Genomic DNA, 288,358 nt, shown 5'->3' with positions numbered 1-288,358 from the left:
TCCAGTTTCCTCCCACATGCCAAAGACTTGCAGGTTGATAGGTTAATTGGCCATTATAAATTGCCCCAAGTATAGGTAGGTGGTAGGGAAATATAGGGGCAGGTGGGGATGTGGTAGGAATATGGGATTAGTGTAGGATTAGTATAAATGGGTGGTTGATGGTCGGCACAGACTCTGTGGGCCGAAGGGCCTGTTTCAGTGCTGTATCTCTAAACTAAAACTAAACTAAACTACCGGAGGAAATTTCTGCTCTCCAATCAATCAAGGTGTCCATCAAGCAGCATGACAAATCAGAGGCAGGGAAGGGGTCAAGAGAGGTGTGGTGAGGTAGAGCTGGGTGGCGTCAGAGTACATGTGGAACCTGACACTGTGTTTTTGGATGATGTCACCAAGGGAAAATATGTAGACGAGAAATCTACAAGAGAGAATCTAACCATCTCCCCTTGACATTCAATAGCATTACCATCACTGAAACCCCCACCATCAACATCCTGGGAGTTACCATTGACCAGAAATTTAACTGGACCAACCATATAAATGCTGTGGCTACAAGAGCAGGTCAGAGGCTGGGAATCCTGCAGTGAGTAACTCACCTCCTGACTCCCCAAAGCCTGTCCACCATCTACAAGGCACAAGTCAGGAGTGTGATGGAATACTCTCCACTTGCCTGGATGGGTGCAGCTCCAACAACATTCAAGATGCTCAACAGCATCCAGGACAAAGCAGACCTCTTGATTGGCACCCCATCCACAAACATTCACTCCCTCCACCACCGATGCACCATGGCAGCTGTCTGTACGATTGACAAATGCACTGCAGTAACTCACTAAAGAAAGGAAGAAATTACCCTGGACATCTCAAAGCATTTTAAGGCCAATGAAGTACCTTTGAAGTGTAGTCACTGTTGTAATGTAGGAAACGCAGCAGCCAATTTGTGTACAGCAAGCTCCCACAAACAGTTATCTGACAATTTTCTGTTATCAAAACAGAAAATGATGGAACTACTCAGCAGGTCTGGCAGCATCTGTGGATAGAGAAACAGAGTTAATATTTCAGATCAATGACCCTTCACCAGATAATCTGTTTCTGTTTGTTGACTGACAGATTTTTTTTGTGGGATGTGGGCATTGCTGGCTAGGCCAACATTTATTGCCCTTGAGCTGAGTGGCTTGCTAGGCCATTTCAGAGGGCATTTTAAGAGTTAACCACATTGCTGTGGGTCTGGAGTCACATGTAGGCCAGACCAGGTAAGGACGGCAGATTTCCTTCCCTAAAGGACATTAGTGAACCAGATGGGCTTTTACAACAGTCAACAATGGTTTCATGGTCATCATTAGACTAGCTTTTTAATTCCAGATTTATTAATTAAATTTAAATTTCACTATATGCCATGGTGAGATTTGAACCCACGTCCCCAGAGCATTAGGCTGGGCTCTGGATTACTAGTCCAGTGACATTACCACTATGCCACCGGCTCCCCCTAAATGTTGAGCAGGACAACAGGGCTAGCTCCCCTGCAAAATAGGGCCATGTGATCTTTTATAGCTACCCAAGCAGGCAAATGGGCCTCAGTTTAACATCTCACCCGAAAACTGATAAAGAGGAAGTATTAGATAAGCTGTCTGTACTTAAAGTGGATAAAGCACCAGAACCAGATGAGATGCATCCAAGGATGGCCATAATTGTTCAGTCTTCTTAGACCCGGGGGTAGTGCCAGAGGACTGGAGAATTGCAAATGTTACACCCTTGTTCAAAAAAGGGTGTAAAGATAAGCCCAGCAACTACAGGCCAGTCAGTTTAACTGCGGTGATAGTAAAACTTCTACAAAAAATAATTCGGGACAAAATTAATAGTCACATGGACAAATGCGAGTTAATTAAAGAAAGCCAGCATGGATTTCTTTCGGGAAAATCAGGTTTAACTAACTTGCTGGAGTTTTTTTGAGGAGGTAACAGAGAGGGTTGATGAGGGCAATGCTGTTGATGTGATGTACATGGACTTTCAAAAGGCATTTGATACAATGCCACACAACAGACATGTGAGCAAACTTGTAGCTCATGGAATAAAAGGAACAGTAGCAACATGGATAGCAACAAAGAGTAGTGGTTAATGGATGTTTTTCAGGCTGGCGGAAGGTTTGTAGTGGAGTTCCCCAGGGATCAGTGTTGGGACCCTTGCTTTTCCTGATATATATTAATGACCTAGACCTTGGTATACAGGGCACAATTTCAAAGTTTGCAGATGATATGAAACTTGGAAGCATTGTGAACTGTGAGGAGGATTAATGTAGAACTTCAAAAGGACATAGACAAGTTGGTGGAATGGGCAAACAGGTGGCAGATGAAGTTCAATGCAGAGAAATGTGAAGTGTTTCATTTTGGTAGGAAGAACATGGAGAGACAATATAGAATAAAGGGTTACAATGCTAAAGGGGGTGCAGGAGCAGAGGGACCTGGGTGTTTTTGTGCAAAAGGCATTGAAAGTAGCAGGACAGGTTGAGAGAGCGGTTAATAAAGCATACAGTATCCTGGGCTTTAATAGGGGAATAGAGTACAAGAGCAAGGAAGTTATGTTGAACTTGTATAAGACACTAGCTTGGCCTCAGCTGGAGTACTGCTTCCAGTTCTGGGTGCCACACTTTAGGAAAGACGTGAGGGCATTGAAGAGAGTACAGAAAAGATTCACGAGAATGATTCCAGGGATGAGGAATTTCAGTTATGAAGATAGATTGGAGAAGATAGGACTGTTTTCCTTGGAGAAGAGAAGGCTAAGAGGGGATTTGATAGAGGTATTCAAAATCATGAGGGGTCTGGACAGAGTAGATAGAGAGAAACTGTTCCCACTCGTGAAAAGATCAAGAACGAGAGGGCACGGATTTAAAGTATTTGGTAAGAGAAGCAAAAGTGACATGAGGAAAATCTTTTTCATGCAGAGAGAGGTTAAGGTCTGGAATGCACTGCCTGAGAACGTGGTGGAGGCAGGTTCAATTGAAACATTCAAAAGGGAATTAGACAGTTATATGAAAAGGAAGAATGTGCAGGGTTACAGGGAGAAGGCGGGGGAATGGAACTGAGGGAATTGATCTTTCAGACACATGATGGGCTGAATGGCCTTCTTCTGCACTGTATCAATTCTGTGATTAGGAACATAGGAGCAGGAGTAGGCCATTCAGCCCATCGAGCCTGCTCCGCCATTCAATACAATCATGGCTGATCATCCCCTTCAATGCCTTTTCCCCACACTATCCTCATATCCCTTTATATCATTGGTATTTAGAAATCTGTCAATCTCTACTTTAAACATACTCAATGACTGAGTTTCCACAGCCCTCTGGGGTAGAGAATTCCAAAGATTCACAATCCTCTGAGTAAAGAAATTTCTCCTCATCTCTGTCCTAAGTGGCTTCCCCATTATTTTGAAATTGTGTCCCCTGGTTCTAGACTCCCCAACCAGGGGAAACATCTTAGCTGCATCTACCCTGTCTATCCCTTTAAGTATTTTGTAGGTTTCAATGAGATCACCTCTCATTCTTCGAAACTCTAGAGAATACAAGCCCAGTTTCCCCAATCTCTCTTCATAGGAAAGTCCTGCCATCCCGGGAACAAGTCTGGTGAATCTTCGTTGCACTCCCTCTATGGCAATAATATCCTTCCTAGGGTAAGGGGACCAAAACTGCACACAGTACTCCAGGTGCAGTCTAACCAAGTCTAACAATTGAAGCAAGACTTCACCACTCCTTTACTCAAATCCTCTTGCAATAAAGGCTAACATACCATTAGCCTTCTGAAAGGCTGCACCTCCAACAATGCAGCACTCCCTCAAATGGGACTGCACTGGAGTGTCAGCCTTGAATGCTGTACTCACGACCTGGAGTGAGGTTTGAACCCAGAACTTGCTGACTTAGAGGCACAAATGCTACTAGCTGATCCACGGCTCCTTCAACATCAATACCTAAACCGACAACCTCCACTACCTAGAAGAACAAGAGCAGCAGACGCAATGGGAACACCACCATCTGCACGTTCCCCTCCAAGTCACACGCCATCCTGACTTGGAACTATATCACCGTTCCTTCACTGTCGCTGGGTCAAAACCCTGGAACTCCCTCCCTAACAGGGTGTACCTACACCCCAAGGACTGCAGCGGTTCAAGAAGGCAGCTCACCACCATCTTCTCAAGGGCAATTAGGGATGGGCAATAAATGCTGGCCTTGCCAGTGACACCCACATCCCATGACTGAATGAGAAAAAAGCAAAGCTATTGATGTCGAGACCATGAATTCCTTCACAAAGAAGTCCAGCTACTTCCTGATTTGAGGTTACAGGGATGGGTGCAGGACTGAGATGGTCAAATACTCCACAGGACTCAATGGGTGAGAAATGGGCCTTGCTAAGCATTATCTGTAATGTGTAGTAGCACTGCGGAGGCCTTGTGCCACTCTATCAGTGTTCCCTCGCACCTGCATGGCCCATGTGGTGTTGTGGAGGAGAAGGGGGCACGCCGGTACTTCTCCTACGTATGCCAGAAGGCATCCTGACGTCACACAACCCAACTGGCTGGTGCGATGCCAAGATCCCACATTTGAGCAATGACTGCCCAGGCAAGAAAAAGCAAGGTTGAAGCTGCAAGATGAGCCCTGCAATAGCGTTATTTAAAGGGCCAGGCACCCTAATTGCAGGTAAGTTAAATATTTGGAACTTTTTTCATTGCAAAGTGTCTGAGAGTAGTCTGGAATGATTTTGGAGGTGTTTTGGTGAGCTCCTGGATTTTCCACATCCTCACAGGGAGAGTAGAGGATTAGGTTACCTGTCCACACAACGGCTGCAACAGGTATGGGGGATGCAGCTACCGTACCTCTGGGTCTGAAGCACAAAATGGAGATGGAGCAGAGGCTGCAGAGAGAGGAAGCTCTGCATGATTCCCTGTGCCAAGTTGGAGCCAGACTCCTCCATGCTCCTTGACAGTGACAGGAGGCTGCCTGGCAGTTAAGCCACTGCACCCAGCATCTTGGTGTACCTGCCCATCAGCATCCTGTATGCCATCTCATTGAGGCCCTTATCTGAGTCCTCTGCAGCCATACATGTTTGCCACTGTGTCCTTCAGTGACCTGCCACACACACTCTCTTTTACCTCTGGCCTGGCTGCAGACCGCTCCTGCCGCAAGACTCACCCCGTGCAGATCCCAACTCTATATTAGTCTCAAATGTACATGTGGTGCTAGTATCTGAGTTGGTGGCTGCGAGTGTCAGATCAAGTGATGGTGCTTCTTCATCAGTGCTGTGATGTTGCTGTCTTTCATCTTCCTGGGGTTCCTGTGGCTGGGCAGGCTGCAATTCCTGGGTGTCTGAAAGCATGAACTCAGACAGGGAAGGTTGGTGTGAGGTAAGGGGGTTGGGGTGAAAACAAAAGTTGCATGGTCCTGCCATCTGCAGTTTGCTCATCATGCCATATAGCAGGATGAGAGTAAGCAGCGAGTTGAGAAGGGGCATATGGCAGGAGCATACCGTCATCCTCAATGTTGTCAGCAACTTCAGATACCACGGACTCTGTTGCATCCGGCCCCATGATGTGGAGAATCTCCTCCGTAGTGCTCAGGAGATGCAGGTGTCCTTGTCCCCCACTGGTTCTCTACTTCTCCCTCCAGTTATGGGCCACCATGTCCCGCAAGAGAGAGAGGAGAATGTCAGTAGTTGTGTCGTACTGTATTTGGGTGATGTGTCTGCCATAACTGAATAACTGGAGGTCTCTGGAGGCAGCCAGAGGTGTATGTGAGGCTGGCAGCAGTGGTAGGTGTGTGAGGGTGAGGTGAAGTATCTAGATGCTAGGTATGAGTTCTGATTGCCAAGGACTGGTACTGGGTAAGTGATGCCAGGTCCTTGGGTCCAGACTCTGCGTACTGACCTTCCTGGTCACCTGCTCCACTCTCTCTGAGGGTGGTCCTTGAGGGTCTCCTGGCCGCCCCTGGGACCATGGTATCTCTCCTATTGCCCACTTACACCTCTAAAGCCTCCAGTGCGCTTCTGTCACTATGGATCCCTCTGTCAGCCCTGATATACACTTTGCAATAATTTACAATGCAGTAATATTTTTGTGCAGCTTCCCTTTAAGGTATAGCCTGTCTATAAGATGAGCAGGCTGGCTGTACCACGTGGTCTTTGGACAACGCTGCTGGGCCCTCCTGCCCTGCATAGGGACTGCCGGCAGCGTTCGGGAGTAGGAAGCAGTGCATGAGCCACTCAGGTCAACAATACAATTATTCAGATGAGGTGGGTACACAAAGTTTGAGTGTTCTCCACCTTGACCTGAACAGAGTTCTGATGAAAGGTCACTGACCTGAAACGTTAACTCTGCTTCTCTCTCCACAGATGCTGCCAGACCTGCTGAGTGGTTCCAGCATTTTGTTTTTATTTCAGATTTCCAGCATCCACAGTATTTTGCTTTTATTGATTTAACGGGTGTGGGTAAGTCACAAATCATGACCCCCTCACCCATAAAATGCAGCTAACCAATTTCTAGCCCAGTGGCTAGGGTGTTGGGCGGTGGGGGGGGAGGGGTGTAATTGTGAATATTACCTGTGGAGGGCAGCAGATCAAGGTTGAATAGTGGGGATAGATGAATATTTAGCAGTTTTGCATTTCTATAGTGCTATTCGTTACCTCAGGATGTCCCAAAGCACTTTACAGCCAATGAAGTACTTTTTGAAGTGCTCTGATGTAGGAAACACAGCAGCCAATTTGCACACAGCAAGCTCCCACAAACAGCAATGAGATAAATAACTGATAATCTTTTTTTTACTTATGTTGGCTGATCCCTGCTAATATCTTACCCCCAACTCCATGCGCCCTTATCTTTTGTATTAGCCTTTTGTGTGGCACCTTATCGAATGCCTTTTGGAAATCTAAGTATACTACATTTACTGGTTCCCCCTTATCTATCCTACTAATTATATCCTCAAAAAACTCCAATAAATTTGTCAAACATGACTCCCCTTTTGTAAAACCATGTTGACTTTGTTTAATTATACTATGATTTTCTAAGTGCATTGTTAAGACTTCCTTAACAATAGATTCCAGCATTTTCCTGACAACTGATGTCAGGCTAATTGGCCTGTAGTTCTCTCTCCTTCATTTCTTGGATAGCAGTGTTACATTTGCTAACTTCCAATCCGCTGGGACCATTCTAGAATCTAGGGAATTTTGGAAAATTATAACTAGCGCATCCACTATCTCAATAGCTACCTCTTTTGGAACCCTAGGATGTAGGGAATTTGTTGGCTATTCGTCCCTTAAGTTTCTGCAATTACCTTAAGTTCCTCACTCTTATTAGCCCCTTGGTTACCTTCTATTTCTAATGTGCAACTTGTGTCTTCTACTGTGAAGACAAATCCAAAATATTTGTTCAACTTCTCTGTCATTTCCTTATCCCCATGATAATTTCTCCAGTCTCTGCCTCTAGGGACCAACATTTATTTTAGCTACTCTCCTCCTTTGTATATACTTGTAGAAGCTCTTACAGTCTATTTTTGTATTCCTGTCTAGTTTACTCTGATATTCTATTTTTTCCCTTTTTATCAACTTTTTGTTGGCTCTTTGCTGTATTCTAAAACACTCCCAATCCTCGGGCTTACTACTGTTCTTTGCAACATTATAAGCCTCTTTTAATCTGATACTGTCCTTAACTTCCTGAGTAAGCCATAAATGGGTTTATCTCACTGAGGTTTTGTTTTTTAATGGAATGTATTTTTGTTGAACATTTTGAATCATTTCTTTAAATGTGTCCCACTGTTTGTTTACCACCATAACTTTCAGTCTATTTACCCAATCAACTTTAACCTGCTGTCCCCACATAGCTAAGCAATTGGCTTTGTTTAAGTTCAAGATTCTTGTTTGGGACCGGAGTATGTCATTGTCAGCACACACAGATCCAAATTTGAATGTATTCCAGTAGTCATCTGGCAGTATTGCATAATCCTCAGACTTGACTGGAGTGAAGGTTAAAAGAGTCATGGGTGCTAATTGGAGAGCTGCCACACATAGCTATAATAATATTCTTGACCTCAACATACTGCCCATATATTAGAAGCATGAAACTCTATTCATTCCACTTTCCCTGGCACCCACAACAGGATAAACACACATTGATGTCCTCTTACTGGCCTCATTAATTCTTTGACATCTCTGACCTTGACTTTATAACAACACACAAACAGACCACTGAAGTGTTTGGAAACTGAAATTAATTCCTCACCTCCACCAAAATACTTAATGAGTACTTTGTATTGGTGAGAAAATATCGGTAGAAGCAGAGTTGGTTGAGGTAACGGATGGGGTGAAAATTGATTGGAAGGATGTACTGGAAAGGCTGGCTATGCTTAGAATGGATAAGACACCTGGTCCGGATGGTTTGCATCCCAAGTTGCTAAGGGAAGTGGGAGTGGAGATAGTGGAAGGGCTTGCAATAATCTTCCAATCTTCCCTGGATGGGGGGGGAGGAGCCAGAGGATTGGAGACTGGCAAATGTGACGCCCTTATTCAAGAAAGGATGTTAGGACATTCCTAGTAATTACATTCTAGTCAGTTTAATATCAGTGGCGGGTAAAGTTTGAGAAACAATAATCAGGGGGAAAAAATCAACAGGCACTTGGACAGGTTTAAGTTAATTAAGGAGAGCCAGCACAGATTTATAAAAGGCAGATCGTGTTTCACTAATCCAATTGATTTTTTTGATGAAGTAACAGAGAGGTTGATGAAGGGAATGTTGTTTATATGGATTTTAAGAAAGTATTTGGCAAAGCACCACATAAAAGGCTGGTTAACAAAATTGAGGCTCATGGAATAGGAGGGTCAGTGTCAGCTTGAATAAGAAATTGGCTTAAGGACAGAAAACAGTGAGTCATGGTAAATGGTTATTTTTCAGACTGGAGGATCATAGACAGTGGTATTCCTCTAGGGTCAGTGCTGGGACCACTGCTTTTTTTTGCTATGTATACATAACTTGAATAATGGAATACAGAGTAAAATTTCAAAATTTGCTGATTACACCAAACCTGGAGGTGTGACAAACAGGGAGGATGATACAAATTGACTGCAACAAGACATAGATAGACTGGCAGAATGGGCAGACATGTGGCAAATGGAATTTAATACAGACAAGTGTGAGGTATTGCATTTTGGCAGAAGGGAGAGGGTGAGACAATGTAGACTTAATGGCACAGTTCCAAAGGGTGTACAGGGATAGAGGAACCTAGGGGTTCATATGCATAGATCCTTGAATGTGGCAGACATATAGAGAGAGTAAAGCATATGGGATCTTGGGCTTCATAAAGAAAGGTATTGAGTACAAAAGCAGGGAAGTTATGCTAAACCTTTATAAAGCTCTGGTTAGGCCACAACTAGAGTATTGCATCCAGTCCTGGTCACCACACTTTAGGAAGGATGTGAGGGTCCTTGAGAGGGTGCAGAGGAGATTTACCAGAATGGTTCCAGGGATGAGAGTTTTAGCTACAAGGTTATGTTGGAGAAGCTGGGGTTGTTCTCCTTGGAGCAAAGGAGATTTAGCGGAGATTTAATAGAAGTGTACAAGATTATGACAGGCATAGATATTATCTGATGTACCATTAGCTGATGGTACAAGGACTCGGGGACACAGATTGAAAGTTTTGGGAAAGAGATGCAGGGGGGATGTGAGGAAGAACTTTTTTACACCCCATTTTCTACATTACAATTGTGACCACACTTCAAAAGTACTTCATTGGCTTTAAAGCACTTTGGGACTTCCTGAGAATGTGAAAGACATAATAGCTTTCCTTTTTCTCAATCATTTTTGATTGTAACAAAGAAAATTTCAATGGGACTGGGTTAGTTGATGTTGTGGCATAGGGCAGCTTATTTGTGGTTTGGTTTGCAAGATTAGGGAGTCTGCCAATATCTTTTGAAAACCATTTGATGCACTGGTGGTACAAGGGACTCATTCAGGTTACATGACATCCAAGTGTTTTGAAACATGATCGCATTCATGCTAAAAATAATGAGATTTGTTAAGAAAAGCAGCTCAAAATGCTTGTGTTAAGAAAGTATCTTATCTGGTCTAGTGTGGGCTTTGATGGACAAAGAAAGGGGGATGAGCAAAAGGTCAGAGTCAGAGGGACAGAGAGTTCAAGGAGTATCTGGAGGTGGGTGGTGGGTGTTTGCAGGGCTGGAAGGGGTTACAGAATTAGGCTGGGGTGAGGCCAAGGGATTTCAACAAGAGCATGAGAATTTTAAATTGGAGGCATTGGAGGACCAGGAGCCAATATAGATCAGGGGGAATAGGGGTGATAGCTGAGTGGGACTTGGTGCAGGGTAAGATATGGGCAGCATAGTTTGGATGAGCTGAAGTTTATGCAGGATGGTAACCCAGCCAGGAGAGCAATGTAATAGTTGAGTCTAGAGGTGACTAAGGCACAAATGAGGGTTTCAGCAGCAGATGGGCTGAGGCAGTGGCGGAGACAGATGTGGTTATGGTGGTGGAAGTAAGTGGTCTTGGTGATGGAGAAGTTATGGGGTTGGAAGGTCAGCTCAGGTTTAAATAGGACGTCAAGGTTGCGAACAGTCCAGCACAGCCTAAGACAGTGGCTGATCTGCACATCAGCTCCATTTATGCACCTTTGCTCCATTTCTCTCAATACCCTTACCCAACAAAAATCCAGCTCAGTCTTGAAAGCTCCAGTTGACCCCCAGCTTCTACAGCCTTTCTGGGGAGAGAGTTCCAGATTTCCACTACCCTTTGTGTGAAAAGTGATCCATAATTTCCCTCCTGAATGGCCTGGCTCTAATTTTAACGTTAATCCCCCTGGCTCTGGACACCCCCGTTAGAAGAAATAATTTCTCTGTGTCTATACTTTCAATTTTTTTTAACATATCAAATGCCTTGATCAGATCACCTCTCAATCTTCGATATTCCAGAGAATACAAGCCAAGTTTATGCAACCTGTCCTCATAATTAAACCTTTTCGCCCCAGTATAATTCTGGTGAATTGCAGCTGCACCCCCTCCAAGGCCAATATATCCTTCCTAAGGTCCAGTGCCCAGAACTGAACACAGTATTCCACATAACATATATAAACCCAGCAATGCCACAGGCACCCATCTGCGATGACTACTGGCAATGCTTATCATTTGGAGGCCCATTGGAAACCCATCTCTGATGTGGGTCTTGCTGCCTCCGAAGACAGGTTTGTAACTTAAGATGTTGTTCTATTCACACTTGTAGTTAATCCGATCCCAGAAGAGTCAGGGCTCCCTCACACCAATCCAGGCACCCTCACACCACCTGGGCACCCTCACACTGACCCATTTCTCTGAATCTATTCCTTTGACTGGAGAAACTGCCAACCAGTCACCCTGCAACACTCAAGACTTCAGCCCGTTGGTGCGGGGGAGGAGGTGGTTCGGGGCAGCAAGCCGATTAGCCAGGATGCTACTCTGATGCCCCTACTGTAATCTCTGTCCATTTCTAATCGCTCTTCATTGGGCAGGATTTTGCAGTGCCAGTAATAGTAAAGTGCTCAGCGTTTACCACGACTGAATGTCGGAGAGGCTCCTCAACTTCCGGAATGCACAGGCACTAGTTTTTATTTTTAGTTATTTTTTCTTTTTTATTTGTTTATTTTATTTTAGTTTGTTTCTACTGTGCCTACCCACTTTTTTTTCATGTTTGTGCTTGGGCCTGTTCATTTTTCTGTCCATTAACACCCTCTCTGCACTAACACTTTGTCTTTCAACACACCATTAACACACCGTTTGCTTTTGCTCCATGACCTTCTGGTCAGTTATTCTCTGTGACCTTGTCCTATCAACACCTTCTCTTTTGTCACCTCTTGCCCCACCCCCCGCTTTACTTGCTTAAAACCTATTATATTTCTAACCTTTGCCAGTTCTGATGAAGGGTCACTGACCTGAAACGTTAACTCTGCTTCTCTCTCCACAGATGCTGCCAGCCCTGCTGAGTATTTCCAGCATTTCTTGTTTTTATTGCACATGCACTGGATTGTGCTAATCCAAAAGTTGCAGTGGGCCAACCAATGCTACTCCCAAGGGTTCACTATTTCAAATGACAAATATGGAACCAGCGCAAATTTGGGCTGATTTCCCACTAGTTACAAATTAATTGCACAATTTTACACCTGTATTTCCAGGCATAAGGGGCCTCCTCTTAATTCGTGCAGTTCAAAAATACAACAATAATAGTGAGGAGACTGAAGGTCAAGTCGTTTGCCTCTCAGAGAGAGAGAGATAACAGACAGAAGGAGAAAGGTTATAGGGAGGGGTTGCCATTCAAATGTCAGGTTCGGTGAGTGGGTGGGTGTTCCGGGGTGCACTTTTGGGAGATTATCAAAGTCTCTAGTAGTGATCTTCCTGGTGCTGTGGGGAGATGTCTTCACCTGGGACAGCCAGAACTGCCCAGGCACAGTCCTCCACCTGAACTTATTGATGGGATTAAAAAAACTTTACCCAGGCAGCTACAGTTGTCCTGGGCCAGGCAATGGGGAACGGGGTTTATTAGTGTGCATGGCCTAGACACTCTCAGGACCACAGACACACAGCCCCTCATGATCTTCCAGCCTCTGTCTTCTTTCCTCCCCCCACCTACAAGCAACAGTCTTTAACAGAAAGTGCACCGAGCACTCACCTCCTTCTGTAAGAATTGGTCTCCCTCCCTCTCCCTCCTCCAAAGCCGGTGTTGGTAATTCTGGCTGTTGTCTTCTCCTCTCTCTCTCCCTCCCCCAATATGAGGGAATGAGCAGCAAAGCAACTTGAAAGCTCCTCTGCTCCAGGCTCCTTCACTCTCTGTCTCTCTCTCTCTACTCTAGGCTTCAGGCAACAGGATCAGCAGCAATACCTGTCCTCATCATCCAGAAGTGGGTGTTTTACTCCAGAAAGACAGATGATGAAGTATATAACAGGAGCCTAAACTTTACACGCTTTTTATAAGCTTTAATCTACACAGTTACATAATGCAAGCAAGCACCTCCTAACCCAACAACCACAGTTTCAGTTTGTGTCTATTCAGAGGGGCTCAAGTGAATCCCCAGTTGCTGCCCACCACTTGGCATTCAGCTGAACACCGTTCTTATACAATTAACATGCTTGACTGGGAGCCAACACAGGTCAGCGAGCATGGGGTGATAGGTGAACTTGACTTTATGCAAGTAAAGACACAGGTAGCAGAATTTTGGATGACCTCAAGTTTATGGAAGGCAGAATGTGAGAGACCAGCCAGGAGTGCATTGGAATAGTCAAGTCTAGAGGTAACAAAGGCAAAAATGATAGTTTCAGCAACAGATGAGCTGAAACAGGGGCAGAGTCGGGTGATGTTATACAGATTGAAATAGGCAGTTTTAGTTCCAGTACTGCGGCAGGGGCAAAAACCTGATTGGAGGGATTTAAACATGGAGTTGTGGGAAAGATGAGACATGCATGCTAAACAGTGGAATCAGCGTACTATAGACAGAGCTGAATGATCCCACAACCAACAGATCAAAGCTCTGCAGTCCTGCCACATCCAGTCGTAAATGGTGGTGGACAACTAAACAACTAACGGGAGGAGGAGGCTTCATGAACATCCCCATCCTCAATGATGGTGAGTCCCAGCAAGTGAGTGTAAAAGACAAAGCTGAAACATTTGCAACCACCTTCAGCCAGAAGTACCAAGTGGATAATACATCTCAGCTTGCTCTTGAGGTCTCCAGCCTTCAGCCAATTTGATCCACTCCATGTGATATCAGGAAACAGCTGAGCACACTAGATACAGCAAAGGCTATGGGCCCTGACAACATCCCAGCTGTGGTTCTGAAGACTTGTGCTCCAGAACTTGCTGCACCCCTAGCCAAGCTGTTCCAGTACAGCTACAACACTGGCATCTACCTGAAAATGTGGAAAAGTGCCTAGGTATCTTCTGTCCACAAAAGGCAGGACAAATACAATTCAGCCAATTACTACCCCATCAGTTGTGTTCACACTACCCGCGTACCTCAATGTCTTGGGCTGTTTGTGGGATCAGCACATGATGAGTTAAAACTGTTTTTAGCTTGACTGAACAGGGATGCTTTGTGAAGCAGGCCTAAGGCAAGGCTGAGGAAGTGAAGAAATGTGTGAAGGTCATTCATCCATGTCTTGATAGTCTGGGAGAAGTTGGTCTGGTCACTGTTTATAGTAATAAAGTGATCAATGACTTTAGATGGACCATATATCCATGGTAACAGGATGATTAAGAGAGGTTGAGATGGGCTACGTGCATCTTCGTGGCTCCATGTTAATATATTCAATGTCACTTTGTGTGTCTTTTGATGTACTGTGATTTAGTGATAGTATGCATGAAATGTAGAGATCAAAGGTCGAATTGATAAGCGTTTTGAGTGAACCAGTGTATGTTGCAGTTGCACTGTATTGTGGAGTGTTATGTATCTGAATTCTTATAGTGAATCATAAACTCAATAAAGAATCATGTAACCACACTGCAACCATGTGGTATGACTTACCTGAGTATTCATGTTGGATTGTGTGACATGAGTTCATTAAAGACCTAATTCTGCGGTCATTATGGCTAATGTCTGTGTTTAAAGTAATGAAACAAAATAGAACAGGAAAGCAGTCCCAACATTACTCCCAGTCATCAGTAAAGTGATGGAAGGTGTCGTCGACAGTGCTATCAAGCGGCACTTGCTCAGCAATAGCCTGCTCACTGATGCTCAGTTTGGGTTCCGCCAAGACCACTCGGCTTCAGACCTCATTGCAGCCTTGGTCCAAACATGGACAAAAGAGCTGAACCCCAGACTTGAGGTGAGAGTGCCTGTCTGTGACATCAAGGCAGCATTTGACCAAGTGTGGCATCAAGGAGTCCTAGCAAAACTGGAGTAAATGGGTATCAGGGGAAAACTCTCCACTGGCTGGAGTCATACTTAGCACAAAGGAAGATAGTTGTGGTTGTTGGAGGCCAATCATCTCAGCCCCAGGACATCACTGCAGGAGTTCCTCAGGGTAGTGTATAAGCCCAACCATCTTCAGCTGCTTCATCAATGACCTTCCTTCCATCATAAAGTCAGAGGCAGAGATGTTCACTGATGATTGCACAATGTCCAGTTCCATTCGTAACTCCTCAGATGCTGAAGTAGTCCATGCCTGCATGCAGCAAGGCCTGGACAAAATTCAGATTTGGGTTGATAAGCGGCAAGAAACATTCCTACCACACAAATGCCAGGTAATGACCATCTCCAACAAGAGAGAATCTCACCATCTCCCCTTGACATTCAACAGGATTACCATTGCTGATTCCCCCCCATCAACATATTGGGGGTCACCACTGACCAGAAACTTAACTGGACCAGCCAGTTAAATACTGTGGCTACAAGGGGAGGCCAGAGGATGGGTATTCTGCAGTGAGTAACTCACATCCTGACTACCCAAAGCCTTTCCACCATCTACAACGTACAAGTCAGGAGTGTGATGGAATACCCTCCACCTGTCTGGATGAGTGCAGGCCCAACAACACTCAAGAAGCTTGACACCATCCAGGACAAAGCAGCCCGCTTGATTGGCACTCCATCCGCCACCTTCAACATTCACGCCCTTCACCACCGACGCACAGTGGCAGTAGTGTGTACCATCTACAAGATGCACTGCTGCAACTCACCAAGGCTTCTTCGACAGCACCTTCCAAACCCGTGACCTCTACCACATAGGACAAGGACAGCAGACCTATGGGAAGACACCACCTGCAAGTTCCCCATCCTGACTTGGAACCGTCCCTTCACTGTCACTGGATCAAAATCCTGGAACTCCGCCCCCCTAACAGCACTGTGGGCGTACCTACACCCCAAGGACTGCAGCGATTCAAGAAGGCAGCTCACCACCACCTTCTCAAGGGCAATGTCTTGTCAGTGATACCCACATCCCATGAACGAATAAAAAAAACTGGGATAGAAACATATAGTGACAGGTGGTGATGGAAACACTGTGTACTGTGACTGATAGTAACACTAAGGCTCTTTCTAGAGGCTGATTTTCACCCACATCTGGCCACTTATTTTACAGTGTGGTCGACCACGTGCACTTATTTCTGACAAGGATGGTGTCTGGGTTTTTTACCCCTTGAGTGCATATGCTTAACCTTGTGAGTGCAGAGACTTGAGCACATCAACTCAGCTGACATTCCAGTGCAATACAACGGGAGTGCTGCACTGTTGGAGATGCAGTCTTTCGGGTGAGATGTTAAACCAAGGCCTTGTTTTCCCCCTGAGATGGATGTAAAAGATCCCATGGCACTATTTCAAAGAACAGCAGGGGGGTTCTCTTCGGTATCCTGGCCAATATTTATCCCTCAATCAACATCATTAAAACAGATGATCTGGTCATTTAGCTCATTGCTATTTGTGGGATCATGTGTGCAAATTTGCTGCCACATGTCTTACATTACAACAGTAACTACACTTGAAAAATACTTTATTGGTTGTAACATACTTTGAGACATTCTAAAGCATGAAAGTCATTGTATTAATGCAGTTGAGTATTGAGAATGAATGGCTTCTATTTAAAACCCTTCTCAAACAGAATGAAGCTGTGTCTGTTCCAATCGTTAAAAGAAGTGCCCATGGCAAAACAAAACATTCTGGCAAACAAGAAATGTGCAGAGGCAAATTCAATTGGACCAGAAGGCATTCTACACACTTTACGTGAGAACAGGGAAAAATATCACATGCAATTGAGGGAGACAAAAACATGGTAAGATTAGCCTCTGGAGATCTCTGGAAAAATAGATGGTGTGTAATTTTAACAGTAATGGAAAATGCTGTGTTAGCTATTGACAGAAGTTAGAAGACCATTAATAAGGCCACTGAAGGATACTGTAGACCAGATTCAAGCTCTCAGGTTAAGGCAGAGTTGCTAAATGACTATTTTGCATCAGTCAATATTCCTGTAGATTATGCTTATGTTCTAGATGAGGAGTGCTCATTATTGAGTAGTATTATTAATATTAAACTAGATAGTAATGTTATCTTGGATAGATAAGGAAATCTCAAAATTGATAGGGCTCCAGCTCTGGATAATAACTATCTAAAGGCAATTAAAGAGGTGCAGCGGGTGTATGTATGCTTTATATATTTATATATGCTTTATATATGCTGTTTACATATGCTTATAGATTATGAAAAAGTGTTCGATTGTGTTTATCACCGAAAGCTAATAGATGTGTTGCTGAAATGTGACATTAACAGTAAAGATGTGAGATTTATCCAGAGCCTATATTGGGACCAAATATCGAGCATCAGACCAGAGGATGGACAATCAGATCTGTTTCAAGTGAAGAGAGGAGTATGACTAGGCTGTGTACTATTGCCAAAATTATTCAATCTGTACACAGAACAAATATTCAGAGAATTAGATATACTTCCAGGTGTAAAGATTGGAGGCAGGAACATAACAAACTTGCAGTACACTGACATCACAGCGCTACTTGCAGAATCAGAAGAGGCCCGACAAAATATCGTAGATCAAGTAAAATCCAGAAGATTAGAATATGGATTGAGCATGAACACCAAAAACAATGGTAGTTAGAAGGAATACATTAGAAGAAACCAGTGTGAAGATTGAATTGGATGGTGTCACACTAGAACAAGTAGATAAGTTTGTTTATTTAGGACAAATGATGACAGAAGATGGTAGATGTGATGCCAAAGTCAGAAGAAGGTTAGAGAAAGCCAGAAGTAATTTTGTGAAGATGAAGGATGTGTTAACAACAAGAAAGCTCAAGCTTTTAACAAGGAAAAACTCACTAGATGCTACATTCTATCCACTTTCCTGTATGCCTCAGAAACCTTGACAAATAAAGATCTGTGGAAGAAAATAGAGGCCTTTGAAATGTGGATGCTAAGACTAATGTGCTTGAAATTGCAAGAGCAAAAAGAACTCTTTAAAAAGTGACATCCAGAAAAGAAAATGTTAGTATTTCGGCCATTTGATCAGAGCTGAAAAGCTACAGAGATCACTTCTAGAGGGCAAAGTGGAGGGCAGCAGAAAGAGGGGTTGGCCTAGGCGTAGTTGGATGACTGACGTCACAGAACACTTGCAGACGAGCTACAGTGGATGTGTGAGGATGGTACAAGATAGACGAGTGTGACATACCATAACAGCAGACCTCCTGCGAGGAGTAGCTACCAGCAGCAGGGGAAGGTGCGCTGTGAGCCCCTTGCCGATATCTTCAATTGAATAATAATAATAATGAATGGTGGAGCAGGCTCGTAGGGCTGAATGTTTCTAGGAGTGTAATCAAAATCCAAAAAGATTTAGATGTGCTCTGGGAGTGGACCACACATTGGAAAATGGAGTTTAATTTGGATAAATGTGGCGCGTTGCATGTTGGAAGGATCAACACTGAACATTTACAGGGAACAATACTGAGAGAGGTTGAGAGAGGAAAAGATTGTGATGTTATTGTGTACAGATCACTGAAGGCTCATGACTAATGTAGAGAAACTGTAGCTAAAACTAACAGGGTATTGGGTTATATTAACAGAAACATCCAATATAAATCAAAGGACACCATTCTGTCTTTATACAGATCGCTGGTCAGATCACATTTAGAGTACTGTGCCCAGTTTTGGTTCCATCACATGGTGGGTGATATAGTTGCCTTGGAGAAGGTCCGGAAGTGAGCTATGAGAATCATTCCTAGCTTAAACAAGCTACTCAGATGGGCTCAAAGACCTTGGTCGATTTACTTTAGAACAGTGTAGTTTTACAGGTGACCTGATAAAGGTCTATACAATAATTAAAGGGCTGGGTAGTGTGCCTATTAATAGATTATTCTAGTTTACCAGATTGGGGAGGACCAGGGGCCATGTGTTTAATCTGTGTAAGAGTAGGAATAAACTGGATGTTTGGGTGTTCTCCTTTCCCGGAGAGTACTGAGCCTCTGGAATACATTGCTGACTGGTATGGTGGGCGCTGACCCTTCAGTTCCTGACTGGGACAGAGATCACATCATATAGAAGGCCAGTGTCTTTATAGATAAAACACAGTCCATGTGATCTCCTGGACTGGTATCGATCACCTGAGGAGGTTGGAGAGCGATTTTCTGGAGTATTTTTCCCCTTCTTGGCCCTGGCGTTTTTACTCTTTCTTTTTGCCCCTCTAAAGAGATTATAAGGTGGTGAGGTTGGGGGGGGGTGGGTGCGTACGGGGAAGAAGTATTTAGCCATGCTGGTCCAGCCATCATAGCGTGCAGCAGGCTTGATGGACCAACCCGGCAATTTAGTACATTCATAAATTCTTTTCTTTACTAACCTGCTGAGTGTCTCATTGCTTAATTCTGAGGTTTTGACTGCTGCTATATTTAAACACTCTGAGTGCTGTTACATTAATCCCCTGGATATAAATACTGTTATATATTAACTCTCTGAGGTTGGTGCATGGTTAAACATTAATCTAACGTGCCACATTTATCCAAATTGTCAGTCCTACTAAATGACATTTTATTTGAACCTTAAACCAACCGCCTTTCAGATTTCTGTTTTACTTCAGATTCCCAACATTCACTGTTTCTCCTTCTCTGGACTCTGGTTGTGATGATCCTTCAGGAACTGTCACACATCAGCTCTCTAATGCTCCAACTTATGAATTTTTTTCTGTGCTCCCATACATTAACCATCAGGATTGAAATATGTTGTACATTAATCCTGTGAGTATTGAATTATTGTGCTTGTATCTGTGGGTGTGGAGGATACATGCTTATGTTTGCTGATGATAAACCTTCTTTATCTTTTAGATTTAAGATTCCACACCTGACCTTTTGCATGTTACAGGGAGACTGAGGCCAATTGTAGCACAGCCCACTTGAGCCACTGGGGGAATATCTTTTGCTTCTGCTTTTAATCTGCAAAAACATGAGACAAAAATCTTTGAAAAAGTTGCAAGAGACGGAATCAGTTTTGTGCTGAGAAAGACCACTTGGTGCATCTCAGGAATTCTAGCCTCCAGCACAAAAAGCAGTCATCCTGAGATAGAGAGGGGAAAAATCAGCTGTGGTTCCGGCCTTTGATTGCTATCCCCAAGAAGAAGAAAGACTGGCATTTATATAGCACCTGAGAGGGCAGAAGGGACCCCGGTGTGATGCCTCATCCACAAGACAGCACCTCAGTACTGCATTAGGAGTGTCAGCCTAGATTTTGTGCTGCAAGTCTCTGGAGTGAGGCTTGAACCCACAACCTCCTGATTCAGTAAAGAGCAGTTGCCAATTGAGACACAGCTAACACCAGTCACCCTTGTGGGCAAGTATGCACTTTTGAAATTGGCTCATCCCTAAGGCTGTCCTAGGGCCTTTTTTTAATTCTTTCACGGGATGTGGGAATCATTGTCTAGGCCAGCATTTATTTCCCATCCCTAATTGCCCTTGAGAAGGTGGTGGTGAGCTGCCTTCTTGAACCACTGCAGTCCATGTGGGGTAGGTATACCCACAGTGCTGTTAGAGAGGGAGTTCCAGGATTTTGACCCAGTGACAGTGAAGGAACGGCGATATAGTTCCAAGTCAGGATGATGTGTGACTTGGAGGGGAACTTGCAGGTGGTGGTGTTTCCATGCATTTGCTGCCCTTGTCCTCCTAGGTAGTGGAGGTTGTGGGTGTGGGTAGTGATGTTGAAGGAGCTGTGGATTAGCTAGTAGCGCTTGTGCCGCTAAGTCAGCAAGTCCTGGGTTCAAATCTCACTCCAGGGCTTGAGTACAACAGTCAAGGCTGACACTCCTGTGCAGTCCTATTTGAGGGAGCGCTGCACTGTTGGAGGTGCAGCCTTTCGGGTGAGATGCTAAACTGAGGCCCATGTGTCTGCTGCCTTTGTCCTTCTAGTTAGTAGAGGTCGCGGGTTTGGAAGGTGCTGTCGAAGGAGCCTTGGTGCGTTGCTGCAGTACATCTTGTAGATGGTACACACTGCTGCCACTGTGCATCGGTGGAGGAAGGAGTGAATGTTGAAAGTGGTGGATGGGGTGCCGATCAAGTGGGCTGCTTTGTCCTGGATGGTGTTGAGCTTCTTGAGTGTTATTGGAGCTGCACCCATCCAGGCAAGTGGAGAGTATTCTATCATACTCCTGATTTGTGCCTTGTAGATGGTGGACAGGCTTTGGGAAGTCAGGAGGTGAGTTACTCGCCACAGAATTCCCAGCCTCTGACCTGCTCTTGTAGCCATGGTGTTTATATGGCTGGTCCAGTTAAGATTCTAGTCAATGGTAGTCCCCAGGATGTTAACTGACTGTATTTGGCCTGGTTCTCACTTGAAGAATTCACCTGACATGCATCATTTGGCCTCTTTTTTTGTTTCATCATCTCCTCTATCTTCCTCATCATCCAAAGATACCTGCCTTTGGTTCCGTTGCCTTTCACCCTTGTTGGAATGTACCTAGCCTGTACCTGAAACATCGCATCCTTAAAGATCACCCATTGTTCCGTTACTGTTTTTCCTGTCAGTCTTTGGTTCCATTTTACCCTGGCTAGATCCCCTCTCATCCCATTGAAGTTAGCCCTCTTCCAATTTAGAAATTCTACTTTAGATTGTTCCTTGCTCTTCGCCATTACTAATCTAAACCTTATACAATGATCACTCTTACCCAAGTGTTCCCCCACAAACACTTGGTCCACCTGTCCCACCTCATTCCCCAGCACCAGATCTAGCAATGCCTCCTTCCTAGATGGACTGAGAACATACTGATCAAGGAAGTTCTCCTGAACACAGTTCAGAAATTTCTCCCCCCTCCTTACCCTTTACTCTAACATTATCCCATTCGATATTTGGATAATTAAATTCTCCCAAAATCACTGCTCTATAATTCTTGCACATCTCTGTGATTTCCCTGCAGATTCCTTCTATCTTTCTCTCACTATTTGGAGGCTTATAGAATATCCCCAGTAGCGTGATCAAACCCTTTCTTGCTTCTCAGCTCTAACCAAATGGATTCTCTTTGCCTCCTCAAAGACATCCTCTCTTTCCAACACTACAATGTCTTCCCTAATCAGTACTGCCACCCTCCCTATCTTTTCTGAACACTTTGTATCCCTGAATATTAAATGCAGTCCTCACCATTTTTAAGCCACGTTTCCGTTATTGCCACTTCATCATATTCCAACCTGGCTATTTGTACTTGTAGTTCACAACCTTATCCACCGCACTTAGTGCATTTATACACATGCATTGTAAATCTGTCCTTGTATTCCTTGTAGTCCACTCCTATCTAATATGGTACTACTTCCTTCTCTAGTACACATTCTCACTTCTTTCTGTACCTTATTCCTCTTTTCTACTTCTATATGCTGGTGCCCATTCAACTGCCAATTTAGTTTAAACCCTCTCCAACCATAATAGTGAATCTCCCTGTGAGCACATTGGTCCCAGTCCTGTTGAGGTGCAACCCGCCCCTTTTGAATAGGTGCCCCCTGCCCCACAACTGTTCCCAATGTCCCAAGAATCTGAAGCCCTCCCTCCTGCACCATGCCTCAAGCCATGCATTGATCCTCCCTATCTTCCTATTTCTACTCTCACTAGCCTGTGGCACTGGGAGTAATCCAGAGATTATTACCTTCAAGGTCCTACTTTCTAACTTACTCCTTCGCTCCTGAAAATTCGACCATAGGATCTCAATACCTGGCCTCTCTATGTCATTGGTATTGACATGTACCACAAATTCTGGCTCTCTCCCTTCCCCCTACAGACTATTCTGCACCCTCTCCATGATGTCCTTTACCCTGGAACCAGGGAGGCAACAAACCATGTGGGACTCACGATAACAGTTACAGAAACACTTGTCTGTCCCCCTAACTATGGAATGTCCTATAACGACTGCATTTCTACTCTTTGCTGTTCCCTCCTGTGCAGTCCCTCGCCCATTGGTGCCATGGTCTGGACTGCATTCCTTCAAGGCATCGTCACTTTCAGCAGTCTTGAATGCTGAGTACCTGTTTGTGAATTACACACACCCTGAAGACTCCTGCAGCTCCTGCCTCTTCCAAATGGCCACCCATCTACTATCCTGAACTGTCACTGCCTGTGAGGTGACCACTTCCTGGAATATCTGATTCAGGAAACTCTCATCCTCCCTGTTGCTCCGCAGTGACTCCAGCTGCCCCTCAAGCTTGGAAATCCTGAGCTTGAGCTCAAACAGCTGGAGGCACTTCCGACATGTGGTTCCACCAAGACACATGAAGAATCTTGAAGTTCCCACATGGTGCAGGAATTGCAAGCAACAGGTCTCAGCTGCACATCCATGATCTTAAAAAAACTCTATTCTCTCTCTTTAGACTCTCATTAATCCCTTATATGAACTATTAATTTTAATTAACGCCTCTAGACCTGCTTTGTGCTAATACTCTTACTAATTCACTTACTGTTATACTCACCCTGATTGAAATATTTAATTTCCTGGCTCCTAGTTTACACGAATGCCCTAGTTTAAAGAGAGAAAAAGAGAAATACTCACCAACCAATCACTTACCTGTGATATCACACTTTGCTTTTTTCCCCTTTTTCTCAAACGTGCTCGCTCTGTCTCCCACTAACTCCACACCACGGCTTTTATCTTTGCGTCTCTGGAAATGTTCTCCCTCAGGCTTACTCACTCTCTGAGTCCCACAGACTCCCCAACACCACTTTGAACTGTGGGTCTCCGGCACTGCTCACTTTCGGGCTCACTCTCTCTGTCTCCCGGTGACTTCTTGCCACTGATTTTAACTGTGGTCTCCAACATTGTTCTCTCTCAGGCTCCAGCTGACTCCCCTAACACAGCTTTTAATCTCTGGCACTGTTCTCTCAGTAACACTCTCGCTACATCTCCTGCTGGGTCTCTGAAACTGTTTCTCTCAGGCTTGCTTGCTCTGCGTTATATAGTGCACAGTCACATATCGTGCACACTCACATATAGAGCACACTTACTCACATAGTGCACACTCACATAGTATACATTCATTCACATTGTGTGCACTCACTTACAGTGCACACCCACATATAGTGCACACTCACTTATATAATGCACACTCACATGTAGTGCAAACATGCTCACATATAGTTCACATGCATATACAGTGCACCCCCCCCTGCCTGGAGTCCTGGTGCTGCTGACCCCCCCCACCCTGCCTGGAGTTCCAGTGCTGCTGACCCCCCACTGCCTGGAGTCCCGGTGCTGCTGACCCCCCCCCCCCCCACCCTGCCTGGAGTTCCAGTGCTGCTGACCCCCCACTGCCTGGAGTCCTGGTGCTGCTGACCCCCCCCCCCCGGCCTGGAGTCCCAGTGCTGCTGATTCCCCGCTGCCTGGAGTCCCAGTGCTGCTGACCACCCCGTGCCTGGAGTCCTGGTGCTGCTGACACCCCCCCCGGCCTGGAGTCCCAGTGCTGCTGATTCCCCGCTGCCTGGAGTCCCGGTGCTGCTGACCACCCCGTGCCTGGAGTCCCAGTTCTGCTGACCCCCCCCCCGCCTGGAGTCCTGGTGCTGCTGACCCCCCCGCTGCCTGGAGTCCCGGTGCTGCTGAACCCCCCCGCTGCCTCGAGTCCCAGTGCTGCTGACCGCCCCCCCCCCTCCGCTGCCTCGAGTCCCAATGCTGCTGACCCCACCCCCCCCCCCACCGCTGCCTCGAGTCCCAGGGCTGCTGACCCCCCCCACCCCACCCCCCGCTGCCTCGAGTCCCAATGCTTCTGACCCCCCCCTGCCTGGAGTCCTGGTGCTGCTGACCACCCCCCTGCCTGGAGTCCCGGTGCTGCTGACCCCCCCCTGCCTGGAGTCCTGGTGCTGCTGACCCCCCCCTGCCTGGAGTCCTGGTGCTGTTGACCACCCCCCTGCCTGGAGTCCCGGTGCTGCTGACCACCCCCTGCCTGGAGCCCCGGTGCTGCTGACCCACCCCCACCACTGCCTGGAGTCCCGGTGCTGCTGACCCCCACCCTGCCTGGAGTCCCGGTGCTGCTGACCACCCCCCCGCTGCCTCGAGTCCCAATGCTGCTGACCCCCCCTGCTGCCTCGAGTCCCAGAGCTGCTGACCCCCCCGCTGCCTGGAGCCCCGGTGCTGCTGACACCCCCCCCCACCCGCTGCCTGGAGCCCCGGTGCTGCTGACCCCCCCGCTGCCTGGAGCCCCGGTGCTGCTGACCCCCCCCGCTGTCTGGAGCCCCGATGCTGCTGACCACCCGCCTGCTGCCTTGAGCCCCGGTGCTGCTGACCACCTGCCTGCTGCCTCGAGTCCCGGTGCTGCTGACCGCCCCCCCCCCCACCCCGCTGCCTCGAGCCCCGGTGCTGCTGACCACTCCCCCCCCCCCCCCGCTGCCTGGAGCCCCGGTGCTGCTGACCACCCGCCTGCTGCCTCGAGTCCCGGTGCTGCTGACCGCCCCCCCCGCTGCCTGGAGCCCCGGTGCTGCTGACCACCCGCCTGCTGCCTCGAGTCCCGGTGCTGCTGACCGCCTCCCCGCTGCCTGGAGCCCCGGTGCTGCTGACCACCCGCCTGCTGCCTCGAGTCCCAGTGCTGCTGACCACCCCCCCCCCCCCCCCCGCTGCCTGGAGCCCCGGTGCTGCTGACCACCCGCCTGCTGCCTTGAGCCCCGGTGCTGCTGACCCCCCCCGCTGCCTGGAGCCCCGGTGCTGCTGACCCCCCCCGCTGCCTGGAGTCCCGGTGCTGCTGACCACCCGCCTGCTGCCTTGAGCCCCGGTACTGCTGACCCCCCCCCCGCTGCCTGGAGCCCCGGTGCTGCTGACCCCCCCCGCTGCCTGGAGTCCCGGTGCTGCTGACCACCCCCCTGCTGCCTCGAGCCCCGGTGCTGCTGAACCCCCCCTGCTGCCTTGAGCCCCGGTGCTGCTGACCACCCCCCTGCTGCCTCGACTCCCAGTGCTGCTGACCCCCCACCCGCTGCCTCGAGTCCCAGTGCTGCTGACCCCCCCCCGCTGCCTGGAGTCCCGGTGCTGCTGACCACCCCCCTGCTGCCTCGAGTCCCAGTGCTGCTGACCCCCCCCCCTCCCCTGCTGCCTCGAGTCCCAGTGCTGCTGTGCTCCAGGAGCTCTCCAGAAGCCCAGAGGGACCATGTTAGGCGCAAGACACCAGGTGGCTCCACGGTTTAGCATCACCTCTCTGAGGCTTCTCCTCCAGGCTGCAAGGGAAAGGTGGGAGGTCCTCTTTCCCAGGGATGGCAGGAAGAGACCCTCCCGCCTGACCAAGCGAGCCTGGATGGAGATCGCAGAGAAGGACAGCAGCTATGAGTCACCCAACGTGACAGGGTCCAGTGCAGGAAGAGAGTCAATGACCTACTTCATTCTGCCGGGGTGAGTACTCCATACCTCTCTCCACTTTGGGAATTCCATGTGGCTTTGCAGGAGGCAGCGCCACACGGGGACAGAGTGACCACAAAGGTGATGGCAATTGGGTTAGGCATCCTGGCGGATGTTTGGATGTATCTTGGCGACAGGCCACCTTCTTTCACAGCTCAGCCCAATGACATCCACTGAGAGCAGATGCAAGGAGAAACCATGTAGGAAACCCCATCAGGGGATGAGAGGCTGCCACTAGCAGAACTGTTCTCTTGCTCTGCCTGTAAAGTCTTACTATGTCCCTCTTTCTACTTGCAGGACAAACAGACCCATATGGCCAGGGAGACCTCACGGACTGGCGGAGGAAGAGCTGATATCCGGCCTCTTTCCATAGCTGAGGAGGAGACACTGGAACTAGTGGGAACCCAGGGACCCACTCAATAGCAGATGGTGAGACTGGAGTTTCCACACAAGAGAGTGAGGATTATCTTCATTCGATATCCACCTCACTTCTGGAGATCCACATCTCCCATGGATATCATGACAAGATCTGCACAGCCTAACCCACCGTTGTTTGTGTTCTCTCATGCAGTTCATCATCTGCAGGAGAACCCAGCTGAAGGGGGGAAGCCGTCAACCTCTGAGAAGGAGCAGTCAGAGGATGCACCATCTCATGACTCTCCAACACCTTCCACCAGCGGAGATACTTTCACCTCGGTGGGTTTGCACTTGGCCTTAGAATCAAGGTCACAAGTTGGTGAGAGCACCATACACGCACCCGAGCCGCTGATGGAGTCTGTGACAGCCGGGGCGACTGACAGTTGGAGAATTGTAGGTGGTCAGACTCATGCTGAGCCCCAGGCTGATGACGAGCCTCTGGTGTCGACAGCAGAGGGCATGCTGGAGTTGCAGAGATAGGTAAGGCAACATCTGGCAGAGATGCCAGTGGCCATGCGCGGTCATGAACGTACGATGGAGGAGACCATCCATGCCATGAGTGCTGCCATGTCTCAGGAATATGAGTACATGCCTTCCTCCAATGAGAGGCTGGCAACCCTCATGGAGAGCCGGATCCCACAGATGCCTGAAGACCTGCACACCATCACCTTGGCCATGAGCTCAATGCAGCAGTACCAAGGCGAGAGGAGGACGAGGCACCTGGAGTCTTCTTCAGCTCTTCGTCCTTTTCAGGAGAGCAGCAAGATTCAAGTGAGCCTTTAAAGGGAGGAGGAGGCTGACCTGGGGACTCCCCTCAGGGCGCTCCGAGTGTGGACAGCGGCTCCTTAGCCCCTCCGCCAGTGAGTCCAGCACCAATAGCTGCAATGCCGAAAGAGAGTCCTGCAACTGTACTCTACTGCCCTCTACTGCTGCTGTAACTCCTGAACTCCTCCCTCCACTGCTGCTGTAACTCCTGGACCTCCGCCCTCTACTGCTGCTGTAACTCCTGAACTCCTCCCTCTACTGCTGCTGTAACTCCTGGACCTCCGCCCTCTACTGCTGCTGTACCTCCTGGACCTCTGCCCTCTACTGCTGCTGTACCTCCTGGACCTCTGCCCTCTACTGCTGCTGTAACTACTGGACCCAAGCCCTCTACTACTGCTGTACCTCCTGGACCTCTGCCCTCTACTGCTGCTGTAACTACTGGACCCACACTCTCTGCTGCTGATGTAACCCCTGGACCTCCGCCCTCTACTGCTGCTGTAACTCCTGAAGCTCCTCCCTCTACTGCTGCTGTAACTCCTGAAGCTCCTCCATCTACTGCTGCTGTAACTACTGAACCTCCGCCCTCTACTGCTGCTGTAACTCCTGAAGCTCCTCCCTCTACTGCTGCTGTAACTCCTGGACCTCCGCCCTCTACTGCTGCTGTAACTCCTGGACCCACGTCCTCTGCTGCTGCTGTAACCCCTGGACCCACGCCCTGTTCTGCTGCTGTAACTCCTGGACCCACGCCCTCTACTGCTGCTGTAACTCCTGGACCCACGCCCTCTTCTGCTGCTGTAACCCCTGAACCTCCGCCCTCTCCTGCTGCTGTAACTCCTGGACCTCCGCCCTCTACTGCTTCTGTAACTCCTGGACCTCCGCCCTCTACTGCTGCTGTAACTCCTGGACCTCCGCCCTCTTCTGCTGCTGTAACTCCTGGACCTCCGCCCTCTACTGCTGCTGAAACTCCTGGAGCTCCGCCCTCTACTGCTGCTGTAACTCCTGGACCTCCGCCCTCTACTGCTGCTGTAACTCCTGGACCCACGCCCTCTACTGCTGCTGTAACTCCTGGACCTCCGCCCTTTACTGTTGCTGTAACTCCTGGACCTCCGCCCTCTACTGCTGCTGTAACTCCTGGACCCACGCCCTCTACTGCTGCTGTAACTCCTGGACCTCCGCCCTCTACTGCTGCTGTAACTCCTGGACCTCCGCCCTCTACTGCTGCTGCCACTCCTGGACCTCCGCCCTATACTGCTGCTGTAACTCCTGGACCCCCGCCCTCTACTGCTGCTGTAACTCCTGGACCCCCGCCCTCTACTGCTGCTGTAACTCCTGGACCTCCGCCCTCTACTGCTGCTGTAACTCCTGGACCTCCGCCCTCTACTGCTGCTGCCACTCCTGGACCTCCGCCCTCTACTGCTGCTGTAACTCCTGGACCTCCGCCCTCTGCTGCTGCTGTAACTCCTGGACCTCCGCCCTCTACTGCTGCTGTAACTCCTGGACCTCCGCCTCTACTGCTGCTGTAACTCCTGGACCTCCGCCCTCGATTGCTGCTGTAACTCCTGGACCTCCGCCCTCTACTGCTGCTGTAACCCCTGCACCTCCGCCTCTACTGCTGCTGTAACTCCTGGACCTCCGCCCTCGATTGCTGCTGTAACTCCTGGACCTCCGCCCTCTACTGCTGCTGTAACTCCTGGACCCATGCCCTCTACTGCTGCTGTAACTACTGGACCTCCGCCCTCTATTGCTGCTGTAACTCCTGGACCTCCACCCTCTACTGCTGCTGTAACTCCTGGACCTCCGCCCTCTACTGCTGCTGTAACTCCTGGACCTCCGCCCTCTACTGCTGCTGTAACTCCTGGACCTCCGCCCTCTACTGCTGCTGTAACTCCTGGACCCATGCCCTCTACTGCTGCTGTAACTCCTGGACCTCCGCACTCTACTGCTGCTGTAACTCCTGGACCTCCGCCCTCTACTGCTGCTGTAACTCCTGGACCCATGCCCTCTACTGCTGCTGTAACTCCTGGACCTCCGCCCTCTACTGCTGCTGTAACTCCTGGACCCATGCCCTCTACTGCTGCTGTAACTCCTGGACCTCCGCCCTCTACTGCTGCTGTAACTCCTGGACCTCCGCCCTCTACTGCTGTTGTAACTCCTGGACCCACACCCTCTACTGCTGCTGTAACTCCTGGACCTCCGCCCTCCACTGCTGCTGTAACTCCTGGACCTCCGCCCTCTACTGCTGTTGTAACTCCTGGACCCACACCCTCTACTGCTGCTGTAACTCCTGGACCTCCGCCCTCCACTGCTGCTGTAACTGCTGGACCTCCGCCCTCTACTGCTGCTGTAACTCCTGGACCTCCGCCCTCTACTGCTGCTGTAACCCCTGGACCCACACTCTCTGCTGCTGATGTAACCACTGGACCTCCGCCCTCTACTGCTGCTGTAACTACTGAACCTCCGGCCACTACTGCTGCTGTAACTCCTGAAGCTCCTCCCTCTACTGCTGCTGTAACTCCTGGACCTCCGCCCTCCACTGCTGCTGTAACTCCTGGACCTCCGCCCTCTACTGCTGCTGTTACTCCTGAAGCTCCGCCCTCTAGTGCTGCTGTAACTCATGGACCCACGTCCTCTGCTGCTGCTGTAACTACTGGACCTTCGCCCTCTTCTGCTGCTGTAACACCTGAACCTCCGCCCTCTCCTGCTGCTGTAACTACTGGATCTACGCCCTCTACTTGTGCTGTAACTCCTGGACCTCCGCCCTCTACTGCTTCTGTAACTCCTGGACCTCCGCCCTCTACTGCTGCTGGAACTCCTGGACCTCCGCCCTCTACTGCTGCTGTAACTCCTGGACCTCCGCCCTCTACTGCTGCTGTAACTCCTGGACCCACGCCCTCTGCTGCTGTTGTAACTCCTGGACCTCCGCCCTTTACTGTTGCTGTAACTCCTGGACCCACGCCCTCTGCTGCTGCTGTAACTCCTGGACCTCCGCCCTCTACTGCTGCTGTAACTCCTGGACCCACGCCCTCTGCTGCTGTTGTAACTCCTGGACCTCCGCCCTTTACTGTTGCTGTAACTCCTGGACATCCACCCTCTACTGCTGCTGTAACTCCTGGACCTCCGCCCTCTACTGCTGCTGTAACTCCTGGACCTCCGCCCTCTACTGCTGCTGTAACTCCTGGACCTCCGCCCTCTACTGCTGCTGCCACTCCTGGACCTCCGCCCTCTACTGCTGCTGTAACTCCTGGACCCCCGCCCTCTACTGCTGCTGTAACTCCTGGACCCCCGCCCTCTACTGCTGCTGTAACTCCTGGACCTCCGCCCTCTACTGCTGCTGCCACTCCTGGACCTCCGCCCTCTACTGCTGCTGTAACTCCTGGACCCATGCCCTCTCCTGCTGCTGTAACTCCTGGACCTCCGCCTCTACTGCTGCTGTAACTCCTGGACCTCCGCCCTCTACTGCTGCTGTAACTCCTGGACCCATGCCCTCTACTGCTGCTGTAACTCCTGGACCTCCGCCCTCTACTGCTGCTGTAACTCCTGGACCTCCGCCTCTACTGCTGCTGTAACTCCTGGACCTCCGCCCTCTGCTGCTGCTGTAACTCCTGGACCTCCGCCCTCTGCTGCTGCTGTAACTCCTGGACCTCCGCCCTCTACTGCTGCTGTAACTCCTGGACCTCCGCCCTCGATTGCTGCTGTAACTCCTGGACCCCCGCCCTCTACTGCTGCTGTAACTCCTGGACCCATGCCCTCTACTGCTGCTGTAACTACTGGACCTCCGCCCTCGATTGCTGCTGTAACTCCTGGACCTCCGCCCTCTACTGCTGCTGTAACTCCTGGACCTCCGCCCTCTACTGCTGCTGTAACTCCTGGACCTCCGCCCTCGATTGCTGCTGTCATTCCTGGACCTCCGCCCTCTGCTGCTGCTGTAACTCCTGGACCTCCGCCCTCGATTGCTGCTGTAACTCCTGGACCTCCGCCCTCTACTGCTGCTGTAACTCCTGGACCTCCGCCCTCTACTGCTGCTGTAACTCCTGGACCTCCGCCCTCTACTGCTGCTGTAACTCCTGGACCTCCGCCCTCTACTGCTGCTGTAACTCCTGGACCCATGCCCTCTACTGCTGCTGTAACTCCTGGACCTCCGCACTCTACTGCTGCTGTAACTCCTGGACCTCCGCCCTCTACTGCTGCTGTAACTCCTGGACCCATGCCCTCTACTGCTGCTGTAACTCCTGGACCCATGCCCTCTACTGCTGCTGTAACTCCTGGACCTCCGCCCTCTACTGCTGCTGTAACTCCTGGACCTCCGCCCTCTACTGCTGCTGTAACTCCTGGACCCACGCCCTCTACTGCTGCTGTAACTCCTGGACCTCCGCCCTCAACTGCTGCTGTAACTCCTGGACCTCCGCCCTCTACTGCTGCTGTAACTCCTGGACCTCCGTCCTCCACTGCTGCTGTAACTGCTGGACCTCCGCCCTCTACTGCTGCTGTAACTCCTGGACCTCCGCCCTCTTCTGCTGCTGTAACTCCTGGACCTCCGCCCTCTACTGCTGTTGTAACTCCTGGACCCACACCCTCTACTGCTGCTGTAACTCCTGGACCTCCGCCCTCTACTGCTGCTGTAACTCCTGGACCTCCGCCCTCTATTGCTGCTGTAACTCCTGGACCTCCGCCCTCTACTGCTGTTGTAACTCCTGGACCCACACCCTCTACTGCTGCTGTAACTCCTGGACCTCCGCCCTCCACTGCTGCTGTAACTGCTGGACCTCCGCCCTCTACTGCTGCTGTAACTCCTGGACCTCCGCCCTCTACTGCTGCTGTTACTCCTGAAGCTCCGCCCTCTAGTGCTGCTGTAACTCCTGGACCTCCGCCCTCTACTGCTGCTGTAACTACTGAACCTCCGGCCACTACTGCTGCTGTAACTCCTGAAGCTCCTCCCTCTACTGCTGCTGTAACTCCTGGACCTCCGCCCTCCACTGCTGCTGTAACTCCTGGACCTCCGCCCTCCACTGCTGCTGTAACTGCTGGACCTCCGCCCTCTACTGCTGCTGTAACTCCTGGACCTCCGCCCTCTACTGCTGCTGTTACTCCTGAAGCTCCGCCCTCTAGTGCTGCTGTAACTCCTGGACCTCCGCCCTCTACTGCTGCTGTAACTACTGAACCTCCGGCCACTACTGCTGTGTAACTCCTGAAGCTCCTCCCTCTACTGCTGCTGTAAATCCTGGACCTCCGCCCTCCACTGCTGCTGTAACTCCTGGACCCACGCCCTCTACTGCTGCTGTAACTCATGGACCCACGTCCTCTGCTGCTGCTGTAACTACTGGACCTCCGCCCTCTACTGCTGCTGTAACTACTGGACCCACGCCCTCTTCTGCTGCTGTAACACCTGAACCTCCGCCCTCTACTGCTGCTGTAACTCCTGGACCTCCGCCCTCTACTGCTGCTGTAACTACTGGATCTACGCCCTCTACTTGTGCTGTAACTCCTGGACCTCCGCCCTCTACTGCTGCTGTAACTCCTGGACCTCCGCCCTCTACTGCTGCTGTAACTCCAGGACCCACGTCCTCTACTGCTGCTGTTACTCCTGAACCTCCGCCCTCTACTGCTGCTGTAACTCCAGGACCCACGTCCTCTACTGCTGCTGTTACTCCTGAACCTCCGCCCTCTACTGCTGCTGTAACTCCTGGACCTCCGCCCTCTACTGCTGTTGTAACTCCTGGACCTCCACCCTCTACTGCTGCTGTAACCCCTGGACCTCCGCCCTCTACTGCTGCTGTAACTCCTGGACCTCCGCCCTCTACTGCTGCTGTAACTACTGGACCCACGTACTCTAATGCTGCTGTAACTCCTGAACCTCCGCCCTCTACTGCTGCTGTAACCCCTGGACCTCCGCCCTCTAATGCTGCTGTAACTCCTGGACCTCCGCCCTCTACTGCTGCTGTAACTCTGGACCCACGCCCTCTACTGCTGCTGTAACTGCTGGACCTCCGCCCTCTGCTGCTGCTGTAACTCCTGGACCTCCGCCCTCCACTGCTGCTGTAACTCCTGGACCTCCGCCCTCTACTGCTGCTGTAACTCCTGGACCTCCGCCCTCTACTGCTGCTGTAACTCCTGGACATCCACCCTCTACTGCTGCTGTAACTCCTGGACCCACGCCCTCTGCTGCTGTTGTAACTCCTGGACCTCCGCCCTTTACTGTTGCTGTAACTCCTCGACATCCACCCTCTACTGCTGCTGTAACTCCTCGACCTCCACCCTCTAGTGCTGCTGTAACTCCTGGACCTCCGCCCTTTACTGCTGTTGTAACTCCTGGACCTCCGCCCTCTAGTGCTGCTGTAACTCCTGGTCCTCCGCCCTCTACTGCTGCTGTAACTCCAGGTCCTCCGCCCTCTCCTGCTGCTGTAACTCCTGGACCTCCACCCTCTACTGCTGCTGTAACTCCTGGTCCTCCGCCCTGTACTGCTGCTGTAACTCCTGGTCCTCCGCCCTGTACTGCTGCTGTAACTCCAGGTCCTCCGCCCTCTCCTGCTGCTGTAACTCCTGGACCTCCACCCTCTACTGCTGCTGTAACTCCTGGTCCTCCGCCCTGTACTGCTGCTGTAACTCCTGGTCCTCCGCCCTGTACTGCTGCTGTAACTCCTGGTCCTCCGCCCTCTACTGCTGCTGTAACTCCTGGACCCACGCCCTCTACAGCTGCTCTAACTCCTGGACCTCCGCCCTCTGCTGCTGCTGTTACTCCTGAACCTCCACCCTCTACTGCTGCTGTAACTCCTGGTCCTCCGCCCTCTACTGCTGCTGTAACCCCTGGAACTCCGACCTCTACTGCTGCTGTAACTCCTGGACCCACGCCCTCTACTGCTGCTGTTACTCCTGAACCTCCACCCTCTACTGCTGCTGTAACTCCTGGACCCACGTCCTCTACTGCTGCTGTAACTCCTGGACCTCCGCCCTCTGCTGCTGCTGTAACTCCTGGACCCACGCCCTCTACTGCTGCTGTTACTCCTGAACCTCCACCCTCTACTGCTGCTGTAACTCCTGGACCCACGTCCTCTACTGCTGCTGTAACTCCTGGACCTCCGCCCTCTACTGCTGCTGTAACTCCTGGACCTCCGCCCTCTACTGCTGCTGTAACTACTGGACCCACGTACTCTTCTGCTGCTGTAACTCCTGGACCTCCGCCCTCTACTGCTGCTGTAACTACTGGACCCACGTACTCTTCTGCTGCTGTAACTCCTGGACCTCCGCCCTCTGCTGCTGCTGTAACTACTGGACCCACGTACTCTTCTGCTGCTGTAACTCCTGGACCCACGACCTCTGCTGCTGCTGTAACTCCTGGACCCACTCCCTCTACTGCTGCTGTAACTCCTGGACCCACGTCCTCTACTGCTGCTGTAACTCCTGGACCTCCGCCCTCTACTGCTGCTGTAACTCCTGGACCTCCGCCCTCTACTGCTGCTGTAACTACTGGACCCACGTACTCTTCTGCTGCTGTAACTCCTGGACCTCCGCCCTCTACTGCTGCTGTAACTACTGGACCCACGTACTCTTCTGCTGCTGTAACTCCTGGACCTCCGCCCTCTGCTGCTGCTGTAACTACTGGACCCACGTACTCTTCTGCTGCTGTAACTCCTGGACCCACGACCTCTGCTGCTGCTGTAACTCCTGGACCCACTCCCTCTACTGCTGCTGTAACTCCTGAACCTCCGCCCTCTACTGCTGCTGTAACTCCAGGACCCACGTCCTCTACTGCTGCTGTTACTCCTGAACCTCCGCCCTCTACTGCTGCTGTAACTCCTGGACCTCCGCCCTCTACTGCTGTTGTAACTCCTGGACCTCCACCCTCTACTGCTGCTGTAACCCCTGGACCTCCGCCCTCTGCTGCTGCTGTAACTCCTGGACCCACGTACTCTAATGCTGCTGTAACTCCTGGACCTCCGCCCTTTACTGCTGTTGTAACTCCTGGACCTCCACCCTCTAGTGCTGCTGTAACTCCTGGTCCTCCGCCCTCTACTGCTGCTGTAACCCCTGGACCTCCGCCCTCTAATGCTGCTGTAACTCCTGGACCTCCGCCCTCTACTGCTGCTGTAACTCTGGACCCACGCCCTCTACTGCTGCTGTAACTCCTGGACCTCCGCCCTCTACTGCTGCTGTAACTCTTGGACCTCCGCCCTCTACTGCTGCTGTAACTCCTGGACATCCACCCTCTACTGCTGCTGTAACTCCTGGACCCACGCCCTCTGCTGCTGTTGTAACTCCTGGACCTCCGCCCTCTACTGCTGCTGTAACTCCTGGCCCTCCGCCCTCTACTGTTGCTGTAACTCCTCGACATCCACCCTCTACTGCTGCTGTAACTCCTCGACCTCCACCCTCTAGTGCTGCTGTAACTCCTGGACCTCCGCCCTTTACTGTTGCTGTAACTACTGGACCTCCGCCCTCTACTGCTGCTGTAACTCCTGGTCCTCCGCCCTCTACTGCTGCTGTAACTCCTGGACCTCCACCCTCTACTGCTGCTGTAACTCCTGGATCCACACCCTCTGCTGCTGATGTAACCCCTGGACCCACGCCCTCTACAGCTGCTCTAACTCCTGGACCTCCGCCCTCTACTGTTGCTGTAACTCCTGGACCTCCACCCTCTACTGCTGCTGTAACTCCTGGTCCTCCGCCCTCTACAGCTGCTCTAACTCCTGGACCTCCGCCCTCTACTGTTGCTGTAACTCCAGGACCTCCGCCCTCTACTGCTGCTGTAACTCCTGGACCTCCGCCCTCTACAGCTGCTCTAACTCCTGGTCCTCCGCCCTCTACTGTTGCTGTAACTCCTGGACCTCCACCCTCTACTGCTGCTGTAACTCCTGGTCCTCCGCCCTCTACAGCTGCTCTAACTCCTGGACCTCCGCCCTCTACTGTTGCTGTAACTCCAGGACCTCCGCCCTCTACTGCTGCTGTAACTCCTGGACCTCCGCCCTCTACAGCTGCTCTAACTCCTGGACCTCCGCCCTCTACTGCTGCTGTAACTCCTGGACCTCCGCCCTCTACAGCTGCTCTAACTCCTGGACCTCCGCCCTCTACTGCTGCTGTAACTGCTGGACCCACGTACTCTACTGTTGCTGTAACTCCTGGACCTCCGCCCTCTACTGTTGCTGTAACTCCTGGACCCAGCCCTCTACTGCTGCTGTAACTCCTGAACCTCCGCCCTCTACTGTTGCTGTAACTCCTGGACCTCCGCCCTCTACTGTTGCTGTAACTCCTGGACCCAGCCCTCTACTGCTGCTGTAACTCCTGAACCTCCGCCCTCTACTGTTGCTGTAACTCCTGGACCTCCACCCTCTACTGCTGCTGTAACTCCTGGTCCTCCGCCCTCTACTGCTGCTCTAACTCCTGGACCTCCGCCCTCTACTGTTGCTGTAACTCCTGGACCTCCGCCCTCTACTGTTGCTGTAACTCCTGGACCTCCACCCTCTACTGCTGCTGTAACTCCTGGACCTCCGCCCTCTACTGTTGCTGTAACTCCTGGACCTCCACCCTCTACTGCTGCTGTAACTCTGGACCTCCGCCCTCTACTGTTGCTGTAACTCCTGGACCTCCGCCCTCTGCTGCTGATGTAACCCCTGGACCTCCGCCCTCTACTGCTGCTGTAACTCCTGGACCTCCGCCCTCTACTGCTGCTATAACTACTGGACCCACGTACTCTAATGCTGCTGTAACTCCTGAACCTCCGCCCTCTACTGCTGCTGTAACCCCTGGACCTCCGCCCTCTAATGCTGCTGTAACTCCTGGACCTCCGCCCTCTACTGCTGCTGTAACTCTGGACCCACGCCCTCTACTGCTGCTGTAACTGCTGGACCTCCGCCCTCTGCTGCTGCTGTAACTCCTGGACCTCCGCCCTCTACTGCTGCTGTAACTCCTGGACCTCCGCCCTCTACTGCTGCTGTAACTCCTGGACCTCCGCCCTCTACTGCTGCTGTAACTCCTGGACATCCACCCTCTACTGCTGCTGTAACTCCTGGACTCACGCCCTCTGCTGCTGTTGTAACTCCTGGACCTCCGCCCTTTACTGTTGCTGTAACTCCTCGACATCCACCCTCTACTGCTGCTGTAACTCCTCGACCTCCACCCTCTAGTGCTGCTGTAACTCCTGGACCTCCGCCCTTTACTGCTGTTGTAACTCCTGGACCTCCGCCCTCTAGTGCTGCTGTAACTCCTGGTCCTCCGCCCTCTACTGCTGCTGTAACTCCTGGACCTCCACCCTCTACTGCTGCTGTAACTCCTGGTCCTCCGCCCTTTACTGCTGTTGTAACTCCTGGACCTCCACCCTCTACTGCTGCTGTAACTCCTGGTCCTCCGCCCTCTACTGCTGCTGTAACTCCTGGACCTCCGCCCTCTACTGCTGCTGTAACTCCTGGACCCACGCCCTCTGCTGCTGTTGTAACTCCTGGACCTCCGCCCTCTACTGCTGCTGTAACTCCTGGCCCTCCGCCCTCTACTGTTGCTGTAACTCCTCGACATCCACCCTCTACTGCTGCTGTAACTCCTCGACCTCCACCCTCTAGTGCTGCTGTAACTCCTGGACCTCCGCCCTCTACTGCTGCTGTAACTCCTGGTCCTCCGCCCTCTACTGCTGCTGTAACTCCTGGTCCTCCGCCCTCTACTGCTGCTGTAACTCCTGGTCCTCCGCCCTTTACTGCTGTTGTAACTCCTGGACCTCCACCCTCTAGTGCTGCTGTAACTCCTGGCCATCCGCCCTCTACTGCTGCTGTAACTCCTGGACCTCCACCCTCTACTGCTGCTGTAACTCCTGGACCTCCGCCCTCTACTGCTGCTGTAACTCCTGGCCCTCCGCCCTCTACTGCTGCTGTAACTCCTGGACCTCCACCCTCTACTGCTGCTGTAACTCCTGGTCCTCCGCCCTCTACTGCTGCTGTAACTCCTGGACCTCCGCCCTCTACTGCTGCTGTAACTCCTGGACCCACGCCCTCTACAGCTGCTCTAACTCCTGGACCTCCGCCCTCTACTGTTGCTGTAACTCCAGGACCTCCGCCCTCTACTGTTGCTGTAACTCCTGGTCCTCCGCCCTCTACTGTTGCTCTAACTCCTGGACCTCCGCCCTCTACTGTTGCTGTAACTCCTGGTCCTCCGCCCTCTACTGCTGCTGTAACTCCTGGACCTCCGCCCTCTACAGCTGCTCTAACTCCTGGACCTCCGCCCTCTACTGTTGCTGTAACTCCTGGACCCAGCCCTCTACTGCTGCTGTAACTCCTGGACCTCCGCCCTCTACTGTTGCTGTAACTCCTGGACCTCCACCCTCTACTGCTGCTGTAACTCCTGGACCTCCGCCCTCTACTGCTGCTGTAACTCCTGGACCTCCGCCCTCTACTGTTGCTGTAACTCCAGGACCTCCGCCCTCTACTGCTGCTGTAACTCCTGGACCTCCGCCCTCTACAGCTGCTCTAACTCCTGGACCTCCGCCCTCTACTGTTGCTGTAACTCCTGGACCTCCACCCTCTACTGCTGCTGTAACTCCTGGACCTCCGCCCTCTACAGCTGCTCTAACTCCTGGACCTCCGCCCTCTACTGTTGCTGTAACTCCTGGTCCTCCGCCCTCTACTGCTGCTGTAACTCCTGGACCTCCGCCCTCTACTGTTGCTGTAACTCCAGGACCTCCGCCCTCTACTGCTGCTGTAACTCCTGGACCTCCGCCCTCTACAGCTGCTCTAACTCCTGGACCTCCGCCCTCTACTGTTGCTGTAACTCCTGGACCTCCACCCTCTACTGCTGCTGTAACTCCTGGACCTCCACCCTCTACTGCTGCTGTAACTCCAGGACCTCCGCCCTCTACAGCTGCTCTAACTCCTGGACCTCCGCCCTCTACTGTTGCTGTAACTCCTGGACCTCCACCCTCTACTGCTGCTGTAACTCCTGGACCTCCACCCTCTACTGTTGCTGTAACTCCTGGTCCTCCACCCTCTACTGCTGCTGTAACTCCTGGACCTCCGCCCTCTACTGTTGCTGTAACTCCAGGACCTCCGCCCTCTACTGCTGCTGTAACTCCTGGACCTCCGCCCTCTACAGCTGCTCTAACTCCTGGACCTCCGCCCTCTACTGTTGCTGTAACTCCTGGACCTCCACCCTCTACTGCTGCTGTAACTCCTGGACCTCCACCCTCTACTGCTGCTGTAACTCCAGGACCTCCGCCCTCTACTGCTGCTGTAATTCCTGGACCCACGCCCTCTACTGTTGCTGTAACTCCAGGACCTCCGCCCTCTACTGCTGCTGTAACTCCTGGACCTCCGCCCTCTACTGTTGCTGTAACTCCTGGACCTCCGCCCTCTACAGCTGCTCTAACTCCAGGACCTCCGCCCTCTACTGCTGCTGTAACTCCTGGACCTCCGCCCTCTACAGCTGCTCTAACTCCTGGACCTCCGCCCTCTACTGTTGCTGTAACTCCTGGACCTCCACCCTCTACTGCTGCTGTAACTCCTGGTCCTCCGCCCTCTACTGCTGCTGTAACTCCTGGACCTCCGCCCTCTACTGTTGCTGTAACTCCAGGACCTCCGCCCTCTACTGCTGCTGTAACTCCTGGACCTCCGCCCTCTACAGCTGCTCTAACTCCTGGACCTCCGCCCTCTACTGTTGCTGTAACTCCTGGACCTCCACCCTCTACTGCTGCTGTAACTCCTGGACCTCCGCCCTCTACTGTTGCTGTAACTCCTGGACCTCCGCCCTCTACTGTTGCTGTAACTCCTGGACCTCCGCCCCCTGCTGCTGATGTAACCCCTGGACCTCCGCCCTCTTCTGCTGCTGTAACTCCTGGACCTACGCCCTGTTCTGCTGCTGTAACTCCTGGAGCTCCGCCGTCTACTGCTGCTGTAACTCCTGGACCTCCGCCCTCTTCTGCTGCTGTAACTCCTGGACCTCCGCCCTCTACTGCTGCTGTAACTCCTGGACCTCCGCCCTCTACTGCTGCTGTAACTCCTGGACCCCCGCCCTCTACTGCTGCTGTAACTCCTGGACCTCCGCCCTCTACTGCTGCTGTAACTCCTGGACCCACGCCCTCTACTGCTGCTGTAACTCCTGGACCCATGCCCTCTACTGCCGCTGTAACTCCTGGACCTCCGCCCTCTGCTGCTGCTGTACCTCCTGGACCTCCGCCCTCTACTGCTGCTGTAACTCCTGGACCTCCGCCCTCTACTGCTGCTGTAACTCCTGGACCTCCGCCCTCTACTGCTGCTGTAACTCCTGGACCTCCGCCCTCTACTGCTGCTGTAACTCCTGGACCTCCGCCCTCTACTGCTGCTGTAACTCCTGGACCTCCGCCCTCTACTGCTGCTGTAACTCCTGGACCTCTGCCCTCTACTGCCGCTGTAACTCCTGGACCTCCGCCCTCTGCTGCTGCTGTACCTCCTGGACCTCCGCCCTCTACTGCTGCTGTAACTCCTGGACCTCCGCCCTCTACTGCTGCTGTAACTCCTGGACCTCCACCCTCTACTGCTGCTGTAACTCCTGGACCTCCGCCCTCGACTGCTGCTGTAACTCCTGGACCCACGCCCTCTACTGCTGCTGTAACTCCTGGACCTCCGACCTCTACTGCTGCTGTAACTCCTGGACCTACGCCCTGTTCTGCTGCTGTAACTCCTGGACCTCCGACCTCTACTGCTGCTGTAACTCCTGGACCTCCGCCCTCTGCTGCTGCTGTACCTCCTGGACCTCCGCCCTCTCCTGCTGCTGTAACTCCTGGACCTACGCCCTGTTCTGCTGCTGTAACTCCTGGACCCACGCCCTCTACTGCTGCTGTAACTCCTGGACCCATGCCCTCCACTGCCGCTGTAACTCCTGGACCTCCGCCCTCTACTGCTGCTGTAACTCCTGGACCTCCGCCCTCGACTGCTGCTGTAACTCCTGGACCCACGCCCTCTACTGCTGCTGTTACTCCTGAACCTCTGCCCTCTACTGCTGCTGTAACTCCTGGACCTCCGCCCCCTACTCCTGCTGTAACTCCTGAACCTCCGCCCTCTACTGCTGCTGTAACTCCGGGACCTCCGCCCTCTGCTGCTGCTGTAACTCCGGGACCTCCGCCCTCTACTGCTGCTGTAACTCCTGGACCTCCGCCCTCTGCTGCTGCTGTAACTCCTGGACCCACTCCCTCTACTGCTGCTGTAATTCCTGGACCCACGCCCTCTACAGCTGCTCTAACTCCTGGACCTCCGCCCTCTACTGTTGCTGTAACTCCAGGACCTCCGCCCTCTACTGCTGCTGTAACACCTGGACCCAGCCCTCTACAGCTGCTCTAACTCCTGGACCTCCGCCCTCTACTGTTGCTGTAACTCCTGGACCTCCGCCCTCTGCTGCTGATGTAACCCCTGGACCTCCGCCCTCTACTGCTGCTGTAACTCCTGGACCTACGCCCTGTTCTGCTGCTGTAACTCCTGGACCTCCGCCCTCTACTGCTGCTGTAACTCCTGGACCTCCGCCCTCTACTGCTGCTGTAACTCCTGGACCTCCGCCCTCTACTGCTGCTGTAACTCCTGGACCTCCGCCCTCGACTGCTGCTGTAACTCCTGGACCCACGCCCTCTACTGCTGCTGTTACTCCTGAACCTCTGCCCTCTACTGCTGCTGTAACTCCTGGACCTCCGCCCTCTACTGCTGCTGTAACTCCTGGACCTCCGCCCCCTACTCCTGCTGTAACTCCTGAACCTCCGCCCTCTACTGCTGCTGTAACTCCGGGACCTCCGCCCTCTGCTGCTGCTGTAACTCCTGGACCTCCGACCTCTGCTGCTGCTGTAACTCCTGGACCTCCGCCCTCTACTGGTGCTGTAACTCCTGGACCTCCGCCCTCTGCTGCTGCTGTAACTCCTGGACCTCCGCCCTCTGCTGCTGCTGTAACTCCTGGACCTCCGCCCTCTTCTGCTGCTGTAACCCCTGGACCTCCGACCTCTGCTGCTGCTGTAACCCCTGGACCTCCGCCCTCTGCTGCTGCTGTAACTCCTGCACCTCCGCCCTCTACTGCTGCTGTAACTCCTGCACCTCCGCCCTCTACTGCTGCTGTAACTCCTGGACCCACGCCCTCTAATGCTGCTGTAACTCCTGGACCTCCGCCCTCTACTGCTGCTGTAACTCCTGGACCTCCGCCCTCTGCTGCTGCTGTAACTCCTGCACCCACGCCCTCTACTGCTGCTGTAACTCCTGGACCTCCGCCCTCGACTGCTGCTGTAACTCCTGAACCTCCACCCTCTACTGCTGCTGTAACTCCTGGACCTCCGCCCTCTACTGCTGCTGTAACCCCTGGACCTCCGCCCTCTGCTGCTGCTGTAACTCCTGCACCTCCGCCCTCTACTGCTGCTGTAACTCCTGGACCTCCGCCCTCTACTGCTGCTGTAACTCTGGACCCACGCCCTCTGCTGCTGCTGTAACTCCTGGACCTCCGCCCTCTACTGCTGCTGTAACTCCTGGACCTCCGCCCTCTACTGCTGCTGTAACTCTGGACCCACGCCCTCTACTGCTGCTGTAACTCCTGGACCTCCGCCCTCTACTGCTGCTGTAACTCCTGGACCTCCGCCCTCTACTGCTGCTGTAACTCTGGACCCACGCCCTCTAATGCTGCTGTAACCCCTGCACCTCCGCCCTCTACTGCTGCTGTAACTACTGGACCTCTGCCCTCTACTGCTGCTGTAACCCCAGCACCTCCGCCCTCTACTGCTGCTGTAACTGCTGGACCTCCGTCCTCTACTGCTGCTGTAACCCCTGCACCTCCGCCCTCTACTGCTGCTGTAACCCCTGCACCTCCGCCCTCCACTGCTGCTGTAACTACTGGACCTCTGCCCTCTACTGCTGCTGTAACCCCTGCACCTCCGCCCTCTACTGCTGCTGTAACTACTGGACCTCTGCCCTCTACTGCTGCTGTAACCCCTGCACCTCCGCCCTCTACTGCTGCTGTAACTGCTGGACCTCCGCCCTCTACTGCTGCTGTAACTCCTGGACCCTCGTCCTCTGCTGCTGCTGTAACTCTGGACCCACGCCCTCTACTGCTGCTGTAACTCTGGACCCACGCCCTCTACTGCTGCTGTAACTCTGGACCCACGCCCTCTACTGCTGCTGTAACTCCTGGACCCACTCCCTCTACTGCTGCTGCTACTCCTGAACCTCCGCCCTCTACTGCTGCTGTAACTCCTGGACCTCCGCCCTCGACTGCTGCTGTAACTCCTGGACCCACGCCCTCTACTGCTGCTGTAACTCCTGGACCCACTCCCTCTACTGCTGCTGCTACTCCTGAACCTCCGCCCTCTACTGCTGCTGTAACTCCTGGACCTCCGCCCTCGACTGCTGCTGTAACTCCTGGTCCCACTCCCTCTACTGCTGCTGTTACTCCTGGACCCACGCCCTCTACTGCTGCTGTTACTCCTGGACCCACGCCCTCTACTGCTGCTGTAACTCCTGGACCCACGCCCTCTACTGCTGCTGTAACTCCTGGACCCACGCCCGCTGCTGCTGATGTTACTCCTGGACCCACGCCCTCTGCTGCTGTTGTAACTCCTGGACCTCCACCCTCTACTGCTGCTGTAACTCCTGGACCCACTCCCTCTGCTGCTGTTGTAACTCCTGGACCTCCACCCTCTACTGCTGCTGTAACTCCTGGACCTCCGCCCTCTACTGTTGCTATAACTCCTGGACCTCCGCCCTCTACTGTTGCTATAACTCCTGGACCTCCGCCCTCTACTGCTTCTGTAACTCCTGGACCTCCGCCCTCTACTGCTTCTGTAACTCCTGGACCCACGCCCTCTACTGCTTCTGTAACTCCTGGACCTCCGCCCTCTACTGCTTCTGTAACTCCTGGACCTCCGCCCTCTGCTGCTGCTGTAACTGCTGGACCTCCGCCCTCTACTGCTGCTGTAACTGCTGGACCTCCGCCCTCTACTGCTTCTGTAACTCCTGGACCTCCGCCCTCTACTGCTGCTGTATCTCCTGGCCCTCCGCCCTCTACTGCTGCTGTAACTCCTGGACCCTCGTCCTCTGCTGCTGATGTAACTCCTGGACCTCCGCCCTCTACTGCTGCTGTATCTCCTGGCCCTCCGCCCTCTACTGCTGCTGTAACTCCTGGACCCTCGTCCTCTGCTGCTGATGTAACTCCTGGACCTCCGACCTCTGCTGCTGCTGTAACTCCTGGACGTCCGCCCTCTACTGCTGCTGTAACTCCGGGACCTCCGCCCTCGACTGCTGCTGTAACTCCTGGACCCCCGCCCTCTACTGCTGCTGTAACTCCTGGACCTCCGCCCCCTACTCCTGCTGTAACTCCTGAACCTCCGCCCTCTAGTGCTGCTGTAACTCCGGGACCTCCGCCCTCTGCTGCTGCTGTAACTCCTGGATCCACACCCTCTGCTGCTGATGTAACCCCTGGACCTCCGCCCTCGACTGCTGCTGTAACTCCTGGACCTCCGCCCTCTACTGCTGCTGTAACCCCTGGACCCCCGCCCTCTACTGCTGCTGTAACTCCTGGACCTCCGCCCCCTACTCCTGCTGTAACTCCTGAACCTCCGCCCTCTGCTGCTGCTGTAACTCCTGGATCCACACCCTCTGCTGCTGATGTAACCCCTGGACCTCCGCCCTCTGCTGCTGCTGTAACCCCTGGACCTCCGACCTCGACTGCTGCTGTAAATCCTGGACCCTCGTCCTCTGCTGCTGATGTAACCCCTGGACCTCCGACCTCTACTGCTGCTGTAACTCCTGGACCTCCGCCCTCTACTGCTTCTGTAACTCCTGGACCTCCGCCCTCTACTGCTTCTGTAACTCCTGGACCTCCGCCCTCTACTGCTGCTGTAACTGCTGGACCTCCGCCCTCTACTGCTTCTGTAACTCCTGGACCTCCGCCCTCTACTGCTTCTGTAACTCCTGGACCTCCGCCCTCTACTGCTGCTGTCACTCCTGGACCCTCGTCCTCTGCTGCTGATGTAACTCCTGGACCTCCGCCCTCTGCTGCTGCTGTACCTCCTGGACCCTCGTCCTCTGCTGCTGCTGTAACCCCTGGACCTCCGACCTCTGCTGCTGCTGTAACCCCTGGACCTCCGCCCTCTCCTGCTGCTGTAACTCCTGGACCCACGTCCTCGACTGCTGTGGTAACTCCGGGACCTCCGCCCTCGACTGCTGCTGTTAACTCCTGGACCCCCGCCCTCTACTGCTGCTGTAACTCCTGGACCTCCGCCCCCTACTCCTGCTGTAACTCCTGAACCTCCGCCCTCTACTGCTGCTGTAACTCTGGGACCTCCGCCCTCTGCTGCTGCTGTAACTCCTGGACCTCCGCCCTCTGCTGCTGCTGTAAATCCTGGACCCTCGTCCTCTGCTGCTGATGTAACCCCTGGACCTCCGACCTCTACTGCTGCTGTAACTCCTGGACCCTCGTCCTCTGCTGCTGATGTAACCCCTGGACCTCCGACCTCTACTGCTGCTGTAACTCCTGGAGCTCCGCCCTCTACTGCTGCTGTAACTCCTGGACCCTCGTCCTCTGCTGCTGATGTAACCCCTGGACCTCCGACCTCTACTGATGCTGTTACTCCTGGACCCACTCCCTCCACTGCTGCTGTAACTCCTGGACCCACGCCCTCTACTCTAGCTGTTACTCCTGAACCTCCGCCCTCTACTGCTGCTGTAACTCCTGGACCTCCGCCCTCTACTGCTGCTGTAACTCCTGGACCTCCGCCCTCTACTGCTGCTGTAACTCCTGGACCTCCGCCCTCTACTGCTGCTGTAACTCCGGGACCTCCGCCCTCTACTGCTGCTGTAACTCCTGGACCTCCGCCCTCTACTGCTGCTGTAACTCCTGGACCTCCGCCCTCTACTGCTGCTGTAACTCCTGGACCTCCGCCCTCTGCTGCTGCTGTAACTCCTGGACCTCCGCCCTCTACTGCTGCTGTAACTCCTGGACCTCCGCCCTCTACTGCTGCTGTAACTCCGGGACCTCCGCCCTCTACTGCTGCTGTAACTCCTGGACCTCCGCCCTCTGCTGCTGCTGTAACTCCTGGACCTCCGCCCTCTGCTGCTGCTGTAACTCTGGACCCACGCACTCTTCTGCTGCTGTAACTCCTGGACCTCCGCCCTCTACTGCTGCTGTAACTCTGGACCCACGCCCTCTAATGCTGCTGTAACCCCTGCACCTCCGCCCTCTACTGCTGCTGTAACTACTGGACCTCTGCCCTCTACTGCTGCTGTAACCCCTGCACCTCCGCCCTCTACTGCTGCTGTAACTGCTGGACCTCCGTCCTCTACTGCTGCTGTAACCCCTGCACCTCCGTCCTCTACTGCTGCTGTATCTCCTGGCCCTCCGCCCTCTACTGCTGCTGTAACTCTGGACCCACGCCCTCTGCTGCTGCTGTAACTCTGGACCCACGCCCTCTGTTGCTGCTGTATCTCCTGGCCCTCCGCCCTCTACTGCTGCTGTAACTCCTGGACCCTCGTCCTCTGCTGCTGCTGTAACTCTGGACCCACGCCCTCTACTGCTGCTGTAACTCCTGGACCCACTCCCTCTACTGCTGCTGTAACTCCTGGCCCTCCGCCCTCTACTGCTGCTGTAACTCTGGACCCACGCCCTCTACTGCTGCTGTAACTCTGGACCCACGCCCTCTACTGCTGCTGTAACTCCTGGACCCACTCCCTCTACTGCTGCTGTAACTCCTGGACCTCCGCCCTCGACTGCTGCTGTAACTGCTGGTCCCACTCCCTCTACTGCTGCTGTTACTCCTGGACCCACGCCCTCTACTGCTGCTGTAACTCCTGGACCCACTCCCTCTACTGCTGCTGTTACTCCTGGACCCACGCCCTCTACTGCTGCTGTAACTCCTGGACCCACTCCCTCTACTGCTGCTGTAACTCCTGGACCCACGCCCTCTACTGCTGCTGTAACTCCTGGACCCACGCCCTCTACTGCTGCTGTAACTCCTGGACCTCCACCCTCTACTGCTGCTGTAACTCCTGGACCTCCGCCCTCTACTGCTGCTGTAACTCCTGGACCCACGCCCTCTACTGCTGCTGTAACTCCTGGACCCACGCCCTCTACTGCTGCTGTAACTCCTGGACCCACGCCCTCTGCTGCTGTTGTAACTCCTGGACCTCCACCCTCTACTGCTGCTGTAACTCCTGGACCTCCGCCCTCTACTGTTGCTATAACTCCTGGACCTCCGCCCTCTACTGCTGCTGTAACTGCTGGACCTCCACCCTCTACTGCTTCTGTAACTCCTGGACCTCCGCCCTCTACTGCTTCTGTAACTCCTGGATCTCCGCCCTCTACTGCTGCTGTAACTCCAGGACCTCCGCCCTCGACTGCTTCTGTAACTCCTGGACCTCCGCCCTCTACTGCTTCTGTAACTCCTGGACCTCCGCCCTCTACTGCTGCTGTAACTCCTGGACCTCCGCCCTCTACTGCTGCTGTAACTCCTGGACCTCCGCCCTCTACTGCTGCTGTAACTCCTGGACCTCCGCCCTCCACTGCTGCTGTAACTGCTGGACCTCCGCCCTCTACTGCTGCTGTAACTCCTGGACCTCCGCCCTCTTCTGCTGCTGTAACTCCTGGACCTCCGCCCTCTACTGCTGTTGTAACTCCTGGACCCACACCCTCTACTGCTGCTGTAACTCCTGGACCTCCGCCCTCTACTGCTGCTGTAACTGCTGGACCTCCGCCCTCTACTGCTGCTGTAACTCCTGGACCTCCGACCTCGACTGCTGCTGTAACTCCTGGACCCTCGTCCTCTGCTGCTGATGTAACCCCTGGACCTCCGACCTCTACTGCTGCTGTTACTCCTGGACCCACTCCCTCCACTGCTGCTGTAACTCCTGGACCCACGCCCTCTACTCTAGCTGTTACTCCTGAACCTCCGCCCTCTACTGCTGCTGTAACTCCTGGACCTCCGCCCTCTACTGCTGCTGTAACTCCTGGACCTCCGCCCTCTACTGCTGCTGTAACTCCTGGACCTCCGCCCTCTACTGCTGCTGTAACTCCTGGACCTCCGCCCTCTACTGCTGCTGTAACTCCTGGACCCACGCACTCTTCTGCTGCTGTAACTCCTGGACCTCCGCCCTCTGCTGCTGCTGTAACTCTGGACCTCCGCCCTCTGCTGCTGCTGTAACTCCTGGACCTCCGCCCTCTGCTGCTGCTGTAACTCCTGGACCTCCGCCCTCTACTGCTGCTGTAACTGCTGGACCTCCGCCCTCTACTGCAGCTGTAACTCCTGGACCCACTCCCTCTACTGCTGCTGTAACTCCTGGACCTCCGCCCTCGACTGCTGCTGTAACTGCTGGTCCCACTCCCTCTACTGCTGCTGTTACTCCTGGACCCACGCCCTCTACTGCTGCTGTAACTCCTGGACCCACTCCCTCTACTGCTGCTGTTACTCCTGGACCCACGCCCTCTACTGCTGCTGTAACTCCTGGACCCACTCCCTCTACTGCTGCTGTAACTCCTGGACCCACGCCCTCTACTGCTGCTGTAACTCCTGGACCCACGCCCTCTACTGCTGCTGTAACTCCTGGACCTCCACCCTCTACTGCTGCTGTAACTCCTGGACCTCCGCCCTCTACTGCTGCTGTAACTCCTGGACCCACGCCCTCTACTGCTGCTGTAACTCCTGGACCCACGCCCTCTACTGCTGCTGTAACTCCTGGACCCACGCCCTCTGCTGCTGTTGTAACTCCTGGACCTCCACCCTCTACTGCTGCTGTAACTCCTGGACCTCCGCCCTCTACTGTTGCTATAACTCCTGGACCTCCGCCCTCTACTGCTGCTGTAACTGCTGGACCTCCACCCTCTACTGCTTCTGTAACTCCTGGACCTCCGCCCTCTACTGCTTCTGTAACTCCTGGATCTCCGCCCTCTACTGCTGCTGTAACTCCAGGACCTCCGCCCTCGACTGCTTCTGTAACTCCTGGACCTCCGCCCTCTACTGCTTCTGTAACTCCTGGACCTCCGCCCTCTACTGCTGCTGTAACTCCTGGACCTCCGCCCTCTACTGCTGCTGTAACTCCTGGACCTCCGCCCTCTACTGCTGCTGTAACTCCTGGACCTCCGCCCTCCACTGCTGCTGTAACTGCTGGACCTCCGCCCTCTACTGCTGCTGTAACTCCTGGACCTCCGCCCTCTTCTGCTGCTGTAACTCCTGGACCTCCGCCCTCTACTGCTGTTGTAACTCCTGGACCCACACCCTCTACTGCTGCTGTAACTCCTGGACCTCCGCCCTCTACTGCTGCTGTAACTGCTGGACCTCCGCCCTCTACTGCTGCTGTAACTCCTGGACCTCCGACCTCGACTGCTGCTGTAACTCCTGGACCCTCGTCCTCTGCTGCTGATGTAACCCCTGGACCTCCGACCTCTACTGCTGCTGTTACTCCTGGACCCACTCCCTCCACTGCTGCTGTAACTCCTGGACCCACGCCCTCTACTCTAGCTGTTACTCCTGAACCTCCGCCCTCTACTGCTGCTGTAACTCCTGGACCTCCGCCCTCTACTGCTGCTGTAACTCCTGGACCTCCGCCCTCTACTGCTGCTGTAACTCCTGGACCTCCGCCCTCTACTGCTGCTGTAACTCCTGGACCTCCGCCCTCTACTGCTGCTGTAACTCCTGGACCCACGCACTCTTCTGCTGCTGTAACTCCTGGACCTCCGCCCTCTGCTGCTGCTGTAACTCTGGACCTCCGCCCTCTGCTGCTGCTGTAACTCCTGGACCTCCGCCCTCTGCTGCTGCTGTAACTCCTGGACCTCCGCCCTCTACTGCTGCTGTAACTGCTGGACCTCCGCCCTCTACTGCAGCTGTAACTCCTGCACCTCCGCCTCTACTGCTGCTGTAATTCCTGGACCTCCACCCTCTATTGCTGCTGTAACTCCTGGACCTCCGTTCTCTACTGCTGCTGTAACTCCTGGACCTCCGCCCTCTACTGCTGCTGTAACTCTGGACCCACGCCCTCTAATGCTGCTGTAACTCCTGGACCTCCGCCCTCTACTGCTGCTGTAACTACTGGACCTCTGCCCTCTACTGCTGCTGTAACCCCTGCACCTCCGCCCTCTACTGCTGCTGTAACTGCTGGACCTCCGTCCTCTACTGCTGCTGTAACCCCTGCACCTCCGTCCTCTACTGCTGCTGTAACTCCTGGACCCACGCCCTCTGTTGCTGATGTAACTCCTGGACCTCCGCCCTCTACTGCTGCTGTAACTCCTGGACCCACGCCCTCTGTTGCTGATGTAACTCCTGGACCTCCGCCCTCTACTGCTGCTGTAACTCTGGACCCACGCCCTCTGTTGCTGATGTAACTCCTGGACCTCCGCCCTCTACTGCTGCTGTATCTCCTGGCCCTCCGCCCTCTACTGCTGCTGTAACTCCTGGACCCACGCCCTCTACTGCTGCTGTAACTCTGGACCCACGCCCTCTACTGCTGCTGTAACTCTGGACCCACGCCCTCTACTGCTGCTGTAACTCCTGGACCCACTCCCTCTACTGCTGCTGCTACTCCTGAACCTCCGCCCTCGACTGCTGCTGTAACTCCTGGACCTCCGCCCTCGACTGCTGCTGTAACTGCTGGTCCCACTCCCTCTACTGCTGCTGTTACTCCTGGACCCACGCCCTCTACTGCTGCTGTAACTCCTGGACCCACTCCCTCTACTGCTGCTGTTACTCCTGGACCCACGCCCTCTACTGCTGCTGTAACTCCTGGACCCACGCCCGCTGCTGCTGATGTTACTCCTGGACCCACGCCCTCTGCTGCTGTTGTAACTCCTGGACCTCCACCCTCTACTGCTGCTGTAACTCCTGGACCCACTCCCTCTGCTGCTGTTGTAACTCCTGGACCTCCACCCTCTACTGCTGCTGTAACTCCTGGACCTCCGCCCTCTACTGTTGCTATAACTCCTGGACCTCCGCCCTCTACTGCTTCTGTAACTCCTGGACCTCCGCCCTCTACTGCTTCTGTAACTCCTGGACCTCCGCCCTCTACTGCTGCTGTAACTGCTGGACCTCCGCCCTCTACTGCTTCTGTAACTCCTGGATCTCCGCCCTCTTCTGCTGCCGTAACTCCTGGACCTGCGCCCTCTACTGCTGCTGTAACTGCTGGACCTCCGCCCTCTACTGCTGCTGTATCTCCTGGCCCTCCGCCCTCTACTGCTGCTGTAACTCCTGGACCCTCGTCCTCTGCTGCTGATGTAACTCCTGGACCTCCGACCTCTGCTGCTGCTGTAACTCCTGGACCCACGCCCTCTGCTGCTGCTGTAACTCCTGGACCCTCGTCCTCTGCTGCTGCTGTAACTCCTGGACCTCCGACCTCTGCTGCTGCTGTAACTCCTGGACCCACGCCCTCTGCTGCTGATGTAACCCCTGGACCTCCACCCTCTACTGCTGCTGTAACTCCAGGACCTCCGCCCTCTACTGCTTCTGTAACTCCTGGACCTCCGCCCTCTACTGCTGCTGTAACTGCTGGACCTCCGCCCTCTACTGCTTCTGTAACTCCTGGACCTCCGCCCTCTACTGCTGCTGTAACTCCTGGATCTCCGCTCTCTTCTGCTGCTGTAACTCCTGGACCTGCGCCCTCTACTGCTGCTGTAACTGCTGGACCTCCGCCCTCTACTGCTTCTGTAACTCCTGGACCTCCGCCCTCTACTGCTGCTGTATCTCCTGGCCCTCCGCCCTCTACTGCTGCTGTAACTCCTGGACCCTCGTCCTCTGCTGCTGATGTAACTCCTGGACCTCCGACCTCTGCTGCTGCTGTAACTCCTGGACCTCCGACCTCTGCTGCTGCTGTAACTCCTGGACCCTCGTCCTCTGCTGCTGCTGTAACTCCTGGACGTCCGCCCTCTACTGCTGCTGTAACTCCTGGACCTCCGCCCTCTACTGCTGCTGTAACTCCTCGACCTCTGCCCTCTACTGCTGCTGTAACTCCTGGACCTCCGCCCTCTACTGCTGCTGTAACTCCTGGACCTCCGCCCTCTACTGCTGCTGTAACTCCTGGACCTCCGCCCTCTACTGCTGCTGTAACTCCTCGACCTCCGCCCCCTACTCCTGCTGTAACTCCTGAACCTCCGCCCTCTACTGCTGCTGTAACTCCGGGACCTCCGACCTCTACTGCTGCTGTAACTCCTGGATCCACACCCTCTGCTGCTGATGTAACCCCTGGACCTCCGCCCTCTGCTGCTGCTGTAACCCCTGGACCTCCGACCTCGACTGCTGCTGTAAATCCTGGACCCTCGTCCTCTGCTGCTGCTGTAACCCCTGGACCTCCGACCTCGACTGCTGCTGTAAATCCTGGACCCTCGTCCTCTACTGCTGCTGTAACTCCTGGACCTCCGCCCTCTACTGCTGCTGTAACTCCTGGACCTCCGCCCTCTACTGCTGCTGTAACTCCTGGACCTCCGCCCTCTACTGCTGCTGTAACTCCTGGACCTCCGCACTCTACTGCTGCTGTTACTCCTGGACCCACTCCCTCTACTGCTGCTGTAACTCCTGGACCCACGCCCTCTACTCCAGCTGTTACTCCTGAACCTCCGCCCTCTACTGCTGCTGTAACTCCTGGACCTCCGCCCTCTACTGCTGCTGTAACTCCTGGACCTCCGCCCTCTACTGCTGCTGTAACTCCGGGACCTCCGCCCTCTACTGCTGCTGTAACTCCTGGACCTCCGCCCTCTACTGCTGCTGTAACTCCGGGACCTCCGCCCTCTACTGCTGCTGTAACTCCTGGACCCACGCACTCTTCTGCTGCTGTAACTCCTGGACCTCCGCCCTCTACTGGTGCTGTAACTCCTGGACCTCCGCCCTCTGCTGCTGCTGTAACTCTGGACCCACGCACTCTTCTGCTGCTGTAACTCCTGGACCTCCGCCCTCTATTGCTGCTGTAACCCCTGCACCTCCGCCCTCTACTGCTGCTGTAACTACTGGACCTCTGCCCTCGACTGCTGCTGTATCTCCTGGACCCTCCGCCCTCTACTGCTGCTGTAACTCCTGGACCCTCGTCCTCTGCTGCTGCTGTAACTCTGGACCCACGCCCACTCCTGCTGCTGTAACTCTGGACCCACGCCCTCTACTGCTGCTGTAACTCTGGACCCACGCCCTCTACTGCTGCTGTAACTCCTGGACCCACTCCCTCTACTGCTGCTGGAACTCCTGGACCTCCGCCCTCTCCTGCTGCTGTAACTCCTGAACCTCCGCCCTCTACTGCTGCTGTAACTCCGGGACCTCCGCCCTCTGCTGCTGCTGTAACTCCTGGACCTCCGACCTCTACTGCTGCTGTAACTCCTGGACCTCCGCCCTCTACTGCTGCTGGAACTCCTGGACCTCCGCCCTCGACTGCTCCTGTAAATCCTGGACCCTCGTCCTCTGCTGCTGCTGTAACTCCTGGACCTCCGCCCTCGACTGCTCCTGTAAATCCTGGACCCTCGTCCTCTGCTGCTGCTGTAACTCCTGGACCTCCGCCCTCTACTGCTGCTGTAACTCCTGGACCTCCGCCCTCTACTGCTGCTGGAACTCCTGGACCTCCGCCCTCTACTCCTGCTGTAAATCCTGAACCTCCGCCCTCTACTGCTGCTGTAACTCCTGGACCTCCGACCTCTGCTGCTGCTGTAACTACTGGACCCACGCCCTCTACTCTAGCTGTTACTCCTGAACCTCCGCCCTCTACTGCTGCTGTAACTCCTGGACCTCCGCCCTCTACTGCTGCTGTAACTCCTGGACCCACGTACTCTACTCTAGCTGTTACTCCTGAACCTCCGCCCTCTACTGCTGCTGTAACTCCTGGATCCATACCCTCTGCTGCTGATGTAACCCCTGGACCTCCGCCCTCGACTGCTCCTGTAAATCCTGGACCCTCGTCCTCTGCTGCTGCTGTAACTCCTGGACCTCCGCCCTCTACTGCTGCTGTAACTCCTGGACCTCCGCCCTCTACTGCTGCTGGAACTCCTGGACCTCCGCCCTCTACTCCTGCTGTAACTCCTGAACCTCCGCCCTCCACTGCTGCTGTAACTCCTGGACCTCCGACCTCTGCTGCTGCTGTAACTACTGGACCCACGTACTCTACTCTAGCTGTTACTCCTGAACCTCCGCCCTCTACTGCTGCTGTAACTCCTGGATCCATACCCTCTGCTGCTGATGTAACCCCTGGACCTCCGACCTCTGCTGCTGCTGTAACTCCGGGACCCTCGTCCTCTGCTGCTGCTGTAACTCCTGGACCCACTCCCTCGACTGCTGCTGTAACTCCGGGACCTCCGCCCTCGCCTGCTGCTGTAACTACTGGACCCACGCCCTCTTCTGCTGCTGTAACTCCTGGACCTCCGCCCTCGACTGCTGCTGTAACTCCTGGACCCACGCCCTCTTCTGCTGCTGTAACTCCTGGACCTCCGCCCTCGACTGCTGCTGTAACTCCTGGACCCACGCCCTCTTCTGCTGCTGTAACTCCTGGACCTCCGCCCTCGACTGCTGCTGTAACTCCTGGACCCACGCCCTCTTCTGCTGCTGTAACTCCTGGACCTCCGCCCTCTACTGCTGCTGTAACTCCTGGACCTCCCCGCTCTACTGCTGCTGTAACTCTTGGACCCACGCCCTCTTCTGCTGCTGTAACTCCTGGACCCACGCCCTCTTCTGCTGCTGTAACTCTTGGACCTCCGCCCTCTACTGCTGCTGTTACTCCTGGACCTCCGCCCTCTACTGCTGCTGTAACTCCTGGACCCACGCCCTCTTCTGCTGCTGTTACTCCTGGACCCACTCCCTCTACTGCTGCTGTTACTCTGGACCCACGCCCTCTACTGCTGCTGTAACTCCTGGACCCGCTCCCTCTACTGCTGCTGTTACTCCTGAACCTCCGCCCTCGACTGCTGCTGTAACTCCTGGACCCACGACCTCTTCTGCTGCTGTAACTCCTGGACCCACGCACTCTTCTGCTGCTGTAACTCCTGGACCTCCGCCCTCTACTGTTGCTGTAACTCCTGGACCCACGCCCTCTGCTGCTGTTGTAACTCCTGGACCTCCACCCTCTAGTGCTGCTGTAACTCCTGGACCTCCGCCCTCTACTGCTGCTGTAACTCCTGGATCCACAGCCTCTGCTGCTGATGTAACCCCTGGACCTCCGACCTCTGCTGCTGCTGTAACTCCTGGACCCACTCCCTCTACTGCTGCTGTAACTCCTGGACCCACTCCCTCTACTGCTGCTGTTACTCCTGAACCTCCGCCCTCGACTGCTGCTGTAACTCCTGGACCTCCGCCCTCGACTGCTGCTGTAACTCCTGGACCTCCGCCCTCTTCTGCTGCTGTAACTCCTGGACCCACGCCCTCTTCTGCTACTGTAACTCCTGGACCCACGCCCTCTTCTGCTGCTGTAACTCCTGGACCCACGCCCTCTGCTGCTGCTGTAGCTCCTGGACCTCCGACCTCTACTGCTGCTGTAACGCCTGGCCCTCCGCCCTCTACTGCTGCTGTATCTCCTGGCCCTCCGCCCTCTACTGCTGCTGTATCTCCTGGCCCTCCGCCCTCTGCTGCTGCTGTAACTCCTGGACCCACGACCTCTACTGCTGCTGTAACTCCTGGACCCACGCCCTCTTCTGCTGCTGTAACTCCTGGACCCACGCCCTCTGCTGCTGCTGTAGCTCCTGGACCTCCGACCTCTACTGCTGCTGTAACGCCTGGCCCTCCGCCCTCTACTGCTGCTGTATCTCCTGGCCCTCCGCCCTCTACTGCTGCTGTATCTCCTGGCCCTCCGCCCTCTGCTGCTGCTGTAACTCCTGGACCCACGACCTCTACTGCTGCTGTATCTCCTGGCCCTCCGCCCTCTGCTGCTGTTGTAACTCCTGGACCTCCACCCTCTAGTGCTGCTGTAACTCCTGGACCTCCGCCCTCTACTGTTGCTGTTACTCCTGGACCCACGCCCTCTGCTGCTGCTGTAACTCCTGGACCCCCGCCCTCTACTGCTGCTGTAACTCCTGGATCCACACCCTCTGCTGCTGATGTAACCCCTGGACCTCCGCCCTCTACTGCTGCTGTAACTCCTGGACCTCCGCCCTCTACTGTTGCTGTAACTCCTGGACCCACGCCCTCTGCTGCTGTTGTAACTCCTGGACCTCCGCCCTCTACTGCTGCTGTAACTCCTGGACCTCCGCCCTCTACTGCTGCTGTAACTCCTGGATCCACACCCTCTGCTGCTGATGTAACCCCTGGACCTCCGCCCTCGACTGCTGCTGTAACTCCTGGACCCACGCCCTCTTCTGCTGCTGTAACTCCTGGACCTCCGCCCTCTACTGCTGCTGTTACTCCTGGACCCACTCCCTCTACTGCTGCTGTTACTCCTGGACCTCCGCCCTCGACTGCTGCTGTAACTCCTGGACCCACGCCCTCTTCTGCTGCTGTAACTCCTGGACCTCCGCCCTCTACTGCTGCTGTTACTCCTGGACCCACTCCCTCTACTGCTGCTGTAACCCCTGGACCCACTCCCTCTACTGCTGCTGTTACTCCTGGACCTCCGCCCTCGACTGCTGCTGTAACTCCTGGACCCACGCCCTCTTCTGCTGCTGTAACTCCTGGACCTCCGCCCTCTACTGCTGCTGTTACTCCTGGACCCACTCCCTCTACTGCTGCTGTTACTCTGGACACACGCCCTCTACTGCTGCTGTAACTCCTGGACCCACTCCCTCTTCTGCTGCTGTAACTCCTGGACCTCCGCCCTCGACTGCTGCTGCAACTCCTGGACCTCCGCCCTCGACTGCTGCTGTAACTCCTGGACCCACGCCCTCTTCTGCTGCTGTAACTCCTGGACCTCCGCCCTCTACTGCTGCTGTTACTCCTGGACCCACTCCCTCTACTGCTGCTGTTACTCTGGACACACGCCCTCTACTGCTGCTGTAACTCCTGGACCCACTCCCTCTTCTGCTGCTGTAACTCCTGGACCTCCGCCCTCGACTGCTGCTGTTACTCCTGGACCTCTGCCCTCTTCTGCTGCTGTAACTCCTGGACCTCCGCCCTCTACTGCTGCTGTTACTCCAGGACCCACGCCCTCTTCTGCTGCTGTAACTGCTGGACCCACGCCCTCTACTGCTGCTGTTACTCCTGGACCCACTCCCTCTTCTGCTGCTGTAACTCCTGGACCCACGCCCTCTTCTGCTGCTGTAACTGCTGGACCCACGCCCTCTACTGCTGCTGTTACTCCTGGACCCACTCCCTCTTCTGCTGCTGTAACTCCTGGACCCACGCACTCTTCTGCTGCTGTAACTCCTGGACCTCCGCCCTCTACTGCTGCTGTAACTCCTGGACCTCCGCCCTCTACTGCTGCTGTAACTCCTGGACCTCCGCCCTCTACTGCTGCTGTAACTCCTGGACCCACGACCTCTTCTGCTGCTGTAACTCCTGGACCCACTCCCTCTGCTGCTGTTGTAACTCCTGGACCTCCACCCTCTAGTGCTGCTGTAACTCCTGGACCTCCGCCCTCTACTGCTGCTGTAACTCCTGGACCCACGCCCTCTGCTGCTGTTGTAACTCCTGGACCTCCACCCTCTAGTGCTGCTGTAACTCCTGGACCTCCGCCCTCTACTGCTGCTGTAACTCCTGGACCCACGCCCTCTGCTGCTGTTGTAACTCCTGGACCTCCGCCCTCTTCTGCTACTGTAACCCCTGAACCTCCGCCCTCTCCTGCTGCTGTAACTACTGGACCTCAGCCCTCTACTGCTGTTGTAACTCCTGGACCTCCGCCCTCTACTGCTGCTGTAACTCCTGGACCTCCGCCCTCTACTGCTGCTGTAACTCCTGGACCTCCGCCCTCTACTGCTGCTGTAACTCCTGGACCCACGCCCTCTACTGCTGCTGTAACTCCTGGACCTCCGCCCTCTACTGCTGCTGTATCTCCTGGCCCTCCGCCCTCTACTGCTGCTGTATCTCCTGGACCCACGCCCTCTACTGCTGCTGTAACTCCTGGCCCTCCGCCCTCTACTGCTGCTGTATCTCCTGGCCCTCCGCCCTCTACTGCTGCTGTATCTCCTGGCCCTCCGCCCTCTACTGCTGCTGTATCTCCTGGACCCACGCCCTCTGCTGCTGCTGTAACTCCTGGACCCAAGCCCTCTGCTGCTGCTGTAACTCCTGGACGTCCGCCCTCTACTGCTCCTGTAACTCCTGGACCTCCGCCCTCTACTGCTGCTGTAACTCCTGGACCCACACCCTCTACTGCTGCTGTTACTCCTGGACCTCCGCCCGCTGCTGCTGATGTAACTCCTGGCCCTCCGCCCTCTGCTGCTGCTGTAACTCCTGGACCCACGCCCTCTACTGCTGCTGTAACTCCTGGACCCACGCACTCTGCTGCTGCTGTAACTGCTGGACCTCCGCCCTCTACTGCTGCTGTAACTCCTGGACCCACTCCCTCTACTGCTGCTGTTACGCCTGGACCTCCGCCCTCTACTGCTGCTGTAACTCCTGGACCTCCGCCCTCTACTGCTGCTGTAACTCCTGGACCTCCGCCCTCTTCTGCTGCTGTAACCCCTGAACCTCCGCCCTCTCCTGCTGCTGTAACTCCTGGACCTCCGCCCTCTTCTGCTGCTGTAACTCCTGGACCTCCGCCCTCTTCTGCTGCTGTAACTCCTGGACCTCCGCCCTCTTCTGCTGCTGTAACTCCAGGACCTCCGCCCTCTACTGCTGCTGTTACTCCTGGATCCACACCCTCTGCTGCTGCTGTAACTCCTGGACCCACGCCCTCTACTCCAGCTGTTACTCCTGAACCTCCGCCCTCTGCTGCTGCTGTAACTCCGGGACCCCCGCCCTCGACTGCTGCTGTAACTCCGGGACCTCCGCCCTCTGCTTCTGCTGTAACTCCTGGACCCACTCCCTCTACTACTGCTGTAACTCCGGGACCTCCGCCCTCTTCTGCTGCTGTAACTCCTGGACCCACGACCTCTTCTGCTGCTGTAACTCCTGGACCTCCGCCCTCTTCTGCTGCTGTAACTCCTGGACCCACGCCCTCGACTGCTGCTGTAACTCCTGGACCCACGCCCTCTACTGCTGCTGTAACTCCTGGACCTCCGCCCTCTACTGCTGCTGTAACTCCTGGACCTCCGCCCTCGACTGCTGCTGTAACTCCTGGACCCACGCCCTCTTCTGCTGCTGTAACTCCTGGACCCACGCCCTCTTCTGCTGCTGTAACTCCTGGACCTCCGCCCTCGACTGCTGCTGTAACTCCTGGACCCACTCCCTCTTCTGCTGCTGTAACTCCTGGACCTCCGCCCTCTTCTGCTGCTGTAACTCCTGGACCTCCGCCCTCGACTGCTGCTGTAACTCCTGGACCCACGCCCTCTTCTGCTGCTGTAACTCCTGGACCTCCGCCCTCTACTGCTGCTGTTACTCCTGGACCCACTCCCTCTGCTGCTGCTGTTACTCTGGACCCACGCCCTCTACTGCTGCTGTAACTACTGGACCTCCGCCCTCTACTGCTGCTGTTACTCCTGGACCCACTCCCTCTACTGCTGCTGGAACTCCTGGACCCACTCCCTCTACTGCTGCTGTAACTCTGGACCCACGCCCTCTACTGCTGCTGTAACTCTGGACCCACGCCCTCTACTGCTGCTGTTACTCCTGGACCTCCGCCCTCGACTGCTGCTGTAACGCCTGGTCCCACGCCCTCTGCTGCTGTTGTAACTCCTGGACCTCCACCCTCTACTGCTGCTGTAACTCCTGGACCCACGCCCTCTGCTGCTGTTGTAACTCCTGGACCTCCACCCTCCAGTGCTGCTGTAACTCCTGGACCTCCGCCCTCTACTGTTGCTGTAACTCCTGGACCTCCGACCTCTGCTGCTGCTGTAACTCCTGAACCTCCGCCCTCGACTGCTGCTGTAACTCCTGGACCTCCGCCCTCGACTGCTGCTGTAACTCCTGGACCTCCGCCCTCGACTGCTGCTGTAACTCCTGGACCCACGCCCTCTTCTGCTGCTGTAACTCCTGGACCTCCGCCCTCTACTGCTGCTGTAACTCCTGGACCCACTCCCTCTACTGCTGCTGTTACTCCTGAACCTCCGCCCTCTTCTGCTGCTGTAACTCCTGGACCTCCGCCCTCTTCTGCTGCTGTAACTCCTGGACCTCCGCTCTCTACTGCTGCTGTAACTCCTGGACCCACGCCCTCTTCTGCTGCTGTTACTCCTGAACCTCCGCCCTCTTCTGCTGCTGTAACTCCTGGACCTCCGCCCTCTTCTGCTGCTGTAACTCCTGGACCTCCGCCCTCTTCTGCTGCTGTAACTCCTGGACCTCCGCCCTCTTCTGCTGCTGTAACTCCTGGACCTCCGCCCTCTTCTGCTGCTGTAACTCCTGGACCTCCGCCCTCTACTGCTGCTGTAACTCCTGGACCCACGCCCTCTACTGCTGCTGTTACTCCTGGACCTCCGCCCTCTTCTGCTGCTGTAACTCCTGGACCTCCGCCCTCTACTGCTGCTGTAACTCCTGGACCTCCGCCCTCTACTGCTGCTGTTACTCCTGGACCCACGCCCTCTTCTGCTGCTGTAACTCCTGGACCTCCGCCCTCTACTGCAGCTGTTACTCCTGGACCCACGCCCTCTTCTGCTGCTGTAACTGCTGGACCCACGCCCTCTACTGCTGCTGTTACTCCTGGACCCACTCCCTCTACTGCTGCTGTTACTCCTGGACCCACTCCCTCTACTGCAGCTGTTACTCCTGGACCCACGCCCTCTTCTGCTGCTGTAACTGCTGGACCCACGCCCTCTACTGCTGCTGTAACTCCTGGACCCACGCCCTCTGCTGCTGTTGTAACTCCTGGACCTCCGCCCTCTACTGCTGCTGTAACTCCTGGACCTCCGCCCTCTACTGCTGCTGTAACTCCTGGACCTCCGCCCTCTACTGCTGCTGTAACTCCTGGACCTCCGCCCTCTACTGCTGCTGTAACTCCTGGACCTCCGCCCTCTACTGCTGCTGTAACTCCTGGACCCACGCCCTCTACTTCTGTTGTAACTCCTGGACCTCCGCCCTCTACTGCTGCTGTAACTCCTGGACCCACGCCCTCTACTTCTGTTGTAACTCCTGGACCTCCGCCCTCGACTGCTGCTGTAACTCCTGGACCTCCGCCCACTTCTGCTGCTGTAACTGCTGGACCCACGCCCTCTACTGCTGCTGTTACTCCTGGACCCACTCCCTCTACTGCTGCTGTTACTCCTGGACCCACGCCCTCTGCTGCTGTTGTAACTCCTGGACCTCCGCCCTCTACTGCTGCTGTAACTCCTGGACCCACGCCCTCTGCTGCTGTTGTAACTCCTGGACCTCCGCCCTCTACTGCTGCTGTAACTGCTGGACCCACGCCCTCTACTGCTGCTGTTACTCCTGGACCCACTCCCTCTACTGCTGCTGTAACTCCTGGACCCACGCCCTCTGCTGCTGCTGTAACTCCTGGACCTCCGCCCTCTACTGCTGCTGTAACTTCTGGACCCACGCCCTCTGCTGCTGTTGTAACTCCTGGATCTCCGCCCTCTACTGCTGCTGTAACTCCTGGACCTCCGCCCTCTTCTGCTGCTGTAACTCCTGGACCCACGACCTCTTCTGCTGCTGTAACTCCTGGACCTCCGCCCTCTTCTGCTGCTGTAACTCCTGGACCCACGACCTCTTCTGCTGCTGTAACTCCTGGACCCACGACCTCTTCTGCTGCTGTAACTCCTGGACCCACGCACTCTTCTGCTGCTGTAACTCCTGGACCTCCGCCCTCTACTGCTGCTGTAACTCCTGGACCCACGACCTCTTCTGCTGCTGTAACTCCTGGATCTCCGCACTCTTCTGCTGCTGTAACTCCTGGACCTCCACCCTCTACTGCTGCTGTATCTCCTGGCCCTCCGCCCTCTACTGCTGCTGTAACTCCTGGACCTCCGCCCTCTACTGCTGCTGTATCTCCTGGCCCTCCGCCCTCTGCTGCTGCTGTAACTCCTGGATGTCCGCCCTCTACTGCTGCTGTAACTCCTGGACCCACGCCCTCTACTGCTGCTGTTACTCCTGAACCTCCGCCCTCGACTGCTGCTGTAACCCCTGGACCTCCGCCCTCTTCTGCTGCTGTAACTCCTGGACCCACGCCCTCTACTGCTGCTGTTACTCCTGAACCTCCGCCCTCGACTGCTGCTGTAACCCCTGGACCTCCGCCCTCTTCTGCTGCTGTAACTCCTGGACCTCCGCCCTCGACTGCTGCTGTAACTCCTGGACCTCCGCCCTCTACTGCTGCTGTAACTCCTGGACCCACGCCCTCTGCTGCTGTTGTAACTCCTGGACCTCCACCCTCTACTGCTGCTGTAACTCCTGGACCTCCGCCCTCTGCTGCTGCTGTAACTCCTGGACCTCCGCCCTCTACTGCTGCTGTAACTCCTGGACCCACTCCCTCGACTGCTGCTGTAACTCCTGGACCTCCGCCCTCTACTGTTGCTGTAACTCCTGGACCTCCGCCCTCTACTGCTGCTGTAACTCCTGGACCTCCGCCCTCTTCTGCTGCTGTAACTCCTGGATCTCCGCCCTCTCCTGCTGCTGTAACTCCAGGACCTCCGCCCTCTACTGCTGCTGTTACTCTTGGATCCACACCCTCTGCTGCTGATGTAACCCCTGGACCTCCGACCTCTGCTGCTGCTGTAACTCCGGGACCCCCGCCCTCGACTGCTGCTGTAACTCCGGGACCTCCGCCCTCTGCTGCTGCTGTAACTCCTGGATCCACTCCCTCTACTACTGCTGTAACTCCGGGACCTCCGCCCTCTGCTGCTGCTGTAACTCCTGGACCCCCGCCCTCGACTGCTGCTGTAACTTCGGGACCTCCGCCCTCTTCTGCTGCTGTAACTCCTGGACCTCCGCCCTCTACTGCTGCTGTAACTCCTGGACCTCCGCCCTCTACTGCTGCTGTAACTCCTGGACCCACGCCCTCTACTGCTGCTGTAACTCCTGGACCTCCGCCCTCGACTGCTGCTGTAACTCCTGGACCCACGCCCTCTGCTGCTGCTGTAACTCCTGGACCTCCGCCCTCTACTGCTGCTGTAACTCCTGGACCTCCGCCCTCGACTGCTGCTGTAACTCCTGGACCCACGCCCTCTACTGCTGCTGTAACTCCTGGACCTCCGCCCTCGACTGCTGCTGTAACTCCTGGACCCACGCCCTCTACTGCTGCTGGAACTCCTGGACCCACTCCATCTACTGCTGCTGTAACTCCTGGACCTCCGCCCTCTACTGCTGCTGTTACTCCTGGACCCACTCCCTCTGCTGCTGCTGTTACTCTGGACCCACGCCCTCTACTGCTGCTGTTACTCTGGACCCACGCCCTCTACTGCTGCTGTAACTCCTGGACCTCCGCCCTCTACTGCTGCTGTAACTCCTGGACCCACGCCCTCTACTGTTGCTGTAACTCCTGGACCTCCGCCCTCTACTGCTGCTGTATCTCCTGGCCCTCCGCCCTCTACTGCTGCTGTATCTCCTGGACCCACGCCCTCTACTGCTGCTGTAACTCCTGGCCCTCCGCCCTCTGTTGCTGCTGTAACTCCTGGACCCACGCCCTCTTCTGCTACTGTAACCCCTGAACCTCCGCCCTCTCCTGCTGCTGTAACTCCTGGCCCTCCGCCCTCTACTGCTGCTGTAACTCCTGGACCCACGCCCTCTACTGCTGCTGTAACCCCTGGACCTCCGCCCTCTGTTGCTGCTGTAACTGCTGGATCTCCGCCCTCTACTGCTGCTGTATCTCCTGGACCTCCGCCCTCTACTGCTGCTGTAACTCCTGGACCTCCGCCCTCTGCTGCTGCTGTAACTGCTGGACCTCCGCCCTCTAGTGCTGCTGTAACTCCTGGCCCTCCGCCCTCTGCTGCTGCTGTAACTCCTGGACCCACGCCCTCTGTTGCTGATGTAACCCCTGGACCTCCGCCCTCTACTGCTGCTGTAACTCCTGGACCCACGCCCTCTACTGCTGCTGTAACTCCTGGACCCACGCCCTCTGTTGCTGATGTAACCCCTGGACCTCCGCCCTCTACTGCTGCTGTAACTCCTGGACCCACTCCCTCTACTGCTGCTGTAACTCCTGGACCCACGCCCTCTACTGCTGCTGTAACTCCTGGACCCACGCCCTCTGTTGCTGATGTAACCCCTGGACCTCCGCCCTCTACTGCTGCTGTAACTCCTGGACCCACGCCCTCTGTTGCTGATGTAACCCCTGGACCTCCGCCCTCTACTGCTGCTGTAACTCCTGGACCCACTCCCTCTACTGCTGCTGTAACTCCTGGACCTCCGCCCTCGACTGCTGCTGTAACTCCTGGACCCACGCCCTCTACTGCTGCTGTAACTCCTGGACCCACGCCCTCTGTTGCTGATGTAACCCCTGGACCTCCGCCCTCTACTGCTGCTGTAACTCCTGGACCCACGCACTCTACTGCTGCTGTAACCCCTGGACCTCCGCCCTCTGTTGCTGCTGTAACTCCTGGACCCACTCCCTCTACTGCTGCTGTTACTCCTGGACCTCCGCCCTCTACTGCTGCTGTAACTCCTGGACCTCCGCCCTCTACTGCTGCTGTAACTCCTGGCCCTCCGCCCTCTACTGCTGCTGTATCTCCTGGCCCTCCGCCCTCTACTGCTGCTGTAACTACTGGACCTCCGCCCTCTGCTGCTGCTGTAACTCCTGGACCCACGCCCTCTACTGCTGCTGTAACTCCTGGACCCACGCCCTCTACTGCTGCTGTAACTCCTGGACCCACGCCCTCTACTGCTGCTGTAACTCCTGGACCTCCGCCCTCTGCTGCTGCTGTAACTCCTGGACCCACGCCCTCTACTGCTGCTGTAACTCCTGGACCCACTCCCTCTGTTGCTGCTGTAACTCCTGGACCTCCGCCCTCTGCTGCTGCTGTAACTCCTGGACCTCCGCCCTCTGTTGCTGCTGTAACTCCTGGACCTCCGCCCTCTACTGCTGCTGTTACTCCTGGACCTCCGCCCTCTTCTGCTGCTGTAACCCCTGAACCTCCGCCCTCTCCTGCTGCTGTAACTACTGGACCTCCGCCCTCTCCTGCTGCTGTAACTCCTGGACCTCCGCCCTCTTCTGCTGCTGTAACTCCTGGACCTCCGCCCTCTACTGCTGCTGTTACTCCTGGATCCACACCCTCAGCTGCTGCTGTAACTCCTGGACCCACGCCCTCTACTCCAGCTGTTACTCCTGAACCTCCGCCCTCTACTGCTGCTGTAACTCCTGGATCCACACCCTCGACTGCTGCTGTAACTCCGGGACCCCCGCCCTCGACTGCTGCTGTAACTCCGGGACCTCCGCCCTCTGCTGCTGCTGTAACTCCTGGACCCACTCCCTCTACTACTGCTGTAACTCCGGGACCTCCGCCCTCTGCTGCTGCTGTAACTCCTGGACCCACGCCCTCTACTGCTGCTGTAACTCCGGGACCTCCGCCCTCTTCTGCTGCTGTAACTCCTGGACCCACGCCCTCTTCTGCTGCTGTAACTCCTGGACCTCCGCCCTCTTCTGCTGCTGTAACTCCTGGACCCACGCCCTCTACTGCTGCTGTAACTCCTGGACCTCCGCCCTCTTCTGCTGCTGTAACTCCTGGACCTCCGCCCTCTACTGCTGCTGTTACTCCTGGACCCACTCCCTCAGCTGCTGCTGTTACTCTGGACCCACGCCCTCTACTGCTGCTGTTACTCCTGGACCCACGCCCGCTGCTGCTGATGTAACTCCTGGACCTCCACCCTCTACTGCTGCTGTAACTCCTGGACCCACGCCCTCTACTGCTGCTGTTACTCTGGACCCACGCCCTCTACTGCTGCTGGAACTCCTGGACCCACGCCCTCTTCTGCTGCTGTTACTCTGGACCCACGCCCTCTACTGCTGCTGTTACTCCTGGACCCACGCCCTCTACTGCTGCTGTTACTCTGGACCCACGCCCTCTTCTGCTACTGTAACCCCTGAACCTCCGCCCTCTCCTGCTGCTGTAACTACTGGACCTCCGCCCTCTCCTGCTGTTGTAACTCCTGGACCTCCACCCTCTAGTGCTGCTGTAACTCCTGGACCTCCGCCCTCTACTGCTGCTGTAACTCCTGGACCTCCGCCCTCTACTGCTGCTGTAACTCCTGGACCCACGCCCTCTACTGCTGCTGTATCTCCTGGCCCTCCGCCCTCTACTGCTGCTGTATCTCCTGGACCCACGCCCTCTACTGCTGCTGTAACTCCTGGCCCTCCGCCCTCTACTGCTGCTGTATCTCCTGGCCCTCCGCGCTCTGCTGCTGCTGTAACTCCTGGACCCACGCCCTCTACTGCTGCTGTAACTCCTGGCCCTCCGCCCTCTCCTGCTGCTGTAACTCCTGGACGTCCGCCCTCTACTGCTGCTGTAACTCCTGGACCCACGCACTCTACTGCTGCTGTAACTCCTGGACCCCCGCCCTCTACTGCTGCTGTAACCCCTGGACCTCCGCCCTCTACTGCTGCTGTAACCCCTGGACCTCCGCCCTCTACTGCTGCTGTAACCCCTGGACCTCCGCCCTCTGCTGCTGTAACTCCTGGACCCCCGCCCTCTACTGCTGCTGTAACCCCTGGACCTCCGCCCTCTGCTGCTGTAACTCCTGGACCCCCGCCCTCTACTGCTGCTGTAACTCCTGGACCCCCGCCCTCTACTGCTGCTGTAACCCCTGGACCTCCGCCCTCTGCTGCTGTAACTCCTGGACCTCCGCCCTCTGCTGCTGCTGTAACTGCTGGACCTCCGCCCTCTACTGCTGCTGTAACTGCTGGACCTCCGCCCTCTAGTGCTGCTGTAACCCCTGGACCTCCGCCCTCTGCTGCTGCTGTAACTCCTGGACCTCCGCCCTCTAGTGCTGCTGTAACCCCTGGACCTCCGCCCTCTGCTGCTGTAACTCCTGGACCCCCGCCCTCTGTTGCTGCTGTAACTACTGGACCTCCGCCCTCTACTGCTGCTGTAACTCCTGGACCTCCGCCCTCTACTGCTGCTGTAACTGCTGGACCTCCGCCCTCTAGTGCTGCTGTAACTCCTGGACCCCCGCCCTCGACTGCTGCTGTAACTCCTGGACCCACTCCCTCTGCTGCTGCTGTAACTCCGGGACCCCCGCCCTCGACTGCTGCTGTAACTCCTGGACCCACTCCCTCTACTGCTGCTGTATCTCCTGGCCCTCCACCCTCTGCTGCTGCTGTAACTCCTGGACCCACGTCCTCTGTTGCTGATGTAACCCCTGGACCTCCGCCCTCGACTGCTGCCGTAACTACTGGACCTCCGCCCTCTACTGCTGCTGTAACTACTGGACCCCCGCCCTCTACTGCTGCTGTAACTCCTGGACCTCCGCCCTCTACTGCTGCTGTAACTCCTGGACCCCCGCCCTCGACTGCTGCTGTAACTCCGGGACCCCCGCCCTCGACTGCTGCTGTAACTCCTGGACCTCCGCCCTCTACTGCTGCTGTAACTCCTGGACCCCCGCCCTCGACTGCTGCTCTAACTCCGGGACCCCTGCCCTCTACTGCTGCTGTAACTCCGGGACCTCCGCCCTCTGCTGCTGCTGTAACTCCTGGACCCACTCCCTCTACTGCTGCTGTAACTCCGGGACCTCCGCCCTCTTCTGCTGCTGTAACTCCTGGACCCACGCCCTCTACTGCTGCTGTAACTCCTGGACCCAAGCCCTCTTCTGCTGCTGTAACTCCTGGACCTCCGCCCTCGACTGCTGCTGTAACTCCTGGACCTCCGCCCTCGACTGCTGCTGTAACTCCTGGACCCACGCCCTCTTCTGCTGCTGTAACTCCTGGACCTCCGCCCTCGACTGCTGCTGTAACTCCTGGACCTCCGCCCTCTACTGTTGCTGTAACTCCTGGACCCCCGCCCTCTACTGCTGCTGTAACTCCTGGACCCACTCCCTCTACTGTTGCTTTAACTCCTGGACCCCCGCCCTCTACTGTTGCTGTAACTCCTGGACCCCCGCCCTCTACTGCTGCTGTAACTCCTGGACCCACTCCCTCTACTGCTGCTGTAACTCCTGGACCCACGCCCTCTTCTGCTGCTGTAACTCCTGGACCTCCGCCCTCTTCTGCTGCTGTAACTCCTGGACCTCCGCCCTCTACTGCTGCTGTTACTCCTGGACCCACTCCCTCTACTGCTGCTGTTACTCTGGACCCACGCCCTCTACTGCTGCTGTAACTCCTGGACCCACTCCCTCTACTGCTGCTGTTACTCCTGAACCTCCGCCCTCGACTGCTGCTGTTACTCTGGACCTCCGCCCTCTACTGCTGCTGTAACTCCTGGACCCCCGCCCTCTACTGCTGCTGTAACTCCTAGACCCACGACCTCTTCTGCTGCTGTAACTCCTGGACCCACTCCCTCTACTGCTGCTGTTACTCCTGAACCTCCGCCCTCGACTGCTGCTGTTACTCTGGACCCACGCCCTCTACTGCTGCTGTAACTCCTGGACCTCCACCCTCTAGTGCTGCTGTAACTCCTGGACCTCCGCCCTCTACTGCTGCTGTAACTCCTAGACCCACGACCTCTTCTGCTGCTGTAACTCCTGGACCTCCGCCCTCTACTGTTGCTGTAGCTCCTGGACCTCCGCCCTCTACTGTTGCTGTAGCTCCTGGACCTCTGCCCTCTACTGCTGCTGTAACTCCTGGACCCACGCACTCTTCTGCTGCTGTAACTCCTGGACCTCTGCCCTCTACTGCTGCTGTACTCCTGGACCCACGCACTCTTCTGCTGCTGTAACTCCTGGACCTCCGCCCTCTACTGCTGCTGTAACTCCTGGACCTCCGCCCTCTACTGCTGCTGTTACTCCTGAACCTCCGCCCTCTACTGCTGATGTAACCCCTGGACCTCCGACCTCTATTGCTGCTGTAACCCCTGGTCCCACGCCCTCTGCTGCTGATGTAACCCCTGGACCTCCGACCTCTACTGCTGCTGTAACTCCTGGACCTCCGCCCTCGACTGCTGCTGTAACTCCTGGACCTCCGCCCTCTACTGCTGCTGTAACTCCTGGACCTCCGCCCTCTACTGCTGCTGTAACTCCTGGACCTCCGCCCTCTACTGCTGCTGTAACTCCTGGACCTCCGCCCTCTACTGCTGCTGTAACTACTGGACCTCTGCCCTCTACTGCTGCTGTAACTCCTGGACCTCCGCCCTCTACTGCTGCTGTAACTCCTGGACCTCCGCCCTCTACTGCTGCTGTAACTACTGGACCTCTGCCCTCTACTGCTGCTGTAACTCTGGACCCACGCCCTCTAATGCTGCTGTAACCCCTGCACCTCCGCCCTCTACTGCTGCTGTAACTACTGGACCTCTGCCCTCTACTGCTGCTGTAACTCCTGGACACACGCCCTGTTCTGCTGCTGTAACTCCTGGACCCACGCCCTCTACTGCTGCTGTAACTCTGGACCCACGCCCTCTACTGCTGCTGTAACTCCTGGACCTCCGCCCTCTACTGCTGCTGTAACTCCTGGACCTCCGCCCTCTACTGCTGCTGTTACTCCTGAACCTCCGCCCTCTAATGCTGCTGTAACTCCTGGACCTCCGCCCTCTACAGCTGCTGTAACTCCTGGACCTCCGCCCTCTACAGCTGCTGTAACTCCTGGACCTCCGCCCTCGACTGCTGCTGTAACTCCTGGACCTCCGCCCTCTACTGCTGCTGTAACTCCTGGACCCACGCCCTGTTCTGCTGCTGTAACTCCTGGACCTCCGCCCTCTACTGCTGCTGTAACTCCTGGACCCACGCCCTGTTCTGCTGCTGTAACTCCTGGACCCACGCCCTGTTCTGCTGCTGTAACTCCTGGACCCACACCCTCTACTGCTGCTGTAACTACTAGACCTCTGCCCTCTACTGCTGCTGTAACTCCTGGACCCACGCCCTGTTCTGCTGCTGTAGCTCCTGGACCCACGCCCTCTACTGCTGCTGTAACTCCTGGACCTCCGCCCTCTACTGTTGCTGTCATTCCTGGACCTCCGCCCTCGACTGCTGCTGTCATTCCTGGACCTCCACCCTCTAGTGCTGCTGTAACTCCTGGACCTCCGCCCTCTACAGCTGCTGCCACTCCTGGACCTCCGCCCTCTACAGCTGCTGTAACTCCTGGACCTCCGCCCTTTCCTGTTGCTGTAACTCCAGGACCCACGCCCTCTGCTGCTGTTGTAACTCCTGGACCTCCGCCCTCTACTGCTGCTGTAACTCCTGGACCTCCGCCCTCTACAGCTGCTGTAACTCCTGGACCTCCGCCCTCGACTGCTGCTGTAACTCCTGGACCTCCGCCCTCTACTGTTGCTGTAACTCCTGGACCTCTGCCCTCTACTGCTGCTGTAACTCCTGGACCTCTGCCCTCTACTGCTGCTGTAACTCCTGGACCTCTGCCCTCTACTGCTGCTGTAACTCCTGGACCTCTGCCCTCGACTGCTGCTGTAACTCCTGGACCCACGCCCGCTGCTGCTGATGTAACTCCTGGACCTCCGCCCTCTGCTGTTGTTGTAACTCCTGGACCTCTGCCCTCGACTGCTGCTGTAACTCCTGGACCCACACCCTCTGCTGCTGATGTAACCCCTGGACCTCCGCCCTCTTCTGCTGCTGTAACTCCTGGACCTCCGCCCTCGACTGCTGCTGTAACGCCTGGTCCCACGCCCGCTGCTGCTGATGTAACTCCTGGACCTCCGCCCTCTGCTGTTGTTGTAACTCCTGGACCTCCACCCTCTAGTGCTGCTGTTACTCCTGGACCTCCGCCCTCTACTGCTGCTGTAACTCCTGGACCCCCGCCCTCTACTGCTGCTGTAACTCCTGGACCCACGCCCTCTTCTGCTACTGTAACCCCTGAACCTCCGCCCTCTCCTGCTGCTGTAACTACTGGACCTCCGCCCTCTCCTGCTGTTGTAACTCCTGGACCTCCACCCTCTAGTGCTGCTGTAACTCCTGGACCTCCGCCCTCTACTGCTGCTGTAACTCCTGGACCTCCGCCCTCTACTGCTGCTGTAACTCCTGGACCCACGCCCTCTACTGCTGCTGTAACTCCTGGACCTCCGCCCTCTACTGCTGCTGTATCTCCTGGCCCTCCGCCCTCTACTGCTGCTGTAACTCCTGGACCTCCGCCCTCTACTGCTGCTGTAACTCCTGGACCTCTGCCCTCGACTGCTGCTGTAACTCCTGGACCCACACCCTCTGCTGCTGATGTAACTCCTGGACCTCCGCCCTCTACTGCTGCTGTAACTCCTGGACCCACGCCCTCTACTGCTGCTGTAACTCCTGGACCTCCGCCCTCTACTGCTGCTGTATCTCCTGGCCCTCCGCCCTCTACTGCTGCTGTATCTCCTGGAGCCACGCCCTCTACTGCTGCTGTAACTCCTGGCCCTCCGCCCTCTACTGCTGCTGTATCTCCTGGCCCTCCGCGCTCTGCTGCTGCTGTAACTCCTGGACCCACGCCCTCTACTGCTGCTGTAACTCCTGGACCCCCGCCCTCTACTGCTGCTGTAACCCCTGGACCTCCGCCCTCTGCTGCTGTAACTCCTGGACGTCCGCCCTCTACTGCTGCTGTAACTCCTGGACCCACGCACTCTACTGCTGCTGTAACTCCTGGACCCCCGCCCTCTACTGCTGCTGTAACCCCTGGACCTCCGTCCTCTACTGCTGCTGTAACTCCTGGACCCCCGCCCTCTACTGCTGCTGTAACCCCTGGACCTCCGCCCTCTGCTGCTGTAACTCCTGGACCCCCGCCCTCTACTGCTGCTGTAACTCCTGGACCCACGCCCTCTACTGCTGCTGTAACTCCTGGACCCCCGCCCTCTACTGCTGCTGTAACCCCTGGACCTCCGCCCTCTGCTGCTGTAACTCCTGGACGTCCGCCCTCTACTGCTGCTGTAACTCCTGGACCTCCGCCCTCTACTGCTGCTGTAACCCCTGGACCTCCGCCCTCTGCTGCTGTAACTCCTGGACCCCCGCCCTCTGTTGCTGCTGTAACTACTGGACCTCCGCCCTCTGCTGCTGCTGTAACTGCTGGACCTCCGCCCTCTAGTGCTGCTGTAACTCCTGGACCTCCGCCCTCTACTGCTGCTGTAACTGCTGGACCTCCGCCCTCTACTGCTGCTGTAACTGCTGGACCTCCGCCCTCTAGTGCTGCTGTAACTCCTGGACCTCCGCCCTCTACTGCTGCTGTAACTGCTGGACCTCCGCCCTCTTCTGCTGCTGTAACTCCTGGACCTCCGCCCTCTACTGCTGCTGTAACTCCTGGACCTCCGCCCTCTGCTGCTGCTGTAACTCCTGGACCTCCGCCCTCTAGTGCTGCTGTAACTCCTGGACCTCCGCCCTCTACTGCTGCTGTAACTGCTGGACCTCCGCCCTCTACTGCTGCTGTAACTCCTGGCCCTCCGCCCTCTACTGCTGATGTAACTCCTGGCCCTCCGCCCTCTGCTGCTGCTGTAACTCCTGGACCCACTCCCTCTGCTGCTGCTGTTACTCTGGACCCACTCCCTCTACTGCTGCTGTTACTCCTGGACCTCCGCCCCCTACTGCTGCTGTTACTCCTGGACCCACTCCCTCTACTGCTGCTGTTACTCCTGGACCCACTCCCTCTACTGCTGCTGTTACTCCTGGACCTCCGCCCCCTACTGCTGCTGTTACTCCTGGACCCACTCCCTCTGCTGCTGCTGTTACTCCTGGACCCACTCCCTCTACTGCTGCTGTTACTCCTGGACCTCCGCCCCCTACTGCTGCTGTAACTCATGGACCTCCGCCCTCTACTGCTGCTGTAACTCCTGGACCTCCGCCCTCTACTGTTGCTGTAACTACTGGACCTCCGCCCTCTACTGCTGCTGTTACTCCTGGACCCACTCCCTCTACTGCTGCTGTTACTCCTGGACCTCCGCGCTCTACTGCTGCTGTAACTCCTGGACCTCCGCCCTCTACTGCTGCTGTAACTACTGGACCTCAGCCCTCTACTGCTGCTGTAACTCCTGGATCTCAGCCCTCTACTGCTGCTGTAACTCCTGGATCTCCGCCCTCTACTGCTGCTGTAACTCCTGGATCTCCGCCCTCTACTGCTGCTGTAACTCCTGGACCTCCGCCCTCTACTGCTGCTGTAACTCCTGGACCTCCGACCTCTGCTGTTGCTGTAACTCCTGGACCTCCGCCCTCTACTGTTGCTGTAACTCCTGGACCCACTCCCTCTACTGCTGCTGTAACTCCTGGACCCACGCCCTCTTCTGCTGCTGTAACTCCTGGACCCACGCCCTCTTCTGCTGCTGTAACTACTGGACCTCAGCCCTCTACTGCTGCTGTAACTCCTGGACCCACTCCCTCTACTGCTGCTGTAACTCCTGGCCCTCCGCCCTCTGCTGCTGCTGTAACTCCTGGACGTACTCCCTCTACTGCTGCTGTAACTCCTGGACCCACGCCCTCTACTCTAGCTGTTACTCCTGAACCTCCGCCCTCTACTGCTGCTGTAACTAAGGGACCTCCGCCCTCTTCTGCTGCTGTAACTCCTGGACCCACGCCCTCTGCTGCTGATGTAACCCCTGGACCTCCGACCTCTGCTGCTGCTGTAACTCCGGGACCCCCGCCCTCGACTGCTGCTGTAACTCCGGGACCCCCGCCCTCGACTGCTGCTGTAACTCCTGGACCCACTCCCTCTGCTGCTGCTGTAACTCCGGGACCCCCGCCCTCGACTGCTGCTGTAACTCCTGGACCCACTCCCTCTACTGCTGCTGTAACTCCTGGCCCTCCGCCCTCTGCTGCTGCTGTAACTCCTGGACCCACGTCCTCTGTTGCTGATGTAACCCCTGGACCTCCGCCCTCGACTGCTGCTGTAACTACTGGACCTCCGCCCTCTACTGCTGCTGTAACTCCTGGACCCCCGCCCTCTAATGCTGCTGTAACTACTGGACCCCCGCCCTCTACTGCTGCTGTAACTCCTGGACCTCCGCCCTCTACTGCTGCTGTAACTCCTGGACCCCCGCCCTCGACTGCTGCTGTAACTCCGGGACCCCCGCCCTCGACTGCTGCTGTAACTCCTGGACCTCCGCCCTCTACTGCTGCTGTAACTCCTGGACCCCCGCCCTCGACTGCTGCTGTAACTCCGGGACCCCTGCCCTCTACTGCTGCTGTAACTCCGGGACCTCCGCCCTCTTCTGCTGCTGTAACTCCTGGACCCACGCCCTCTACTGCTGCTGTAACTCCTGGACCCAAGCCCTCTTCTGCTGCTGTAACTCCTGGACCTCCGCCCTCGACTGCTGCTGTAACTCCTGGACCTCCGCCCTCGACTGCTGCTGTAACTCCTGGACCCACGCCCTCTTCTGCTGCTGTAACTCCTGGACCTCCGCCCTCGACTGCTGCTGTAACTCCTGGACCTCCGCCCTCTACTGTTGCTGTAACTCCTGGACCCCCGCCCTCTACTGCTGCTGTAACTCCTGGACCCACTCCCTCTACTGTTGCTTTAACTCCTGGACCCCCGCCCTCTACTGTTGCTGTAACTCCTGGACCCCCGCCCTCTACTGCTGCTGTAACTCCTGGACCCACTCCCTCTACTGCTGCTGTAACTCCTGGACCCACGCCCTCTTCTGCTGCTGTAACTCCTGGACCTCCGCCCTCTTCTGCTGCTGTAACTCCTGGACCTCCGCCCTCTACTGCTGCTGTTACTCCTGGACCCACTCCCTCTACTGCTGCTGTTACTCTGGACCCACGCCCTCTACTGCTGCTGTAACTCCTGGACCCACTCCCTCTACTGCTGCTGTTACTCCTGAACCTCCGCCCTCGACTGCTGCTGTTACTCTGGACCTCCGCCCTCTACTGCTGCTGTAACTCCTGGACCTCCGCCCTCTACTGCTGCTGTAACTCCTGGACCTCCGCCCTCTACTGTTGCTGTAACTCCTGGACCCCCGCCCTCTACTGCTGCTGTAACTCCTGGACCTCCGCCCTCTACTGCTGCTGTAACTCCTGGACCTCTGCCCTCTACTGCTGTTGTAACTCCTGGACCCCCGCCCTCTACTGCTGCTGTAACTCCTAGACCCACGACCTCTTCTGCTGCTGTAACTCCTGGACCCACTCCCTCTACTGCTGCTGTTACTCCTGAACCTCCGCCCTCGACTGCTGCTGTTACTCTGGACCCACGCCCTCTACTGCTGCTGTAACTCCTGGACCCACTCCCTCTACTGCTGCTGTTACTCCTGGACCTCCACCCTCTACTGCTGCTGTAACTCCTAGACCCACGACCTCTTCTGCTGCTGTAACTCCTGGACCTCCGCCCTCTACTGTTGCTGTAGCTCCTGGACCTCCGCCCTCTACTGTTGCTGTAGCTCCTGGACCTCTGCCCTCTACTGCTGCTGTAACTCCTGGACCCACGCACTCTTCTGCTGCTGTAACTCCTGGACCTCTGCCCTCTACTGCTGCTGTAACTCCTGGACCCACGCACTCTTCTGCTGCTGTAACTCCTGGACCTCCGCCCTCTACTGCTGCTGTAACTCCTGGACCTCCGCCCTCTACTGCTGCTGTTACTCCTGAACCTCCGCCCTCTACTGCTGATGTAACCCCTGGACCTCCGACCTCTATTGCTGCTGTAACCCCTGGTCCCACGCCCTCTGCTGCTGATGTAACCCCTGGACCTCCGACCTCTACTGCTGCTGTAACTCCTGGACCTCCGCCCTCGACTGCTGCTGTAACTCCTGGACCTCCGCCCTCTACTGCTGCTGTAACTCCTGGACCTCCGCCCTCTACTGCTGCTGTAACTCCTGGACCTCCGCCCTCTACTGCTGCTGTAACTACTGGACCTCTGCCCTCTACTGCTGCTGTAACTCTGGACCCACGCCCTCTAATGCTGCTGTAACCCCTGCACCTCCGCCCTCTACTGCTGCTGTAACTACTGGACCTCTGCCCTCTACTGCTGCTGTAACTCCTGGACCCACGCCCTGTTCTGCTGCTGTAACTCCTGGACCCACGCCCTCTACTGCTGCTGTAACTCTGGACCCACGCCCTCTACTGCTGCTGTAACTCCTGGACCTCCGCCCTCTACTGCTGCTGTTACTCCTGGACCTCCGCCCTCTACAGCTGCTGTAACTCCTGGACCTCCGCCCTCTACAGCTGCTGTAACTCCTGGACCTCCGCCCTCGACTGCTGCTGTAACTCCTGGACCTCTGCCCTCGACTGCTGCTGTAACTCCTGGACCCACACCCTCTGCTGCTGATGTAACCCCTGGACCTCCGCCGTCTTCTGCTGCTGTAACTCCTGGACCTCCGCCCTCTACTGCTGCTGTAACTCCTGGACCCACGCCGTCTACTGCTGCTGTAACTCCTGGACCCACGCCCTCTACTGCTGCTGTAACTCCTGGACCCACGCCCTGTTCTGCTGCTGTAACTCCTGGACCCACGCCCTCTACTGCTGCTGTAACTCCTGGACCTCCGCCCTCTACTGTTGCTGTCATTCCTGGACCTCCGCCCTCGACTGCTGCTGTCATTCCTGGACCTCCACCCTCTAGTGCTGCTGTAACTCCTGGACCTCCGCCCTCTACAGCTGCTGTAACTCCTGGACCTCCGCCCTTTCCTGTTGCTGTAACTCCAGGACCCACGCCCTCTGCTGCTGTTGTAACTCCTGGACCTCCGCCCTCTACTGCTGCTGCCACTCCTGGACCTCCGCCCTCTTGTGCTGCTGTAACTCCTGGACCTCCGCCCTCTACAGCTGCTGTAACTCCTGGACCTCCGCCCTCGACTGCTGCTGTAACTCCTGGACCTCCGCCCTCTACTGTTGCTGTAACTCCTGGACCTCCGCCCTCTACAGCTGCTGTAACTCCTGGACCTCTGCCCTCTACTGCTGCTGTAACTCCTGGACCTCTGCCCTCTACTGCTGCTGTAACTCCTGGACCTCTGCCCTCGACTGCTGCTGTAACTCCTGGACCCACACCCTCTGCTGCTGATGTAACCCCTGGACCTCCGCCCTCTTCTGCTGCTGTAACTCCTGGACCTCCGCCCTCTACTGCTGCTGTAACTCTGGACCCACGCCCTCTAATGCTGCTGTAACTCCTGGACCCACGCCCGCTACTGCTGCTGTAACTACTAGACCTCTGCCCTCTAATGCTGCTGTAACTCCTGGACCCACGCCCTGTTCTGCTGCTGTAACTCCTGGACCCACGCCCTCTACTGCTGCTGTAATTCCTGGACCTCCGCCCTCTACTGCTGCTGTAACTACTAGACCTCTGCCCTCTACTGCTGCTGTAACTCCTGGACCCACGCCCTGTTCTGCTGCTGTAGCTCCTGGACCCACGCCCTCTACTGCTGCTGTAACTCCTGGACCTCCGCCCTCTACTGCTGCTGTCATTCCTGGACCTCCGCCCTCGACTGCTGCTGTCATTCCTGGACCTCCGCCCTCTACTGCTGCTTTAACTACTGGACCTCCACCCTCTAGTGCTGCTGTAACTCCTGGACCTCCGCCCTTTCCTGTTGCTGTAACTCCTGGACCCACGCCCTCTGCTGCTGTTGTAACTCCTGGACCTCCGCCCTCTACTGCTGCTGTAACTCCTGGATCTCCGCCATCTACTGCTGCGGTAACTCCTGGACCTCCGACCTCTACTGCTGCTGTAACTCCTGGATCTCCGCCCTCTACTGCTGCTGTAACTCCTGGATCTCCGCCCTCTACTGCTGCTGTAACTCCTGAACCCACGCCCTCTACTGCTGCTGTCACTCCTGGACCTCCGCCCTCTACTGCTGCTGGAGAAGCACACTTCTGGAGATCCACATAATGCATGTTTGGCATGAGGAGATCTGCACAGCCTAACCACAAATGTTTGTATTCTCTCACACTGGTCTTCGTACTTCGGAGGCAATCTCAGCCACTGGGACAGATGGCCTGCAGTCGACCCCTAAGGAGGAGGAACCGTCAGAGGATGCTCTATCACATTATTCTTCTGCACCTTCCACCAGCACAGATACTCTCAAGTTTATGGGTGTGTGCTCAGGCTTAGATTCAGCGTCACAAGCTGGTGAGAGCACTACACATGTGCCTGAGCAGCTGATGGAGCCTGTGTCAGGTGAGGCCATTGACATTAGGAGGACTGTGGGAGGGCCAGGCCCTGACACATAGAAGTTGCGTGTCACTGTGATCTTCAGGGCCATGGGCATTGGGTGTCCACCAAAGCTCATGGGTCACAACTCGTCCTGCAGCATGCATCAAAAGTCGGCGACAGCCTCCCTGGAGAGCTGCAGTCTTCGCTGACAATGCCACTCGGACATTTGGAGGTAGCTGAATCCAGTCCGGTACACTCTCTGGCGCGGGTAGGCCCTTCTTGGCATGGCTGGCTGTTGTCCCTCTCCTCTTGGAGCTTCATGGGTGGGCGCAGCTGCATCCTGGCCCTCCCGCCATCTGAGCTGATGCACGGGGAGTCCACAAAAACAGGGTGTATGAGACCCATGCCAGCTGATTAATAGCCCTCCAAAGCACTGTCCTCGCAGAGACGAACTTGCCTTGGTACCTTTCCATTTGCTACTCCCCTCGGAATATGCGCTAATGCTCCTCAGTTTCCACCCTTGCAGGGAGCCCAGCACCCGAGACATAGCCCACCCACCCGTGCCAAATGCCCAGCAGTGTAGGCTGACAATGGCCTCCGCTCCCCCCTTCTTCCTTTAACTACTGCTCTTTGTGGCTGCCTTCCCGCGGTGTCACTGAGGCCTCACCTTGGTGCCTCCACCTTTAAACGACTGGGGATCAGAAGGCACGTGATCCCCACACACCGTTGACTAAATTCAAACCCCACCACTCCCCCCATAAAATTGTGATCACTTTCATGCAAATGTATTAAAACGAGCTGTTCACCAATTTAAATTGCTATCCTGCCACGTCAGGGCAGCAACGCCACCTTGGAGCTTTCCCACCGCTGACAAAATCTGGAACCCATGTCACGACGTCAGGTTTCTGGGCGAGCGCGTCCGTCCCGATTTCTCGGCCCTCCGCGCTTCCACTCCTGCTCCTACTGGCCGTACAAAATTCAGCCCATATAGTGCAAACTCTCTGATATAGTGCACATTCACCTCGAGTATATATTCGCTCATGTCGTGCACACTCATACCGTGTGCACACTCACTTATACAGTGCACACTCACACCGTGTGCACACTCACTTATATGACTCCCTGCGTGTCAGATTTATTTCTTGCGTTCAAGAAATGGTGTGTTACATGCAAACAATAAATGCAAAATGAATCCCAACAACTGCATTTCATTTACAGCTTTCTGAAAGCGGAGAAAAAAAAAGCTGGGCAGAGGTAGAATTTTGGTGGCTGCGACTGTGGAAAAATTCATCCAGAAAATATCGGTTTTGGTTGTGTGCCTGTGAACACAGCTTTTTATTAGACACAGATTGTGCACTCGATAGGGAATATCCTATGTAATAAACTTTGGAACTATATGTAAAAATGGGGGTTTGGCTGTGCAACTTTTTTAACCACTCTGATTATTAAAATGTAATATATTGAGTGGGGCCGTGGTGCCCTTCGAGATGCAGCTCAGAAACTACAAATTAGACTCCACAAACTCTGTGTAATTGGAAAGTCTTTTTTTGTAGGAGTGCTCTCCAACCGCCCCTGTAGTATTGCTCCCAGAAAGTCTGGGATCTGGAGTATGGTTTCCAATATTTACTATATAACTGTGACAACACTGACCCATACCATAATGGAGCAAACTGACTGAAGCAATGTCCCCGATATTTACTCAGAGGCACTGGGAGTGGGGGTTCTGATACCACATGGGAAACCCGGAAGTAGGTTCAGCATGTCTCTCTGTGGCTTTTTAATGTGGCCATCTCATTATCACTTTTTTTCTGGGTTTGGTGTTGATTGGGCAGCAGCAGGTGTGATGAGGACCTGCATGACACTATCTCAACTCCAGTGTTTAAAGGGTCAATCCAAAGATGCTAGTTGCAGGAGCTTGGAGTTGGAAACAACAGAGGAAGAAAGCTGAATATGCATTCAGGACAATCAAAGGCTGCGCTCCGCTTTAATGATGCCTCGCTTGATGTGCTGCTGGGGTCAGTGAGGAGCCAGAGAGATATTCTTCGCCAGCAATGGAAGGAACAACCCTGCTGCTGGCACCAAGCCGGTGTGCTGGAGATGACCCAGGTGGTCAGCAGTAGCATTGTGCCATGCCTCGGGATTCGGTGCAGGAAGCGTAATGACATAATTGGGTCAGGAGAGGTGAGTATAGTTGCACATTCTCCTATGTCCTGTTGCGTGCATCACCCCACCTTCTCACTCTGTCTTGTCAAGCCTACTTCCATCACTTCATTCCTCGCACCACTTGCCTTGCAAGCACACCCATCCTTCTCTTTATCTGCACTTCCACACATCCTCAACTATCCCAGATATCCACCCCTAGCAAATGCATTCCTTCCATCGGGTGAACAGATGCCATTGCAGCCACTCATCCGCCTAACCTTTCCTCCATTGCAGGGGAACAGAGCACAGAACACTCGGGAGAGGGAAAGAACCAGAAGTGGCCCTCCAGTCAACTCACAGCTCACAACTGCAGTGGTGAAGGCACTGGACATCAGTGGAATCTTGGCATGCCTGGCCAATGGAGACGGGTGATACAATTAAATACCTGCGACTCACGTACTATGCAACACTCAGTCATATTGACTTGATTTCAACAATGAGTGAAATATGATCAGCTTCATAATGATAAATTTCAACATTCTTAAACACAAACAAGAAATGCTGGAAATACTCAGCAGGTCTGGCAACATCTGTGGAGAGAGAAGCAGAGTTAACGTTTCAGGTCAGTGACCATCAGAACTGGCAGATCCTAGAAATGTAAAAGGTTTTACAAGTAAAGCGGAGGTGGGGCAAGAGATAACAAAAGAGAAGGTGTTGATAGGACTAGGTCACAGAGAATAACTGACCAGAAGGTCATGGAGCAAAGGTAAATGGTATATTCATGGTGTGGTGAAAGACAAAGTGTTAGTGCAGAGAGGGTGTTAATTGACAGAAAAATGAACAGCCTGGCCCCAAGCACAAACGTGAAAAAAATTGGGTAGGCACAGTAGAAACAAACTGAACAAACTAAAATAAAATAAACACAGAAAAAAGAAAAAATAACTAAAAATAAAAAGGGGGGCCCGTCATGCTATGAAATTATTGAACTCAGTGTTCAGTCCGGCAGGCTGGAGCATGCCTAATCGGTAAATGAGATGCTGTTCCTCGAGCTTGCGTTGATGTTCACTGGAACACTGCAGCAATCCCAGGACAGAAATGTGAGCATGAGAGCAGGGGGTGGGTGTTGAAATGGCAAGCAACCGGAAGCTCGGGGTCATGCTTTCGGACTGAGCGGAGGTGTTCCGCAAAGCGGTCACCCAGTCTGCGTTTGGTCTCACCAATGTAGAGGAGACCACATTGTGAGCAGCGAATACAGTATGCTACATTGAAAGAAGTACAAGTAAATCGCTGCTTCACCTTAAAGGAGTGTTTGGGACCTTGGTAGTGAGGAGAGAGGAGGTAAATGGGCAGGTATTACACCTCCTGCGATTGCAGGGGAAGGTGCCGTGGGAAGGGGACGAGGTGGTGGGGGTAATGGAGGAGTGGACCAGGGTGTCATGGAGGGAACGATCCCTTCGGAATGCTGACAGGGGAAGGGAGGGGAAGATGCATCTGGTAGTGGCATCACGCTGGAGGTGGCGGAAATGACAGAGGATGATCCTTTGGATATGGAGGCTGGTGGGGTGGAAAGTGAGGACAAGGGGAACCCTGTCGCAGTTCTGGGAGGGAGGGAATGGGGTGAGGGTAGATGTGTGGGAAATGGGTCGGACACGGTCGAGGGCCCTGTCAACCACAGTGGGGGGGGAATCCTCGGTTGAGGAAAAAGGAAGACATATCAGAAGCGCTGTCATGGAAGGTAGCATCATCAGAGCAGATACATCGGAGACGGAGAAACTGGGAGAATGGAATGGAGTCCTTACAGGAGGCAGGGTATGAAGAAGTGTAGTCGAGGTAGCTGTGGGAGTCGGTGGGCTTATAATGGATATTAGTAAACAGCCTGTCCCAGAGATAGAGACAGAGAAGTCGAGGAAGGGAAGGGAAGGGAAGTGTCGGAGATGGACCATGTAAAGGTGAGAGAAGGGTGGAAATTAGAAGCAAAGTTGATAAGTGTCTGCATGGGTTTCCTCCGGGTGCTCCGGTTTCCACTCACATGCCAAAGACTTGCAGGTTGATAGGTAAATTGGCCATTATAAATTACCCCTAGGATAGGTAGGTGGTAGGGAAATATAGGGACTGGTGGGGATGTGGTAGGAATATGGAATTAGTATAGGATTAGTATAAATGGGTGGTTGATAGTCGGCACAGACTCGGTGGGCCGAAGGGCCTGTTTCAGTGCTGTATCTCTTAAAAAAAAAGTTTCCAGTTCGGGGCGGGAGTAGGAAACGTCACCGATACAGTCATCAATGTACCGGAAAAAGAGTTGGGGGAGGGGGCCTGAGTAGGACTGGAACAAGGAATGTTCGACATATCCCACAAAAAGACAGGCATAATTAGGACCCATGTGGGTACCCATAGCAACACCTTTTACTTGAAGGAAGTGAGTGGAGTTGAAGGAGAAGTTGTTCTATGTGAGAACAAGTTCAGCCAGGCGGAGGAGGATGGTGGTGGATGGGGACTGGTTGGGCCTCTGTTCAAGGAAGAAGCGGAGAGCACTCAAACCATCCTGGTGGGGGATGGAGGTGTAGAGAGATTGGACGTCCATAGTGAAGAGGCGGCGGTTGGGGCCAGGAAACTGGAAATTGTCAAAATGACGTAGGGCATCAGAACCGTGACGGATGTAGGTGGGAAGAGACTGGACCAGCAGAGAAAAGATAGAGTCAAGATAGGAAGAAATAAGTTCAGTGGGGCAGGAACAGGCTGAAACAATGGGTCTGCCAGGACAGTCCTGTTTGTGGATTTTAGGAAGGAGGTAGAAGCGGGCTGTCCGGGGTTCTTACCAACATTCTTACCTTGCCAGTACTAATTCATATCTTTTCTCTCCACCAGGGCCCTCACGTGTGCAGCAAGAGTAGATGAACCTCATGGACGACAATTCCTCAGAGGACCTGATTCCTTCTCAGGATGCCACTGAGTGCTGCAGAACATTCTGAGGGGGAAGGGTGAACGATCAAAGGTCGTGGTCCATATTGGTACCACTGACATAAGTAGAAAGAAGGATGAGGTCCTGTTTTAGGGAGATGGGAAAGAAATTAAAAAGTAGGACCTCAAAAGTGGTAATTTCTGCATTACTCCTGATGCTATGTGCTAGTGAGTATGCAAATTGGAGAATAGTGCAACTAAATTGTGTGGCTAGCTTTAGATTCCTGGGGCACTGGGACCAGTTCTGGGGGAGCTGGGGTCGATGTGTTGCAACTCAACAGGGTCAGGACCAATATCATGGCAGGGCTGTATGCTAGTGCTGTTGGGGAGGGTTTAAACAAGTTTGTCAGGAGGATGGGAACCTGAGCGTAGATGCATACAGGAGAGAAGCAAAGCTGGAAATGGAAGGCAGGTAATTAGTAAGGGAGTATGGAAGGCAAAGGAAACAAAGGTTAGAATTATAGACAACCATGGAGTTGTTCAGTGATTTGTGGTATATACTTCAATGCAAGAAGTCCATGGAATAAGGCAGATGAGCTGAGAGCACGGACTGACACATGGGAGTACGATATCATAGCTATTACTGAGACATGGTTGGAAGAAGGGCAGGAATGGTAGCTCAACATTCCTGGTTATAGGGCTTTTAGACAGGATAGAGAGGGGGATAATAATGGGGGGGGGGGTCACAATACTAATTAAAGGAACAATTATAGCTGTGAGGAGGGATGATATGGTAGAAGGATCATCAAATGAGGCCTTATGGGTTGAACTGAAGGACAAAAAGAGGCAATCAGCCTACTGGGAGTGTACTGTAGACCCCCAAACAGTCAGAGGGAGATAGAAGAGCAAACATCTAGGTAAATCTCTGAGAAGTCTTGGGGTGGCACAGTGGCGCAGTAGTTAGCATCACAGCTCCAGCGACCCGGGTTCGGTTCTGGGTACTGCCTGTGTGGAGTTTGCAAGTTCTCCCGGTGACCGCGTGGGTTTCCACCAGGTGCTCCGGTTTCCTTCCACAGCTAAAGACTTGCAGGTTGAGAGGTAAATTAGCCATTATAAATTGCCCCTAGTGTAGGTAGGTGGTAGGGGAATGGTGGGGATGTGGTAGGGAATATGGGATTAATGTAGGATTAGTATAAATGGGTGGTTGTTGGAAGGAACAGGCTCGGTGGGCCGAAGGGCCTGTTTCAGTGCTGTATCTCTCTATGACTCTAAGTGCAGGAAAAATGGGCTGAATTTTACCAGGGTGGCTCCCTGATGCAGTCCTGCTGCTGGGACATTTTCCATGATACGGATCAGCTGCCTGCCCCATACGTAAAGGCCCTATTAAGGGCCATTTTACGCAGCTGGCAGCATTTTGCCGATGGCAGGGTGACCCCCTCCCCTACCCCACTACATGGGGAGGCTGCCAGCTTAATGTGGGGGGGGGGGGGCCCATCAGAGTCAGAGGTTCCAAAGTACAAAGAGGGGACTGCGGGCAGGGAATGCAGCCCCCACGGCCCCAGTGATCTCCCCAGAGGGGTTTCCCCTCTGATCCTCGGCCCCATGAGGTTTTTTTTTAAACTTACTTGCTGGAGGTTTGAGGTCTCTTCGCCCGGTAGCGCTGATGAAGCTTCAGAGCTGATTGGGCTGGCAGCATCAAGAGCCTGCCCACTGTCCTTAATTAGTCGGCAGGCCTGCAGGCAGCCAGTTAGGAGGTAAAATTGCCGAGCCAGTCCCGCTGCCGGCAAGTGCGGGTTGGGGACCTGCTTTTCGACCCGACGTCGGGGTACTGACACCCGTGGTAAAATTCAGGCCAATATGGGGCTTGAACTACCCTAATATTAACGGATAAATGCAGTGTAAAATGTATAGAGGGCACAGAATTCTTCAAGTGCATTCAGGAGAATTTTTATGGCCATTAAGTAGCAACCCCCACCTCCCAATAAGAGATGGGGTAGTTCTCGACTTAGTTTCAGGGAATGTGGAAGGGGAATCAGTGGGAGAGCATTTTAGTGGTAGGGATCATAATTCAGTTAGATTTCACGTAGCTATGGAAAAGGATAAAGATAGACCAGGAATATAATTTTAAATTGGGGAAAGGCCAATTTTATTAAGCTGAGATGTGATTTGGCAAAAGTGGACTGGAAACAGCTACTTGAAAGTAAATCAGTGTCAAAGCAGTGGGAGGCATTCCAGGAGCAGATAGTGAAGATTCAGAACAATATGTTCCCACAAAGGAAAAGGGTGGGACTCCAAAATCTAGACCCGCTAGATGTTAAAGACTAGGATAAGGCAAAAATGGGAAGCTTATGTCAGATACTGAGAGCTCAATATTGCAGAAAGCCTAGAGGAGCATAGAAAGTGCAAGGATTAAATTAAAAAGAAAATTAGGAAAGCAAAGAGAGGGAATGAAAAAGTATTTGCAAGGAAAGTCAAGGAAAACCCAAAGACGTTTTCTAAATACATAAAAAGCAAGAGGATAACTAAGGAAAGATTAAGGCCGATTAGAGACCAAAAAGGTAACTTGTGTATGGAGGCAGAAGATGTGGGCATGGTTCTGAATGAATACTTTGTATCTGGCTTCACAAAAGAGGGGGACGATACAGACATTGTAGTTAAGGATGGGGAGTGTGAAATATTGGATGGGATAAACATAGTGAGGGAGTTAATATGAAGGTGTTTAGCATCCTTGAAAATTGATAAATCACCAGGCCCAGATGATATGTATCCCAGGATGCGAAGGAGAGCAAGGGAAGAAATAGCAGAAGCTCTAACCATCATTTTTCAATCCTTTCGGATAGCTAATGTTGTTTAAAAAGGGAGGAAGGGATAGACCAGGTAATTACAGACCAGTCAGCCTAACCTTGGTGGTGGGCAAATTATTTAAAAAATTCTGAGACACAGTATAAATTGCCATTTAGAGAGCCACGGGTTCATCAAGGACAGTCAGCATGGATTTGTTAAGGGAAGGTCGTGTCCGACTAACTTGATTGAATTTTTTGAGAAGGTAACAAGGAGGTTCGATGAGGGTAACGCATTTGATGTAGTCTACATGGAATTTAGCAAGACTTTTGACAAGGTCCCACATGGCAGACTGGTCAGAAAAGTAAGAGCCCATAGGATCCAACGTAATGGTCAATGGGTGTTTTTGTGACTGGAAGGCTGTTTCCAGTGGGGTTCCACAGGGCTCAGTACTGGATCCCTTGCTCTTTGTGTTATATATCAGTGATTTAGACTTAAATGTAGGGGGCGTGATTAAGAAGTTTGCAAATGATACAAAAATTGGTCATGTGGTTGATAGTGAGGAAGAAAGCTGTAGACTACAGGACGCTATCAATGGACTATTCAGGTGGACGGAAAAGTGGCTAATTGAATTCAATTGGAGAAGTGTGAGGTAATGCATTTAGGGAGGGCAAACAAGGCAAGGGAATACACAATAAATTGTCGGATGTTGAGACGTGTAGAGGAACGGAGGGACCTTGGAGTCCATGTCCACAGATCCCTGAAGATGGCTGGACAGGTAGCTAAGGTAGTTAAGAAGGCATCCAGGATATTTTACTTTATTAGCCGAGGCGTAGGATATAAGAGCAGGGAGGTTCTGCTAGAATTGTATAAAACACTAGTTAGGCCACAGCTACAGTATTGCATCAGTTCTGGTCACTGCATTACAGGAAGGCTGTGATTGCAGTAGGGAGGGTACAGAAGACATTTATGAGGATGTTGCCAGGAATGGAGAATTTTTTCTATGGGGAAGGATTGGATAGGCTGTTGTTCTTTTCTTTAAACAGAGGAGGTTGACGGGATATTTAATTGAGGTGTATAAAATTATGAGGGGCCTAGGTAGAGTGGATAGGAAGGGATTATTTCCATTAGCAGAGGGGTCAATAACCAGGGGCATAAATTTAAAGTAATTAGAAGAAGGATTAGAGAAGAGTTGAGGAGAAAATGTTTCACCCGGAGGGTGATGAGGGCTGGAACTCACTGTCTGAAGGGGTGGTAAAGGCAGAAACTCTCAATGCATTTAAAATAACACTTTGATATACACTTATGGTGTCGTAAACCTGCAGGACTATGGACCAAGAGCTGGAAAGTGGGATTAGACTGGATAACTGGTTTTTAACCGTCACAGACATGATGGTCCAAATGGCCTCCTTCTGTGTGTAAATTTCCTATGTGTACCATCACAGGACTTGTGCTTACCATTCACCAGCCCAGATACTCACACTTTGGTGGGAACAATTAGATAGATAGTTAGGTTTTCACCTAGTGATTTACACTTCACAACTGAGTAAGAGCAGATGGGTGGTGGCAGGGATTAAGGCTGTGCAGTCTCTGGATGCCAACATGTCAGCCTGGAATAGGACGACAGACACCTTAGCCTTGGCCTTACAGTGCTGCACTGATCTGCACCAAAGTGCTCTCCAACAGAATGGTAGCAGTGAAGTGCGGCTGGGCCACGAGAGGGATGGTGGCGAAAGGGAACATCAAAGTGGGAACTCCACTCAAAGAGTTTCAATGTCTCATTAGTTGCCCCACCACCCCCTTCAGTCAGTAGCCTACATGCTGCCTTGTCTCCCAATGACCAAGTCTACCCCTGCGCAGGTGCAGGTGAAACAGCCTTTGGCGGGGCTCTTACAGGATCCAAAACTCGGAGGACATCGGCCAAGAGCATCTCAGCAGTCAGACCAGGGATCTGAGCAGCCTGCCTCTACCTCTGCTGAAGCCACAGGGGTTGCACCATGTCACCGCAGTAGGAAAAGTAAAAGCCAGGTTCTGTAGTTGCGCAAAACTATCCACATGGATGTATGAGAAGACATAATGTTGTGAAGTTTCTGTTCTTTAGTAAATCACACAAATTTTATTTTTTTGCACTACTTTCCCACCTTGTTGATTCTTGTCTTGCTGGATGGCAAGGTGCCTTTTAACTTGTTTGATGATAAATGGGAAGGCATGAATTGATGGGGACCAAGCAGTGGTTGGTTGTTTGCAGGACTGCTTTGTGTCAGTGGCATTGGGATGGTGGCATGGGCCTTTACATGTGCTTCTGACATCGATCCACTGGTGCAACCTACGTGAACCTTGAATTAATAAGGGCATCCCTGGCAGTAATGCGAGCAGCTGGTGACACATTGCCCTCATCACTTACTTCCTCCACCTCTTCGTCCTCCTCCTCTGAATCATCTGAAGAGGCTCTGTCCTCTGTGCCTTGTTCCTTCTGCAGGCCCAACAGAGCACAGTACACCATGGCCATTCTGGACACCCTGGCTGGTGAATACTGAAGGGGACCTCCAGATCTGTCAAGGCACATTGTCAGCATGCTTATCGCTTGTTCGATCACACATCTGGTGGTGATATGACAATCATAGTATCGCTGATGACTTCATTAGTCAGGTTTCTCACAAGTGCCATCAGCCAACTTGAAATGGGGATCCTTTGTTTCCTAGCAGCAACCCTTTAAGCATGCTTGCAGGTCCAAAGACAACGGGGAACTTGAACTACTGCAAGACAAAAGCATCATGGCAGATCCCTGGGAATCTTGTGCGCACTTGCAGAAATATCTTTTTGTAGTTGTACACCGGCTGTTTATGAATAATCCTGGGTGATCTGGGGGTACCCAGATTGCCACGTGTGTGCATTCAATGAAGCCCTGCACTTGTTGGAAGCCAGCAGAGCCACAAACCTAACTACCCACTCATTCCGACTGTTATCATCACAAGTGAAGATGACAGAAATGCCGCCTCTGGACGACAAGCCATCAGTCACCTGTCTTATGCATTTGTGACTGTGAGATCCTGGATATGTCTGTGGCAGAACCTTGGAAGGATCCAGAGGCAAAAAATTTGATGACTTTGGCAACCACTGGTAATGCATCACGGAATAACTTCAGGGTGTGAGGAACCTCTGGGGAAGTCGCTTAAAGGCACATAGCTTCTCTGCAAGTTTCCCCATTGAAAACACTTCCTATACTGTCCACTAAGGTGCTGGAAATGGCAAGGAAATTCACTCCCTATGTATTACTTCTCTAAAATCAATATTCCTTGGCTCATAGCCTAACAGGTAGGAAGGATGCGAAAGATACACATGAATTTGTTTTGTGCACCTATTATCACCCCATTAAGGAAAACGTACTGACATCTGGGTTGCATTCCTTAGGATGACAAGCAAAGGGCCTTCATTCTCTCCAGTTTCCTCTTAAAGTAGAAAACAGCAGACAAGCTGTAGATAGAAGTGTCACTGGGAGTGGCATCTCAAGCCTCAAGTCTCTCACCTTGTCTGAGAAGGAATCCCTGGATCTATTGGGTAGGGAGATGGGGAATGTAGTGGAGACAGAGATGAACCTGGTGGCCAGATTGCACAGTGATAAGCTTACACAGGCAAAACCCATTATAAATGTGGAGAGAGGAACTTATCATTGGGGAAAATGTTGACACAATATGTGTGAGAATAACATACAGGAAGCCAGGTTAGACAGACAGGAAGAGCACACAGGTGTAAGATTTGTATGCTGTCCCTGCACCTTCTGTGCTCCATTACGGTTTCTGGTACCTCCACATGTTCGATGTGAAGCTCCCTGCACCAGGATCCTTCCTTTTTTGACTTCTAGTGGGACATAGGATGTTACAAACTCGATGTGTATCTCACTCATTGTGGTTCTGCATCAGCTGTGCCTCATTCTCCTGACGGGGAAAAGCGAAGATCACAGCTGCAAGCATTCTCTGGAATGGTTTGAATGGCATCTGTAAAGAGAAACAAACATCGCGGGAAGACCAATACTTGCCACCCAGCCATTAAGAAAATTACAATAAAGAGGGGCACTTGAAATTGTCTCTAGAATAAATATACTTTATATCACCTTGTATTGTTCTCTCACAGTTCCAGTCCTACCCATGGAAACAAAGTCACTACATCGCCTCCCGTGCTTTCTGCTGGATATCCATCCTTTGTTTCCCTTGTAACCCCACCCCTCCCAACCACCTCACCCGATTAAAATCATTTACATATTATCCCTTGGCAACATCATCCATAACAGCAGAATCAGCTTCCACATGTACGCCGATGACACATGTTTACCTCTCTGATTACCACCCTCTTTAATTATGTGTCTAACATTAACTTCAGGATGAGTAATAACTTCTCCCAAAGATACATAAAACTGAAGAAATATGTTTTACTCCTGGTAACTCCTCTCTCCCACTGCCTTGAACCACCCCCCCCACCCCGCCCCAAATCACAGCTCAAGCCTAAGCCACAAGTGAGCAGCCTCAGCAATCTCCTTCATCTAAAGTGAGCTTCCTTCCTCACAGTGGGAGAGAGGAGTTGCTGGGAGCCAAAAAGTAAATCTCTAGTTTGATGTAGAGTTGGGAGAAGTCATTACTAATCCTGAGCTTAGGTGTCAGCCATGGCTCAGTGGTTGCATTGTTGTCTCTGAGTGAGAATGCTGTGGGTTCAAACTCCACTCCAGAGACTTGGTGTGTTGCCTCTCTGGCAGGGTAAAGGACATCACTGAGAGGGTGCAGAACATTGTGAGGGGGGAAGGGGAACAGTCTGTGTGGGAACCAATGACATCGGAAGGAAAAGGGTTGAGGTCCTGCAGTCGAAGGTTTCAGGAGTTAGGGAGGAAGTTAAAAAGCAGGTCCTCAAAGGTAGTGCTCTCTGGATTAATCCCAGTGCCATGTGCTGGTGAGTATAGAAATAGTAGGATAAAACAGGTTAATATATGGCTGGAAAAACGGTGCAGGAGGGAGGGCTTCAGACTCCTGGGGCACTGGGACCAGTTTGGGAGCAGGAGGGACCTGTACAAGGCGAATGGGTTGCACCTCAACAGAGCTGGGACCAATGACCTCAAGGAAAGGTTAACTGGTGCTGTGGGGAAAGGTTTAAACTGATTTGGCAGGGGGTGGGGCACCAGGATGAACTATTAGAGAGGGGCACAGAGGACTGGGAGAGACAAACAGCACCAGAGTTACAAATAATTCACAAATAGGAGGATTAGACAGGGGGCAAATGTGAAGCAGTCTAAGTTGGATTTGGAGTGCATGTATGTGATTTCACAGGGCACGGTAAATAAGGTTGGTGAGCTGCAGGCACAAGTCGCCACATGAGACTATGATATTGTGGCTCAAAGAATGGGAGGATTGAGAACTTGATATTCCTGGCTACAAGGTATTCAGGAAAGATATAGGAGGAGAAAAAGGAGGAGGGGGTGGTGGCAGTATTGATCAAATAAACTGTTATAGCACCGGAGAGGGATAATGTAGTTGAGGGTTCAAAGACAGAATCTACTTTATCAGAATTAAGAAACAATAGAGGAGTTATTACACGACTGGGTGTATACCACAGACCACCGAATAGTGGGAAGGAGATACAAGAGCAAATTTGCAGGCAAATTACAAAAAGTTGCAAGAACTACAAAGTAGTGATAATAGGGGACTTCAATTATCTCAATATATAGACTGGAATAGTAACAGTGTAAAGGGCAAAGAGGAAGAGGAACTCCTGAAATGTGTACGAGAACTTTCTTGTTCAGTGCGTTTTCAGCCCAATGAGGAAGGAAGCAGTGCTGGATCTAGTTCGAGGGAATAAGTGGGGCAAGTGGAGTATGTTTCAGTGGGAGAGAATTTTGGGAACAGTGATCATAATATCATCAGCTTTAGAAAAGTTAGGAAAAGAACAAGGTCCAATCAAATATAAAAATACTTAACTGCAGGAGGGCTAACTTCAGTGAGTTGAAAAGGGATCTGGCCCAGGTGGATTGGAATCAAATATTCACAGGTAAAACAGTAAATGAATAGTGGGAGGCCTTCAAAGAGGAGATCGTTCAGGTACAGACAGATTTCCCTGAGGGGGAAAGGAAGGGCATCAAAAGCTGGAACTCTCTGGATGACAAGATATAGAGGTTAAACAGATAGGAAAAGGAGACTTATGCCAATTGCAAGATTAATAAGACAGTGGAGAACCAAGCTGAATATAGAATGTACAGAAGGGAATAAGAAGGGATAAAGAGAGAGATTGAGAATAGATTAACGACTAACATAAAAGGGAATTTAAAACTCTTTTATAAACACATAAATAATAAAAGGATAGTCAGAGGAATGGTCGGGCCAATTAGTGACAAAAAGGAGATCTTCTTGTAGAGACAGAGGGCATGGCTGAGGTACTAAATGAATACTTTGCATCTGTCTTCACTAGAGAAGAGGATGCTGACAATGTAGCAGTGAAGGAGAAGGTAGTAGTGATATTGGATTGCATAAAAATAGTTAAAGAGGATGTACTTAAAAGATTGGCAGCATTCAAAAGTAGAAAGGTTATCTGGTCCGAATGGGATGCACCCTGGGTTACTGAGGGAAATGGGTGGAAATTGCAGAGGCTTTGGCCACAATTTTCCAATCCTCCTTGGATATACCAGAGGACTGGAGGATGGCATCCCTGTTTAAAATGGGGGGAGGGGTAAATCTGGCAATTACAGGCCAGTCAGGCTAACATTGGTGGTGGGGAAACTTAGAGACAATAATCCGAGACAAAATTAATTGGCATTTGAAAAAACTATGGGCTAATAAATGAAAGTCAGCATGAATTTGTTAACAACAAATTGTGTTTGACTAATGTGATAGAGTTCTTTAATGAAGTAACAAAGAGAGTTGATGAGGGTAGTGCAGTTGATGCTGTGTATATGGCATTTCAAAAGGTGTTTGACAAAGTGCTACATCATAGACTTGTTAGCAAAATTGAAACCCATGGGTTTAAGGGGACATTGGCAGCATAGATACAACATTGCCTAAGGGACAAAAAGCAGGGTGTGGTCAACAGTTGTTTTTCAGATTAGAGGGAAGTGTACAGTGATGTTCCCCAGGGGTTAGTATCAGGACCCATTTTAATATATATTAATGACCCGGACTTGAATATACAGGACATAATTTCCATGTTTGCAGATGATACAGAACTCAGAAATGGAGTAAATAGTGAGGACGATAGTAATAGACTTCAGGAGGACATATATAGACTGGTGAAATGGGCAGATACATGGTAGATGAAATTTAGTGCAGAGAAGTGTGAAGTGATACATTTTGGTTGGAAAAATGAGGAGAAACAATATGAATTAAAAGGTACAATTTTAAAGGGGGTGCAGGCACAGAGAGACCTGGGGGTGTCTGTACACAGATTTTTGAAGGTGGCAGGACAAGTTGAGAAGCCTGTTAAAAAAGCATACGGGATCCTTGGCTTTATTAATAGAGGAAGAGTACAAACAATGGAGGTTATTGCTAAACGTTTATAAAACACTGGTTAGGCCTCAGCTAGAGTATTGTGTTCAATACTGGGCACCACACTTTAGGAAGGATGTCAAGACCTTGGAGGGAGTGCTGAGAGATTTACTAGGATGCTATCAGGGATGAGGGATTTCAGTTCATGTGGAGAGACTGGAGAAGCTGAGGTTGTTCTCCTGAAAGCAAAGAAGGTAGAGGAGATTTAATAAAGGTGTTCAAAATCATGCAGAGTTTTGATAGAGTAAATCAGGAGAAACTGCTCCAGTAGCAGTTGGTAACCAGAAGGCACATATTTATGGTGATTGGCAAAAGAAAAAGAGGCGACATGAGGAAACACACTTTTTACACAATGAGTAGTTGTGATCTGCAATGCATTGCCAGAAAGGGTGGTGTAAGCAGATTCAACAGTAACTTTCAAAAGAGAATTGGGTGAATGCTTGAATCGAAAAATTTCCAGTGCTATGGTGAAAGAGCAAAGAAGTGGGATTAATTGGGTAGCTATACCACAGAGCTGACACAGGCACGATGGGCCTAATGGCCTTCTTCTGTGTTATATCATTCTATGGTTCTACATCTAATCCATTAGCAAAACTCCTTCCACCTCCAAAATATCACCCACCTCAACTCTACCTCTCCCCACAAATGCTGAGATCCTGGTCTATGCCTTCATCACCCCAAGGATTGACTTCTAGAGTGCCAGCCGTCATACCTCCAGCCTCCACAAACTTGCCCAGCGTGTTGTGGCCCAAGTCCTTTCCATCTCAATGCCTTGCTGCACAACACACCCTTTCTCGCCAACCTCCACTGTACCCCAATAGCTTGATTATAAGATCCTTGTCCTTGTATCCCTCCATGGTCTTTCCCACCCTAACTCTGCAGCATCCTCCAGCCATGCATCCCTGAATGCACCCTCTTCTCTTCAAACTTCAACTTGCTGATGTTTGCTCCATCATTGGTGGCCGTGACTTCAACCTCTGGGCTCCCCCATCCTCTGCATCACAAAAGCCCTCTGCCCATTACTTTCCTACCTGTTTGCCTGCTTTCAAAAGCCTCCTTAAAACCCTCTTCATTGATTGTGCCTTCCCCTGCCTTCCCTCTGTTTTTCTCTCCCCCTGTTTCTCTCTATAGCTCAGTCCCCACCCTTCTGTAACAGGCTTGGGAGATGCTGTTCTCTACGTGAAGCATGTTACACAAAAGTAAGTTGTTCTTTAGGTTGTCGTGGCTACTCACAAGGGGTCTGCTACATTGAACTCAAAGTCCAAGCCAAATCTATCTTGTACGTGTGTGTCCTGAAAAGACACTGCATGAACAGGCTACAGATAATCACAGCACAGAGGCGAGCCAAATGTTTGACTAGAAGGAAGGCTGCCCCACCTAGTGGTTACTCAGGACATAGCCATTTCAAAATAGAGTCATAGAGTTATCCAGCACAGAAACAGGCCATTCGGCCCATTGCGTCTGTGCCATCCATCAAGCACCAATCTATTCTAATCCCATTTTCTAGCACTTGGCCCGTAGCCTTGTATGCTATGACGTTTCAAGTGCTCATCTAGATACTTCTTAAATGTTGTGAGGGTTCCTGCCTCTACCACCCCTTCAGGCAGTGTGTTCCAGATTCCAACCACCCTCTGGGTGAAAAGATTTTTCCTCAAATCCCCTCTAGCCCTCCTGCCCCTTTCCTTAAATCTATACCCCCTGGTTATTGACCCCCTCTGCTAAGGGAAAAAGTTTCTTTCTATCTATCCTATCTATGCCCCTCATAATTTTGTATACTTCAATTAGGTCCCCCCTCAGCCTTCTCTGCTCGAAGGAGAACAACCCTAGCCTATCCAGTCTCTCTTCATAGCTGAAATGCTCCAGCCCAGGCAACGTCCTGGTGAATCTCCTCTGCACCCTCTCCAGTGCAGTCACATCCTTCCTATAGTGTGGTGACCAGAACTGTACACAGTATTCCAGCTGTGGCCTAACTAGTGTTTTATACAGCTCCATCATAACCTCCCTGCTCTTATATTCTATGCCTCAGCTAATAAAGGCAAGTATCCCATATGCCTTCCTAACCACCTTATCTACCTGTGCTGCTGCTTTCAGTGATCTATGGACAAGTACACCAAGGACCCTCTGACCTTCTGTACTTCCTCGGTTCCTACCATCCATTGTATATTCCCTTGCCTTGTTAGTCCTCCCAAAATGCATCACCTCACTCTTCTCAGGATTAAATTCCATTTGCCACTGCTCTGCCCATCTTACCAGCCCATCTATATCGTCCTGTAATCTAAGGCTTTCCTCCTCTCTATTTACGACACCAGATTTAGAATGAACCTTCCTTTTACACTGATAAAGTAAGATATGAAGATGTGATTTTGCAACATAATCTTATTGCTGAGATTGAAGTATAAAATTCACTATTATCATGGTAGGAATTGTTGGTTTTGAGTGCAGGGCAGAAATTCTGTTTCTTTTGCTCTGTTTTCACTTCAGTTACTGATGTGAGTCTAAGATTACCTTCACTAAAGTAGACTTTCCTTTGCCCTGCTCCTGAATTGCATCAGATTAATAAAGGAAAAATGGGGGTAGACCCTTTATGCCGATTTGCACCTTGTTTGCATTACACCTGTATATTCTATATGGGCTAAAGAGGGCACAGGCATTTTCACACTGCAATAGGACCCATTCCACCACATTTAAATGACATGTACAACACATGGGCCCTGCGACTAGATTTCCTCTACTTGCACTGGTCACAGGTCATGTGCAGTCTGCCCCCAAAAATCCTGGTGTTACTGCTTCCTCTGCTAGCATGTTGGTGCTACTGCTGTGAATGGAATAAGCTGCTGTCATGTTGTAGAGCTGTATCTTTGGCTTCTGGCTTCAAAACTTGTTTTGCTGCTTCAGTACTTGGTCCTAAAGACTGCAATAGACCTATAATTAGCGAGAGAAGCCATGTTCTGTACTACAATGGTTGTGCTTTTTAGGTAAAGTGGCAGCCGTTGTACAATGATAAAAGTGGCTTTTGTCTTTTTGGGATACTGTTGTAATTGGTTCATTGGAGGAAGCAGCTGAGGCGTTGATGGGTAACTAGGAAAGGGTCCCAACTTGACTGTACCTCTCAGAAGTGGTAGGAAGAACGAAGAGAAGCAATACAAAATAAAGGCTACAATTCTAAATGGGGTGCAGGACCAGAGGGACCTGGGGGTATACATGCACAAATCATTATAGGTGGCAGAGCAAGTTGAGAAAGTGGTTAATAAGGCATGCAGGATCCTGGGCATTTTAAATAGAGGCACAGAGTACAAAAGCAAGGAAGTTATGGTGAACCTTTATAAAACACTGGTTTGGCCTCAACTGGAGTATTGCGTCCAATTCTGGGCACCGCACTTTCGGAAGGATGCGACAGCAATGAAGAAGGTGCAGAAAAGATTTACAAGAATGGTTCCAGGGATGAGGGACTTCAGTTATGTAGATAGATTGGAGAAGGTTGGGTTGTTCTCCTTGGAGAAGGTTGAGAGGAGATTTGATAGAGATGTTCAAAATCATGAGGGGCCTGGACAGAGTAGATATGGTGAAACTGTTCCTATTGCTGCAAGGGTTGAGAACCAGAGGTTACCAATTTAAAATGGTTGGCAAAAGAACCAGAGGTGACATGAGGAAAAACGTTTTTACACAGCGAGTGGTTAAGAACTGGAATGAGAATTACTACCTGAGAGTGTGGTGGAAGCAGAGTCAATCATGGCTTTCAAAAGGGCATTGGATAATTATCCGAAGAGAAAGGATTTGCAGGGCTGCGGAGAAAAGGCAGGTGAGTGGACTAGCTGAATTGCTCTGACAGAGAGCCGGCATGGACATGATGGTTTGTAACCATTCTATGATTCAGGACAAGGATAAAGGTGGTGACAGGGCTTTGAAGACCTTGCCCAGGTGCTGAGCATCCACTGCCCAGTGGGTGCCCAACAATACTCTCCAGCCACATTGGGGAAGTGTGCTACTGTCTGCACTATCTGGCCATGGGCAGTGAAGTGCAACTGGCCCCACACTAGGATAAATGCCCTGTGGTGGAGCTGAGAGAGGAGATTGAAGACTCAGAATTGGATGAGGAGCAGGAACCACATGGCCCTTTGAGAGCTGTGAGAGCCCTGATTCAGGACACCTTCACCTAAGCTACAAATACGCAACCACTCACAAGGAATCCTCCCTCGTCCTGACCAATCAGCTACTCCATCCCACCTTAAATAGAAAACAAAACTCACATGCAACCATTATCCTCTTTCTATTGCTGAAACATTCTTCTAACCAGCAGTTACTCACTCCACTCTTCTAAGTTCATAATACACAGTTAACACAATCACTCATTCCCAACAGTGCTTTATTGTCAATATGTTTAGTAGTCTGTGTGTTCAGTGTTTGTTACCACAGTGCTCCCTTCTTTCCACCACGCTCCCCTCCCCTGCACCACCCCCCCCCCCCACCCCCAACCTGCCCCATCCCACCGCCTCCCTTTTTCCAAAGTGGTGTTTGAAATGCATGACTACCTATCCGAATGTGAACTCCCTCAGACAAAAAACTGGGAAAGTGCTTGGAACTAGTTGATACTCAATCTCTTCATGCGTGGAACCTGGTTAGGCCTTCTGCAGGTTATGGACCCTTTGCTGTTTTGATGATGTCCTGTTCCAGACTGCCTTCTGGCTCCTGGTCACTCGTGAAAGGTAGGTAAACAGGCTACTTCCACCTGACTGCCGCTGGGAGTCTCCATGACATTATGCCCTCTGATCTGCATGCAGATAGGTCCATTGGCAGCAATCACATCTCAGAAGCCCATCCCTATCTGATGTCTCATTTGGGTAAGCTCACCAGAAATTCTGCCCATTGTGATGATGAGACAGCAATCCAAGGCATGAATGGCAGTTGTTTGAGTTAGTGAGGGTCTTCACCGCAGAACTGCCACTCCTTCCAAGGCATAAATGCAGGTTCTGCATACCATCCCTCAGCAGTGGCTTATGGACTCCTCCACACTTGCTGATATCTATCAAACGCTTCTGGGCAGATCACCCAATGACCCCAACAACCTCTTGTGCTTATAAAGAAACTTCTTTAAAGCTGGGTCACAGAGATCTGGCTCCCTGTCATCAGCATCAGGGGAGAGAGAGAACCTCAGTGTCCGGAGTGGAGCTTCTGGCTCCTCTTCCTCCATCTACTTCTGCTGTCCACCCATGCTCTGTGACTCACCCTCTGTCCTGTTGTCTCACTGTTGATCTAAACCATCCATGATGGATGTATCTGAGCTGGTGAGTGGGTAAGGTATTTGCACAAATCACAGAAAGTTAAGACGCAGCTACAATAAACAACTAGGAAGGCAAATAGTATGTTAGCCTTTATTTTGAGGAGGTTGGGTCTAAAATTAAGAAGTCTTGCTGCAATTAAATAGGGGTTTTGGTGATACCATACCTGGAGTACTGTGCACAGTTTTGGTCTCCATACCTAAGGAAGGATATGCTTGCCTTAGATGGGCTGCAACAAAGGTTCACAAGATTGATTCCTGGGTTGATAGTGTTGTCCTGTGAGGAGAGATTGAGTAGAATGGGCGTACAATCTCTGGAGTTTCGAAGAATGAGAGGTGATCTCATTGAAACATATAAGATTCTTAGCTAGGGCTGTTCATTTTTCTGTCCATTAACACCCTCTCTGCACTAACACTTTGTCTTTCAGCACACCATTAACATACCGTTTGCCTTTGCTCCGTGACCTTCTGGTCAGTAATTCTCTGTGACCCTGTCCTATCAACACCTTGCCTTTTGTTATCTCTTGCCCCACCCCCGCTTTATTTGCTTAAAACCTATTACATTTCTAACAATGCCAGTTCTGATTAAAGATCACTGACCTGAAACGTTAACTCTGCTCCTCTCTCCACAGATGCTGCCAGACCTGCTGAGTATTTCCAGCATTTCTTGTTTTTATTTAAGATTCTTAGAGGGCTTGACTGGTAGATGCTGAGAGATTGTTTTCTCTGGTTTATAGAGTATAGAATTAGGGGTCACAGTCTCAGGATAAGGGGTCAGTCATTTAGGACTGAGATGAGGAGAAATTTGTTCACTCAGAGGGTTGTGAACCTTTTGAATTCTCTCCCCAAGAGGGCTCTGGATACTCAGTTGATCAGTATATTCAAGACTGAGATCAGTAGAGCTTTGGGCATTTGGGAATTAAGAGATATGGGGAAAGTGGAGTTGATGTAGAAGATCAGCCATGATCTTATTGGGAGGCAGAACAGGCTCAAGGGGCCATATGTCCCATTCCTGCTCCTATTTCTTATGTTCTAATGCAGTGACACTTCCAACGAGGTCATCGGACCCAGCACCAAGAAGAATAGGGACTGGTTTGATGAAAATGACAAGGAAATTCAGGTTCTGCTAAAAATAAAAAGGTCAGCTCATCAGGCTGACCTGGCTCAGCCGACCAGCCAGCAACATAAGTTTCTATGAAGCACTAAAATCTGTCTATGGACCAGCATATCAAACCCAAAACCCCCTGAGGAGCGCCAATGGCAAGAACCTACACGCCGACAAGGAGTCAGTCCTGGATCGCTGGTCAGAGCACTTTGCAACTCTCTCCAGCGTCAAGTGCACAGTGCATGATACTGCCATCAATCGCATCCAACAACAAAGAAGAACTGGATAGAGCCCAACTCTGGAGGAAACTGACAGCCATTAACCAGATCAAGAACAGCAAAGCCTCTGGAGTCAATGGAATTCCACCCGAAGCCTTGAAGCATGGTGGCCCTGCCCTATACACCAAGCTCCATGAGTTTTTCACAGCCTGCTGGGAACAGGGCAGGATTCCACAGGAACTTCGTGATGTTGTTATCATCACCTTGTACAAAAACAAAGGAGAAAAATCAGACTGCTCCAACTACTGTGGAATCATCCTCCTTTCTATTGCTGGAAAGATCCTGGCAAGAATACTTCCGAACAGGTTTGTGCCTCCCATTGCAGAAGAAAACCTCCCAGAGAGCCAGTGTGGTTTCAGAGCATACAGAGGCTCCACAGACATGGTATTTGCACTCAAACAATTACAAGAAAAGTGTCGTGAGCAAAACAAAGGCCTGTATGTCACTTTCGTAGACCTCACCAAGGCATTTGACACTGTGAGCAGAGATGGACTTTGGAAAATCCTTGAAAAACTTGGATACCCACCCAGGTTCCCGGCCATGGTGAAGCAGTTTCATGAAAATCAGTACGGACAAGTCAAGCAAAACAGCGACCTCTCGAGTCCCTTCCGTATCTCCAATGGTGTGAAGCAGGGATGTGTGCTGGCCCTGACCCTATTCACCATCTTTTTCAGCATGATGCTGCAGTAGGCAACAGAAGACCTTAAGGAGGGAGTTTATGTACGCTTCCGGACTCGGGGAGGCCTTTTCAACCTCGGGCATCTTCAGGCTCACACAAAGACACAAGAAAAACTCATCCGTGACCTTCGCCGATGACTGTGCTCTCCTGGCCCAGTCAGCCAGACCTGTAACGTTTCACAACACATTTTTCCGAGGCTGCACAACTCTTTGGATGAAAAATCAGTTTAAAGAAAACTGAAGCCCTGCAACAGCCTGCACCTCAAGAAGAATATAGACCACCAAGCATTGTCATCGAGGGAACCGATCTGAATGCAGTCAAGCAATTTACTTATTTGGGGAGCGTCATCTCGTTTGATGCCACCATAGACAAGGAAGTGGACAATCGGCTCTCAAAAGCAAACAGTACATTCGGCAGATTCCACAAATGTGTGTGGAGCAACCACAGCCTCAGAGCACAGACCAAACCCAAAGTGTACAAAGCCATAGTCCTCACCACCCTTCTGTATGACGCCGAGTCATGGGTCCTATACCGCCGTCATGTACACCTTCCAGAGTGCTTCCATCAACGCTGCCTCCACAGCATCCTCAAGATCCATTGGCAGGACCGCATCACAAACATTGAAGTCCTGGAAACAGCCAACATCACCAGCATCGAGGCCATCCTCCTGCAAAGCCAACTGTGTTGGGCAGGTCATGTTGCCTGGATGGACAACAGTTGCCTGCCCAAGATCGTGTTGTATGGAGAGCTGACCACGGGAAAAAGGAACAGAGGGGCTCCATGCAAATGTTTCAAGGACTCCCTGAAGAAGTCCCTCTCTGTGTGCCACATCGACCAAGACCAGTGAGAAGCGCAGGCTGTAGATCGTGATGCCTGGAGATGCTACATCAGGAGGGCTACAGACACCTTTGAGACTGAGCGAAGAAACAGCATGAAAAAGAAGAGGAGAAGGATAGATCCAATTGCCCCCAGCAGCGACTACACCTTCACTTGTACCCGCTGTGGGAGAATCTGCCGGTCACAGATAGGCCTGACTAGCCACCAGTGGGCCTGCAGCTGATGACTACAACCTTCCCAAAATCTTCGTCCACGAAGAACTGCCAAGAATGCAGTGATGGAGTGCTGGAGGTACAGTTGCTGGAAGAAGTGCAGCGTAGATTCACCAGAATATTACCGGGGCTCCAAGGGTTAGATTATGAGGAAAAAATACATAAATTAGGCTTGTATTCCTTGGAATATAGACCGTCAAGGGATAATTTGATTCAGGTTTTTTTAGGATTTTGAAAGGAATTGATGGGGTAGATAGAGAGAAACTTTTTCCACTGGTGGGGGAGTCTAGGATAAGGGGGCATAACTTTAAAATCAGAGTCAGGCCATTCAGAAGAGAGGTTAGGAAACACTTCTTTACACAAAGGGTGGTAGAAATGTGGAACTTTCTCTCAAAAAGCAGTAGTTGCCAGCTCAATTCATAATTTAAAATCTGAGATTGGTCGATTAGTGCCCGCCAAGGGTATTAAACGATATGGGGGCATGGCGGATGGATGGAGTTAGGATACAGAGCAGCCAATATCTGATTGAATGATAGAACAGGCTCGAGGGGCTGAATGGCCTACTCCTGTTCCTATATTTATAAATTGCAACTTGCTGGTGAGTTGAATGTCTGAGAAAATCCTGCAAAGACTTAAAAAGGAGATAATTATAGTAACAGCAACTTGCATTTATATCGCACTTTTAATGTAGAAATATGCCCCAATGTGCTCTACAGAGGCTTATTGGCTCACTGTCTTGGTAGGGAACAGCATTGCCCTCCACTGCTGCCCAGTCTATGTGCAGCTCAATGTCATTACCATCAAAATGTGTTGCCCTACGTCTGGCGGAGGCTGTTTCCCAGCTTCATCTGCAGCTGCCACGTGTATTTGCATTTGGGCTGATTTTATTTAATTAACTAATTGGTGTCAATTTATATAATTTAAAGTTTATTCACAAACATTTAATTAAATTTCCTTTCATGAAAGATTTATTCCATGGCTGCCTGCGAGCCATTGTCCCCCAGGCTCCACTTCCGAGTTCCCTGTTTGGGCCTATCCACAGCTCCTCACTCAGGAGTCATTCAGAGAAATGGAGCGAATATAGGGCAAGAGGAGATTCTTTTTTAATTCATTTTCAGGATGTGGACATCGCTGAGCAAGCCTGCATTTATTGCCCATCCCTAATTGCCTGAAAAGGTGGTGGTGAGCTGCCTTCTTGAACTGCTGCAGTCCTTGGGGTGTAGGTACATCCACAGTGCTGTTAGGAAGGGAGTTCCAGGATTTTGACCCAGCGACAGTGAAGGAACGGCGATATAGTTCCAAGTCAGGATGGTGTGTGACTTGGAGGGGAACTTGCAGGTGGTGGTGTTCCCATGCGTCTGCTGCCCTTGTCCTTCTAGTTGGCAGAGGTCGTGGGTTTGGAAGGTGCTGTCGAAGGAGCCTTGGTGCGTTGCTGCAGTGCATCTTGTAGATGGTACACACTGCTGCCACTGTGCGTCGGTGGTGGAAGGAGTGAATGTTTGTAGATGGGGTGCGAATCAAGCGGGCTGCTTTGTCCTGGATGGTGTCGAGCTTCTTGAGTGTTGTTGGAGCTGCATCCATCCAGGCAAGTGGAGAGTATTCCATCACACTCCTGACGTGCCTTGCTAATAGCTTTGGGGAGTCAGGAGGTGAGTTACTTACTCGCCACAGAATTCCTAGCCTCTGACCTGCTCGAATAGTCACAGCATTTATGTGGTTGGTCCAGTTGAATTTCCCATCCATGGTAACCCCCAAGATGTTGATAATGGGAGATTTGGTGATGGTAATGCCATTGAATGCCAGGGGGATATGGTTAGACAAAAGTAGGATGGTGGTGATGCCATTGAGAGATTGTAGATAAGGACAAGGATTTTGAATTTTATGCAGTGGGGGATGGGAGGCCGCTGAAGGTCAGTGATGACTGGGCTGAGAGCCAATGGAGCTTAGTGCAGGACAAGGTATAGGCAGCAGAGTTTTGCACAAGTTAGAGTTTATGGAGAGTGGAGGATGGGAGACCATCAAGAAGAGCATTAAGAGCAATCAAGTCTGGAATCGATAGAGGCATGTATAAGGATTTCAGAAGCAGAGAGACTGAGACAGAGACAGAGGTGAGCAATGCTGTGGAGGTGAAAGTGAGAAGTCTTGACAATGGATTGAATGGGAGGATTAAAGCTCAGCCTAGGGTTGAACAGATTGTGATCAGTCTGGTTCAGACTAAGAGAACACTTGGGGAGGGGATGGAATCAGTGGTAAGAGAGCCAAGTTTGTGGTTTTGACCTTCACCGATGTTCAGCTAGATGCATTTGTGTGATTCATCTATAAGTTGATGTTGAACAAGTAGTTTGAAAGCATTGTGGCATCTGTGGGGTTGAGAGAGGTGGTGGAGAGATGGAGTTTGGTACCATTAGTGTATACACTGTCACAGAACTGTAATTATTTTTCTCCTCTGATTAAAAACAGTGTGTGCCTTTAAGACTGAGCACAGGGTGCCAGCTGCACCTGTCCCTACACTACAGCAGGAGAGAGAGAGATCACATGGTATAATGTTTCGATTTGACTGTGTGTAAAACTGGCGAAAAACGGTCTGAACCAGCAAACAGCGAAGCGTGCTACTGGAGAAAGGAGCTTTTGATTCTCTCTCAGCAGAAATTCTGCAAGGAGCTACAGGCCAAGTTAATTGCCTAAGGAAAGAAAATGTCTTTTTTTTGAAGAGACCATTTTGTATTGCTGAAGGTAGAAAAACTCCTTTTCTTTACTTCCAAGCCAGGAAGTATTTACTTCAAGAGTGAATCTTGAATCAAGAGTGAAATTTTCTGGAATTCACTGGTGGTCTTGATGCCTGCTGCAGCCGAAGAGTTTGATTGTCTATCAAAAACAGACTGTTTCAGCACATCCGTGTGAAGACTTCATGTAACATTTGATTATTTCCACATTAGAATACTTCATCCATCAGGAACGTAACCCACAAAGACTTATTTATTTATTTATTCTTTAGAAACAGCTAATTTTTAAAAGCAACACTTTTAAAACTGATTAACTGTTAGTTTTTGAGTGTATGTGTGTGAATGGGGAGCTAGATTAAAATAAGAAGTTATAAGGTCTTTAGACATAGGTTTATCTTCATAGTGTTTAAGATTTAGTTTTTAACAGATAGTTAATCTGTTGTTGTCTAAAGATATCTGGTTTGGTCTGTTTTATTCCGGGGGTTACTAGAGTGTTTAATTTGGTTGTTTTCCAGTTGGATGAGAAAACTTTAATAATATGCTGTGACTTGTGGAGTGACGGGACTGAATTGACAGTGCGCTGCTCCGGCTGCGGTTGTAACAATACGAAGGCTGATCCTATGCCTGCAGATGATATCAATGAGGCCGGCATGTAGATAAGGAAGAGGAATGGGCCTAGGTGGTGACAGTGCAGGGAGAGGAAGAGAAACCCTTGCTGAAGATGCACTGACTGTGTTTGGATGTGTAGGAAGGAAACCACTTGTACAGAGCTGGATAATAGTGTGGTCAATCACAACAAAGAATGTGAAAGGGTAGAGGAGGATGAGAAGGGATAACGCGTCATGGCCATATCACAGAGGGTGTGAATTGTGATTTTGGCTAGGACTGTTGGATGCTGTAAGAAGGGCAGAAACTGAACTGGAGGGAGTTGAAAAGGGAATTTAGGAAGAAGAAGGCTTCTGTGGGGGTAATGTGGGGGAAATAATGAATCTGTTCACTATGTGCATCAATGATTTGGACATGGGGCTGAAAGATAGTGGTCTCTAAATTTGGAGATGATACTGAAATATAGGCATATAAGTAATGCTCAGGACCAAAGGAAACTGCAAGGGGATATTGATAAGTTGGTGGAATAGGCAAAAAAGTATTGAATGGAATTTGATGCCAGTAAATGTGAAGTGGTGGCGTTTAGTTAAAAGTAATAATTATGCATTGAATGGGGGAAGGCTGGGTGATGTGGAAGAGCAGAGAGTTTAGAGGTTTGGATGTACAAAATATTAAAAACAGAACATTAAGTTGACAAGGTCATTAAAAAAGCTAATGGAATATTACCTTTTATGGTAGGAGCTATAGACTAAGAGCGAAGTCCAAAGTACGGAAAGTCCTCATCAGGGAACTCCTCTTTGCTTACGATGCTGCTTTAACATCCCACACTGAAGAGTGTCTGCAGAGTCTCATCGACAGGCCTAACCATCAGCCACAAGAAAACGAACATCATGGGACAGGACGTCAGAAATGCTCCATCCATCAATATTGGTGACCACACACTGAAAGTGGTTCAAGAGTTCACCTACCTAGGCTCAACTATCACCAGTAACCTGTGTCTAGATGCAGAAATCAACAAGCGCATGGGAAAGGTGTCTGCTGCTATGTCCAGACTGGCCAAGTAGGTGTGGGAAAATGGCGCACTGACACGGAACACAAAAGTCCAAGTGTTTCTAGCCTGTCTCCTCAGTACCTTGCTCTACGGCAGCGAGGCCTGGACAACGTATGTCAGCCAAGAGCGACGTCTCAACTCATTCTATCTTCGCTGCCTCCGGAGAATCCTTGGCATCAGGTGGCAGGACCGTATCTCCAACACAGAAGTCCTCGAGGCGGCCAACATCCCCAGCTTATACACACTACTGAGTCAGCGGCGCTTGAGATGGCTTGGCCACGTGAGTCGCATGGAAGATGGTAGGATCCCCAAGGACACATTGTATAGTGAGCTCGCCACTGGTATCAGACCCACCGGCCATCCATGTCTCCACTTTAAAGACGTCTGCAAACGTGATTTGAAGTCCTGCGACATTGATTACAGGTCGTGGGAGTCAGTTGCCAGTGATCGCCAGAGCTGGCAGACAGCTGTAAAGGTGGGGCTAAAGAGTGGCGAGTTGAAGAGACTTAGCAGTTGGCAGGAAAAGTGACAGAATTGTAAGGAGAGAGCCAACTGTGTAACAGCCCCGACAACCAATTTTATCTGCAGCGCCTGTGGACGAGTCTGTCACTCTAGAGGTGGCCTTTATAGCCACTCCAGGCACTGCTCCATAAACCACTGACCACCTCTAGGCGCTTACCCATTGTCTCTCGAGACAAGGAGGCCAAAAGATAGGAAAAAGATAGTATAGATTCATTAAGCGGTTGCCTGGTATGAAGAAATATAGATATGAAGAAAGACTTGAAATATTGAAGTTGTTTTCACAAGAACAGAGGCGACTACAAGGTGATTTGCTAATCTTTAAAATTGTGAAAGAATAGGACACAGTAGATAGAAACAGGCTGTTTCCAGTGGTTGAGGGGTCTAGGACAAAAGGATATAGATGTAAGCTTAAATGTAAGTCTCCTTTCTATGGACAGTAGGATAAACCTTTTTGCACAGAGGGTTGTGGAATGCACTATGAGAGTTAGTGTTTGAAACAACATTTAAGAATAGACTAGATCAGTGGTTAATGGAAAGAAGAATAAAGGGATGTGGGAACAGGATGGGAACATGAGATTAGGATACTGCTCGTGTGGGTGATGAACACCAACACGGACTAGTTGGGCTGATCAGTCTATTTCCATGTTGTGATTGCGATGTAATTCGATATATTCCAGGCTACAATTATGAATTAGGTTTGAAAAATAAAATAGCTTAAGCAAAAGTCCAATACAAAAGATAGAAAGGTCAGAGTGGCTCACTTACATCTGTTACAAAAGAATAAAATGTGTCAAGATTCTCATGTTATAGAAGTAATATTCTTATTTTGGACCAACATCCGTGAGCAAAGTGTATGCATGATATCAGACACTCATTGAGTGATTCCACTAGTTCGAGCTCATTCCTGACAAAGTGGAGATTCACGAAAAAAACCTGATGTACCCACTTTGTGTCTAAGAATTGTTAAATGGTCCAGCTAGACAGAAGTAACTCATTTGCACTTTGAGAAAAAGAATCTATATTTCAGATACACATAGATAAGCTGTTCTCAGCAAGCGTGGATCAATTTGATTTTATTCATTCTTGAGTTGTAGGCGTTGCTGGCAAGGCTGGCATTTATTGCACATTGTAGTTACTTGACAAGGTGGCGATAGGCCTTCTTGAACTTCTATTATTTGAGCACTGGTATCTGCAGTTATGATGGCAGCAGTCTGAACTTGCATGGTAGCAAGCTGCACTCGCATGGCAACAAGCTGAGATTGCATGAACTCGGTCTGAGCTACCACTGCAGCACTCAGACATTGGGTGGCTTCTGCTTGTGCTGCAGTGGAGGCTGAGACATCAGCCATCATAGTTGGGTCCACAAGCGCTGTCAGGGAGTTTTCCGCCACCTCCACACTGCAAAGCATGGGTGCTAAGCTCGATGCTTCTTGACAGTGACAGCAAGTTTTCTGGCAGGCTTGCCAATGCATCAAGCATTTCAATGTGCATGCTCATCAGCATTCTCCTGTATACCCCCCCATCGGAGTCCTCATCTGAGTCCTCTGCAGCAGAACTCATGGGTGGCCTTGCCCTCCAGGGAGTTGGCACCTTTTCCCTTCCCAGGGCTGCAGGCCACTTGTGTTCAGTGACTCACCATGTGCAGATCCTGCTACCTGCTAAAATATGCTGATAAACCCATTTTCAATTGTATTAATAAAACTGCACTAAATACATCAAGGAGTACTTTTGAATGGAAAGAATAGAAGCAATTACGTTCTTTTAGACTGCTCGCTTGCGCTGGTTCATGGAAAATTTTACGTTTGTGATTATGCAAATGACTTTTAGTAGAGAATTGAACTATAACCCAACCAGCACCATTTCAAGTGCCTTTTGGGCGCAATTCTGTGTCCAAAGCAGAAAGTCTACCCCACTAAGACACTCAGTGACTGAATCATAAACCTTTCCTGTCCACTCAGCTTGTTATCTATGGTGGGCCAGGTTAGCTAATAGAGGATCCGACTTTCAAGCATTCAGGAAAAAGGTTAAGCAATTGAAACGCTGACAGCATTGTACAGGTAAAGGCGATGCAGGTCGCCCAAGGGTTTACGTCATTACGTCACGGGCCGGACTCGCGCACGTAGGGTTTTCCAAAGCAGGGCGGCATCCGCTGTATAAAGAGCACGCTTGTGGCGGGGGTAGGTGATGCGCGCGCAATGATGGGTTCGCAGTTTTCAGCTCGAGCTGGTCGAGGCGGTCGGCGGAAAGAGCGGGTTCTGGACTCTGATATTAGTGAAGATTTATTGGGAGACAGTGAGGACCGACAGGAGGACATCGCGCGCTTTCCTTATGTGGAATTCACCGGCAAAGACAGTGTCACCTGTCCGACTTGCCAAGGCACCGGCCGCATCCCGAAAGGTAACTGTTCGGCGGCGGCTGAGGAGCCGTTAGCGTCTCCTGAACCACCACCCCCCCCCCCCCCTCCTCAGGGCTGCCTTTAACACTAAGATGTAACTGCTTTCCGATCCCACCACTAGTGCAGCTTCTAAATACAACATTTTTGGTGCCCAAGCATATCCGTTGTAGTTGATGGAGGGTGTGGTGGGGTCAACGGTCTCATGTATAATTGTCAGCTGTGTCTCGGTTGGTAGCACTCTCGCCTCCGAGACCGAAAGTTATGGGTTCAAGTCGCACTCCAGCGATTGAGCGCAAAATCTAGGCTGACACAATGCTGAGGGAGTGCAGCATTGTCAGAGGTGCAGGGAGTACTGCCCAGTTGGAAGGGCAGTTTTTTGTTTGAATGCGATGTTCAACCGTCTACCGTTGGATGAATGTATGGCACTATTTTGAAGAACACGGAATTTCTCCGTCGTGTATGAGCTGGTGTTTACCACCCAGCCAAAATCATGGAAATTGGTTATAACATTGCTGTTGGACTTTGCAAATTGGTGGGGTTCTCCAGGGTTTGGTGTTGGGATCCATGCTTTTCTTGATTTATATTAATGATGCAGACTTTGGTGTACAGGGTGCAATTTCAACATTTGTAGCTGACAATTTGTAACTATTGTGAACTGTGAGGAGGATAGTGATAAATGTCCAAGACTTTGGTGGGTGGGCAAATGTTAATGCAGTGGAGTGATTTTTATTTTGCTAGGAAGAATTTTAAAGGGGCTGTAGGAGCAGAGGAATCTGGAGTATATGTGCACAAATGAAGATTTCAGGGCAGGTTGTGAAAGTTAATAAAGCATATGGGATCAAAAACAAGGAGGTTGTAATAAACTTGTATAAAACACTGGTTTGGCCTATTTCTGGGCACTACCTTTTCATAAGTATGTTTAGGCATTTGAGGGGGTGCAGAAAATATTCATAAAAATGGTTCCAGGGATGAGGAGCTTCAGTTATATGGTTAGGTTGGAGAAGCTGGGGCTCTTTCTCCTTGGGGGAGATTTGATAGAGGTGCTCAAAATCATGAGTGGTCTGGACAGAGTAGATAGGTGGAAACTATTCCCATAGGCTGAAGGATCCAGAAGACACTAGATTAGATTAGATTAGAGATACAGCACTGAAACAGGCCCTTCGGCCCACTGAGTCTGTGCCGAACATCAACCACCCATTTATACTAATCCCATATTCCTACCAAACATCCCCACCTGTCCCTATATTTCCCTACCACCTGCCTATACTAGTGACAATTTATAATGGCCAATTTACCTATCAACCTGCAAGTCTTTTGGCTTGTGGGAGGAAACCGGAGCACCCGGAGAAAACCCACGCAGACACAGGGAGAACTTGCAAACTCCACACAGGCAGTACCCGGAATCGAACCCGGGTCCCTGGAGCTGTGAGACTGCGGTGCTAACCACTGCGCTGCCCCTATTTAAGGTGATTGGCAAAAGAAGCAACAGTGACATGAGAGAATGTTTTTATGCATTGAGTAGTTAGAATCTGAAATGCACTGCCTGAGTGTGGTAGATGCAGATTCAGTCAAGGCTTTCAAGAGAACTGGATAATTGAGAATTTGCAGGGCTATGGGGAAAAAGCAGGTGAGTGGGACTAGGTGAGTTGCTCTTGCAGAGAGCTGGTACAGACATGACATGCTGAATCCTTCTGTGTTGTAGCCATTTTGAAATTCCTGCTATGCTTCATGCATCTGAAGTGTAGTCACTGTTGTAATGTATTTCATTACCTGTAACCCAACCTATGTCATTGTTATCCCACCACGCAACCTCTGACTTTAACTCTGGACTCCTTTATTGTCTCCTACTTATTTTCTGTTGACTATCTGGTTTTTATGTAACCAGACCTATAACTTGAGCTTCCCCTGAGTCCATGTGCATTTTGGCTGCTGCTCTGGACCTGAGCCCTATTTCCACTTTTGTTCTTCAACTTTTTTTTTCTCGACCTCTCCCTTCTATTGTCATTGTTCTTTTTTACTTCTCTACTCTGATACTCTGCCCTCCCAGTACCCTACCCCAACCCTTTGGTATTCTTCAACCTTCCTGCTCTTGCTGGCCTCTCGGGCTTGACTCCCTCTTGGATAAGCCTGCAGATTTCCTTTGTGACTGATTCTTGGCATCCTCCAATGAGCTCATCAAGGCACTCTGTGCTGGCTTATTACAAGTAGCAACCCAATTGCCCCATCCTACTCTCTTGTTGGCCTTTCTCTCTCTGGCTCTGGTGTTTTCGCTTGCTTGCTCTCAGGATAGTGTGTGCCTTGGAAGGGGATGTGCAGGTGGTGTTCCCATGCATTTGTTGTCCTTGTCCTTCTAGTTGGTAGAGCTTGCAGGTTTGGAAGGTGCTGTCTAAGGAGCTTTGGTATGTTGCTGCAGTGCATCTTGTAGATGGTACACACTGCTGCTACTGCATTGGTGATGGACGGAGTGAATCAAGCAGAATGCTTTGTCCTGGATGGTGTTGAGCTTCTTGTGTTATTGGAGCTGTAACCATCCAGGCAAGTGGAGAGTATTCCATCACACTCCTGACTTGTGCCTTTTTATAGATGGTGGACAAGCTTTGGGGAGTCAGGAGGTGAGTTACAGACCTCTGGATTCCTAGCCTCTGACCTGCTCTTGTAGCCATGGTATTTATATGGCTACTGCAGTTCAGTTTCTGGTCAGTGGTAGTCCTTAGGGTATTAGTGGGGGATTTGGCGATGGTAATGCTATTGAATGTCAAAGGGTAATGGTTAGAGATTCTCTCTCTTGTTTGAGATGGTCATTGCCTGGCACTTAAGTGGCAAGTAACATTTACACCACACATCAGCCCAAGTCTGGATGATGTCCAGGTCTTGCTGCATTTCTACACTGACTGCTTCAGTATCTGAGGAGTTGTGAATGGTGCTGAACATTGTGCAATCATCAGCGAACATCCCCACTTCTGACCTTATGATGGAGGGAAGGTCATTGATGAAGCAGCTGAAGATGGTTGGGCCTGGGACACTACCCCTGTGCCCTTGCCCCAGGACTGAAACAATCTTGATGTTTGTGACTTTTCTGTGATTGTGACCAAGGTAAACTTTCCCTCATCCTCCTTGACCTGTCTGTAGCCTTTGATGCAGTTGACCACACCATCCTCCTCCAACACTGTTGTCCAGCTGGGTGGGACTGCACTTGCCTGATTCCATTCTTATCTATTTTTAATTGTATCCAGAGTATCACATGCAATGGCTTCTTTTCCTGTACTGTTACCTCTGGTGTCTCCCAGAGATCTGTTCTTGGCCCCTCTTATTTCTCATGTCGCTGAGGGGTAGCATGTACATCATCCGAAAGCACACCAATAGTTTTCATGGTATGCTGATGACACCCAGCTCTACTTCACCACCACTTCTCTCAACTCTTCCACTGTTGCTAAATTATCAGACTGCTTATTCAACATCCAGTAGTGGATGAGCAGAAATATCCTCCAATTAATCTATTGGGAAGACTGAAGCCATTGTTTTCACCCTCTGCTCCAAGCTCTGTTCCTTAGCTACTGACTCAGTCCCTCTCCCTGGCAACAGACTGAGACTAAACCAAACTATTGGCAATCTTAGTGTTCTATTTGACTCCAAGAGGAGTTTCTGACCACACATTTGTGCCATCACGAAGACTATTTCCATCGGAGTAACATTGCCTGACTTTGCCCCTGTCTCCCCTGCCTCAGCTCATCTGCTGAAACACTCATTCGTGCCTTTGTTACCTCCCTAGACCTGACTATTCCAACGCACTCCTGGCTGGTGTCTCATGTTCTAACCTCCCTAAACTTGAGATCATCCAAAACTACAACCCATGTCTTAACTTGCACCAAGCCCCTTTCACCCATCACTCTTGTGCTTTTTAACCTATGTTGGTTCCTGGTTAAGCAATGTCTTGGCTTTTTTAAAAATTCTCATCTTTGCTTTCAGGTCCCTCCATAGCCTCTCCCCTCCATCTCTGTTTCCTCCTTCAGTTGTCTCAGCCTTGAGTTCTGGAATTCCCTCCTTTTTAAGACTCCTTTTAAAACCTACCTCTGGCCAATTTGACCTAATCCCTTGCTGTGACTCGGTGTCATATTTTGTTCTTCTGCTCCTGTGAAATGCTTTGTCATCTTTTATTACATTAAAGATGCTATACAAATACAAGTTGTTGTGAATCAGGCTCCTTGGGTTAGGAAAGGTGCTATATAAATGCAAGTCTTTTTTTTCTAAAAGCCTGTTGTGTCTGACCTTGGTTTGCCATTTTTAACTAAGGAACGATCTAGCTGGTCTTGCTCAGGGTGTCCTTGTAGGTGCTCTTCAATATCTTTTTGTATTGAGCTAAGACTTTTATAAATTGATGTAGATTAGAAGTTAGTGTAGCTTTTCTTGTCTGCCAGGGGTTTCAGTTTAAATATGTTAAGCAAGCCTCTTAATTTTTGTTTTTGCACATGAGCAGCAATTAAGTTGAAAATTTGCAGTCGTCCATGTAGTCAAGTAACATGCTAGAAAGCAAAAGGGTAGTTTAGGAACACGTGCAATAACTGGCATTTGCAGTGTACCTTTTTTAAAGAATAAAATGTCCCTAGGTACTTGAGTATTGTCAAACAAAATTAACACTTGGTATAAAGAGCTTGATCAGATGTAGGTCTTCAAGAGTGTCTTGAAGAGGAAAGGGCTTTAGGGAGGGAATTCCAGAGCTTGGGGCCAAGGCAGCTGAAAGCATGACTGCCAGTGGTGGAGTGGTTTAAATTTTATGGATGTGCAGGAGACCAGAATTGGAGGAATGCAGCGATCTGGGGCTGGAAGAGGTTAGCCATGAAGAAGGGCACTATTAAGAGAATGAGTTGTAACCAAAAGTTTATGCAAAAAGAGCTTTTGTTTCTAGTTGTTTGGGAAGTCTACTTTGGAGTAGAACCCAGGTGACTGAAGGCACTATAAAAGATCACTGATGCTGGAAATACTCAGTAGGTCTGGCAGTATCTGTAGAGACAAAACATTTAATGTTTTAAGTCAATGACCTGAAGGCATTGTGCACAATGGGTTGGGCGAGGAGGGTTGGAAATGCATGGGGTGTTAAGAGGCTGGAATCGGGAGCAGTTGAAAGGTGTGTGAGGGGAGAGAAACCATAGGGATTTTCAGATTTACGACAAGAATTTTAAGTTTGAGACAATGGAGAGATGGGATCAATGTAGGCCCATGATTGGTCAGCAAGACCTGGTGCTAGATAGGATATGAGTAGCAGAAGTTTATGGAGGAGGATGCACTGTACAGGTCATTCTATTTATTTTCCTGTGTCTGGTTGTTTCTGCTGCCCCCACCACATTTTTTTTCCCTTTTTTTTTTTAAAATGTTGGTCACTGGTGACCTCTTGCTGTTCTGAAGAAGGGTTCTGTACCTGAGACATTGACTTGTTCTCGACAGTTGTTTCCATCATTTTTCTGTTTGTTTCATGTTACCAGCATCTGCAGTATATGTTTTGTTCATTAATCAAGTCTGCAGATGGTAAAGGCATGGATGAGGGTTTATCTGACTAGCAGAGGTGGGAGATATAATTGAGTTTTATTTGTGATGGGCAGGATATAGGGAGGGAAACTCTGCTTGGGGTTGATTTTTAAGGGCACTGAAATCTTTTTGAAGCTGAGGCAGTTTGCTGGTCAGTAATGGGGAGCTGAAGACTGCCCTCCCAATATTTATTCAGCTGGAGGCAGTAGAGGCTCGTTCCTGCAAGATTGGATGCCAGCTGAGTGGTTTCGCAGATCCAGAGATAGAGATTAAAGGAAGTGGTGGATCAGTAAAGCTGGATGTCATCCGCATGTATGTGGATGCTTCCTGTTGACATCATCTACACACATCTGGTCAATGTGTATAGACAAAGAGTGGAGTGGGGGGGGGGGGGGGGGAAATCTTGTAGGTGTCAATGCAGGGTTGGGAAGTAAAGCCAATACTCTGCTGTGATTGATCAGATGGGTAAGAGTGGAATGGGTGAGGACAGTCCCACCTGAGTTGGACAATAGTAGATGTGATGTACAATGCCATGCTACAGGTACGTCTAAAAATAATATTGCATGTTGCTTGTGGTGATTGATTCTATGCTATATGGAGTAAAAAAAAAACAATTTGAAGGATTTAACTGGCGTCGTAAAGAGAAAGACATGGAGCTGAGAAGTGTCTCAAGAACTTTGGTAAGAAGGGTTTTTTTTGAGGTGTTATGCTATATTTGAAAGGAAGGAGAGCTATACCAAAATAGTTCCCCTCCTTTTCAAACATTGCATAATAAAACAAAACATTTTTATATTGGTGGGTAGCATTGGGGCAAGGAAGAGCAGTTATGTGAAGTAGGAGTTTAGTGGGACTGGGTTTTAAGTGAACAGGAGATAGGCCTCTTAGCCAAATGGGTTGGGGGCAAGAGATGCTGAGATGTAGGGTTCTGGGTTGGTTGTGACTAGTTAATGCTTCAGGTGATCCAGCAGTCAGGGTTCTTGAGGGTCTTTTTTAAAAATATAAAGTAGAGGGTTTGGAGCAGAAGGCAAATGAGTTCTGAACAAGCAGGTGGTGGTAAAATCTCTGTACATATTTGATTTTTTTGGTTCTAATTTTTTTTGTCTGTCTCTGAAAGCCACTTATTTCTAGAAATAAGTGCCTGGTGTTCATTGTAATGGTCGTTGACATCACCATGCTGTTATGTAAATAACTAGCACTGCTGTCTTTAGCAAGACTCCCATCACTGCTACTGGCAGACATAAATGCTGCCTGTTTTTTCTAGCCCTGCCTACCTTTTGGCTGCATGTTCAGCCTGCCTGTACAGACCAGCAATGTAACAATGTGGCTTTCTGTTTGTGCTCTTTATTGACCAACTTCACCACCCCTGCCCCCTCAAAGCCATCTGAGGGCCTGTAGTGAGAAATTTAAACTGATGCATGACTACCAAACAATTGCAAGTGTCATTTTACTGCTCACTGTGTTCTGTGGTATGTACCTTGTGCAACAGGATGGAGATTACATAGTACGAGGAAGGCCGTGACTGCATGCATGGGAAGTGGTTATCTATTTTTTAACTTATTTAATTCAGACAGCAGCTTGTAGGCAGAGGAAGCTAATTCAGGTATGAATTTGTGCCTGGGCGTGGGGAGACTTGCAATGAGATGCCCAGAAGTTGGGCTTCTTGTAATGTAATCTGTTCTTCATGGTGAAGTGAGAGAGGTGATTGTTGAATCTGAATTTGAGTTTTAGTGCTACTGCAGTTTCAGCACTGAAATTTTGAATTGATGCAGGAGTAGTTCTTGTATATTTGGTTGATATGTTTAGTCCTAAACTGTTCCAATTGTGATTTGGTGGAGGATTGCTGGTCGAGTCTCACTGCTCCAAAGTTGTACCATCAGTACACATGGGGGTTTGTTGCAGTTAATCAGATTATGGCAGAAGGTTATTCTTATCTCAGTTGCTTGTTTTAATGTTTAGTGGAAAAACATTTTGCTTGTAAAAGCAGCAAAACTGTTGCAACTTGTAGTGTTTTTTAAAATTAATTTAAGGAAAGAATTTCTTCATGCATGTTGGAATATTCCAACATTTAGAATTAAGTGGTGAAAATCACTGAATAGTATCTATCCTTGCTAAGGTGTGGCCATTGTGTTGTGTCTGGACAATCTTTGCATGTTTAAGCAGCATGAGCAAACACTGATCATATTACGAAGTCATAGGTATTTGTTTAGCAATTTGAATCACTGCCTTTTTGAATAATTTGAGACTTAATACCATTTTTGTGTGCCATTCTGCTGACTAGTGGAGTTAAAGGAAGTGTGACCTTAGCAGTGGCTGCAAATGCTTAAAAAGGTTTTTCTAGCAAGATGATTCTATCAAATGAAATTGACCTTTCCAGCTATTTAAAAAGCTTCAGTGGTGCGCTATTCCTGTTTTTTGTAAAAAGAAAACGGGGATGTTCCTTTCTTCGGTTGTTTTTTGTAACTATAAAGTCAGTGTGACCTTCCCTAAGGATGTTGAATGGAAGTGAAATGTGAATTGAGAACAGGTTAGGTTGTTCAGGCCAATACTGCCAGTGTTCCCACAGACCCAGCATGATGTATGCTGGCATGGAATTTTCTTTTTTCCTCAAGACTATCTAAAGGAAAGCATTTTTTTTCTCAATGCTGGATTATTTAGAAAAGACTGCTAGGCATTTTACTGAAACATCTGACCATGCTTTATGATGCTGATGAGCACACTTGTACTAGAGTGGGGTTCAGTCTTCGCATAAGAACTCCAAAGACCCCAAAGATAATTGAACAAAACTGCAGTCTGTCTCTGCACCCATCTGTTATTTTTTTTTTTCCCTCTGCACCACATTTCTAACAACACAAGAAACTAACCTTGTGTAAAGGTGTTTGTTTAAATTGATAAACCTGTTCCTGTTGAACTATTAAGTTAAGCAACATAGTTACTTTACTGGGCACTTCTACACTTCTGTTGTGATTCAGGAGGTTGTTCAGTCTGTCAAGTATTTTTAAACTTCCTAGTCTAAGTCAAAAAATTGCACCTTCCATTCCTCTGCCTTTTTATCCCCTCTCGCACAGCTGTTTTTGTATTCCCTCCAGTTCAAGGGCTGTAGAAACTTGTGTACGTGGTGCACATCCTGGCCTCGTCCTCCCAAGCTAGATCTGGCTTGATTTTGGTCAGCCAAAACTACTTGCTGTTCCAAGATCCCCCTGCAAGGACAGGCCCCTTTTTTATTTTAAACCTTTCTACTTCCAACCACCACGTCAGTCCCTTTCCTCTGCTGCCTGTCCCCCCACCTGCCCTTCAATGCAAGTGCAGGAAGTTCATGAATTTCTTAAGATTTGACACCATCTGTACAGCTGCCTTTGTTGAAATATCTACTTGCAAGTTCTCCACCCATTTTCTAACCTAATTCCCCTGTCTCTCTGCAGCAATTTTTTTTGTTCCTTGGTGCTCTGTTTGATGCTAAACTTAATTCCACATCTGGGTCATCAGCCAAGACTTTCTGTTTCCACTTGGGCTAAATAGTTGGAAGTAGTTAATAGCACATGTGCTGCTAAAACCACCTTCCATACTATGCTGTCTCTGGATTCAATTGCATTTTGGGATTTTTGATCCTAGAATAATTTTGGTAACTTGATACTAGATGTTATCCAATTCAGATTGCAAGGGTGTAAATCTACAAAATAGTTTCCAAGAATGAAAATTGGAGTTCCAACATCTTTGCATTTTATATAGCACCTCTTTTTTGATCACTTTTTAAAAAAAAAAAAAGTACTTCACCAGAAGCATAATCAAACAAAATGGGTGTCAACCCAAAGGTGGATATTTGAGGGGTGACTAAAAGCTTGGTCAAAGAGGCAGGATGCACAGTGGACAGAAGTGGAGGAATGTAGAAATGAGGGTTGTTGACCTGGAGGAGATTACAGACCTAGAGAGGGGTGAGACTGCAAAGGGATTTGAACACTTTTTTTTAAAATTGGTACCTGGGCTTCCAATGTAGTAAGTACAAGGGTGATGGGGACTTGTGGTTTAGAATATGGGCAGTGAAGTTTTAGATGAACTGAAGTTTATGGAAGGATTTGAAAAGCTGTTATCTAAAAGTGACAATGAAGCTGTTTGTCATTTTTTTAAATGTATGGATATGGGTGTCACTAGCAAAGCTGGCATTTATTCTCCATTTGGGAGAGTTTCTGGTATTTGACCTAGTGATTGTTAAAGATTAACTGGTTCACCCAATATGGGGTTTTATTGTTGCTGAGCAGCAGTTTCACTAAAGGTTTCTGCTGATATAATGGGAGGGTGGTGCAGCCTCACAGCTCCAGCGACCCGGGTTCAGTTCTGGGTACTGCCTGTGCAGAGTTTGCAAGTTCTCCCTGTGACAGTGTGGGTTTCTGCTGGGTGCTCCGGTTTCCTCCCACAGCCAAAGACTTGCAGGTTGATAGGTAAATTGGCCATTGTAAATTGCCCCTAGTGTAGGTAGGTGGTAGGAGAATGGTGGGGATGTGGTAGGGAATATGGGATTAATGTAGGATTAGTATAAATGGGTGGTTGTTGGTCGGCACAGACTTGGTGGGCCGAAGGGCCTGTTTCAGTGCTGTATCTCTCTATGACTCTATCCCATTTAGTGTGGTAGTGCCACACAACACGATGGAGGGTCTCCATCCTAGTGCCCCCCCTAGGGTGGGGATGTGGCAGGGAATATGGGATTAATGTAGGATTAGTATAAATGGGTGGTTGTTTCAGTGCTGTATCTCTAAAATAAATTTGGGAACCCCTGCAGAAATTCTACCCTGCAAACTTTCCTTAATCTCGCTTGCTGTTTGAGATCTTGTATGCAAATTGATTTGTACAATGCGCCTGAAAGTGATTCACTCATGTGAATGTAAAGTACTTTCGGACATTGAGAGAAACTACCAGGGCTTTGCTAAATAAAAAGTGAGTCCTCAGTGTAGAAGTTGGTGAAAAGAATGCACAAACATGTTCCTCAAACTAGCAAATGGCTTTTTGGGGGGGGGGGGGAAACCTTTTTTTTTAACCTCTCTCGTTTCTATTTGTGTATAAACTACCCTAGGCTATAGTGTCTTGCCCTCTTTACTCCACCACCACCAGCCCCAACAGCAACTGGCTTGACTGCTCAGCACAACTGCTTTGCATTCTGAAGTCAAAACCATGTCATGCTCCCAAGTTTATTTTGGAGGACAACTATATATTCCTCTGCTCTTCCCATGACTGCAACTACCTCTGCCTTCCAAATGTGAGCTGCTAATTCTTTGGTTTCTTTAACCTCCAAGATAAAAGACCATCCATACAATTTCTCCTTCTCTAACTTTGGATTGCTGTCTACAGTGTCTTGCTCTACTTCTGCTTGCCCCACAAGCTCATCTTGTGCACGAGATGTGTCTCCTGTTCTCATTCTGTCTACTGCATTCCCTTTCCTGGCCCTTATGCAAACTGATTTATCATTCATGGGTGGCTTTTCCTCAGGTCCTAGTTGCAGCTTCTCAACTCAACCATCCCCTCCAACTGCCTCGCTTACCACTATATTCCACCTCTCTAACCTAGTTTACACCCCATTATTCTAGATTCTGCCTTTACCACTGAACTGAAAAGGTTCTAGTCCGTCACAATGTTTGGCCGGTTGTGGTTTATTCTCCTTGAGCTTCTCCCTTATCTGTTCTGGATATCGTGATGTGACTAAAAAGGAGGAAGATCCAGGTGCTGTGGGCCATGTCTGGACAGAACAAGGAGGAGATCCTGCAGGGAAACATCTGGAGCTAAATTAAAAGGCAAGACCTCAAGGGTAGTAATCTTGATTTTTATTATGGAAGCTATATGCAAATTGACATGGAGCCAGTCAGATTAGGGAAGTAAACACATGGCTGAAGGTTTGGTGTGAAAAAGGGTTCCATTTTATGGGGCATTGGCACTAGTATTGTGACCGGAAGGAACTGTACCACTGGAATGGGCTGTGCTTGAACCAGTCTGGGACTAATGTCCAGCTGAAAGGATAAATAGAGTTGTAGAAAGGGCTTTAAACCAATAAAGGAGAGGTGGGCTCTGGCAGAAATCGCCTGAAGATGAGAAAGGGCTGAGTATGGAGTCCAGATCATAAGATATTGGAAATTATAACCAGTAATTAGAGTGTAATATGTGAGGGAAAACAGTATGGTCTGTTGCCCAAATAGGGTTCTATACAGTAATGTATGTAGCAAAGAATAAAACCAGTAAATCAGAAGTGCAGATTTTGTGTGAAGGGTATGACTGAGATAAATATACTCATTCAGAAGACCTTTAGAAAGGACAGGGAAGTTGGTAGATGAGTATCATTATTGATGAAATACACTTGCACCATTAGAAAGGGGGATATTGTAAGTGAGTAGGCAGCAGAAACACTCTTCTGGGATGCAAGACTTTGGGAATTGTCTACAGACCTCCTGTTCCCAGTAACAAAGTAATGGGAAGCATAAACATGGAGGTTGGAAAAGCTTGTTGCAAAAGCCAAGTGGGAGACTTTAATTTTCACAGACTGGGAGAAGAACTGCTAGAGTCTCAAAGGCAGTGAATTTTGTGTTTCAAAAAGTTGTTCCAAATACAATGAGTTTTACTAACTTGAGGTTTTTTGTCTTTGGTAATGTGTGCTAAGTTGTAATAGACCTACATCCTTATGTGGTTAGTGCTTGGAGTCCTTTGGGTCCTTGCCTGTTTCTTTGTTATGTGAACCATTAGTCAGAGTCCTAGAGTTATACAGCACAGAAACAGGCCCTTCAGCCCATTGTCTGTGCTGGTCATCAAGCACCAATCTAATCCCATTTTCCAGCACTTGGCCCGTAGCATTGTATATTATGATGTTTCAAGTGCTCATCTAAATACTAAAATGTTGAGGATTCCTGCCTCTCCCACCACTTCAGGCAGTGTTCCAGATTCCAACAACCCTTTGGGTGAAAAAACTTTTCCTCAAATCCCCTCTAAACCTCCTGCCCCTTGCATTAAATCTATGCCCCCTGGTTATTGACCCCCTCTGCTAAGGGAAAAAATTTCTTCCTATCTATGCCCCTCATAATTTTGTATACCACTATCAGGTCCCCCCTCAACCTTCTCTGCTGTAAGGAAAACAACCCCAGCCTATCCAGTCTCTCTTCATAACTGAAATACTCCAGCCCAGGCAATATCCTGGTGAATCTCCTCTGCACCCTCTCCAGTGCAATCACATCTTTCCTATAGTGTGGTGCCCAGAACTGTACATAGTACTCCAGCTGTGGCTTAACTAGTGTTTTATACAGCTCCATCATAACCTCCCTGCTCTTGTATTCTATGCCTCGGCTGATAAAGGCAAGTATCCCATATGCTTTCCTAACCACCTTATCTACCTGTACTGCTGCTTTCAGTGATCTATGGGCAAGTACACCAAGGTCCCTCTGACCACCTGTACTTCCTAGGGTCCTACCATCCATTGTATATTCCCTCGCCTTGTTAGTCTTCCCAAAATGCATCACCTCACACTTCTCAGGATTAAATTCCATTTGCCACTGCTCTGCCTATCTATCGTCCTGTAATCTAATCGCTTTACGACGCCTCTAATTTTCCTATCCTCTGCAAACTTGCTGATCATACCTCCTATATTCACGTCTAAATCATTAATGTAAACCACAAACAGCAAGGATCCCAGCACCGATTCCTGCAGTGCACCACCAGTCACAAGCTTCCAATCGCAAAAACAACCCTTGACTGCCAGTATTGGTCGTCAATTTAACAGAGGAACTACTAGCTAAGTGACCAGAACATGAATTAATTTGTGGGGTTTGAGGGAGAAAGGTGAGTCGCAAAATGCTTTACATTTCAGATAAGGTGGACTTTAGCATGATGAGGCAGAAATTGACTGCAGTAAACTGGGCAGAACTAGTAACTGAAAGTTAGATGAAGAGTGGGAGGTGTTCAGAAGCATTTGGCACAGTAAAAGTCCTGTACATATTCCTGAAGGGCAAGAGCTGTACTTAACTAAACAGCCTTAATCAACAAAAAAAAAGAGAGCCAGTGTTAAGGGCTTGTCCAAAAGCAAAAGAACTGTTGCAATTCCATGGACTGGGAGAGAGATAGATACAAAAGGTAATATCAGGGAAAAAAAACTTGGTATTCACAGCAGTACTAAGTTTTTAACCAGTATATTCGAGTGTGACTAAAGATAATGTGGGCTCCAAACAGAGGTAGGATATATTGCAATTGAAAATCCGGAAATGGCAGGTTTAGTTATTTTGGGTTGGATTTTTCAGTAGTAATGACTGAATCTGACAACTTTGGGAGTCCACACATGTGCAGTTAAACATCAACAGCAACTTTTGATTTCTGTGACTCTGCGCTTCTCCAGGGTGTGTTTACTTGAAATCCCCCTAGACTGGAAGTGATTGAACTGGTGAGAATTTCCACCCTTGTTTTCTTGGTATCACTGTAAAAACCTTGGGGCTGGAGGTAAAAAGAGTTAAATCTTGTTCAATGAAGTGTAACTAATTTTTTTTTTTAAATGGCATACTAGGGTCATAATTGCTGCTTTAGTAGTCTTACTGGCCCTAAAAAATTTTATAATTGACTGTCAAATTTCTCCATTGTGAAATTCCATGTGTCAAATTTTTCAGCTTCTACCTTTTAATCCTGTGTGTGCCTGAATATCTCTCTCCTGTAATAGAAAATTTAAAAGTTAAGGATTCAATGGTTTTTACTTGCTGTCTGAAAATACTTCAGTGTGATTTTTGACTGCTTGATCCCATCACCATTCCTGGGCATTTGATTTTTCTTCCCCCCCAACTTAGCATCAGATTCAAACTGATGTCTGGGAAGGGGAAGTCTGCATTGCATCGCTAGAGCTTTGAACAGTTTTCTTCGTGGTCAGTGGCATGCACCATCGCTTTGCCACTGACTGCAAAATCCAGGCCAGTGTTTTGATCTTCGTGCAGGAAGAGGATAAAGTACCAGAGATGCAATGAAAAGTAAAATTAAATCGAGGCAGGAACTTGCTAGATTTTAATGGTAATGGAAGAATCTCCAGAACTTGATTTCTATCCCAGGATGTTTAAATCTAGGTGGAAAAATTGTTGATCTAGTGATAATCTTCCAAAACATTCTTGATTCAGGAATTGTTCCCTTGGATTGCAGAGACCCCTCCTTTTAAGGCAGAAGTGGATAAACATTTGAAACAAATGATACCGCACTATGGGGAAAATAGGGCTGTGGAATTAGTTTTTGACTAGACCAGCAAAGAGCTAGCACAAATGTGATGGACTTAATGGCTTTCTGTGCTTTAAACTTTTACATTCCCATATGTATGACCATAATTATAAATCCGTTTTGTATTAACATTTTTTTGAACTGCATTGTATGGCTGCTCCTGTTGAAGTTTCTTGTGCATTATATGCTTCCCTTTTTAAAAAAAAAACTGCGGCCTTTCCAACTTTTTAAAATCCGTTCTAGTTTATACTTTAATCATTCAAGCTAATGGGGTTTGATGCCCCATGAGTAGTAGGTGATGGTAAATGGTTTCATGTTTTTGGTAAAATAATTTGAGATCAGCGACAACTAGTTTTGAATCCAAGTCATTAAATTACATGTTATAAGCCTGATATTAGAAAGTTCTTCCAATTAATTAAATGCTCAGAAGTAGAGAACAGAAAAACCCTGGAATCATTTAAGACTGAGTAATTCTGCAGGGGATGGGGGTTGGCTTTCCAGATTTCTGAGCCAAATGCCCACCCTCTTCTATAATCTTGATCTGTCTGATTTTTTTTTTTAAGTTGAGTGTTAAACTGGTCTGTCTTAAAAGATATTTTAAGGTGGCATGAACAGTACACAATTGTGTTGTGCTGCTTTAATTGCTTTGGCATCTAAAGGAAGTATACAGCATTAAATCTCATGAGTTGGCAACTCCAACACTTGAGTATATTAAGGAAATCCCTATCCAGTACTTGAGTTTCTTTGCCAACTTTCCATAGCACAGCTGGTTTTAACTGCTACATTTCAGCTCGTTTATACATACTGTCCAAACTCCTGGCATGAATTTGGATCTCCTCTCTCCAGCACATGCAGAACATCCAGAAACCCCTAAAGTAAAATTTCAGCCTTGATGTGTTCAATAGAAAGTAGAACAAAGTAATGGAAAATAGCAACTATATTTAAGCTGACAACTCAGTTTAAGTGGATAAACTATTCAATACATACTACTACTTCAGTTCAAGGCAAAACATACAGATGTAAAATCACTTTTCACTCCTCTCCACCACAAAAAAGGGAAACCTAACACTGCAGAAAATGAAGCAAAAGAATTCTGGTTACAAATTGCTGGCCAATGCAAGCTCATGATTTTTCAGATGACGAGTGTTGAGAAATGTAGAAATTGCAAGACAATAAGAGACAAAGGTTATTCTAATTCACCTTGTACCATCCTGGTAGTGTAGTTATACAAACAAAAATGGAGTTGTGAACTAATCATGGCTAACAATTAATCAACACATGAGGCAAAAAAGGTACAAGGTCATCAGTTTCTCCCAAGCATGCTATGCTTGCCGTGTGTCTCAAATTTCTCATGGAGAGGTCCTGAATGACATTACCACTCCCACCCTATTAGTACAGGGATCATCCTAGAAGGTGGTTACCATCAGTCAACCAATTGTGTATCCACTGATTCAACCAGCTTTTTTTTCCTTATGGAAAACCTTCAATTATTTAATTTTAAATCCTCATTGGTGCTAATGACTATGCAGAAGTATTTGAAACTCTTGCTTATAGGGGAGGTCAGCTGGAGGTGACTAGTATAAAGACCACCAAATTGGGCCATGATGAATTAAGCTATTTCTGACAAACCTTGCTCTTAGGACACAGCTTGTGACTATTGCCTACATGCAAATATATGAATTAGGAGCTGGAGTAGGCTACTCGGCCCTTCAAGCCTACTCTGCCATTCAATAAGTTCAGGGTTGAACTGATTACTTCACATTTCCAATTATCCCTGATAACCTTCCACCCCCTTGCTTATTAAGAATCGATCTACCTCTGCCTTAAAAATATTCAAAGACTCTGCTTCCGCCACCTTTTGAGGAAGAGTTCCAAAGTCTCACGACCCTCTGAGAAACTTTTCTCATCTGTCTTAAATGGGTGACCCATAGTTCTAGATTCTCATGGGGGGGGGGGTTGGGGGGAAAACCTCCTTTCCATGTCAAGACCTGTCAGGATCTTGCATGTTTCAATCAAGTTGCCTCTTACTCTTAATTCCAGCAGATACAAGCCTAGCCTGTCCAATCTTTCCTCTTAAGACAGCCTACCCATTTCCATCCTTAAATAAGGAGACCAGTACCTTTTGGTCCCTTCATCTAAGTCACTTATATAAATTGTAAAAGGTTGAGGCCCCAGCAGAGATCCCTGTGGCATGCCACACATTACATCTTGCCAACCAGAAAATGACCCATTTATGTCTACTGTTTCCTGTTAGCTAGCCAATCTTCTATCCATGTCAATATGTTTCCCCTTACACCATGAGCTTCTCTTTTCCGCAATAACCTTTTGATATGGCACCTTATCAAATGCCTTCTGGAAATCTAAGTACAATGCATCCGCCAGTTCCCCTTTATCCACAGCACATATAACTTGTTCAAGGAACTCCAGTAAATTTGGTTAAACGCTATTTCCCTTTCACAAAACCATGTTGACTGTGCCTAGTTCCCTTGAATTTTTCTAAATGACCAGCTATAATGTCTTTAGCTTCTAACATTTTTCCCCAAGACAGATGTTAAGCTAGCTGTCCTGTAGCTTCCTGCTTTCTGTCTTCCTCCCCTTTTGAATAAAGGAGTTACATTTGCTATTTTCCAATCTAATGGACCCTTCCTTGAATCTAGGGAATTTTGGGAAATTAAAACTAGCGCATCAACTATCTCTCTAGCCACTCCTTTTAACACCCTAGGATGAAGTCCATCAGGACCCAGGGACTTGTCAGTCTGCAGCTCCAACAATTTGTTCAACACCACTTCCTTGGTGATTGTAATTTTCTTGAGTTCCTCCCTCCCTTCCATTTCCTGATTTGCAGCTAATACTGGAACGTTACTTGCAGCCTCTAGTGAAGACTGATGCAAAAAAACTTGTTCAACTCACCTGCCATCTCCTTATTATCCATTCACTTTAACTTTTTGTTAAATATGTATAGAAACTTACTATCTGTCTTTTTATATTTCCAGCTAGCTTTCTCTCGTACTCTTAATTTTACCTTCCTTATCAATCTTTTAGTCATTCTTTGCTGTTTTGTTTATATTCTGGCCAATCTTCTGGCCTGCCTCCATCTTTGTGCAATTATAGGTTCTTTCCTTAAGTTTGATACTATCTTTAACTGTTTTAGTTAACTACAGATGACTGGTTCTCTTTTCTCCACCCCCCCTGCCTTGGAATTTTTTTTTTCTCATTGAAATGTATCTATTCTGTGTATTCTGAAATATCCCCTTAAATGTCTCTCTGCATGTCTATTGACCTGTCCTTTAACCTGATTTGCCAGTTCACTTTAGCTAGCTCTGCTTTCCTGCCCTCATAATTGCCCTTAAGTTTAATATACTAGTCTTGGACCCACTTTTCTCTCCCTCAAACTGAATTTTACATTCATATGCTACCTAGGTCACCTTAACTGAGGTCATTAATCCTATCTTGTTACACAATACCAAGTCTAGTATAGCCTGCTCTCTGGCTGGCTCCAGAACGTATTGTTCCAAGAAATTATCCCAAAAACATTCTATGTACTCCTCATCTAGGCCATCTCTAATCATCTGATTTTTTTCTCTTTTTTTTTTTTCCAGTCTAATATGTAGGTTAAAATCCCCCATAATTATTGCTGTAGCTCTCTGACATGCTGCCATTTTTTTTAATACCCCATCCTACAGTGTGGTTAATGTTGGGTGGCCTGTATACCACTCCCACAAGTGACTTCTTGCCTTTTTTGATTTTCTCATCTCTAACCAAACTGCTTCTACATCCTGGTCTCTTGAACTTGTCATCCCTCTCTATTGTGCTAATACCATCATTAATTAACAGAGCTACCCCTCCTCCTTTTTTCCTAGTTCCCGGAGTTTGGATGAACAGCCATGATCGTGTTGAATGGTGGAGCAAGCTCGAAGGGTCAAATGGCCTACTATTTTTCTGTGTTTCCTAAATGCCATGTACCCTTCAATATTCAGGTCCTGATCTATGTCGTCCTACAGCCATGTCTCTAATGGCTATCAGGTTGTACTTATTTCAATTTGTGCTCTCAGTTCATCTGTTTTGTTTCGAATGCTATCTGCATTCAGATACAGAACCTTTAGTTTTGTTCTTTGTTGTTTTTGTAACCTATAGCCTTATCTGTTTTACTTTCAGACTGACAGATCTGTACGTTCTGTCCCTTCCTATCATTTCCCATAATACCTTTTTTCTGTCTTGCCTTGTCTTTACTCCTTGGTTTACCATATCTTCCCAAATTTGATGCCTTGCCCCCACTATTGAGTTTAAAACCCACTCTGCTTGCCTAGTTTTGCAGCTCACTAGAACATTGGCCTCAGCACTGTTCAGGTGTAGACTGTTCCACCAGTACTGGTGCCAGTGCCCCACAAACCAGAACCCATTTCTACCACACTAGTCTTTAATGCATGGCTCAATTTCTCTAATCTTATTTTGCCCTATGCCAATTTGCATATTGCTCAAGTAATAATCCAGAGATGATCTTTTGAGGTTCTGCTGCTTAATTTGGTGCCTCATTCATCATACTGACTATGCAGAACCTCCTTCCTTGTCCTGCTTATGTTGGTGCCTACATGGACCACAATGACTGGATCCTGCCCCTCCCACTAGGTTCCTCTTCAGCCCTGAGCAGATGTTCTGAACCCTGGCACCAGGCAGGCAACACAGCCTTCTGGACTCTTGCTCTTTGCTGCAGAGAACAGTGTCAATCTCCTTGACTATACTGTCCCCTACACTACATTCCCTTTTTTCTGCCTACACTTTAATGGCTTCCTGTGCCATGGTCAGGTTGCTCCTCCACCCTGCAGCCCCCACTCATCCAAACAAAGAACTGCAAAGGCTGAGACTCCTGCCATCTGTGTCCCCTTACCTACCTCAGCTGCAGCCACACTCCTGTCCTTGACCACTGACCAAATCAGAAGACCCTATCCTAAGGGCTGTGAATGCCTCATGGTACAAAATGTCAAAGTAACTTTTTTTTTCTCTTTTTTTTTTTTTTTTTTTCCCCCCCCCCCCTCCATCTATTTTCAATGGCTGGAAACATTTTATGATGGAAATTGTGTGATACAAAAGTTGCAAGGATGTTTGAGAAAATAAATGAACTGATCCAATAGGTTAAAATAACCAATTCTGATTAACTTTATTTGTCCCATGCTAGACCTAATAATAAAAGGGGGAGATTGTGCTGAAAGAGGAAGGATTACTGGAAAGGACTTCTTTTTAATCACTGAATCCTGATAATGAAATCCATTTTTTTTTTCCTGAATAGTCTCTGCATATGAAACACTGGGTTGCATCTGTTATACTGAATTGTTTTTGTCCAGCTCTCTCCACCACCCAGAAGTTACAAGCAATAGGGAAAAAATTGAAATATTTGCATGTTTAATAATTGGGGTGTAGGGGGATGGAAAAAGTATATTTGTCTTTCTCTAATCTGAGGCATAACTTCTGTATTCAATGACTTCTGGAAGATTTGTACCAGAATTCCTATAATTGCCTCCTGTAGTGCATCCACTGCATGCTTGACTTAAGGGAATAAACAAAATTTGAGTAATGTTGATGTATGATAGCCCAAATATATGTTGCATGTCCAGAAATATTGTTAATGGGTGTGGGTAATTCAATTGGTAATTTCTTGCTTTGTCCTTTTCCAATAATATAAATTTAGCTTAAGCTCTTTTTTTTTTCTCATTTTACAGGGCAAATAAATGAATTGGTGGCCCTGATCCCATATAGTGACCAGAGGCTACAGCCACAAAGAACGTAAGTCTTGAGAGGACTAATAAGTGCTACTTTAGTTGTATAATTGTGACTGGACCTGGAGGCTTGAATTAGTCTTGTTTCCAACACTATTGTTAGGTGCCTAACAGCTTGGAACTGATGAGCTCTAATGTTATTACCTCTTATTCCAGTAGTGACTAAGCTGTAACGGTTAGTACTTCACTCTATCATACAGCTCAGAATAATATGTAACAGTGCACCACTTTTGTAAAATAAAACTTGTAATATTTTGACTTCATTTCACTGCTACTGTGGATGTAATTTTGTAAACTTCATGGTGGCATGATTAACTCCCATTTGGGTGACCATGCTATCTGAGCTGGTTGAAAGTAACAGTACTACAAACCTTCTCTGCACATCCAATAGTAGTGACTCTGTAGAATTACTAAGTCGGCTGGGAACAAATTAGAAACTACACTAACTTCATGCTATAGTCCAGTTCAATGCTTTTTAAAAAAAAAAAACAAACAAAAAAAAATGGAAATTGAGCTACTTGCAAGGCTCTTCAATGTGATACTTGGTTACTGACAGTGCCTTTTTAGTAATTCATTGTATTGGATACCTGTGTCCTGTGACTATGGTTAATACAATCCTATGATCAGTCAGCAGTAGGTATGAATGACGGTAGCATTCAATCATCTTGCACTTTTTTTTTTAAACAGCCCATAATATAGAATACCCCAAGGTCTTTTGAGAAGAGTAAGCATGTTCACTGAGCACTAGAAGTTGTGGCTGAATGGGTAGGTTTGAAGTTGGGGAAGAGGAAATGAAGCAGAAGTTTTTTTTTAGGGTAGGGAGGGTTCACAAGTAGCATGGTGTCAGTGAAAGCTTGGTTACACATAATTGAATGATGGTTGTGGCGTTGCGTTGTAGAGGGACGAGGAGCTTGCGATGCAGTAGTTGAGGCTGAGGGATATTTTGGAAAAATTGATACTTTATGGAGGATGGAGCATAGGTGGATGCTGAAATAAATAGTCTGAACCTTTTTAAAGTGTTGAGTTGCAGTGGGAATGAAGTAACTGAATTGTCTAAGTTAGCATGGGGTTGGGAGGTAATTTCAGAAGAACCACCTTAACAAGAAATGGGTTAAGGAAAGGAAGGTTGGTGAACTTTGAATGCAAGTTTGCTTTGAGGAGGGAATGACTATATGCTTTCATTTTTGAAGGATGTGCTTGAGAAGGAGACACTTATGATGGGGGTTTGGGAAGAGGATTGAGGAGCAAGAGGTGGGTTTTGTGAAAGGTATGAGCTTTGAGAAGCTAGTGTGTGGGATGGAAGTGGAAACTAGTTATTTCAGAAGAGATTGGGATAAGAGGAAGATTTGGTAACTGAAGCAACTGCTTGGATGATCTTCAGTTTTAACTCCTCCCTGTTGGAGGAAAGGGTTTGGCAGAGGGTGGTTCTTCTTGGAGAAGGATGATCCTGAAATGGTGAGGATTTTGGCGAATGAGTGCCTGTCAATGCAATAAACAGCAACTTTGGATAACTGTTAGCCTTACTTTTTTTTTAAAGGAATGAAGTAACTTGGAAGCTGCAGGAGGAAAGCTAGTTTAAATTGCGTCTTCTGGGTTCAGTGAATGGAACTTGCCTTTTAAGCACCTCATGGCTGTTATCCCACTCAATTTTTCATAATCCTTGTGTAGCTGACCAGTGATCACACTTGAGCTTGTACCTAATGCTGTGAAATAAGTGGATGTAAATCTCTGTTCTGGGACTTAAACTAGTTTTGAAGGGAGTGCTGTGTAAAAGAAACCTTTTAAAACTTGCTTGGATAAACCAATATTGTCTTTTATTTCAGGAAATTATATGTCTTCATATCCATATTCCTGTGCCTGTTCATATCTGGATTGGTTGTCTTCTTCTTGTTCCCTCGGTCAGTGGTTGTGAACGATGATGGAATCAGAGTGGTTATAGTGAAGTTTGACCACAATAACTCCAGAGTCTTCATTGACATGACGGTAATGAAAATGTATTGAAATGCTTGTATTTGGAAGTGCTTTCAGTTATTCCATTTTGAGCCATATCCCTGCCCTTCCAACATGTCCTTTTTATCTCTGATCTAATTTCCTTTTTTTTAATTTGCTCGTGGCATATGGGCATCACTGACTTAAAGTAATATAATCTGCACTTCCATGTTTGTTTCAAATGCTGACCAGGACCTAACAAATTGTGTTGTAATCTGCAGTCTGTTTGGGCCCTGAAATCAGGCTGCTGTATAAAGAACTGATGTGGTTAAGATGAGCCTTGCAGTTAATAATCCTGTTTTCATTAGGTGTGCTGCTAGTTGAGCTCCCTCTTGATCATGTGGGGAGGTGTAATTTTAAAAACTTCTATTCAGGACTCTGGTCAGTATTTAGACCTCTCCTAACAAGATGTATGTATGAAAATGTTCTGACTAATCTGGAATTCTAAGAGTTCCCCAAAATGGGTAAATGATTGAATGGAGTAAAGGGCAGAGCACTATACAAACCCTACAGGGAAAATGGGAGTGGGTTAGAAATCTGGGAGGAAAACTGAATAAGATGTTGGGAGGTGCAAAAGGATGTTGAGCACAATACAAAAGTCTTCTAGTATTGAAAAAAAAAAATTGCCTTTTCATATCTTCAGAAGGTCTAAAGCACTTCAGTGAAAAATTTGCTTCTGTAATGTAGGGAAATGCAACAGCCAAGTTATAAACAGCAGCAAGATAAATGACCAGATAATCCTATACATCACAATGTAACAGCTATTTAAGGGGCTTGACTTGTTTTTGGGTCCCCCTCGGCCATGATTTTTGCAACTGAGCTGCCTATGGAGATGTGATAAGTACAGTAGTTTGCATAAATAGTTGAAATAAGGCCCAATTTTGGGTCTCCCTCCATATACACCCAAACCAGGAGGCCTGTCTGCATGATTCTAGTTATGAGCCAAACCAATTTCCACCCCAAAGATTCAGTTCTTTGACCATAATGTGCAAATTGTGAATAGATTGACTGACTGACTGGTTCGGCCAGGAGACCTGAAATGTGTCCATGGTAATCTTCGGAGTTAGTTCAAATCAAGGCAGCTTGTCATTGGATCATGTGGCAGTCAGTCAGTCGTACAGCATAGAAACAGGCCCTTCGGCCCACTGTGTCCATGCTGACCATAATTCCTATCTATACTAATCCCACCTGCCTGCATTAATTCCATAACGCTCATTCCAAGTACCTGTCCAGATGCCTCTTAAATGTCGCTACTGTCCCTGCCTCCACCACCACCTCTAGCAGCTCATTCCAGATACCCACTATCTTTGTGAAAAATTTACCCCTTTGATCCCCTTTCTAACCTCCTCCCTCTCGCCTTAAATCTATGCCCTCTAGTTTGGCAAGATGGATACAGAACTGGCTCTGTCATAGACAGAGGGTATCAGTGGATGGATGTTTTTCTGAATGGAAGGATGTGACTAGTGGTGTTCCGCAGGAATCCCTGCGGACCTTTGCTGTTTGTAGTGTATATATAAATGATTTGGAGGAAAATGTAGCTGGTCTGATTTAGTAAGTTTGCGGACGACACAAAGGTTGGTGGAGTTGCAGATTATGATGAGGATTGTCAGAGGATACAGCAGGATATAGATCGGTTGGAGACTTGGGTGGAGAAATGGCAGATGGAGTTTAATCTGGACAAATGTGAGGTAATGCATTTTGGAAGGTGTAATGCAGGTGGGAAGTATACAGTAAATGGCAGAACCCTTAGGATTATTGACAGGCAGAGAGATCTGGGCGTACAGGTCCACAGGTCACTGAAAGTGGCAACACAGGTGGATAAGGTAGTCAAGAAGGCATACCGCATATGCTTGCCTTCATCGGTTGGGGCATAGAGTATAAAAATTGGCAAGTCAGGTTGCAGCTGTACAGAACCTTAGTTAGGCCACACTTAGAATATTGCGTGTAATTCTGGTCACCACACTACCAGAAGGATGTGGAGGCTTTGGAGAGGGTACAGAGGAGGTTTACCAGGATGTTGCCTGGTCTGGAGGGCATTAGCTATGAGAAGTTGGAAAAACTCTGTTTTCACTGGAATGACGGAGGTGGAGGGGCGACATGATAGGTTTACAAAATTATGAGCGGCATGGACAGAGTGGATAGTCAGAAGCGCTTTCCCAGGGTGGTAGAGTCAGTTACTAGGGGACATAGGTTTAAGGTGTGAGGGGCAAAGTTTAGAGGGGATGTGCGAGGCAAGTTCTGTTTTTTTTTTTACACAGGGTGGTGAGTGCCTGGAACTTGCTGCCAGGGGAGGTGGTGGAAGCAGATACGATAGTGACGTTTAAGAGACATCTTGACAAATACATGAATAGGAAGGGAATGGAGAGATATGGGCCCTGGAAGTGCAGAAGGTGTTAGTTTAGGCAGGCATCAAGATCGGCGCAGGCTTGGAGGGCCGAATGGCCTGTTCCTGTGCTGTACTGTTCTTCTTTTGTTCTTTGACGTCCCAACTCTTGTACTCGATTCCTCGGCTGATGAAGGCAAGCATGCTATACGCTGCCTTCACCACCCTGTCTACCTGTGTTGCCACTTTCAGGGAACTATGTACTTGCACCCCAAGGTCTCTGCTCAACAACACTCCCCAGGGCCCTGTCATTCACTATATGTCCTGCCCTGGTTTAACTTCCCAAAATGCATCACTTCACACTGTCTGCATTAAATTCCATTTGCCAATCCCTTGCCCACTTTCCCAGTTGATCTATATCCTGTTCTAACCTTAGATAACCACCTTCACTGTCCACTATACCACCAATTTTGGTGTCATCTGCAAACTTACTAATCCTGCCCCCTACATTCACATCCAAGTCAGCAATATATGAGAAACCAGAGGGCCTAGCACTGATCCCTGTGGCACACCACTGGTCACTGGCCTCCAATCTGATAAACAACCCTCCACTACCACCCTCTGCCTCCTATCACCAAGCCAATTTTGTATCCAATTTGCTAGCTCACACTGGATCCTATTTGTTTGAACCTTCTGGACTAGCCTACCATGCGGGACCTTGTCTATATGGACTTTAGCAAGGCCTTTGACAGTGTCCATCGCCCTGCCCTCCTCAATCCTCTTGGCCACCTCCTCGAAAAACTCAATCAAATTCATGAGACATGATTTCCCACACACAAAGCCATGCTGACTATCCCTAATCCCTTTCCAGATGCATATAAATCCTGTCTCTCAGAATCCCTTCCAGTATCTTTCCCACCGCTGATGTAAGGCTCACCGGCCTGTAGTTCCCTGGCTTATCCCTGCTGCCCTTAAATAAAGGCACCACATTAGCTATCCTCCAGTCTTCTAGTACCTCACCCATGGCTAACGATGATACAAAAATCTCTGCCAGGGCCCCAGCAATCTCCTCCCTTGCTTCCCATTGCATCCTAGGATATAGCTGGTCAGGCCCTGGGGATTTATCCACCTTTAATGCACTTCAAAACCTGCAACACCTCTTCCTTTTGTAAAGTTATGCTCCAGGATATCTGTGCTCCCTCCCTTGAACTCACTAGCTTCCATGACCTTCTCCACGGTAAATACGGACGAGAAATATTCATTTAAGACCTCGTCCATTTCCTGTGACTCCACACATAGATTGCCACGCTGATCCTTAAGGGGACCTACTCTCTCCCTAGCTACCCTTTTACTTTTAATATAATTATAGAATATTTTAGGATTCTCATCTTGTCTGCCAGGAAAATCTGATGGCCCCTTTTCTCCCTCCTAATTTCCTTCTTGAGTGTAATCCTACATTCCCTATACTCGAGGGATTAGCTCAATCCCGGCTGCCTATACCAGACACATACCACCTCCTTTGTCCTGACCAGACCCTCAATATCCCTCGTCTGCCAAGGTTCCCTAAACTTGCCAGCCTTGCCCTTCCATCTAACAGGAACATGCCGGCCCTGAACTCCTTCCTATCTTTTAAAAGCCTCCCACTTGCTAGATGTCCCTTTTTTTACCTGTAAACAGCCTCTCCTGTTCAACTTTTGAGTTCCTGTCTGATGCCATCGAAATGAGCCTTTCTTCCACCCCCCCCCCCCGCCCCAAATTTAGGACTTCAACCTGAGGACCAGTCCTATCCTTTTCCATAACTATCTTGAAGCTAATAGTTGTGGTCACTGCTTCCAAAGTGCTCCCCCACTTACACATCTACCACCTGCTCCGCCTCATTTCCTAAAAGGAGGTTGAGTGTAGCCCCCTTCTCTAGTAGGGCCATCCACATATTGCTTCAGAAAACTATCCTGGACACACTTAACAAATTCTTCCCCATCTGATCCCTTAGCACTAAGGGAGTCCCAGTCGATATTGGGGAAGTTAAAATCACCACCTATTAAACCCTATAATTCCTACACCTATCTGATCTTCCTACATGTATGCTCCTCCACTTCCCTCTGACTATTGGGGGGCCTATAGTATAATCCCATCAAAGTGATCACACCTTTCTTATTTCTAAGTTCTATGTATATGGCCTCACTGGACATTCCCCCTGGGATATCCGCTCGCTCGTTCGAAGGATCGGTACCCCGGAACATTGAATATCACAATCCCATGTACCGATCCATGCTCTGCATTCATCTGCCTTACCTGTAAGGCTCCTTGCATTAAAGTAAATGCAGTTTACCCTACCAGACCTTCCATGCTCCCTGTCCTGCCCCTGCCTGGCCTGTCTACTGGACTTGCTTTAACCTCTACATTTGCCTCAACTATCTCATTTGACAGACTACTACTTTGGGTCCCACCCCCCCTGCAAGACTAGTTTAAAACCTACTGAGTAGTGCTAGCAAACCTCCCAGCAAGGATGTTGGTCCCCCTCCAGTTTAGATGCAACCCTGCACCAGAAGAGATCCCAATGATCCAAGTAGCTGAAGCCCTCCTGCCTCCACCAGCTCTTCAGCCATGCATTCATTTGCCTAATCCTCCTATTCCTACCCTCAGTAGCATATGGCACAGGGTGTGATCTTGAGATTACAACCCTAGAGGTCCTGCTTTTTAAACCTTCTCCCTAACTCCCTATATTCACTTTGCAGTACCTCATCTCTTTTCATGTCTGTCATTAGTACCAATATGGACCACGACCTCTAGCTGCTCACCCTCTCCTTTCACAATGTCCTGCAGCTGCTCAGACGTCCTTGACCCTAGCACCAGGGAGGCAACATACCATCCTGGAGTCTCCTTTATGGCCACAAATGCCTATCTGCACCCCTTACGATAGAATCCCCTATCACTATAGCTCTTCCAACCTTTTTCCTCCCCTGCTGTGCAGCAGAGCCCTCCGTGGTGCCACGAACTTGGCTGTTGCTGCTTTTCCCTGGGAGGTCATCCCCCAACAGTATCCAAAGCGGTATTTCTGTTTGAGAGGGGGATTACCACAGGGGACTCCTGCACTACCTGCCTGTACCTACTACTCCATCTGGTGGTCACCCATCTCTTTTCTGCCTATGCAGCCATTACCTGTAGTGTGACCACCTCATTAAATGTGCTATCCACGACTTCCTCAGCATCGTGGATACTCCAGTGAATTCACCTGCAGCGCCAGCTCTAATGCGGGTAGCCAGTAGCTACAGCTGGATACACTTCCTGCGCACACGGTCATCAGGGACACTGGAAGCGTCCCTGATTTCCCACATAGCGCAGGAGGAGCATATCACGGGGCTGTGCTCTCCTGCCATGACTTACCCTTAGGTTAATTAGTTACTCCCTTAATTTAAAAAATACTAGTTATACTAGGGGCCTTGTTCTATCCACCTCAATCTAAAGTCCTTAATTTAAAAAAAAACTTCAGTAGTATTCACCTTTATCACCAGAGGTATTCTTTTCAACCAAAAAAAATTACCCCTTATTTTTTAAGATATTCTAACAGCTGCTACTTGCCAACCAATTGCCTTGCAGCTCTCCTGTGACATCACTGGCTTTTTCAAAATTCAGGCATGCTGTTGCTGCTCTTTTTAAACACCGCTGGTCTTGCCAGGTCTCAAAGTGGTTTCAAATGTAAACTTTTTTTTTTTCTTAATCCCCATCCTTATTTTAAAACTTAACCCTGCAATAAAGAAAGATCCTTGGGGCTTTGACTCTTCCTGTCTAGGTACAGTGAGTTTATGGGCAGTTATTTGTGATGTACAACAGTGTCATAACTGCAGCATCTTGGAGTTGGTACATACCCATAATCTTGTGACATTTTTTGGCTATATGTAAATCAAACTACAGTACTCTTATATAAAAAAAAAATAAAATTTTTTTTAAATCAGGGAGTTACTACATTAATAGGGACTTTAATTCCAAATATAAACTGGGATAGTAAGTGTACAGGACAGAGGGGTGGGGGAAGTGGGAAAGGTTTAGGAAAGGAGTTTCTGAAGTGTTCAGGACAATTTTTTAGCTCCATGTTTCTGATGCAATGAGGAAGGAGGCATTGCTGGATCTGATTCTGGGGAATAAGGTGGATCAAGTGTCAAACGTTTAGGGAACAGTAATCATAGCATTGAGGTTTAGATTAGCTATGGAAAAAGACCAGGAATAATCTAGAGGAAGAATGAAACTGGAGGAGGGCCAGTTTCAGTGGGGTGGGAACAGATGTGTCCCAGGTAAATTGGAATGGAAGATTGTCAGGCAAAACTAACAGAACAATGGGCTGCTTTTGAAGAGATGTTTTGGATCCAGTCAAGGTACATTCCCATAATGGGGGGTGGGGTAGTGGAAAAGTAAGGCCAACCAGAGTGCTCTGGATAGAGCGAGAAGTAGTCGGGGCAACTAGACTGCAAATATTTTTTCAGTATTCAAATGATGGTACTCTATGCCAATACTATCTAGCTTATTACTAACCCATTTGGTCAAACTGCATGTTGGATCTACTTGCAAATGACTTGATGTCACTGCTTCAGAGTAGCCTTTATACTAATATACATAGTATATAATTGCCAGTACAAAACTTGAAGTTATTTGGAGAAATGCATTATGACTTCCTACCCCACCAAATTATATTAAAAAATCTGCAAAGTGTTTTTTTTTTTTTAGAACAACCAACGTTTGAAGAGATGTAGCTGCATTGCTTCTGACTTTCCAAGATTCAGGCTGAGTTTGCCAAATTATGAACATAAAAACATACAAATTAGAGCAGAAATAGGCCATTCAGCCCCTCGAGCCTACTCTGCCATTCAGTAAGCTCATGGTTGGTTGTCTCATTCCACACTCTCCTCTACCCCCAATAACCTTTGATTCCCTTGCTTAACAAGAATCTATCTACCTCTGCCTTAAAAGTGTTCAAAGACACTGCTTTGGTCACTTTTTTGAGGAAGAGTTCCAAAGACTTGCAACCCTCAATTTCTTCTCATCTGTCTTAAATGGGTGACCCCTTATTTTTAAACAGTGACCCCTAGTTCTAGATTCTCCCACAAGAGGCAACATCCTTTCTGCATCCACCCTGTGAAGACCCCTCCAGGATCTTTTCTGTTTCAATCAAGTCGCCTCTTAATCTTCTGAACTCCATTGGATACAAGTCTAACCTGTCCAACCTTTCCTTATAAGACAACCTGCCTGTTCCAGTATTAGTCTAGTAAACCTTCCCTGAACAACTTCCAATGCCTTTACATTTTGTTTAAATGAGACCAACACTGTACACAGTACTCCAGATGTGGTCTCTCCAATGCCCTGTATAACTGTACAAAAGTAAAAGGTTATGCTATTCAATTCCCCTCATGATAAATGATAACATTCTATTAGCTTTCCTAATTACTTGCTGAACCTGTATACTAACCCTTTGCAATTCATGCACTAGGACATCCAGATCCCTCTGCATCTTGGAGCTCTGAAATCTTCATTTATATAATATGCTTTTTATTCTTCCTGTCAATGAACAATTTCACATTTTCCCACATTGTACTCCATTTGCCAGGTCTTTGCCCACTCACTTGACCTGTCTGTATCCCCCTTTGTTCTCTTCAAAACTTTCTTGCCTATCTTTGTGATCAAATTTAGCAACCATAACCTTCGGTTCCTTCAACTCAGTCATTTATATAAATTGTAAAAAGTTGTGGCCCCAGCAGAGATCCCTGTGTCACACCACTCGTTACATCTTGCCAACCAGAAAATGACCCACTTATTCCTACTGTTCCCTGCTGGTTAGCCCATCTTCTATCCATGCCAGAATGTTACCCCCACACCAGGAGCTTTTATTTTCTGCAGTAACCTTTGATGTGGCACCTTTTTTATCAAATGCCTTCTGGAAATCCAAGTACAGTACATCCACTGGTTTTCCCCTTTATCCACAGCACATGTTACTACCAAGAACTCCATATTTGTTAAACACGATTTATCTTTCACAAAACCATGTTGAATCTGTCTGATTAACTTGAATTTTTCTAAGTGCCCTGCTATAACCTTTTTTATAATGGCTTCTAACATTTTTTTCCTACGACAGATATTCAGCTAACTGGCCTGTAGTTTCCTGCTTTGCCCTCCCCTTTTTTTTGAATGAAGGAGTTACATTCACTATTTTCCAATCTAACAGAACCTTCCCTGAACCTAGGGAATTTAACATTAAAACCAACACTTCAACTATCTCTCTCTCTCCACTTCTTTTAACACCCTAGGATGAAATCCATCAGGACCTGTCAGCCTGCAGCTCCAACAATTTGCTCAGTACCACCGGTACCCCTGTTTGTAGTTTTCTTGATTTTTCTCCCTCCCTTCCACTTGCTGATTTACAGTTATTTGTGGGATGTTATTTGTATCCTCCTATGGTGAAGACAAATGCAAAATACCTATTCAATTCATCTGCTATCTCCATTTTCCATTAATCCCTAGACACTGTCTATAGGACCAATGCTCGCTAATTTTTATTTTTAAATATCTATAGAAACTCATCTGTTATATTTCTAGTCAGCTTTCTCTTGTACTCTAATTTTTTCCCTTTATTAATCTTTTAGTCCTTTTGCTTTTATTCTGTCTAATCTTCTGACCTGTCACCCACCTTTTGTGCAATTATATGCTTTTTCTTTAAGTTTGATAACTTTAACTCTTAACTTTTCAGTTAACCACAGATGGTGGGTCCTCCCCTTGAATTTTTTTTCTTATTCGAATATATCTATTCTGTATTAAATGTCTGCCACTGCATCTTTATTGACCGATCCTGTAACCTACTTTGCCAGTTCACTTTTGCTAGCTCTGCTTTCATGCCTCATAATTGCCCCTTTTTTTTTAAAGTTTAAAATACTAGTCTTAGAGATGCTCTTCTCCCTCAAATTGAATGAAATGATTAAATTTAACAATCATATTCTGATAACTGCTACCTAGGGGTGTATTCACTATGCAATCATCAGTTAATCCTATCTCGTTGCACAATACCAGGTCTAATATAACCTGTTCTCTGGCTCCAGAGCATCTTGTTCTAAGAAACTATCCCACCAATACTTCTATAAACTCATCTAGGCTCCCTTTGCCTGTCTGGATTTTTTTTTTTCCCAGTCTGTATGTAGATTAAAATTTTCCCCATGATTATCGCAGTACCTTTTCTGACTAGCACCCATTTTTTTATTTTATTTATATAACCCCATCCTACCATGTGGTTACTATTGGGGGTGGTGCCTGTACACCAGTCCCACAAGTGACTTCTTGCCTTTATCATTGCTCATCTTGACACAAACCACTTCTACATCCTGGTTTCCTGAACTTGGGTCTTTCCTCTCTACTGTGCTAATACCATCATACATTAACACAGCTGCCGCTCCACCTTTTTTTCCTAGCTTCCTTTCCTTCCTAAATGTCATGTATCCTTCAACATTCCGGTCCTAATCTGTCATCCTGCAGCCATGTTTCTGTAATGACTATCGGATCCTACTTACTTCTATTTGTGCTGTCAGTTCATCTGTTTTGTTTTGAAATGCTACATGCATTCAGATACAGAGCCTTTAGTTTTGTCTTTTATCTTTGCAACCTCTAGCCTTGTCTGCTGATTTACTTATAGGTTTGTAGTCAGTCTCTCTTCCTCCTCCCCCTCAATCCCTTACCCCCACATTTTACTTTTTTAAAAACCCCCTCTATTTCCCTAGTTATGCAGCTCAGGACACTGGTCCAAGCACTATTCAGGTGTAGACCAGCACAGCCCCCAGTACTGGTGCCAGTGCCCCACAAACCAGAATCCACTTCTACCACACCAGTCTTTGAGCCACACACTCTCTGCGGCTCAATGACTGACTGAGCCGAAGCTCCACAAGCTGCAGACACTACAGATGTGGTTGCTATGGATTGCTGTGGCATCCTGGAGCTCTCGCATACTGCAGCTGTGACACATCACCTGTCCCCTCATCTTTTATTGTGTTAATTTAATTAAATTTTTATTAATTTATAGTTCCCCTCCTTACCAAACTCCCTTCACACTCTGCCCCCATGCAGGCAAGCAGCAGAGTCCCCTGAATTTATACTCTGAAAACCATGTTGTCTGCTTTGCTAGAGTTCAAACTAATTTAAGCTAACTAACTAGCTACAGCTACTGAGAGCTTGTATACCCATTTAAAACTAAGAAACTTGACTTGCCTCTTAACAAACAGTAATTTTCAGTTACTAGCTAAATGTAAACCAAACAAAAACTAGACTGAGTTAACCCTCTCAATGCATGCACTTACCAAGCTTCCTCCTTCACACTGCCCTTCAGCAGCACTCAGTGCAGACTTTTTTTATTGGCACCTTTTCATATCCTCCCAAAGTGTCTCACAGCCAATCTTATTTGCAGTGTTTTTTAGGCTAACACTAGCCAGTTTGCAGATCCGATCCCATAAGCAGCAAATTAATTTTTTGTTTTTAAGTGGTCTTTAAATAGAACTTCCCGAACAGGGAGAATGTGGCTTTTTTTAAATATATGAACTGGAGGGAGGGGAAACCCCCACTGGGAGATCAGCATGAGGTAAGGACCATATTTAAATAATGCAGGACAGCCCCACCCCTGCTGAAATTGACGACACTACTTGCATCAGCACAAGAGCCTTGAGACACTGGGGATCTAAGGCAACTGTGCTGGGCAAGGGCTTTATCAACCAATGCTAGTGCAGAGAGGGAGAGGCCTGAGGATTCCTTGCAGGGCCTGGGGGAGCTTTCCTGCTCATCACAACTGTTGAGGATTTCAGTCTTTTTTTATTTAAAAAAAAAATATGGTCCCAGCTGTGCTCTGATTTCCCTGTTTGGGGAAACTGAGGGAGAAAAGTACATTTTAATTTGCACTACCCCTGCCTTTTTCCCCACCACTTCCTCCCATGATGTGGTGATCTTGATTACTTTGCTTTTAGCAAAACACCATGCTAATTGCTAGTAAGTGATGAAATCAAAGTTTCTATGCTGTACTGCTACTAGGGTAAGTGGGTCTCTCTAACAGCACATGTAAACTAGTGGAAACTGTTAACTTTTTTGGTACTGTTAGATTGGAATATTTTAACCATTGGCAGGAGTGTTCTGTTTGATATGAAACCTGGTGTTTCTTTTGTATTTCAGAGTACCCTCAACATTAGCAATTCCAATTTTTATACAGTTTCTGTGGATACACTCACCTGCCAGGTCCAGTACATGAAAACTGTGATTGGAACAAAGCAGCTGTATAATGTTTCTGTTATACCACCTCTAAGTGAGAAACAGGTACTCGTACTGTGCCTTTTTGTCTTTTTTCCCCCCCACCTTGCATCTGTCTGTTTTTACAACCCCCCCCCCCCCCCCCCCCCCAAACCCCATAAAGATTGCAGTTTGATTTTCTAGATTCTGGGTAAGTTCCTTGCTGAGTCTGGTTTCTGACTTCAATATATAAAGCCTCAGGCCTAGTGCTAATATGTAAATTCACTTTCTTACTCCGCTCGCATTCTTGATTATGTAGATGCATAGTGCCCATGTTGTTGACTCTTGCACAATGCAATTTAAGCAGTCTTGACAATTTTTGTTTTCTTTGCCCAAAGACCTAAGGCAAACTGGTGACCATGAATTGTGGATAACTAAATTTGTGATTGTTCCAGGGAATCTTGTTGGATTTTAACTGATACTATAGCCTTGTGCCTCTTTTTGGATTAGATTGCACCAGCTGTGTTCACACAGCATCCTTGCAGCAAGGAAGACTTCAACAGGGCACTCTAGTGCCCAGTATCAGAAGTGAAAGTAATCATCATTCAATTTACAGGGTTGTACTGTTAATGACTACCTCTTATCTGTAAACTTAATTTTGCAGGTGAATTACACTGTTCAAATGGAGTTTAGTGGACTGCTAACATATGTATAGTAAGTATAGTTTTTTCCCTCCAGTTTGCTGTCCCAAATGCCATTCCTTCTATCCAAATGGTGTGCTAATCATGACTTCAATAAATCTTTGGTTCTCAAAATTCAATGGTGTCAACCAAATGCCTGTTCTATGATTACATGATGAAAACTTGTCCTGATAGCACTCTAGTTTTCAAAGGAATTTTATTTGCATATTGAAATAAAAGTGTAACTTAAACCAGGTGCTACATCCTGGGGGTGGGGTGGGGGGGGGGGAGCGGGTTACCATTGACCAGAAACTGAACTGGACTAGCCACAAATACTGAGCTACAAGAGCAGGCCAGAAGCTGAGAATTCTGAGTAACTCACCTCCTGACTCAAAGCCTGTCCACCATCTGAGGCACAAGCCAGGAGTGTGATGGAATACTCTCCACTTGCCTAGATGGGTGCAGCTCTGACAATACCCAAAGCTTGATGCCATCCAGGACAAAGAAGCCTTCTTGATCACCCCATACATCACCTTTTAAACATTTCACTCCTCCCCCTTTCTCTTTTTTTCCCCCAAACCACTAACAGTGGCAGCAGTGTGTACTATCTACAAGATGCACTGCAGCAACTCATCAAGCCTCCTTCAACAGCACCTTCCAAACCCATGACCTCTACCACCTGGGAAAAACAAGGGCAGCAGATGCATGGAAATGCCTCCATCTCACACCATCCTGTCTTGGAACTATATCACTGTCCCTTCATTCAGTCAAAATCTGAGCTCCCTTCAGAACAGCACCTATGGGTGTACCTACACTACATAAACTGCAGCGGTTCAAGGAGGTGGCTCGCCACTTCTCAGGCAATTGGGGGTGGACAATAAATGCTGGTTTTGTCGGCGATACACTCATCCCATGAACTATTCTATTTTTTAAAGTTGAACTATTCTATACGATCAACTTTTTTTAAAGCTATTTTTATAGATTATTAGCAAATCTCCAGTTAAAATTGTCGATGCTGTCACTGCACATATTGGGATGTCTTGTGGCAGGGGGATGGAAAATTGGAGGATATGTGTGAGAGTTGTCTACTCTGCATAGTAGTAAATTCCATCTTTCTGTTGAAGAAAATGGAATTAAATCATTTGCCTCCTTGGCTTGTGCGCATGTTAAAACATCTGAACTTCACATTTGTGTTAACTTTTGAAATGCTGACATTTTAAGACTGGATGATTAATGCAAGTTGGTTGGCCACTGCATGCTGTAGCTATGTTACCAAAATTACATGTGCAAAAAATGGTGTGTTTAAGCTCCTTTTTTCATTTAATCAACTTTTTGGGGGTATTTGGGATAAAATGGAGACTGGTGTTTTAGGTATATACTTTGTGGGGGGGGGGGGGGGGGGAAAACACTATTTTTAAGTATTTTTCCCTCTTGCTCCATTACCTCCACTTCCCAAGCCCACCCAACATGGGTCTAATGGTGTACCATTGCAAGCCCATGGCTCAGTTGTATGTGAGCCCACTGCCAGTGTGATGCAGGTAACAATGCAAGTCATGACCTGGTGCATGGTTCCAAGTATTAAGTGCTACTCTTGGGACCTAAGCACAAAGGTAAAAGTGACTTTAGGCCACAAAATGACACTTTTTAAAAAAAAAAAAAAAAAAATAATATTTACTCTGATCCCACTTTTTTTTGTCCAAATACTCCATCCAATTCTTAACTACTGTACTTTTTTTTTAAAGCTCTTCGAGGGGGTGGATTCTGAACTTTTTTATTCTATTCTCCCTTAGATTGTGCCCTCTTGATTTTTTGCTAGCCAGTGAAAAGCAATTTTGATTTTTCATTTCAATTTTGAAAATCATTTCTTTCCATCCCCATCTGCCCGCCCCCCCCCCCCCCCCATATTCTGTACCTTTTTTCTCAAACACCTCTGCCATTCATCTTTTGACTGCTAACTTGTCCACCCTCCTGAATTCTTCCTCTTGAGTTTCCAATTTCAATACATTACTCAAACTTGAAGTCTGTTTGACAAGATATGTACTGAATGTCATAATTGACACAAGGACTAGCACAGTTGCCCTCCACAGTAAGTGGAAATCTGTTTTTGGGTTAAATGAGGGTGTTTTGCTGCTCTAAGTAATGTTTTATTCTCCATACCTTTATTAAAGCTTTTCAATTTAACAATCTCAGAAGTGGCTTACTCTGTCTAAGCAAGCAGTGGTCAAGTGCAATTTTTCTTTTGAAAGTTGCTGTCTCAGTTCCCTGAAACAAATTGCTTTAATTACAAAATTTACAATTTTTAAAAAAAAAAAAGGATTGTCCTAAGAGGAAAGATTAAATAGACTGTGCCTTTATTCTGTGTAGTTTAGAAGAATGAGGTAATCTCATTCAAACATGCAAAATGCTGATGCAGGGAAGGATGCTTTTCCCCTGAATAGGGAGTGCAGAACCAGGGGACAGTCTCTGAATAGGGGTAGGCCATTTAGGACTGATGAGGAGGAACTTCTTCACTGAGGGTGGTGAATCTCTGTAATTCTCTGCTCCAAAGGGCTGTGGAGGCTCAGTCATTGAGCATGTTCAAGACTGAGATCGATAAATTTCTACATGGTAATATCAAGGGATATGAGGATAGTGCAGGAAAATGGTGTTAAGTAGATCAGCCATGATCTCATTGAATGGTGGAGTAGGCCTTCAAGCCTGCTGCTCCTCCTATTTGTTAAAGCAGTGCCATGTGTGGGGCTGTTTTTTTTTTTCCTGCTCTTTCCATGAAAAGTTTTCAAATGGGCTGAACAGCTGATTGGAAGGATTCTGATAGTGTGGAATTGTTTGCTGTCCTTTTTTGTTTCAGACTTGAAACCTCCTTACTGAAGTAGTCTGAGTCATATATTTTAAACTACTTTTTGCTACATTGCGTACTTTTGAAATGCCTTATCCTTCATTCCCCATAATCTCATTATATTGCATAAAAACATAAAAAATAAGACCAGGAGTAGGCCATTTGGCCCTTTCAAGCCTGCTGTGCCATTTATTATGATCATGGCTGATCATCCAACTCTAACCTGTTCCTGCTTTCCCCCATATCCTTTGATCCCTTTTGCCCCATGGGCTATATTTAACACCTTGAAAACATAAAGTTTTTTTTTGGCCTCAACTGCTTTCTGTGATAGCAAATTCCACAGGCTCTCGTGTGTTTATCCCAAGCCCCCCCACCCAAAACCAAGCCAAGCATTCCACCTTTTTCTTGCCTTGAGCTAGTTCAGTTATGACGGTGGGAAATGATTCTGTTGCTACGTAGTCTTTGTGCTGAAGGGGCTTTCTGCTCATGTGGTGACCCATGTGACTTGTAACATTACTTCCAGTTACCATGTTGAAAGGGAAAGTGCAGTGAAGACTTATTGGCATTTATTCTGACTTCTTGACTAAAGCAGTTTGTTTTTTTTTCAGCACCTTTTGCACAATGCCATCAATCAAGGTCCATAATATTGTTGTCTTCATGCAGTAAGTTCTTTCAATTTATTTCATAAAGTCTGTTCAGTTATTTTTAGAAGTGCAGAAATGGTTTTGGTAACAAGTTAAGGGATATTTAAAATGAATAATGCAAAAAAAATTACTTGTGACAAAAGGGAAATAAATTCTGCTATATTGCACAATGAAAGGGGCTCTCCATATACTTCAATTACATTTCATTGCTGTTTCTTGGCACCAGAATGGTTGGTTAATCAAAGGCAGCTGAGGAGCAGATGGAACTGTTCTAATTAACTCTAAATGATATCTGCTCAAACAAGGCTTTTTTTTTTTACCTCAAACAATTCTAAAACCCAACCTTCGTAGCAATGTATATGAGACATGGAGTGCAAATGCTTTATTTGCTTTTTTTGGGTGGGACAGAAGCATATGTATAGTTTCCAACTTAATGTAACTGACTTCAGTGGAAGTACAGTGCTGCCTAAACAGTGGAATGGTTTAGATAGCAGTATGTGATCGGACTGTCCTGCAAATAGCTATCCTTCTGGTTCGCACTTGCTTCAGAGACCTGCTCCTATTCCATGTCAAATAATTTCAATCTAATAGAATTTACACAGCAGCTGAGCTGATTCCAGCATACTAGCTGGAAAATGATTTTCAAAAGACAAATTCAAATATTTTCCGCAAAAGATAAGGGAATATTTTGAGTAAGAAGTGCTCTCCATAGATTTCCCTTAACTTCTTCTGTTTTCTCCCAAGGGCAATGCCCTATTGTGCCATTCAGCTTTTCACTTCAGTCTTTTGTCATTACAAAATGCGAAATACCAAAGTACAAATAAATGAGCACGCTCAATCTGTGTATAGTATTTAGTTAGTAAATACTGATCTGTCAAAGGCATTCTAGCATTTAAGAGTACTGAATTACAGCTTTTGTTCCATAGCTGTAAACCAGGTATTTGATCTGTGCTTTGTGCTATCGCTCTTGCTTTTGTTTCATTTGATGTGGGAGAATATACAGCCCTGTGTTAATGGGAAGTATTGAAGCACAGCAATTGGGAAGCAAGTAATGGCCATTAATGTTACTTTAGTGGGATGCCATATAACTTGTTTAGTTGTGCACAGTACCAGATCTTGTCAATGCCTTGGACTTCTCAAAAGGTCAATGTTGCAAAGTTTTTGTGGTGTGCATCATAGCCAGTAAAACCTTTAACATTGGTAAGAGGATTCTGACTTAAAAATGCTCTTGGAAGGGTTTAAATATAATTCACCTTTTATGCATTTTTCTCTAGCCACTCTGTTGGAGAAATACTGCAAAGGTCTCGACCTGGAGGTTGAGTCTTGAAATAGTGACAGTGGAAGCATAGAAAATTTCAAGGCTGGAAGAGACATTGGGTCCATCTCAGCCACTCTTTGGCCGAGCAATTTTATCTCTTGTTTCTCCTAATGCTTGTCCAATTTTTTTTTTTTTTAACCCTGTGGTCCAAACTACTTGCACCTCCAGTCCACTTCAAAAACCACTATTTCCTTTGCATCCTAACTGAATCAATCTACCTCCCTCTTTCAGCTTATACTTTTGACCCCTTGTTCTGCTGTCTTAATTATTCAAATTGCCCTGACTGCTCCTGTATCCCTAAGCCTAATGGTTTCCTCACCTGTCTCCTAAGAAAATGTACCAGTTTTATTTATTTTTTAGCTTTCTGCACTTCCAGTTTGGATATATTGTTCCAGAATTGTGCACAATGCTCTAGGTGTAATCTGAGCAATGCTGAATAACTGCTGTAGTTACTTTTATCTTTTTTTTTCTTTTTTTGATGGCGGCATTGGCTGACAATGCAACCACTAGGTGGCACTGTACTGGCACAAGCACAAATGCAGCCTGTTCCACTTAAATGCCACACTCTGACAAGGCAGCTGCCAGGACTAAAGATGGCACTGTTCAAATAATCTCAGAATGGCAAAGTAAACCTATGGCAGCACGCAATGGAAATCAAAGGTACAGCACCTCTGACGGTGCCGCACAATTCTAATTGTTTTCAGTGCCATTCCGCTCTGGCCACTCGCTGCCTACCCCCTGCTCCCTTCCCGCACCACCCTAAGAAGCAAGGCGATGCAGGAGCATGTGGCAGAGAGCAGGGAAGCAGCACTGCCTCGAGCCAGCATGGGGGGGGTGGGGGGAGTGGCGGGGTAGGGGATGGAGTGGAGCCGACCAGGCGCGTTGCACGAAGGTGTACACGTTAAGTGATGACGTTGTTGCCGCATGTGCTAACCAGTCCTGGCAAGTCGGAACGCCACACATGCGCAGAGAGCAGGAGCCCATGTGTGCATCTTGGCGCAGCCTGATGACATCAGCGGCCAGCTGCGTTGTCAGGAATCCCTTTGGCATTGGTTGGTGTCTTGAGGGATTTATCTATTATGACACCCTGATTCTTCTATTTTCTTTCCCCCTCTTTTTTTTTTTCTCTCTTTCTCCCCTGCCCCCACCCAAGTATATGACTGTCTACTCATCCACATTAAACTGTTCCTGCTAATTGTCTGTCTACTAAGTCACATGGTTCCAGGTTCAAGTCACACTTCAGGACTTGAGCACAAAAATCTAAGGCTGACACTCCAGTGCACCCCTCACTGCACTGAGATGGTGCTATAAAAGATCCCATAACAGTATTTTGAAGAGCCGTGGAGTTATCCACTGTGTCCTGGCCAATATTAGCCCCTTCTATCAACTTCATGAAAAAAAAATTATCTAGCTATTATAGCATTGCTGTTTGCTGTGTGCAAATTAGCTGCTACATTTCCTACATTACAACAGTGACTATACTTCAAAAATGCTACATAAATGCAGCTTTCACATTGCCACCAAACTGCTTACGTCCCCCTGCAGCTCGTCCCCATCTTGTGTTATGAACAGCTCCTGCTATTTTGGTGATCTTCAGTAACTGACATGAAACTACTGACTGTCCTCCTGACCCTTTTTTATGAAGATGTTAAAGTACCTATTCTAACCCCTTTCCCTGTGGTTGGTGTGGGGGGAAAAATACCCTCCACCCAGAGTACTGCCTACTCGAGTCTATTTTCTACTACAGTTCAACACGCTGCTGCCAATATCTTGCTTACTAACACTCTTTCCTCATTAGTCTTAATTTCCCCACCCCACCTCAAAGCTTTACACTAAAATTCCAGTAGACCACATCTCTTTATCAAAAGAATTCTATTGGCAGAATACAATTTTCTATCTGAATTTTGCAATTTTATATCTCTGGTCTTCCACTGCTTGTCTGACATTTTGCTTCTGGAATTTATTTTCCTAATGAGACTACTGGGTTCATAGTTACCTAGATCCCTTTAATCAACTATATTGCCTTTTCTAGTCCTCTGGTACCACCCACTTTACTAACTAATTCAGAAATATTCCAACACATCTTTTGAATTAAAGGATTAATCACATCTAGCCCAGATGTTTTATTCACTTGTCCAATGTCCATTATCCACCTACTAATTCTAGTAACTTAACATTCAGTTTGCTACACTTTTTTCATACAAATATGGAAGTAACAACTGTACTGTCTGGATCTTCACAAATTGCTGCTTTCAGCAGTCTGATGCTTTTTCTTTTTTGGTGTACTCATCCTTAATCAATTCATAAGCTTGCTTAGTTCTTTAAATTTTTCTTTTACACTGTTCCTTCCTGTCTTTTGCTGCCATCTGTAGTATTGGAAAATCTTTATCCGCAGTAGCTAATATTGTCTTCCCTGACAAAGCAGTGTTTTTCGCTCCCTACGCGTCACTTTATTTTTCTAGTTATACATACAGCTATTGCCCCCTCAATCATCTTTTAGCTGCCATCCTATCCTATTCATCTGGCCTTCATGCACTTAAAAACTTACAGTTCCGAAGAAGGGTCACTGACCCGGAACGTTAACTCTGCTTCTCTTTCCACAGATGCTGCCAGACCTGCTGAGTGGTTCCAGCATTTCTTGTTTTTATTTCAGATTTGCAGCATCCACAGTATTTTGCTTTTACTTAAAAACTGTCCAGTTTCTTAAAGTCTATTTTGACTATTTTTGTTTCCCTTGCCATGATCAGTTTTCTCTTCCGCCTGAACCCCTGTCAAAGTTCCTATTATGACGGCGGCAATCACTTGCATTTATATAGTGTGCCTTAACATAAAATGTTACAAGGCACTTCACAGGAGTGTTATTTAAGTATGACACCAAGCCACAAAAGGAGATATTGGGTCAGATGACCAAAACCTTGGTCAAAGTGTCTTTAAAAGGAGGAAAACTAAATGTAGGGAGGGTATTCCAGAGCTTGGGACCTAGGCAACTGAAGGTGTGGCTGCCAATGGTGGAGCGATTAAAATCAGGGATGCTTAGAGGTCAGAATTAAAGGAGTATGATGTAAATTACAGCCTTGTATTTCTAGACTTTTTTTAAATGTATTGCTTCATGTATCCCATATTCTGTACCCAAACTCCATTCAATATCTGAATAGTCTAAATTGTCATTATTGAAGCATTAACATTGCTCAATTCTTTCCCTAAATCCCTGCAAAAAAGCTAATCAAATGTTTGACCTGGCAGTCTGCAATAAACTCTTGCCAGTAAGTTTCCTGGATGTTTCTCTACATCTGGAGAGATTTGCTGTCCTGTCTTTCTTGTAACTTTTGTTTCTCTATAATGCAAGGGTGGAGGAGTAACATCTATTACTAATAGTTTATACCCATGTTGTAACCCACTTGTGCCTGCCTTTTTTTTTTCCTCTTGCATGCAATGTTTCCATTATACCTCTGGTCACACATGTGTGGGACACTTTTCTCTCCTTCTGGGATTTCACTTTTTTCCCCTTTTGCCTAGCAAAAACTGTAGTGCTCTGTTCATACCTCTCCACCTTTTTTAGTTCTTGAGGTTCAGAACTGCAGTCTGCCACTTCATCAAACTCTGATTTGCATTTGTAAGATGAGCATTGTATGAGTGAAGCTGGCAAAGAGTGTGCACACGATACAAACTTTAACAACTGAAGAAATAAATTATGGGAATCTTTTGAATTCAGATTCACATTCAGAGGTCTGGACAAATGAAATGTAAATCCTAGAATTTTTCCAACTTTTGGTTCAGTGAAAACTAGTATAAATATTTCTTTGTATATAGTGAGCATATTCCATACCTGGTTTCTAAAGTGAGTCATGGGTTATATACCTTTTTTTTTGTGATGTCATTCTACTAAGTGTGCACAACATACAAATTTTACCAGCTTCACTATATAATGCTTACTCTCATGTATCTGAATCAGTTTATTTAATCATTCCAGGGATGTGGGTGTCAGGGGGTGATAAGTTTTTTTTGAACCACGACAGTCTGCATACAGAAGGTACACTCTCAATGACACAGCAACAAATGAATGAACAGCTGATATCTTTCCAAGTCAGTGTGGCGAGTTGGAGGTGGTGGCCTTCCCATGGGCTGGCTGCCCTGTTCTAAGTGGTAGGGGTGGTGGTTTTGGGAAGTACTGCTGAAACATCTGGCGAGTTGAAGTTAATCTTGTATGTGGTGTACACTGCTGCTGTGTGCTGGTGGTAGCCAGTGTGCCAATCAAACAGGCTGTTTTTGTTCTGGATGGTGTCAAGCTTCTGGAGTGTCAGAGTTGCATTCATCCAGGCAAGTGGAGAGTATGCCATCACCTATCTGACTTGTGCCTTTGTAGTTACTTGCCACAGAATACCCAGCCTCTGACCTACTCTTGTAGCCACAGTATTTGTGGCTGGTGCTGTTCTGGTCAAAGGTAGGTCACCCCCAGGATTTTATTTTTGGTGGGAGGAGGGAAGGGAAAGAAAATGGAGTTCAAGAATGGTCTCCCCCAGGCGAGAGATTAATCTGTGGCAATGCTATTGAATGTTCAGGAGGGGGATGGTTAGATTCTTGCTTGGAAGTAATTTTTGCCTGGCACTTGTGCAAATGTTGCTGACCACTTAGCCTAATCATGGATTTTGTCCAGGTCTTGCTGCAGTGGAGCTGGACTCCTTCAGTTCCATTTTTAAACTCTGATGCTGAACGCTGCAATCGGTGACCATCCCCACCTGACCTGTTGGAGAAAAGGTCATTTGAAGCAGCTGGAGATTGCTGGGCCTAGGATGCTAACCTGAGTAACTCCTGCAGTGATGTCCTGGGGCTGAGATGATTGACCTCCAATGACCACAACCCTCTTCCTTTGTGCTAAGTATGATTCCAGCCACTAGGATTTTTCCATCCCAATCCCCACTGACTTTTTTTTTTTGCTTTTTACTAGGGCTCCTTATTGGAGCCATGCTCATCGAATGCTGCTTTGATGTCTAGGACAATCACTTTCCTCAGCTCACCTCCCTGTAGTTTTTTAAATTTTTTTTGTGTGGGGGAGGTTGTAATTTAGTTTGGAGGGCAGAACCCAAACTGAGCATTGGTAAGTGTTGCTTTATTGCACTGTTGATGACTCCTTCCATGAGGTTGCTGATTGAGTGTAGACTGGTGGGATGGTAACTGGCCAGATTTGATTTCTTTTTTTCTTGAGATGTGACTGTTGCTGGCTAGGCTAACATTTATTGCCCTTGAGAAGGTGATGAGCTGCCTTCTTGAACTGCTACAGTCATTTTTTTGGATGTAGGTACACTAACAGTACTGTTAAGGAGTTCTACGATATTGACCCAATGACAGTGAAGGTACTGCAATATATTTCCAAGTCCAGATGATGTGTGGCTTGGAGGGGAAAATTGCAGGCAGTGGTGCTCCCATGCATCTGATGCCCTTGTCCTTTTAGGTGGTAGCGGTCACAGGTTTGGAAGGTGCTGTCAGAGGAGCTTTGTGTTGCTGCGGTGCATCTTGTAGATGGCCACTGTGTTGGAGAGTGGCACCCCATCCACATTCATTCAAGCAGGCTGCTTTGAAAACCATTAGAAAAGGTACAGCACAGAAAGAGGCCATTCAGCCCAGGCTGAAAAAACTAGCCGCCCAATCTAATCCCCCTTTCCAGCACCTGGTCCATAGCCTTGCCGGTTGCAGCACTTCAGGTGCAGGTCTGAGTACCTTTTTTTTTTTAATAAATGAGTTGAGGGTTTCTGCCTTCACCACCAACCGGGGCAGTGAATTCCAGGCATGCACCCCCCTCCTTGGTGAAAAAGCTTTTCCTCCATGTCTCCTCTAATCCTTCTACCAATCACCTTAAATCTGTGCCCTGTAATTTCCCTCCGCTAGGGAAAACGGGTCCTTCCTGTCGACTCTATCTAGGCTCCTCATAATTTTGTACACCTCAATTAAGTCACCCCTCCACCTCTTCTTTTCTAAGGAAAACAACCCTAGCCTATCCAATCTTTTTTTTTTTGATAGCTGCAATTTTTCAAGCCCTGGAAACATTCTTGTAAATCTCCTCTACAGGAAGGACATAAAATTGCTCTGGAGTGTAATGTGGTAACCAGAACTGAGCAATACTCCAGCTGTGGCCTAACCAGCATCTTGTACAGTTCCAGCATCAAATCCCTGCTTTTTGTGTTCTATCCATTGACCAATAAAGGAAAACATTCTATAGTCTTTCAAGACTTTATCTACTTGTCCTGCCACTTTCAGGGACCTGTGAACATGCACCCCAAGGTCTTGCTTCCTCTACCCCTCAATCTTCCTGTTTATTATTCCCTCGCTTTATTTGCCCTCCCCAAATGCATAACCTCACACTTCTCTGGGTTGAATTCCATTTGCCAGTTTTCCAACCCACTCAACCAAACAATTGATAATTCTGGAGTCTACAGCTATCCTCTTCACTATAAACTACATGGCCAATTTTTGTCGTCTGCAAATTCCCTAATCATTCCTCCACATTTAAGTCCAAACCATTAATATACCACAAACAGCAAGGGACCCAACACTGAGCCCTGTGGAACACCACTGGAAACAGCTTTTCATTCACAAAAACATCTGTCAACCATTACCCTTTGTTTCCTGTCACTGAGACCATCTTTGATCCAACTCTCCACATTCCCCTGTATCCCATGGGCTTTTACTTTTCTGACCAGTCTGCCATGTGGGACCTTGTCAAATGCCTTACTAAAATCCATGTAGACAACTACGTTCATCAATCCTCCTTGTTACTTCCTCAAAAAAAGTTAGTAAGACACAACTGTCCCTTAAAGCCATGCTGATTATCCCTGACCTAATCAGTGCCTTTCGAAGTAACAGTTTATCCTATCTCTCAGAATTGATTCTAATAACTTGCCCACCACTGCAGTCAGACTGACCGGTCTACAATTATTTTGTCTATCCCTCGCATCCTTTGTTTTAAAACAATGGTGCAACATTTGCAGACTTCCAATTCTCTGGTACCTCACCTGTATCTAGTGAGGATTTGAAGATGATCCTCAGAGCATCTATTTCTCCCTGCTTCCTTTAACAGCCTGGGATACAATCCATCTGGATGGTGTTGAGCTTCTTGAGTGTTGGAGCTGCATCTATTCAGGCAAGTGGAGAGTATTCCATCATACTCCTGACTTGTGCTTTGTAGATGATAGGCAACCTGAGTAACTCCTGCAGTGATGTTTTGGGACAGCGATGATTGACCTCCAACAGCCACAACCATCTTTTTTTGTGCTAGGTATGATTCCAACCAATGGAAAGTTTCCCCCTGATTCCCATTGACTCCAGTTTTGCTATGACTTCTTGACTCCATACTCTGTCAAATGCTGCCTTGACGTCAAGGGCAGTAGCTCTCTGGTGCTGAGGGGTCCTGGCAGAACCCAAACTGAGTATCAGTGAGCAGGTTATTGCTGAACAGGTGCTGCTTGATAGCACTGTCGATGACCCTTTCCATTACTTTGATCGGGAGTAGACTGATAAAGCAGTAATTGCCAGGTTGGATTTGTCTGTCTTTCTGTAGACAGGACATGAAGAGATGAGAATGGTGGGGATGTGGTAAGGGATATGGGATTAATGTAGGATTAGTATAAATGGGTGGTTGTTGGTCAGCACAGACGCGGTGGGCTGAAGGGCCTGTTTCAGTGCTGTATCTCTCTGACTCTGACATACCTGGGCAATTTTCCACATTGCCAGGTAGATCCCAGTTGACAGGGCTGGATTTGCCATAGCCATTTCCAGTACCTAGGTCAATGCCAGGTCTGTCCAGTTTCATTCATTTTTTTTTCTTAGACTTCGTAGCAGTTTGGTACAACTGAGTGACCTGCTAGGGCATTTAAGAGTCAACCATATTGCTGTGGGTCTGGAGTCGCATGTAGGGCAGACCAGGTAAGGGCAGCAGACTTTCCTTCCCAAAGGAAACCAGATGGGTTTTTTTTTTTTCAACAATGGTTTCATAGTCAACATTAGACTAACTGTTCCAGATTTATTAATTTAATTTGAATTTTGCCATCCGCTGTGGTGGGATTTGAACCCACTTGCTTGTCCTGCTTTTAATGGACAGAACATACCCAGGCAATTTTCCACATTATCTAGTAGATGCCAGTGTTGCAGTTGTACTGGGATAGGTTGGCTAGGACGTGGCAGTTCTCGAATGCAAGTCTTCAGCATTAAAGCCAGGTTGTTGTCAGGGCCCAGAGCCTTTGCTGTACCCAGCACACTAAATGGTTTCTTAACACGTGGAGTGGATTGAATTGCCTAAAGACTGGCATCTGTGGTCAAGACCTCCAAAGAGGAAGAGCTGGATCATCCACTTCGTGCTTCAGGCTGAAGGTCATTGCAAATGCTTCATTCTAGTCTTTTGCACGCCTGCGTTGGGCTGTGCTATCTTTGAGGGTGGGATTATTCACCGAGCCGCCACCTCTCTTAATTGCTTAGTTGTCCTCCGCCATTTATGACTGGACTGCAGAGTTTTGATCTGTTCTATTGATTGTGTGATCACTTAGCTCTGTCTATAGTGTGCTGCTTCTGCTATTTAGTATGCATGTACTCCTGTAGTTTCACTAAGGTTGGCACTTTTTTTTTGTGTCTCATGCTGCTCCAGGCATGTTCTAACAAAAAAGCCATTGAATGTTTGATGTGACTGAGAAGGTTGATGAAGGGAATGCAATGCATATTGTCCATATGGGTTTTAAGAAATCCTTAAAGTACCACAAAAGCTGGTCAACAAAATTTGACTCATGGGATAAGAGGGTCAGTGTCAGCTTGGATAAAAACAAATGTACTTGAGGGCAAAAGTGAGTTGTGGTAAATAGTTATTTTTCAGACTGGAGGATGGGTACTTGCAGGACTACAAGGACAGAGTCTGGGAATGGGAGTGATTAGATTGCTCTACAGAGAGCTGGCATGGACTTGATGGGCCAAATGGTGGCCGCCTATCGACCTTGATCTGAAATGTTAACTTGCTCTTCACAGACGCTGTCTGACTTTTTTGCTACCTGAGCATTTTCAACGTTTTTTTTTATTTTGATTCCCTGGCTTGATGGTAATGGTAGAGTGAGGGATATGCCAGGCCATGAGGTTACAGATTGTAGTTGAATACAGTTCTGCTGCTGATGGCCCACTGCACCTCCATGGATAGCCAGTTTTTGAGCTGCTTGATCTGTTCTGAATCTATCCCATTTTTAACATGGTGGTAGTGTCACGCAACATGGACAGTATCCTCAGTGTGAAAATGTGACTGTCTCCACAAGGGCTCTGGTCACTCCTGCACTTATCAGCACTTGCAATATGTGACTCTACTCCTTTTTTTAGTGTGTGACCAAGTCAATTCATGACTTGATCAGCAGTTTTGAATTGCCTCTTTTCTCTTTTTTTTTTCAGGACCACGGTGAAAAGCTCCTATTTGGGACATCCATCACAGAACTCTCTGGAAGCATACCGCTATCTGGATTGTGGGTCCAATTCTACAGCATACAGGAGACCTCCTTTGAATCACTGAGACCTCAGCAGTCTTGGAGGATGATGGTTCAAAGCAACTTGTAATTTTAGTTTCATTTAATACTGGACTTCTCCAGTTTTTGGGTGGAAAATGACTGCAACTCATCAATTTGAGGGGTCATCTATCTCTGTACCCTTGTCTTCAGGTATGGTGACCATGTCCAACATCTTTAACTTGTCCTTTTTATCAAAAAGGTCCAAGAATGTGGCTTTTCAACCTCTCCTGAGTACCCACTTTTTCCATCTCATTTTCTCCCTAGGTAAATGTCCATTTCAAAATCATCGGTCAGTCATGTAGTACACCTGCCAAGCTTCCATGCATAAAGCTCTGTTATTTAATGAGGCTGTTAAAACACAACCAAGCACAAATTAAAACTACCAGAAGCTGCACCAGACCTGGGTTTTTTTTTTCCCCCACCACCAACACCACCCACCCTGCCTCCCATAAAAGCCCTGAATTTTACTTCCCTCTTTGCATTTGCTGCAACTTGGTTGCTTCTCCCTCCTGGATTTATAGACCATTTGGATGTCTATCCCTAAAATGTAGCCTTTTATTTTGAAAACTCAATTCAAAACAGTAGGGCTACTTATTTGAATTGGCTGCAATTTAGGGCTACAGACATGAATAACTTTTATGCACAAGTTATTGCAATGATGGGTGATTTTTTTTATATAAACACCAGTAAATACTTTGAAGCTTTCACATTTGAATTGTAAATTGTTAGAGTACACAAAGAACTGAGGATTGCAAGCCAAATAGTTTTAAAAAAGAACCTAACCAGATATTGTGCAACATAACTTAAAACAACCACAAGAGATGAGCTTCATATGAATCCTTCCTGACTGAGCATATTTTTCAAGTTGCATAGTGTTGAGCTTTCATTCCTACCATAAACAATTATTTCAAACCTCTGCAGCTAGTTTTATGGATTAACTTGTTGCATGGCTGAAAAACACTAAATTTTTTGATGTAGCCTGATGCAAGGTTTTTTTGATCATTTCAAGCTTTTTAAAATGGAATTCTTTTGGTTTGGAAGTCTTCTCCCTAGCTTTGGGTAGCTGCTGTTGCTGTGGCTATTGACTCTTCAAAGCTTTACCAATTGTATGTTTAAATGGCCACACACTTTGGATGCAGAAAGTAAGCCCCAAGACTGTTTCAGCTATCTTCAGATTACTAAAATATAAGGGAGCTGGTCTTCAAACTAGCTTTATTGGAAACTGGTAACGAGCTGTCCTTTTGTTTTATATTTTGTAAATCTCCATTGCTTGGCTTGCCAATTGCAGCAGACTGAAGGTGACTTGCATGAATGTTTAGTTTTCCTCTGGGGCAGACTAGACTGATACAAAGGGAAGACTGGAGGTATATTTGTTTTTATTCTTGTGATGGAAAAGAAGTCTGTATAACTGGGAAAGAATGGATTTTATTTTGTGTAATTTATTCCAAGATGTTTTTGTACTGTAAGGGTGGTGTGTAGGATAAAGCACATTTATACTAGTGGAACAAAAAGCAGACACTGGCAACTTGTGGTGAATCAACTAAACTTGAAATTTAATCTCCTTTGACTTGCTGCCAAATCTTAATACTGTTGGGTCTGGTAGTAACCATAGTTGGGTAGTGCCCTTTTTTAATATTGGATTGGTGGTCTAAAATGTGTAAAACACTACCTTCCATTAGAGTACTATGGTGCTCACATCTGCCCAATCCTTAACTAGTTCCCACCTTGATGTCTAACATAATGTAGTGGAAGCATGACGATTGGGGGTTCCAGTCCATCAATGTTTTTTAAAAAAACAAAAACAGTGGCTGACTTTTTTTTACTTTTTTTTTTAAGGAAGTGGGGGGTGTGGGGGAAGAATGGAATGTAAAATCTCTAGCTTAGTGACTTTCCTCTAACACTCCCCTCACTGCTTTTCTTTCTCTCTTTCTCCCTCCTTCTCCCCCACACCCCCACCAGGTGAACTGGAATTCATACTTTTCTGCTCCAATTTGCAATTGTTTTTTTTTAAATTTAGCTGAGTATGTCAGTGCCTCCACTTGTTTACCAACAAGGCAGTGTAATACTGTTATAAGCCAGCATTGTAACAGCAGAAGATTTATTTGTTCCAATGCACTTTGAGCTATCTGTTCCAGCACTCTAAGCAAACTGTCAAATGAGCTTTACATTGGTAAATTTCACCAGCCATTGGAGGCTGATAAAGGGGTTCTGATCCTCTGCCACACTCTAATCCAAAGCAATGGGCTGATTTTTTTTTTCTCTGTATCCATGGCTTCATGCACATCGTTAATCTAATGTTGCAATAGAAAGTTCTCCTGAAATGTGTATAGGTGGCAGTTTGTGAACAATTGGCAGTATTCACTAGGCTTTTTCTGATTTTTATTGGAGTCTCATTAAAAGAAAAAAAAACTGTGTAAGCAACCCTTGGTTTGTCCTAATTCTTAATGCCCCACCAATGGAAGAATGCTGGAACTTCTGAGGGAGCTTTGGCCAATCCTATCACCAGGTTTCCTGTTTCAGTGGCTGCTTTTTCATTCTACTTACAGAAAGACTGTTTTATCCTCAATCATTTATTGTACTACATTGTATTTTTCTTCAAAGGGGAAGAAAAGAAATGGAGGGGCCTGACCAGGCTGGAATGTCTTAGCACTCTGAACTGATATGCATTGTTTAAATGTAATGCTGTCGGTTAACTAGCACTTTTTCAAATAAATGTTGATTAGAGGACTAGTGTACTGGCTTATAATTTTCAGGGGTAATGTGAACAGCTGCTCTGGCCGCCTTTTGAATGCTTCTTGCTAATGTACCAATGCAATTGCTAGAATGCTGATCTAGTGCCATGCCTTGGCCATGTAATCTTTTCTAATGAGCATTAAAGTAACCATCTGGAAATTTTGCGCAAAGATTCATTTCATAGCTGGACTGCTTAATGGTTGCTGTATAGTTATCGCATTATTTTCATGTCTGCAAGCACTAAAATTCTCTCATCTCCAGTCTATACACACACCAAGACGAATGGTGTAAGTCGACATCCTTGAATGGGGCCTTGCTACTCTAGTCGATGGATAAAACTCCTTTCTTCAAGAGAAAGTTTAATTTAACTTTTCCATCCTTTATCTGCTGCTGGACAAGTAACTTTTTGGTTCTGTGGAATCGTGACTGATGTCATGTATAAAATGTGAATGAAGCCACATTGGGCAGGATTTGATTTTGGGTTGGGACCCTGAAAGCTGTGTGGAATGGGGGTTCTGACACCACATGCCATCGGGAGCAGTCACTGATGTTGGTTTTCTGTGAATTGGCCAGTGGACATGCTTGCTGTCCAATCCAAGCTGGAGGGCCAGTAGGACACAGCTCCAACACAGGAGCTGTAGCCTGCCATTGCCTCAAAATGGTGGTGCCCCTCCCATTTTTTGTTATAAAATGGTGACACATGTTTTTGGGGGTGGGTGGGGTAGTGGTTGCTGCAGGCTGACTCGTGAAATTACGTGCCTGCCTCCATATCTGGGTGACAATCCTGCCCATGGACTTGCTTTCATGTCTAGTAAAGCCTTGGACTCTTGCATGTGCCCATTTTATTCACCACTCCACAGCACTTTCTTTCCCTCCCCACAGTTGCATTTCCTGTTTGTTGTTCTTTTTAAATTCATTCTTCAATCCTCTTGCAGTGTTTTTCCCCAACCTCCTTGTGGCACCGGTGGCTGCAGACTATTGTAGTTTTAATTCTATTCTCTAGAATTCCCATTCTTGACCCCTCATTGCATGGTGAATTATTAAGATGCAAAATGCCTCATGTTGGGCATAACTTCTACTAATTTTGAATAACTTGAAGATAGACAAGTCTCCCGGGCCTGACGGGGTATATCCAAGGATGTTATGGGAAGCAAGGGATGAAATTGCAGAGCCGCTGGCAATGATCTTTTCATCTTCTCTGCTGACGGGGGTGGTACCAGGTGATTGGAGGGTGGCAAATGTTGTGCCCCTGTTCAAGAAAGGGAATAGGAACAACCCTGGGAATTACAGGCCAGTTAGTCTTACTTCAGTGGTAGGCAAGTTGATGGAAAAGGTGCTGAGGGATAGGATTTCTGAGCATCTGGAAAGACACTGCTTGATTCGGGACAGTCAGCACGGTTTTGTGAGGGGTAGGTCTTGCCTCACAAGCCTGATTGAATTCTTTGAGCAGGTGACCAAGCAAGTGGATGAGGGTAAACCAGTGGATGTGGTGTACATGGATTTTAGTAAGGCATTTGATAAGGTCCCCCATGGTAGACTTATGGAGAAAGTCAGGAGGCATGGGATAGTGGGGAATGTGGCCAGTTGGATTAAGAATTGGCTAACTGATAGAAGGCAGAGAGTGGTCTTAGATGGTAAATACTCAGCCTGGAGCCCAGTTACCAGTGGCGTGCCGCAGGGATCAGTTCTGGGTCCTCTCCTGTTTGTGATTTTTATTAACGACTTGGATGAGGAAGTCGAAGGGTGGGTCAGTAAATTTGCAGATGATACAAAGGTTGGTGGAGTTGTGGATACCGAGGAGGGCTATTGTCGTCTGCAAAGGGACTTGGATAGGTTGCAGTGCTGGGCTGAAAAGTGGCAGATGGAGTTTAACCCTGAAAAGTGTGAGGTCGTCCATTTTGGAAGGACAAACATGAATGCAAAATACTGGGTTAACGGTAGGGTTCTTGGGCATGTGGAGGAGCAGAGAGACCTTGGGGTCTATGTGCATAGATCATTGAAAGTTGCAACTCAAGTGGATAGGGCTGTGAAGAAGGCATATGGGGTGTTAGCGTTCATTAGCAGAGGGATTGAATTTAAGAGCCGTGAGGTGATGATGCAGCTGTACAGGACCTTGGTAAGGCCTCATTTGGAGTACTGTGTGCAGTTCTGGTTGCCTCATTTTAGGAAGGATGTGGAAGCCTTGGAGAGGGTGCAGAGGAGATTTACCAGGATGTTGCCTGGAATGGAGAATAAGTCTTACGAGGAAAGGCTGAACATTCTAGGCCTCTTCTCATTAGAAAGGAGAAGGATGAGGGGTGACATGATAGAGGTTTATAAGATGATCAGGGGAATAGATAGGGTAGACAGTCAGAAACTTTTTCCCCGGGTGGAGCAAAGCGTTACAAGGGGTCATAAATTTAAGGTGAAGGGTGGGAGATATAAGGGGGATGTCAGGGGAAGGTTCTTTACCCAGAGAGTGGTCGAGGCATGGAATGCCTTGCCCGGGGAAGTTGTTGAGTCAGAAACTTTAGGGACTTTCAAAAGGCTTTTGGATAGGTATATGGATAAAGGAGAATGATGGGGTATAGATTAAATTGTCCTTGACAGAGGGCAAAGGATCGGCACAACATTGTGGGCCGAAGGGCCTGTTCTGTGCTGTATGTTCTATGTTCTATAAAACCTGCTGAAAGCCTTCAGACACTGCGCAAAATGCAATAGCTAGTCTTTATTCTGAGCAGGCAAGATGGGCACTGTTGCCTAACTAGCAAACATTTTTCTTGCCTTAATACATCAACCCTTGTTTTAGAGAACAGTTGGAGTATTTTGTATTGTGAACAAAAGTTGATAAACCAACAAGCAAGCAGGCAGCTACTCTGCCCAGAATCTATAGCTGGCTTTTCTGACTGTTACTGAGGCATTGCTATCCCAGATGATTCTGTTGCTCAACAAAAGGTTACACCAGCCCCTCTCTGGAGGGACAAAGGCAGCCAAGTATGAAGTCTCTTTCAGCTGGATCCTCTTGAGCACAAAATCCTAAATGTTTGGCTGTCAACAACTGTATGTTACTAGGGTGAGCCTGGATGCCTTTTTTCTTTTTTCTAACTGCTTTCCCCCCCTTTGCCCGGAGAGCCAATTTTAAGCAGAACAAGGCTGAGAGTGGCCACGCAACAAGATCTTTGATGAAACCAGTTGGTTTTTTTTAACCTTGAACTCTTATGCATGCAATGAGGCAAAGGATTGGCACTCAAGGGCAAACTAGTCTCTGTCTTGGCTCTGGTATCACAATGAGCAACTCTGTATCTGAGCTTGCTGGGGCATTTATTCCCATCAGACCACAAGTGCTTCAAATACATGACCCTTGCTTTTGATGGGATTCAAGTGACCACAGCAGTACCTGATGAGTGTCTTGAAAATTAAAATAAAGCCATGTTCCTGCCTAGTAAGTGGAGATTGCAGGGACCATAGAAGGCATAGCTATAAAAACCACCCTTCCCAGCCAACCCTTTTTTTTTCTTTCAGACTTTGCTTATCTCTAATTTTTCAGAGCTTGATGACTCTACTCAAGGACTAGAGGGGCAATTTGGACTAGGCCTTGTATACAGATGAGTGAAGGTTAGCTGATTAATGATTTGTACTTTTAGGTTTCTCGTTATGCAAACTGCAGTTTGGACTTGTTTTTTGGTGTGATCCAGCTTAATTGAGGCCATATGAAGTACATCTCAACTATGTCAAGATGTACATGCCATGGTGCAAGCTATTGTGGTGTGTTTAATCTTAGACTAGATTTGAATTATAATTGTATTCAACCTTGCTTCAGTTGGCACTGATTTTTCAAGCTCCCACAACATGCTATTGTTTATGCTGATCTCTTGCTGCATATCTGAGGCTGGATTTTTGCCTGGTTGAATGGCCCGACTCAAGACCAACAATCAACATGTGTTTTCCATTTTGTCTGCAGGTCTTTTTATGTGAATAAATTGTAGCATGCTTTTGATTTGTGCTACTGTTTCTGCTGCTGTCTTTTAAAATTGAAACAATAGCCTCTTGCCCAACCAGCTTCAGTCTGGAAGGGTTGGATTTGAGTGAGTTCAGTACAAGCTGCTTATAATTAAGTGAAGGATTTGGCTTGGTGCTAAACTAATATCAAGGATATTATACTTAAATATGGTACCATTAACTCTTACACAGTGATTGCTCTGCAGTAATCTGCTCATTGAATGGAAAGTTGGAGGGTGGGGGTGTGCAATTCAGTGATTACCTGCTTCTGGAATGCGCCAGGAATGTAGAAGTGGAAAATTAGTTTCTAGTCTTAATCAAATCTGTTCCTTACACCATAGACCGAAAAGAGACTGAATTTTTTTTTAAGGGTTCTATCTTGCCACCTTCTTTGTTTGCTCTCTGCCCTCTGGCTGCTAATCATAGCAACTTGATTCCAGACATGACATTTTGAATTCAATGAATTACGCATTGACTAGGTGTCACTACAAAGGCCGCTCTTCAGAGTATTCAGCTATGGCTTAGTGGGTAGCATACTAATGTTTTTGAGGTGGAAGGTTGTGGGTTCAGCTCCCACGCCAGTGATTTGAGCATGTAATCTGAGGGAGTGCTGCAATCTTGAGGCCTGGTCTTCAGGATGAAGTATTAAACAGAAGCCTTGCCTGCCCCCTCAAGTGGCTGTAGATCCCATGGCACTATTTTGAAAAGCAGGGGAGTTCTCCCTGATGCGTATTTCTCAACAAACATCAAAAACACATGTTCTGATTATTACCTCAATGCTGTTGGGACCTTGCTTTGTGCAAATTGGCAGCTTGTGTTTCCTATATTGCAACAGTGACTACAATTTTAAAAAGTACTTTAATGTGCTGTGAAGCACTAAAAGCACATCCTGAGGTGGTGAAAGGTACTAATTTAGAGGCAAGTCGTTTTTTTTAATACAGCAATTGATTTGTATGGCATCTAAGTAAAATTGAAGTCGATGGAAATTGGGTGATAACTCTCCACTGGTTAGAGTCATACCTAGCACAAAAGAGGGTTGTGGTTGTCAGGAGTTGGGGATGTTCATTGTGCAATCCTCAATGTTCAGTTCCACTTGTAGCTGCTCAGATAATGTTGCATGCTGGAATGGACTACTTCAAGACCTGAACAACTTTTGGGCTTGGGCTGATGGGCAAGTAACATATGTCCCAGGCAATGACCATCTCCAAGAGAATGTAACCATCTCTCCTTGGCATTCAATGGCATTACCATTGTTAAATCCCCCACCATCAATATCCTGGGGGTTGCCATTGACTAGAAACTTAACTAGACTAGCTCCACAAATACTGTGGCTACAAGAGCAGGTCAGAGGCTGGGAATTCTGGGGCAAGTAACTAGTCTTCTGACTCCCCAAAGCCTTTCTGTCACCTACAAGTTGCAAGTCTGGAGTGTGATATGCCCTCTGTGTCCATGGATGAGTGCAACTCAAACATTCAAGAAGCTCTATGCCATCCAGGACAAAACAGCCCACGAGGAGTTGCCCTATCACCACCTTTAAACATTAGCTTCCTCTACCACTGGTGCACAGTGGCAGCGGTGTGTTCCATTTACAAGATCCGCTGCAGCAACTCGAGGCTCCTACAAGAACACTTTTTTATTTAAAAAGCTTAAGCTATCTGAGGCTATTCCCATTTGTATTTGTAAAGTGACATGGAACTGGATTTGCAGTGTGATGCTGCTCTTTTCAGTGACAACCATTCTACATGTGTGCTGTGCTGGAGTATGTTAACACTCAATGCAATAAAATTGTAGAAAAAGCCTTGACAGGTGACTAGTACAAAAGCAGTAGATTTGGAAAACGCACCTTATGCTGTTGGTATTTGAAACAGCTGCTTGTATAGGAAACTGCTCGGTAGCATTATACTGACACCTTTTTCCAAGTCTGTCACCACCTTCCATATTTACAGAGAGTCCCTGGGCATTGCAGAGAGTAATTCCCCTGTTCGGCTATCTCCTACCAGGCAAACGGCTCTTCCCTAGCGTGGGTGCCCTTGAGTCCCAATCCTTTGCCTCATTGCATGCATAATGGGCTCAAGGGAATCAGGCTGGCTGGAGCCCTCAATTACTGAAAAAGGAGGCTCTACACTCCTTTTTTTTTCCATTTATACCAAAAGGCATCTAAATTGGCCCTGCTTGTGATAAATATCTGGCAAAACACGCATGCATTACTCCCAATGGCAACAGCACAATCTGGAATTTTTACCTTTTTTAAAAATACTGGACAGACAGGAGTTTCCCAGGTTGAATAGTCACTGCCAGGCAGTGATTGTTTTTTTTTTTTGTATTCCTGCCTCCACCAGTTGTTTCTTTATTGATCCTGGTCTGACCTGATATTTCACTTTCAGCTCTCTAAGCACAGAAGCCATAGTCTGTAAGATTCTTTGAATGTCAAAAAACATTTGCATTTTAATCCTATCTTGTGGGATTTACTCTTGCACCTTGAAATATTATTGTTGAAATTAAGACCTACATTGTGTGAGCAAGCATGGCAACAAGGAACAGTGCTCACATACACTCAATGGCCAGCTTGATTATACTCCTCTGAGGTTATGGACTGATTAGATAATGGGAGTAGGGCTGCGTATACATTAATAACTTCAGGAAACAATCAAAAGCAGGGGTAGCAGTACCAATTGGCAATAAAATGCTGTATTATGTAGTGATCTCAAATAATTTTGAAATGGGGGTTTGGGTAAATCACTTAGATATGTCAGGAATGAGTAACAGTCATTTGGCATCTAACTGTATATTTTATTTACAGCTCACTTTGTAGGTGACTTACAGCCCTTTTATGGAAACATTAAGTTTCTTACTAAATACAGCTGACAACTGGTTATAATTGCTTCTCTGCAAAGTTTGTGTATAACCTATTTTGGAAGCTAATAATCCCAGAACATATTAATCTTTAGTATAATTTTTAATGCTTATGAATGTCATTACATCTCTATTACATTAACTGGCATTTTAAATAAATTATTTTGCTTCCCTACAATGCGCATTGTTCCCAGCTGGGTGTGAAATCAATGTTGCATCTGATCTCATCGGTTTCCCAACTGGCAGGTTAGGTTGCAGTTGCTCCCTTTGTTTCTATACTTAATTATAACCTGTTGAATTGTTTTTAGCATGGAGCTCTCCCAATACCCAATGGCTGACTAGACCTAGAATATACAGCTGGTCTCTGCTGAGTTAGCTGATACCAGCTGGTGTGGCAGTTGGAGTAGTATAATTTGTCAGTGGGGACAAAATCAGTCTGGATTCCTGCTCTGGCTTATTATTCAATATCCCCTGCAGCATTGGGTGAGGATAAGATCTACCGGCCGATGCTCACCTTTTTGATTGACACATGGAGAATGACCCCTTGGGCTTGGTGCGGAGAGGTGGACTGCTGACATCCAGTTAAAGTCAGGAAGGGAAGAAAAATGGGGAGAAAAAAATTGGTTGGAACGCAAGGGGTTATGTCACCCTTGAACTCTCCTGAATGCAGGGCACTGAATAACCTTTTGGATCAAAAAACAGCTGAAACCACATTGGGTATTTTTTTTTAATTAAGTTTTATTTGTGTCCTTTCATTTTTCTGTCATGAAATATCCCAGAATAGATAAACATTCAACAAAGATACATCAGAGGATGGATTTAATACAAATAAAAAAAATTCAAAACAAATGTGTTTTTTTTTAATAGAAAAGCTTTCTATCTTTATTGCTGCAGAGGAGGGGTAGTGGGTTGAGAAAAAAGTACACAGTGACAATCTTTTCACAAGGAACAAGTTCATTAGTGTTGTGATGGGAATGTTCTAGTCTACCATGCTTAAAACCAGTATTGCAAAATATTTAAAAACATTTGAACTATTTTACATATACAAAATAGTACATATCCTTGGTTTGTTTTGCCCCCCCCCCCTCAAAAAGCCTACCTCTTTTTTTCCCCCTCTAGTTACAAGAAAAAGGTTGCATGAAAGCAAGAGATGCATGGAATTAGGGAGAAAAATAGGTCATAGGAGAAAAAAAAAAAGGATTAATTTTATCCACATGCCTAACTTTGGAAAACATAGGGGAAAAAAAATTCTGTGAATGGTTTTCACCAGATTTGGTTGGAGATCAGACCACACATCATCCACTGAGAATTTTTTGCTGCAATACTGATTTTGTTCTTGATAAAAGTGACTGGATGTTAAGTTGGTGTTGCAATTCTGCAATACCCCAAATGGTAGCTTCAGAATAATTTTATTCAGCACCATCAAATCTTGACTGGATCCCTCTAGTTCACTAAACTGCCACAGAAGGAGAAACCAGAAGCCAAAAAAGGAGCACCTTTTTTGAATTTAAATTGGAAATGAGTGATCATCAGGACTTTTTTTTTCTAGCTTCTGTCCCTGCTACTGTGTGTTTAGTCCCTTTAAGATCATTAGTGTGAGGTAGCTTAAACTGGGGAAGTTCTAGATTTGTTGTTCCAAACTTCCTTCATCTTGATAGAAAAAGAGGGCAGGCAAAGTTAGATACTGGAGCAGTAAGAATCTCTCAAAGTCTGCAAAAAAAAAAATCCACAAAAAAAAAGCCCAGATCAACTTGTACTTTCCACATTTTTTTATATCAATTGTTCTCCGTGTTACAGACTGGTTTTACAACATAGCACCATTTTTTTATATTTTACACAGTCTCCTGCTAGTATCCTTTTTACAGACTGGTACGGCATCAATATTAGTAATACCTGCGCTGGTACAATCCAGGGGAGGGCCTTCAACAGATATCAGTAACACTTCCACCTGACCTGAAGATCTTACAGGAAAACAATAAATAAGTTAACCGTTTTCACAGTCTGTCCAGCTAGGCCATGAAGTCCAAAATGTAAGCGTGTGGATGAATGGAGTGATGGATTGAATCAGCCATTCAGTGCAGAAGTCCTAGAAGTGATTGGAAAGTACTGAGGTCCTTATTATTTTACAAGAAGCAGACTGCGCCAATGTCAACACCAAATTCCTGATCTGAACCACCAATATCCAAAGGTGCAACATCCACAATGGGCAAACGGGTTGTTTTCTGTGACCTGTATTCAATGACTGTCTTGCCCCACTTGCCAGTATGTTTCTGAAAAAGTACAATAAAGATATTTTCAGTTGTCAACTCACAATCCAGATTAAACTGATACTCTCCAGTAATGACAGTGTTAAATGCAACAACTTGAAGTTTTTGTTTTTCTTCAAACATTACTGAAAATCTTTTCCTCCACCTTATTCATTGTGGTTTTCCTGCCTCAGTGTTTCTCCAGCAGCCATAAAGGAGAGATTTTCAGAGTCTTGGTCACTTTTGCTTTGTATTAACTGACTGGTGTCCTTTGGGCAGGACACCCAATTAATTTCTTCCCACCCTCAATCCCTGGTGGTGTTCTCTGTTGTCACGAGGCAGCCCATCCTGCAACCTGTTTCAGGTGTCCCAAGTTTTCCCCAAGTTGGTCATTGTGTCCACAAGGTTGAATTCAGATCCTCAGAATGAGACTGCAGTATTCCACCATGAGAGCTAACTGACTTGTCAATTTACTTTATGTATGCTAGAAGTTGCACACCTCATATCCCAAAGGAAACAAACCTGTCTTTCCTGCACTGTACTTCTATTTAATATTGTCTTATTAACTTTAATTAGAAGTAAATTCCAAAAACATACCGTACAACCATCCTCCAAGACAGTGTATGTGAACCTGCTGTTTCCTTCAGCTCTGATTTCGATGTCGTTCGAGCCTTGCAATAGGAGGGCCTTCTTCAGGTTGCCAGTAGCTCTATCCATGTAGGCAATGCTATTCTTGCAGTGATAGGTGATGTTCTGGGAGGCCTCAGTGGACAGCAGGCGCAGGAAGGTCATCTGGATGGCAGCAGTGTTGGCTGTCAGACTACCATCACCGTAGCTGAACTGTAAGAGAAGGGAAAGAGTCAGACTCCTTAAAGTGTCTCACAAAAGCGCATAATATATAACAACAACTTCTCATTAGCCTGAACAATACAAACCAGGAAGGTTTCAGGTTAAATCTGCAGTCAGCCAGTGAGGTGCTAGGGGCACTGCAATTGACCTTAGCACTTCCTGCATTTAGAGATGGAGAAAATCAACTGGAGTTCTTGCTAACTAACAGGAGAGAATAAGGATTTGTGTGACTTTCAAGAACAAAATCTACTTCATGTAGTGTTTTGAAAATTGCATTGTGCATTTTGTTCGCTTGAGGCAACTATATACACACACACACACGCCAGCAGAGGGGCTGGAAAGTGCAAGGAAAAGGAATAAAGAAGAATCCATTGCGTTCAACAGCATGCAGTCTCATATCTCTTACTAAACTCAGCTGAACCTTCAGTGCCGAGAACACCACACTCCAGATAAACTTTTATTGCATTATGGAGAGATGTTCGAAAATCTAAAGCAGTGAATGGAGGAGGTAGATATTCTGAGAAATTTTGAACCAGAGCTGTTGACAGATCCCCATATAACTGCAAATGGAGTTCGGCAATGGAGGTAGAAGAGAAGAGCAACAGCCAGTTCTAACATTAAAGGATATCCTCAATTGGATACTGACTGGGGTTCAAGGTGTGGGGATCTGGCATTTCAGATAAATATGAATAAGATGGACTCTGAATAGACTTGCCACTGCCACTCGAGAAGGGTTCAAATCCCAGGGAAACAAGTTAAAATTTAGGAAATTGGAGTACTGAAGGAACTGCTTTACTCAAAGCGTAATCAAGTTGTAGAATACATTTCCAGGAAAGTACATAAAAGCAGACAGTGTCAATGGTCTCAAGAAACAAGAATGTGGGTTGCTTTTTCCACCTATTTTCCCGTCCTCCTGAAGGTTTAGTAGGCTCTTCGTTGGAATATGATTCCGTGGTCCATATCCAAGTTTAACTGGAGAGCAATCATAAACGAGGACCTTGGCCACTTCTCCCCTCCCTAACTTAAGAGTATAAAAACAACTGTAGTGCTCAGCTGAGATCAGCTAACTCAGCACAGACCTGGGGACTGAATCTGGTAGCTTTTTGATTGGTATTACTAAACTACTGAACCATCAGGTGAATTTAGCAAAGATTGACAAAGTAGGTAGATAGAGTTGAGATCAGCCAAATAGGGATGTATTTTGGTATGACTGGCCATTTTCTGTAAAATCTAATGTTATTCTATTATACAAATGCTGAAATAAGTCAACAGTTAGATAGCTTTTCTTTCAGCGCGAGGGTGAGTTACTCATTAACTCTATGGGTGACCCATATTCACCATGTTACTTTTTATTGTTAATTTCCGTGCAAGAATCATTCAGGCACTTACATGGAAACCACCGTTCATAGTCTCGCCAAACCATACATGTTTCTTGTCTTTGCCCTTTCTTGTCCACCAGTTCTTACGTGGAATACTTGTTGGGTTGGGATAGACACAGGTCTCACCAGTTTCCATGTTACAGAAGACCTTGATAGCATCGAGTGTGCAGCCCTGGTTAGGATCAATCCAGTAATCACCTGTGATAGAACAAATATATTAGCAAAATCACAGAGCAGACTAGCTGTGAAATTGTACAAAGAATGTCCCATTGAAACTCACTTATGGTAGACATTTCACACCATTCCATGCTGAATATTTCCATTCAGAAAATGTGGAATTCAGTTAAAATAGTGTGGAAAATTTTCATTGATTAAAGTGCCATCTGGAAAGAGACACTTTGAAACAAAGCTAAATGTTTTCAAATTGGTCCTATGAAATTGGTGTAGAAAGCATACACTGCGATGAGAAAAAAATCAGACATGTAAAATGCTGTGCTGCCATTGGTTCCATCAAGCTGGGTGTGAAGATGGAGTTGAGATGAAACACAGAATTCTAAATATGACGGCCACTAAATTTACCCTCCCTTTACCATGAATGTTATGTTTTAGGCCAATCTGTTGGTGTCATTTTGATCCTTATGTCTGCCTACCGCTCTTCCAGTCTGAGTGGCAAAGTTTCAGGTCTCGGCAGGTACGGGCTGGGTTCTTCTTGCTTCCTTCTGGGCTGCGGATATTTTCGATCTGGTTGTTGAGGGATTTCAGAGTGGCATCAACCTCGGCATCATGTTGACGAAGGAATGGAGCAGCCTGGTCAGCCCTGAAGTATCGGAGTGGATCGGGAGCTTTCTCAGGTTGTGACAGACCAGCGAAGGCAGACATATCGATGCCAGGGCCTGGGGGACCAGGAGGACCAGGAGGACCAGCGTTACCAGGAGGACCCTGTTGGGAAATATCCATAGTAACGTTAAAACTTCTCACACAGTAAACGCAGGGAGGTGAGGAGATCCACAGTTATGGGAAAGAATAAGCTACAGCAAGAGACAGTGGGATGAGTCTTGATTTCAACAGTGAGGAAGTAAGGAGCAGAAAGTGTTTACTCATATAGGATTCTATTTGCTGTTTTGCTATTATTTTAATTGACTTTTTTCAGAGATAGAGCTTGCTGATTATCTGTTATTTACACCAGGTATAAAGCTTGCTAGGCGTAATGATGTTACAGTGACGACAATCAAGGACATCAAATGTGCTGTAAACAGAGAATGGATAGCAGATGACATGATACTCACAGATGGGCCAGTTTCACCAGAACGACCACGTGGGCCTGGTGGACCAATGGGACCAGTCAGACCATTAGCACCATCTTTACCAGATGGCCCAACAGGACCGGGAGGACCCTGGAATGGAGAGTAACAAATGCAGTTAGAAACCAGTTGTTGTGAACAGTGATGTTTTAATCCTTTGTGAACCAAAAGCAACATAATTGTTAGATTTTAAATAATATAATGCAGATTAACCATTTAAAATACTTCTTAAAAGGGGTGAAGACCTAGACAATGAACGTTGCTTTCTAGATTTTATTTATATTTGTTCTCAGGATGTGAGTGACATTGGCAAGGCTGAATATATTGCCCATCCCTTGTTGCCATAATGGGGGGGGTTTATAATTGAGTAGCTTGCTGGTCCACTTCAGAGAACATGCAGAGTAGTGTGGGACTGGAGCCACATGTAGACCAGGTCAGATAGGGCTGGTATGATCACTTCCCTGAAGGATCCAGTGAGGTTTTTACAGTAGTAATTCTTCCCGATACCAAGGCACAAATGACCAGATTTATTGAACTGAATTTCAGAACTTCTCTTCGTGGGATTTGAACGCACGACCTCCGAGTTGCTATTCCAGGGCCACAACACTAGGCAGCCATGCACACTAAATAGTACAAATTCAGTATAACCTCATCTTTTAATCTGAAATGAGTTGCATGTTTTGGAGAAGCTTAGAAGATTTGTAATGGTGGTATTTGGAGGGCATCATCGTTAAACAGATGTCTGAGTATTGATGATGTCATACTGTGCATCTTTACCAGTCTCTATCCAGAATTCCTGTATTGGAGATGTATTTTCTCACATGTTTTCCCTAAAGAAAACCTAGTGTAAAACTGAAGGCAATACTTACTCTAGGACCAGCAGGACCAGCAGCACCAACAGCACCTTGATCACCAGCAGGACCCTGGGAAAGAAAGAAAACAGGAATTTTATATATTCAGACTAAATATGCAACAATGGAATGAGCTATATAAAATGCTGAATACTAGATCCACAGCAACCCATTCATTGACATGTGACCACAGCCCCAAAGTTCCTACTTTTAGGGCCGCAAACGCATGTAATCTAGGTGGGCAGGAACAGAATTTGGGCCATGACCAGGTTATGCCAGGTCTCCACCCCGTTTCTCTGTTGAAATTTACACTGGGAGTAAGGATAGGCCAAGACACGAATAGGGTCAAGAGGCAATTCAATGGGTCAAATTTTGCAGTGCCCGTAATGTGCTCAGCATTCAACCCTACTGAATGTCGGAGAGGTCCTGAAACCTCCGGAGTGCACACGCACTATATTGCACTAATCCAAAAGTTGCGATGGGCTTTTCCCAAGGGTTCACTACTTCAAATGCCAAGTATGGAACCAGTGCAAATTTGGGCTAATTGCCCACTAATTACAAATTAATTCTATTTTCAAATTTTACTACTTAGTGTGGAGACCCATACCATTTTAAAAGTTAAAATGGATTTTTTTTTGTTGCATGAAACCTTTTAAAAGTCTGATAAATCTTGTTGAAAAGTAAAATCTATGACTTTTCAGCATGATTGATCAAACTTCTTAAATCATTTTAAGAAGTGATATTTATCTGGTCAAAATTATTGTACTTTTTAAAACTATGTTTGAATGTTAAATTTTGTAAAATCAATTATGTCTACTAAAAATATGATTTTCCATTGCCTTTTTACTGCAGCATCCCTTTTCAGTTTTTGTGGTGCAGTGACTGTAAGCCACGCCCTCAACTGCCTGCCATTTTCGCCCGGGCTAGACTGCGCTCCTCGACCTCACTGCAGCCAATGCTGAGAGGGATTCCTCCCTCAAGGCAGCTGGATTTCTCGCCATGGGGATCGTGGTAGGTTCGTGCAGAGATTTAATTGATACCAGCGGTGAGGAGGGATTGAAGGATATAGTGAGAAGATGGGTAGGTGGGGGGTTGATCTATTGAAAACGAGGTGGGCTTAACCTTGAAGGACTTTTCCTGTTCCTAAAAGTCTTGGGCTGTTTTACAATGAGAGACAAAATTATATAATAAAATGGAAATAAATTCTGAGAATTCAAATAATTTTACCTCCAAAAATAGAAGTTGTTTTCTAACTTGGACAAAACCCATTGGTTTTACAACCCTCAATGAGAGAAGCCACAAATATTGAGGGATGTATTATCATCAACCTCTGCTTTCATGGGTGTGTTTACACTGAGGAATGTTTAAATGCCTTGGAACATTTTATTACATTAAAGACACTATATAAATACAAGCTGTTTTTGTTTGGCTCCAGTGTATATTTGGTGGGTGCTGGGTGACCAGCTTTTCCTTTGGAATCACTAATAGACCATTCACTCAGCAGAATATCAGTGTATCTTTCAATTAACTAGAAAAGACCAGCTGATCCTAGTTGGAACAGCCTTCCAATGGAGTTGAGTGTACAATCGTTAACACAGTGCTCTGGGCCCCGAGTACATCCCTAGACTTGACCAATAGAACTTCTCTTACTTAATAAAATTAAGCTGGGCAATTTTGACGTTGTGCTTGTTGGGACGACAAGATAGTGGATCATTTGGCACAAATTGCCAAACTCATTCAGAAGAGGTACAAAAATAGTTGATGTAGATTTTTTTTATTGTTTCATGGGATGTGGGCGTCGCTAGCAAGGCCAGCATTTGTTGCCCATCCCGAATTGCTCATGACAACTGATGAATTGCAAGGCCATTTCAGAGGGCAGTTAAGAGTCAACCACATTTGAGTCAGAAATGTGCAATAGTCTCATGGTGAGGAAGGTGGCCCTCTCTGAGGTTGCTGGCATAGTGTAAAGCAGAGGTAGTCTTACTCCATATCTGATTAATGCTATATCTGACCTTGATGCTTAATATTGACACTAGGTACAAGAGTAGAGAAGTGTTTCACTGCCCAGCACCTTGAGAACCATTTGCAAAAATCTACAAATTCTGAAAACTTTGTAAACTGATTTTTAAAAAAATCTTATGATCGATCACAGGAAAATCAATTTCTCTCTCTAAATACTAACCCTTTCATTTGCATATCCACCCACAAGTGATGGTAATAAGATGTCAATACATAACATTTGCAAATGGCAATATGGCTCCCTCATCCAGCCTTGTTCAAAATATTTCCTTTGCACTGGTCAGTAGACGACCACTACCTTCAACCTGGTACATAGAAACTAATCCTTTGATCCTTAAAACTTTAAACAAGACAAGTGCCCACCCACAGAGTAAGAGGATGGGTACAGATAGAGCTCTGTGAAACAGTGCAGGTTCTTTTCAGTAGGATGGAATCTATCACTAAACTGCACTAAACATATCCATGTTTAAACAAATGCACAGAGATATTTGACCACGAGGGGTACATTACAGCCAAAGTCAATCCTGTCTGTAAGGATGATGTTCATATGTGCACTTCCTAGTAGAGGATCACTGAATAGTGATCAGGAATGGGAACTTTGGATAATTTTACCCCTCGCTTGCCTGAGGGTGCTGAGGCCAATTGTTGTGCCCCTGTTGCCACCACTGCTGGATAATCAAACTCAACACAGACTGGGAATTAAGCCTGGTTCCTTCTGATCTGTGTGACTCTATTATACACTGGCTTCACCAACTGAGTATCAGGAGTGCATCAATTCCTTGTATTAGTCCTGATATAAGAAATTGATGTTCCCCTAGCTAAGTTGATGTCACTCTTAGTGCTGAGTCAGAAGTTTGTGGCTTCAAGTCCCACTTCAGGACTGAAGCATGTAATCTAGGGTGACGTTTTATTGCAGTACTGAGGGAGTGCTGCATTACCAGAGATGGATGAAACATTAAATCAAGGCCCTGTCTGCTTGTTCAGGTGGATGTTAAATATCCTGTGGCACTATTGGAAGATGTGCAATGGAATTCTCCTGGTGTTCTAACTTAATAAAAATCACCGAAAATAGATTTTATAGTTAATCTTTCATTTATGGGATCTTGCTGAGTGCAATTTGGTTGCTTCATTTGACTGAATTACAACAGCAACTACACTCCAAAATAATTCATTCAACGTGAAGTGCTTTGTAGTGTCCTAAGCACACGATGAGATGCAATATGAATGCAAATTCTTGCATCTTTACAAATAAGATTGGTTAGATAGCATACAGGAGTCAATAAAAAGTGAAAATAATCAGTTCCACTAGGTTTACAATGCAATGTCCTGAATTGTGTTGTCTGTGTTAAAAATACTCACAGGAGGACCAGGTAGACCCTGCAGACCAGTAAAGCCTCTGTGACCTTTCTGTCCTCTTTCACCTGTCTCACCAGCTTCACCCTTGTCACCACGAGGACCTTGAGGACCCTGAAGAGGAGATTTATGCAAGAGGTTAAAGCAGGCTTGAAAAGTCTCATTGATTTAGAATGACACTCTCATTTTGGAGTAAAAATGTATCCGTTTTTACAAAAGTAAATGCTACCACATGATCTTGGAATGACAATATCAGTGTGTGAATTTTCCATGGCTAGTTGAAATTCAATTGGGCATTAAAATAAAAAAATTGTATTGCAGTATCATTTAAAGGCCTATGTGTTTCAATGGGCTTGTGATCAGACATTCTGATCATAATCCTGATACTGACAGTTCTGTTTAAAGATAAGTGAAGGGTTTGTATCATTGTAGGCCTGGGGCCTTCCTTTGGTTTGTCAGGAGTGAATGCATTGCATCTTCGCAAAATGTCTTTCTCTACATTCTCTGAGACAGTTTATATGCCATTACTGAAACAGGAAGCTGTGAAATGAGACATTGGGCAGGATTTTACCATGGGCTTCGGGACCCTGATGTCTGGGTGAAATGGGGGTCCTGGGCCCGCATCTGCCGACAGCAGGACTGGCTCAGCAATTTTGCTGGAGGCACCCTCCTAAATGGCCGCCTCCAAGCTCGTCATCCAATTAAGGACTGCGGGCAGGCTCCCGATTCTGCCACCATATTATGTCTTGTGGTTCCCAGAATAATCACACTTTTTAATACAGACACTGGAGCCTGCATCTCTTATATTTTACACATCTCTGCACGTGTGGCAGAAAGATACAATGTGTGTTTGGTACACAGTCTGTAGTGCAGTAGTGGTTGATGTGGCGCTATGGATACACATGTATACATACACGTGAACAATATAGATACTAAATCGCTTTGGGATAATATAACAGGCCTAAACAGAGGGCCAACAGCTTTGGAGCCTTGGTAGCGCCACCAGGGGAGGTGGGCACTCCTGATGCAGCTTGGGGATTGAGTGGGAACAGCAGTAAGTAAAACAAAAATCAGAGGGGCTAAGCAGACAGCCCCCTCTTTGGGGCATGAAGCCTCCACAGCCAACGGCCGCCTCCATGAGGCTGGTGGCCTCCCCACATGGCGGGACACCTCTCCGCCACCAGCAAAATACTGGCAGACCTGAAGAATCAACCTAAATAGGGTCCTTAAATATTTAAATTGGCTGCCCACCTCCATTTGTAATCCTGCCCATTATTTCTGCAGTGTGTAACATTACCTCAGCTACATGCATGAGGCAACTCGACGCAATAAAATGCTTCTTTCTATTAAAAGTTAACCTAAACCTTTAACCCAACTTTTCCTCTCGTTTATCCTAATTAATTGAAAAAAAAACCACGATAATTTTTCAAAATAATAAATTATAAAGATTACTTACAGGCATACCACGGGCACCAGCAGGACCAGAAGGACCCATTGGTCCTTGAGCACCCTATATCAAAGGAAAGTAACTTTATTAATTCAGCAATAAAATACAAACCGAATGAATGGTCTATACAAAGATTACTCATGACAAAAGTTACTTAGGGATAGGCCCTTCAGTAAAAATGTAAAAAACTGAATGTAAGGAATTTAACAATTGAATATATAAAATTTCTGACTTGTGTGGGCGATGTTACATGTCAATTATTTTTCTGCTATTGCAAATTAAACAATACAAATGTTATGACGACATTGATACTTACAGGTTCACCTCTATTTCCTTGTTTGCCAGTTGGGCCAACAGGACCTGGAGCGCCAGGGGCACCAGGAGCGCCAGGGGCACCAGCAGGACCAGTCTGACCTCGGTCACCCTGTAGGAAGAAGGAGAAAGCCATCATCAGCCAATCACTGATTTCTGGAGGACAATAATCATCAACAAGTTTGAACCTGAAATCTTTTTCAATAGCTAAATGAACTTTCACTACTTCACGTGGAGGGTTGTGGAGCATAGAATGCTTTATCACAAGGAGTGGTTGAAGTAGAGATCCCTTTTAAGGGATAATTCAATAAATATTTGAAGCAGGGGAAGATACAAGGCAATTGGGAGAAAGCGGGCCAGTGAAATTAGTTTTGGATTGCTCTGGCAAAGAGCTGGCACTGACAAAATGGGCTGAATGGCTTTCTTCAATGCTATAAATATCTATGATTCTAACAGCCTAGGATACACAAGGATGTACTAAATATTTTAAAACCAGAAAAAGTTCATTTAAATCACACAACATTGACCATAGCATAACAATTTTTACATATTGAATGGGACAGTATTTGAATCAATTTTTCGGTCAAAAGTACAACCAATGACCAGAATGATGTTTCAAGATACAGTTTAGCCCCAATTCCCCAAGTCTGTTTACTGACAGCTGTGGTTTGGGGTGGGATAGGGGTGGGGGTGTTACAAATGTGATTAATTATTGGCTTGTAAAAGAAGACTATATAATATAGGGAAGCTGTGATGTTTGAAAATGTTATGGAAAGTCTAATAAAATAACAGCATGCAGCACTTTACAAAGGGTAGCAATGAACATTGAACAGCTTTTCGAAATAAGATACGTGTTTCACATGCATACAGCTACACAGGAAAAGGAGGAGACCATTTGGTCTCATAAGCCTGCTGCACAATTTTGTTAACCATGGCAGCATTGAGAACGATTTCTTAATGTGCGAGCTCTGTCCTTGCCTGGCACTGGCTGTGTCTATGGTATGCAGAGCACCTATCCACTACAGTTAATGTTTGGAGTACATGAAGTCCCTCTCTCTGTCTGGCACTGGTAATAACTGAACACATGCTCATCCCTCTCTGGCACTGGCAATAACTGGGCAATTCCCCATCCCTGTCTGGCACTGGTAATAACTAGGCACATGCCCGTCCCTCTCTGCCACTGGCAATAACTAGGCACATGTCCATCCCACTCTGGCACTGGTAATAACTAGGTACATGTCCATCCCCCTCTGGCACTGATAATAACTGGGAAAATACCCATCCCACTCTGGCACTGGAAATAACTAGGCACATGCCCGTCCCTCTCTGGCACTGGAAATAACTGGGAAAATGCCCATCCCTCTCTGGCACTGGCAATAACTAGGCACATGTCCATCCCACTCTGGCACTGGAAATAACTAGGCACATGCCCGTCCCTCTCTGGCACTGGAAATAACTGGGAAAATGCCCATCCCTCTCTGGCACTGGCAATAACTAGGCACATGTCCATCCCACTCTGGCACTGGCAATAACTAGGCACATGTCCATCCCACTCTGGCACTGGAAATAACTAGGCACATGCCCGTCCCTCTCTGGCACTGATAATAATTGGGGAAATGCCCATCCCTCTCTGGCACTGATAATACCTGGGGAAATGCCCATCCCTCTCTGGCACTGATAATACCTGGGGAAATGCCCATCCCTCTCTGGCACTGATAATACCTGGGGAAATGCCCATCCCTCTCTGGCACTGATAATACCTGGGGAAATGCCCATCCCTCTCTGGCACTGATAATACCTGGGGAAATGCCCATCCCTCTCTGGCACTGATAATGCCTGGGGAAATGCCCATCCCTCTCTGGCACTGATAATACCTGGGGAAATGCCCATCCCTCTCTGGCACTGATAATGCCTGGGGAAATGCCCATCCCTCTCTGGCACTGATAATACCTGGAGAAATGCCCGTCCCTCTCTGGCACTGATAATGCCTGGGGAAATGCCCATCCCTCTCTGGCACTGATAATACCTGGAGAAATGCCCGTCCCTCTCTGGCACTGATAATGCCTGGGGAAATGCCCATCCCTCTCTGGCACTGATAATACCTGGAGAAATGCCCGTCCCTCTCTGGCACTGATAATACCTGGGGAAATGCCCATCCCTCTCTGGCACTGATAATACCTGGAGAAATGCCCATCCCTCTCTGGCACTGATAATACCTGAGGAAATGCGCATCCCTCTCTGGCACTGATAATACCTGGAGAAATGCCCATCCCTCTCTGGCACTGATAATACCTGAGGAAATGCGCATCCCTCTCTGGCACTGATAATACCTGGGGAAATGCCCATCCCTCTCTGGCACTGATAATACCTGGAGAAATGCCCACCCCTCTCTGGCACTGATAATACCTGGGGAAATGCCCATCCCTCTCTGGCACTGATAATACCTGGGGAAATGCCCATCCCTCTCTGGCACTGATAATACCTGGAGAAATGCCCATCCCTCTCTGGCACTGATAATACCTGGGGAAATGCCCATCCCTCTCTGGCACTGGTAATAACTGGGAAAATGCCCATCCCTCTCTGGCACTGATAATACCTGGAGAAATGCCCATCCCTCTCTGGCACTGATAATGCCTGGGGAAATGCCCATCCCTCTCTGGCACTGATAATACCTGGAGAAATGCCCGTCCCTCTCTGGCACTGATAATACCTGGGGAAATGCCCATCCCTCTCTGGCACTGATAATACCTGGAGAAATGCCCGTCCCTCTCTGGCACTGATAATACCTGGGGAAATGCCCATCCCTCTCTGGCACTGATAATGCCTGGAGAAATGCCCATCCCTCTCTGGCACTGATAATACCTGAGGAAATGCGCATCCCTCTCTGGCACTGATAATACCTGGGGAAATGCCCATCCCTCTCTGGCACTGATAATACCTGAGGAAATGCGCATCCCTCTCTGGCACTGATAATGCCTGGGGAAATGCCCATCCCTCTCTGGCACTGATAATACCTGGAGAAATGCCCATCCCTCTCTGGCACTGATAATAACTGGGGAAATGCCCATCCCTCTCTAGCACTGGTAATACCTGGAGAAATGCCCATCCCTCTCTGGCACTGATAATAACTGGGGAAATGCCCATCCCTCTCTAGCACTGGTAATAACTGGGAAAATGCCCATCCCTCTCTGGCACTGATAATACCTGGAGAAATGCCCATCCCTCTCTGGCACTGATAATGCCTGGGGAAATGCCCATCCCTCTCTGGCACTGATAATACCTGGAGAAATGCCCGTCCCTCTCTGGCACTGATAATACCTGGGGAAATGCCCATCCCTCTCTGGCACTGATAATACCTGGAGAAATGCCCGTCCCTCTCTGGCACTGATAATACCTGGGGAAATGCCCATCCCTCTCTGGCACTGATAATACCTGGAGAAATGCCCATCCCTCTCTGGCACTGATAATACCTGAGGAAATGCGCATCCCTCTCTGGCACTGATAATACCTGGGGAAATGCCCATCCCTCTCTGGCACTGATAATACCTGGAGAAATGCCCATCCCTCTCTGGCACTGATAATACCTGGGGAAATGCCCATCCCTCTCTGGCACTGGTAATAACTGGGAAAATGCCCATCCCTCTCTGGCACTGATAATACCTTGGCAAATGCCCATCCCTCTCTAGCACTGGTAATAACTAGGCACATGCCCATCCCTCTCTGGCGCTGGTAATAATGGGCAAATGCCCCATCCCTCTCTGGCACTGATAATACCTGGGGAAATGCCCATCCCTCTCTGGCACTGGTAATAACTGGGAAAATGCCCATCCCTCTCTGGCACTGATAATACCTTGGCAAATGCCCATCCCTCTCTAGCACTGGTAATAACTAGGCACATGCCCATCCCTCTCTGGCGCTGGTAATAATGGGCAAATGCCCTATCCCTCTCTGGCACTGGTAAAAACTGGGTACACGCTAATTCTTCTCTGGCTGGCACTGGTAATATCTATAGCACATTCCCATCCTGCTCTGGCCCTGGTTATATTTAGAGTACATGACCATCCCTTTCTCGCACTGGCAATATTTAGGGTTCATGGAGCCTCCTGTCTGCCTGGAACTTGTATTAACTAAGTCTATATATTCCTCCCTCTATGTTTGACACTGGTAATATCTGGGTACATAACCGTCTCTGGCTAACACAGTTAATCTTTGAGGTACAAGAAGCTTTTTTTGTCTGATATTGGGACATGGCCCTTCCCATCAATCAATACAGCACTGGCCCTATTTAGGATTAATGGAGTCCCTCCCCACCTTTCCGGGGTTGACATTGTCTGGGCACAAGCATTCTGTGTGTGAACCTCTTCCTTGGTCTGTCATGGCATTACCCATGCATTTATAAAAGTGAACTCAATACATATTATCACAACTCTGAACTTGAACACAAGATAAAGAATATGAACAATATGGTTCTTCTGAATAATTTCAGCAATGCTTACTGAACTTTTAATTAATCAAGGAATAAGCCATTTATTCATCAGTTATAGTTAATCCATTATATTGTTTAGTTGTCCACTTAATTTGTAATGGAAACTAACTAATTATCTGTTTGGACAGCTTTTAACCACTGTCTAAGCATTTTCTTCTTTTCATGTATCGTTTTTACTACTAATTGCAATGTTGTGGAACGGGAATCCTGATTGTAGCAAATTCACACACTTTAATACATTTTCAGACATGTGCAGGAGTTCTGCTTGCACTTGCTGTTCTTTCATTGCAGGAAGCAAAGATAGGCATCATGGTTGCTAATGTTCAATGTTTGGATGTTTAAGCATTTAATTTCCAAGGAACTAGGCCACGTGCAATGGGTTAGTTTTTGCCTTTTGTCTCTGGGGTCTTGGTTCAACTTTAGCCCAGACTGATGAGATAAAAGTCTTCATTTTCTGTGAACTCTAAGAGTCCTATGTTGTATGAGTTCAGATAGTTTCATCGAATTACATAGAATTATTCAGAAATTACAAACAGCCTGGAAACAGGCTATTTGGCCTAACCAGCCTGTGTTGGTGTTTAACCTCTGCATGATCAGTAATCTAAACCCTGCCCAGCCTGGGAACGCTCCCATGCCAAGATGTTGGATCCAGTCCTTGATGCAGCTAGCAGAGTTATTACTGGCTGCCTGAAAGCTACTAAAGTGGATAATCTGTACCTGCTTGCTGGTATTGCTCCACCCGCCATAAGGAGACAAGTTACATCAAGAGTAGAACAGACAAAGCAGACTGGTGACCCTGGTCATCCTCTCTTCCAGAAAGAGCCCGCAACAAAGAGGCTCAAGTCGAGGGGCAGCTTCTTACATCCTGTCCAGCCCCTAGACTGTAACCCCCACAGCTGCTGCTTTGCTGATTGGTCAGCACATCTACAGACAAAGGCACACAACTTGTCTAATGACCCAGAGGAATCCCTCCCATCAGGAGCCAAAGAAACATGGCCTACTTGGCTATGTCTCAATCACCTCAGGACTGGTGTCAGCCACTGCAAAGCCCTTATTCGGGAGTGGGGATACAGCCAAACGATCCTGTCGACTGTGACTGTGGAGAGGCATCCCAAACAATGAAACATCTAGAATGCCCTCTACTGCCAGAGCTACGCAGCCCTGAAGATCTGAAGGTCTTCAACTCTCAAGCCAGTGCCTGTGTGGAACAGCGGCCAGGGAAGGTGCAGTGACACAACAAGAAGAGAAGTAATCCAAGTCCCGTATGCCTGCCCTGTTCCCATATCCCTGTATTCCCCTTCCTTTCAGACACCTATCTAACCCATTGTTAAATGTTGATGTGATCTCACCTTCAAACACTAACTGTGGTGATTCAAACAGAGACCAATGCAAATTCAGTTCCTATCACAGTACAAAGTGCTCCCAATTTGGCACTGATCTCACTCAGCTCTGAGGGTGGGTGGTCTTCTGAGATTGGGGCTCAGGCAGGTTACTGGGACAGAGGGAGCTTTATTTTGTAACTAACTGTGTTCTTCCTGATACTCAGTTTAATGGGTTTGTGAACATTTTTATATTTAAATCTCTGAATTTATGTACAACTAATTTCAAGCCCATTGTAAAAAAAAACTCACTAATTCCCTTCAGTGTTAATGTACAATTTATTTATCTCACCTTCATACCAGTTGCACCATCACGACCGGGAGGACCATCAGCACCAGGGTTGCCCTGTCAGAAGATACAGAGCAGTCAAACTCACAATAGAACACAAAACAAAAATAACATATCTGTAGAATCACGATATGAAATATTTACAAACCTCACGTCCAGGTTCACCAGAAGGACCAGTAAGACCAGGTGGACCAACTGGGCCAGGGGGGCCTCGATCACCAGCAGAACCAGGAGCTCCTTGTTTGCCAGGCTCGCCCTGGAAGGAAAAGCAAAATGGGGATTACATATCAGAATGTCTTCGATGCACCAGTTCTTTCAAATATCTTAAGGTTGGAAATGGCTGTTGGTGTCACTGTTAACACCCCTGCTCCAGGTGTTGGTAATTTCAGGAGTGTGGTGGTACAGCACACTCTTAATTCATCTTTGTTGCCGGGACGAAGTGGCTGTGCAGCGTTACAGTGCTGAATCCATGTGTAAACCTGGTTAAATCCTGCATAGTTGATCCTTAAATTCTACTCACACCATTTTTCACATGCAGTATGTTCCCACCCTTGCTTCGCTTTACTCATCTGCTACAGAAGAGAGTTACAACTGCAGCTGTTTGGGACAGCACGTATGTTGGAATCAGTGCATCACTTGCATTCAATTAGCTGAGGGGGAGCAGCAAGAACGTAAGTGACAGTCTGGCATGTAAGGTTGCCCAGAAGGAGGACATTGACATTGCACTGGAACATATTGGGTTACCAATCCAGGCACAATGACCTATGTATGATTGAGCAATGTTGGTATAGGAGGCTGAGGGTAAGTTAGGAGGCTGTGATAGAGCACTACCAATGACGACTTCTGGACACATTCATATGGCACTGCCAATGGCCAAATTGTCCAAGTTCTTCAACTTTTACCTGTTCTGTTCCTTCCAGGTTAGGAATGGGCCAGTTTGCTGACCACAAATTTATCAAGGCGGCAACAGGCGCATTATTCAGCGGGTTCAACCACATCATTAGTTTAGCCATGGACCAACAGCAGCAATTTGAGGCCCCCATACACAATGCTGTGCCCTGAATGAACAGAAAGGGATTTTATTCCATCAGAGTCCAGCTGGTATGTGGCTCCCCCAGCACAGAGTGATGCAGTGGAATGCCTGCTTACCCAGGAACTCAAAGGGGAAGGAGGAATGGAAGGATGGCTCCTGGGAAACCAAGAACACTCTCTGCAAGCAGGGTTCATGATATCCATTCACCAATTACAGACAGCAGCAGAGCCATGGGTACAATGAGGCTCCTGCTACAGTCAGGATAATTATAGAACATACCACTGGGATCTTAAAGCAGTGTTTCAGACGTCTTGACTGATCAAATGATACCTTACAGCACAGCTCTCCCAGGGTCTCATGAATAACCATTCATAAACTGCGAAACAATTTTGCTGTGCCAGCTTGGCTCAGTTGCTAGCATTCCATTCTTTGAATCAAAAAGTTATGGGTTCAAGTACCACTCCAGGACTTGATCACATGGTCCAGATTAACACTTCCAGTGGAGTGCTGTCTGTTCAGGTGGATGCAAAAGATCCATGGCACTATTCAAAGAAAAGCACAGAGTTCTCCTGGTGTCCTCGCCAATATTTATATGCCTCAACCAACACCACCAAAAGCAGATTAACTGGTCAGCTATCTCATTTGCCATTTGTGCGATCTTGTGCGCAAAATTGTTTGCCGCATTTGCCTACATAACAACAGTGACTGCCTTTTAGAAGCAATTTATTGGCAATGAAACACTTGGGACAATGTGAGGTGAGTGCTATACATGCAAGTTTTTTTTCCTTCTTTCAGTTTGCAAAGACATCTCACCATTGGGGAAGAACAGAAGGCCAAAGGTATGACAAAACAAAAGTTTGACAGTGTGAACAAAGAAACAACTGCAGAGCCAGCAGTGCAGCAGGAAAGGCTGGTGCACAGCCACCAATCCAAGCTGTCTTCCAGTGAGTGCCAGTGCTGTCCCATGTAATAAAACTGCTATCCACATATATAAATGAGACATCCCTAAACCAACTGCAGTTGCACTTTCCTCTGCAGATCCTCAAATATCACATATTCCCATCTGAATCCAGGATCCTGTTATATTCTGACCGAAGACAAATAAACAACAAGGTGCTACAGGAGCATTATAAAACAAAATATGACACCGAGCCAGCAAATGAACACACACAGAACAATGTACAAATCAAATCTAATGTTTTTATTCCAACTATTATGTGTTCAGTGAATTGTGTCAGTGTTTCCCCATTGTACCTGTGGCTTGTTGTGGGGTACAACACCTGGCCTACCTCGTCTCCGCCTCAGTGATTCCCTCTCGGAAGGAGTAAGCGTGTTGTCTGGCTGCTGGGTTCCATTATCAGGCTGTTGGAATTGTAGTGGCACGAGATCTCCATGTGGTAAGGATTCCAGTAGCTTCACATGTGCCTCTGTCATGTCTACAGCTGTTCTAGCTGCCTGTTCCTATCTACTTTCTGGCATTTCTACTGCTACTTGTGTACGGATGCTTGATGGCTTGGATCATCATTAGAGTCAATAATCTGCTCTTTAACTACTACCTGCCACCGGGCAGCCCCTCAACATGTTCACTGATGTGGGAACAGAATTTTGGGCATCTATAAGGTCTATGAATCCTTACTCAAAGTTGTCTGTATCCAATCTCCAACTGTGCTGAAGCTGGCAAAAAGGGCATCTTTAAGACTTGAGCCCAAGGTCTCTATAGTGGTAGTGTGAGCATTCATGAGAGATGCCCCCACTGTGCCTATGACTTGCATCCTGGGGATTCCACAGCAGATGCCACTAGAGTTACCATACACTTCATGGACAACTGCAATGCAGACAACCATTCATCCATGACTGCACAGATCTAGGTACTGTACTCCTCCACAATCCTTTCAAGATCTTGCAGTGATTGTTCCATATACACAAGTGGCTCAGCTGGATAATTTGCTCAGACAGAAATGTCTGCTTGTAAGCAGGTCCTGTGAGGTCAAAATCCCCAAGTGTCACAGCAGGGCCAGTAACCATGCTGGACTTTTGATCAGCAGATGCCTGGCCTGCGATACCAACACCACCTGCTCCTCATCGCCTGTGAGTTGTGACTTACCCCGAGACCCCTCCTGAACCTCACTATCTACCTCCAATGGTGTGTGTAACTGTACTTGATGTTTGGCAGAGAGTGATTGTGATACAGAGTGCTGTGAGTTGTGGCCTTTCTCGCAGACACTGGATGTTGCTACACTCTGTTTCTCCATTTCTGTGAAAAGAGAAGATAACGTATCATTCCATGGTATTACCTGCACTGTTATTTAGGGTAAGCATGTACCTGAATGACAGTCATTCAACAGGACAAAAATGATATAACATGAATATTATAGTACTAGCCATGAACTCGTCGGAAGCTTCCAGCTTTGTCGTCCCCCACTCCCTCTATAATCTCCCCGCATATTATTTCCAAAGTGGCGTCTTGGATAGGGTAGGGGGCTTGTATTGGCTGGGTCCAGTGCAGCACTGTTCTCGCTGATTGAAGGCCATCTTGTCCTGCAAGTAGAAGAACAGTATTGATATATTGAATGTACACAGAGCACTGACAATGACATGCAGTTGTACAGTTTCTGTGACATACTAGATGTTTTCATTGAATGGGTATCACCCTGCTAGGTTCACTTCCAAACAGTCATTGTCTAAATCCCCTTTTTCGAATTGTTGCTGTGCACACAAATTTGCATAAGCACTTAAGAACTATATCTCTCTTATAAATAAATATCCCCATTCACGCTAACCATTCATTGCCCTTGTATCGCATGGCAGTGCTGCACTGGTTAGCCTCCTCATACCAGTTTTCATAGAGAAGCAAGAAAGGATGAGAAGTTTGCCAGAGTTGACTTTCTTGCATGTCCATTTATGGCAGGTGCATATGAATATTATTGACTTACCTTAGCCGATTTCTTGAGATCTGCCATCTTCTTCCTGACATCTTGCCAGGTCCCGAGAGCTCTGGTAACAGCATTTACATGCTCCACGATTTCTTTCCATACCTGCTGAACCAGGTGTTTGAGGAGGAGCGGCCCTCCATGCAGGTATATGTTCGCTCACTCCTTTTATTAAAGCCTTTAGCGCCTGGTTGTCAAAATGGTACTTCCTGTGCCTGGTTCACTCCATTGTCCGAGGAAAATTGCTGTGGAAACAGCTGCACTGGGCTGACATGCGCAATTTCAATGCTTTAAGCGGCTGCTTAGCGCTCAACCTACACCACCAAAAACAGATTAACTGATCATTCATCTCATTTGCTGTTTGCAAATTGGCTGCTGCATTTGCCAACATAACAGTCATACCACTCTGAAAATAAACCGTTGCTTCTTAAGCGCTTTGAGTTCTTGCAATACATGATAAGGCACTATACAAACCTTCCTCTTCTTTAAAAGGGTGCTGGCCATGATTATTGATGCTCTGCTTTCATTGGATGCTGCATTTTGCGATCATTATAGCGCATGCTATCTTGCATCGAAAAAAAATTAGCCAACTTGCGCTTCGTAAATCTTACAAACCTTATGCAATGCTCAGTCAAACCTTCATTAGTGCAAAAACAATAATTACTAGCCTTTAAAGTGCAGCTCTTAAAGACAAATAGTTATAGCCCCTGACCAGTATCTGCTGGATGATGGTGTAATGAACCTAGTTTTGTGAATCATTCACCGTGCATTCCAGCAGAATGCACATTGCATTTAAATGTACATAATAAGCATCACAACAGCTTTCAAAGTTTGAGTCTTGGTCGGTATCTTGAAAATATTAAGCCAACGTATATTATGATCCAATAACCCACTATGATCCAGTACACAATATAATTGCTACTCAATATGATACAGTGCCCATTGGGACCCAAGACTCACCATGCTCCAATACTCAAGCGTGATCCAGTAAGCATTAATACCCAATAGACAATGTGATGCGGTTCACAATGTGGTCCAGAGCAAGCTGTGATCCAGTACACAATGTGAAAAGTACACAATGTAATCCAGTACACCAGGCGTAATGGAAGCTACTCCAGACCTGGCCTTAAATGGTAGATACTACAGGTCTGGGCTCTATACTGTCCATTCTACAGTCTACAGGGCTGGTCCCTATACTGTGTATTCTACAGGGATGGCCCTTAATCTTTACATTCTATAGGGCTGCTCTCTATACTTTGAATTCTACAGGACTGGTCCCTACATTGTGCATTCTACAGGGCTCTTTCAAAACTACATTCTACAGGTCTGGACCCTTTACTGTACATTCTATGGGGTTGATCCCTAGATTGTACATTAGGGCAGAGAGGGGGAAGAGTTCCTGAACTATTTTCTTGGTCAGTTTGTTTCCAGCCCAATGAAGGAGGCAGCATTGCTGGATCTGCTTCTGGGGAATGAGGTGGATTAAAATGTCATTAGGGGGACCTTTAGGAAACAGTGAGCATAGTATCAAAAGCTTTAGCTTAGCTATGGGAAAGGAGAAGGAGCAATCTAGAGTGAAAATAATTAATTAGGGGAGAGTCAATTTCAGCAGGGTGAGAACGGATCTATTCCAGGTAAATTGGAATTAAAGATTGGCAGGCAAAACCGTAATGGAACAATTGGCTGCCTTTAAAGAGGAAATAGTTGAGGTACATTTGAGGTACATTCTCATGAGGGGGAAAAGTAGGGCAACCAAAGCCAGAGCTTCCTGGATGATGAAAAAGATAGAGAGTAAGATGCAGCAGAAAAAGGGTGCATATGAGAGATGTCAGGTTGATAATACAAATGAGAACCAGGCTGAATACAGAAAGTTCAGAGGGGAAGTGAGAAAAGAGATAAGAGAGGCAAAGTGAGAGTATGAGAAGAGACTGGCAGCTAACAAAGGGGAATCCAAAAGTCTTCTATAGCCTTATAAATAGTAAAAGAGTAGTAAGAGGAGGCCTGGGGACAATTAGGAACCTAAAAGGGGATTTGTTAAAGGCACATAGTGTTTAACTAATTTGATTGAATTTTTGATGAGGTTAACAGCGGGTTGATAAGGGTAATATGGTTGATGTGGTGTATGTGGACTTCAAAGGTGTTTGATAAAGTGCCACATAATAGGCTTGTCAGGAAAGTCAAGGTTCATGGAATAAAAGGAACAGTGGCAGTATGGATATGAAGTTGGCTGTGTGACAGTAAACAGAGAGTAGTGGTGAACAGTCTGGAGGAAAGTATATAGTGGGGTTCCCCAGGGGTCAGTACTAGGACCACTGCTTTTCTTGATCTATATTAATGACCTAGACTTGGGTGTACAGGACAAAATTTCCAGATGACACAAAACCTGGAAGTATTGTGAACTGTGAGGAGGATAGTGATAAACTTCAAGAGGATATAGACATGCTGGTAGAATGAGCGGACAGATGGCAGATGAAATTTAATGCAGAGGAGTGTGAAGAGATACATTTTGGTAGGAAGAATGAGGACAGGCAGTATAAGCTAAAGGATACAATTCTAAAGGTGGTGCAGGAACAGGGTGACCTGGGTGTATACGTACACAAATCGATAAAGGTGACAGAGCAGGTTGAGAAAGTGGTTAATAAGTCATACGTGATCCTGGGCTTTATAAATAGAGGCACAGAGTACAAAAGCAAGGAAGTTATGGTGAACCTCTATAAAACTCAGGTTCAGCCTGAACTGGAGTATTTTGTTTCCAATTTTCGGCATTGCACTTTAGGAAGGATGTGAAGGCATGAGAGAGGATACAGGAAAGATTTACAAGAATAGTTCTGGGGATGAGGAACATGGATAGATTGGCGACGCTGTGGCTGTTCTCCTTAGAGAAGAGAAAGTTGAGAGGAGATTTGATAGAGATATTCAAATTCATGAGGGGTCTGAACAGAGTAGATAGAGAGAGAAACTGTTCCTGTTGGCGAAAGGGTTGAGAACCAGAGGACACCGATTTAAAATGATCGGCAAAAGAATTAACAGAGACGAGGAAAAGCTTTTTGATTAGGATCTGGAATGCACTACCTAAGGAGGCAGATTCAATTGGGGCTTTCAAAAGGGAATTGAATAAGTAACTGCAGAGAAAAGATTTACAGGGCTGTGGGGAAAGGGCCTCGCTGAGTGGGACTAGCTGAGCTGCTCTTGCGGAGAGTCGGCAAGGACCTGGCGGGCCGAATGGCCTCCTTCTGTGCTGCAACAATTCTACGATTCAATAATTCAGTGCTTTTGTACATTCTACAGGGCTGCTTCCTATACTGTATATTCTACAGGGCTAGTCCCTATACTATACATTCTGCAAGGTTTGTTCCTATACCGTACATTTTACAGGGCCACTCCCTATACTGTACACTGTACAGGGCTGGTTCCTATATGTTGCATTCTAGAGGGCTGGTCTCTGTAATGTACATTCCACAGTACTGCTCTCTATGTTGTGCATTCTACTGAGATGGTCGCTGTATTGTGCTTTCTACATGGCTGTTGCCGATATTGTACATTCTACAGGGCTGGTTTTTATACCATAAATTCCACAGGGCTGATATCCATATTGTACATTCTACAGGCTGCTCCCTATACTGCACATTCTACAGGGTTGGTCTCTATGCTGTGCATTTTTCAAGGCTGTTCACTATTCTTTACTACAGGGTTGTTCCCTATACTGTGAATTCTACAGGGCACACTGCTGTACTGTACATTCAACAGGGCTGGTCTCCGTACTGTCCATTCTTCAGGCCTGGCCCCTATACTGTACATCTTACAGGGCTGGTCTGTGTACTTTACATTCTACAGGGCTAGTCCCCATACTCTACACTCTGCAGGGGTAGTCTCTATATGTTGTATTCTACAGAGCTGGTCCCAAGATTGTCCATTCTACAGGCTGGTCCCTGTACTGTACATTCTACAGGGCTGGTCCCTATACTGTACATCCTATAGGACTGGTCCCTATACTGTGCATCCTACAGGGCTGATTGCTATACTATACATTCTACAGGGCTAGTCCCCATACTCTACAGGGTTTGTTGTATTCTACAGAGCTGGTTCCGAGATTGTCTATTCTACAAGGTAGGTCCCTATACTCTATATTCTACACAGCTTGACCCTATACTGCACATTCTACAGGGTTGGTCTCTATACTGTAAATTTCACAGAGCTGGTCCCTATACTGACCAAGCCTGGTCTCTGTACTTTACATTTTACAGGCTGGTTTCTATACTGTATATCCTACAGGGCTGCTCCCTATAGTGTACATTCAACACCGTTGGTCCCTATACTGTTCAGTTTACAGGCATGTTCCCTATGCTGTAACTTCTACAGGATAGGTCCCTGTACTGTGCATTCGATAGGGCTGTTCTCTATACCGTAAATTCTACAGAGCTGGTCTGTACAGTCTTCAGGTCTGGTCCCTATTTGGTACATTCTACAGGGATGGACCCTATACTGTACATTCCACAGGGCTGATTGCTATACTATACATTCTACAGGGCTAGTCCCCATACTATACACTCTACAGTTTCCTATACTGTACATCCTACATGGATCACCCCTATACTGTACATTCTACAGGGTTGCTCCCTATAACTGTACATTCTACAATGCTGGTCCCTATACTGTACATTTTACAGAGCTGATTGCTATACTATACATTCTACAGGGCTTGTTACTATCCTGCACATTTTACAGGGCTGCATCCTACACTGTGCATTCTACAAGACTGGTTTGTATAACGTACAGACTACACAGCTGGTTCCTATATGTTGCACTCTGGAGGGCTGGTCTCTGTAATGTACATTCCACAGTACAGCTCTCTATATTGTTCATTCTACTGGGATGGTCTCCATATTGTGTTTTCTTTATAGGGCTGCTCCCTATATTGTACATACAAATGGGTTGGTCTTTGGACTGCACATTCTACAGCACTGGTCTCCATATTGTGCTTTCTACAGGGCTGGCCCCTATACTGTACATTCTATCAGGCTTCTCCCTACATAGTACATTCTACAGAACTATGCATTCTATGGGGCTAGCCCTGACACTGTGCAGTCCAAAAGGCTCATCTCTATACTGTAACTGCCACAGGGTAGGTCTCTATACTGTGAATTCTACATGGATAGTCTCTACACGGGACAAAGAACAAAGAAAATTACAGCACAGGAACAGGCCCTTCGGCCCTCCAAGCCTACACCGATCCAAATCCTCTATCTAAACCTGTCGCCTATTTTCTAAGGGTCTGTATCTCTTTACTTCCTGCCCATTCATGTATCTGTCTAAATACATCTTAAAAGACGCTATCGTGCCCGCGTCTACCACCTCCACTGGCAACGCGTTCCAGGCACCCACCACCCTCTGCGTAAAGAACTTTCCACGCATATCCCCCCTAAACTTTTCCCCTTTCACTTTGAACTCGTGACCCCTAGTAATTGAATCCCCCACTCTGGGAAAAAGCTTCTTGCTATCCACCCTGTCTATACCTCTCATGATTTTGTACACCTCAATCAGGTCCCCCGTCAACCTCCGTCTTTCTAATGAAAATAATCCTAATCTACTCAATCTCTCTTCATAGCTAGCGCCCTCCATACCAGGCAACATCCTGGTGAACCTCCTCTGCACCCTCTCCAAAGCATCCACATCCTTTTGGTAATGCGGCGACCAGAACTGCACGCAGTATTCCAAATGTGGCCGAACCAAAGTCTTATACAACTGTAACATGACCTGCCAACTCTTGTACTCAATACCCCGTCCGATGAAGGAAAGCATGCCGTATGCCTTCTTGACCACTCTATTGACCTGCGTTGCCACCTTCAGAGAACAATGGACCTGAACATCCAAATCTCTCTGTACATCAATTTTCCCCAGGACTTTTCCATTTACTGTATAGTTCACTCTTGAATTGGATCTTCCAAAATGCATCACCTCGCATTTGCCCTGATTGAACTCCATCTGCCATTTCTCTGCCCAACTCTCCAGTCTATCTATATTCTGCTGTATTCTCTGACAGTCCCCTTCACTATCTGCTACTCCACCAATCTTAGTGTCGTCTGCAAACTTGCTAATCAGACCACCTATACTTTCCTCCAAATCATTTATGTATATCACAAACAACAGTGGTCCCAGCACGGATCCCTGTGGAACATCACTGGTCACACGTCTCCATTTTGAGAAACTCCCTTCCACTGCTACTCTCTGTCTCCTGTTGCCCAGCCAGTTCTTTATCCATCTAGCTAGTACACCTTGGACCCCATGCGCCTTCACTTTCTCCATCAGCCTACCATGGGGAACCTTATCAAACGCCTTACTGAAGTCCATGTATACGACATCTACAGCCCTTCCCTCATCAATCAACTTTGTCACTTCCTCAAAGAATTCTATTAAGTCGGTAAGACATGACCTTCCCTGCACAAAACCATGTTGCCTATCACTGATAAGCCCATTTTCTTCCAAATGGGAATAGATCCTATCCCTCAGTATCTTCTCCAGCAGCTTCCCTACCACTGACGTCAGGCTCACCGGTCTATAATTACCTGGATTACCCCTGCTACCCTTCTTAAACAAGGGGACAACATTAGCAATTCTCCAGTCCTCCGGTAACCTCACCTGTGTTTAAGGATGTTGCAAAGATATCTGTTAAGGCCCCATCTATTTCCTCTCTCGCTTCCCACAGTAACCTGGGATAGATCCCATCCGGACCTGGGGACTTGTCCACCTTAATGCCTTTTAGAATACCCAACACTTCCTCCCTCCTTATGCCGACTTGACCTAGAGTAATCAAACATCTGTCCCTAACCTCAACATCTGTCATGTCCCTCTCCTCGGTGAATACCGATGCAAAGTACTCGTTTAGAATCTCACCCATTTTCTCTGACTCCACGCATAATTTTCCTCCTTTGTCCTTGAGTGGGCCAATCCTTTCTCTAGTTACCCTCTTGCTCCTTATATATGAATAAAAGGCTTTGGGATTTTCCTTAACCCTGTTTGCTAAAGATATTTCATGACCCCTTTTAGCCCTCTTAATTCCTCGTTTCAGATTGCGCCTACAATCCCGATATTCTTTCAAAGCTTCGTCTTTCTTCAGCCGCCTAGACCTTATGTATGCTTCCTTTTTCCTCTTAGCTAGTCTCACAATTTCACCTGTCAGCCATGGTTCCCTAATCTTGCCATTTCTACCCCTCATTTTCACAGGAACATGTCTCTCCTGCACGCTAATCAACCTCTCTTTAAAAGCCTCCCACATATCAAATGTGGATTTACCTTCAAACAGCTGCTCCCAATCTACATTCCCCAGCTCCTGCCGAATTTTGGTATAGTTGGCCTTCCCCCAATTTAGCACTCTTCCTTTAGGACCACTCTCGTCTTTGTCCATGAGTATTCTAAAACTTACGGAATTGTGATCACTATTCCCAAAGTAGTCCCCTACTGAAACTTCAACCACCTGGCCCGGCTCATTCCCCAACACCAGGTCCAGTATGGCCCCTTCCCGAGTTGGACTATTTACATACTGCTCGAGAAAACCCTCCTGGATGCTCCTTACAAATTCTATTCCATCGAAACCTCTAACACTAAGTGAATCCCAGTCAATGTTGGGAAAATTAAAATCTCCTATCACCACCACCCTGTTGCTCCTACATCTTTCAATAATCTGTTTACATATTTGTACCTCTATCTCATGCTCGCTGTTGGGAGGCCTGTAGTACAGCCCCAACATTGTTACCGCACCCTTCCTATTTCTGAGTTCTGCCCATATTGCCTCACAGCTCGAGTCCTCCATAGTGCCTTCCTTCAGCACAGCTGTGATATCCTCTTTGACCAGTAATGCAACTCCTCCACCCCTTTTACCTCCCTCTCTATCCTGCCTGAAGCATCGGTATCCTGGGATATTTAGTTGCCAATCATGCCCTTCCCTTAACCAAGTCTCAGTAATAGCAATAACATCATACTCCCAGGTACTAATCCAAGCCCTAAGTTCATCTGCCTTACCTACTACACTTCTTGCATTAAAACAAATACACCTCAGACCACCAGTCCCTTTGCTTTCATCATCTGCTCCCTGCCTACTCTTTCCCTTAGTCACGCTGACACGGGACATTCTACATGGCTGGTATCGATAATGTAGTCTACAGGTCTGGTCCCTATACTGTACATTCTACAGGACTGGTGCCTATACTGTACATTCTACAGAGCTGGTCCCTATACTGTGCATTCTATAGGGCTGGTTTCTATACTGTATGTTCTACAGGTCTGGTCCCTGTACTGTATGTTCTACAGGACTGGTCCCTATATTGTATATTCTACAGGTCTTGTCCCTATCCTTTACATTCAACATGGTGGTTCCTATACTGTATATTATAAAGGGCTGGCTCTTATTTTGCACATTCTACAAGGATCATTGCTATACTGTACATTCTACAAGGCTGGTCGCTATTCTGTACATTCTATGGGTCTGGTCCCTGTACTGAACATTCTACAGTGCTGGTGTCTATACAGCACATTCCACAGGGCTGTTCCCTATATTTTACATACTACAGGCTCATCACTGTACTCTCCATTCTGCAGGGTTGGTTCCTATACTGTACATTCCACAGATCTTGTCCCTATACTCTATGTTCTGCCAGGCTTGTCCCTATACTGTACATTGTACAGGTCTAGTCGTTATACTATACATTCTGCTGGGCTGGCCCCGATACCTTATATTCTTAAGGACTGGTCATTCTACAGCACTGGTCCTTATACTGTACATTCTACAGGTCTGGTCCCTGTACTGTATGTTTTACAGGACTGGTCCCTGTACTGTACATTCTACAGGACTGGTGCCTATACTTCACATTCTACAGAGCTGGTCCTTATACTGTACATTATACAGGGATGGTCCCTATACAATACCTTCTTCAGGACTCGTGTCTATACTGTACATTCTACAGGGCTGCTCCCTCTACTGTGCATTCTACAGGGCTGGTCTATACTGTGCATTCTACAGGGCTGGTGTCTATACTGCACATTCTACAGGACTCATGTCTATACAGTACATTCTACAGGGCTGGTCTCTATACTGTGCATTCTACAGGGCTGGTCTCTATACTGTGCATTCTACAGGGCTGGTGTCTATACAGTACATTCTACAGGGCTGGTCTCTATACTGTGCATTCTACAGGGCTGGTGTCTATACTGCACATTCTACAGGACTCATGTCTATACAGTACATTCTACAGGGCTGCTCCCTCTACTATGCATTCTATGGGACTGGTGACTATATGGGTAGATACTACAGGGCTGTTCCCTGTACTGTGCATTCTCTAATCTCTATATTTTAGACACTAATGTTCTGGTTTTTATACAGTATAATTTACAAGACTGGTTCCTACACTCTATATCAATGTCTGGCTCTAAAATCAGACTGGTCTCTGTTCCTCATATATGATAGTGCTGGTCTCTATACTGTGTATATTACAGACCTGGTTTCTATATTGTCTATATTGCAGTGTTGTCCTCTATATTTTTTAGATTTAAGCAAATTTTTTAGATTAGCTTATATATACTGTACTTACTGCAGTCCTGATGTTCATACTTTATAAATTAAGCTGGGGTCTATACTACATATATTATAGAGTTGGTCTCCATGCTTTACATATTAGGTTAATATCCAGCACATATATTACAAGGGCTCATCTTTAAATTGTATGTTTAAATGGCTGCTCTCTATACCATGTACAGCTGATCTCTGCACTGTATATGTTAAAGAGCTAGTCTTGATACTGAAGATATTACTGGGTTAGTCTCTGTAGTGTACTCATTATAGGGTTTGTCTTAATACTCCAGATATTAGATTAGTCTCTCTACTGTATATTACAGGGCTGGTTTCTATATTGTATTTATATCATGGTTAGTCTTTATACTGTATACATTCAGGACTGGTTTCTATACTATAGATATTTTAAAACATTCACCATACTGCACATATATAGGACTGCTCACTCTACTTTTTATATTACAGGTCTGTTCGTGACTAAATATGCACTGTATAGGTTAGAAACTGCTCTCTGTAGTCTATATATTGCAGGTGAGATGTCTGTACATTACATAGTACAGAACAGATCTCAGCGCTGTATCTATTGCAGGACTGGTCTGTGTACTGCACATCATTTGGTTTGTTTGTACTTTTTAATCTTACTCAGTGAATGTCTAGTCACTGAAGCATATACTTCATGTTCCATTTTACTTTTCTTTGCTAATACCTATTAGTGCGTACTATCTCAAGTCAATGACTCTCTGGATCTTATGAGTATGGACATTGTTGAGTCTGATTAGTGTTACCATTACTGAGAGCACACCATGACCCAATGCTGAGTGAATTATTTCTCTCAGTAAAGTGATGTTAGGACTAATTATACAGAAAGTGAAAGGAGTCAGTTTCATGTAATGTCATGCTATACTTACAGAAGGACCAGGGAGACCAGGGAAACCTCTTTCTCCACGCTGACCAGGAAGACCTACAATACCACGCTGACCAGCCAAACCTTGTGGACCTGAAGGACCATCGGGACCCTACCAGAGAATGAAAGACAACAACACTTTAATTACATGAACATTACACTGTAAAGTAGTAGAAAGCAGGAAGAAAAAGGAACCATTTTTAATACAGACTATAAATGAAACGATAAATAGGCACTAACTGCTTGTCAATATTTTACTTTCTTTTATTCTATACTTACAGGAGGACCATCTTCACCAGGTTCACCCTTCTCACCAGGAGTACCAGGTGCCCCCTGAAGACCAGGGTCGCCAGCGCGCCCAGCGTGACCAGGATCACCACGCAGACCTTTAGGACCATCTTTACCAGGAGAACCAGGAGGACCCACTGGGCCTGGGTTACCCTGCAGGAAGAGAAGCAGCCATTAACAAACAGAACTGAAGAAAATTACCAACAGGAATTTAGGGATGGATAAAAGGAATCTCAACTGAGTCTTTAATAAAATCTAAAATGATACAAAGTGCCTTTTCATACTGGCTGACAGTTAAGATTAATTGAATTGCTGCATAACATACTATTTTAAAATGAGGTCCTTTGGCGCATCTAATTTCATATCCATTAATTTTCTGGGTTCACACTGTAATGACAATGGGACCTCCATTATCTGTGTTCCAATTAACTCCCCCTCTTCCTGGTTATCTGTCAGAATGCTTGCGGGATACAGTTTTACATGATACACTGGACAACCAACCTCCACCCATCTGGCATAATTTGGCCTCACAGCCTGAGAATGATTAAACTAAGTTTCTGATATCTGAATTGTATATGTCTTCAAAGGGTAGCACTGTACTGCACATGCAAGACCCAATAAGGCAGATTCTCAATTATCTACCAAGTTCCATTCTCCACCAGGGGTGGGAGTTGGTTCCCTCCATTTTGGCTGATAACAGCAGTTTCACTGTATAATTGTTTCTTCTGCCTTCTGGACAGGGCAAATTTTTCACACGCCGCCAATTACAGCTGAAGCACCGCTGATCAGATTCGTTTGCGCCTCAATTTCACAAGACATTGCAAATTTACAGCATATTTAGCTGTATTGTATTGCTTATCATTCCATTGCACACACAGAAGCTTCTATTTCTCATGTGTGAGCATAGGCTGTAAGTCAAGGCTCGTCAACCTGTCTTCACCTGATGTCCTCACACTTATTTTCCAGTAGGGGGACACTGTAAGGTGAGTAGTAAGAGGAGCCTATCTGGTTTTCCTCCTTCTTCACCCAGAGCACTGATGGCAATTGTACAGCCCTATTGCCATTGAGGTCTTTTAAAGAAAATACATCTGGTGCTTCTTTTGTTCTAACCATTACCTACTTTCCAAGGATATATTTTTATCTACAGCTACAAAAAAAAAGACACAATATAACCCAGAGTGTTACTTACATTAGGACCAGGTGGACCAACCCTACCAGCAGCACCAGGGAAACCAGTTGCACCCTAAGAAAGAACAAAAAGCTGAAGATGAGAAATCAATTTACATCAGCTGGAGTATCACTCAAACTTAGTTTGATATTACATCTCACACATTATGGTTTTAACAGTGATCGCATCTCTCCCTATTTAATTTTTACACCATTGCTGCTTTGAACGTTTCGTTCTTGTTCCTCCGTACTTGCAAACACATTGTATACACTTGCATACACTTCTTCCTCTGTGCAAGGTCACTGTGTTCAAATCAAAATGTCGGGCTTGTAACACAATTGGGGGTCATTGGGACGGGTATGGACTGAGATTAGTAACACGGTGGTCTTCCGCTATCGGGGCCAGGAGGAGCGGATAACCTTTGGTAGGCGTGGAATAGTGTCCATGATAGGGCAAGGTGTAAATGGGATTTGGAGGGGATTATATGGGTGGGCAGAGTCTGTGATAGGGGAGAGTGGACATGGGCTGTGGGAGGAGATTAAATGGGTGGGTAGAGTCAGATAAAGTAAGAAAGCCTACTACATCTTCTCTATGGTATGTACAGTGGTTAGTTCTACTCAATCTGCTGTGCAGCATCTGATGTACAATACCTGCTGTGACTTTTTTTTTATAATATTCACTGAACAGGGTCGCAAACAGGCCTTCAGGAAATGTTTTCTGTCATTTAGGAAAGTCTGGTGAAATACCTGGCTGTCACAGTAATAGGAAAGGGACAACATTTTAGCCTAAAGTGGTGCAGTTCAAGTGAAATGCAAATGCTGTGTTTATCTGCAGTGCGGCAAATACCACAGCCCTGCTTCTGCATTTTCAACATATTTCAATCATGCAGCTGCACAAGAGGTTCACACTGCTCTGTTTGATCTGTGGAAGCCACCAGATGATTGCATTTAAGAGGAAAAACAAATGATAAATGGCTAAAGGTTTTTATAAATTCAAGAGCCAGTTGTTCGCTTCTGATTCTCAGTAGCTGCCAGCAGCTTCCAACTTTGATCTGGTCGGATGAGCTCATGTTCCCAGTAACTCCTTGCTTCTAGCTTCCAGCAGTTAGCTCTTGGCTTCAAGCAGCTTGTCCCCAACTTCCAGTTCCTGGCTGCTGACTCCCAACACATAACTGCTGGATGCTAGTGTTTGGCGACTGCTCTTGGCTTCAGACTCTCAGAACCACACTCCAGACTCTGGACTCCCAACTCCTGGTTTTAGTCTCCCAGCAGGGGGGGGGGTTTCCGGATTATGCTCCTCGCAGCTTCTATAACTTCCCATTGCAAGCTCCCAGATTCCAACTGCTGGCACTTGGCTTCTGGCTCCAATACCAAGTGTCAACTTCCAACTGAAGACTCCTAGTGAGTGACCAGTTTCTGACTCCCACTTACTGGTTCCTGGATCCCATCTCCAGGTGATAAACAGATTCCTGCACATCAATAAACTGTGTCTGAATGAAACACTTTTATCTATCAAATAACCTATCTGCATATTCTGGACAAGACAGTTGCATTTAAACTGATGTCTGAAAAACATACAAAAGAAGGGCTAGAATTCTGAGGATCAGTTTAATGCCTGGTTGCTACAGCAACACTCTTAGAACACGTTAGTTATCCATTTTCATTTTGTTTTAAAGCTTAAACAGAATAAAACCATACTCACAGGAGGACCCTGGGCACCACGAGCACCTTTAGGACCAGTAACACCTGTCGGACCCTAAAAGAAGGAAAAAGAAAGTGATGTTACTGTGAGCTTATGTAAAAATAATGTCTCCACTGGTGAAATCTGCTGGTTGAACTGAACAGTTGAAAATATATTTTTGTCTCACCTGTGGACCAGGAGCACCTGATGGACCCTGAGGACCAGGAGCGCCAGCATCACCTTTTTGTCCAGTCTCGCCAGGTTCACCCTTGGGACCAGCCTGACCATCTGAACCCTATTGGAAAGAAAGCGCAGGAGTGTGAGCAACAGCATTCAGTGCACTGTGGAGTCCTGCAACTGGGAAAATGCGACCTTAGCTGACTCAAGAGGGTCCTTAACTAGAGACAACAAAGAAGAGGTTGGGGTAAGATCTTGCCTTCCTCAGCTAGGGAGAGATTCCTTCATCAGCCAAGGCAGATGTCCAAAACGGAGAACTGGCCTCCATCAGCCAGGAGGGATCCTATCCCTCACCAGCCAGGGCAGGGATCCCATAGGGAGATCTGGCCATCAGCCAGGGGAGATCCTTTTCCTCATTAGCCAAGGCAGGAATCCTGGAGAGAGCTCCGGCTATCAGATGGGGGAGATATTGGATAGTGGATATTGATGTGGCCCAGCAGCTCCCAGTGGGGGTAGTGGCACTGATTTTGCAGTGGGATGGATAGGTTTTCAAGGAGAGTTTTCTAACCAGGTCACTGGCCACCCATCTGAAGGAAACAACACCTATATTAACTAGTATTAAAAAATACTTTCATATAGAACCATTTTATCTCTGTTCGGAAGGATTTGATGAGCTTAAGTGCATCTAGAAGTTGCTGTGACAATTATCTTATTGTTTCTGAGTCTATACTTACAGGAGGACCAGCAAAGCCAGCAGGGCCAGGAGGACCTGTCTCACCACGCTCACCCTGAAATACAAAAATAGGCAGGTTACACAGACACCAGTGACAGCACTGCAGAAACTGACAATGTTGGGGTGGTGGTCGTACTCCAAAGGTCATGCTCCAATTGGAATCATAGAATGGTTACAGCACAGAAGGAGGCCATTTGGTCTGTCATGTCCGTTCTGGCTCTCTCTAAGAGCTACTCAGCTAGTCCCACTCCCCTGCCTTTTCCCTGTAGCCCTGCAATCATTTTCTCCTCAGATAATTCTCCAATTCTCTTTTGAAAACCACAGGTGAATCTGTCTGCCCCACACTCTCAGGCAGTGCAATCCTGATCCGAACCACTCGCTGCGTAAAAAGGTTTTCCCTCATGACACCTCTGTTTTTTTTGCCAATCATCTTAAATCAGTTTCCTCTGGTTCGCGAAACTTCCACCAATGGGAACAGTCTCTCTCTATCTACTCTGTCTAGCCCCCTCAAGATGTTAAACACCTCTATCAAATCTCCTCAACCTTCTCTAAGGAGAACCACCACAGATTTGCCAGTCTATCCAAGTAACTGAAGTCTCTCATCCCCGGAACCACTCTCGTAAATCTTTTCTGCACCCTCTCTAATGCCTTTACATCCTTCCTAAAGTGTGGTGCCCACAATTGGACACAATACTCCAGTTGCGGCCAAACCAGTGTTCTGTAAAGATTCATCATAACTTTCTTGCTTTTGTACTCTATTCCTCTATCTATAAAGCCCAGGATGCTGTATGCCTTATTAACTGCTTTCCCAACCTGCCCTGTCACCTTCAATGATTTGGGCATATGTACCCCCAGGTCTCTCTGCTCCTCCACCACCTTTAGAATTGCACCCTTTATTTTATATTGCTTCCCCTCATTCTTCCTACCAAAATGTATCACTTCACACCTCTCTGTATTAAATTTCACCTGCCATGTGTCTGCCCATTCCATCAGCCTGTCTATGTCCTCTTGATGTCTATCACTATCCCCCTCACAGTTCACAATACTTCCAAGTTTTGTATCATTTGCAAATTATGAAATTGTGCCCTGTACACCAAAGTCTAGGCCATTAATATAGATCAAGAAAAGCAGTGGTCCCAACACCGACCCCTGGGAAACCCCACTATATATCTTCCTCCAGTCCGAAAAACAACCATTCACCATTACACTGTTTCCTGTAACTCAGCCAACTTTGCATCCATGCTGCCCTATCCCTTTTATTCTATGGGTTTCAACTTTGCTGACAAGCATGTTAAGTGGCATTTTATCAAACACCTTTTGGAGGTCCATGTACACCAGATCAACCACATTACCCTCATCAACCCTCTCTGTTAGCTCATTTAAAAACCCAATCAATTTAGTTAAACACGATTTGCCCATAACAAATCTGTACTGGCTTTCCTTAATTAACCCACATTTGTTCAAGTGACTGTTAATTTTGTCCCGTATTACCATTTCTAAAAGATTTCCCACCACCGATGTTAAACTGACTGGCCTGTAGTTGCTGGGCTTGTCCTTACATCCTTTTTCAAACAAGAGTGTAACATTTTCAATTCTCCAGTCCTCTGGCACCACCTAAGGATGATTGGAAGATTATGGCCAGTGCCTCCACAATTTCCACCCTTATTTCCCTCAGTATCCTTGGATGCATCTGATCCGGTCTTGGTGACTTATCGACTTTAAGTACAGCTAGCCTTTCTAATACCTCCTCTTTAACAATTTTTAGCCCATCCAGTATCTCAACTACCTCCTCTTTCAGTATGACTTTGGCAGCATCTTCTTTCTTGGGAAAGACAGGTGCCAAATACTCATTTAATACCTCAGCCATGGCCTCTGCTTCCATGCGTAAATCCCCTTTTTGGTCCCTATTCTTCCCTACTCCTCCTCTTACCACCCTTTTACGATATATATGGCTACAGAAGACTCTTGGATTCCCTTTTATCTTGGCTGCCAGTCTTTTCTCATACTCTCTCTTTGCTGCTCTTATTCTTTTCTCACTTCCCCTCTGAACTTTCTATATTCAGCCTGGTTCTCACTTGTATTATCAATTGTATTGAGTAACTGACTATTTCATACCCGCAAAAACTGAGAGATCTCAAATAGTATCACATTGGAACAGCAAGGTAAATCTGGGCTGAAAGGACCTAGCTTGAAATATTCTGCATCTAAGACTAAATAAAATATATAGTAAACAAGTCGATCTCCTGCGGCATTGAACATGGGGAGTCATGGGAGTCTTTTCTTCAGGTGAAGGAGGAAAGGGGTTAGCCCACATTTTAAAGACATATTCTGTCCTTATTTTTACATTTTCTTTGCATAAATTCCTTTGTCCACATTTACAATGGAAACTGCTTATGTTACTTTGTCATGCTATAATTAGATTCTTTCACCAGTGATGGTGCTGCAGTGTCTCCTGAAGGGAGGGTGAAATTACAGTGTGACAAGTTTACATAGGCATTTATAATGGAAAAATTAAAAGAAAGTGAGTTCAGATCTACGATTTTTAGAAGATTATAGATACCATCTGAAGGGTATTATATATATTTCATTTCTGATAAATTTTAAATGACTATTAAACAATGCATGGCAATAGCTACAAAAAACATGCATATTGGCTTAGGATAATGAGACTTTCAGATCGCACTAGACTGTACTGATAGGAACTAGTGGAGTCAGGTTTTCCATGGGGATTGGTTAGATGATGTTACAATACTGGCTGCAATTTCATCAAGTGCACAACAATGATACAAGAACAAATATGGTACTTTTAGATTAGAGTAGAGATACAGCACTGAAACAGGCCCTTCAGCCCACCGAGTCTGTGCTGACCAACAACCACCCATTTATACTAATCCTACATTAATCCTATATTCCTACCACATCCCCACCATTCTCCTACCAGCTACCTACACTAGGGGCAATTTACAATGGCCAATTTACCTATCGACCTGCAAGTCTTTGGCTATGGGAGGAAACCAGAGCACCCGGAGGAAACCCATGCGGTCACAGGGAGAACTTGCAAACTCTGCACAGGCAGTACCCAGAACTGAACCTGGGTCGCTGGAGCTGTGAGGCTGCGGTGCTAACCACTGCACCACTGTGCCGCCCCTTTTGAATCCAAAAGGCGAATTGTTTCAGAATTGTGCTTTTCCGATCTCCCAACCCAAGTGCGTTCCATTCACTTTGCGGTTTCACTCTAGTCAACCCTCAAGTGATTTGTCACCTTGCACTCCTTTGCTCAATTATCCGGACCTGTCGGCATGTGTCATATGAATCGACTCAAGACCTGATCAATGCAGATCAAAATGAATCAATGCAAGTTGACCCAATTCAGGATGGTTTTGAACAAGAAGCATTTTTTTGTCACCAGCATATGAAGCATGAGCGTTCGTGGTTAAATCTGTAGGATGGAATTCTACCATCTACAAGATGCACTGCAGCAACTTGCCAAGGCTCCTTTGACAGAATCTTCCAAACCAGCGACCTCTACCACTTAGAAGGACAAGGACAGCAGATGCATGGGAACACTACCTGCAAGTTCCCCTCCAAGTCACACACCATCCTGACTTGGAACTATATTGCCATTCCTTCACTGTCACTGGATCAAAATCCTGGAACTCCCTTCCTAACAGCACTGTGGGTGTACCTGCACCACATGGACTGCAGCAGTTCAAGAAAGCAGCTCACCACCACCTTCTCTCGGGCAATTAGGATGGGCCTAGCCAGTGACGTCCACATCCCGTGAGTGAATAATAAAAAAATAAGTAGGTACTCAACAAGTCATGCTTCGTTATCTTAACTCCCGAAAGCGAATTTTCATATTCATTATAAACCCAGGAGTACAGCTGGGATATCACTTGCATTTTGTTCTGATTTTAACAGGAATAGAGGAATTAAACTCTTTATACTTACAGGAGCACCACGGGAACCAGCAGCACCCGTTGGACCACGAGGGCCTGCTTCACCCTAGAGGAGACACAAGAGAAAAGGGTTACTGAGATTTTGGAAACAGCTACAGCGATGAACAGCGGAACTTTGTTGACTCTGAAGCATTTTAATAATGTAGTTTCTTTTTTAAAGCGAGAAGCAACAGCATGTAATTAGTCTCTGTACGAATCAGGCATCATTTTTTTATTCATTTGTGGGATATGGGTGTTGCTGGCTAGCCCAGCATTTATTACCCATCCCTAATGGCCCTTGAACTGAGTGGTTTGCTAGGCCATTTCAGAGGGCAGTTAAGAGTCAACCACATTGCTGTGAGTCTGGAATCACATGTAGGCCAGATCAGGTAAGCACAGCAGATTTCCTTCCCTAAAGGACATTAGTGAACCAGATGTTTTTTTTTACAACAATAGACAATGGTTTCATGGTCACTATTAGACTACCTTTTAATTCCAGTTTTATTAAATAAATTCAAATTTCACCATCTGCTGTGATGGGATTCAAACCCCTGCCGCCGGAGCATTAGCCTGGGCTCTGGATTACTAGGGTAGTGACATTACCACAACGCCACCGCCTCCCCTACCTTTGTTAATATACTTTCAATTTTACATACTATCGAAAAAAGTTCTTCACATTTTGCACAAGCATAAACCTCATTAGTGCTTTTACCTTCTCTCCATTGGGACCAGCTGGGCCAGGAGGACCAATTGGACCAGTTAAACCCTAGAATAGAAAGAGAAAGGGACAGTTAGATTGCATCTTGAAGTGAGCCTGCAGTGGGCACTAACTAGCACGTGCACTATCATTAATGACTGCATTTATTACAGAGGCACCTTTCGGTCAATGATACTGTCTGCTTGTAAGCTGGAGGGCTTGAAAATCAAGTAAAATAATCAAGTGTAGCCAACTTTACAATAATCAGAATCTGATTTCATGGAAATGTTAAAGGATTTTACCACCCATTTCAGTAATATACATAACAGATCACAATAAAAGAATAATTGGGGTGAAATCTCACTGCAACAAATACAGTGGCAGGAAATTCCTTTGTTCACTATCTGCCTTGTAACTTCTATTACAATAGCAGAGGAATTCCATGCAGACGCATCAATGTGTTCGCTACTAACATCGCACAGAATGATCCCAACCCAAATGTTGGCTTGACACTCACCCACAAGGAACAGGAATGTCCCAGGTTCCATCCCCAGTCTATGCTAAGTTAAGCAATAAGGGGTGTTACATGTGGCGTCTGTAACTTTGGGTTGTTGCAGTAGTGGAATTATCCAGGGTTCCTGTTCCTGATCACTATCCAGTGACTCCTGCTGGAAAGTGTGCATGTGTGGAGATGGGGTGAAGCTTAGCTGTGATTTCCCCTCACTGTCTACCGTATCTGTCTAGACCATGAAGACTGACTAGGTCAGTTCCGAAGAAGGGTCACTGATCCGAAACGTTAACTCTGCTTCTCTTTTCACAGATGCTGCCAGACCTGCTGAGTGGTTCCAGCATTTCTTGTTTTTACTTCAGATTTCCAGTATCCGCAGTATTTAGCTTTTAATGAAGACTAGCCACTTGGACAAGGTACTGGAGAGTGGCTGGAACAAATGGAACCACACCCAGCAAGAGTTAGTAGCTTCAGGAAAGGAATGGTGAAAAGCGGTGGAATGAACAATACTGTCGGAAGTAAACCTATTTAAAAAAACAAATTTATTCTTGAATCAACTTTGATTCAAGAAGAAAAAGGTCTGGGCCACATAACATAAAATCTCCTTCAACCAGAGTATTTTGGGAACACTAAAATAAGTTGGATGACTGAGTTTTATTGGAGTTGCGTTATTCTTCAGCTATTCCTCAGAGCAATGCAAAATTTTAATTTGACAGATGGCAACTCTGATTTCAACATGCAAACCTGTTGCCAAGTAGACCAACTAGAGTTACTGTAACAGTGGATTCATGAGCTGAACTGCCAACTGCCAGCTTATAGTTCTACCTATTTCTGTTCACAAAATCAATACTGTTCCGGTAATCAAAATATATTGTTTTATTACAAGCAATGGAATTTAATTGAGTGTGTGTGTGTCTGCCAACAAGATTTAATTGCTGTAATGATGCAAATCCTAAGATCAATTATAGAGTAACTGTTTCTCTCTAGATTGGCAGTTGCTTATAAATTCCTGGCTCTAGGTCAGAAAAACCCAGTAGGAAATGACTGGCTTTCATTCTCTTTTTAAGATGCTATTTTTTTCTGTGATAGTTTCTGTTTGGCTGTGATTCATTGTTGTTTTATGAATCATTGATGTGAGCCAATTGGGTGCAAGTGTAGCACAGGCTCTGCATGTGTGACACTTTCAGGTGTGAAGACATGTTAGGTGCAAGACTATTATTATATGTTGGTAGGTAGCTAGATACATAGTTGGATTATGGGCCTGTGGGCTATACCATACAGAATCATCACATGAGTATGTGCTTCAGCACAATCCGATACAGGGTGTCAGCACAGGTCAAATTCTCCTGTACTCACAATGTCTGTGGCATGGCCCAGACAAACCATCCCCTTTAAGTGACCCATTATTAAACACGCACAAATCAAAGACTGCAGTTATACAGGGCCTTGGTGAGACCACATCTGGAGTATTGTGTGCAGTTTTGGTCTCCTTATCTGAGGAAGGATGTTCTTGCCATGGAGGGAGTGCAAAGAAGATATACTAGGCTGATTCCTGGGATGGCAGGATTGACGTATGAGAGATTGGGTTGACTAGACCTATATTTACTAGAGTTTAGAAGAATGAGAGGGGATCTCATAGAAACCTATAAAATTCTAACAAGACTAGACAGGTTAGATGTAGAGAGGATGTTCCTGATGGCTGGGGAGTCCAGAACCAGGGGTCACAGTCTCAGGATACGGGTTATGCCATTTAGAACCGAGATGAGGAGAAATTTCTTCACTCGGAGGGTGATGAACCTGTGGAATTCTCTACTGCAGGAAGCAGTGGAGGCCAAGTCATTAAATATATTCAAGAAGGAGATAGATATATTTCTTAATGCCAAAGGGATCAAGGGATATGGGGAGAAAGAAGGAGCAGGGTACTGAATTAGACGATCAGCCATGATCTTTTTTGAATGGCAGAGCAGGCCCAAAGGGCCGAATGGTCTAATCCTGCTCCTATTTTCCATGTTTCTATGTTTGACTGTAGAAAACTCGAGCATGGAGCATTTCACTTACCCGTCCGCCATCTTTGCCAGGTGCGCCCTCAGGACCTTTCTCGCCATTATCACCCTAAGAGACAAAAAAAAGAGGGAAACATTAGTGTGGTACCTTTAAGAGAATATAAGACAGTGAAATGACAGTTGCTTCACTTGCTAATCTCTCCTTAAAAACTAGCATGAATTATACTACATGAATAAATACTGATTTCTTTTTTCTTGCCCAATTATTGTGCGAATCAGAAAAGAATTTTAGTTTGTTCCCTTTAATACACGACTAGTGTTTAAAGTGACTATGGAAACTTGAGAATGTAAGAAACTTTAGATACAGGAAAAGACCATTAGGTCCAAAAGGGACCTTTTTAGCTGATTAACTTTAGCTGCTTGCTGCCTTCTTAATCCCTTCTCTCTTCAGCTACACATCGAGTTGCCTATTGATCCTGTCCGCTTCAATGGCCTTCTCTGGTAACTACTACATCATCCTTTGAGTGAAAAAGTTCTGCTTAACTTTCCTGCATATTCTTAACTTCCTAATTTTGGAGACCAAATGCAGATTGGGTGACAGCTTTGCAGAACACTTCCGCTCAGTCCGCAAGCATGACCCCGAGCTTCCGGTTGCTTGCTATTTTAAATCATCCCTGCTCTCACGCCCACATTTCTGTCCTTGGCCTATTGCAGTGTTCCAGTGAAGCTCAACGCAAGCTCGAGGAACAGCACCTGATCAGCACCTACATAGGCGCTGACGCCATTTTGAAAGGGCTGTCAGCCTTACTGGCTAATTTAAATATTTAAAGGTAAATTGAATTAAAATAAATAAATACGTCTCTTTTGCCCCTCTACAACCCCCAATAACAATTAAATTAATTATTTACCCTTTCCCACCCAAAAACACATCTTTACCATCTGACCTTCCCCCCCCCCCCACACAACAAACTGCATAAACTTTCAACTACAACCCTTTCCACCATCCCCTACACCCATGACGTTAATTGTACCACGTTTTCCCAACACTCCCCGCACTGATAAACCTACCTACCCCCTCCACCCCACCGCCACCAGTGTTGCGCCTCATTTCCCCGGATGGGGATCCGAAGGCACGGGAGTGTCAGCCTGAAGATCGCAGTGGGACATCAGGCGGCTACATGAGCTGAATTAAATCAATCATTTTAATTAATTTAAATATTCAAATTGGGGTCCTGTCACTGAGCGGTGGGGGTGGCCGCCGCGAGGCCTTGCCGCCACCAGTAATATCGAGCCGGCGTCGGGGTGCGTAGCGGCTCTCTCCCGAAGGCATTTTCCAGCCCCTCCCCCCAGCCATGAAACCCGACGCCGGCCGGGGTCGGTAAAATCCAGTCCGTTAACTTGGTTTCTCTCTCCACAGATGCTGGCAGACCTGCTGTGTATTTCCAGCACTTTCTGTTTTTATTCCCAATTTTGAACTTGTGTCTCCTACTGATCAATTTGCCTGATCAGTTTTGTCAGTTCCGTTCTCAATCTTAAAAACCTCAGCAAGCTGACCTCAAAGTTTTCTCTTTTCTAAAGAAAAGATGTGGGAACTCAAGCTTAGAAGAATATATACTGTATTTACAGTAACAAATGCAAATAGTGATAAATATTACCTCTGAGCAGCAGGACTCCCTCATGGTAAATGTTGACTATTAGTCTTACACAAATTGGCTGCAATTTAGGATTAGGAAGGGGCAAGAGCTTACCCTGTCGCCCTTTGGACCAGGAATTCCAGCAGTACCCCGCTCGCCTGGCATACCCTGGAGACCGGGAGGACCTTGGGCACCGTTGGGACCAGGAGCACCACCTGCACCCTGCAAAATGAAGAAAGGCCTGGGTTAGAGAAAGATCTTTAGATATGCTTATGCAAATTGAGATTTCAAATGAGCAATGGATAAATCCTACCTTAGGACCATCAGCACCAGGAGTACCTGGGAGACCACGTGGACCCTGTAGTCCCTGAGAACCTGGAGCTCCGCGTTCACCTGGGAAACCACGTTCACCCTGAGGACAAGGAGAGACATGTCAATTCTAGGATATATGTACAAGATCAGAAACACTATCATGCAACATGACTGGATAGTACGTATAGGGAACAGGACCAATGTGACACGTCACTACCAGGAGATATAAAGTGTATATGGGATAGGCTGTATATAGACAATAGGTTACACAACATTATGAGGCTTTGTAACATAACTGGAATACGTAATGGGAGAGTAGTGTAAAACAGGATAGGAGTGATAATCACATCAGGATGTATAACTGGATAAGAAGGCGTAAGGTAATAATAACAGAAAGTGCTGGAAATACTCAGCAGGTATGGCAGCATCTGTGTTGAGAGAAACAGAGTTAACATTTCAGGTTGATGACCTTCCATTGGAGGCTTATCTGCTTGCAGCTTGGGATTCTAATGAAAGGTCACAGACCTGAAATGTTAACTCTGTTTCTCGCTCCATAGATGCTGCCAGATCCACTGAGTGTTTCCAGCATTTTATGTTTTTATTTCGGATTACCAGCGTCCGCAGTATTTTGCTTTTGTACAGAATGATTGAGAGTTTTGTAACAGCATAGGGGTGCACAACTGGTTGGCATGTGTAACAGGAAAGGCATCAGTGACTGGATAGGTATGTGTAAAAGGATAGCCATCTGTAACTGGAAAGGTATGTGTAACAGGATAGCCATCTGTAATTGGAAAGGTATGTGTAACAGGATAGGCATCTGTAACTGGATGGGTATGTGTAACTGGATAGGTACGTGTAACAGGATAGGCATCTGTAACTGGATGGGTATGTGTAACAGGATAGGCATCTGTAACAGGAAAGATATGTGTAACAGGATAGCCATCTGTAACTGGAAAGGGATGTGTAACTGGATAGGCATCTGTAACAGGAAAGATATATGTAACAGGATAGGCATCTGTAACAGGAAAGATATGTGTAACAGGATAGCCATCTGTAACTGGAAAGGGATGTGTAACTGGATAGGCATCTGTAACAGGAAAGATATGTGTAACAGGATAGGCATCTGTAACAGGAAAGATATGTGTAACAGGATAGGCATCTGTAACTGGATGGGTATGTGGACAGGATAGGCATCTGTAACTGGATGGGTATGTGTAACTGGATAGGCATCTGTAACTGGATAGGCATCTATAACCGGAAAGGTATGTGTAACTGGATAGGCATCTGTAACTGGATGGGTATGTGGACAGGATAGGCATCTGTAACTGGATGGGTATGTGGACAGGATAGGCATCTGTAACAAGATAGGCATCTATAACCGGAAAGGTATGTGTAACTGGATAGGCATCTGTAACAGGAAAGATATGTGTAACAGGATAGCCATCTGTAACTGGATGGGTATGTGTAACTGGATAGGCATCTGTAACTGGAAAGGTATGTGGACCGGATAGGCATCTGTAACTGGATGGGTATCTATAACCGGAAAGGTATGTGTAACTGGATAGGCATCTGAAACTGGAAAGGTATGTGGACAGGATAGGCATCTGTAACAGGATAGGCATCTATAACCGGAAAGGTATGTGTAACTGGATAGGCATCTGAAACTGGAAAGGTATGTGGACAGGATAGGCATCTGTAACTGGATAGGCATCTATAACCGGAAAGGTATGTGTAACTGGATAGGCATCTGAAACTGGATGGGTATGTGTAACTGGATAGGCATCTGTAACTGGAAAGGTATGTGTAACAGAATAGGCATCTGTAACTGGATAGGTATGTGTAACTGGATCGGCATCTGTAACTGGATCGGCATCTGAAACTGGATGGGTATGTGGACAGGATAGGCATCTGTAACTGGATGGGTCTGTGTAACTGGATATGTATGTGTAACTGGATAGGCATCTGTAACTGGATGGGTATGTGGACAGGATAGGCATCTGTAACTGGATGGGTATGTGTAACTGGATCGGCATCTGTAACTGGATCGGCATCTGTAACTGGATGGGTATGTGTAACTGGATAGGCATCTGTAACTGGATGGGTATGTGTAACTGGATAGGCGTCTGAAACTGGATGGGTATGTGTAACTGGATAGGCATCTGTAACTGGAAAGGTATGTGTAACAGAATAGGCATCTGTAACTGGATAGGTATGTGTAACTGGATCGGCATCTGTAACTGGATCGGCATCTGAAACTGGATGGGTATGTGGACAGGATAGGCATCTGTAACTGGATGGGTCTGTGTAACTGGATATGTATGTGTAACTGGATAGGCATCTGTAACTGGATGGGTATGTGGACAGGATAGGCATCTGTAACTGGATGGGTATGTGTAACTGGATAGGCATCTGTAACTGGAAAGGTATGTGTAACCGGATAGGCATCTGTAACTGGATGGGTATGTGTAACTGGATAGGCATCTGTAACTGGAAAGGTATGTGGACAGGATAGGCATCTGTAACTGGATGGGTATGTGTAACTGGATATGTATGTGTAACAGGATAGGCATCTGTAACTGGATGGGTATGTGTAACTGGATATGTATGTGTAACAGGATAGGCATCTGTAACTGGAAAGGTATGTGTAACTGGATAGGCATCTGTAACTGGATGGGTATGTGGACAGGATAGGCATCTGTAACTGGATGGGTCTGTGTAACTGGATAGGCGTCTGTAACTGGAAAGGTATGTGGACAGGATAGGCATCTGTAACTGGATAGGCATCTGTAACTGGATGGGTCTGTGTAACTGGATATGTATGTGTAACAGGATAGGCATCTGTAACTGGAAAGGTATGTGGACAGGATAGGCATCTGTAACTGGATGGGTATGTGTAACTGGATATGTATGTGTAACAGGATAGGCATCTGTAACTGGAAAGGTATGTGTAACTGGATAGGCATCTGTAACTGGATGGGTATGTGGACAGGATAGGCATCTGTAACTGGATGGGTCTGTGTAACTGGATAGGCGTCTGTAACTGGAAAGGTATGTGGACAGGATAGGCATCTGTAACTGGATGGGTATGTGTAACAGGATAGGCATCTGTAACTGGATGGGTATGTGGAACAGGATAGGCATCTGTAACTGGATAGGTATGTGTAACTGGATCGGCATGTGTAACTGGATAGGTATGTGGACAGGATAGGCATCTGTAACTGGATGGGTATGTGTAACTGGATGGGTATGTGTAACTGGAATGGCATCTATAACTGGAAAGGTATGTGTAACTGGATAGGCATCTGTAACTGGATGGGTATGTGTAACATTTTGGCATCTGTAACTGGAAAGGTATGTGTAACAGAATAGGCATCTGTAACTGGATAGGTATGTGTAACTGGATCGGCATCTGTAACTGGATGGGCATGTGTAACTGGATGGGCATGTGTAACTGGATAGGCGTCTGTAACTGGAAAGGTATGTGGACAGGATAGGCATCTGTAACTGGATGGGTATGTGTAACTGGATATGTATGTGTAACAGGATAGGCATCTGTAACTGGAAAGGTATGTGTAACTGGATAGGCATCTGTAACTGGATGGGTATGTGGACAGGATAGGCATCTGTAACTGGATGGGTATGTGTAACAGGATAGGCATCTGTAACTGGATGGGTATGTGGAACAGGATAGGCATCTGTAACTGGATAGGTATGTGTAACTGGATCGGCATGTGTAACTGGATAGGTATGTGTAACTGGATAGGCGTCTGTAACTGGAAAGGTATGTGGACAGGATAGGCATCTGTAACTGGATGGGTATGTGTAACAGGATAGGCATCTGTAACTGGATGGGTATGTGGAACAGGATAGGCATCTGTAACTGGATAGGTATGTGTAACTGGATCGGCATGTGTAACTGGATAGGTATGTGTAACTGGATAGGTATGTGTAACTGGATAGGCATCTGTAACTGGATGGGTATGTGTAACTGGATGGGTATGTGTAACTGGAATGGCATCTATAACTGGAAAGGTATGTGTAACTGGATAGGCATCTGTAACTGGATGGGTATGTGTAACATTTTGGCATCTGTAACTGGAAAGGTATGTGTAACAGAATAGGCATCTGTAACTGGATAGGTATGTGTAACTGGATCGGCATCTGTAACTGGATGGGCATGTGTAACTGGATGGGCATGTGTAACTGGATAGGTATGTGTAACTGGATAGGTATGTGTAACTGGATCGGCATCTGTAACTGGATCGGCATCTGTAACTGGATGGGTATGTGTAACTGGATAGGTATGTGTAACTGGATAGGCATCTGTAACTGGATGGGTATGTGTAACTGGATAGGCATCTGTAACTGGAAAGGTATGTGTAACGGGATAGGCATGTGTAACGGGATAGGCATGTGTAACTGGACAGGCATCTGTAACTGGAAAGGTATGTGTAACTGGATCGGCATCTGTAACTGGATAGGCATGTGTAACTGGACAGGCATCTGTAACTGGATAGGTATGTGTAACTGGACAGGCATCTGTAACTGGATGGGTATGTGGAACTGGATCGGCATCTGTAACTGGATCGGCATCTGTAACTGGATCGGCATCTGTAACTGGAAAGGTATGTGTAACAGAATAGGCATCTGTAACAGGATAGGTATGTGTAACTGGATCGGCATCTGTAACTGGATCGGCATCTGTAACTGGATCGGCATGTGTAACTGTTTAGGCATCTGTAACTGGATAGGCACGTGTAACTGGATAGGCATCTGTAACTGGATAGGCATCTGTAACTGGAAAGGTATGTGTAACTGGAAAGGTATGTGTAACAGGATAGGCATCTGTAACTGGAAAGGTATGTGTAACTGGATAGGCATCTGTAACTGGAAAGGTATGTGTAACTGGATAGGCATCTGTAACTGGATGGGTATGTGTAACAGGATAGGCATCTGTAACTGGATAGGTATGTGTAACTGGATAGGCATCTGTAACTGGATGGGTATGTGTAACTGGATAGGCATCTGTAACTGGAAAGGTATGTGTAACTGGATAGGCATCTGTAACTGGATGGGTATGTGTAACAGGATAGGCATCTGTAACTGGATAGGTATGTGTAACTGGACAGGCATCTGTAACTGGATGGGTATGTGTAACAGGATAGGCATCTGTAACTGGATAGGTATGTGTAACTGGATAGGCATCTGTAACTGGATGGGTATGTGTAACAGGATAGGCATCTGTAACTGGATGGGTATGTGTAACAGAATAGGCATCTGTAACTGGATAGGTATGTGTAACTGGATAGGCATGTGTAACTGGATAGGCATCTGTAACTGGATAGGCATGTGTAACTGGATAGGCATCTGTAACTGGATAGGCATGTGTAACTGGATAGGCATGTGTAACTGGAAAGGTATGTGTAACTGGATCAGCATCTGTAACTGGAAAGGTATGTGTAACTGGATCGGCATCTGTAACTGGATAGGCATCTGTCACTGGATAGGTATGTGTAACTGGATCGGCATCTGTAACTGGAAAGGCATCTGTCACTGGATAGGTATGTGTAACAGGATCTGCATCTGAAACTGGATTGGTATGTGTAACTGGATAGGCATCTGTCACTGGATAAGTATGTGTAACTGGATAGGCAACTGTCACTGGATAGGTATGTGTAACTGGATAGGCATCTGTCACTGGATAGGTATGTGTAACGGGATAGGTATGTGTAACTGGATAGGCATCTGTCACTGGATAGGTATGTGTAACGGGATAGGTATGTGTAACTGGATAGGCATCTGTCACTGGATAGGTATGTGTAACGGGATAGGTATGTGTAACTGGATAGGCATCTGTCACTGGATAGGTATGTGTAACGGGATAGGTGTGTGTAACGGGACAGGTATGTGTAACTGGATAGGCATCTGTCACTGGATAGGTATGTGGAACGGGATAGGCATCTGTAACTGGATGGGTATGTGTAACTGGATAGGCATCTGTCACTGGATAGGTATGTGTAACTGGATAGGCATCTGTAACGGGATAGGTATGTGTAACGGGATAGGTATGTGTAACGGGATAGGCATGTGTAACGGGATAGGCATGTGTAACGGGATAGGCATCTGTCACTGGATAGGTATGTGTAATGGGATAGGTATGTGTAACTGGATAGGCATCTGTCACTGGATAGGTATGTGTAACGGGATAGGTATGTGTAACGGGATAGGCATGTGTAACTGGATAGGCATCTGTCACTGGATAGGTATGTGTAACTGGATAGGCATCTGTCACTGGATAGGTATGTGTAATGGGATAGGTATGTGTAACTGGATAGGCATCTGTCACTGGATAGGTATGTGTAACGGGATAGGTATGTGTAACGGGATAGGTATGTGTAACGGGATAGGTATGTGTAACTGGATAGGCATCTGTCACTGGATAGGTATGTGTAACGGGATAGGTATGTGTAACGGGATAGGCATCTGTCACTGGATAGGTATGTGTAACTGGATCGGCATCTGTAACTGGATCGGCATCTGTAACTGGATAGGCATCTGTCACTGGAAAGGTATGTGTAACAGGATCTGCATCTGAAACTGGATTGGTATGTGTAACTGGCTAGGCATCTGTAACTGGATAAGTATGTGTAACTGGATAGGCATCTGTCACTGGATAGGTATGTGTAACTGGATAGGCATCTGTCACTGGATAGGTATGTGTAACGGGATAGGTATGTGTAATGGGATAGGCATGTGTAATTGGATAGGCATCCGTCACTGGATTGGTGTGTGTAACTGGCTAGGCATCTGTAACTGGATAAGTATGTGTAACTGGATAGGTATGTGTAACTGGATATTTATGTGCAACTGGTTAGGTGTGTGTAACTGGTTATGTATGTGTAACTGGGTAGGTGTGTGTAATGTGTAACTGGTTAGGTAAGTATAACTGGTTAGGTATGTGTAATGTGTAACTGGTTAAGTATGTGTAACTGGGTAGGTATGTGTAATGTGTAACTGGTTAGGTAAGTATAACTGGTTAGGCATCTGTAAATGGGTAGGTCTCTGTAACTGGTTAGGTATGTGTAACTGGTTAGGTCTGTGTAACTGGTTAGGTATGTGTAACTGGTTAGGTATGTGTAACTGGTTAGGTATGTGTATAGTGATGTGTAACATTATTGAGATCTGTAACATTATAATGATTTGCGACATTATAGTGATGTGTCAAATTCTAGAGATCTGTAACATTATAGAGGTCTGTAACATTATAGTGATGTGTAAAATTATAGTGATCTGTAACATTATAGAGCTCTAAACATTATAGTGATGTGTAACATTCTCGTGATGTGTAACATTATAGAGATCTGTAACATTATATATATTATAGATATATAACTGTATAGAGTTCATAATAACACAGGTGCACTGAACGAAGAATGAACAATGTTGGTAACTTTTTGTTATTTGTGCGCTTAATTTTTAGATATATATTAATTTTTTTCTGTGAAAGAATGATACTTACTCGTGGACCTGTCTGACCTACGGCACCAGCCTCACCTGGAACACCCTGTCCAAGAAAGAGAAAATATAAGTGAGTGATGAAAACAGTAAAGATTGCACAGACATGACATTACATAGAGAAGTGTAAAAGTCCAGCCATTTCAGTACTAGAGCAGCCTGTGTAAGTTTGCCCAGCACTATTTCCAATGCATTTTTGTGGATTTTTGTGATGAGACTCAATCACCAGCACGGTTACCCTCTAGAGTGAGGACCATTGCAGTTACCTCTCAGCAAGGCCTAGCCATAGTTAATTTCCCTCTCGCCACATACAATATGTGTGGAGGCTTTTCCAATACCTGTCTTGGACTCCAGGACAGGATACAAGAAACAGGTTGTCTGATAGGTGATTCCTCTGTCACCTCTGGCCTCTAATGCTCTTGCATGGTTTGAACCTTTTTTTTGCCTCTATTTCATCAAGACTACTATCGCACTTGTTCGTCTGAACATTTTTTTCTTGTTCCTTCTTATCTCCAAATAAATCGTCCTTCATCCTGTTTCTCCTCCCTGCATTGTGACTGTATCGACATCAAAACTCATCATATTGTCTCTTACTGTAATTCATTTAGGGTCATTCATGGGTCAAAAAATGGACGATTGCAATTTGACAACCCGTTTCACAGCTTGCCTGATTTTATTTTTGATTGACATTAATGGAACAAAAACAGGAGCGGTAAAATCAGCTGCCGATTCAACTGTTAAATGTAGAAATTAATTCCATTGTTTCTTGAGACCCAAAATTGTGGAACTCCTCAACTCCCTCCAGTCTTCCCTTCCACCTGCAATCTATAATCTTTGAAAGATCAAATTTGGTGCCACCTAATCATAACCTGCATAAGAGTCACTGCATTTCAAAAATAATCCTGTATGAAGCACATTGACATGTTCTGACGTGTCACGGTGCTATATGTTATGTGTTGATTTACTCTCCTGCTTTTTTATACCTTGGTGGTCCCCTACACTGTATGCCTTAGCCCTTCACATCGGTTTAGATTACAAATGAATGTGAAGAGTTTAAAACTAAACAAATGTTTTAACATTAAAGCTTACATTGCCTGCGGTTAATGGATTACTTACCTGGTCACCTGGCTTGCCACCTTCACCAGGAGGACCTGGGGGACCTGGCAGACCCTGCAATAAACAGCAAAACAATTTGATTAACTCAAAGGGAAATCTGGAACTTGAGAGTGAGACGTAACAGAACTTGTGTGGGGTAGATTTACTGTTAACCAGAGATTTTGTTGAATCAATTCAATAGGGTTATAATAAGTCAAAGACATTAATATAATACTAAGTAGTTTTGAAAATGTCATCTTCCAAACATAATGCTTTAAATAAGTAACAGTAACAATCTGCTTTAGTACTAAAAAATGTAGAATTTAAAAATAACATAAATGATCCCTTGCTAAATGAAGCAGTTTGCTAATTATCCATCATAAATTTGAAATAAAGTCAGACTGCATAGAATAAGATTTTTTAGTAAAATTGAACAGATTTGATCTTACAGACCTGGAAGCCAGGAGGGCCAGGAGGACCTTGTTCACCTCTCTCACCAGCTAGACCCTGCAAAATGAAACAGCAGCAGTGTGAAGAGTGGATAAACACCTCAACTATGAATGCACCATATTTTTTAGGCAAGTATCTGTGGTCATGTTGGAGAGTGCTGATGAAAACAGCACAATGTGAGAGATTCCACTAAACTCTTGTAACAGGATAATGAAACATTTTAGAGTCGCCCATCACTTTATTTACATGAAAGTTCCTGAATTCCAATGAATTTTGGAACAGAAATTTTACAAGTTAGATTAAATTCTGATAAAATGAATCACTAATTAGTGCATGCTTCAATATGGAGGAGCATGAGGAATGACAATAAAGACAATACATATTTTTCAAATTGATTAAATATTTCTAATTTAACAGTCTGATCTGACAAATTCAAATTTAAATGCTAAATCATTCAAGGTATTTGAACTCACTGATGGACCAGGAGGACCCTGAGCACCTGTCTCACCATCTTTGCCAGGCAGACCCTATGGAGGGGAAAAAGAGTTGGCATTCATTATAAAATAATGGAATCAAAGCTGTAACATCTTAACATACAGATAGATTGAAGAGTTCTCTGTTAATCCTCTGAGGGTTTCACTTTAAAACACTTAGTATGAGCAACTGCCACTCAGACTCACACTGTACTGGTCGCATAGTATACTGTGATCTACTGTACTATACTATATTGTCTATATAATATCATGCTACTAAATTATAGTGCTATATCATTACTATGGTATACTTTATTATAATAATGCTCTGCTATACTATAGTGTACCACAACATACTGTACGTCATGTTATGCTACACCATACTATCTATATATTGTATACCGTGCTTTGACATACTGTGCATATTGCTCTATACATATGCTGTGTAATACCATTCTGGGCATATTTGCACATTACTATATTGTGCTTTACCATACAACATGTATTCTGTGCTATTCCATAATGTTCCATGCTGTGTATATAATGTATATTGCACATGTTACATTAAGCTGTGTATACATTGTACTGCTCCTGCTATATCAAATCATATTGCACATATTACTATGCACCACTATCCTTTGCATGACTAGATTCTAGATTATATTGTGGATATACTCATGATGTCCATATACTGCATTGTATATAATGGTGGTACTTGTAATGTATATTAGTACTGTATTGTACATAATGTGGTGGACTCGTCATGTACTTATATACTGCACTGTATTTAATGTCAGTACTGGTAATGTACATTAATTTATGTAATGTGGGATACTGAAAATGCATGTAGACTATTATATACAATGTGGTGTACTTATAAGGCACATAGATTGTACTGTATATAATGTGGAGACTTGCAATGTACATATAGATAGTATTGTATACAATTTGGGTCTCTTGTAATGTACATATTGTGGACTATAATGTGGGGTGCTAGTAATGTACATATACGGTACGATACAAAATGTGGAGTACTTGCAATATACATAAATACTGTACTATATGAAATGTAGAATACATCTAATGTACATGTACTGCACTATATGTGGAGTACTTGTAATATAGATATGCTGTACTGCATACACTGTGGAGCACTTGTACATATACAGCATTATATATAATGTGGAGTACTTGGTGATGTCCATATATACCTTACGATATATAATGTGGAATACTTGTATTATATCCATATACTGCACTGTTGATTATGTTCTTGCTCATATATATTTAGTGGGACCAATTAAACAGTTAATTTTAGGTGTTTATTGCAAGGGGGATGGCGTATAAAAGTAGGGAAGCCTTGTCACAACTGTACGGAGAGTGGTTAACCTTTGGAATACTCTTCCCCAGAGAGCAGTGGAGGCTGGGTCCTTGAATATATTCAAGGCTGGGTTAGACAAATTTATGATCGACAAGGGTGTCGAGAATTATGGGGGGCAGACAGGAAAGTGGAGTTAAGGCCACAATCAGATCAGCCATGTTCTTATTAAATGGTGGATCAGGCTCAAGGGGCCGATTGGCCTACTCCTGCTCCTGTTTCTTATGTCTGTCCTATGACACAAATGGAGATTGAACTGAGATCAGAGGAACTGAAATTATAAACAGGTGGTGTTACACTTTGCAGGGTGTGTTTACTGATCCTGCACTTCCAGCAGGAAGATGTGCTCAAAGGGAAAGTGGGTTGGAGATAATGCTATAACAGTGTAGTACCAGTTTTCCAACCCATGCTTCTTTTGAACTAAGCCCTGGCTGGGAATGTGGAATCACCAATTTTGCGTTTACATTATTATTTTACACAGCACCTCACCTTACAATACTGCATAGAAACAGCACTAAATGATGACATTTTATTATTCGACTTTGCACTGCACCAAACTGCACGATAAGCGTGATTGGTAATACTCTATTTAACATTTTGGTGTTCCACTGCAACTCAGTAAGATCTTTCTGATTTAATAACATCTCTCTTGTGATATCAGAGTAGCATTTAATTGTCTTTAGTGCATTTGACAGTGTTAAATAAAATTAGACCATGCACTTCAGGTCATTAACCACTGTAAAACAGACTGCACAGTAAGGAGTATTGGGGAACTCAGTGTATCCACTCATCAACGAGATCCTTAGAACCCATCTTGGGTCAGGTGGTCTTTCCCGTGAACAGTGGTGTGTCTTGCTATTTCCAATTGTGTATGCTGTACCATATGCAACAGAATATTATATTATGACCATCATATCATCCAGTGATGCACTAGGCTAGTCAAGGTATACATCAATGCTGACTATGGTATAACACCAGTCTGATAGGTCAATCAAGAGCAATAGCTTTCAATTGTTGAATTATAGTTATTCTGCAAAAGATTGGGTTACTTACCCTCAACCCAGGAGCGCCAAGGAGACCTTTCTCACCAGCCTTGCCAGCCTCACCCTAGTGAAAAGGAAGAAAATAATGACTGCATATTCAATACTGGCAGAACATTGGGTCTATCAAATAGTTTTACTTCATCTTGATAGGAAATCCACTGAAACTGTCAATGAGTGCAGTACAGCACATGCTGAAACCAGAGTACAGTACATTCACAGAAACTATCAGACTACAGTATAACACATGCAGAAATCAGAGTAGAGTACATATTTTACTTACAGTTGCACCCTTTGGCCCAGGGAAACCCATGACGCCAGGCTGTCCCCTAGCACCCTGTGGACCAGGTGGGCCGGGGCGGCCATCTTCACCAGGGGCACCCTGCAGACAAAAGAGATAAAGGTGAGCTTCCTTAGTCATCTTCATAGAGCAGTTCATGTTTATTGCATTTATTTTACAGTAACATGATCCCTGATAAATAGTACAAAGGAACCAACAAAAAGGCTCCTTAGAGAGAGAGAAATCATTCTTAGAATGTGTTTCTTTTGAGATATTTTTCTGATGGCTGCACACTGCTTGTACCCTCCTCTGCCTAGGAGTGTGGGTTGGTCTGACTGCCTCGGCACACACACCCTCCTCTACATAGGAGAATGGAATGGTCTGAATCCTTTTCCATCACACGCCTTCTACCTATGAGGGTAGTGCAATCTCAGTTGTCACATCCCCTCCTTTAGTTGGGAGGGTAGTACAGTCAGTGCCATCACTACCTCCATAGCCACCATCAATAGCACTTAGGTTGGCCAGCAGCAGGTATCATTTAAGCAGGGTGACTTAGACAATCTCAGTTTCTCATCCCTATCCCATTCAATGACTTTTGGAGATACCCTGGTCCAGGCTATCCATTTTGCCTGGTATTGCCCAGACAGATCCTAGAAAATGACAGTAAAAAGCAGGAAACCTTTGGCTCAACTTACAGTAGCTCCAACTTTGCCTTGGGGACCAGCATCTCCAGGGCGACCAGTAAGACCCTAAACAAGAAATACACAAATGAAAGGAGTCAAAAATCTGTAATATAAGGACATCTGATTCTTTATTTACCATTGAGAAATTTTTGCCATTAAAGTAATCACTAACAGTTGGTCTCTGCTTAAGAAACTATTATCTGCTCACTTTTTCCAAGTTACCTTTTGGGGAGGTGGTAGAGGTGAGATTATGGTTTTTAAGATTTATTGATGCGTATGTTTTAAAGGGCAACAGTAAAAGTTATGAGTTATTAAATGGGTTTTAACATTTTTCCAGTCTCTATATAATGATAATTTCACTCATCCAGTTGAGGGGGAGTTTTGATTTGCATAGCCAATCAGATAGACAGAATTAAAAATACAGTTAATTCATTGGGAACATTCAATCTAAAGACATGGGCCCTTGGTTACAGTTACTTGGTTTTGTCTACAATGTTTGGTTTAATTTTCGACTAGAACAGTGCTTTACTAATGAGTCTTGGGATGCAAAGAATATTTGGTTCATATTTACAAAGCTTCCATGTTTTGAATGGTGCAGCATTTCTCTTACTGTGTTTGGCAACATCAAAAGATCTCAACATCCTGGAACAATATGGAGGATCCCAACACAAGGTTGAATGAAATCAACCAAATCAAACCTTGCGCAATGCCTCAGGATACCTGGCTTCTATCTTATGCTGCAACATGTCTTCCTAATGTGCAGCAGAACACAAGGCTTCTACAATTGCCTAAGTCAATGTCGCAAGCACAGTGACCCTACACAGATTGGCACCAAGTTGGGATCCATGTGTCAAAATGTTTCACTTTGCTGCAGTCTTTAATATTATGAACATTATGCAGTGGAACTCACAATATAGTCAGGAGTCCAACTGTGGCTCACCTCCCTTTCAGGTGTAGCGCTCAGTAAAATCTGTATGTCCTTTTGGGCATTCATTGATGGCCTGCCCCAGCTCTGAGTTGTTACCAGGCTGGAATTCAGCACCCTCCTTTTCTTGCTGTCCGTGACAAAATGCAGTGGAATGCTATTAGGAAGTGGGGCTATTCCAGCTTCCATATAGAAAGTGAAAGCACTGTAATAGAAGCTGATTTCTGTGGTCTGGCATTGCTTAAGTGCTTTGGAACATCCTGAGGGCATGAAAGGCGCCACATCAACAGAAGCTCTTTCTGTTGCGATTTTTTTTATGAGTAGGCCTTTTAAGGCATGGCACATGGGCAGCTAATATTGGCTGGTATCATCAAAGTTCACTTGAGCTTGTTCCATTACAGCAAAACAATGGGGGGAATTTTATGCTGTCCCTCGCGGTGGGTTTGGAGGTGGGGAGAGCATGTAACTGGGTGGGATGGTGGCGGGTTCCCCGCCAACCTTCCTGTCTCCACCGAAATTAAGTCCAGGGCGGGAAGGCCTGTGATCCCGTGGAAGGCCCATTGCTGTCCAGTTAAGTGCCTAATTGGCACTTGATTCGGCAGGCTTCCCACAGAAGGGGTGATGCGGGGTTCTCGCCAGTGCTTTTGCCGGAGGTCGAGACCTCCATCGCCAGAATAAAATTCCGGCCAATGAGAGAGAGGAGATTCTAATGCACAATCTATAAGGGTTGGGGGGGGGGGGGGGCGGGTGGGGGAGTACGGTGTGGAGGTTGTCTTACAGAGGGCTCAAAATGATCCACAGATTGAGCACTAATGTTTATCAAAGAAATACCAAATTGAGGAATGTTAAGTGTTGGGGGATTGATCATTTCTGATTTCAGGGACCCAATCTCCACACCAAGCTCTATTCCCATAATATATCGCTGTCTCTGAGGTGAAAGGCTGGTGTGTTAACTTCTGGTGTTGCACTCTATTCATGACAAGGTTATTTGATAGTTATGTGATTTCTACTTTTAATGGTGGAGGTGTATGTTTGAAGAAGAGGCTTTGAACAAATAAAGAATTAGAATATTAATACTGTGTTATGTCTCTAATGTGGCAAATGTTCCCTCAGAACATTATCTATCAACAGGAGTGGAAAATATTAGGAACAGTTCATGTACATTTAAATAGCAGAGGCTGATTTTGTAAAATTCTTGCTTACTCTTGCACCTGGCAGACCAGGTTCACCGGGGCGGCCAGGATCTCCATTAGCACCTTTAGGACCATGAACTCCAGGAGCACCACGCTCACCAGGGGCACCCTGCGATGGAAACCAGAAAGAAATTATTAGCTTGTTGTAAAGAAAATCTGAAATAATGCATCATTAATCTTATTTTCAACAACTCTTAACTCTCCTTAAGCCTTAGTTGGTCCAAGGCTTAAATATTGCTCCCATATTTGAGGAGACTCTTCAAGCATCTCATGCACTCCTGGACAAGATACAGGAAGTTCGTCATTTGATAAACAATCCTTCTCTTCCTCTAGCCTCCAACATCTCTCTCTCCATATTGAAATCTTTTTTGCCTTGCTCCATATTATCATTGCTCGTCAGAACAAAAGCCATTGCTTCTCTCTCTCACCCTCCCCAGCTCCAAGTGCACGGTCATATAAATTGTTCCTCATCATCACTGCACTGAAATCAACATCTATTGCACTGCCTCGTATTCTAATTCATTCATTCTCAGGGATTCAAACTGCTTCCTCCTTACCCTCCTAAGTTCTTGCCTTCCTTCAACAACCTGTTAGCTTTTAAAGCATCAATTTGGCATCATCTAACTAGTACTTCTGCATTGATCTTGTTGCCTTTCCAATCCTTTCAGCTTTGGTGGTGCTCTGCACTTTGGCAATGACCCTCTAGCCATCTTTCAAAATTAAAAAAAAAACAGACTTTTGAAGTAATATTTGAGAAATATTTGATACCAGTAAGTAACTATCATTTGGATTTTTTATTTGTTCATGGGATGTAAGCGTTGCTGGCAAGGCCAACATTTATTGCCCATCCCTAATTGCCCTTGAGAAGGTGGTGGTGAGCTGCCTTCTTGAACTGCTGCAGTCCATGTGGGGTAGGTACACCCACAGTGCTGTTAGGAAGGGAGTTCCAGGATTTTGACCCAGCGACAGTGAAGGAACGGCGATATAGTTCCAAGTCAGGATGATGTGTGACTTGGAGAGGAACTTGCAGGTAGTGGTGTTCCCATGCATCTGCTGCCCTTGTCCTTCTAGGAGGTAGCGGTTGCAGGTGTGGAAGATGCTGTTGAAGAAGCCTTGGTGAGTTGCTGCAGTGCATCTTGTAGACGGTACACACTGCTGCCACTGTGCATCGGTGGTGGAGGGAGTGAATGCTTAAGGTGGTGGATGGGGTGCCAATCAAGCAGGCTGCTTTGTCCTGGAGTTCTCCAGCGGGGGATGGCCATTCCTCTGGCGATTCTGCTCATTTCCTGTCCAAGTTACAGCAGGGGATTGGTAGAACACCACAGAAATTGAAGGTCCCTCTAATTTTCGGTATTCCATTTCCTTATGGTTTAAATTGAATGCTTTGTGTCTTTTTACAATTTGCGAGATGTGATCTAATCGTAGACTTTAAGCTGAATAGTTACTACTCTTATGGTTAGATTCATTTACCTTATTTGAAATTAATTTTATCAGCTTGTCATTACTATATTGTAAAATAGTGTCTCAAAGGAATTATAAATTTGTACTGATTGAGCTCCAGCTAGAGGTGAGATTTAGTGAGAGGTTGTTGATTTTAGTTGCCCGAGAAGCTTTGAGTTCAGAGAAGCAACCAATCAGGAGCCTTGGGGCCATGGTTTACTGGATCTGAATTCAAAATGCTCATTTTTAATGAAGTAACTAATTACACATTTACTTTTTTTTAAAAAAGAAAATGTAACTTTGACCTTAAACAATGTCACATTCTGTACTATAGTACCTACCTTAGGACCAGCAAGACCATCTTGACCTGGGAAACCACGGTTACCAGGTGCACCCTAGCAATGGAAACAAAAGAACTAATGAGATTACAGAGGCTACAGTGAAATATTAATAAAACAAGTCTTCACAACTGAGATGCAACACATCAACATTCAATGTACACTCCACATAATGAGATTGGGCTGAAAATTATAGTCCCACCGCCGATTTAACAATGGTGGTCCACCCGTGTGGGCCGCACGTCACGGAGCCGCTGCAGCATTCCGCGCAGCGGCTCATTTAAATAGCCGGGGCGGACGGCACCCCCCACCGATGACGTGGCAGGGGCGGGCTGTCTGTTCCCAGCAATGGCGTCAGCTGTCTGTGCGCAGAAGCTGCCACCATTTTTAAAGGGCTTTGAGCTCTAACTTTCAATTTACATATTTAAAGGAAAATGTAATAAAAAATTAAATTCATTCATTCTGTCCCTCTCCCACCCCCCCCATTAACAATTACATTAATTTCTTGCCCTCTCCCCCCAGAACACTTCCCTTGTCCACCTGACCTTCCCCTGCAAAGTACATAAATTTTACACTATATCCCTTCCCACCATCCCCTACACCAATGATATCACTTTGACCCCACTGCCTCCCCCCACCCCTGGGCCCCCGCACTGGGAAACTTACCCCCAGTTCCCTGTGCACCCTTAAATATATCTGCCCAGTTTGTACTGTTTATAGGATCAAAACAAAGATACAGATCATTTAATAATGCTTGGTTTTCTTATTACAACTGGACAAAATGATGCACCATTTTATGAATATTGATCCTTTTATCTTTAATTTATAGTGGTTTGTTGAGTACAGAACTACTGGTTCAGATATCTTTCTCTTGGGTGTTTTGTGCAGGACTTTGCCAGTCTGATCAATGTGATCTCCTAACAAGCAGTTTGGAGACTGGGGGGGAACTCACTCTCTCGCCAGGGGGACCATTTGGACCGGCAGCACCAGGTTCACCACGAGGACCTCTCTTGCCTTCTTCACCAGCGGGGCCGGGAGCACCTTGAGGACCAACGGGACCCTATAGGAAGCATCAGGAAAAAGATGAAAGGATGAGCACTTTCTATTTATTCTATGAGATAATTCTAATTACCATTACAGAACAATTAAAAATATAAAATATAATTTAAAACTTGCGATAAATTATTACTGTATATTCCATATAAAAGAACAGAAGATTTATTTAGGAACTGGAAAAAGCCATTAAACCCAAGAAGCCAGGCTATTCCTGATCCCCAAGCTTCTCACCATAGCCATCAAGCCTTTCCCTCATCTCTTCAGTCTGCTTCAATGTCCTCCCCTAATAATTCTATAATTTGATTACCCTTTGAATGCAAAAGTTCCACCTGACTTCCCATATACTTCCTAACTTTCTCATTTTAAATTTGTGTCCCCTGATATTTTGGGTAGTATTTATCATTATTTAAACCAAAAGGGTTACCTATACTTTGAATGCTCAAGTAAAAATGCATATCTTTTAAGATACTTACAAATTCTCCTTTCGGGCCTGCTTCTCCCTTGAATCCTGGGACTCCAGGGTCACCCTGTTGGACAAAACAATTCGCAGGGTTAGATATTGAGGAGTGAGAGCATGATGTAGACCAGTGGTGCTCATAAACTGTGGCCTTTGACAGACATGCTGTTCCATGTAGTTCTGGGCCTCCATTCAATGCCTGCCAGGCTAAAAGATGTTGCCAGAGTGAGAATTCAGGGCTGTTCCCTTTTCCTATTGTTGTCACAAATGTTTCAGTGCAGTGCAATGCTGGCTGAGAGAAATTTTCACTGTCCACTTGAATTGGAAACACCCAGGGGTATTATTCTAGATTCAATCCTTCCAAACTTGGGTTGCATCTGAAGACAGCATTTTGAGCTGCATAGCACTTGGATGAATTACTGGTGGTTACACATCTGTCACCGGTGGGAGGTAGTAATTTAAGGGGATGAAACAAAAGTAGCGCACAAATATATATCACAACATTAAAATGCATTGGTTTTTGTGTGAGTTTGTGACAAGATAGTCTTATTAATATGCTCAATAGGCCTAATAACAGAACTGCTTTCCTCTTCTTAATCTGCAGTAAAAGGCAAGAGAATGCGGGATTATTCCAGTTTCTATACAGTGATTGAAAGGGCCCTACTAAAATAGAAATGTTTAATATAGTTTTACTTTCTCTTCCTGCACATAAGTTATTGGCCTCCATTTGGTAACTGCCCATGTGCCTCAATTGAGGCAAGTTGCTCAAAAGATCGCAGAAGCAGCAGACCTCTGCTCCATTACTCCATGGTGCAGCATTCCTGTGAGCGATCCTTGAGAAAGACATTGTGAAGTTTGGTATAGCTTTGTGTGGTGGAGTTTGGTATAGTTTGGAATGATGAGATAGATGTTTGATGAGGGGTAATTCGGTGTAGTTTAGCATTATTTAGTTTGTCGTAGTTCGGCAATGCATAATGCATTACTACAATTACACGGGGCATCTTCGGACTCATGGAAGACAAGCACACACACCTGCAAGGGGTAGCCAACAATAATTATAGTTTTCTCAATTTGATATAATTTTGTAGGATGAAGTTTGTCGTCATTTGGCTTGTAATATGGGTTGACATAGTGAAGGTTGGTGTAGTTTGAAAAAGTCATGCGAAGTTTGATATTTAGTCCCTCAAGCCTGTTCTGCCATTCAATGAGATTGTGGATGATCTGTGACTTAACTCCATACACCTGCCTTTGTCCCATATCCCTTAATACCTTTGGTTAACAATCAATCTCAGAGTTTGCATGTTACCATTTGATATAGAAATTGTGATAAAGTTTGGTGTAGTTTTGACATCCCACATTACAACAAATGCCCCACGTGCCATAAAGTCTGTACATCCCGAATCGGCCTTATCTTCGGACTCATGGATGACAAGTACCCACAACTGCGAGGGATAGCCAACAATAATTAGAGTTTTGTCAATTTGATATAATTTTGTATGGTGAAGTTTGTCGTCATTTGGTTTGTAATATGGGTTGCCATAGTGAAGGTTGGTGTAGTTCGAAAAAGTCATGCGATGGAAGGCATCTTTAAGTCATGTCACTTAGTATAGTTTGCCATGGTGAAGTTTGGTGTGGTGTGTAGTGTACTTGTCCATTGTTACTAATATTATACAGCTTGGTTGATTCAATCTGTTACTTGTGCATACTGGCCAAAAATGTCCATGAAATTCCACTGAAAGTAATGGAAGTTCCAGAAGATTCCAGTTGGGAAAATACTCAAAGTACATTTTCGATCACTTTGAAACCATATTTTATATTTGATTACCATCGAGAAAGAAATTACGCTCTTAAATGCTGAATATTTTTACTTACTTGTTGACCTTTAGGACCAAGGGGGCCAGTAGCACCTTGTGGGCCTGGAGGACCACGTGGGCCAGGGAAACCAGGAGCACCAGCAATGCCAGGAGCACCCTATGAAGAGAAGAAAACAAGAGGAGTTAACGTCAACTGGTAGATTGGGGATTAGTAAGAAGATACCAGACCTCGACAGCACCAACTTTTAAGTAAAATAAGTCAAAAAACGTAGGCTTCATATTCATGATTATGTTCCTTTGCTCTAAGATGGTGAGTAATCAAAGCAGATCATAATGGGCATTATATCAAACACTGGTCTTGTTAAAGGGCACTGTCTAGAAATCAAGTTGAAGGGCCAAGGCCCACAGTGTAGGTCACCAACAAGGACAGAATGCTATCATGAAGAAAATAAAAATGTTTTCATGAGTCATAAAGCACGCATAAGCATCAAAATTCACAGGACTTGTGTAATGCCACACCGTACCAAATCAATTGTCCTATCTCATAGGTTGGTAGGTTGTGATTAATGGAGTGCTGCAAGTACTTGGGTCTTAGCTATTTACAATCTATATTAATAACTTAGATGAAGGGACTGAGTGTAATGCGTCCAATTTTGCTGATGATACAAAGTTGGGTGGGAAAGTAAGTGGTGAGGAGGATGCAAAGAGGCTGCAGCGGGATATAGACAGCTTGGGTGAGTGGACAAGAACATGGAAGATGGAATACAAGGTGGGAAAGTATGAAGTTATCCACTTTGGTAAGAAAAATTTCTAAAAAGCATAATATTTTTTGAATGGTGAGAGAGACTGGGAAATGTTTGCATTCAGTGGGATCTGGGTGTTCTTGTACATGAATCACAGAAAGTTAACATGCAGGTGCAGCAAGGAATTAGGAAGGCAAATGGTATGATAGCTTTTGCTGCAAAGGGATTGGAGTATAAGAGTAAAGAAGTCTTACTACAATTACACGGGGTTTGGTAAGGCCACACCTGGAGTACTGTGTGTAGTTTTGGTCTTGTTACCTAAGGAAGGACACACTTGATGGAGAGGGAGTGTAACAAAGGTTAACTAGACTGGTTCCTGGGATAAGGGGATTGACCTATGAGGAGAGATTGAGTAGAATGGGCCTATATTCCATAGAGCTTAGAATGACGAGAGGTGATCTAATTGAAACATATAAAATTCTTAAGGGGCTTGACAGAGTAGACGCTGAGAAGATGTTTCCCCTGGTTGAGGAATCTAGAACTTGGGATCACAGTCTCAGAATTAGGGGTCGTCGATATAGGACTGAGATGAGGAGAAATTTCTTCACTCAAAGGGTTGTGAATCATTGGAATTCTATACCCCAGAGAGCTGTAGACGTTCAGTTGTTGAGTATTTTCAGGAGACAGGTTGATAGATTTTTGGGAAATAAGGAAACTTAGGGATATGGGGATAGGACGGGAAGGTGGAGTTTGAGGTAGAAAATCAGCCATGATCTTGTTGAATTGCAAAGTAGGTTTGCAGGGACAAATGGCCTACTCCAGCTCCTATTTCTTATGCTTTTACATTTGCCTGATTATTATTTGATGAAGGAAAATTGTCCACATTGAGCAAACACCAAAGTGGCCGAATCAAGGAAATGCTCCTTTAAAGTAACGTTCCCTTTACACAGGTAAACGTTGTTTTCTCTGCTGTGCTTACTGCTGATATCATACTGAACAATTGCATTATCCTTATGTTGCTCCCAAGACTATACTGGCAATTATTGACTCGACTGCTTGAAGATCAGTATTTAGTTTGATGGACAGTGCTGTTGTGAATCAAGAGCTTGTCCTTATTATAATCTTCATGGGCCTAGAATTCTGCAGAGTTTTTAAAATCAGTTAGGATGGCGTGCTTGCCAGATGAGAAAATTCAAACCTATTTTGATATTTAGGAATTTTGATTTTTTTAATACATTTTTAAAAATGAGTAAGAGCAAGAAATCAATTGAGCTATACTTACAGCGGAACCTTTTGCTCCAGGAATACCATCAGTACCAGGGTTGCCCTATAAGAGACAGAAGAGACATAAGTCATTATAACTCAGCAATATCAAAATAGCAAGACACAAAATGGGCTTACATTTCTAAAACAACATTTAAAAATGACACAGGAGCTTACTGTATTTCATTGAAGAATAGACTATTGCATATTAATGATTAGGATTCCATATCTTCTTAAACCTAGTTTACAATATTTAGGATCAGAAATCTATAGATTTAATTGGAAGTAACTACAGAATAGACTTGCTCAGGAAGTTAAACTACTACAGCCACTCTGGGCTAGAGTGGGGAAAAATCTAGCGACTCTGTGTGAGCACAGGATCAAGTTAGCCGTGATATTTTGCAACAGTCAAATAGCCTGAAAACATTCAATAAATGAAGGATGGTTGTTTGTTACTCAATCTGTGATTGGTAACAGGCTACAAAGGCTTATGGGTACTGTATTCCTGCAAATGGTGAGAAATTACAAAAGGTAAGACTGGATGATGGATTTGATAACTTACAGGAGCTCCAGCAGGGCCTGGGGATCCGGGGCTACCTGACTCTCCTCTTGAACCCTGGGCACCCTCAGGACCACGTGCGCCAGTTGGACCAGCTTCTCCCTGTGTGGAATAAAAAGTTAACAGGCATTAGGACAATGTGCAGAAACAGTAAGACCAGTGTGCCATCTCTGCCACACTCCAATGATATGTCATTCAATTCATTGAATTGACCAATTCAGTTGTATATTATAGCTAGTTGGCAGCTCAAACAATTTGAAAGTGTTGTTGAACTCTGCTTCCCTACATGGAAGCTGCTGTTGGAAAGAAAGCATTTGTTTCTCCACTGCTTATGAAAAAGGGAAAGCCTTGGGTTATGGGTTAGATGTAAATATCTGTATGCAGTGAGGGATAATACCACCTGTGAAGGTTTAATTGTCCACATTCAGAGCCATAGAAATGGTATAAATTAAATTCATTTACAACACCCTTATGAATGACTCTTGGACTCCCCTCTTGCCAAATCCTTAATTTCCCAAACCAATATGCTAAACAACATGCTTAGTGACATGAGTAAGGGGCACGACTAGTGGTAGGGACAAAGGCCACGTCCAATCATATGGGTCTGAGCCATGCTTAGTGATAAGGGTATTGGCATGACCAGTGGCATGACTACAAACCATGGTATGGGCTATGCCCAGTGATATGGTTAGGGACCCTGACTATTTGTATGGTTACAAGCCTTGCCCAGTTATAAGGGTAAGGTCATGACCAGCGGCATTGGTAAAGGACATGCCCAGTGAAATGGATATGGGGCATGACCAGTGGTTGGGTACAAGTCATGCCAAATGATATGGCTGAAGGCCTTTAATGATATGTTTATGACCCATGTCCAATGATATTGGTACGGGTAAGACCAGGGACTATGACTATGGAGCATGACCTGTGATATGGGTACAGGGCATGACCATTAATATGAGTATTGCAATGCCCAGTGGTGTTGGTATGGGACATGTCTAGTGATTTTGGTATAACTATGCCCAATAGTATTGGTATGGGGTGTGTCCAGTGATTTGGGTATGGCTGTGCCCTGTGGTTTTGGGTATGTGGTACCTCCAGTGATCTGGGTATGGTTGTGCCAATTTGTAATGGTATGCAGTTTTCCCAGTGATTTGGGTATGGCTGTGCCCTGTGGTTTTGGGTATGCGGTACCTCTAGTGACTGGGTATGGTTGTGCCAATTTGTAATGGTATGCAGTTTGCCCAGTGATTTGGGTATGGCTGTGCCCAGTGGTTTTGGGTATGTGGTACCTCCAGTGACTTAGGTATGCTTATGCCAAGTGGTATTAGTATGGGGCACCTCTAGTGATTTTGGTTTGCTTATGCCCAGTTGTATTGGTAGGGGTACTTTCAGTGATTTGGGTATAGCTGTGCCCAGTTGTATTAGTATGCAGTGTGCCCAGTGATTAGGTATAGCTGTGCCCAGTGGTATTGGTATGGGTACATTCATCAATTTGGGCATGTCTGTGCCCAATGCTATTCATATAGGGCATATCCAGTGATTTGGGTAAAGGTTCAGATGAAAGTTAATAAACGTTTCTGATCATAGGTGAATTCTCTCAATAAGCATGGATTTTAGTGACCTTTTAACCAAGATAGGCAATGGTCTCGAAGAGTTTATATAAATCCAATAAAATGAATACGTAGGGGAAGAACATAATATTGATAAATTGGGGCTGCATTTAAAAATTATTTTAAAGAACAGGAAAGGACTACTAAATCAACAACCATCCATTTTCTTTGCAAGTCAATTCCACCTCTCTCCTTCGCACCCTATCCCTCAAGTCCTTCTCTCTTTAGAAACACATCTAGTTGATTATTGAACCCACCGGTACTGTCTGCTGCAATGCCTGTCCCTGGTGACTTTTTCCACAGCTCCATTATCCATTGGGTGAAAGTTCTGTCTGAATGCCCTCCTTATTCCTAATTTGTGCTTTGCTGGCACAGAACATAGAACTTTGGTATGTGAATAAATTGCCTGGGCCAATTTTGTCAATTTGTTTTCATAATCTTGAAAACTTTAATTAGCGCACCTCAATGGCTCTTCCTTTCATAAAATTATAGAATGGTTACAGAACAGAAGGAGGCCATTTGGCCCATCATGTCCATGAGCAATCCAGCTAGTCCCACTCCCCTGCCCTTTCTTCATAGTCCGGCAAGTTTTTTCTCTTCAGGTTCTTATCCAATTCCCTCTTGAAAGCCACAATTCAATCTGCCTCCACCACACTCTCAGGCAGTGTATTCCAGATCCTAACCACTTGCTATCAGTTCTTTTGCCAATCGCCTTAAATTGGTGCCCTCTGGTTCTCGACCCTTCCACCAATGGGAACAGTTTCTCTCTATCTACTCTGTTCAGACCCCTCATGATTTTGAACACCTCTATCAAATCTCCTCTCAACCTTCTCTTCTCTAAGGAGAACAACCCCAGCTTCTCCAATCTATCCATGTAACTGAAGTCCCTCATCCCTGGAAACATTCTCATAAATCTTTTCTGCATCCTCTCCAATGCCTTCACTTCCTTCCTAAAGTGTGGTGTCCACAATTGGACACAATACTCCAGTTCAGGTTGAACCAGTATTTTTATAAAGGTTCACCATAACTTCCTTGCTTTTGTACTCTATGCCTCTATTTATAAAGCCCAGGATCCCATATGCTTTATTAACCACTTTCTCAACCTGCCCTGCCACCTTCAACGATTTGTGCACATATACCCCCAAGTCCCTCTGCTCCTGCACCCCATTTAGAATTGCACCCTTTATTTTATATTGCTTCTTTTCATTCTTCCTACCAAAATGTATCAGTTCATATTTCTCTGCATTAAATTTCATCTGCCACGTGTCTGCCCATTCCACCAGCCTGTCTATGTCCTCTTGAAGTTTATCACTATCCTCCTCACAGTTCACAGTACTTCCAAGTTTTGTATCATCTACAAATTTTGAAATTGTGTCCTGTACTCTCAAGTCTAGGTCATTAATATATATCTGGAAAAGCAGTGATCCTAATACCAACCCTTGAGGAACACCACTATATACCTTCCTCCAGTCTGAAAAACAACTGTGCACTACTACTCTCTATTTTCTGTCACGCAGCCAGCTTCGTATCACACTGCCATTGTCTCTTTTATTCCATGGGCTTCAGCTTTGCTGGCAAGCTGATTCTGTGGCATTTTATCAAACACCTTTTGGAAGTCCATATAGACTGCACTACCCTTGTTAATCTGCTCTGTTATCTCAACAAAAAAAAGAAATTAAATTAGTTGAAACACAATTTGGCTTTAACACATCTAAGCTGGCTTTCTTTAATTAATCCACACTTGTCCAAGTGATTGTTAATTTTGTCCTGGATTATCATCTCTAAAAGCTTTCAGACCACTGAGATTAAACTGGACTTTTCCTTACACACTCCTCTCTATCTGAGGAGGATTGGACGATTATGGCTAGTACCTCTGCAGTTTCTGCCTTTACTTCCCTCAGTATCCTTGGATGCATCCCTTCAAGTACAGGGAGCCTTTTTAATACCACCTCTATCAATTTTTAGCCCATCCAGTGTGTCAACTACCTTCAACTTCACTATGATTTTGGCAGCATCTTCTCGCTTAGTAAAGACAGATGTAAAGTACCTCAGCCATGCCCTCTGTCTCTATGTGTCGATCCCCTTTTTGTTCTCAATCAGCCCCACTCCTCCTACTACCCTTTTACTATTTATATGCCTGTAGAAGACCTGAATTCCCTTCCCTTGTTAGCTGCCAGTCTCTACTCATACTCTCTCTTTACCTTTTTTATTTCCTTTCTCACATCCCTTCTGAACTTTCTATATTCAGCGTGGTTCTCACTTGTATTGATAGCCTGGCATCTGTCATACACACCATTTTTCAGCTTCATCTTGCTCTCTATCTCTTACATCAGCCAGGGAGACCTGGCTTTGCTTGCCCTACCTTTCCCCTCATGAAATGTACCTTGACTGTACTTGAACCATCCCCTCTTTAAAGGCAGCCATTGCTCCATTACAGTTTTGCCTGCCAATCTTTATTTACCTGGGACAGACCTGTTCTCACCCTCCCCTCTGAAACTGGCCATCCTTCAATGAATCATTTTTACTCTAGATTGCTCCTTGTCCTTTTCCATAGCTAACCTAAACCTGATGATGCGATGATCACTGTTCCCTAACTGTTCCCCTACTGATACTTTATCCACGTGACCCACTTCATTACCCAGAACCAGACCCAGCAATGCCTCCTTCCTCATTGGGTCGGAAACATAGTGATCAAGGAAATTCTCCTGAATACACTTCAGAAACTTTTCCTCCTCTCTGCCCTTTACACTATTACTATCCCAGTTTATATTAGGATAATTAAAACCCCCATTATCACTACACTATAGCTTTTGCACCTTTCTGTAATATGCATGGAAATAATTCCAACTTCCTTAACCTTTCCTCGTAACTTAAATCCCTGATACTCAAAATCATCTTTGTTGATGGCCTGTCAAGGGCAATTATGTCCATTGTGTGATTATTTGGTCAGAACTGCACACAGTTTAGTGTTGCAGATGGGGTCTGGCTGGCACCTTACAGTAGAGAGATGCATCTGCCAAGCTTTAGAGTCTGAACAAAGCAGAAGTTTAAGGCATTTCCGGAACTCTTGGTTATATTTAATTCGGAACATTGAACCAAATATTTTCTTGGATTAAATTTGCTCTCGAGCAACAAGAGAACGCTGAATTTAAATTAAGAATAATGCTCAAATTCAGCCTGATTTATTGGACAAACCCTCTGCTTTTAACAGTGTTGCTGTTCAGAAATGTTTACTGTGAAGTAGTTTCATATAAAAAAAGAACTTTCTAACTGAACTTTGCATTTTAGTCAAGGGTCACAGCAGAATGTGTTGGAAGTAAGGTGTACTAGATTGCCTCTGGGCCATGGGCAAAATATGAATCAGAGTTTTCCCAAATTAATACAAGCCAGTATTAGAGAAAGCTATAAGGGTTATGGTACTAGACTAGTAACCCAGAGGACATAGGTTCAGATCCCACCTTAGCAAGTTGTGAAATTAAAAACATTTTGGTAATCTGTGGGCTGGCACCAGAAGAAAAATGACCATGAAAGCTGCTAGATTGTTCTAAAAATCCAACTGATTCACTAAAGTCCTTCAGTGTGGTTGACTCTTAATGTCCTCAGAGCAACTAGGGGTAGGCAACCAATACAGTGTAACCCAGATTCCCAAGAAGAAAATGAAACAAAATGTGCTTACATTTATATAGCAGCTTATAACAAAAAGTGCTTTGAATAGTGAATCACTTTTGAAGTGTAAGGACAGTCATCAATGCAACAGCCATTCTGTGCCAACGAGATGAACAACCAGGTAAATTTATTTTATCGCTGGTAGTAATTGAAGGAGGAAAATTGGCCAGCAATCAAAATATGGTAAATCATTTAATGGGCACATATTGCCAGTGTTGATGACAAGGGATGCGGTCTATTATAAAGAGAATAATCTCCCTAAATAGTAGCACACCGTGAATCTAGTTGTTATGTGGATGCTGAATGCAAATAGCAGTGCTGTGCCTAACTTGGAGGCAATGTTATGTTTGCAGTTTTCGATCGCAGGAGAGCAATATCCGAGCACGAGCTCATTGCACTAAAACTGGCAAATTTATTCTGACAGCAGAATTGAAATGAGATAATGGAACCAATTTTAGCGATTGTGTTGAAACAATGGGACTTAAGCTTTAAATTCGGGTTCCTTTTATGCCATAAAACTTCTCTTTCCTGCTCCGCTTTCACCCGTGGTTTTCCTTCCTCACTTCTTCACTCTCCCCTTACTCCCCGTTTTTGTCTCGTCCTATATGTGCTTTTCATAACTTTCCCAGACACATAAATTCTTATTAGTCCCAGCAGCGTGAAACGCATTAGGCAGAGACATTTGACAGAGTGCACTTAGGCAGCTTTTTAACTATACTGCATGTCAGGATGGGGGGAGGGGCAGTTGGTGGGAGGGGAATGGCGTGGGATCAGGGTCCCTTTGCCTATTTAAATCTCCTGTTGTTTTATACTTTGTGTCTGGGGCAGCTGTGATTTGCTTCCATTTTCCGGCCTTGGAGTCAGGCTGTACAACTAGCCATAACACTAGCTGAACTCTGTGAAAACAGCTCTCTCTCTGACTCAGAAGCTTCAAGCCAAAATTATCACACATTTTATTCTTCGTTAGATCAAAGCTGTCAAAGCAAATAAACTTGCTCATTCATTAACAATGTACCACCTCACTCTGACTCATGCCTCAAACATCAGAACCAAAATTTTTTTGACACAAGAGTTTTATTGAGCTTTACACAAGTCTCTCTTGCAGAATGTTGTTAATTTTATTTTAAGCCCATTTCCTAGCTACTGACTCCATCCCTCTCCCTGGCAACAGTCTGACATTAAGCCAGTTCCCACCTCTGTAACATTGCTCAACTTCGCCCCCTGCTGAAACCCTCAGCCCTGACTTTTTTACCTCCCAACTTGACTATTCCAATGCACTCCTGGCTGGTCTCCCGCATTTTACCCTTTGTAAACTTGAGGTCATCCAAAACTCTGCTGCCTGTGTCCTAAGTCGCACCAAGTCCTGTTCCCCTATCACCCTTGTGCTCGCTGACCTACATTGGCTCCCGGTCTTGATTTTAAAATTCTCATCCTTGTTTTCAAATCCCTCCATGGCCTCGCCCCTCCCTATCTCTGTAATCTCCTCCAGCCTCACAACCCTCCAAGATATCTGCACTCCTCTAATTCTGGCCTCTTGAGCGGCCCTGATTTTAATCGCTCCACCACTGGTGGCTGTGTCTTCAGTTGCCGAGGCCCTAACCTCTGGAATTCCCTCCTTACACCTCTCTTTCCCTCTACCTCGCTTTCCTTCTTTAAGTTACTCCTTAAAGCCTACCTCTTTGACTAAGCTTTTGATCATCTGCCCTAATATCTCCTTATGTGGCTCAGTGTCATAATTTGTTTCATGATGCTCCTGTGAAGCACCTTGGGACAGTTTATTACATTAAAGGTGCTATATAAATATAAGTTGTAAAAAGATAGTTTTGTGAGGAACGCACATTTCTATCTAGATTAAATGGTATTTTAAATAACTTTTGCATTAGTTTAAGACATCTGAAGACATCTTGTTATTTAAAGAGACAAGACAGAAAAAAAAATTGGCAAGGGCAGGGATTACATTCAGGTTAAGCAATAATATTGCTTAAAGGGCCTTCCAGTCCTGATCACACTGTTTGGCCAAGTTAAAAGATAATGGGCAAGTTATCTGATGGAATAATTAACCATCTTTTTTCAGGCTCGACTGTTTGATCATTCTTTCAGAATAATAGCATTTCGAAAGACTTTTAGAGTATGTACTTCAACCTACATGGGAGTTTAAACAATGAATCAGGTCCAGTCAAGTATCCCAAATGCCTATCCTGCAGGTGAATGTGAATAAATCACATTTTTCAGTGTGTATCTGCAGCTCTGTGTCCCTCTTACATGCCATAGCCTGGTGAAAGAATGTTGCCTGTGGCCTCAAATTCTCTGTGTACAGTGCTCAGTGACCTCCCAGCTCAAGGACTTGCTTTATTTAATCAGCTTGTGGCTCTCGGAAGCTGGAATTCCTGCCCTGCTTGTTATCCTGCCAAGTCTCTCTTTTTCTTTCTTTCAGAGGAATGTCCTTAATGCTGCTGCCTCTTCAGGCTGTCAGCAGTACCGGATAGGTTCAGTGATTATCTCCCGCAGCCTCCAACTCACCTTCGAACCTGGAGCACCTGGGAAACCGGGAGCACCAGCAGGACCTACGGGACCCTGAGGGGAAACAATACAGCAAAGATTTAATCAACAGAGTGGAGTAGAAGACAAAACCAACATCCGAAAAGAATTAGCCAGTGTTAAGAAATAATACAAAAGATTTATTTTTTATCTTTAACAAGCCAAAAGGCCAGTGGATTATATGCTCCAATCTTAAAAAAAAAACTGGGGGCAGAAGTAACTTAAAAATCTTTGTTTTAATCTATGAGTTTTGATCTATGATACCTTATTGTCTGAGCTGGATAAGGCTTTAATAAATATCTTTATACTATATTGCAATGAGCAGAGCTTATTAACTGAATGATTTGATTTTAACAGCGCTACATTTTGTCTTTGCAAAATAAACAAAGAGGGTGAAAATGATCAAGAAATGGCTGGAAAATGTGTACTTTTTTGATTAAATTATTGACAGGAGTTCCACACCTGGATATAAAACCTATATTTAACCTGAGATACTTACAGGAGGACCAGCTGGACCAGGCAAACCATCATTACCACGGGCTCCCTGGAAAAAAAAGAGGCAGGGTCAGCATCACAGGTCAGTATTAATGCAAAATTGCATCGTCTAATTACTTTGAAGATCAAAGTAGCTGTAAAGTGCACAGGATTTGACTGTGTAATTGTGAAATAGATGTGGCAATAAACTGCATCAGTAGTGACGGAAGAGAGATATTTTACTGTTTTTTACATCAAGTTGCAATCATAGAATTTTACAGCACAGAAGGAGGCCATTCAGCCCCATTGGGCCGATGCTGGCTCTTTGGAAGAGCTCTCCCCTTAATCCCATTCAACTGCCCTTTCCCCATTCGGCCCATTGCCTCTCTGCCAGTTCTCTGAAAGAGCTCTTCCCGTAGTCCCACTCCCCTATCCAATTTAAACTGCATTTGCTCTGGTTTTAAGATTCTGAGCTGACTTAAGTCTGTGATTCTGCATGCATGTATCGGGTGATGTCTGCTGTGAGCTTGTTGTGTAAGTTGGACGTCAGTGCTCGGCATTTATGTTAATACAGTTTGAAGGTTGGTGTTTTACTTACAGCTGAACCAGGAGGTCCAGGACGACCTCTCTCACCAGGCAGACCACGTGGACCCTGCAAATGAAAGAGAACAGCCCCTTTGAGTGTGATAACTCAAATGTTGTGCTGGTCATCCCAACAACTGATGCCATTTCAATTTAGTGTAATTTTTAAAATATTTCAACATGATAATATAAATTAGCATTTTGAATCAACACAATTACATTCTGCAAAATGTTAAAAAAAAATTAGAGTTATCTCCTTGCAGTTTTATCAGATAAAAGTCCTTGGTGTTAAGTGGGAAATTCCGACTCACCATGGGACCAGGAGATCCGTTCTCTCCTGCAGCACCAGCTTCACCCTGTTTGAAAAAAGCAGAGAGAGGCGATCATTTAGAGAATGGTAAAGGACAGAAAATTCAGCAACATTCATGGACGATTATCCTGCCATTACAGGAGTAGACGTCTGAGCTTAAGTATAAAAATTGTCAGTTGCTTACTTTGTGATTTCTGACTTCATTCCAACTATCATTTCAATGATAAACCACCCCCCAACTCCTGAAACAACTACTAAAGATGGGACTGACCCAAGTTCTATCCTCCCCCATCTTGTTCTGAAACCCCTCCCCCTGTGGTTGCCTGGGATATGCCACACTATCTGCCTCCCAAAACCTCATCTCAAGTTGTTTATAGTTTATCGCAGATATTACTGAGTAATTAGCTTCAGGGGTGGAGATTATTTAGCCCAGTGCCTGTTCAGCTCCATTCTCTTTTAATTTGTACATTGAAGAACTAATCTTTTTTTCCATATTCCAAAATATGCTGAACTTGAACAACGATCTTTAACTTTGGCTTGGGGCTAGAGATTAAACGGATGATAATCGTGTAAGGACAGAGCCTTGTGTTACACACTGCCATCAGCTCACGATTCTGAAGCACTCGTGAATGTTAAAATTACTTTATTCCTTTTGGAAGTCTACCTGTGCCAAGGAGGGAAATGTTGTGATGCTGCACAGCTCACTTGCTGTAGCACTGGGATTAATGAGTCCACTGTTAAAGGGACCAGGGGACCTATAATGGTACAGCAAAGTTTACTTGTAGATGACTCTGAATGAGCTCTTCTGATACCTAACCAAATGCTGGGCAGGGGGGAGGGGCGGAGTTAGAAGTAGGGAGGTGACCAAATTTAGGCCCACTCCCTCCTACTAGAGAGTCCTCTTGCCTCCTCATGCAACACCTCCTTTGTACCAGTCTTGCGGTGGATGCACTAAAGGTGGAAGGAAGGGAAACCCTCCAAGGTCCCAAGCTCCACCTCCTCAATATCATTTAAGTGTAGCAGGGAAGGCATCCCACATCCATGAGGTGAGGAGGAAGTTAGAATGCCAGTCTTAGGGATGGGAATTCAGTGGAACACCTCACTGTCCCATTTTCATCCATGCACTGCTCCGGGATTACTAGAAAACAAGCAGATTTGGAGAGGAGAATCCAGACCACAGCATTTCCCGGTGTCAATTTCAGGCACGGTCTGGATCAAAATAGTCTGACATGTTTCAATATAGGCATATCCTTCACTGGGACATTTTAGCACAGGCCTATCCCAGACTCAAACTTTGCATCACAGGTTTATTCCTGATTGGGATATTTCAGCAAAGTCTTATCCCAGACTGAATTCTTTTTACACATAGAGTAGATCGGCCGGGCCCAAACTCAAATATTTCTGTACAGTCTTGTACATTTCTGTACCGGCCTATCCCAGACTGGAATATGTCTATTCAAAGAGGAGTTCTGTACCTTTACACCTACAGCACCGGCTTCACCCTTAGCACCATCAAGACCTGGGTACCCCTGTGGAGTAAAAACAAAACAATACATAAGGTTAAAATCACTTATATTTAATTAAATAAAGGCAGTAAAGTACATGGCTTTAAAGCATAACTTGTCACTGTTTAATTTATTATTGAATTGTAAACAAAAGAATAACATGTCGCATTTTATTCTCAGATCTCCAAACTAGTATGATAACTCAGGTACTAACCCTGTGACCTTTGACACCTGGAAGACCTGGAGTTCCTGGGAAACCACGAGCACCCTGGGAAAAAAAAAGAGAAAGAAAGAAGACTGAGGTACAGGTTCAACAAAATTAAAGTAAATTAATTGGATAATCATTCTATTTTAGAAAGGCACTGAATGTTCCCCTCTCTTCTGCACAGGACCAACATGTAGCTTTTTAATTTTGTTTGGTGACAAAGAAGATAATCTGTGTTTATGCCATAAAATAATTGATTAATTTTTGTAGCAAAATATTCAATTTCAGGCACTTGTTAGTAATATATGACACAGGCTTCTAGTTCCTAAAAAGCTTTGGCCTGTAGTCATTGGGTAGGCCCTAAGTGTAATATTATATGTACTGGCTTGTAGTTACATGTAATACTGCCCAGTAGTAACCATTAGGCTCTTAGCATAATGCTACATGCTATGTATACTGGTTTGCAGTTACAAAATTGCTCAGGCCTGTATTGATTGCTGGGCCCTAAGTGTAATACAACATATACTGGCATGTAGCTACATGCCTTCATGTAAGAACTGCTCTGGAGCTGCTGACAGACTATTCACGTGAATGCTGTAATACTGCCTAGTATTAATTCATAGTGTAAGTGCTGTAATACTGGTTTGTAATTATTGGCAGGCCTTGGCTTGTAATTACCAACAGGACTTTCATGTAAGGTTTTGAAATGTGGAATAGAATTGTAATTGGAATGGAAGAACATACATTGGAGACCATGAATGGAATAGAAATGTTTGCCTAGATTATGGAAGAGCAGTATTGGAGAACTGAATAGGCTCATTCTTCACATCCATGGGGATTGTGTTAATAGTGGAATTAGTGTAATTTGAAGAGCTCCTTTAGAAAACTGAAGTTACTTATGCATTTCTAACCTTAATTTAACCTTAATTTCTATCTTTCCTGTTTTTTAACATCTGGATACTTGTTCCTTGTCTCCTAGTTTCAGAGCAAAACACAGATCATACAGGCAAACAAGCCTGTGATCTAGCATAATACCTGCCTGCTCAGCTTGAAATGTTTAATACAGGTATTTGTGTTACTTTAATCAGGACGTTGCTGTACCTGTGGCCCTGGGGGTCCGCGTTCACCTGCTTTTCCAGGTTTGCCAGCCTCGCCCTGTGGGATAAATAAAATCACCCTGTTAGCCCTACCTGTGTTACCATGCAGTACTATCTAAATCTAGTTAAAAATATGACCATTAAAACTGTTAAATGACTAATGAGAACTTACATCATCACCAGGTTTACCAGCAGGTCCGGGAGGACCACGGGGACCCATAGGACCCTGCAACAAAGAAACAATTGTTTATAACAGAGAATCACAAAGGTCCATTTAGCCTAGAACCAGGAATTGATAGTCCCCTTCCCCCAAGTGGAAGCTGTCAATCTGCCATGTCAGCGATGACATCCAAACTCAGTCAACAGCAACAGAAAGATATAACAAGTACAAGTTTGTGATTGTACACATTCATATGCTATCAACTGTAGGCCCCCAACTGCTGTCCCCATTCCAACACCAACCCCGCCCCCGCCCCACTGGCTGAGCAGATCGAAGCTGGGTCCTTCCTGTCTGTATGGTTCAGCTACTCATTGGATACAGTTTCTGAGCTCAGAAGAAACTAACTTTTTCCCCCTTGAAAATAGGTTTTTAAACATTACAGCACTTAACTCTTCAAACTTATCCCACACTAAAGAGTATACTGGTCATTTTCCCTTCTATGTAATCTGGAGCTGAGATTCTCTGATTTAATCTTAGGACCTGATTTTAACTCTGTGTAAGTGAATGAAAGGGCTTTGAGTGTGTTAAAATCGGGCCCTAATTATTAAGAGTCTGAAAAGAAATGGATTTAGCCATGCTCTCCTGGGTACTTACAGCAGCACCAGATTCACCGGGTTCTCCAGGAGATCCTTGGAAACCTTGAGGTCCCTGTCAACATAACAAAGCCATTATTGACAAATCTCAGGAGAACTAAAATGCCTCTATCTACAGGATATTCTTATATATTAAATGTAGTTCTCTTCAACCAGTTGTGTGCTATGTTCATTACGTTAGTAATCTAATATTAACCGCAAAAGGAAGAGGGTCAGATGGGTCAATACTTACGGGAGCACCTGTGGGTCCTGGGGGTCCTCTGGGTCCCATGGGGCCCTGTAAATGACAGACAGAACCAGTTAGAGATGGTATGTGTTTGTAATCATGGACACATGGCTTATTATGCATAGGTACACGGTAGTTTTGTACGGTATGTGGGTGGTTGTGTGCAGATCTGGAGGTAAGTTACTTATGGGCATGGGGCTAGTAGTGCATGGTGTATGATGCTAGTTCTAAATAGATTTGGGGTTTGATTTGTATGATGTATGACGCTACTTATACACAGATCTGAGGTTCGTTATGTATGGGTACAGGGAAAATTATTTTATGTAGATATAGTATCGAGGGCTATTTATGAATGCTATGTAGATGTATGAATAGGTCTGTATTATAGTATAATTCATTTCGGTATGTGTGGGTACATATGGATATGTCAGTATGTATGGAGAAGTATTGTAGTATTGTATGTGGATATGGGTAGGGGAATGCTTGTAAATATCTGACCATGCATATCTCAGACACGTAGGCCCATAGAGCTACTATTGATGGGTGTTAGATGTGGCCATGTGGTTATCTGGATACAGGTAGTCATGAATTGATGTGTAGAAATTGGTATGGGGCCTAGATGTCCAGTATGGACATGTAGGATTAGAAATGTATTGGTGGGATGCCATTGATGGATATTAGATATGGGCATGGGTGGATAAGTGGTTATAGATGGCCATGGATGAGTATATGCAGACAGGGTTGGGCACATGGAAGAAATTTGGTTACAGGTATAGATGGATATGTGTATGGAGAGTAATGTAGGTATGGGTAGTTGTGGGGGGGCATATGTGTAGCAGAGTTGTGGGTACACATAGTAATGGATGGATTTGTACGGAACTGTATATGTATACAGGTAGTTATGGATGGGTATATATGGAGGGGGATGTGGGTACAGGTAGTTATAGATAGGTGCGTATTGATATATGTAATTATGCATGGATATTTCGGGCAGGGGATACGGGTATATATGGAGGGGGTGGGTAGGTATAAGTCGCTATGATTGGGTTGATATTGAGGGGGTGTGGATATAGGTAGTTATAGGTAAATGTATGTGGAGTTGGGCGTGGTGGGTGTGGATATAGGTAGTTTAGGTAAATGTGTATGGTGGTGGGTGTGGATATAGGTAGTTTAGGTAAATGTGTATGGAGTTGGGCAGGGTGGGTGTGGTTATAGGTAGTTTAGGTAAATGTGTATGGTGGTGGGTGTGGTTATAGGTAGTTTAGGTAAATGTGTATGGAGTTGGGTGTGGTTATAGGTAGTTTAGGTAAATGTGTATGGTGGTGGGTGTGGTTATAGGTAGTTTAGGTAAATGTGTATGGAGTTGGGTGTGGTTATAGGTAGTTTAGGTAAATGTGTATGGAGTTGGGCGTGGTGGGTGTGGTTATAGGTAGTTTAGGTAAATGTGTATGGTGGTGGGTGTGGTTATAGGTAGTTTAGGTAAATGTGTATGGAGTTGGACGTGGTGGGTGTGGATATAGGTAGTTTAGGTAAATGTGTATGGAGTTGGGCGTGGTGGGTGTGGTTATAGGTAGTTTAGGTAAATGTGTATGGTGGTGGGTGTGGTTATAGGTAGTTTAGGTAAATGTGTATGGAGTTGGGCGTGGTGGGTGTGGTTATAGGTAGTTTAGGTAAATGTGTATGGTGGTGGGTGTGGTTATAGGTAGTTTAGGTAAATGTGTATGGAGTTGGGTGTGGTTATAGGTAGTTTAGGTAAATGTGTATGGAGTTGGACGTGGTGGGTGTGGTTATAGGTAGTTTAGGTAAATGTGTATGGAGTTGGGCAGGGTGGGTGTGGATATAGGTAGTTTAGGTAAATGTGTATGGAGTTGGGCAGGGTGGGTGTGGATATAGGTAGTTTAGGTAAATGTGTATGGAGTTGGGCAGGGTGGGTGTGGATATAGGTAGTTTAGGTAAATGTGTATGGAGTTGGGCAGGGTGGGTGTGGTTATAGGTAGTTTAGGTAAATGTGTATGGAGTTGGGCAGGGTGGGTGTGGTTATAGGTAGTTTAGGTAAATGTGTATGGAGTTGGGCAGGGTGGGTGTGGATATAGGTAGTTTAGGTAAATGTGTATGGAGTTGGGCAGGGTGGGTGTGGTTATAGGTAGTTTAGGTAAATGTGTATGGAGTTGGGCAGGGTGGGTGTGGTTATAGGTAGTTTAGGTAAATGTGTATGGAGTTGGGCAGGGTGGGTGTGGTTATAGGTAGTTTAGGTAAATGTGTATGGAGTTGGGCAGGGTGGGTGTGGATATAGGTAGTTTAGGTAAATGTGTATGGAGTTGGGCGTGGTGGGTGTGGTTATAGGTAGTTTAGGTAAATGTGTATGGAGTTGGGCAGGGTGGGTGTGGATATAGGTAGTTTAGGTAAATGTGTATGGAGTTGGGCAGGGTGGGTGTGGATATAGGTAGTTTAGGTAAATGTGTATGGAGTTGGGCAGGGTGGGTGTGGTTATAGGTAGTTTAGGTAAATGTGTATGGAGTTGGGCAGGGTGGGTGTGGTTATAGGTAGTTTAGGTAAATGTGTATGGAGTTGGGCGTGGTGGGTGTGGATATAGGTAGTTTAGGTAAATGTGTATGGAGTTGGGCAGGGTGGGTGTGGATATAGGTAGTTTAGGTAAATGTGTATGGAGTTGGGCAGGGTGGGTGTGGATATAGGTAGTTTAGGTAAATGTGTATGGAGTTGGGCGTGGTGGGTGTGGATATAGGTAGTTTAGGTAAATGTGTATGGAGTTGGGCAGGGTGGGTGTGGATATAGGTAGTTTAGGTAAATGTGTATGGAGTTGGGCAGGGTGGGTGTGGATATAGGTAGTTTAGGTAAATGTGTATGGAGTTGGGCAGGGTGGGTGTGGTTATAGGTAGTTTAGGTAAATGTGTATGGAGTTGGGTGTGGATATAGGTAGTTTAGGTAAATGTGTATGGAGTTGGGCGTGGTGGGTGTGGTTATAGGTAGTTTAGGTAAATGTGTATGGTGGTGGGTGTGGTTATAGGTAGTTTAGGTAAATATGTATGGAGTTGGGTGTGGATATAGGTAGTTTAGGTAAATGTGTATGGAGTTGGGCAGGGTGGGTGTGGTTATAGGTAGTTTAGGTAAATATGTATGGAGTTGGGCAGGGTGGGTGTGGTTATAGGTAGTTTAGGTAAATGTGTATGGAGTTGGGCAGGGTGGGTGTGGTTATAGGTAGTTTAGGTAAATGTGTATGGAGTTGGGCAGGGTGGGTGTGGTTATAGGTAGTTTAGGTAAATGTGTATGGAGTTGGGCAGGGTGGGTGTGGTTATAGGTAGTTTAGGTAAATGTGTATGGAGTTGGGCAGGGTGGGTGTGGTTATAGGTAGTTTAGGTAAATGTGTATGGAGTTGGGCAGGGTGGGTGTGGTTATAGGTAGTTTAGGTAAATATGTATGGAGTTGGGCAGGGTGGGTGTGGTTATAGGTAGTTTAGGTAAATATGTATGGAGTTGGGCAGGGTGGGTGTGGTTATAGGTAGTTTAGGTAAATGTGTATGGAGTTGGGCAGGGTGGGTGTGGTTATAGGTAGTTTAGGTAAATATGTATGGAGTTGGGCAGGGTGGGTGTGGTTATAGGTAGTTTAGGTAAATATGTATGGAGTTGGGCAGGGTGGGTGTGGTTATAGGTAGTTTAGGTAAATGTGTATGGAGTTGGGCAGGGTGGGTGTGGTTATAGGTAGTTTAGGTAAATATGTATGGAGTTGGGCAGGGTGGGTGTGGTTATAGGTAGTTTAGGTAAATGTGTATGGAGTTGGGTGTGGTTATAGGTAGTTTAGGTAAATGTGTATGGAGTTGGGCAGGGTGGGTGTGGTTATAGGTAGTTTAGGTAAATGTGTATGGAGTTGGGCAGGGTGGGTGTGGATATAGGTAGTTTAGGTAAATGTGTATGGAGTTGGACAGGGTGGGTGTGGATATAGGTAGTTTAGGTAAATGTGTATGGAGTTGGACAGGGTGGGTGTGGATATAGGTAGTTTAGGTAAATGTGTATGGAGTTGGACAGGGTGGGTGTGGTTATAGGTAGTTTAGGTAAATGTGTATGGAGTTGGGCAGGGTGGGTGTGGTTATAGGTAGTTTAGGTAAATGTGTATGGAGTTGGGCAGGGTGGGTGTGGTTATAGGTAGTTTAGGTAAATATGTATGGAGTTGGGCAGGGTGGGTGTGGTTATAGGTAGTTTAGGTAAATGTGTATGGAGTTGGGCAGGGTGGGTGTGGTTATAGGTAGTTTAGGTAAATGTGTATGGAGTTGGACGTGGTGGGTGTGGATATTGGTAGTTTAGGTAAATGTGTATGGAGTTGGGCGTGGTGGGTGTGGATATAGGTAGTTATGGTTCAAACTATTTTACTTGGTTTAGCCCACTTCAACAAGTGTAGCTGGGAAGAAGGACATCTACTTTCCAGTGTGTGAAGACCAATGCAGCAGAGCAGGCAAAATGTGTTGCACAAACAAAATAGGACTTTTCTGCAAGTTAGCTTGTGACTGGTCATCATTCAAGGATTTGAAGGAATCCCAGTACATATTTTCCCTGTATAAACCAGAGCACTCATGATGTCAAGGCCACAAATGAATAATCCCGATAATTGGCTAGGGGACAGCGAAGAAGCAGTTTCTAACATGGGATGTAAGAGATTTGAATGTGATGTCGAGAGACCAAATCACTCAATGGGTATCCTATTGAGAGATATTGATGACCCACATCATGTTTAAGAGATTAATATCCCTGAATTCCTGTGAGAATGCTTAAGAATGTGAACATATTATACAAGAAGCTTGATTGGAAGGTTAATATGGAAGAGGAGATAGAAATGGAACCAGAAAGAGAATTATTTTATTTTTGTGCAGTACAATGGAAGAATGTCAGGAAGAGAATCACAAATGACAGGTACCAGTTAAAATACCCTGGAAAGTGAAAAACAGATGGTGTGTGTGTGGTGGTGATAGGAGTTGGAGGTGGGGGGGGGGGGGTTGAAATCTACAACACTGTTTGCCAAAATATTATCCCAGTTTCTCTGACAGGAAAATTTTAGGTGAAACTGGAAGTTAAATTATTACTGGACTAATAATCCAGGGGCCCAGGCTAATGCCCTGGGGATATTGGTTCAAATCCCACCCCATGGCAGCTGGTTATATAAATTCAATTAATTAATTAATGAAAATTTGGAATTGAAAGCTAGCCTCTGCAATGGTGCCTGAAACTAACAAACTAACATTGATTGTTGTAAAAGCCCATCTGGTTCACTAATGTCCTTTAGGGAAGGAAATCTGCTGTCCTTACCTGGTCTGACCTACATGTGACTCCAGACCCACAGCAATGTGGTTGACTCTTAATTGCTCTAGCAAGCCACTCAGTTCAAGGGCAATTAGGGAAGGGCAACAAATGCTGGCCTAGCCAGTGATGCCCACATCCCGTGAAAGAATAAAAAAAATTGTATGCATTGATGACAGATTATGACGATGAGGTAATTGAACAGTTATGTAGAGGTGGAGTTGACACAGAAAATGGTAAAAAGCCATGAGAACACTGGGTGGTGTGAGCACTAAAGTAGGGTAAGGAGGATATGAGAACGTGATAGAACCAAACAGACAGCAGAGAAATGCACAGGAAGGTTACACACATGGGAAATAAAACTGAAGATGCAATGGAGCAAATTATTACAGATAGAAAATATTGCAGTGTGATAGGGAAGCTTTAGAAACTGAATAATGACTATGAAAACATTTCAGAGGAAGGCTGTAGCTTACATCACAAGCAAGAATAAAGCTTGAGATTGTCAGCAACAACTTTGTTCAGGATTAACACAGATGGCTTAAAAAGATCAGCATACAAAGAAGAGTGTTGTGGAATTGTGTCACAGATTTAAGGGGCTTGAAAGAGATACAGAAAGAGAAAAATGTTGGAACAACTTTGAAACAGCTCTGATCACAACATCAAAGGAAGTCTTTGCAGCAAAGAACATACTGAGAGTGAGGATCTATTAAAAACAAACAAGGTGATATCAACAAGACATCAAAGGAAAGGCAGGTAAAGAAGATTGCATCCTAACAGAGGAGCTGCAGAATATGGGGGAGAGTAATGTGCAGAAAATGACTCAACTCTGTAAAAAGATTATACTGAGGAATTCTATCCAAGGACCTTGTCATGTCTCCACCAAACAAATTGTGAGGCCAGAAAATGGGGTCAACAACCATCAGTCTCATGAGTCATGTTCTGAAAGTAATGCTAAGCATCACACTAGGAAGAATGGAAAGGAAGCAAGATTTAGAATCAAGCTTGGTATCTGAAGTAACAAAGGAATATGCAAAAGTTAATTTAAGAAAAGAATAAAGGATATCTATGTCCCAAAGATGGCGTAAATTCACTGATCCTGCGCTCTCAGTGGGACATTGGTGGAACCCGATTTTGGATCCCATGATCCCAGTGGGATATTGATGTAACCCTATCCCATAATCCCACTGGGACATTGCAGTAACCCTATTCCATGATCCCACTTGGATATTAATGTAACCCTATCCCATAATCCCACTGGGACATTGCAGTAACCCTATCCCATGATCCCACTTGGATATTAATGTAACCCTATCCCATGATTCCACTGGGACATTGCAGTGACCCTATCCCATGATCCCACTTGGATATTAATGTAACCCTATCCCATGATTCCACTGGGACATTGCAGTGACCCTATCCCATGATTCCACTGGGACATTGCAGTAACCCTATCCCATGATACCAGTAGGACACTGATGTAACCCTATCCCATGATTCCACTGGGACATTGCAGTAACCCTATCCCATGATCCCACTGGGACATTTCAGTAACCCTATCCCATGATTCCACTGGGACATTGCAGTAACCCTATCCCATGATCCCACTGGGACATTTCAGTAACCCTATCCCATGATTCCACTGGGACATTGCAGTAACCCTATCCCATGATACCAGTAGGACACTGATGTAACCCTATCCCATGATTCCACTGGGACATTGCAGTAACCCTATCCCATGATCCCACTGGGACATTTCAGTAACCCTATCCCATGATTCCACTGGGACATTGCAGTAACCCTATCCCATGATCCCACTGGGACATTTCAGTAACCCTATCCCATGATTCCACTGGGACATTGCAGTAACCCTATCCCATGATCCCACTGGGACATTTCAGTAACCCTATCCCATGATTCCACTGGGACATTGCAGTAACCCTATCCCATGATCCCACTGGGACATTTCAGTAACCCTATCCCATGATTCCACTGGGACATTGCAGTAACCCTATCCCATGATCCCACTGGGACATTGCAGTAACCCTATCCCATGATCCCACTGGGACATTTCAGTAACCCTATCCCATGATCCCACTGGGACATTTCAGTAACCCTATCCCATGATCCCACTGGGACATTGCAGTAACCCTATCCCATGATACCAGTAGGACACTGATGTAACCCCATCTCATGATCCCTGTGGGACGTTGATGTAACCCTAAACCATGATCCTACTGGGACACTGCAGCTACCCTATCCCATGATCCCATTGGAATATTGCAGTAACCCTATTCCATGATCCCACTGGGGAATTGCACTAAACCTATCCCATGATCCCACTGGAATATTAATGTAACCCTATCCCATGATCCCACTGGGACATTAATGTAACCTTATCCCATGATCCCAGTGGGACACTGCAGTTACCCTATCCCATGATCCCACTGGAATATTAATGTAACCCTATCCCATGATCCCACTGGAATATTGATGTAACCTTATCCCATGATCCCAGTGGGACACTGCAGTTACCCTATCCCATGATCCCACTGGAATATTAATGTAACCCTATCCCATGATCCCACTGGAATATTGATGCAACCCTATCCCATGATCCCACTGGGACACTGCAGTAACCCTATCCCATGATCCCACTGGAATATTAATGTAACCCTATCCCATGATCCCACTGGGATATTGATGTAACCCTATCCCATGATCCCACTGGGACACTGCAGTAACCCTATCCCATGATCCCACTGGAATATTAATGTAACCCTATCCCATGATCCCACTGGGATATTGATGTAACCCTATCCCATGATCCCACTGGAATATTGATGTAACCCGATCCCATGATTCCATTGGGATATTGCACTAACCCTATCCCATAATCCCAGTGGGACATTGATGTAACCCTATCCCATGATCCTAGTGGGACATTGATGTAACCTTGTACCATGATCCCAGTGGGACATTGATGTAACCCTATCCCCTGATTCCCCCTGGGACATTGATGTAACCCTATCCCATCATCCCAATGGGATATTGATGTAACCTTGTCCCATCATCCCAGTGGGATATTGATGTAACCTTGTCCCATCATCCCAGTGGGATATTGATGTAACCCTATCCCATCATCCCAGTGGGATATTGATGTAACCTTGTCCCATCATCCCAGTGGGATATTGATGTAACCCTATCCCATCATCCCAGTGGGATATTGATGTAACCCTATCCCATCATCCCAGTGGGATATTGATGTAACCTTGTCCCATCATCCCAGTGGGATATTGATGTAACCCTATCCCATCATCCCAGTGGGATATTGATGTAACCTTGTCCCATCATCCCAGTGGGATATTGATGTAACCCTATCCCATCATCCTCGTGGGACATTGATGTAACCCTATCCCATGATCCCAGTGGGATATTGATGTAACCCTATCCCATCATCCCAGTGGGATATTGATGTAACCTTGTCCCATCATCCCAGTGGGATATTGATGTAACCTTGTCCCATCATCCCAGTGGGATATTGATGTAACCCTATCCCATCATCCCAGTGGGATATTGATGTAACCCTATCCCATCATCCCAGTGGGATATTGATGTAACCCTATCCCATCATCCCAGTGAGATATTGATATAACCTTGTCCCATCATCCCAGTGGGATATTGATGTAACCCTATCCCATCATCCTAGTGGGATATTGATGTAACCCTATCCGATGATCCCAGTGGGATAGTGATGTAACCCTATCCCATGATCCCAGTGGGACATTAATGTAACCCTATCCCATCATCCTAGTGGGATATTGATGTAACCCTATCCGATGATCCCAGTGGGATAGTGATGTAACCCTATCCCATGATCCCAGTGGGATATTGATGTAACCTTGTCCCATGATCCCAGTGGGATATTGATGTAACCCTAACTTGTATCCCTTCTCCCTTCAAATGTGGCTCCCTGCTCAGAGTGTTTGGTTGCTCAAATTATCCTTAGCAGAAAGCATGAACAAAGGTCAATAGATGAGTTATAATTGATGGGAAAGACAAGAGACATATAAGGAATAGTTAGATTTACTGGGAAAAACACAGAGGAAGATTTGATATTGGTTAACAAAATGGACAAAGATCAGAAGGGGAGCCAGATTAGGATATGTTAAATAATTCTGAATTTGTCATTATAGACAGACTGGAGGACTTCAAGTTGCGTTCAGTATCAATGGAAAGTAGGCAACCTGAAGAATGCTCTGACAGTACTGATGGCAGGTACAAAATAGAGATTACAAGAGATCCTTCAGAACATAAATTTGATACACTTAAATATGGATTGAAAATTAAATCAACCTCCCAAAAATTAACCATTGGGTCAATAGTATAGAAATAAAACAAGTAGATAAAAAAATTATTTTAACAGTCTCATAACATCAGCTGACCGAAGTAACAGCGAAGGATAGAAATTCCAAAAAAAGCATTGAGGAAATTGGAAGAATTTTTGTGTAGCTTAAAGCAAATGCATGGCCAAGAGTTTCCACTTTAAGCTTAATTGGTGATCCAAGTGCAAATTAGACTAGTTTTAGAAGTGGGTTTTTTTGCACAAGTTTCCACTCAAAATCATTTGCATATTGCTGAATGTAAAATCTACCATTGACCAATGCAATCAGGCAGTGTATTAGAACCTATTTTTTTTTAAACTGAGTAACCTGATTTTAAATGACTAAAAAACTATACAGGGTCATTTACCAGTTACATTGTACTCAGTAATCAGCTTCTTAGTAAATTGAAAAGAAAAGTTTAAAAGGTTTTATAATGTGCCTATTAGTATCCTTGCGCTTAAAAAAGCTTAATTTTAAGAGCATCCTCGAAGGCCTGCCAAAAGGCTCAATTAGCTGAAACTCGCAATGGTGATTAATGCGATCTGGGGGCGTGGCTAGTTTTGTGGCTTCTAGTGTGATGTTCTTTAAACTAGTGTAAAAGATTGTGGAATCCCAAGTTGTGTTGAATGTAATCTGCACTTGAAATTCCTCAATCTTTTGTGTTGGTTTGGCTGAAGAAACAGCACAACCTAGAGGAAACTCCAAGCCCTTGTGTTATCTATGGGCAAAAGTGTTGCACAGATATGAAAATTGGAGTGTGTATGGTGATGCAAGAGGACTGAATATGTTTGAGCTCTGGGCTACAGATGGAGATTGTAAACTAGCTGGGACAAAAAGGACTTTTGAGAGGGTTCGTCAATGAGCACTGGAAGAGAAAAATAAGTCTGAGTATGATGAGTGTGACCACAAGGAAAGCTGTTGGGTTGTTTTTGCCTGGGAAAGCCGAAGGCAATAAAATGTGGCTGGGTAATGTAATGGTTTGGGCAGATGCAACAGAAGGGGCTAATTCAATCCAGTAAACAGTGACTGGGAAATATGGACACAAGCCTCCAAAGTGGAGAGGACACAGAGAAAGTAATTAATGAAATAAAAACAAGAAATGCTGGAACCACTCAGCAGGTCTGGCAGCATCTGTGGAAAGAGAAGCAGAGTTAACGTTTCGGGTCAGTGACCCTTCATCGGAAAGTAATTAATGGGTGTGTATGGATGACTGTGTAGGTAGAGGGAGTTTTAGATAGCTGTACATGGATGGGAATGTGTGTATAGATAGATGTGGAATTCTATGTATGGAGGAGTAGCTACGGAGGGCTATGTGTGTAATGGTATGTATGGGGACTATGTATGATGATGTAGATATGAGGGATAGGAATGGAAGGATACATACAGAGGACTATGTAGGGGTACTAATTTAACACTGCACACATCATATCCTTAAATAAGTATAGTTGGATTTAGACACTTAACCTTAAATGTATGCCATTGTTTAAAGTTTGATTAAAGCCTGTTTATTTTATTACAATCAATAACGACCAAAGGTGTCAGGGGTAAACAATTTCACCACACTGGAAATATTGCTGGAAAATAAAAGCCTATCTTACCATTGGTCCTTGCATGACACCCATCTGAGCACCTCCTGCTTTCTCATCAAACCCTCGTGCCATTTGAGAAGCAAAGTTCTGTTGAAGTAAAAAAAAAGGTTGAATTAACTGCATAACTGTACTTCACTGTCTCAATATATATTATCTGTTGCAGAAACACCAGCAAGAATGAAATCTTACGTCCAAATGCATAATATCACAGATTCATCACAAAGTCTCAAGTCATTTTCTTGGGTCTTATTAGGGCACTGGGTGATCTTGTGGGTTTAGCATTTCATCTTCTAACCTCTGGAGGCCAAACTTCAAATCCAGACAGGTGGAACAAAAGTCTCCCCCTTCTGTTGGGCCTGCCATGAAATGTGTTTGTACAGTCCCAATCCTATGCATGTGGGCCTACATTACAAACCAGTCCATAAATTGGTAGAAATTGACAATCTCACCAGAGGAAGTGGAAAATGGGAAACTGAGGCTGAGGCACATTGTTGGCAGAGCAGAGGGAGGTTTTATTTTATTTAGTTGACAATCATAGAATCATTCAATGGTTACAGCACAGGAGGCCAATCAGCCCATCGTGTCCATACTGGCTCTCTGCAAGAGATTGAATCTGCCTCCCCCGCACTCTCAGGCAGTGCAATCCAGATCCTAACCACTCGCTGCGTAAAAAAGGTTTTCCTTATGTCGCAGTTGGTTCTTTTGCCAATTACCTTAAATCAGTGTCCTCTGGTTCTCGACCCTTCCACCAATGGGAACAGTTTCTCTCCATCGTCTCAGTCTAGTCCCCTGATGATTTTGAACACCTCTATCAAATCTCCTCTCAACCTTCTCTTCTCTAAGGAGAACAACCCCAGCGTCTCCAATCTATCCATGTAACTGAAGTTTCTCATCCCTGGAATCATTCTCATAAGTCTTTTCTGCACCCTCTCTAAAGCCTTCACATCCTTCCTAAAGTGCGATGCCCAGAATTGGACACAATACTCCAGTTGAGGCTGACCCAATGTTTTATAAAGGTTAATCATAACCGCCTTGCTTTTCTACTCTATGCCTCTATTTATAAAGCCCAGAATCCCGAATGCCTTTTTAACCACTTTCTCAATCTGCCCTACCACTTTCAATGATTTGTGCATATATATCCCCAGATCTCTCTGTTCCTGCACCCCCTTTAGAATTGTACCCTTTAGTTTATATTGCCCTTCCTCATTCTTTCGGCCAAAATGTATCACTTCACACTTCTCTGCATTAAAATTCATCTGCCATGTGTCCACCCATTCCACCAGCCTGTCTATGTCCTCTTGAAGTCTATCACTATCCTCCTCACAGTTCACAATAATTCCAAGTTTTGTGTCATTTGCAAATTTTGAAATTGTGTCCTCTACACCCAAGTCTAGGTCATTAATATATACCAAGAAAAGCGGTGGTCCCAACACTGACCCCAGGGGAACACCACGATATACCTTCCACGAGTCCGAAAGCATCCATTAACCCCTACTCTCTGTTTCCTGTCACTCAGCCAACCTCGTATCCATGCTGCTACTGTCCCTTTGATTCCATGGGCTTCAACTTTGCTTATCAAATGCCTTTTGGAAATTCATGTACACTACATCAAACGCATTACCCTCATCAACCCTCTTTGTTACCGCATCAAAAAACTCAAATTAGTTAGCAAGTTTTGTCCTTGAAAAATCTATGCTGGTTTTCCTTAATTAATCCAGACTTGCAAAAGTGACTGTTAGTTTTGTCCCAGATTATTGTTTCCCACCACAGAGGTTAAACTGACTGGCCTTAGTTGCTGGGTTTATCCTTACACCCTTTTTTGACCATTTGCAATTCTCCAGTCCTCTGGCACTAAACCCATAGCTAAAGAGGATTGGAAGATTATGGCCAGTACCTCCGCAATTTCCACTCTTACTTCCTTCAGTATCCTTGGAGACCTCTCATCCAGTCCTGGTGACGTATCAATTTTAAGTACAGCCAGCCTTTCTAATACCTCCTCTTTAACAATTTTTATCCCATCCAGTGTCTCAACTAACTCCTATTTCACAATGACTTCAGCAGCATTTTCTTCCTTGGTATAGACAGATGTAAAGTACTCATTTAGTACCTCTGCCTCCATGTGTAAATCCCCTTTCTGGTCCATAATCAGCCCTACTCCTCCTCTTACTACCCTTTTACTGTTTTTATGCCTATGGAAAGCTTTTGGATTCCCTTTTATGTTAGTTGTTAGTCTTTTCTCATACTCTCTCTTTGCCTCTCGTTTCATTTTCCACTTCCCCTCTGAACTTTCTATATTCAGCCTGGCTCTCACTTATATTATCAACCTGACATCTGTCATACTCACCTTTTTTCTGCTCCATCTTAGCCTCTATCTCTTGCATCATCCAGGGAGATTTAGCTTTGTTTGTCCTACCTTGCCCCCTCATGGAAATATATTTCGACTGTACCCGAACCATTTCCTCTTTAAAGGCAGCCCAGTGTTCCACTGTAGTTTTGCCTGCCAATCTATCATTCCAATTTACCTGGGACAGATCTGTTCTCACCCCACTGAAATTGCCCCTCCTTCAATTAAGTATTTTTGCTCTAGATTGCTCCTTGTCCTTTTCCATAGCTAAGCTAAACCTTATGATACTGTGATCACTGTTACCTAAATGTCCCCCTACTGACACTTGATTCACGTGACCCACCTCATTCCCCAGAACCAGATTCAGCAATGCCTCCTTCCTCATTGTTGGGCCAGAAAAACATTATTCAAGAAAATTCTCCTGAACACACCAGAAACTCTCCCCCTCTCTGCCGATTACACTATTACTATCCCAGTCTATATTAGGATAATTAAAATCCCCCATTATAGCTACTCAATAGCTTTTGCACCCTCTGTAATTTCCCTGCAAATTTGCTTCTCATATCATTCCCACTAGTTGGTAGCCAATAGAATACACCGGCAATGTAATGGTAGCTCTATTGTTTCTTAACTCTAACCAAATAGATTCTGTCCTTGACCCCGCTCGGACATCCTATCTCTCCAGCACTGTATCCTCACTATTCTCCTCAATCAATACTGCCACCCCTCCTCCTTTCTTTCCTTCCCTATCTTTCCCGAACACCTTGTATCCAGGAATATTTAACACCCAGTCCTGCCTTTTTTTTGAGCCAGGTTTCCCTTATTGCTACAACATCATATTCCCATGTGGCTATCGGTGCCTACAGCTCACTGTCCTTATTTACCATGCTTTGTGTGTTTTACACACATGCACTGTAAACCTAATTTAGACCTTATTGAATTTCATCTTAGTCTCACCCCAACTAATACATTACTCTAGTGCTATCTGTCTCTCCCAATCTTTTGTGTGCCTTGTTTCTCCTTTCTAATGTTACATCCTGGTTCCCATCCCTCTGCCAAGTTAGTTTAAACCTTCCCCAACAGCACTAGCAAACCACCCCATGAGGGCATTAATCCTAGTTCTGTTGAGGTGCAACTCATCCGGTCTGTATCGGTCCTGCCTCCCCCAGAACCAGTCCAAATATCCCAGGAATCCAAAGCCCTCCCCCCAGCACCATCTCTCCAGCCATACATTCATCTGCTCTATCCTGCCATTTCTCTACTCACTAGTGCATGGCACTGGGAGTAATCTGGAGATTACTACCTTTGAGGTCCTGCTTGCGAGTCTCTATCCAAGATCCCTAAAATCTGCCTGCAAGACCTCATCCCTCTTTCTACCTATGTTGTTGGTACCAATATAGACTATGACCACCCTCCTCCCTCAGAGTGTTCTGCAGCTGCTCAGTGACATCCTTGAGCCTGGCACCAGGGAGAAAACATACTATCCTGGAATCACGTCAGCAGCCACAAAAATGCCTGTCTGTTCCCCTAACTACAGAATCCCCTATCACTATTGATTTCCCAATCTTCCTCCTGGCCTCCTGTACAGCTGAGCCACCCTTGGTGCCATGGACTTGACTCTGGCTGCACTCTCCAGAGGAACCATGACCCTCACCAGTACTCAACTGAATGCTGCTTGGAGTGCGAGATGTACTCAGGGGACTCCTGCACTACCTGCCTTGTCCTCCTTGACTCTCTGGAGCCACCCATTCCCTCTCTGCCTATTCACTCTTAAGCTGCAGGGTGACCACTTCCAGAATCATGCTCTCCATGTAGCTTTCAGCCTCGCAGATGCAGCACTGTGACACCAGCTGCTGCTTAAGTTCCGAAACCTGGTGTTTGAGCTCCTCTATCTGACGACACCCCCTGCACGTGTGGGAACTCCAGGACATGAAAAGTGTCCTGGAGTTCCCACATGGAACAGGATGCACATTCAGTGTTCCAACAATTAATTTATGTAACAGCCAATCATGAGATAAGATAACCTACTCTTATTATGGCTGACTGTTATCTTACTCCTGCCCTCGACACCCATCAGTTATAGAGTCAGGATTATGAGTTATTTACCGCCCCCCCCCCCCCCCACCACCCCCCAACTCCACCACTGTTGCTGATATTCTTTCTATATTATCATAATCACAGACAAGTTGGGGTATTATCCCTCACCATAAGAATCTCATAATAAAAATCAAATTCTTATTTGAGTTCTTGTGTTCTTAAATCCTTTAAATTGACCTTCAAAGGGAGTATCTCCCACTGTCCCAGATAATTTTTCCTCCCTCAAACTTATATCACCACAGAAAACAGGTTTTTTGAAGCCTTTTTGTTTGTGGATTTTTTTTTGTGCGCAAAATAGCTCATGTCTCTGCCTACATTTTACCAGTCACTGCACTTCAAGTAATTCATCGTGATGTCATGCTAGGCCCCCACCTGCCAAGAATGAGGCACATCGATTTTGTCATGAACATTGATTTTTAACTGTTGTTGGAGTGAGGAAATGACTTGTTAAACAGATCAGCCATGGCTGGAAAAAAACATTTACATACTAACAGACATCGAAGTTGAGGAAGCACATTCCAGGGCCTGCTAAGGAGGATACAATCCACAAGGGCCAGGACTGGTTAGACCAGCTGGTCACATGACTATCTGGCTGTTCCAGGGTTTTCTTTTGAACTGGCCACAGAGAGTTTGAAGGCAGAGTGTCTGTTTGCTCCTGGACTGAGAAGATCTCTCTCCTGTCTGCTCCCATCTCTTTCTCACAGGCTTCTGAATCCACTGAAGACACATGCACCCCAAGAGAGAAAAGTCTCCTACAGCGAACAAAGATTAAGAAGAATACTGGGCCCCAAAGAAAAGCAAGATCTAGCTACAGTCAAGGACTCTATAGTGAGCTCGAAGAACCATAACAACAACTCTTCAGATATTGCCTCAAACTTTTCCACTTTATTTTTCTTCTGCTCTTTTCTGTCTCTATTTGCATGTGTGTCGCGCGCATGCATGCTAGCGTGGGCACGTCATGTATCCCGAGGCTTTAACCGAATTAGAGTTTAAGTTTAATAAATTTTTACTTTTCTTCTTTCAACATAAGCAAGCCTGTTTGTGCTGGTTTCTTTGCCTTATAATTGGAAAGTGGTGAATAAGGATTCACCAAGGGGGAGCTAAAAACATATGTGTTTAAAATTAAACCCTGTTACGATAAGACCAGGTGACGGTTGAGAGGAACCCCTAGACACCTTTCTCACCTGGTCGTAACAGTATACTAAGTATTTTGAGATGTGTCTCAGAAATCTGATATAAATGGAGGTACGTCTGTCTGTCCTTCTAACGCATTTAGACTGTTAGCTTCAATGGTCAAATCTAAGCAACTCGTTCTTTGAGAGAATTTGTGCACAATGTATAACTAACTCATGTCCTTACCTCTGCTGTTTCTTTATAAGGCTGTCACAGGCTCAGCTAATTCATATATCTATCAATAACATTTCTTCGTTATTTTACCAAGAAAAGTAGTAAAGCTACTTTTGAAAAGAAAGACTTACATTACTATAACACCTTTCACTGCCACCGGACATCTCAAAGTGCTTTACAGTCAATTGACTGTAAAACTCCCACAAACAGCAATGTGATCATGACCAGCTAATCTGTTTTTAGCACACCACTCACACCTTCCACATTTGATATTGACAACAATGAATCATGCAGACTTCTACTATTGACTAGTCAGGGTTGATACTCCCTGATACTTTGTATTCATTCATCCAAGTGGAAATTCTGGGGAAATGTTTTAATTTGTTTTCTGGTGTGTTTGTTAAAAAGCACTCAGAACTAAATTGGGCAGCTTTGATATTTTTGGTTTGAGGATTAAAAATGGCATTAAAGCAAAATCCCATTGGTTGGGAAATGGCTGCCAATTTGCTTGCAGAGTTTCCATCATGACAACCTCAGTTTGAACTAAAATGGCCATCAAGTGATTAAAAATAGATTATGGGATCGGACAGCATGAACAAAGATTATGTTTCTGTCAATCTGCTTCCAATACTACATCTGCTGGATCAGATTTAGAGTTTAGAACTTGACATTGTCTCATGATGTTTTGACCGGTATGAGATTGAGCCATACAGATCAGCAGGTTCTTTGGTTCTATCCCCGGCTGTGCTAAGTTAGCCTATCTCGGCCGATATATGATAAATATGCTGCAATTGGCCTCAGTGTTGCTGGGTTAAGTAGGGGGGAAAAGTCCGCCAGGGTTCCAGCTCCAGATCATTATCCAGTGAATCCTGTTGGAACGTGTGCGTGTGTGGACTGAGGCTCAATCATGATTTGCCCAGCAAATAACCTGCTGATAGGAGGTTGTGAGATGCAGAGGTGACACCTTGTCAGGATGGGATGGACTTAATAGACCAGCTGGCCTTTGCCTTCCCTTTATTATATATATGCATGTTTGTATGTTTGTTAGTTCAGTGAGTGAGGCAGCTTAATTCTTAATGAAGGTTACACTGGACGGCGGAGATACACAAATCCACAGACTTGGCCCAGTGTCCATTTTATTAAAGTCACTGTTTTCTAATTGAAATAAACATTTTTAAAGAGTGATGGGGAAGAGAGAATGGAAACTTAAACCCAATGGGGATACGATTGAGACTTGAGAAGCAGAGGGACTGGGTTGTGCATTGAAGAGCAAGTTCAGCTCCTATAAGTTCAGTTGTACTTACTCCGCTGAAGTCAGACATGCCAGATGTTCCGGGTGGTCCGGGTGGGCCAGGATTTCCAGGAGTTCCGGGTTCTCCATCTCTACCACGGGGACCAGGCACACCCTGAAATCAGATGGAAACACTTCCAAATTAGAAAAGAAAATTCAAATCATGCATAAATCGACAGCAAACTCTTCAGAATTTACGACCAACTGCAGAGATGCTGCTCTTACATATACAAAGCATTAAAGTTCCGCTCTCAACGGCTGCAGTTCTAGAGACACATTTTTCTGGTTCCCACAGCAGTCTAGTCACTGGGACTCTGGGATACTGTAACACATCTATTTTACCAAAGTTACTACATTGCGTGGAATTAGTAAGAAAAAAAGTAATGTGCTACTATCACTCACTCCTTCACCCTTCTCTCCACGTGGTCCCCTTGTGCCCTGCTCTCCAGGTGGTCCCTAACAGAAAAGCAAAGCAGAAATGTTGAGATTCAAAGTACTCCCTAAAATGCCAACAGTCGTCACAATGTTTGGAAGAAGGAACCTTTCAACAAGAGGAACTCACCTGTGGGCCTGGAGGTCCTCTTGGTCCTACAACCTGGGATAAAGAAAAAAATAAGCAAACATAGAGATTCAATACTTGGAATCTTATTAATCCTGATGGAGGAGTATTTCAGCAGTAAATAAAACCTTAAAAAATTCAAACTTTAAAATATTCAAGTTCTACATGAATGATTAACATCAAAAGGAATATTATTCAAAGGCCAAGCACCTTTATGTACACCACTTTAGTCAGTGTACTGATCTGATAAATGCTGATGCAAATACTGAGACCAAAGCCCTGATATTCCTGTTACTTTCACCAACAACAGATGCTGAGGTGACAGGCTTGGCCCCAGAGTTCAGCAGAAAAGTTAACAGAATTTTCACTGCTATTTAAAAGTGTGAATATAACTTACATCTGTAATGTCCCCTGGTTCGCCTTTCTGTCCCTAAATTTATTTGAAAGGAGAAAAGGTCTTTAATACTTAAACTGGTGAATGGAAACAGTGTGAAACATCTTAGATCTTATTTCCTTGTGTGTAAGAAACACTACTCGTGTGTGTATTTAAGTGCACTGTGTAAATATTTATATATTGGTGCAATTGTTTATTTTAATATATTTCCAGAAGCTATTAACTGTACATATTGATATGACAATGACAAATATTTCAGAGTCAGGGTGACAGGACACTTGTTTCTTTCTGCAGAGCGGGTATTGAATCTTCCTTTTAAAAAATACAGATGATGACACTCATGCAATGTTTGTGACTGTACCCAGGTTATGATCAGTGATTGGTACTCAGGGCAGAGGCAGCAATTATACTCAAGGTAGTGTCAGTAGCTGTACCCAAAATAGCGTCCATGACTATTCTGTGCAGTGTCTGACTACTCGGAGCAATAGTAGTTATTGGACTCAAGATAGTGTGATTGTAGTCAACAAAGCGGGATCAGCGACTGTCGTCGGGGAGGGATGAGTGACTGTTGACAGGGCGGGGTCAGCGACTTAGGGCGGGGTCAGCGACTTGGGGCGGGGTGAGTGACTGTCGTCGGGGCGGGGTCAGTGACTGTCGTCAGGGCAGGGGGAATGACTATAGTCAGAGAAAGGTCAGTGACTTCCCTCAAGGCAGGAAAAGCGACTGTACTCAGGTCAGGGTTAGGGATTGTCCTTGGCCATTTTTAGGGATTGTACTCAACCATATCTCAGGTAAGAGTTGTATTGTGCCAGAACTAAAACTTTATTATTACTTCAAAAAATGTTTGAAAATAACAATACTGAAAGAATGTAATTTTAACGTGGTGAATCCTAGGGTTGTCTATACTTCTGCTCCAGGTGCATTGACTGTAGATAATGTTACAGTCTTGTCTTTTGCACTATGATATGCCTCATGCTTGGTCAGTCACCTAACATTTCACTTATTCTCATTAAAATAATTTTCCTTCCAGGTGTGTACAATGAAATCTGCTCCTCACCCTTTTGAGCGAATTGCAAATCCTATGGTAAATGTACATTGGGTCCTGATCACCAGTAATGAAAACTAATCTGCATAAATCCAGGTAATAATGAATTGCACATAGGACAAGATGTGGAAATCAATTCACCTCTGAAGATTGGAGTGGATAATAGGGACTCACTTCATAAAATCATGTGCACTCAGTTGTCCCCTTTACACATTCCACAGCACCTGACCCGGATAAAGGGACTATTGTTCTCTATGCTGAGGCTGGGCTGTTACCATTAACGGGCTTCTACTGTCTTTAACTCTACACAACACTCCCACTTGGGCATTTAATGTTTAGGTCAATCTAAGCATGCAAGTCATTGATAGTGAGATCTTACCTTAGGTCCTCTCTGCCCTGTGTGTGATAGGAAGGAAAAAAACATGATGTTTATAATGTGTCTTTCATGAGATCTATATCCACATTTACATGGTACACCATTCCCAGACTAACAGGGGCTGCCCTAGCTGGGGTGGAGCTACTTGATAAAAACGCAGCCTTGGTTTTCCACACTGGTGTGGGGCAATGCCAAGCACACAGAGCCTGGCATGTGCCTGCATTTGACTGGCACTAAACTATGGCTGCAATGCTTGCCCATCCAGATATAAATACCTAACATCTGTAATCATCAGGGAATTGCCTGTCAAGTGCCCCATAATTCAGTGCAATAAAACCAGCAAGCACATATCAGAACTAAAAAAAAGGCTAGCGAAATGGCCTGTTAAAAAGCAAATGATCAAATAATGATTAATCCTCCAGCAGAGTTTCTTTTTTTAAAAAAAAAGAAAAACAGCTTCTTAAAATCAGCATATATTTTGCCAAAATTGCTCAGTTGGTATTAAGGCTTGGCTAGATAATAAGCATAATTGAATATATCTATAACTTTAAACATTTGCAGCAAATACTTCTTCCAAAAAAGGCACAATCTGATTTCAAAAGATCCCATACTCCTCTTTTGCCTCGTTTATTTACTGGCACAAGCAGCAAGAAATATTCAAAGATTTGTATCTGTCTTCAACTTACTTTATCCAAGAGACCAACAGTATGCCAATCACCTGTGGCAGTACTGACAGCAATAAATTCAGTGACTCCAAAGCTTTCCGATTTGCACACATTTGTACAAAAGGAGGAAGGAAAATCCCTAAATGGTCCAGACACCCAATTAGGAGAAATGTATGGAAATGTTTGTACGGAGCTTGACAAATAATTTACAAGTGACAGTGGGGTGCTAGTGTATTCACAGCCCAATGTATTCCCACCAGAATTGGGGAAGCTCACCAGATTTTTGATGTTAACAATCCCAGGATTGCATTCAATTCACATGTCACGTGGAACAAGGACAGTGAGGGTATGCACAATGCTTCTGCTAAGGTCAGATGCTTTATAATTGACATTTTAGGAGGTGGAAGCATGTCAGATGTAAAGTGGAACTATGAAGACACTTCCTTTTTAGTTTGAAATTGACCCAACTTGGTAAACGTGCTGAAATCAACTTTCGGAAAGTGTGTGGGAGACACTTGACTGGAATGTGGCCCTCTTTGCAATTTGCCTTTTATTTCTCAATTGGGTGCTTAAATCTGGGACACACAGTGGGGACAATCGCGAGTGAATTGCAAGCACATCGGTTGCCAACTCTCTTAAAATGATCAGGGCCATCTCGCAAAACCAAACTAGTCTGGATTATCTTTGAATTTACTGCAGCAATGAATAAAACGATTGCAAAAGAGAAAGTGCAAGAACAATACAGATTTCACCTTTTGTTGTTGTTTAAAAAACACAGCAGCCACCGATGGACAAACCTTCCCAGGGGAGACCTTGGTGGTTGTGTCCATGAATGGGGACTTTGTAGTAATTTATTTATATAGGAATAAAGATAAATAAATTACGATCGCTAGGAGCAGCTCGGTCGTTCAGACAGACAGGGCAGCATTCTCCAAAAGGAATCTCAGGATTAGGGCAATCTTTAAGATCTTCGCAGATTATCTCGTCGCAAAGGATAATCCCATTGTCACAGACACAGATTCTACAAGGCACGGGTTTCCACACATCTTTGTCACTATATCTTTGCCCGTCTTGCATACAGTTCACTTGCAGATCCTCTGTAAGTGAAGGGCGGGCGGAGAGGAGAGAAAGAGAGGGCAAGAAATCTGTTAGTCATAAATAGCAGACTGATACAGGGAAAAAAAAACATTTGCGAGTTTCTGTACATACCTATTATATTTAAGGATTTTAATGTAAAAAAAATCTCGTTTAAAACTTAAACTGCAATAGAAGAGTATTAAAATACTATAGCAATTTATAAATATGATTACAAAAATATCAGTTTGCATACACATTACATTAACAAAACACACACACATATAAACATAAGTATTTACTTATCAATTATCTTAATTGTACATAAACTCTTATTAAAATCCACAGTTGCATATAGGTTAAATTAGCCACATCTAACTGAAAACAGCTTCAAGAAGTTACCAAAAGCTAGAATATCTGTAAATCTACAAGCCTATCAGTTACTCCATTGTCGTAGAATATTTTTAGCACTATGTATGTGTAGGAGACAAGAGGAGCACACGCGCACAATTTCCACCAGATGGCTCCATTGTATCACTCTCACATTGTAACTCAATGCGAGGTATGTCAATAAATAAACCTCAAGGAAACCACGACTTAAAAATGGATTTTACAATTCCTTTGCTGAAACTACTTCATTTCACCCGATTCCTTAAGCCTGACTACTAGTTGCCCGGTATAAAAAATCCAGTAGATAGCTCTATGCATCCATTGTGATCAAAACTGGGGAAATGGTCAATTGGAGATGAGTATCAAATGTGGATTTATGAATATGTAAAACGTTTTAAAATGAGTACTTTTTTTTGTTTACAAACCCGTACTTTTCAATATTTAAGACATGCCACTATCAGGTGTTAATTGCAATAACAGGTATTACAGAAGCCGTCTCGCCTCTGGAATGTGCCCAGTTGCTGATCTGGGACCAGGTTCTGTCCCATGTGTGAGCCCGGTAGACCCTCAGCTCGAATGAATAGATCTCATTCTCAATTGACACACAGAGCCGCCGATTCACAGGCCACTGTCGGGACCAGGTTAAATAAATAGTAAGGGGATTGCAATCAATCCACACACACACACACTCACTCAACTCAGTCTCTCCAGGCAAACAGCAGAGACACAATAGCATCATTCAGCTCCTGCTTACATTCCAATGTGTATCTCAACTCCAGTCTAACTCCCAGAAATAAAGAACCCAAAGTTAATCATGTTCTGAACACAGTACAGCACTTCCATTTAACGTACATTCCAACTATTTCGCCATAATATTTCAAAGATCTAACAAGCAGCTTGAAACATATTGAACCGTTTCTGGAAGCCCAAGTGAGAGATTTTCACTAACTTGGGTAAAAGGATCACTGTCAGAATGTCTGGGGTCAGGAGCCTTGAACTCTCTACTATTTTAAGGGGGCTGGGCAGTTTTTTTTCAGTTGGCATGACTACTTTGAAATCTTTCTCTACTAGTTTACGAGTTGCGCTGCTCTGAAGCGTTCCTTTGTATTTTGGGACTGAGCGGAAGAGGTTTGATATGTAACTGGCGCTTTCTAACCACACTCTAATGCAAACAAACAGCTTTTCATAGAGAAACACGCCTTTCATGTTTTTCCAAATCCATCTGAACTCCAGTTTTGATAACTAATGATGTGTTTTGAGGCTCGAATTTACAAACACGTTTTTTTTTTGCTTCTTTCTTTCAACTTAGCATCATTTCTGCTCACAAACTGAAGTCTCTAATCTTACAGTCAGGGATCAGACAGACTCACCACTGGCCAGGTGTTTCAAACTTTCAGAGGTGAGGGGAGGAGCTGAGCGTCTGGAGCCTGGTGAGTGTTGACTGGTTGTAAAATGGTAGCAGAAAGAGTGACTACTTCGCTTGTAGGGCGAAGACAGACAGGAGAAAGAGAAAGAGAGAGAGAGCGTATCAAGTGACACAGAAACCTGTTCTTTCTTACTAGATCGTCCTCTACCTTTTATTGTTGCTTTCTGTTGTCACTGTTCAGACTGAGTTTCATAATAAACGTCGGATTAGCCTAAATACTGAGGCAGATGCCCGAATCAGACAACCAGATGCATCAATTAAGAGTCTTTTGAAATGTTTTAAACTGTTCAAAGTGCATAATATTAGCTGCGATTTGTAAGCAGAAGTTATGGTGGTTAAAATGTAGGAAAATAAAGTTGAGTTAGGCAACTACAAGTCTGATTGTGGTTACTATTCTCTGATTATATTAAAGTTACATAGTTCAACGGATCTCTCTCTCTCTCTCTGTCGCGGTGTCTTTCTCATTCCTTAGATTTGTATACAGTGAATAGCAGGCTGTCAGGGTGCTGGGCATGACTCTTTGATTCCTAGGCTGGGCCCCTCTGGAGGAGGCGCTTCATGCCCCCCCCCTCCTCCAGTCTGGCCACCTATCAATCTCCCTCACAATTTCTATCTCTCCTCACGCCATCCCACCTTAAAAGTTTTTTTCGTAAACCTTTCCTCCCGCTCTCCTCCAGTGCCTTTCCCGTGGTGGTGGTGGTGGGGGGGGGGTTGGCTGTCAATACTTGACACAAGGAGCCGTTCCTTAGACTCCCAAGGTTTTTTTGGAACAATTCCTCCCAAAACATCATGAAATACTCTCCCAGCTTCTCACTTCCACGCTCAATATGGTTTGAGGACTTTTGTAAAAGATCCAACTTAATTTATCCTTCGAGATAGGCTCTTAAGTTTGCAGTTCACTTCCACTGCTTTCTTCTGGGTCTTCACCTCAAGTGCCAGGAGTTGGAAGTTGGAAGATTTAAAAAAAAAAGGAATTTCGATGGGCTGGAGAAATTCTGATCTTCAATTCTGTCAGATTAAAACTGCCCACTTTCTCTGGATTACGGAATTCAAGCAAACAATTTCCCCCAGGACCTGCTCCTACTTTGAACTGGGCACTGTGCTGCTGAACCCCGGAATCCCCTCTCTTTTCCACTCACCAACACCCCCCCCCCCCCCCCACACCCCAAAAAAAAAACCCCTTCAACAGTTTCAGCAAAACAAACTTTTCAAGCAGGTTGCTTTGAATTTCACAAAACTCGCTTCAAACTTTTTAAAGTTTCAAACCGACACCACACACCAGAGATACATAATCCTCTCACATACCATCCCCCCGTTACCTTTCAACAGTCCCACACACGTTTTAAATACATCAATAAGAAAAAGGAACGATAAAATATCACCCCCCCCCCCACACACACACACACAATCTTCTGAATTTTCAACTGCAGATCCTTCCACAAAATTAATCACAAACTTTTATTTTTACACCAATGCATTTCAAATGATTTTTTTTTTGGAAGAATGAAAAATGTACACTTACGAATATCTGTGCCTTGACATTTGACAACAGCTAATAGGATGGCTTGTGTTGCTGCAAGCAACACTAATGTTCGGGAGTCCACAAACTTGAACATATCTAAATATTAGACATGCAGAATCGCTATGTGGATGAGGATTATCGCGCCGTCATATAGTCAACCTTGGAACGGGTGAAAAAAGGTATCCCCAGTACTGGGCCCAGCAGAAACTCAGCACTCTCTGCTCTGGGCCAGGTACCGCAGTTTTAAATCCGCTCTCCCCTTCGGTGACTGCGTATATCCCCACTCTTAGTCAATCTGATCCACCCCCATGCCCCCAGCCGAGCTGTAACTCGACCCAACCTCCAATCCTTTGCTTGATCTCCCCATCCACTAAAGCCCCTCCTTCCAGCCCAGCCAGAAGCCCCCAAAATACTGTTCCCTTTTTCTTTTTAAATAAAACGAACTTTCTAACAAAAAAAGTTTGTGAACGTTGCAAAACAAAAACTTAGTTAAGAAAGTTTTTTTTTCTTCTCGCAATTACGAAACCCTCTTCGAAAGTCACTTTTTCTTTAAAACTGTTCATTTTGAACTTAAGGATAAATAGTTTTGCTGCATTTTCGTGAAGTTTTAGACACACTTTTGTAGTGAACGGCCAGTGCAGGCTGGTGGCTTCAAAGGAGTATCTTAGTCTAATTCTTGTCTATTCCGGGGTCAAAAAACCCCTTCAAGTGCATCGCAAATTTATCAATTATTTCAGCGAGTGTTTCTGAACTGAAAGTTTAACGTGTGTATTCTCTTTTCGTGACCCAATTCCATGGAGTTCCCGAGAGCTTTACTCTCAGATCGGCTTTTCTCAGTCTGCAATACAGTGCCAGGTCAAACTGAAACAAGAATCGATTGCAGTAAAAAAGGAACGTTACTTTTAATGCGAAGGCAAGTTCCGCTGTGAAGTATGCAGTTAAGTGCCGCCAGGTTTTTTTTTGCTTCATTCCAAGAACCTTCCAGAATTATTTTTGCGTGTTTTTTTTTGGTCTGGATGGGAGGTATTTAAAGACATTTCTGCTTAATATTGGGTCATTTAGATTTTGCTTGTTAAAAAGCCTTGCGGATCAGTTTAAGGGACACCTCTGCTCACAAGTCATTTTCACTGTCACATGCATAAGTTGTACAGACATGATTACAGAGCCTTGTGTTCACAGTTTGAAATGATCTCAATGGATTCGATACTTCGCTCACCTGGCGCAGTTTATTGTGAGTTTCAAAGAGTGCCAGGGAGTGAAAGTGTTAAAAGTGTTCCCAGTGAAGGGACTCTGGGCTCTGACTTTGAAATGGTCCCAGAGCTTTAGGCTTCGCTCCTGTGCAGACTGACCTGCTCCACGGTGCAAGAGCCCCCTCACACTCCCTGTCAACGGTGCAATGTACAACGGGGACCAGTTCACTGACCATTTCTTCCACCGGTTCAGTGACCTACCGTGACTGAAAAATTAGGGGGAACTAGGGCACGAATCCATCAGTTGCGTTGATGGGGGCGTCCTTAACCTTAATACTTCAATCTAGAAGACATCAATGGGCTTTTTTTGCTGCCTTATTGGAATCGTATTTTATGTGTGACCCCTAATGTTTTAATTCTCCGCAGTCTTGTGTCTACTCCCCACTCTCAGTCTAACAGACCCATCTCCAATTTCTCACCGGCATGTTCACCTTTCATCTGCCACTCAAACCTTGCGCTGAAACTGTTGCCTTTTAACATCTTGTTGGTTTCTTTTTGTGACAAAAATGCACAATAAAAGAGATTTGTGAATGATTTTTTTTGGGGGGGGGGGTGGGGGGGTACCGGCCCTCTCCTCAATAAACTTCATCCTGGCGTTTTTTTTTGGAAGGGATGGGGGTTGTTGGAGGCGGGGGAGGGGGGGGGGGGAGAGAGTTTGACAGCTGTCAGTCAGAAAGAAAAAGCAATCACTTGATGGGACAGCGTCACTGGAAATTCGACCAGTTGGAGTCGGAGGCGCGCAGTGTCCTAACCTGATTGGTCCAGGTGTGAAAGTGGGTGGGTTGTTATCACGTGGTGTCGCACCACAATGGGAAAGGGACCCAGTGAGGTGGATGGGGCAGAACCTGGGCTGGAATTCCTATTGAATTCATCAGGCTGCATAAATGGTCAAGTTCACATTTTCAGAACAGAACACTGAAGAATGATTGATTGAATATACAATAAAAATTGAAAATGCTGGAGATACATAAGAGCTCCCACAAGCATTTGCAAAGAGAAAAGGCAAGGTTAACGTTTTTGGAATAACCCTTTTGTTAGAAACTAAACGTTGAAAGATAAAAAAAAAAGCCCCTTAGACAGAATGGATGAATGAGGGAGGAGATATTTCAATCACAGAAAGACTAAATTACACCCAGTACAATTCGGACCCCACATTTTAGATAAAAAATAGAACATGCTGCACATACTCAGCAGGTCAGGCAGCATCTGTGGCGAGGGAAACAGAGTTAACATTTCAGGTCTGTGACCTTTCATCAGAACTGGGGAAAGTTAGAAATGTCATAGGTTTTAAGCAAATTAAATGGGGGAGGGCACAACAAAAGGGAAGGTCTGTGATAGGGTGGAAGACAGGAGAGATTAAATAACAAAAGGGTTGGTGGTGCAAGGCCAAAGGGAGTGGTAACGGGACAAGTAAAGAAACAAAGGATGTGTCTGGAGGAGGTGTGAGCTGCAGAATGATGCACAGCTGCCGTCCGAAAGCAAAAAAGAAGAAAACAAGAGTAAAACCGAAACCTGGAAAGAAAAAGGAAACAAAATAGGGGCAGAGGTTGCGATCTGAAATTGTTGAGCTTAATGTTGAGTCCAGAAGGCTGGAAAGTGCCCAGTTGAAAGATGAAGTGCTGTTCCTCGAGCTTACCTTGAGTTTTGCTGGAAAACTGTAGCAGGCCAAGGACAGAGAGGTCAGCGTCAGAGCACAGTGGAGAATTAAAATGACAAGTGACCAGAAGCTCGGAGTCATGCTTGCGGACTGAACAGAGGTGTTCTGCAAAGTGGTCACCCAAACTGTGTATCGTCGCCATAGTATAAAACAGACTGCATTGTGAGCAGTGAATACAGTACACTAAATTGAAACACGTACAAGTTAATCAATGCTCCACCTGGAAGGAGTGTTTGGGGCCTTGGACCGTGAGCAGGGAGGAGGTAAAAGGGCAGGTGTTGCATCTCCTGCGCTTGCATGGAAAGGTGCCGTGGGAAGGGGAGGGGGTGGCTGAGGAGTGAATCAGGGTAGCGTGGAGGGAACTGTCCCTTTGGAATGCTTAATGGGGAGGGGAGGGGAGGGGACGGGATGTTGCATTTGGTGGTGGCATCATGTTAAATATAGAGGCTGGTGGGGTGGAAGGTGAGGACAAGGGGAACCTTATCATGGTTCTGGGAGGGAGGGGAACGGGTGAGAGCAGAAGTGCAGGAAATGGGACATACACAGTTGAGGCCCTGTCAACCAGGCTTGGGGGCAGAAATCCTCAGTTGAGGAAAAAGGAAGACATATCAGAAGCGCTGTTGTGGAAGGTAGCATCATCAGAGCAGATGTGACGGAGACGGAGAAACTGGGAGAATGGAATGGAGTCCTTACAGGAAGTAGGGTGTGAGGAAGTGTAGTTCGTGGACTTATAGTGAATATTGGTTGATAGCCTTCCCCAGAGATGGAGACAGAGGAGCCGAGGAAGGGAAGGGAAGTGTTGGAGATGGACCATGTAAAGGTGAGAGAAGGGTGGAAATTAGAAGCAAAGTTGATGAAGTTTTCCAGTTCGGGGCGGGAGTAGGAAACGGCACCGATACAGTCATCAATGTACTGGAAAAAGAGGTGAGGGAGGGGCCCTGAGTAGGACTGGAACAAAGAATGTTTGATATATCCCACAAAAAGGCAGGCAGAACTAGGACCCATGTGGATACCCATTGCAATACGTTTTATTTGAAGGAAGTGAGTGGAGTTGAAGGAGAAGTTGTTCAATGTGAGAACAAGTTCAGCCAGGCAGAGGAGGGTGGTGGGGGATAGGGACTGGTTGGGCATCTGTTCAAGGAAGAAGCGGAGAGCCCTCAAACCTTCCTGGTGGGGGATGGAGGTGTAGAGAGATTGGATGTCCATAGTGAAGAGGAGGCGGTTGGGGCCAGGAAACTGGAAACTTAAAGTGATGGAGGGCATCAGAAGAGTCACGGATGTAGGTGGGGACAGACTGGACAAGGGTAGCAAAAAATAGAGTTGAGATAGGGAGCAATCAGTTCAGTGGGGCAGGAACAGGCTGAAATGATAGGTCTACCAGGACAGTCCTGTTTGTGGATTTTGGGAAGGTGGTAGAAGCGGGCTGTCCGGGGTTGGGGGACTGTGAGACTGGAGGCCGTGAAGGGAAGATCTCCAGAGGAGATGAGGTCAGTGATAGACCTGGAGATGATGACTTGATATTCAATGGTGAGGTCATGGTCCGGGGGAGGTGACAGGAAGTGTCGGAGAGTTGGCATTTGGCCTCTGCAAGGTTGAGATCGGTACGCAAGACAACAACAGCACCACCCTTGTTGGTTGGTTTGATGACAATGTTAGGGTTGGAATTGAGAGAACGGAGTGCTGAAGTTCAGAGGGAGACGGGTTAGAGCGAGTGAGGGGAGCAGAGAAATTGAGACGGCTAATGTCATGCTGGCAGTTCTCAATGAAAAGATCAAGAGAGGTAAGAGGCCAGAGGGAGGGGTTCCCGGGGTGGAGGGAGAATACTGGAGATGGGTAAAGGGGTTCGCTGAGCAGGGGGTTGACTCCTGGCCAAAGAAGTGGGCGTGGAGGCGAAGGACACGGAAGAAGAGAGCTCAGCGTCATGCCCATCTAGAAATTCATTGAGGTGGGGGCCTAAGGGATGAAGCTGAGGCCTTTGCTGAAAACAGATCGTTCAGGGTCAGAGAGGAGAAGGTCAGAGGGTATCGTGAATACATGGCAAGGGGTGAGATTAGGAGAAGGAACGGGGTCAGATGGAAGTGAAGCGGAAGAAGTGTCTGGAGGGGTGTTAGTACACATGAGTTGCTGAAGCTTACGATCCTTCACACCTGAATCATAGAATCATAGAAAGTTTAAGGCGCAGAAAGAGGCCACTTGGCCCATCATGTCTGTGCCGGCCGAAAAATGTTCCACCCAGTCTAATCCCACCTTCCAGCATTTGGTCTGTAGTCCTGCAGATTACGGCACTTGAGGTGCATATCCAGACTCCTTCTGAATGAGTTGAGGGTTTCTTCCTCAACTACCTTTTCAGGCAGTGAGTTCAGACCCCACCACCCTCTGGGTGAAAGGATTTTTCCTCATCTCCCCTCTAATATTTCTGCCAATCACTTTAAATCTACGCCCACTAGTCACTGACCTCTCTGCTAAGGTGAATAGACCCTTCACATTGACTCTATCCAGGCCCCTCAAGATTTTGTACATTTCAATCAGATCTCCCCTCAGCCTTCTTTGTTCCGAGGAGAACAACCCCAGCCTATCCAATCTTTCCTCATAGCTGCATTTTTCCAGTCCCGGCAACATCCTCGTAAATCTCCTCTGTACCCTCTCTAGTGCAATTACATCCTTTCTGTAATGAGGTGACCAGAACCGCACACAGTACTCATGTTGTGGCCTAATCAATAAGTCATACAGTTCCAGCATAACCTCCCTGCTCTTATATTCTATACCTCAGCTAATAAAGGAAAGGATTCCATATGCCTTCTTAACCACCTTATTGACCTGTCCTGCTACCTTCAGGGATCTGTGGACATTCACTCCAAGGTCCCTCACTTCCTCTACACTTCTCAGTACTTTCCTATTAATCGTGTATTCCTTTGCCTTGTTTGACCTCCCCAAATGCATCACCTTGCACTTCTCCAGGTTGAATTCCATTTGCCACTTTTCTGCCCATCTGACCAAATTATCAAGATCTTTCTGCAGCCTACAGCTATCCTCCTCGCTATCTACCACATGGCCAATCTTTGTGCCATCTGCAAACTTCTTGATCATGCCCCCTTCATTTATGTCCAACTCGTTAATAAATACCACAAAAAGCAGGGGACCCAGTACTGAGCCCTGCGGAACACCACTGGAAACAGCCCTCCAGTCACAAAAACAGCCGTCAACAATTACCCTTTGTTTCCTGCCACTGAGCCAATTTTGTATCCACCTTGCTGCATTTCCCTGGATTCCATGGGATTTTATTGTTTTAACCAGTCTGCCATGTGGGAGCTTGTTAAAAGCCTTGCTAAAATCCATGTCGACCACATCAACTGCACTACCCTCATCTATCTTCCTTGTTACTTCTTCAAAAAATTCTATCAAGTTGGTCAAACAAGACCTTCCCTTAACAAATCCATGCTGACTATCCTTGATTAACCTATGCCTTTCTAAGTGACAGTTTATCCTGTCTGTCAGAATAGATTCCAATAATTTGCCCACTACTGAAAGGAAGATAAAAAGTTTTTTGTTTGAGCTTTGAGAGTGAGTTGGTGCTGCTGAAGAGAGAGGTTGAGAGTGTGCATATGGCAGTGCACGGTGGATCTCGGGATGCAGTGAGAACAGCAGTTCAAGGAATTCTGAATGTCTAAGAGATATTTGTAATGATGGGTGGATCTGAAACATGAAGGGTGGATTTCAGTTGGAATCCACGCGAAATAAGTTGGAGCTGGAGGAAGGAGATGTGGCTGTGAAATAGAGTTTTGGTCAATCCCGGATCAAATACGAGGAGCGATATAGAAAGCAATGCAGGTGAACAAGGTAAAAGAGACAAACAGAAAAATGGTCGGCGAGAAGAGCAGAACATTTTCAAGGTGGGCATTCCTGGAAGAGAAGTGGCAGTGAATTAAACACTAATACAAAAGCAAAATACTATGGATGCTGGTAATCTGAAATAAAAACAGAAAGTGCTGGCAATACTCAGCACGTCTAGAAGCATCTGTGGAGAGAATAACAGAGTTAACCTTTCAGATCAATGACCTTTCATCAGAACTGGGGAAAGTTAGAAATGTAATAGGTTTTAAGCAAGTGAAAGAGCTGGGGGTGGATAAAGAACAAAAGGGAAGGTCTGTGATAGGGTGGAAGGCAAGAGAGATTAAATAACCAAACGGTTGGTGGTGCAGGGCCAAAGGGAGTGGTAATGGGACAAGTAAAGAGACAAAAGATGTGTCTTGAGGAGGTGTGAATGACAGAATGATGAACAGCTGCCGTCCAAAAGCAAAAATAAGAGAAAAACAAGAATGAGACTGAAACGTGCAAAGAAAACGGAAACAAAATGGGGGCAGAGATTATGGTCTGAAATTGTTGAATTCAATGTTGAGTCCAGAAGGCTGTAAAGTGCCTAAGTGAAAGATGAGCTTCTGTTCCTCGAGCATCTGTTCCTCGAGCTTCTGTTGAGCTTCAATGGAACGCTACAGGAAGCCGAGGACAGAGAGGTCAGTGTGAGAGCAAGATGGAGAAGTAAACACGTTAGATTCTCCAATCAACCCACAAACTGATTTTGTAAAGAGATTTTGTGTCTATTATAATCCCAGTTTGTTTTAATCAACCCATTGCAATGTAAGCATGCAAAAACATGAATATACTGTCACTACACATAACTCCTCCACTTTTCTGGTCATGTTAGACTACAGTAAGTTCATGGATGTCTGACTGTCGGATCATGTCCAAGCTTTTTGATTGGTTCAGAGCTTCTGTTGCAAAAAAGGAAATAAAAGGTTAATACAAAACAGAAAAAGGAGGCTTATGCCAAATGTCAGGAGCCAGATTCAGTTAATAACCAGGAAGGTTTTGGAAGGTACAAGAGAGAATTGAAACAGTTAATAGGGGAGGCAAAGAGAGGTTACAAAAAAAGATTAACAGTCAACATTAAATTGAACCCGAAAACATTTTATAAATAGATGAAGTGTAAGCGGTTAGCTAGAGAAACAGTTGGGCCTATTAAGGATCCAAAGTGAAATCTTCATTTTGAGGCAGAGGCCTTGCAAAAGTATTAAATGAATACTTTGCACTGTCTTCACAAAGGAAGTGGATGATATGAAGGTCACACGAAAAGAGGAGAGCGAAGTAATGGACAGGAAAGTGGAGAAGATGTACTAAAAAGATTAGCATTACTGAAAGTTGGTAAGTCACCTGGTCTGGATGGAATGCATCCTTGGTTGCTGAAAGAAGCAAAGATAGAAATAGCAGAAGCATTGGTCACAATCTTTCAATCCTCATTGGATACAGGAGTAGTGCTGGAGGACTGAAGGGTTGCTAATGTTATACTGCTATTCAAGAAACGAGAGGGATAAACCAGGAAAATACAGGCCAGTCTGCCTAACAACAGTGGTGGGGAGGTTATTGGAAATCATTACCAGGGACAAAATAAACTTTCATTTGGAAAGGCATGGGTTAAGTCAAGGAGAGTCCACATGGACTTGTTAAAGGAAAATCAAGTCTGACTAACTTGATTGAATTCTTTGTTGAGGTAACAGAAGGTTGATCAAGGTAGTGCAGTAGAAGTTGCATATCTGGACTTTTGGAAGGCATTTGACAGAAGGCTAATTAAGATGATGAAAGCCCATGGAATTAAGGGGAATGTAGTGGTATGGATATGAAATTGGCTCAGTGACAGGAAGCAAAGAGTAAGGGTGGATGGATGTTTTTCAGGCTGGGAGCTGGTTTGCAGTGGTGTTTCAAAAGGGTCACTTTTGGGTGCATTACTCTTTTCAATTTCAATAAACAAACTAGATTTGGATGTAGGGAGCTGTATTATAAAGTTTGCAGAGCATACAAAACTTGTCAAAGTAGATGAGGATGTGTATAGGCTTCAGGATGACAGGCAAGATGGTGAAATGAGCAGAAACATGGCAGATGGAGTTCAATGTGGTAAAGTGTGAAATGCTGCACTTTGGGAGGAGTAATCTGGAAAGACAGGAAACTATAAATCATACAATTTTGAAAAGTGTCAATGAACAGAGAGACCTTGGTGTCCAGAGACACACATCCTTAAAAGTGGAAGGGCAAATTGATAAGGTGGTTAAAAAGCATGTGGGTGACCTGGGTTCATAAATAGAGGAATAAAATATAAAAGCAGAGAGATTGTGCTGGAACTTTATAAATCACTGGTTAGACCTCCGCGGGAGAATTGTGGATAATTCTGGGCACCACACTTCAGGAAAGATGTAAAGGTCTTAGAAAGGGTACAGAGGAGGTTTAACCAGGATGTTATCAGGGATGAGGAACTTCAGTTATGAGGAGAGGTAGGACTGTTCTCCTTGGAACAGAGAAGGTGAAGAGGTGACTGAATAGAGTTTTTCAATATGATGAGAGGTTTTGATCGAGTAAATAGAGAAAGGCTGTTCCCTCTGGAGAGTGGGTCATTAACCAGAGGTTATAGGTTCAAAACAATTGGGTAAAGATCTAGAGGGGAGATGAGGAGAAATGATTTCACTCAGAGAGTTGTCAGGATCTGGAACTCTCAACCTGAAAAGATGGTGGAAGCTGATTCCATAAATAATTTTAAAAGGGAGTTGGACAGGTACTGGAGGATGAGGAACTTAGAGTTACAGACAAAAAGAGGGGACGTGGGACTAAACACAACTGCTCTTTCAAACAGCCAGCATGGACACGATGGGCTGAATGGTCTCTTATGCTCTATGTTTTTATGATTCAATGGACAAAATCAATTGATTGTGTTTGTGGGGGGGGGGGGGGGGGGGAGAAAGTCAGCTGCCTTTTTAAATTGTTTCTACTGTGAAAAAACACTGAATTAATCAACCAGACAGTGGGAGTCGGTGCCACTTGATATCACTGTTGATGACACCTTCTATTCCATTAGAGCCTTCCACTGACTGAGAAAGGATTCAGTCAGACAATAGATCCCCTCCATGGCATGAGAAGGTACAATGAACTAGTAGATTCTTTTCATCATATGTGAGATAGTGCAAACAGACAATAGATCTCCTCCACATGAGTGAGCAGAGAATCAGATATTAGATCCCTTCCGTGGAATGAAAGAGGGAGAGAGCCTGTGGTCAGGCAGTGGATTCTCTGCAGGTCGTGAAAGAAGCAGATCCTGTACATGAAATGTGAGAGGATCGAGTCAGGAAGTAGATTCCCTCCAAGAAATGTGACAGGGTGAGGTCAGGAAATAGATTCTTTCACAAATATTCGTAGGTGCAATCAGGAGGTAGATTCTCTTCCAGAAATCTAAGTTGTGAGGGGAAGTGAAGAGGAAAATAAGACTGACAAAGAGAGATAATGAGAATAGAATGGCAGTCAACATAAAAGGGAACTAAAAAATCTTCTACCGGCATGTAAATAGCAAGCGGACAGTAAGAGGTGGGGCCAAAGAGGGTGATATATCCTTAGAGGCACAGGGCAAGGCTTGAATACTTAATGAGTATTTTGTATCAGTGTTTACTAAGGAAGAGGAGGCTAACAAAATATCAGTATAAGTGGAGATGGTCGAGGTCATGGATGGGGTGAAAATTGATAGACAGGATGTACTGGAAAGGCTGGCTATGCTTAGAGTGGATAAGTCGCCTGGTCCAGATGGCTTGCATCCCAGGTTTCTAAAGGAAGTGGGCGTGGAGATAGTAGAAGGGCTTGCCATAATCTTCCAATCTTCACTAGATATGGGGGTGGGAGGGATGTTCCAGAGGATTGGAGAGTGGCACATATGACACCCTATTCAAGAAAGGGTGGAAGGACATTCCTAGTAACTACAGGCTGGTCTGTTTAACATCAGTGGTGGGCAAGGTTTTAGAAACAATAATCAGGGAAAAAAACAACAGGCACTTGGAGAGATTTGAGTTAATTAAGGAGAGCCAGCACGGATGATTTGTAAAAGGCAGGTCATGCTTGACTAATCTAATTGAATTGTTTGATGAAGTAACAGAGAAGGTTGATGAAGGGAATGCAGTGGATGGTGTTTATATGGATTTTAAGAAAGCATTTGACAAAGTATAACATAGAAGGCTGGCTAACAAAATTGAGGCTCATGGAATAGGAGGGTCAATGTCAGCTTGGATAAAAAATTGGCTTAAGGACAGAATACAGCAAGTCAGGGTAAATGTTTTTCAGATTGGAGGATGTTAGACAGTGGAATCCTCCAAAGGTCAATGCTAGGACCACTGCCTTTTTGCTATATTATAAATGACTTGGATATTGGAATACAGAGTAGAATTTCAAAATTTGCCTATGATAGCAAACTTCGAGGTGTGACAAACAGTGAGGATGATACCAATCAACTGCAACAGGACATAGATAGGCTAGCAGAATGGGCAGACAAGTGGCAGATGAGAAGTATGAGGTGATGCGTTTTGGCAGAAGGGATAGGGAGAGGCAATGTAGACTTAATGGCACAGTTCCAAAGAGTGTACAGGGACAGAGGGACCTGGGGATTCATGTGCATAGATCTTTGAAGACAGCAGGACATATTGAGAGAATAATGAGCAAAGCATATGGGATCTTGGGTTTATGAATAGAGGTACTGAGTACAAAAGTAGGGAAGTTATGCTGAACCTTTATAAAGCTCTGGTTAGGCCACAACGAGAATACTGCACCCAGTTCCAGTCAGGAAATAGATCCACTTCCTCCAGGAGATGTGAGAGGAAGGGGTCAGGCTGTAGGGACTGACCAGGAGATGTAATGCAGTCAGGCTGTAGGGACTGACCAGGGGAGATGTAAGAGGAAGCAGTCACGCTGTAGGGACTGACCAGCAGATGTAAGAGGAAGGAGTCAGGCTGTAGGGACTGACCAGGAGATGTAATGTAGTCAGGCTGTAGGGACTGACCAGGAGATGTAATGTAGTCAGGCTGTAGGGACTGACCAGGAGATGTAATGTAGTCAGGCTGTAGGGACTGACCAGGAGATGTAAGAGGAAGCAGTCAGGCTGTAGGGACTGACCAGCAGATGTAATGTAGTCAGGCTGTAGGGACTGACCAGGAGATGTAAGAGGAAGCAGTCAGGCTGTAGGGACTGACCAGCAGATGTAATGTAGTCAGGCTGTAGGGACTGACCAGCAGATGTAATGCAGTCAGGCTGTAGGGACTGACCAGGAGATGTAATGCAGTCAGGCTGTAGGGTCTGACCAGGAGATGTAATGTAGTCAGGCTGTAGGTACTGACCAGCAGATGTAATGTAGTCAGGCTGTAGGGTCTGACCAGCAGATGTAATGTAGTCAGGCTGTAGGGACTGACCAGCAGATGTAATGTAGTCAGGCTGTAGGGACTGACCAGGAGATGTAATGTAGTCAGGCTGTAGGGACTGACCAGCAGATGTAATGTAGTCAGGCTGTAGGGACTGACCAGGAGATGTAATGTAGTCAGGCTGTAGGGACTGACCAGGAGATGTAATGTAGTCAGGCTGTAGGAACTGACCAGCAGATGTAATGTAGTCAGGCTGTAGGGACTGACCAGCAGATGTAATGTAGTCAGGCTGTAGGGACTGACCAGGAGATGTAATGTAGTCAGGCTGTAGGGACTGACCAGGAGATGTAATGTAGTCAGGCTGTAGGGACTGACCAGCAGATGTAATGTAGTCAGGCTGTAGGGACTGACCAGCAGATGTAATGTAGTCAGGCTGTAGGGACTGACCAGGAGATGTAATGTAGTCAGGCTGTAGGGACTGACCAGGAGATGTAAGAGGAAGCAGTCAGGCTGTAGGGACTGACCAGGAGATGTAATGTAGTCAGGCTGTAGGGACTGACCAGGAGATGTAATGCAGTCAGGCTGTAGGGACTGACCAGGAGATGTAAGAGGAAGCAGTCAGGCTGTAGGGACTGACCAGGAGATGTAATGTAGTCAGGCTGTAGGGACTGACCAGGAGATGTAATGCAGTCAGGCTGTAGGGACTGACCAGGAGATGTAATGTAGTCAGGCTGTAGGGACTGACCAGGAGATGTAAGAGGAAGCAGTCAGGCTGTAGGGACTGACCAGGAGATGTAATGCAGTCAGGCTGTAGGGACTGACCAGGAGATGTAAGAGGAAGCAGTCAGGCTGTAGGGACTGACCAGGAGATGTAATGTAGTCAGGCTGTAGGGACTGACCAGGAGATGTAATGTAGTCAGGCTGTAGGGACTGACCAGCAGATGTAATGTAGTCAGGCTGTAGGGACTGACCAGGAGATGTAATGTAGTCAGGCTGTAGGGACTGACCAGCAGATGTAATTTAGTCAGGCTGTAGGGACTGACCAGCAGATGTAATGCAGTCAGGCTGTAGGGACTGACCAGGAGATGTAAGAGGAAGCAGTCAGGCTGTAGGGACTGACCAGCAGATGTAATGTAGTCAGGCTGTAGGGACTGACCAGGAGATGTAATGTAGTCAGGCTGTAGGGACTGACCAGCAG

At 46.3% G+C, this 288,358-nt stretch overlaps 3 protein-coding genes across 11 annotated transcripts; 1 reads left to right on the top strand and 2 right to left on the bottom strand.

The window, feature by feature from the left end:
• Nucleotides 1-44,989: 44,989 nt before the first annotated feature.
• On the bottom strand, nt 44,990-70,369 carry LOC137358655 (elastin-like). The gene is made up of 5 exons (XM_068024800.1): nt 70,219-70,369; nt 54,436-54,783; nt 53,941-54,288; nt 45,766-46,064; nt 44,990-45,130 (listed from the first exon to the last, which is right to left on the bottom strand). The coding sequence occupies exons 1-5, from the start codon at nt 70,367-70,369 to the stop codon at nt 44,990-44,992; spliced, it is 1,287 nt and encodes a 428-aa protein (XP_067880901.1).
• A 38,798-nt stretch (nt 70,370-109,167) lies between these two features.
• On the top strand, nt 109,168-175,312 carry LOC137358561 (transmembrane protein 106C-like). 2 transcript variants are annotated; one of them, XM_068024549.1, is made up of 7 exons: nt 109,168-109,417; nt 129,857-129,920; nt 131,737-131,896; nt 143,409-143,549; nt 144,127-144,176; nt 147,587-147,640; nt 173,689-175,312. In XM_068024549.1, exons 1-7 carry the CDS (start codon nt 109,216-109,218, stop codon nt 173,702-173,704), a joined length of 687 nt encoding a protein of 228 aa, XP_067880650.1. In that variant the 5' UTR covers nt 109,168-109,215; the 3' UTR covers nt 173,705-175,312. The 2 variants fall into 2 exon arrangements, with proteins under 2 accessions (XP_067880650.1, XP_067880649.1); XM_068024548.1 differs by lacking the exon at nt 173,689-175,312 and adding an exon at nt 158,352-161,191.
• col2a1a (collagen, type II, alpha 1a) lies at nt 169,271-275,135 on the bottom strand. 8 transcript variants are annotated; one of them, XM_068024545.1, is made up of 55 exons: nt 275,042-275,135; nt 271,520-271,726; nt 269,450-269,469; nt 268,547-268,579; nt 268,153-268,185; nt 267,993-268,046; nt 267,620-267,705; nt 264,992-264,998; nt 260,521-260,598; nt 249,241-249,285; nt 249,010-249,063; nt 248,368-248,421; nt 248,200-248,253; nt 247,108-247,161; nt 246,864-246,917; nt 245,390-245,434; nt 245,095-245,148; nt 244,522-244,566; nt 244,005-244,058; nt 236,212-236,310; nt 235,669-235,713; nt 233,702-233,800; nt 231,846-231,899; nt 231,269-231,376; nt 230,320-230,373; nt 228,549-228,647; nt 226,433-226,486; nt 225,741-225,839; nt 225,471-225,524; nt 223,040-223,093; nt 222,570-222,623; nt 222,138-222,191; nt 221,026-221,070; nt 213,508-213,606; nt 213,309-213,416; nt 211,616-211,669; nt 209,065-209,118; nt 208,366-208,419; nt 204,416-204,469; nt 203,692-203,799; nt 203,526-203,579; nt 201,846-201,899; nt 200,648-200,809; nt 200,373-200,480; nt 186,088-186,195; nt 185,943-185,996; nt 179,790-179,897; nt 179,483-179,536; nt 178,033-178,140; nt 174,673-174,726; nt 173,789-173,896; nt 173,153-173,441; nt 172,513-172,700; nt 170,872-171,114; nt 169,271-170,298 (listed from the first exon to the last, which is right to left on the bottom strand). In XM_068024545.1, exons 1-55 carry the CDS (start codon nt 275,133-275,135, stop codon nt 170,152-170,154), a joined length of 4,467 nt encoding a protein of 1,488 aa, XP_067880646.1. In that variant the 3' UTR covers nt 169,271-170,151. The 8 variants fall into 8 exon arrangements, with proteins under 8 accessions (XP_067880646.1, XP_067880642.1, XP_067880643.1 ...); XM_068024541.1 differs by lacking the exons at nt 264,992-264,998; nt 269,450-269,469 and adding an exon at nt 269,968-269,984 and having other exon boundaries at nt 267,604-267,705; nt 271,514-271,714; nt 275,036-275,135; XM_068024542.1 differs by lacking the exons at nt 264,992-264,998; nt 269,450-269,469 and adding an exon at nt 269,968-269,990 and having other exon boundaries at nt 267,604-267,705; nt 271,517-271,714; nt 275,036-275,135.
• Nucleotides 275,136-288,358: the final 13,223 nt, after the last annotated feature.

The sequence above is a fragment of the Heterodontus francisci genome, chromosome X (genome assembly GCF_036365525.1).
Source record: "Heterodontus francisci isolate sHetFra1 chromosome X, sHetFra1.hap1, whole genome shotgun sequence".
In the NCBI taxonomy this organism is placed as follows: Eukaryota; Metazoa; Chordata; class Chondrichthyes; order Heterodontiformes; family Heterodontidae; genus Heterodontus; species Heterodontus francisci.
This window is presented reverse-complemented; position numbering and strand designations above follow the sequence as displayed.

Coding starts and splice junctions, on each gene's coding strand:
- LOC137358655 (XM_068024800.1), bottom strand. CDS start 70,369: ATGACAGCAACAGTAGAGGGCGGAGGTCCAGGAGTTACAGCAGCAGTA. Junction 54,784..70,218: donor AGTTACAGCAGCAGTAGAGG/GTGTGGGTCCAG, acceptor CAGGAGTTACAG/CAGCAGTCGAGGGCGGAGGT. Junction 54,289..54,435: donor AGCAGCAGTGGAGGGCGGAG/GTTCAGGAGTTA, acceptor CAGGATTTACAG/GAGCAGTCGAGGGCGGAGGT.
- LOC137358561 (XM_068024548.1), top strand. CDS start 109,216: ATGATGGGTTCGCAGTTTTCAGCTCGAGCTGGTCGAGGCGGTCGGCGG. Junction 109,418..129,856: donor CACCGGCCGCATCCCGAAAG/GTAACTGTTCGG, acceptor CTCATTTTACAG/GGCAAATAAATGAATTGGTG. Junction 129,921..131,736: donor AGGCTACAGCCACAAAGAAC/GTAAGTCTTGAG, acceptor CTTTTATTTCAG/GAAATTATATGTCTTCATAT.
- col2a1a (XM_068024540.1), bottom strand. CDS start 275,135: ATGTTCAAGTTTGTGGACTCCCGAACATTAGTGTTGCTTGCAGCAACA. Junction 222,624..223,039: donor AGGGTCCTCCTGGTCCATCA/GTGAGTTCAAAT, acceptor TTCATTTTGCAG/GGTCTAGCTGGTGAGAGAGG. Junction 174,727..178,032: donor AGGGTCTACCTGGTCCTCCT/GTGAGTATTTTT, acceptor TTTCTTTCCCAG/GGTCCTGCTGGTGATCAAGG.